General features: G+C 50.2%; 15 protein-coding genes and 1 long non-coding RNA gene across 31 annotated transcripts; 10 read left to right on the top strand and 6 right to left on the bottom strand.

Moving 5' to 3' along the window:
- Positions 1 to 8,659: 8,659 nt before the first annotated feature.
- On the top strand, positions 8,660 to 9,220 carry LOC122380236 (ice-structuring glycoprotein-like). The gene has a single exon (XM_043363222.1). It carries the CDS (start codon positions 8,660 to 8,662, stop codon positions 9,218 to 9,220), a length of 561 nt encoding a protein of 186 aa, XP_043219157.1.
- Positions 9,221 to 12,901: 3,681 nt separating this feature from the next.
- LOC122380224 (collagen alpha-1(XXVII) chain-like) lies at positions 12,902 to 16,044 on the top strand. Its single transcript, XM_043363210.1, has 2 exons — positions 12,902 to 14,930; positions 15,216 to 16,044. The coding sequence occupies exons 1-2, from the start codon at positions 13,204 to 13,206 to the stop codon at positions 15,277 to 15,279; spliced, it is 1,791 nt and encodes a 596-aa protein (XP_043219145.1). The 5' UTR covers positions 12,902 to 13,203; the 3' UTR covers positions 15,280 to 16,044.
- Positions 16,045 to 19,169: 3,125 nt separating this feature from the next.
- Positions 19,170 to 31,124, bottom strand: LOC122380223 (ATP synthase subunit beta, mitochondrial). Of its 2 annotated transcripts, XM_043363208.1 has the most exons (8): positions 30,892 to 31,053; positions 27,853 to 28,038; positions 27,122 to 27,256; positions 26,505 to 26,666; positions 20,736 to 20,920; positions 19,717 to 20,350; positions 19,314 to 19,486; positions 19,170 to 19,248 (listed from the first exon to the last, which is right to left on the bottom strand). In XM_043363208.1, exons 1-7 carry the CDS (start codon positions 30,980 to 30,982, stop codon positions 19,323 to 19,325), a joined length of 1,557 nt encoding a protein of 518 aa, XP_043219143.1. In that variant the 5' UTR covers positions 30,983 to 31,053; the 3' UTR covers positions 19,170 to 19,248; positions 19,314 to 19,322. The 2 variants fall into 2 exon arrangements, with proteins under 2 accessions (XP_043219143.1, XP_043219144.1); XM_043363209.1 differs by having other exon boundaries at positions 19,170 to 19,486; positions 30,892 to 31,124.
- Positions 31,125 to 31,213: 89 nt separating this feature from the next.
- On the top strand, positions 31,214 to 38,698 carry LOC122380222 (dnaJ protein homolog 1-like). The gene is made up of 2 exons (XM_043363206.1): positions 31,214 to 31,434; positions 37,003 to 38,698. Exon 2 carries the CDS (start codon positions 37,046 to 37,048, stop codon positions 38,093 to 38,095), a length of 1,050 nt encoding a protein of 349 aa, XP_043219141.1. The 5' UTR covers positions 31,214 to 31,434; positions 37,003 to 37,045; the 3' UTR covers positions 38,096 to 38,698.
- Positions 38,699 to 56,539: 17,841 nt separating this feature from the next.
- Positions 56,540 to 61,687, bottom strand: LOC122380221. The gene is made up of 4 exons (XM_043363205.1): positions 61,498 to 61,687; positions 59,042 to 59,150; positions 58,593 to 58,709; positions 56,540 to 58,312 (listed from the first exon to the last, which is right to left on the bottom strand). The coding sequence occupies exons 1-4, from the start codon at positions 61,587 to 61,589 to the stop codon at positions 58,142 to 58,144; spliced, it is 489 nt and encodes a 162-aa protein (XP_043219140.1). The 5' UTR covers positions 61,590 to 61,687; the 3' UTR covers positions 56,540 to 58,141.
- Positions 61,688 to 66,099: 4,412 nt separating this feature from the next.
- On the bottom strand, positions 66,100 to 95,878 carry LOC122380220 (E3 ubiquitin-protein ligase MIB2-like). Its single transcript, XM_043363204.1, has 18 exons — positions 95,651 to 95,878; positions 87,031 to 87,282; positions 85,264 to 85,438; positions 84,055 to 84,161; positions 81,752 to 81,946; positions 80,689 to 80,894; positions 79,927 to 80,139; positions 79,302 to 79,533; positions 78,901 to 79,034; positions 78,174 to 78,322; positions 77,568 to 77,724; positions 76,969 to 77,123; positions 74,555 to 74,747; positions 73,779 to 73,953; positions 72,749 to 72,911; positions 72,172 to 72,343; positions 71,607 to 71,748; positions 66,100 to 67,260 (listed from the first exon to the last, which is right to left on the bottom strand). Exons 2-18 carry the CDS (start codon positions 87,260 to 87,262, stop codon positions 67,022 to 67,024), a joined length of 3,039 nt encoding a protein of 1,012 aa, XP_043219139.1. The 5' UTR covers positions 87,263 to 87,282; positions 95,651 to 95,878; the 3' UTR covers positions 66,100 to 67,021.
- Positions 95,879 to 106,816: 10,938 nt separating this feature from the next.
- On the top strand, positions 106,817 to 108,145 carry LOC122380217. Its single transcript, XM_043363203.1, has 2 exons — positions 106,817 to 107,292; positions 107,402 to 108,145. Exons 1-2 carry the CDS (start codon positions 107,078 to 107,080, stop codon positions 107,652 to 107,654), a joined length of 468 nt encoding a protein of 155 aa, XP_043219138.1. The 5' UTR covers positions 106,817 to 107,077; the 3' UTR covers positions 107,655 to 108,145.
- Positions 108,146 to 108,401: 256 nt separating this feature from the next.
- On the bottom strand, positions 108,402 to 135,013 carry LOC122380216 (progranulin-like). Of its 11 annotated transcripts, none has more exons than XM_043363194.1 (4): positions 134,872 to 135,013; positions 120,681 to 120,875; positions 109,178 to 109,494; positions 108,402 to 108,805 (listed from the first exon to the last, which is right to left on the bottom strand). In XM_043363194.1, the coding sequence occupies exons 2-4, from the start codon at positions 120,865 to 120,867 to the stop codon at positions 108,773 to 108,775; spliced, it is 537 nt and encodes a 178-aa protein (XP_043219129.1). In that variant the 5' UTR covers positions 120,868 to 120,875; positions 134,872 to 135,013; the 3' UTR covers positions 108,402 to 108,772. The 11 variants fall into 11 exon arrangements, with proteins under 11 accessions (XP_043219129.1, XP_043219131.1, XP_043219135.1 ...); XM_043363196.1 differs by lacking the exon at positions 134,872 to 135,013 and adding an exon at positions 130,995 to 131,170; XM_043363200.1 differs by lacking the exon at positions 134,872 to 135,013 and adding an exon at positions 131,109 to 131,167.
- LOC122380218 lies at positions 113,837 to 119,167 on the bottom strand. Its single transcript, XR_006256299.1, has 3 exons — positions 118,825 to 119,167; positions 118,489 to 118,562; positions 113,837 to 114,898 (listed from the first exon to the last, which is right to left on the bottom strand). It is a non-coding gene; the product is annotated as an uncharacterized LOC122380218 (long non-coding RNA).
- Positions 135,014 to 135,249: 236 nt separating the features above from the next.
- Positions 135,250 to 153,533, top strand: LOC122380235 (zinc finger protein 628-like). Its single transcript, XM_043363221.1, has 13 exons — positions 135,250 to 135,529; positions 141,982 to 143,347; positions 143,668 to 143,821; positions 144,068 to 144,194; positions 144,575 to 144,706; positions 147,077 to 147,208; positions 147,518 to 147,678; positions 148,170 to 148,348; positions 149,092 to 149,258; positions 149,752 to 149,890; positions 150,280 to 150,498; positions 152,802 to 153,009; positions 153,163 to 153,533. Exons 2-13 carry the CDS (start codon positions 142,085 to 142,087, stop codon positions 153,531 to 153,533), a joined length of 3,252 nt encoding a protein of 1,083 aa, XP_043219156.1. The 5' UTR covers positions 135,250 to 135,529; positions 141,982 to 142,084.
- Positions 153,534 to 154,908: 1,375 nt separating this feature from the next.
- On the top strand, positions 154,909 to 159,478 carry LOC122380214. The gene is made up of 5 exons (XM_043363190.1): positions 154,909 to 155,236; positions 157,195 to 157,345; positions 157,651 to 157,800; positions 158,291 to 158,442; positions 158,865 to 159,478. Exons 1-5 carry the CDS (start codon positions 155,100 to 155,102, stop codon positions 159,223 to 159,225), a joined length of 951 nt encoding a protein of 316 aa, XP_043219125.1. The 5' UTR covers positions 154,909 to 155,099; the 3' UTR covers positions 159,226 to 159,478.
- A 3,048-nt stretch (positions 159,479 to 162,526) lies between these two features.
- On the top strand, positions 162,527 to 167,880 carry LOC122380213. The gene is made up of 2 exons (XM_043363189.1): positions 162,527 to 166,073; positions 167,195 to 167,880. Exons 1-2 carry the CDS (start codon positions 162,768 to 162,770, stop codon positions 167,516 to 167,518), a joined length of 3,630 nt encoding a protein of 1,209 aa, XP_043219124.1. The 5' UTR covers positions 162,527 to 162,767; the 3' UTR covers positions 167,519 to 167,880.
- Positions 167,881 to 171,719: 3,839 nt separating this feature from the next.
- Positions 171,720 to 215,713, top strand: LOC122380212 (max-binding protein MNT-like). 3 transcript variants are annotated; one of them, XM_043363188.1, is made up of 11 exons: positions 171,720 to 171,877; positions 191,078 to 191,480; positions 191,983 to 192,136; positions 204,105 to 204,300; positions 205,894 to 206,250; positions 206,792 to 206,931; positions 207,680 to 207,833; positions 208,627 to 208,743; positions 209,982 to 210,100; positions 211,443 to 211,775; positions 213,490 to 215,713. In XM_043363188.1, exons 1-10 carry the CDS (start codon positions 171,814 to 171,816, stop codon positions 211,554 to 211,556), a joined length of 1,818 nt encoding a protein of 605 aa, XP_043219123.1. In that variant the 5' UTR covers positions 171,720 to 171,813; the 3' UTR covers positions 211,557 to 211,775; positions 213,490 to 215,713. The 3 variants fall into 3 exon arrangements, with proteins under 3 accessions (XP_043219123.1, XP_043219122.1, XP_043219121.1); XM_043363187.1 differs by lacking the exon at positions 171,720 to 171,877 and adding an exon at positions 185,263 to 185,457 and having other exon boundaries at positions 208,630 to 208,743; XM_043363186.1 differs by lacking the exon at positions 171,720 to 171,877 and adding an exon at positions 185,263 to 185,457.
- Positions 215,714 to 220,793: 5,080 nt separating this feature from the next.
- Positions 220,794 to 233,911, bottom strand: LOC122380211. The gene is made up of 4 exons (XM_043363185.1): positions 233,771 to 233,911; positions 228,642 to 228,738; positions 225,668 to 225,841; positions 220,794 to 224,863 (listed from the first exon to the last, which is right to left on the bottom strand). The coding sequence occupies exons 1-4, from the start codon at positions 233,801 to 233,803 to the stop codon at positions 223,860 to 223,862; spliced, it is 1,308 nt and encodes a 435-aa protein (XP_043219120.1). The 5' UTR covers positions 233,804 to 233,911; the 3' UTR covers positions 220,794 to 223,859.
- Positions 233,912 to 248,388: 14,477 nt separating this feature from the next.
- Positions 248,389 to 264,911, top strand: LOC122380210 (beta-1,3-N-acetylglucosaminyltransferase radical fringe-like). Of its 3 annotated transcripts, XM_043363182.1 has the most exons (10): positions 248,389 to 248,585; positions 258,232 to 258,482; positions 260,104 to 260,374; positions 260,729 to 260,780; positions 261,126 to 261,234; positions 261,648 to 261,866; positions 262,531 to 262,601; positions 263,014 to 263,108; positions 263,492 to 263,574; positions 264,236 to 264,911. In XM_043363182.1, exons 3-10 carry the CDS (start codon positions 260,120 to 260,122, stop codon positions 264,282 to 264,284), a joined length of 933 nt encoding a protein of 310 aa, XP_043219117.1. In that variant the 5' UTR covers positions 248,389 to 248,585; positions 258,232 to 258,482; positions 260,104 to 260,119; the 3' UTR covers positions 264,285 to 264,911. The 3 variants fall into 3 exon arrangements, with proteins under 3 accessions (XP_043219117.1, XP_043219118.1, XP_043219119.1); XM_043363183.1 differs by lacking the exons at positions 248,389 to 248,585; positions 258,232 to 258,482 and adding an exon at positions 259,891 to 260,016; XM_043363184.1 differs by lacking the exons at positions 248,389 to 248,585; positions 258,232 to 258,482; positions 260,729 to 260,780 and adding an exon at positions 259,891 to 260,016.
- Positions 248,614 to 250,714, top strand: LOC122380209. The gene is made up of 3 exons (XM_043363180.1): positions 248,614 to 248,958; positions 249,154 to 249,368; positions 249,489 to 250,714. The coding sequence occupies exons 1-3, from the start codon at positions 248,784 to 248,786 to the stop codon at positions 250,572 to 250,574; spliced, it is 1,476 nt and encodes a 491-aa protein (XP_043219115.1). The 5' UTR covers positions 248,614 to 248,783; the 3' UTR covers positions 250,575 to 250,714.
- Positions 264,912 to 283,676: the final 18,765 nt, after the last annotated feature.

The raw sequence follows: 283,676 nt of genomic DNA, 5'->3' as shown, positions 1-283,676 counted from the left end.
ATATACATTTTGTACATGCTATTGCTCTTAGCAATCGCTGAAAGTTTCAAAGCGATCGGTCACTCGGTGTAGCTATGACAGACATTGAAACTTTTTATGAGGTGAGGTCACTTCAAGTGACCTGGTGACCTGACCTTGAATGACCTTGGTCTGAAATTTTCACAACATGTGTAGAATTGATGTATGATAAGGTGTACCAAAAACGGCGGCGCGGAGCGCCGCCGTTTTTGAAATATTCGCGAAAAACCACAAGGGGGGTGTTCAAACACCCCCCCCCCCCCAGCAGGGCGCGGGTTAATGATCAAATTATACGCATTTCGCAATCGCATGCCTCCCAACACGCGGATCAGTCCACCCGATGCCCGATAGACTTTCCAGTAAAAACTGGTCCGCTGTGGACGATCGCGATGGCCGGTAGTTGGCCGACAGCTCAGTGTTCGCCACAGGCCGCAAAATCCTAATCCAGTCCAGCCCAGGCCCATGGGCTCACAGCCCGGCCCAGTCCGAAGCCGTTCATGCTAAACGTGTCAAAGCCCAGCCCGGCCGAGTCCGTAAAAAAAAATGGATTAAAAATTATTGAAACCACACAGGTAGTATGTCATCCAGCAGGCACCGGGAAGTCCTTATTGCGGGTAACGCTTCAACGACAGATGCTTTTATCTGTGATACTGAAAGAGAATTGGGCTACATGAGAAATCATTGAAAATAAAAGTACTACCACTTCGATTTTTGTCCACAATCTCATCGCAGATTTATACAAAATGGAACGGTATTCCTGATGCCGTTCTTTTAGGTACTTTACAGTCACAGGGGTGAAAAAAAGCTCCGACTCGCCGACGCACGCAGGTGACAGCTTATGACATTTGATGAGACAGCTGGCGGCTTGTCAAATTGATAGTTGACAACGAAAAGCTATAAACAGTCATCACGTCCGCAATCCCTCACAATTCACATTCATTCCAAAGCATAATACATATCCTAATGTGAAGTCACGTTAAAATCATACCACGCAAAAATATAGCAGACGCGTCCACCAGCTTCCGACATCCCTGCTGGCCAATGAAAAAGGCCGGCCGTGTCGTGAGTATACCGGTGGGTTCGATGGGTCAGCTCAGGCCCATGTCGTCCCCTATCTCCGCGTGTGTCCACTAACACGAATGACGTCACGCATGTGGGCGGAGCTATGGGCGGAGCCTAACGCACGCGGCAGTCCAAGCCGCCATATTTGAATTTATATTTTAATAGAATCTTGCCAATATTTTGGGTGAAGTCAATTTATATGGATAGCTTCGTGACAGTTTAGCTATACTAATATTAATATAATATGGACGTGCGCATATTCAGCTTGGAATTGCTATTAAAGTTCCGCACCGCGTAGATTCGAACTCGGGACCTTTGGAATACTGCGCGGGCACGCTAACCACTACACTACCGCGACCGCGCGGCGGCCGGCGGCAGGGAGGCTGCGGAGACATGGGGGGACATTTTACGCTTTTGTGAAAAAAGCAAAAGATTTAGCGAAAAACACGTAATAGATAACTTGCAGAAAATTGTCTGCTCTTTCAGATAAGATACTTAGGTTTGATATATCTTGTGCAGACTTCATTCTACAGTGCTTCAAAAATCGCTCATTTACATGGGGATTGAACGGGGCTTCGAGACTTGACTCCAAATGACGTCACGAGCTGACGTCACGAAAAGGTAGAATCGCCGGACGACCCTACCTGGTATATAGGGCCTTGGGTCAGCTACAATTATGGCGCGATTCTTATAAATAGTGGCTAGTGATTTGTTGCACCACATTTTATCACAACGTAAATGACGTCAGTAAATTTGTGAATTATTTTTCCATCTGTAAGAGTCCATGTAAAAGCAGTTATTTGTTACATATTTAGATTGTTTAATCCCAAAGTAATGTTTTCATGTGCCTTTTGAGCTATTTGCTAAAATACCTACTCATAAGTTTTATTTGTCAACGACTCGCGTTTTTCTAGCAAGCAGACCAAGTCAACTAAAGAATGCACGCTGTTTCTAGCAAGTAGGCAGTAGCCAGTAGGTCACATTTTGAAGTTTATCATCCTGAAGAAATCAACTAATTCAAGGCCCTATATACCAGGTAGGGTCGTCCGGCGAATCTACCTTTTCGTGACGTCAGCTCGTGACGTCATTTGGAGTCAAGTCTCGAAGCCCCGTTCAATCCCCATGTAAATGAGCGATTTTCGAAGCACTGTAGAATGAAGACTGCACAAGATATATCAAACCTAAGTATCTTATCTGAAAGAGCAGACAATTTTCTGCAAGTTATCTATTACGTGTTTTTCGCTAAATCTTTTGCTTTTTTCACAAAAGCGTAAAATGTCCCCCCATGTCTCCGCAGCCTCCCTGCCGCCGGCCGCCGCGCGGTCGCGGTAGTGTGGTGGTTAGCGTGCCCGCGCAGTATTCCAAAGGTCCCGAGTTCGAATCTATGCGTTGCGGAACTTTAACTGCAATTCCAAGCTGAATATACGCACATCCATAATAAATTATTATTCGTATAGCTAAACTGTCACCAAGCTATCCATATAAATTGACTTCACCCAAAATATCGGCAAGATTCTATTAAAATATAAATTCAAATATGGCGGCTTGGACTGCCGCGTGCATTAGGCTCCGCCCATAGCTCCACCCACATGCGTGACGTCATTCGTGTTAGTGGACACGCGCGGAGATAGGGGACGACATGGGCCTGAACTAATTCAAATGGTGAATGACCCGTGCTCACGTGAATGATCGCAGCAGATCGCAGACTCTTTGTCCTGTTTGTGTGGCGGGATTGTGGCCGTTGGCGTTTTTGGTAATTTTTGTTCCACGTGGTTGTGCTCCACTGAAGATGGGAAAAGCCAGACATCGGACACCAACACAAACACCACGAATGATGCGAGTGGTGCCTCTGCATCTGTCTTTTCTCAATCTCAGTCTGCTGCAAACATGCCATGTCAGGTAAGTCAAAGCATTTGGTTGGCTTATGGCTACCATTTTGCACGAAATCAAGCCGATCTTCTAGGGCGTACAGGGTAAATATTTCTCTGCACCCCACCAGCCACATCGCATCTCTCCGGGCCGCGCCGCTCGGGCCCATGTAGCGTAGTTGGTAGCGTCTCGGATTACGGATCCGTGGGTCGTGAGTTCGCATCTCGGAGGCGACGCATGTTTATTGTTTATGCGATGAAGTTCGAATCAGGTTTGCATTATAAAGAGGAAAAGTGTTTAACGGTGAACATATGTTATTTGTAATACCAGCTTGCTCCTGAGGTCGATAACAAGTAAAAGTGCTATCTTGTTCAGTAATATCAAACAATCAGGTTACGTTTTTTTCAGCTAATTGTAAATTAAATTAGCGGGGTATTTGTTAACGGTGATTCTATTCCCGAAAAAAAAACACTACAAATGCCCGATATAGGTACTTACGATGTTATACCAATGCGTAGCGCTAGTCACAATTCCTCTGCGCAATACTCGGCCTCACAACCGACACAACGAGGTTCGATCACTAAGACTTTTCAAATTCGACTGACCAGTAGAATCTTCGGGGTGCCATCGCCGGCCCCATAAACAGGCCTCGGACGTTATGGGACGATAGGACTGAGACTCCGCCGAATCGTCATAAACCGTGGGCAAGGCAAGGCCGTATAACAGGGACAGGGGACGGCGATCCTCGCCGCTCGCCATGGGCCTAACAACCGTAGGTATCTATTGGTGTCTCGAACAAGCTGAGGTTGTTGGTGCTACATACTAATCAACTACTCTCTAACCGAACCGAGTTTTAGGAGCATGCTAACGTCACTCGACGAGAGCCACCCGTGTTTTGAGGATTATGATTTATGATCAACCGTTGTTCCATCTCCTTTTCTCGAAAACATTCACCTAAATGGAATTGTGGATGATAATCTTGTTTGTGATGTTTCTCTTCGTGTCGAAACGACCTCAAGCCATGCATTAAATAGAACGAAAATTTGCTTCCGCTTTGCACGGACAATACACTCAGCGCTCCTCTGCAGCTTTTTCCTTTTATCTACGTGTCAGTCAGTAGCGGCGGAACACCTTCAATTAAGGGGGGGGGGGCACTGCCGACTTTTGGTACCATTCTTTCCATGCAACGCCTATAGGGCTAATGTTAAAATGCCAAAATCAAGGGGGCACGGTGCGCCGGTGCCCCCCCCCCCCCCTGTTCCGCCGCCTATGGTGTCAGTGGTTTGTGATTCCAATAACTGCAGCACAATGATGTGAGTTGTGACTGTCGAAAATTGATTATTTCATGATAGGCGTACCTTGATGTCCTCAGCGCATCTCAAACTTCATTTAGCTACTGCTCAAATGTCAAAATTAGGCGTGAGTCAGCTGGACCTTCCGTCGGTGACAGCCTGAGACATTTTTTCACCCATGTTACAGATTTGTAGATGAATGGTTTGTCAGATGAAACTGAGGCGATCGATTGTGTGTGTGCCATATGTCAAAGCTCTCGGTAATCACCTCAGCAGAGAATGCATAACACCAGCCGTTTTGCATTCACCGTGCAAGAATTGAATAAGGTCCTTATGTGGCCAAGGTAGAGAGAATATTGGTCTTTTTAATACCAATGTTAAACGAACATTTCATGTGTTCCTAAACTATTAGTGTGGCTGTTGGCGCAGAAAATTGGCCTGTCTCCTTGAACAGGCTATTTTTGTTTCAGAACGGGTGCTCACTCACACCCGGAACTTTATTCATCAACTGAACGCGCGTTCCTATCTCAAAGTTGTTTGGTGTTTCGGGTAGTTGGCCATGGAAATTTATCGTATCAATTTTTTTCCAGAATGGTGTGGTCTCTTCATCTCTTGGCGTTGAAAACGGATTCTTTCGACAAAGACGTGACATTGCTTTTGTTCAAATACAGATGCAATTGCAGGCAATAGAACGATTATTTGAATTTTTCCGCGTTGTAAATGATAGCTGGTTTAATTTCAAATCATCTTACAATCGGCATGTACCACAAACGAAATCATTTTGCAGGGCCTACCTATATGTGTCCCCCGCTCACAATTTTCTCTAGATAATGCTGCCAGCGATAAGGTCACAATGCCGTCCGTGGTCACCGTTTTCGGCAGTCTGAAAGCCTGTCGCGTGATGAACCACTTTCGACTCATGAGACTTCGTTTTCATTTCCCACCCACACACACCATTTCCGTTAGAACCGGGTCCGTCTACCAAAAAACTGGCCCCTCTATATTCGCTAACCGTAAGGCTTCTGCGGTGACTGCGTTTTGGCACCAGTAGCTGTCCAGACTGCCACCCGACTGCCGACGCCCTGCTCTGCCCACTGGACTCAGCATGCGGTCCTCTCTGCTGATCTGCCTCGTGGCCGCGGTCGTCGCCGCTACCTTCACCCTCGCTACTGGGCGATACACACCACTGCAGCGAGCACCACCACCAGGCCGCCAGACGAGCGGCACCAGCGGCGGCACCACTCAGGTCCACCACTACCTGGACAAGCAGACCGGCCTGGGCGGCACCTCCATCATCTGGGTGGTGCTGATCGTGGCTGCAGTGGTTATCATCGGCCTGCTGCTGCTCCCCGGCAAACACGGCAAATACGGCGGATACGGCGGATACGGTGGATACGGGGGATACGGGGGACATGGCGGACACCACAGTTATTCACATTACAGGTGAGATAATCACTATTGAGCTCAGCGGCTCGTCAATTTTATTCTCAACAAGTGGTGAGGCCGTTGGGTGTTGGGTGGGATTTTTTCAGCAGGAATGTGGGTAAAAGGTAAAGCATCATTTGAGATGAATTGCAGCGTGTAATATTTGAAATAGCGTGAACGAACTTGTTGTTATTCGAAGAAATTGTTGTTATTCGATTAAATTGTCATTGTGCATGTGTAAAATCCGAATTAGTTCTCAACTAATCAAGCGAAAATTTATTTTCAGAGCGCTCAGATCAACGCCATTCATTTTGAATCACCTTGAAACGGCCGCAAACCTGTACCAATGAGAAGCTTTCAAGTAATTATCGTGATTTTTACCATTTCCTACCATGGAGGTGGAACGAAAACTACCATGATGAATGCTTTATTATGTCAATGTGCAGCAAGTGAACGGGGAAGATCGCAGTGATGCATGCATTAGGCCATGCATGCGTGGGCAATGCGCAAGTAAAATCCTCCCCCGTTGTTTTAATGAGGTGTCATTTCAGCTTGTTATCGTTTGTCGAATGTTCCCGTGTGGAAGCTACAAAATCTTCCAATGTAGAAGATAGTTTGACCTCATCTATGCCTCATCGGTTTTATTGCTGAATAGTTACCGCATTACTTACGTTACTGCATTGTCATTTTGTGTGATAGAAATTAGATCTTCGCTAATTTGTTCGGGTAACTAATATGGCATTGCGTCATGCCTGTGTGAAGAGTGAGATTGATCATCTTTCGTTATTAGTGCTTTTGTGAAGATCATTGTGAGAAAATTGGTTTATGATTTGTGTTAACTATGTGTTATAGTTGCATTATTTTCGTTAATACTTGAATGTTGAAGCCTAGGTAAGTGTGTTTGTTTTGCTGCCGTTATAGTTATGTTTTTAGCATAAACTTTTAAACATTAACGAGGACAATGTTAAAAACAAAAAATTGCATAGCTGGCTTATTGTGTTTCCGAGAGAAGGTGGCTATTATTTTGTTTGTTTCGTCAACTAATATGGGGGGCATACGAGATGTGTTGCCGTGCAGCCGTATGACCCTGTGTGAGTGCATTGTCGGCGTGCATGTAACAGAGTGCAAGCTGCATGCTAAAATATACCCTTTTTTATTATGTGCTTACTGAAAATTCATTCACTTTCTATAGATGATGTCTTTTACATTGTTTTTGAATGGGTTATGCCTATTGAAATGTCAGCGGTTTCCGCTATACATTGGGGCCCATATTTTTGTTTCATATATGCTTGTCCAAAGCTAGTAGGCTATTTACGGGCCCACTGCTGGTCCCAGACAGCCATCCGGCCCGTGGCGGCTCAAAAAAAGTCTTAACGAGCTGTCGTGACTCCAAGGCAGTCACGGCTGTTATGACGGCCTTGGTTATGACTATGAGTCTAGCTTCTGCTAGGATTTAAAAACAAAACGGTGAAGCCTTTGCGATGGATTTTAGGGTGCTGATCGCTGTGTTATTAAACTGTTTAGGAGATACAATTAACCCGCGCCCCGCTGCGCTATTCAGCCATACGCGCCCTGCTGGGGGGGGGGGGGGGCAGATTCTGCCCCCCTCCCTGTCTAACTTCCGAACCGATGGTCGTAGAAAGACGGGGAAAACGGCAATCGAAAGCTCTCAACAAGGCACTACTACAGAGCCCAAATTTTTTTGCTTAAGTAGGTCAGAGGTCAGGTCAAGGTCAGGTCAAGGGTACAAAATGTAAGTTTCTACAGTATCGGCCTAGCACCGTAGTTGCCGGAGAATGGGCTGAGACTGATTGCCCAAAACGTGTTCTTAGACTACCAAGACAAAATTCGTTGCATACAATGTCATTCAAAGGTCAAGGTCAAGGTCAGGTCAGGTCAGGTCAGGTCACCAAAAACAAAATATAGAAAAGGGCATGTGCGACACATGTTTTATGGGTCATTTTACTCATAGAATTTAATAGGCACACTCAATAAGTGATATGGACCACCTCTGGATGAGTTTCAGGTCGAGGTCAGGTCAAGGTCAGGTCAAGTGAGGTCAAATTTTGAAGTTGCTTGTTAAGGCCTAAAAAGGTGTCTAACTGATGCAGTTTTTCACGGCGAATCGAATGGTGCTATTTTTGTTTCCGTACGAAGTCTAGAACTTCCAAAAAAATCATTTTTCAAAATTTTTGTGTGTCGTGACGTCATAAAATTTTGAATAACTCCCACATTTTTGAACCGATTCTTCTAAAAAATTGGTATATAGGTGCACATAGACTACTTCTCTGACATATATTCTGGTTTTTTCGATACACTCAAAATTTTGGATTTTATAATAATTTTCCCAAAGAAGTCAGTTTTTTAAGAAAAAAACTTGGGCCAAAATCCAACAATTTCAAAAAACCGAGATAGCCATTTGATAGACAAAGTAGAATCACGTATAACCTTTTTTGTTACGTCTTGATTCCTTTAAAAATGAAGATGTTACCGGCGTTTGAAATTTTGCCGTTTTTTGAGGCGAAAATGGCGAACATGACGTCACAAAAACGTCAATTTCTCAAAAAAAAAAATTCCGACGGATTTCGCTCAAATTTTCAGGGAACGTGTCAAATTGATGGATGATAAGGTACTCAAAGTTTGATGTCGCTGGCGTAACGCGTTTAGAAGTTATTGGCGAAAAACGGGAGGGGGCAGATTCTGCCCCTCCCCCCCCCCCCCCAGCGGGGCGCGGGTTAAGACACAGAATATGTTAGCACGACATTAAACTACCGTAAAATGAGTAAGAATTAGATAGCCACCGCTGAAGAAATGGCTCCACCCACCTATTCAACCTATTCGACAGTCCGGCAGCTGGGGTGCTTCATGTCATGAACCCGCCCCAGCCGTCGATAAAAACTGGCAGGTACTGCCACTGGGTCACTGGACCAGCCACCGACGCAGGCACCGACGCCAGTGTCAGACACAGCGCGGCTCGGCGCAGAAGGGGCGTCATGGCGCCGGTCACTGGACGACAGATCACTGCTCTCGCAGTCACTGGGCTCGCTGTCACTGCACTGGTGTTACCGTCAGCCGTCAACGCCGCCTCGGCCGCCGTCCCTTCCCCCGCTGCTGCTCCCGCTGCTGATGCCGCCAGCCCAGCCGCCACTGCCGCCGTCCCTGCTACTGCTGCGTCCGCTGCTGATGTCACCAGCCCCGCCGCTACCGCCGTCACCCTCAGTCCGTCTGCAATCCCGGGCGCCATCGCCGACCACCTCCGACGTCTGTTCAGCCGGAGCTGGTCGCTGTTCACCCTTCCCGGCCTCAGCGTGCTGAAGGAGAACAGCAGCGCCAACACATGGCTGGCGCTGGGCAGCAACGCCATCGTCTCGGTGGTGATCATCTGTCTGGTGGCCGCCATTGTGGTGATCATCATCCTGATCTTTATCGCGCTGATCGCCGACCACCACCATCAGTACGGCTATGGGTACGGTTACTACGGCGACTACGGCGGCTACGGCCACCACGGCGGTCACGGCGGGTATGGCGGGTACGGCCACGGATACAAAAGGTGAGAAAACGACCGAATACCAGAGCTGGGTAAACGGCTAGAAAATTACTTAGTAGACAAACCATGATCAACTGTGTTACGAAGAGCATCGCAGGGTTACAGTACAATTTTCAAGGCAATTTATAGAAATGCTGTGAGAAATTTCATATCAAAAAGTTAGCAGCTACAGCTGTTCGGTTCAACTTGTTGCCGACAGAGTTGTGCTGCAAAAATGGCTACAGTTTTTTTTTGCAATGTCAAGGCCACAAGAATTTTGATCGGCATTTAAAAACATTAAAAAATGCGTAGCATTGCTAAATATAATTATCACAAGCCACACATTCAGAGATCGATCGTAGCGTAATCGTTTGTAAAAGCAAACTTTTTCCATCCAACATTTGATTCATGTTAGATGAATAGTTAGGTCCAGTACAGACTCATCTAAGACCTTAAAGCATACAGTTTTATACTGTTGCGTGTACTTCGAATATTTAAATGTAATGGAATCCATATTTGAAACATTTTGTAATAATGTCATTAAAGCATTAAAATGTTTTTTATTATTATTTAGTTATAGCATTTCTAAGCACTTTGTCCTGCTGACTGTGAGCATTAGAGCCCATGGGACATTGTACCATTTACTTACTAACTATATATGTAATGAATGTATGGTAAGGTCTATAATTCTAATAGTCTGTTTCTCAAATTTTAGTATTATCATCGTTACATTTGTGTACTTTGCTGAGCTTAGATAGTGTTCCTTACACGAAAAAGTAATTAATTTTCTTCGGCAATCTAACTATACCATTGCAGTTCCATAATTGTAGTCATGTGTTTTGTTTACAGGTCACTCAGCGCCGACCTACCAATTCTGCTCCAGCTGGAGAAGGCAGCACGCTTATACCAGACAGAGGCGGATTATGAGAGCTAAGCCACATAAAAACAATGATATTTTCAATATACGCCTACGCCGGATGTTCGTATCAGCTGTGGATGATGGGCAAAGGTATTCAATCAACTTATTGTGTCGTGCAAGTCTATGTGAGGCTTGATAGTGTAATGTGATATGTTACAGTGTGTGTAAAGTATGTATGAAAGCGATCATAAGAAGCGATTGAGTCAAGTGTTCGCGTTTATCTAGTCTTCATTTTGTGTCCTTCACGATGATTATCTATGTTTGCATCTAATGTCGATCGTTTATAAACATAATTACTGGTGTATGTTAATGCCTATGTTATGGACATAGGTATTCCTCGTTTTGCATGTATCTGTCATGAATATAATATCGCATGAACTATTTCGTGTGACAGCACATAATAAAATGGAAAGTGTTTCGATTTATGAAAAGGACATTTCTAAAACAATTAGTTGGTAGGTGCTGACCATTTTCATAAACATTGACAAGTGTCTGAAAAAGATATGCCCGACAAGGCAGCCAATGTTCAACCCGGATTATCTAATATTCAGGCCAGATTTGGAACACATCGAATCCAGTTGAAACTCGCAAGCAGCGGAGCCCTTGAAGTATGGAATACGTGGCCCAAATCATTCGGTGTTAACCCGCGCCCCAGTGGCGGTCTCCGCCAACTTCGCCCTAGTGAGGGGGGGCATATGTTACCACCCACCTCTAACTCAAAAACTAAGAGGGCTAGAAAGACGCGGTAAAAAGCAGTCGATAGCTCTCAATGCGTACGTTTGAAAGTATTTCAGTCATTTTTCATCTTAGAGCAATATTGGGGTCACCAGAGGTCATCAAAGGTCAAAATTTGCCAATGGTCATCATATTTTTCAGAAAACATGCCGTTATCTCAGGAACTATGGTAGCTAGAAAAACGCATGGAAAAGCAATCGATAGTTCTTGAACTCTTCTTTTGAAAAGGTCATTATCAAAATTGACCTCAGGTCACGGGTTTAGCCTCCAGAGGGCAAAAACTCCAAAAATAGCTGTTTTTACGAAAAGTGTTTTTTGACAATAACTTTCGACAACAAAAAGCCACGACATTTCTATTGCCAGAATCGTGCTCCTCTCGCCGAGACGCGTCGAATGAGCTATAATTTGACCTTGAAAGGTCAACTTGAAAATTTGACCTCAGGTCAAGGTCATGACCTGACCGGAAAAGTCATGTTGCATATCAGTCGATGCGTCTCGGCAAGACAAACACAATGAGACCATCCCCAGCGTTCTATCTCTTTCCAATCGCGAGTTATTGGCAAAAATCTGTTTGTAGCCTCAAAGGACCTCGGATGACCTTTCTAGAGGCTATCAGCAAAAATGACACCCTGGTCATCACGGGTGGTCCAAATCATTGTGATTCTGAAATATTTGGACTGTTCCTATGCGTACACACGGATCTAGAGGCATTTTCATTTTTCTCCATTGACTTGTAATGGAAAGGTCACGCCACTGACCTGACCTTAGGTCACGGATATACAAAATCCGAGATATACAAATTGTAGGCGCCCATAACATCATGCAATCCACCAAGTTTAAAATCTTTCTGACAAACACTGCAGGCTGGGCATGATTGCAAACTTTTTTTTAGGCTTGGTCAGTTAACTTGACCTGGTGACCTGACCTGACATGACCTGGGGTCAAAAATTTCACACATTGTCCAAAATTGATGTACCAAAAGCTACCCCAAGCGGCGCGGCGCTACGCGCCGCGGTTTTTTATTTATACGCAAAAAACGCGAAAGGGTGGTAACATATGCCCCCCCCCCCCCATTGGGGCGAAGGTTAATCCTAGCTGTCTGACCTACAAAGATCAACAAAAGCAACGACTCCGAAATTCGCACAGGCCACAGCAGATTGTGACCCACCAGCGGAGCTAGATCGCTGAAAATGTCACCTGCAGGCAACTCGATAAGCCCAGGAGCTTCTTTTCCACTATCGATGCCCCCAAGGTCAAACGATGTCCTTTGTTCATTTATGGATCAGGGAACGTTGCCACACTCAATGGGCTACTAAATGACGTGCTTTCGATCGTAGTTACCCTGATTCATATAAATTTGTCAAGAACTGCTGTGCAAAAGTGTTTTCGACCTGACGCATAAGTGATCTCAGGTCATCGCGTAACTTTGGGGTAAAATCGATAGTTGGAAAATAGCTTCAACCCCTTACGAAACGATTGGTGATATTTTTCTAGCACTCTAGCTCCGCTGATCGTGAGCCACAACAATGTGCTGTGCAAATTTGGGGGTCGTGACCTTTGCTGATCACTACAGGTCAAACCACTAGGAGTGAATGGTGTCGGCCACGACACCACAAGAACTCTGTTGAGTAGGGCCATTTTCGGGAGTTGCGGCTTAACTTATGAAACATCTATTCCACACATGAGGAAATTTCAGAACAAGATTACTCGGAGTCAGATCACCGGGCAAGGCATAAAGAAAAATTAATACTCTCCTTAGTTACACCGACTGAGCGATTGCATTGCAGCTTTCAATTCAAACATCGATTAGGGTGAAAAGTGAGTCCCTTTTCTCGAATTTTTCATCAGTGACCTAAGGTTAGGTCAATTCTGGTCTAGCCGTATAAATGACTGGGCTATGTGTAATCTAAAATGTTTGTATAACCTTTTGAATGTAACATGCCATACCCCCGACTTTCGTTACGTGACCAAGGAGCTGAGGTAAGAGCGAATGTTAACTTCCTTTCCCTCCCCCTCCCCCCCCCCCCCAGCGAGCTTGAACTTCACCGAGGAAAGTTGATGCTTACTTGGTGGATTTAGTTAAGGACATTTTAATTTGAGTTTTTACCTGTAATACTTTTACTTGTCATTCAACTCAACCTGCCCCTTTTTGCTACCTAAACGGCTCCGAATTTCCACGCATTATTTGAGGCCCGATCGACGCAGAACCTGTCTGGTCCGGCTCTAAAGAAGCGGTCGGTCCCATTACCGTGGTTTTTGTGTAACTGGGTGATCACTGAGCAGTACTGGCTGCAGTGAACACTCGGTACGTCACAGTGGTGCCCGGACGCGCGTGGGCGCCGGGCCCCCTCTGCAGCATGGTGTCCGGCGCGTGGACCGGAGGAGTGGTATGTGCCGTGATATCCAGCGTGTTCCTTCTGTCGGTATCAAATGCCGCCGCCGCCATCATCGCAGCCGGGGCAGAGCCTGCGAGCTCGGGCGTCAATACCATCGACAGTGTAACAGTGGTGTCACCGGACAGTCATACTGTGAGAGCCTTCCCGGTGAGATCAAACATCAGCACTGATGTTTATCCATCGGTTACAGTTGACGGCGGCACAAATGCTACTACAGTGCCTCCTTATGAAGCCATTGGCGCTTCTGTGGTTTTGAACAGTGACGTACCAAACGTAACTCAGACAATTTCAGAAGACGACATCCCTGACGCAGCTTCAGCGCCTTCCGGAGAACTTGGCGCTGATTTTGCCGCGGTTACCTTGAATGATAAGAGAACTGGTGCCACATCAGCGACTTCGAGTAGCGCCAGCACTGATTCAACTCAAGTGACTTCGAACAGCTTCAGCATTAGTCCTGCCTTACCGATGCGGGATAACATCAGCGCCGATGGCACTCCAGAAGCCTCGAACAAAATCACCGTTGATATCACTCCAGTTTCTACCGACAAATCCAGCACAAAGTTAACGTCACTTCATTTAGATTTAATTATCCGCGTTCGTCCGATGAGCTCCATCATCAATGAAGATGATCTTTCTATAAGTCAAGTCATTAACGCTGAACCTCCTTCTTCAAATCAAGTTTTCAACACCGATCCTGAGATTTCAACAAGTCCATCCAATGTCAGTAGTCCTATTCAGAACCCCAATATCAGCACTGCCACTCCTCTGTTGAGTTCTTCCACCGCCAGCACTGATGAGATTGATGACGATGATGGTGGACAGACTACTGCCACTCCAGGGAGCACAAAGAACCCACAGCCTGCTTCCGTCAATGCCACTGGCTTACCCGCGATTGTGGAGAAAAGTGCTGATGAGGCTACTCAAGGAAGTGCACCTATCGTCACCACCGGTGATGTGCTTGGGTCTGAGGATGCGGAGGATGCTTACAGCACGTTCAGCAGCAGCAATGTTGACGACCGCCCGCTGCTAGATAAGCTAAACCCAGTGAGACGGTACAGCAATCGAAATAAGGGCGGCAACAAGGGCGGTGGCAACAATGAAGACGATACCGACGACATGAATAGCAAGGGCAACAAGCGTGGCAAGGGTAATCGCGGTAACAAAGGCAGTAAAGGTGGCAAGGGCAATAGAGGTGAGAAGGGTAATAAGGGTGGCAAGGGAAATAAAGGAAGCAAAGGCAGCAAAGGGGGTAAGGGCAGCAAAGGTGACGGCGAAAATACAGGGGGAAAGGGACATAAAGGAAACAAGGGCATGAAGGGCGATAAAGGTGATAAGGGAGTAAAAGGCAACAAGGGAGAGAAGGGCAATAAAGGACAGAAAGGCAGCAAAGGACAGAAAGGCAGCAAAGGACAGAAAGGCAACAAAGGCATGAAGGGAAACAAAGGCTCCGGCGGTGGCTCCGGCACCTCCGGCGACTCTGAGGGCGGCGGAGCGCTGACCACCGGCGACATCCTGGCCATCAGCGGGTTCTCGCTGGCCGCGCTGCTCGGCGCGCTCTGGGCGGGCACGCTGCTCGCGCTGGCCGCCGTCATCGCCGGCCTGGTGCCCGCCGCCGCCGTGGGAGGCGGAGGAGGAGGTGGCGGCGGCGGCATCGTAGGACCTATCCCTTCCGGAGGATTCTTCGGCGGGTGAGTGAAATAGTTGTGAGCCGTAACTCATAATGTTGTAATCTCCGATCCGATATCGTCATTTTAAATGAAGAGACCATGAAGTCACATAGAAATTGTTATTGCGAACGTATAGGCTTGCGCATAGCTGCTAAAAATAAGGATTATAAACGCAATTGATCGATGGCCGCTCTGTATCGTAAGTGTCAATATCTTAATAGACTAAAAGTAAGGCTAATACATATAACGTTTGTGTAAACTCGCATAAATGGTTTTTCCTATAGCAACGCGCCTTATGTTTTGCAGGCCATCGGACCCCCAGCTGCCTATTCTGTACCAGATCCAGGCAGCTGCCAGTCAGTATCGGTAGAAGAGCTTCTACCAGTGCCAGAAGTCAAGAGGAGCAGTTTGTTAGGCTGCCTATTCTGTACCAGATCCAGGCAGCTGCCAGTCAGTATCGGTAGAAGAGCTTCTACCAGTGCTAGAAGTCAAGAGGAGCAGATTGTTCTGCTGCCTATTCTGTACCAGATCCAGGCAGCTGCCAGTCAGTATCGGTAGAAGAGCTTCTACCAGTGCTAGAAGCCAAGAGGAGCAGTTTGTTCTGCTGCATATTATCCAGGCAGCTGCCAGTCAGTATCGGTAGAAGAGCTTCTACTAGTGCCAGAAGAGAAGCGGTCTGTCTTCAGTCCAGACTACCGACCACATTTAGTAAAGCACTGACCCGAATGATGGGTCACATACCCCTAGATGACTAGACATACACCTGGGTTACTGGATGTCGGATGATGGCTAATGACCATTGACCACCCAGCGTGATTGGCTCGCGAGAGACATTCTCGGAAGTGCACTCACGCAGCTCGCGTTAATTCGTTCCATGAATGTAAAGGAGAGCAGAATGTTATGCAATATATGGAAGACATCGCCATCATAATGCTGCGCTTCAAATAATCATTGTTATGTTGTAATTATGTTTTGTTGATGCAGTTGTGTAACTTATTCATTGATGAACATTTATGTATCGTTCAGTTTAGGATTTGGAAGTTGTGTGGTTAGGTACGCTTGACCAAAATGCTCTCGTTCAAATGTGTTTCTTGTAGAATGTTGTATGCTCATGACACTGAAAACTGAAAAGCTACATTTGTGTTTTATAGAAGTTTATCGACAGTGCCATTTAGCAACGAGTCGGTATTAGTTTCGAAAAAAAAACATAGTGAGTAGTGACCATATGTTGATGTAAAATAACGACAATTTAATCATAGACGCCGACATACGCACAGATCTGAGAAATGGATTTGGGATCTCACGGATTTCTATCTCGGATTCGACGGGATCGTATGTACATACCGGGTGTCCCAGAAAAAACGTTCCCAACTTTAAATCAATATTTCTCAGAAAGTGATAAAGATACAACATTGAAACTTCCAATAGTCAATGCGGCATACATTTTCAGTAAATGGTATGATTTTTATGTTATTCGGCCAATTACTTTTTAAATGGTTCGTGTTTCTAGCATGCCATGTAAAAATTACTTTTTTGCTCAGATTTTTACTAAAAAATATGAGTGAACGGGCCACTTCCATCTCGGCACCACGGCCTGCAGCCATGACTGCTACTGGCAACTAGTCTCGTTGATGGTTCAGGCCTCAGTGTGACACATTCCCTCTAGCTTTTTTCCTTATTCGGTCGGTAACTAGTTGATCTTCTTGAAGGGAGGGCGATCAGCAGTAGCCCATGCACCGTGCCACTCCTGCTCGAAACAGGACTTGTTAAAACAAATGGCATCCATTAACACTATTTTGGCTCAGTATTTGAATATTTGGCACATAAGTGGGACAAAAATATTTAAAATAACAACACACGTTCTGGTTTCATTCACGTGTTCTATTTTTTCATTCTTTTGTCTAACATGGTACGTCTAAGCCAATCATTACTGCCGTTCAACATCGGCAAAAAAAGCAAAAACGTGTTACTTAATTCAACATAAGATTGCTGGCTTGAAAATGATGTTACAGTGTTATAATTTGGCATACCAATGCGCAAAGAAGTGACGCTACCTTGATGAAAATTTTGGCTCGTTATTTGCACTCGAATTTGAGATATGGGCCTCCAAAGTTCGGAACGTTTTTTTTGGGCCACCCGGTATATCGAGCACTTTCATGTTGTATGGATTACAGATCCGACAATGCACATGGTTTTTGCCTAGATATTCACTAAAGATTATGGATAACTCCTAAGACGGTTTTGTTGAGACAGCAATGTTGATTATGTCCTCAAGAAACGCACATACCCATGCCGTTATAGGCATCCAATACGTCCTAAGACCAATCGTTCGCCTGCGATGAAGTCCAGGCCTCAGCATAATTTGCGAGCTCGTAAAACACACAACTAACCCTCGGGGATCGGACTCAAAGGATTCGTATCCGGCTACGGTATGGCGAGCGGCAGCGATCATCCGAGTTTTTACAGACGTAAAAAGTGGTCGCAGCTCCGTTCCGATAGGAGCTGTTTTGCCACCTCTGATCCGGGTCAGTCGCAGACCGAGACTCTGTTAACCGACGCCTCCACGCTGTGGACTGTGGCTCCTAGTCCTCATAGGCTCTATACAGTGCACTGTGGCTTTTACTGGCGCACAATATTTACGGCATGATATTTTGTGTTCCTCACAAGCTCGATACTCATCATCAGATACTCGATACCTTTAATTGCAATAAGAACCTATGGAAAATGTGTTAGTTGTGCTCGAAGGCGATATACTACGATAGGAGATATCCGTCGAGAAGAGATTCGTCTCAATTATCTAACGTCATAGAACGGGTGCGCCGCGTTCTACCTATCACCGTAGAATACTATGATAGTTTAAGTTTGTGTCCATAGATGGCGTTAGTAACAAGCGCCTGCAGGTAGGCTGCACCGCAGTGCCCCTGGCGGCCGACAGGATAAAAACTGAGGAAGTGTCACCTCGATGAACGCAGCAACTCCACTACCAGTCGCACATGCGGGGTATAAAGTTATGATTTACGAGACTGACTTACGTGCACCCTTGTTGAAAACTAGTAACGGCCTGGACACGGGCGGCGGTCTATCAAAAGATTCCGGTCGCCCGCTTACCTACACGCGGCAGGACAGTAAAGTCGCTATTGTAACACCCTGGGAACGACCGGCCTTTCAATCGGGCAATTATTGGCGAAATTCTGGGGACTGTCATCCCGAGTTTTCGCACAGACATGTTGACGGTTGAAATTGAATGCATTTTCACTTTGAAAACTTCGCTATACCTAATTATACCGAATATCATGACGGCTGAGCTACGCTTATCGAACTCGAATTATGCGCAAATGGACGGAAGAGAAAGTAAGCGCCATGGGAATACACAACCCCACGAGAACTCTCAAACAGAACGTATTGTTGCCATTCTTGGAATAGCGTCTGCATTCGCTTCCTTCCTCAGTAGCTTTTGTGCTCCATTTCCAGTTCCACTTTCCCTTCCAATCACCCGAACAATCGGTCGTCACCCTACTAAAGATGGCACTGGTCACGGGCGAAAAACTGGTATGGGCACGCCCGGGCCGTTCCCCAATAGCGACACACCCCGCCCACCCAGCCGTGCTCCGACTTTGAGGCCTGCCGCACACCCTGCCATCAGGGAACAGCCTCTGTTGGCTGCCGTCCGCCCGCAATCCTGGCCTGCCAAGGCGAGACTATTCGCCTACAATATCACAAACAGCAGCGGTTCTTCAGCAGACTGACGCCCCAGGGACCAGCACAGCCCCCTGTTGGCTCCTAAGGCGGCTAGACTGCGACGCGGAGCAGTCGCGTCTGCTGGTGCTACGAGCCAGAGCCACTATTCACTAGGGCCTGGCGGCGGCGCCAACATAGCACCGGTTGTTGGCACTGTGCTATGTGCATTTCTGGTTCCGGAGGAACCCTCGCCTGATTTACTCCGATTTACGGGGGTGGGGTGGGGGCTTACTGATAATTCGTAACTTTGTAGCACGTTATTGTAAAGAGCCCACCGCTTACTTCAGAACGTCCAAAGGCGAGTTGTTTGGTGATTTTATGTCCGTAATACATTTCATGAGCAGCTCTCGATTCGATCAATGGACATCATTCGTTCACAACAGTTGAGCGCATCGCGCCTACTATAGTTCACCTACAATGATCGCACCCGGAATCCATCCCAATCTCTGGCACATCACACGTCCCACCCCGGTTTGAGCCGGCGCCCCCTCCCCTCCGCTGTTCCCAACACCAAACAGCTGCTTCACGGAGACGTGGGCGTATGTATTTGGGCGCCTGGTCTCCGCTCAGTGTCGCTACTACACGTGGTTCGGCGCGGCGCGGCCGGCGGCGGGCGGGCTGCGGGTGACGGCCGCGCGCGCCCCGCCGCGCCCAGGCTCACCGCGCACAGTCACTCTAAGCGCCGGCCTGCTCGGCCAGCATCTCGGCCTTTTCGACCACCTCCTCGATGTGGCCGACCATGTAGAAGGCGGCCTCTGGAAGGTGGTCGTACTTGCCGGCCAGGATCTGCGAGAAGCCGTCGATCGTCTGCTCCAGAGAGACGAACTTGCCGGCGAAACCTGGACGAAAGGAACCGGGGCGAGCGTCAAAAACTTGGTCCTAACACAAAGCAGATTTATAGAAATGTGTTGGGTTACCGCCTCTTCTCCAGAGATTAAGCTAATCGTAAATAATCACAGCAATTCCGGATGAAGAAAACAAACAAGGCAATAACAACTCCCTGCCAAAAGCTACGCATCCCACCCCAAAATCTGGCCCTACTCCAGTCAATCCCTCCACATCCACTCACCAGTGAACACCTCGGCAACCTGGAAGGGCTGCGACAGGAAGCGCTGGATCTTGCGCGCGCGCGACACGATCAGCTTATCCTCCTCACTGAGTTCGTCCATACCCAGGATGGCGATGATGTCCTGCAGCGACTTGTGGTCCTGCAGGATCTTCTGCACGCCACGGGCCACGCTGTAGTGGCGCTCGCCGATCACGTTCGGGTCCATGATACGCGAGATTGAGTCGAGCGGGTCGACGGCCGGGTAGATACCCAGCTCGGCGATGGCGCGCGACAGCACGGTGGTGGCGTCCAGATGGGCGAACGTGGTGGCCGGCGCCGGGTCCGTCAGATCGTCGGCCGGCACGTAGATGGCCTGTACGGAGGTGATGGAGCCCTTCTTGGTGGTAGTGATGCGCTCCTGCATGCTGCCCATGTCGGTGGCCAGGGTGGGCTGGTAGCCGACGGCGGATGGGATGCGGCCCAGCAGGGCCGACACCTCCGAGCCGGCCTGTGTGAAGCGGAAGATGTTGTCGATGAAGAGCAGCACGTCCTGTCCCTCCTGGTCGCGGAAGTACTCGGCCACGGTGAGGCCGGTCAGGGCGACACGGGCACGAGCGCCCGGCGGCTCGTTCATCTGGCCGTACACCAGCGCCACCTGTCGACAGAGGCGGGAGACAGGCGGTCAATAGCGCCATCTAGGCACAGCTGGATCAGGTTGAAAACAGTCAAGCACAAGATAACAGATTGACATGATAGCACGAACTATGATAGCACGGTTATAGATAGACCCCATCTGAAGTTCTATTGCACTGCCTACTTTATCCAATATCTCTTCATGCATTCAGCCGCATCAACACGGCTTTAAAATCCAACAAACTGTCGCATCAACGGGAATCGCCGATATCACAATCAACATCGACAAAGACTGAGTTTAGCTCTGCTCTGGCCCCACTTTCTGTACAGTCCACCCACAGAACAGGCGGCCTGTGGTAAGCTCGGGGGCGCTCCGGCTGTCTCTCTGCCGCGCGGGCCGCGCCTACCTTGGAGGTCTTGTCGGTGAGGCTGATGACGCCGCCCTCGATCATCTCGTGGTACAGATCGTTACCCTCACGGGTACGCTCGCCGACGCCGGCGAACACGGAGTAGCCGCCATGCGCCTTGGCCACGTTGTTGATCAGCTCCATGATCAGTACGGTCTTGCCGACACCGGCACCGCCGAACAGGCCTGTGGGCGCGGGCGAACCCAAGTGTCAGATGGATACAACAGTCAGAAATGATGGAACATTTGAGTCGCCATCAGCCGGCTGCCGTACAAAGGAAATAAAGCGCAAGTGCAAATCATATGTTTTTCAGGGGAGCGATTTTCCTGTTTGCTGCCATAGAATGTCACTAGGTCAAGTTACGGTCTCGAAATTTATATCATCATGCTCCTTACTATTAGGCCAAATGCACTGTGTACTTTTCCAGATGAACTGTGCATTGCATTTCCTAAGAAATCGTAAAAGGTTTTCTTCCGTTTACTTTTGACGTGAAATACATCGGCAATGCAACGCAAAAGAAACGCAAGTACAATGATGGCGAATAAATAAAGCGCAAGTACGCAAGTGCGCGAAGCAAAAACCGCAAGTACACGACTTGCGCTTTATTTACGTGGGAAAAGCGCGTCTATTATCAACTATCAATGACCGCAAATAAAGATGAAAGGAATGCCATTTTGATTTGGTTTTGATGTATACTTTATCTGATTGGCTTTCCTTCTAATTACAGCATGAGGGACGCATGTGATACAGAAACTTCAATGTGTGTCTTTACGACTAGTTGATTAGTGCTGGTCACCTTTGTGTTGTTCTCCCCCTTCCTTAAATGATGTTGTCAGTTGACACATTTACCTACCTGACTAGGTAGTTAAAATGATCAGTCATTTCAATCATTTTACGGTACCATTTTACAAGGTCTACCTAGAAGGTTTGTCTGCCTTCTTGGTTGCAAATCTTATTTTGGTGTTCAGTAAGATAGATTATGATAATCGCCTCTTCTGTTCACGGCCATAAAACAAAGAAGTCATTCACAAATCATATGGACGTCTATTGCCCAAGGTCAAGTACGAAGCAAGAGTACGCGAAACGATAAGGCTTAATAAAAGCCATCATGTGATAATCACAAGTCACCAAGGGGAGGTCGGCTATTTCATCACTGCATTTGACCTGCCTCATCGCCAACGTGCTCCCTAGCATATGCCATCTCTTCCGAAGACCCTCGTCGCGAACCTTCGGTATGAGAGGGTCTCTCAGCCAGTGAGGTCCCGTACGCCAGCGCTGCCACGGCTCTGCAGCTCTAGCCAGAAGCCGTGCTTGTGCCCCGGCATCAGTGGAAGCAGGTTGTTTACGATGGTGTCGATCTTCGTCTTGTTGATGCCACGCGGTCTGATGCGACGCACTGGCTCACACGTGGGGTCGAACGTGGCTTTCATGAGGCTGAAAGCCTTCCACTGCCGCTCAAGGTGTGACTTCTTCAAGAAGATGTCCTCACTGTGCCTGCGGACTTGCAGGCACCTCACGTCCTTTAGGTACGGACGGAGACCCTCCTTTCCTAGCAGGGCCAGTTTCTTTTGTCAGACTCCAGACTGGAACTCGAAGAAATCCTCGTGGGACATCGTGTGCGTCTTTATTCCCGTCTCCTCCACCACCTGTCGAAAGTCGTGAAAGTCGGACACTTTACATTTCCCCAGCCTTCTTTGCACCAGCTGGTGCGAGGCGTCCGCACTCATCGAGGTGTGCCCTTTCTCCAGATATTTCAGGGTCACCTTCTGGACAGCGTTGGTAGGCTGGTGCACGAAATTCATCAGCACCGACGCCAGAATCCATGACTTGTTTTGGGCTAGGCAGTTGTCGGTGAAAATGGTGATCTCTTTTTTGTCTCGATGTTCAGACAGGAAACGCCAGAATGCTGCCGCCACTTCGTCGCCATCTCTCCCTGCCGTGGCCTCGTGCCAGAGCACCGCAAGTGACTTCATCGATCGCTTTGTCCCCTTGTCTTTCAGTGTCGCAAATGTCTCATTAAACACTACGAGGCGGGGTGTGAAGAAAACGGTCTTGTGTGGAAGGATTGGGATCAAGGTCACCTTCATCATATCTGCACTGCAGACGATCTCATCTTCTGACCAGTTTCTGTCGGCCTCTCTTCTGTACTCGGATCTGGCCTGGCTTGCTCTCAGCAGGTGCTCGCTGTGCTCATGACACTCGTCACATCCGTCGACGTTGACAAAACCGTCTCGTTCTGCGGCTCCGTGTGCTGCTCTTCCATGCTGTAACTGTCGCTCGCAAGTCTCGCACTCTTCATTTCCAAGCTTTGTAAAGCTTATGTTCATCCGTTTAATTTCTTTTCGGTACCTTTCAAAGCTGATTGGCCCGTTCTTTTCCACAAAGTCTCGGTGCATGGCCGTAGCTGTGATGTCTGCCGGGAGATACAACCGGTGGGGAGCATGACTGTAGCGGTAGTGGTGTTTGCAAGGCCGGTATTCCTGTAAGTGATTTTGAATGACACTCGCATCAATCTTGTTTGCTGGCACACCGCTTCCCCGTCCGTCTTTGTCATCGCTGTCCAGTGAGTTCCTTACGGCTTGGTCGTTATTGGCTTTCAAGCCGACAGTTGCAAGGAAGTAAGGCTTGCACACTGTCACCGGCTGATCGTTGTCATCCGGCAGCGTCCAGACGAGTGTCCGGTGTTTGGCATGCCCCAGGCCCTTGAAGTTCCGCTTGCTGTTCACCTCCTTCTTCTTAACGTAGCACCGGTACCACTGGCGACGCGTTTCCCACGACATGCGGTTCACCCGGGCGTTTATTTTTTGTCGCTGAGTGTTCGATATCTTTTCGGTGCACTTCTGCCGACACTTACTAGCGCCGCATGTCACTGGCACCGGTCTTAAGGAATGTTTCGACGCAGACCTTTGGTCAGTCGAGCGCCGTTCCTCAGTGTCAGTCAAAGCTGGAGACGGCTCTGTCTCTGGCTGCTGTACATCGCTGTCGCCAGGACGGCTTGCTGTGTCTAGACCGAGCAGAGTAGCATCGGCAGCATCGCACTGCTCGCCCAGCAAGATGGCCCGTCTGATGTCTGATGACAAGTCCCCCTCGACAGGAAACGTCAGATTATCGGCGTCGATTTCCTCGAGATTGCTTAGACTGCCGTTGGAAATCGACATCAAAGGAATACTGCCGAAGCTATAATCTAGTTCTAGGAGCCGGCGGGGGCCGGAGGTCCAGCGGCGGTCCTGAGCCGGCCCGGTCCTCCGTCCCCTCCACCGAAGTCGAGGCTGGAGCCGGCGGGGGCCGGAGGTCCAGCGGCGGTCCTGAGCCGGCCCGGTCCTCCGTCCCCTCCACCGAAGTCGAGGCTGGAGCCGGCGGGGGCCGGAGGTCCAGCGGCGGTCCTGAGCCGGCCCGGTCCTCCGTCCCCTCCATAGAAGCCAAGGCTGGACCCGGCGGGCCCTGGAGGTCCAGCGGCGGCCCTGAGCCGGCCCGGTCCTCCGTTCCCTCCACTGAAGTCAAGGCTGGAGCCGGCGGGGGCCGGAGGTCCAGCGGCGGTCCTGAGCCGGCCCGGTCCTCCGTCCCCTCCACCGAAGTCGAGGCTGGAGCCGGCGGGGGCCGGAGGTCCAGCGGCGGTCCTGAGCCGGCCCGGTCCTCCGTCCCCTCCATCGAAGCCAGGGCTGGACCCGGCGGGCCCTGGAGGTCCAGCGGCGGTCCTGAGCCGGCCCGGTCCTCCGTCCCCTCCACCGAAGTCGAGGCTGGAGCCGGCGGGGGCCGGAGGTCCAGCGGCGGTCCTGAGCCGGCCCGGTCCTCCGTCCCCTCCACCGAAGTCGAGGCTGGAGCCGGCGCCGAATGAGTGCCGCCGCCGGCGACATTACCGGCATCCGTTTCCGAGAGTGTGGTCTCATCCGTCGCAACTAGTGGGTGAGAAAGGAATCGGGACAAAGGGGTGTCAATGATGTGCATCTGGGTAATGATTTACTGCGGTAAAATAGAACACATATCGAAACGATGTTATTCCGTCGAACCCTCTATTCCAATGCACTGTAATGTATTATAGAATTTCATTACGAAATAGGAAAGGGGAAAATAAAATTTGTGATATGCTGTAGGCACCAGGCAATCATATTTGAGCCAGTATAGCTGTGTGAAGAAGTTCTATAATTTTAAATGCTATTAAACATTGATTTTTTCAAGTAGTCTTAGACTGTAGACAGTAGTGCCACCACGCTTTTGATTCTCGAGGGGGAGGTGATTGTAGATTACATTAGAAACGTCTTTTGTACTCGTGACGCGTATCGCTGTTCAGTCTGTCTCAAAATGGGCATTATAATAGCAGGGACAGCTTCTTGCTTGACTGGTATTATCAAACAATCAAGTCGTTACAGCCTACAGGTAACATTGGGGGAAAATCTAGCAATGGCTGTTTGCACTTACCTGACACCAAAGAAGAGGCGGCCATGTATCGCGCGCTGCAAGCGAGCCTTCCTTTCCACAGTCTCCCCTTACTGTGTCGCATTTGCACTTGGGCTCCCGGTACAAGTGGCGTAGAGTCACATTTTAATGTACTGACAGGCACGTAATGGCTGTCGCCTTGGCTTGTGTCGTCCCACTGTACACGAACATGAAGGCGCCCTCGTACCGTTCGGCAGTCCAAATTGTCGATTGTCTTCCGCTTACGCACCATTTTCTCTTCGGAACAGAAAATTAACTATACCATGACTATCTACAGACACTCCGGACACTTTTTTATCCTCACGTTAGGTAGTTATCTACGCACACGCACAGTCTTTTTGAAGCCGCCTCACTACAAAATTAAATCACGCCGCCTTTAAAGTTGCCGCCGGCGCCGCGGCGCACGCGCTTGTATTTGGCACTTCCTTTCCGAAGATCCCCTTAAATAAACCGCAAGTTGTCTTTATAAACGGTAACCCCACGGAAAAAAAGCGCAAGTACGTACAAGCGCGCTTTACTTCATCGCATTTCAAACCGGATTCTCAACGGCAAAAAACCGCATGTGTGCACTTACGCTTTTTATCTTTTGAATTAAATGCCAGGAGACTGGATTTGCGCTTTTTTAATAGACTTCACGGTACTTACGTTCTTTTTGCCTTGCAGCATTGACTGGTTTCGCACTTGTGCTTTTTGGAAAATTTAAAAAATAAATATTTTGGTCCTATCGTTAGATATAGGACCACGCCGTTCAAAACATAGGTGGACACCGTTCCGACTCATATGACAGTGAAAAAATCTGGAAATGGCAAAAAATGCACTTGCGCTCTATTTCCTTTGTACGGCAGAGCGGTAACAGCATTGCCAAGCTGCACCATTGTCGCATCCACGGGAACTGCGGACATCACGGTAAACGCCAGCAGAGACTGAGTTTAGCATTGTTATAGCCTCACTTTCTGTACAGACCATCTAAATCACAACAGTCTGTGGTAAGCTTGGAGGCAATATAAGCCGAAGTTTTCGTGAAGCAGCAGTGCTATGTCTCGGAAGACCGTGACTTCAGCACTGCTGTCAGACGAGCCCAGACAGCTCAGAAATAGCACATCGTTGACATTCCGCGGCTTCGATCTACATTTCACAGTCTAGGCATCAATAACTCACGTTTGAAAAGATTTAAGAGCACTGAGAAGGGCTACTTGGAAAATAGCTACGAAAATAATTGCCGACTGAGCATCCAACTTACATACAAGCATCCAACCCCAAGAAGCAACGAGCGAGATGCCTGATCACATCCTACAAAAACTCTTCACTCGCCACCAGACGCGTGCGTCCACGTACCGATCTTGCCTCCCTTGGCGTAGGGGGCCAGCAGGTCGACCACCTTGATGCCGGTGACGAGGATCTCCTGCGAGACGCTCATGTCGACAAAGTCGGGCGCCTCGGCGTGGATGGCGGCCCGCTTGTCCGTCGGCACCGGGCCCCGCTCGTCGATTGGCTCACCTGCCCAGGTCACGGTCACGGTCACGGTCACGGTCACGGTCACGGTCAGGTCACGGTCAGGTCAGAGGAGAATGACTTAGGTATGGCCCGAACATATCAGATTCCAGTTCGAAGAGGTAAAGTGTGTTATCGTATATGGAACCAGCTCAGCTATACCAAGCTTTGCTCAAGAAACCCAAACGTGAAGTCATGTATAACAGAAAACTACCTATATAAAATACAGTTTACCGTTTATCTTTACAGTTTATTATCTTATCTTACAGTTACAAAATACAGTTTATCTTTATCATAAAAAATGCATAGGGACAGCAGGGCTTCAGTTCCTTCGACAATTCTTAAACACAAACCTGATAGCCCAGCATACTACACAAGCCTCTACTCATCTATTCCATCTTATGTCCAGTTCCACCACCCCTGATCTCCCAGTCCCGCCTCCAGCTGATCCCGTTCCGTACCGATGACGTTGATGATGCGGCCGAGCGTCTCGGGGCCGACGGGGATCTTGATGGGCGAGTTGGTGTCGGTAACCTTCTGGCCACGCACCAGACCCTCTGTGCCGTCCATGGCGATGGTGCGCACCGTGTTCTCACCTGGGGTGCGGCACCGGCGACAGTCAGCGGAAGGGGGACACGAAGATGCAAAAACAACGGGGATACTTGTGCTTATGGGAGAAAAACTATTAACAGATCAACAGGGTGAGTTACTATCAGTTTAACCTTACAGAAAGATATTCACAAATTAAAAGCGAATGAAAATCAAGCTGCACATTGTCGCATCCACGGGATGTCGCATCCACGGGATGTCGCATCCACATTGTCGCATCCACGGGAACTGCAGACATCACGGTAAACGTCAGCAGAGACTGAGTTTAGCATTGATATAGCCTCACTTTCTATACAGACCATCTAAATGACAACGGCCTGTGGTAAGCTTGGAGGCAGCAGATAAACATTAAAATGTCCATGCGTATATCCAATAGCTATCTAAGATCTGTATTGAAGCTTCGATGTTACACCAGCTTGGTGATACACCACATTGAGACCTAAAACTTAGATAGAAATCATCAGCTCAAACTTTCCCAGCAGCCATCACCTAAAACTAGCCTACTCAAAGCAGTCATTTCCAAAGTCAGTCAGCCTGTAGATCTGACACCTCACAGACAAGACTCCGCGCCCCGTGCCCTTACCGAGATGCTGTGCCACCTCGAGGATGAGGCGCGGCTCGCGGTTCTTCACCTCCAGGGCGTTGAGGATGGGCGGCAGCTCGCCGTCGAACTGCACATCCACCACGGCACCAATGACGGCCGTGATCTGGCCGGTCGAGCTGGCGGCGGCGGCGGGCGCGGCGGCCGCCGGAGCATTGTCGGTGCGACCTGGTGGCGTGAGGGGAGGGAGTGAAGGGTCTGTGCTGGTGGCTGATGGGGGAGCTAGGCGATCTGTCTTGGTAACAGAGCAGAGGATGGCGCTAGGGTGTGCAATGTTAATGGAGGAGATGGTGTTTCAAGATATGTAAAGAATCCGATTAGGGATAGAAAGGGTGGGGGAGCTGCTTTAGTGGCATGGTGATGAGGGAGCTGAGGTTAGGGTGTCTTCCTTGGCGGTAAAGGGGGAGGGAGTTGGGGGGTCTTTCCTGGTGATAAAGGGAGGGAGTTGGAGGACCTTCCCCGCTGGCAGGGTAGGACAAGAGGGAGCTGTCCCACCCTGGCAGCTGAGGAGAATAAGGGGTCTGCCTTGGTGACTGAGGGAGCAAACTTGGTGGCTCAACCTGGCACCTGAGGAGGAGTTAGAGCATTGGCCCTAGTGACTGGGGGTGGGCTGGGGGAGTTAGGGGATTTGCCCTGGCAGCGAGGGGAGTTATGGGTCTGCCCTGGTGACTGAAGGGGAACTAGGGACCCCCCTGGCAGCTGAGGAGCCAGGGGCCTGCCTAATTGGCTGAGGGGAGTTAGAGGGTTTGCTTTGGCAGCTGAGGGGAGGGGTCAAACTTTAGGCCCTGGTGACCAAGGGAAAGAGCTAGGAAGCTCATCCTGACAGCTGAGTGTAAACTACAGCTTCATCCCTAGCAAATGAGGGAGGCTGATGAAGTTGGGGTCTTCCCTTGCGACTAAACTGAGGGGTGCTAGGAGCCCTTGTGGCTGAGGGTGTGGGGACTGGGGGACGCTGGTGGGGGGTGGCACAGTTTAAACAGTTGCATGCAAAATGGGAGAGTTGGGTGGAGTTGGAACAACCAAATAAATACAGGAACTCTGGCAACCAGTCAGGAACTGGTGCAACATACATGAGCAATACAAATGAGCTAAATGAACAGAAATGACTAGGCAGGCTGGGCAAAAAAAAATCTGCAATCATAGATGGATCACATTATCATAGACACTACATGCTGATATAATTGAGGGTGAGTAACTTGTTAAAATGTATAAGATGAATCCCATGTGAGGCATTGTAAAAACAAGTAGGTATTAGAGATACAAATCAACAATAGTAGGTAGGTAACAATGATTCCTAGCATTCCTCTTCATATAATTCCTGGAAAGGTACCTAGCATCTATAACCTAACACTGTTAGAAAACTGGCATTTCCTTAGACATAAATTCCCAGTTATGTCTAAATATAAGAAATGAGCATCATGAGATCCTAGCTTAGCTCATCCTATCTCATCTCAGCAGCAAGAACAGTAATTAAAGTGAGATGCATATTTCCACAACTTACCACCAACTCTTATCTCCTTAGGCCTGGTCTGATGAGATTATCTACAGTGGGCTGAAATCCAATCAGGCAGCATTTCTCTAACATAGACTGAAATATTGCTAGAGCTGAAATGGCTTGATTTCAGACCAATATGCTCATGAACATAAAATCTCAAAATGCAGAGAGAAAACTAACTAATGCATTCACTGAATTTTAATTAGGTAGGTAGGTACTCAAAATGCATAAGAATGTAACTGCTGCAAAGCTAATAGCCTCTTGTCATGATTCAATTTTCCTTGCTTCTTCTTTCTATTACATTAAGTGTTCCAAGAAGGACAGAGAAAAAACAGGTTGAGGTAGGAACTATATTTTTCATCAGCATGATGTTTAATTTTTTCTTGGTATCACTGTTAACAGGTACCATGATGGAGCTTATCAAATAACTAGGGGCAAGGGTTCAGGATCTATTTTGAGAAGTGAATCATAGGCAACCTATCAATGAATATTAGCATTAAATACCTATCTCAATATATCTAAAACACTAAAATAGGAAGCATAATACAAATAAAGTTTTTTTTTTAAATGCTTAAAAAGTATCTTATTATATGTCATGTAAAGACAATCATCTAGTACACTTAATATAAATTACTTGGCTGGGCCTGGGCCCTGTTCAAGTGTCTGCGGCCGCCGCGGCTCCCGCGGTCAAAAAGGCGGAGCTTAGCTGGCGGCCAATCAGGCGAGAGCAGCATTCTGGGTAATGCGTAGCTCTTCCTGCGGCTCCCGCGGTCGCTCGGGAGCGACCGCAGGGAAACTTCGACATAAACTGCGCGCGTGAGACAAAACATTGTGGATTTCGCTCTTTGTTTCGGTTGATTTTATCATGTTGTTAAGGAATACTTGCTTCAAAAAGGTAGTAATTGAAGTAATAAAGCCATTATAAAGCCATTACACACAAAATTTTGATCAGCATCTCCTTTCAAAACAACCGTGCCATTCTCGTCGCCGGCCGCAGCGGCCGCAGCCGCGAGGGTGTTCAACCTAACCGAAATTAGGCTCCGCCTCCCGGCCGCGGGAGCCGCGGCGGCCGCAGAGCACTTGAACAGGGCTCTGACTTGTCAGTGGGTACCTAATGAAAACAATCGGAACACGAAGCACACCAAAAGCCAATGATTACGCAGAGTTTCTGTTCTCAACAAAAGCTCATATTTAACCTCATAAAAGTACATTTATTTACCACAGGTCAATGGCATTAAATTACTAAAATTCCAGCACTACCAGTTTTAATAGTATGCAAGTCTAAGGGCTTAGAACTGAGCATAAAAATTGAGCCATGTCAACTGCAGAATGACTATCACGCCAGCAAGTAGCAACATAAGACAATGAATACAATAGAAGCTGCATCACCATTTCAAATGAACCAAAAACCCATACATTGTGGAGAAATCACTGATGAATACACCGGCGGCGGCGTGGGCCGGCGGGCAGGAACAGACGCCAGCAAACAAGTCGAAAAAAGTCAATTACACGCAAATAAAACTCACCAGAGTGGTACAGAGCAGGCAGGACCTGCTTCTGGATGGCCGAGGCGGGCTTGGCCGCCCTGATGGCCGAGTTGCAGACCCGACCCAACATTTTGAAGGATGACCGGCCGCAGGGAGACCACCACGGAAAGTAACGCGGCCGAGTGAGACCGCTTCACGATGGCGCCGGCCGGACCTGAGGCTCCCCGAAAAAGAGAAAAAGCATCCAGCTGGCTCATGATTTCCTGGTGAGTGAAAAACGAACTACACCTTTCAGAGCAGACGGCAGATGTCGCGAGCTGGTCCGCCGACGCAGCTCGCCAAGGCCAGCCCACATCACGTCATCGACGAATACCCGTCCGCCAAACAGGTTCTTGGCTCGTGCTTGCGTCACTGCCTCCATATATGGGGTGAGTGCCCGGCGCGAGTGTCGCTCCGCGGAACGGGCGCCGGCGGCTCGCTCAGTGAATGGGAGGTCCGTGGCGGGGTCGGTGTCGCGCCGCGAAACGGAGAGCCGGCGTGATACGGCCGAAGTGACCCATGTGATTTGGATTTTCACAGCAGGTACGTTGTCCGCCATTGCTGCGGTGTTCGAGGCAGCTGTGTCCGTGTGCTGTGCCTGTCGGCTGCTGCCCGGCATCGAACACCTGCGGGCGGCGAGTGGGCGGGCCTGGGCTCCGAGCTTAGCTGGGGCCGCCCCGCCCAGCTGATTGACTTGTGACCTGATGATCGACCCCCGTAGACACTAGTTGCGATTAACTTACCGTTCAGCTTGAGATGCGCCTATGGCTGAAAACGGCTAGTGATCGCTCTCAAACTATGTAGGAGTCCTCAGTCCACCTAACAATTAACATCTTGAAGTGCCCCGTATTTCATCGGGCCCACCGACTGCGCTGAAACGGGCGGGCCTGAGGGTCTCACAATCAGGGCCCACGATCTTATCTCGTCTGAGGGCACTTGCCGGTTTTCGAACATAAATCTGCCCATGGTGCAGTTCAAGGGAGTTGCTCCGGTGTGAAAGAGTTCGGGAGCTCAGGCCGGTTCCCGAAGGGCCCGCACCGGTCTGAGAAGCCCATGGTGGAGCAGCGGGTGGCTATACGCTGAGCCGGCTTACTCGTCTCAGAAGCCTTCATTGGAATGATATTATTTTATTTGTTTAGACACTCAGTGGGTCACAAGTCACAACACCGACGGACACAGGGAAATCGTGGTCAAAGGGCCACAGGTACACATCTATGGTCACGTCCATTGTGAGGCCATATTGCATATCTTTCGATTCGGCAGGTCTTCCTTTATATGTGCATTTGTGGCTGCCGTTCTATCAGCTTTCTGCACTCACCGGGTCCGGGGAGGCTGACTCAAAGCTAGGACGAGTTAGAGCCTCGGCCCTCGAGGGAAAAACGAGCGTAAGCGCCGGAACGAGACGCAACGACTGGTAGGTACCCGTTTTTAAGGTCCCATGTCAACCGCTGGTCTCTGAGTCAAGTGCACCAAGGTAGGGGCTAGGTTTTCTTGTGAATAAATTCTCCAAGAACGCGAGGCGTGATTACGGTTGTTAAAGGGACTATCCCACCTTCTAAAATGTTGTTAAAACCAGTTAAATTGTGCCCGACTTTATAGATTGGATGACCAGGAACACGGTTCTGGCATTTATTTTTCATTAAACATCTTAGGCTTCCCATATTCCAAACACAAACTTTCAAATATGTGACGTCACAGCCCAAAATTACCTCCTTCCCCAGGCCACATTACTGTCATAAAGCTGATTCTTTTTACTCTGTAGGCACCACAACAAAGTTCAGACCAAGTAAGCGATTTTTCAACGAACAAACCCATTTAAATCAGAATGACTAAGCGAGGTGACGTCACACTAACGGTCGCTCCATGTTGAAGATAGGGCCTTGTACAAGGCCCATTTTCAAATGAAGGGAACGAATTTCTTCAACACCAAGAGGCCGCGGGGGTTGCAACCTAGATAGATAGTGGTTTCGGAATCTCGCCGCAAACTTGGCTATCTCAACTCAAAAACCCCATGTTAAAGGTGGGATAGTCCCTTTAAAGCGGATAATGCCCTCCCGCTATAAGCTATGTATAATATATAGGTACCAACGCTTATCCACCAGAAGAGAGTGAGAGGGATGATACTTTCATGATTGCTAGATGCATAGTTTGCATGTAAATGTGGCCTTCGCGTCCCAAAAGGCACCACTCAATGTCACGCGCACCCTGTGGCTGCCTTTGTGGACGGTCCAACCGATTGTTACTTGTTAGTGCCCTGCATACCAGCCATGTTCGTGTCAAACTTTGAAGTAATCCGATGTTCGTTATGCTCAAATGATTCAACTTCTGCCGGAAAAGGTCTGGGCTCGCTTAGACCGACCGTCTGCAGGTGGCCGCTTACAATTTTCATTTGTTCGCACCAAAGGGAAGGATCAATCATTCTTACTGTGAAAATTATCGTATTGGATGCAATCACAAGGCGTGACGGCCGCTAAAAACGCGAAGTTGTTATAGACAGCGCCTGTTTAGTGTTTACTGTTAACTATGCTGATACCTACCATTTTAGGCCACCTGATTGCTGTAGATATAGAACATGGTCCTGGAAACCATGGTGCTGTGATCTCGTTATCTCAACCCTCCCCTTCCTTTCCCTCCCCAGTCCCCCCTCCCCCCCCCCTTCCTTATCACCGCACTCAGCCAGTAGGTATATCACCGCACTCAGCCTGCCCGGCGGTACAGCCTATATTCAGGCGCTCACTACTAGCGACATCTAGGGGTAAAGTTTGCTAGTGCTCTGCGGTACAGTATAAGTGCAGACGTTGTCGCTGTCGCCATCTAGAGGCTGCGATTGCTACTGATCTGTGGGTGGTGCAGACTGCAGAAAGTGTGATGGTGTGATGGTTCGGGACTACGCCCTGAAGCTACGGAAAATGTGTAGTACGGGGCTTTTTATTTTAATGCGCAGTGATGTAGCATCAAGTAAAAGATTGTGGGTTAACAACAGGCTAGCTGTCGCAATGATTAACGGAAACCCGTCGTCTTTTTTGTCATACCTTGGGGTTAGGGCCTAGTTTATAAAAGTAAACATTAAAGGGACCCTCCCACTTTCAAAAAAGTTAATGAATTGGCATGAAAGTGATGTCGCTCGGTTCAGTAAGAGCGAAAACGAATATCTACCAAATTTCATCGAAAAATATTCACCGGTTTTCAAGATATTAAACTTTTACTTGTGTTTACTTTTTGGGATCTCCGCTGTTCCTAGCGACTTATCATATTTGAAAGTACGGCACTTGTTGCGCGCAAAGCGGCATATACCACCGCGTGCTACCAAGCGTTTTAGTAAAATATTTAAAATCGTTAGATCTGCGCTGACGTCACAAATTCTAAGGGGGCATTCCAAAGCATTAGCCCCTTACAATCGGAAAACTGCAAGGTTGAAATTCCGTATCTCCGAATTAAAGCATTTTTCGATGTTGTGAGTGCCCAAACCGGTAATTTCAGGTTATGGCCACCAATTTGGCTATCTCAACCCAAAACTAATGTTAAGGTGGGATGGTCACTTTAAATGTTGCTCCTAGTCAATATGAGAAAGCGCTTGTTTGAGGCTCATGAAAATTACTTTACTGATTAAAGAAATCTGGAGTCTCATAATAACAATTATATCACGCGCACCGACGGGGGGCGGATATCCCCCCCCCCTGAGGTTTTTCGTAGATATTCCAAATTCGGCACGACTATTCTCTCATCAATTTTACACATGGTGTGCAAGGTCATCCGCCCCCCCCCCCCCCCCTGTCGGTACTAAGTTGGCGCAGACCCCCGTCGGTGCACGGGATATTCTAAAGTATTAGCGGAAATAAAAGGGATATTTATTTTATTTTCGATCATAGGTACTTTAGAATAGGTACCCCTATATTTTCATTTTGAGGCTTCGGTTTTCGTTCATCAATCGGTATATTGATTAAAGGTTATTCGTAAATGTTGATTACGATACGCTGACGAAGCTTTGTAATACAATTCGAAAGCTCCGACCCGAACGATTTCTTGTGGAGTAAAGTCCTCATTTAATTATTACATTAGCAAACTCCACATCATGTCCTTTAGTGAAGAGTGATCATGCTTAGGGTCAGCCTGGACGATGGGGTCGGTGACGGTCCCGGTCTGTCGGCCACTGCTAGTTTTGCTGTGGCCAGCACGGAGGCAGCGTTGCCCCTGGCCCCCTGGCCACAGCGATTGAAACCCTTTGTGCCAGCCAGACTGTTTCCCGTTTGTCTCCGGGGCGGCACGTCAGCCGACGGCCAAGCTCCTTCATGAGACCTGTGGCCGCCGGACCCAGGAGTCAGGACACCAGAAGTCTCAACCGCAGAGGGAATGAAAACATATCTCTCACGGAGGGCGGCATAGCGGAAGCGGGTGCGCTTGCGTTCTTCCGCACAGCGGGCGGCGCTGCCAGGGCTCAAGCTATTGCAAGTATACTTAATAGTAGCATACTGAATTGAAGCAGCTTCTGGCGCAGCCGCCGCCTTCTGCTTTTCACGCTCAAAAGATTAACAGGAATGTGGCTTTGAATAGCTTTGACTTCGACAAAATTTGTACTGTAAAGGTCGAAAAATGTAAAATTTCCCTCTTAACAGGCGTCCAGCAAAACTGTGAGCCATGCAATGCTTACTCCGACTCCGAGAAGAACTGTGGACTCCCACCGACTTCGGCCGACTCCGACTCCGATTCCGCATACTGTTATGAGTAATTATCACAATATCCGCCAGCGTTGTGTCCGCCACTGCAAGATCTTGCAGTGGCGGAAAAACTGACTATTGATATCGGTCGAATTTAAAATAATTCTGGCTCGATATAGCCCTTGCATGTAACTTGTAAGTCTATGCTACGTGGGTATGTGGCCTAAATCCGGTGATAATAACTTTTGCTGGTGCCCCCTAACATAAATTACCTTCATCAGCCTCCGCCATTTAGTGCTAATTTTTTATATAAATTTAGTCCGAATGGTTGAATGGTTGAATTTGAGGAATCAGAGCCCGCACTAAGCATAGCTTGTTGTGCTGACCCTGACCCCACCACCCGATCGCGCAATTCCAGTTGTATGGCAGAATTTAATCCGAACGTTTAACGTGCCCTCACGACTGGACACGGCCCCCTCCGCTCACTCACGTTACCTGGCCTCTGTGCGGCCCCTGCCACAGACACGCACGCCATTACACGTAGGAGCTAAATGTGGCCGCCCGCACCGGGGCTTGAACCGGGCTCTCACTACCGGCTAAGCGTCGAATTCCGGCGCTTTGATGAAACTGAGGAAAAATTGAGGAAGTTGACGATCAGAATGCTGTAGTTAGTTATGACATATTACAAATGCCATAGATAACAATAGAACAATTCTACTGTTATCTATACAAAACCACTTGCTCAATTGAAATGAAACCATAAAGGGCAATGGCATTTCGATGCTATGTATCGATAAATGCACACGTCATTTAATTCATACAACAGCCGACCATTTATAACTATCGATAATGCGTGTATTCCATCATCGATATTGACCCTCAAGTGGCCAAATCGGCACTAAGACTACATGGATCAACTAAGGAGCCAGCTCGTCATATGTATTTCAAAATAGTTTGGCGATGATAAGCTTCTTAGAAAGCAATTGACGACCTTGCACACGTGCGTTGATTGCTTAACACTCAGAAGTGGTTTAATTTAACATTACGTTATCTAATGAAATGAGTTATGTTTTTTCATCGTCGTCTTAGTTTTGCATTCTTACAGCTTGCAATCTTCACTTTTTGCGTCTTCTATTCCTTGATTTTTATAATTGCCTTTGACGAAGCACGTGGTCTTGAACTTGTCTCCGGTGTGACCGTGGTTACCGACAAATGGAACTCGAACGGGGCTTGACCTTCTTGTGGGAGCTTGTTATGGCCCGTGTGTCCCTGGCGTCAGGCCCTCCCCCTTCATTGCCCTGGATAACATTGTCGTTAAATAAACCGTGATTGTGAGCTGTAGCTACCGTAAGCTCACAGGGAATTATAACGTTATTTCACTGAATGGTTCCCCGACACTGCTGTTTGGGCGACCGCTCCACCTACCGTTCTCCGACACTGCTCTCTCCTGTTGCAGGAGTCCACTGTAGCCAGCGGCACCGCCTCCACGCTCCGCCACCATGGGGAAGGACTACTACAAAACGCTGGGCATCGCCCGCAACGCCACAGACGAGGAGATCCGCAAGGCCTATCGCAAGATGGCGCTCAAACACCATCCGGACAAGAACAAGGCACCCGGCGCAGAGGAGAAGTTCAAGGACATCGCCGAGGCGTACGAAGTGCTCAGCGACAAGAAAAAGAAGGACGTTTACGATAGGTACGGCGAGGAGGGCCTCAAGGGTAACATGGGTGGTGGCGGCGGCGGCGGCGGCGGAGGCGCGCCCAACTTCACATACACGTTCCATGGAGACCCGCGCGCCACATTCGCACAGTTTTTCGGGACCAACAACCCTTTCGAGTCGTTCTTTTCGTCCGGTATGGGCCCAGGCGGTGGTCTGGGCGGTCGGGTGTTCTTTGACGAGGAGATGGAGGACGGTGGACTGCCGCACTTCGGCATGGGCTCGCGGCCGGGTGCCTTCCGCTCGCAGTCGTTCAACACGGGCCCGTCGAAGCCGCGTACCAAGCAGCAGGACCCGGCCGTCGAGCACGACCTGTATGTCACACTGGACGACATCGCGCGCGGCTGCACAAAGAAGATGAAAATCTCTCGCAAGGTGATGAACCCAGACGGAGTGACGTCGCGTCGCGAAGACAAGGTGCTCACCATCAACGTCAAGCCCGGATGGAAGGCCGGCACTCGGATCACCTTCCAGCGGGAGGGCGACCAGGGGCAGGGCAAGATCCCGGCAGACATCGTCTTCATCATCCGCGACAAGCCCCACCCGCTGTTCAAGCGCGAGGGCAGTGACATCCGCTACACGTGCAAGATTAGCTTGCGGGAAGCGCTGTGTGGCACGGTGGTCGAAATTCCCGTGCTGCAGGGCGAGGGCATCCCGCTCGACCTGACGCGCGAAATCGTCAAACCCAAGACGACAAAGCGCCTGCAGGGCCGCGGTCTGCCTCACCCGAAGGAGCCGAGCCGGCGGGGCGACCTGATCGTCACGTTCGACATCAAATTCCCCGAGGTACTGTCGACCAGCGCCAAGGAGATCCTGAGCAGCGTGCTATGACTGGCCGACGCCTACGTGTGGCGTCCGTACGTAGCGCTCATCAGCGGCGCCCTCTTCCCCGAGGAGCGCGGACTCGAGGAGTGGGAGGACGAGGACGAGGACGAGCAGGAGGACGCGCCGGGGGAGGAGCCTCTGCAGGAGGCCGGCTGGCCGTGGTGACGCCGCCCCCGAGCGGACCGTCCGCGCGCCGGCCGCCGGCGCCGGCCCGCGGCCCGCGCGGCGCGTTGTAGTGCCTCGTTTCACGTTCATTGGGCGGCCGGTGGCCCCGGTCGGTTGCGAATCAACTCCTCACCGTCACCAATAGCCGCGCGCCCCTGCCGCGGGAGGGAGCGCGCCCGGGCCGCGCGCACCGCGCCCGCCCGCCCGCCGCGGATCGCAGACAGTGACAATAATTGACTCTACTTGTTATGTGCTCGTATTGCGTAGATATTTAACTCGTGACAGGTTGTTGGCTTGTGCAGGCTTGATCCGTTGTGACGTGACTGGGTAAGTGATGACCTACCATAAACGCTTCGTTTGTGCCTCAGACGACGGTATCTAACTCGGGCAAATGATCTGCGAAGGCTGTGTGACTTACGTTTAAAATATATTCGGTATATCGCCTCTGGGTGTGTGCGGCCGACCGCCGACCGTCGCGGAGCTCAGCTTTGAGAGGGATTGGGGCGGCGCGGCGGCCGACTCCGCCGTTTGGAGGCCACCTCGGGGCAGCACCATATATGGTCGGCGCGGGCGGAGGGATATGGGCCAGCAGGAAGCGCTGTCGGCCGCCGCTCGCCAAGGCCGGACGACCGCCGCTGAAAACCAGGTGAGAGCGTCTCCCACGCGGCCGGGTCACGGCTCGGACCCCCTTCCCCCGTACCCCAGCCACCCAACCACAACGCTTCCGCACCGGGAGAGGGAAACCGTGCCGGCCCCATTCAGACCCAGGGCTGCTCCCTGTTTCCCCTTCCGTACCACCGTCAATTGCCCTCTTCCTCCCGCACTGCGCGTGCGACTCCCCAGTCCCCCATGGCCTGTCTGCTGGTCGTTCAGGTGTGTGATTTACGACGTGCCAGAGCCGGCTGACGAGACGGCGGCCGTCCGACAGACCCCCTGGTGACGTCACCAGGGGTGTCAGTCAGCTGACGGACAGGTGAGCCTCTGCCGCCAGACGCGATGTCTTCATGACGGGCGCCGTTGGCACGGGCCTGGCGTTCGTGTCCCGTGAGTGGGGTTATTTAGGAGAGTGCCGGCCGGTGGAAGTGGGTCGTCTCTCTCGTAGTTTAGCGCGCTGGCGGAATCTTCCTGTGTTGTCAGAGTATCCCAGCCCGCGTCGGGCCGGGGAGGTGGAGCGATTCATGTGAAATGAGCTCCGAAGTTAAATCCCACGAGTTTGTCTGGTGCGGTCAGTATTGTGCTTCTGTCTGCCCGGGCTTCGGTGCTATGTCCCCGCACTGAGCTGTGCCATGACGGGAATTGGTAAATTGTTGGCCTTGATTGAACAATGCACGATTTTTAAAGAGAAATGTGTAGATCATCGATTCGATTCCAATCAGTAGCGGCGGAACACTTTCAATTAAAAGGGGGCACTGCCGACTTTTGATCCCATTCTTTCCATGCAACGCCCATGGGGGGCTAATGTTAAAATGCCAAAATCAAAGGGGGGCACGGTGCCCCGGTGCCCTCCCCGTTCCGCCGCCTATGGTTCCAATGACTACAAAATTGCTGAAAGTTTGTTTGTGCGTTTTTTCATAATTTATATTAGGAGGTTGTTTAGCATGGTCACTACAAAACAGATGACTTAATTCAATTTTTGCTTGTAACTCGAACATTTACTGAAAGCGTCGAAAGCAAATTTATTGCAGGGATACGAAAATCTCCTGGATAAAGACAAACATTAAGATTACGGTGCCAAAAAATAAATATTGCTGTCATTTTGATTTCCCTCAGCATATAGGCATGCATGGGTGTAGGAGCGCCAAAAATATTGGTGAAGGATGTCACCTGAACCCTCGGAGAAGTCACCTAAACCTTCGGAGAAGGTGTAGGACCTTACCGCAGTGGAGGGGGGGGGGGGGAATTTCGCCAACTCCTGTTTTTTTCTCGCAAATGTCTCACGCCATTATCATCTAATTAACGCCAACTTTTCAGTACATGCCTAAAATTGAATTTTTAGGTATCCAAGCATACCTTTGGATACCTACCAAAGGTATCCACTATCAAAGCATACCTTTGGAACCTAGAGGTATGCTCCACTGCTCTTTTTTCGTGACCAGTCTTACAACTTTCCCACGAGGAAAAACAAGCCAATATATGTATTTTGATATTCACGGCATTTACTGAGACACATTTACACGTTTACTAACCTCAATACAGTTTTCGACTTTACCTATCATTACGGAGCGAGCGAAGCGAGCGTAGTCTTTCCTTAGATTAACGGAAATTTCTGAGTATGAGCGGCCGGCCGTGGTCACGATTCTGCGACGCTTATATCTCAGCAACCACTTGACCGATTTACACGCTGTAATTTTTGTAGGGTAGCTTCATTCCTTCTACCAAGTATTGGACTATTCCCGATGCATGTGGGTGACCCCTTATGCACGTGCCACGTGCAAAACGAAGAGGTGTCACTTTTGTAATTGTTGCAATATCTCGGTAACTACTTGGCCGATTGCGCTGAAAGTTGGCATGTACAGGGTGTCCCATAATTACCCGGACATTGTTAATTAACGTATAAAATAAGGCAAACATGATGGCGCTTTTTCTTTTTACCGTCCTATATAGTCAACTAGGGTGGCTGTGAAATAGCACATGCAATAGATACGCTTGTTACAAGATCAGCCGACAATGATGGAAAATGCCAGCCATTGCTGGTCTCAGTTGTTTTACGGGTCTCCCGAAACTGGGTGTAGGCCTGTTTTCTTTGACCTCTTGCCGGAGGATAATACGATCATATAAGATAAACTTGACATCAAAGTGTTCCCAGACCATAAGGTATTATCCCCCAAAACAAAAATTTCTGCCTACGCCACTTTTGCTGCGTTTTTTACATCTGGAGTGGAGAAGCTCCATGTCTGAACATCGCGCAACCTTTGGCTTCCAACAGATGGCCATTTGGTTCACGGCATCCAGTTTTCGCACTGGTAGAATATTACCGCAGTAGTACCCTGTGCTAACGGTTGTCTTTGGGCCATCATATCAAGCCCAATGAGTGCACGGTGGCTCAAAATGTCTCACAATTTGATTTTCGACGGGTGCCTGGCCGTCTCTGCTGTTGGGGCGTTGTAGCCATCTGACGTTCACACAAGCCTTTTTCGGGCAGTTCAAATGACATAATACCTTCGTTAGACCACAAAGTGTGCCTCAATATACTGTTTTGTTATATATGTTATGTTTTTGGGATGAATTATAGTGAATTGCGCTGCTTTCCCCGTAGTTTTCGCATATTTTTCTGGCGAAGGACCCCAAATTCCAAAATTTTGTCGAAAATAGTGGTGCAAAGTAGACTGATGTTTTGTAGATGATCCTGATCTATTGTTTAGCTAGTTTTTAGCTAGATCGGTGATGTTTGTTGTCTATGACAAGCAACCCCTTGTTTGACAACTGGTGTATGGCCCTTTATGGCCGAGCCCAAGCTTGTCAATCAGGTTTATCTCTTGCTCTCTCTGGCTTCGTTAGCTGATACCTATAATTGTGCTTTGCTCAATCCTAACTGCTTGCAGATGAGCTGCTGAAGCTCTCCAGCAAAAACCATGCCGAAAGTCCGTTTACAAAGTTGAGAACGGGAGTTGATTCACCATGGATGCCTATTAGTGGCTTAAGCTGAAAACGGAAAAGGACTTCTCTTACTTGACTCTGGATAATAATTGATTCGAGTCGTTACCGGCCACCAAAAGCACACAGTCCCCAATCTCGATAGCTAAGGGATATCTGATAAAAGTATGATGCTTGTATATCATTAGAAGCGAGCGCAGTCGTACTTTTAGCCAGAAAATAAATGTCCGGGTAATTCTGGGACACCCTGTAGGTAGGCACCCACTAGGCAATGCATATCCATGTGCCAGAGTTGGGGTGCTGCTGCACGTGCGCACGTGCAGGGGTCGATTCCAGATCTCGAGAATGGCTGGACCGATGGCGCTCAAATTTGGTACACAGTTAGGGACCGGTTAGTAGGGTGCCGTGCAAAAGTCAGTTGGGACCCATTTTGCACGTGCGCACGTGCAGGATGCCGCTTCCAGATCTCGAGAACGACTGGGCCGATTGTGCTCAAATTTGGCACATCGCTAGAGACCGGTTAGTAGGGTGCCGTGCACAAGTCAGCTGGAGGTACCCCGTCGAAATTTCGCACGTGCAAAGCTCACCCTCTCGCTCGCTCCGTTAGTCGCCCCAAAAGGCGTTATACTGGTTTATTAAATGGCGTGAATTGTGAAGAAGGTGGGCATAACACTTCATAACTGAAAGGATGGAGTAATTGGGTACCTGTTGCCGTTTTAGCCTTTTTGTTCATCCCATTCGGCATTGCTTTTCTTTTTTAACATTAGATCGACCGTCGAACCCAGTCGTTCTAGCATTGGTGAAGACCCTCACCTGCATTGCTCAAGATTGGTGAAGGATCCTTCACCAATCTAAAACTTTGGTGAAAGGTATCCTTCACCAAAGAGATACGTTGCTACACCTATGTAGGCATGTCAGTGAAGATTCTTGACTCTTGTCGTTTTCTTTTTTTTCGATAACATGGAAATATTAACCTACATAGTTTTTAAAAGGTAATAGACGGTAACCCTTTATCCAACGGCGATAAAATACCGCTAAACCTAATGTAATACATAATTGAGATTTTTGCTTAGTGGCCTTGATCACGTAAGATTACATAGTGTTTCGCGTGATCATAAATGACATCTACTTGAATAGGTAATAATAAGCAAATACGTAGCTGAAGCGAATGACTCACAAAAACTCGATTCGCCTTTTCCTAGTTTAAGTATCTAGTTTGAACGGTAAGTGGGTATCAATCTACTTACCTACTGTTTTCATAAAATGTTTGCGAAACGCCTCTATCGGCAAAGGGCAAGCGGAAATTTCAGGTTTCTGTTAAACATTGTACATTCGTGTATTTTATCATTTTTAGACCTCTGATTATTTGCATAGAATTTATGAATTAAGAATTACCTATATAGAATTTGCACGTATAATTACTATGCATTTCAGACCCTATGAGACCCTGTTTTTTGGCGATAATTTATTTAATATTTATCCAATCGGCTTCAAATTTTCGCAAAGCACATTTCAGCTCAAGCGCCAATTTTTGTCAATATGGTCGTTTAACAAAATATCAAAATTTAGGGTACTTGTCGTTGCCTCGTAATGTTAAAATCAGCTCCGTAAATCCGTCAGTGGAGTAGAGGCTATCCGTGCGTAGGTGTGACGTCACAAACACGTGACCATTAAGCTCCGCCCTTCCGGCGGACGGGGCGGTGACCTTGGCCGGTCAGTCGGCTGCGTAGTGCGGGCGAGGCAGTAGCTGCCGCACCGGGGTGGATCGCATGGAACGTAGCTGCCGTGCAGTTGCCGTTGCAGCCGTAACCTAACCGAATGAGCAAAAATAGCACTCATAAGTAACGCACTAGCTGAAGCCCTCGCCTTTGCATTTATATTTGCAAAGGCGTACGGGTACCTACATCCTGTTCAGTTACAATCACCTTCTGTCCCGCCCGGCGCCCTGCACCACTTCAATCACGAATACAGTCGTCTCGCTGGAGCAATGCGCCAGGCAATCGGCCGTGCCCGCGACTCTTCATCCCACTTTGTTGCTTTCTGCGCCTTCTTCAGAAACATTTATTGACGGTGCAAAATATATAAATATTTTGGGATAATGCAGAGGCTTACGCATGATCTTATAGGTGATAGGGTGTGACCTGATCCAACCTGACGATGAGATAGGTGCAACTCTGGCTTAAATAAATGCTCGGAGCACAAGAGTTCGTCTATCTAGTATCTTTCCTTTTACGGCCGGTTCTGGGGAGGCTAATAATTCATCCTACCCTGATTCTGATCATTCTGAATATCCTGAGATGGTTCGACGTTTAGATACCAAAATAATGAGAAGAGGACACCACTGCCCTCGAACTGGAACGGATATTTTTTGCTTTCGTCCCGAAACAACTTTGCCAACTCAATTTGTCTCAAGCATGCGGTCCCGCTGCGAACCCTCCGTGGTACTGACGCCGACTGAAGCGCCATAGACCCAGCGCGGTCACGGCCAGTGGGCGGAGTCAAGCTGAGCACGGCGTAACGTGATTGGCCAGCGCTCCTATCCAATCCGGTGCGGCAGCGAGCGAGCCTCTATCCGGGTGAAAAATATGATTAACATTACGAGCCAACGACAAGTGCTCTAAATATAGATATTTTGTTAAGAGACCATATTGACAAAAATTGGCGCTTGAGCTGAAATATATTATGTCAAAATTTCAAGCTAAATGGACAAAAAATGAAGAAATTATCGCCGAAAAACAGGGTCTCATGGGGTCTGAAATACATAGTAGGTACACACTATTGTCCGATTATGTACATACACTTCCAGACATAGAGATGCGTTTGAGGTTTCCTTTATGACACGTGACCTATTTTACTTTCCCAGCGGCCACCACTGTTGTAATCCAGCATGCATGACTCATGATTTCAAATGTTCATAGGTAGATAATCTAAACTGAAGCTTTGTGCGATGTGGCAGGGCTCGCACAACCCACGATAAGTCTCTTGCACCAAAATACCTTGCTTGGTAGAAAGGCAAACAATTTTAGTTGCTCCCTTATCTACGGTGTTAAATTTTATCGCACCAACTGGCACCTCCTTACGCAAACTTAAAGCCGCTCGTTAGAATTGTTATGTTAATTATCACTGTAGACTTTTCGGGGTGGATATCCGGCGCAAAAGAATCTACATAAATAAATCGCAATATACCCAGGTAGATAGCTTATTGTAGGTAAGAGGTGTGGTGCTGTGGGGCTGTTCACCACATATCAGTGACTGGATTTTACGGTAATCAGAAATGGAAAATATCAACCTGGTGCGTGTTCCAAAAATTCAATCAGTTCGATCCAAACGGCCCCAAGTAAAAGAATTAATTAAAAGAGCGGGTTGTTATATTTAAATTACCAAAACGAAGTCAAAAACCAAAACAGCGAATCAGACAATGGAGCGACGAAGAGACGAGAATGAAATCCAAGTTTGCCAAATATGCCCTGCCTAATCTAAGTTATAAATCCCGGACAGAACGGGCCTAATGGAGCCAGACGTAACGCGTCTGCTCGGGTCAAGAGCTCGGCCTAGAATGTCGGGGGAGCGGAGCGCGCGGCCCGACGCAGCGGGCTGGGCCCCAGACATGCGCAGAAACACTCGGAGACCACGCGGCGACGGATCGAGCGCGGATTGGTCAGCAGACTGCTGCAATGCAGGCTGCAGACACGCGGTCGCATCGTGATGGGACAAAGTTCACGAACAGACACGTCCTGGGCCGCCCCCCAGCGCCGGGGCGGGGTAGCGACGTCACAAGTCGGCGCGCGAATCGGTCTGCGCCGGGAACTCCCGTGCCGGCCGGCGACACACGTGGTTACCACAGTACTCACCGCCTCAGCGCGGAGCGCATACACGATAAGCCACAACAATCACTTTTCACATCACTCGGTGCGCGACGCGATCGACACTTCACTGCGCGACGCAATAATCACTACACGGTACGGCGCAACGCAATTGTCACTGCACGGTCCTGCGCGACGCAAGAATCACTACACCGCGCGACGCAGTTATCACTTCACTGTCGGCGCCACGCGATCAGGATCGTCCTCGAACGCACGTACGCGGGCGCACTTAAAAGTATCGGAAGTCCGGTTGCGGCCGGAAGTGCACGCGGCGGCCGCTGCGGGTGTGCACCGGCGCAGCCGCGGACGGCTTGTCGTCCTCGTCCGGCGATGCGGAAGACGTCACTCCAGGTCTTGAAGTCCTCTTGCTGGACGGTCTTGTAGTCGTCGGCGTCTGTGTCGGCTCGTCGGGCGCCCCAGTGGCGAGGGGCCCGAGCGAGGTCTCCGGTGACGGCTGCTGCTCCGGAGCCGTAGGCTCGGTACTGCTCGGACCAAGCGTGTCCGCAGGTGGCGGCATGTGTGCCGGTTTGAGTCTGTCGACGCTTACAGTGTCGTGGGCGCCAGTCGGCAGCTCCAACGTGAACACTTTAGGGCTGCGTCTGATGACTCGCATGGGGCCGCGGTACGGGGACTCCAGAGAGTGCCGCACGCGGTCAACACGTACCCACACGTGTGTGCATGTCATGAGATCGGGTGGCACGTGCGTCGGTGGTGTGCGGGCGTGGTTCGAGCCCTGTGAGAGTGTGATGAAATCTATTTCTGACATACGCTTTGCCAGTTCTTGGACGTACTTTGTCCCGACGGGGACCTTCTCGACGGCGCAGCGGGGGAACAGCACCTGCGCACCTGTGACGGCAGTGAATGCCGAAAAACCCGACTCTGCTGGCATGGCTCTCAAACCTAGCAAAACGACGGGTAGCGCGCGCAGCCACTCTTGCCTGCGCGCCCGGATGGCGGCTTTGAGCGTTCGGTGGACTCTTTCCACCATCCCATTACATGTCGGATGATAAGCAGTGGTTCGGAGGCGATGGAAACCTATCATTGAAGACAAGTGTGAAAACAGTTCTGATTCGAATTGGGAACCGCGGTCCGTGACAACATGCAGTGGCACTCCGAACCGGGACACCCAAGAGTCGAGGAAAGCAGAGGCCACACTTTCCGCGGTGATCGAGACCAGCGGCACGGCCTCGACCCAACGAGTGGCGCGATCGATGCATGTCAACAAATAACGAAATGGCGCGGTGAAGGGGTGCCCGTGGGGTACTGACGGGGGCAGCGGCCCGACTATGTCTATATGTACAGTTTCGAACCGCTGTGAGGGCACGTCAAACCGACCGGGCGGAGAACGAGTGTGCCTGTGCACCTTGGCTTCCTGGCATGCTTCACACTCCTTCACCCATCGCGCAATGTCACGGCGCATATCATGCCAGAAATAGCGAGAGCTGATGAGACGGGTGGTGCCTTTCCTACCCGGGTGCGACAGGCCGTGGAAACGATCAAACACGGCGCGCCTGCATGCCTCTGGTACGTACGGGCGTGGATGTGGTCCAGTGTTTTCACACAGGACTGTGATGTCGCCAGACAGTGTTACTGGCACCAATCGGGAGGTGTCCTGCGGCTTTGAGCGCGATTCTGAACCTGACTCGGCATGCTGGTGCTCTGTATCAGCACTGTCGGCGTCTCTCTCCTTTTCCTGTTTCTGAGCCGCCGCGATAAAATGGAGGTCACATGCATCGAGGGACACTGCATTTACCAGGCGACTGAGACAGTCCGCCACCACGTTGTCACTGCCACGAATGTACGAGACCTCTGTGATGTATTCCGTGACGACACACCAGTGGCGCTGTTGGCGGTCAGACTTAGCCGTGTGCGGGCTGTGAAAAGCGCGCACGAGTGGTTTGTGGTCCGTTCGCAGGGTAACGTGGCGGCCTTCGATCATGTCACGAAAGTGGAGTGTGGCCAGATAAGCCGCGAGTAGCTCTCTGTCATACGCGGCGTACTTCTGTTGGGCCTGACTGAGCTTCCGTGAGAAGAAGCCAATGGGAACGGGTACTCCGTCCACAATCTGATGGAGCGCGGCACCCACCGCGACTTGTGATGCGTCAGTGACGAGCTCGTACTGCTCGCAGTGTGGCACTGGGTGTGGCAGAGTGCAGGCGCCAGCCAGCGCTGCTTTACTGTCACTGAACGCCTGAGTCTGTTCCTCTGTCCACGTCAGTTCTTTGCTTTTTGGGTTGAGTCGAATCAGTTCGGTCAGGTGGAACGTGACATCGGCGAATCGCGGAATCATACGCCGGTAGAAGCCGATGAGTCCCAGATAGCGACGCAGTGACTCTGAGTCATGCGGTAGAGGGAGGTCCAGAATCTCCTTCACTCTGGCCTTGGGAGGTGTGACACCTGTGCTGGTGACGTCATGACCGAGGAAAATGAGTGACTTCTTCATGAACTCGCATTTCTCCAGTGAGATGCGAAGCTTGTGCTCAGCCAGCTTGCTGAACACGAGGCGCAGATCTTTCTCATGCTGCTCCTGGTTCTCGGAAAATACCAGAATATCGTCGAGATAGACGAATACGCACGGCACGTCTCGGAAGATGCCGTCCATGACCCTCTGGAATGTGGCACCTGCGTTGCGAAGGCCCATGGGTATGAAGGTGTATTCGTACAAGCCGAAGGGCGTGGTGACGGCCGTCTTCTCTGAGTCAGCGGGGTTCATAGGCACCTGGTGATATGCACGGAGCAGATCAATTTTGCTGAACCACTGAGCGTTGTGGAGCTTGGTTGAGAGGCTCTGAATGTGCGGCAGTGGGTAGCGGTCCGGTTTGGTTACGGCGTTGAGCGCGCGGTAATCACCGGTGACACGCCACTCACCAGGAGTACTCTTCGGAACCATGTGGATGGGTGAGGCCCACGGGGACCTAGACGGACGAATCACTCCTGTTTTGAGCAGCACATCGAGTGCTTGCTTTGCTGCGGTTAGTTTGTCGGGCGGCAGCTTGCGTGGGCTGGCGAACGTGGGTGGAGCGCTGCCGGTGTCGATGAAGTGAGTGGTTTTGATTGGCGAGTCTGTGTAATCCGGCTGGTTAGGGCTGAGAACAGCGGGGTGATCCTCTAGGATGGGCCGCACTGCCTCAGGCACCTGAGCGAGATCATTTATCACCAAATGAACAGACTCCCCGGTCGTCGGTACACCGGGAGCAGAGAGCAGAGTGGTGGAGTCGCGGAGAACTTGGGAACCACAATCGACAACCAACGAGTTGTGAGCGAGGAAATCGTTACCGAGTAGTGGCTCTGTCACTTCAGCCACTACAAATGTCCATGTGTAACTGCGTCGGAGTGTGGGGAGGACAATATCGAGAGTGGCCTCGCCATGCACGCGCAGTGGCTGCCCGCTGGCAGTCGTGATCGAAACAGCGGACGGGTAGATTATAGTTCCATTCACATAGGAGGGTGGAACCAGGGATACACCAGCGCCAGTATCCACGATGAATTTCAGGGGCTGATCATTCACCTTGGCTGTGACCCTAAGGAGCGGCAGGCCGAGGGCTGCGTTTACGGCCTGCTCCTCTCGTTTCCCGACTCTGAGGCTGCACGGGAGGGAGATGCAGCTCGTGAGGACGGCTGCATGGTCAGATCAGCAGCTTTGTCGGGCCAGTGACACCATGGCTTGCAAGTGCGTGCTCGGCTGCCGAAAAACAGGTGAGCACGGCATACTTTCGGCTTCTGGTCAGGGTGGAACGGCGTGAGACCGAGAGACGCTCTTGAATCACGAGCATCACGAGCAGGGGAGTGTGTGGCGGCTCGGCTCTGTGGCTGAGTGGCCCTGTGGTACCTTGGGTGCTGCTGAGCCACAAGGAACGCCTGTGAGTCAGACTGTGGGTCCTGATCCTGACAGTGAACCATGTTAGCAGCTGAGTTTTGCACAAGAGGCATTAGCTCGTCCGCGAGTTTGCCCAACTGCGACAGTGAGAGCTCGCGCTGAGAAGCCAGGGCCGTTGCAATGCCTGTGGGTAGCGACTGGATAAATTTGTGCCGAACGAGATCGTCTCCGACACCAACCTTGTCGGCCACCTCTCTGAGTTCGCTTAGAAAGAGTGAGGGTCGGCCCGTCAGACGCGTTTTGCTGATCAGTTTCTCAAACATCTCTGGCTTTGTCTTTTCGTACATGTCAGTGACGGCTGTCTGTAGCTCAGAGAAATTTTTGTTGCTCAAGACAGCACGCGGAATGTGCGAGATGGTTTCCGGAGGCAGGGCAGAGAGAACGTGGTAGAATTTGGTCTGCGAGTTGGTGATTTTGGCAATGTTAAATTGGGCGTCCATAATAGCAAACCAGCCGTCAACCGCGGTGTCCATAAAAACCGGCGGCTTGATCGACACATGATGGACCGGCTCAGCATGAGGGGGTTCCATCGTGCCCTCGTTCGTCATGATCGTTAAAGTATAGCCGGTGTTTGCAATGCACTGAACAATTAAAATTTAAAACACCAAGTGCAAAGTCCGAAAGAGCCAATGGAACGCCGAAATAAAATCACCGAGAAGATAAATGCCTAACTAACTAATCACACGGCGGAGAGATGGCACAGAAACCATCATGGAAAAGTGGCGCAGAAGCCACTGTGGAGCGACGGAATAGCAATCCATGTGGGGGAATAAAATAAAATAATTGATTCGGGAATGAGCGGAGGCGACAACCCGGAAGTATGGAAAAATCGAACAAGAATCACGTCGGGCTCACCAATATGTGGTGCTGTGGGGCTGTTCACCACATATCAGTGACTGGATTTTACGGTAATCAGAAATGGAAAATATCAACCTGGTGCGTGTTCCAAAAATTCAATCAGTTCGATCCAAACGGCCCCAAGTAAAAGAATTAATTAAAAGAGCGGGTTGTTATATTTAAATTACCAAAACGAAGTCAAAAACCAAAACAGCGAATCAGACAATGGAGCGACGAAGAGACGAGAATGAAATCCAAGTTTGCCAAATATGCCCTGCCTAATCTAAGTTATAAATCCCGGACAGAACGGGCCTAATGGAGCCAGACGTAACGCGTCTGCTCGGGTCAAGAGCTCGGCCTAGAATGTCGGGGGAGCGGAGCGCGCGGCCCGACGCAGCGGGCTGGGCCCCAGACATGCGCAGAAACACTCGGAGACCACGCGGCGACGGATCGAGCGCGGATTGGTCAGCAGACTGCTGCAATGCAGGCTGCAGACACGCGGTCGCATCGTGATGGGACAAAGTTCACGAACAGACACGTCCTGGGCCGCCCCCCAGCGCCGGGGCGGGGTAGCGACGTCACAAGTCGGCGCGCGAATCGGTCTGCGCCGGGAACTCCCGTGCCGGCCGGCGACACACGTGGTTACCACAGAGGCTTCAGTGCAGCTTCGGCGGGTCATTTGCATCTCGAAGTCCACCGGGCATCTCTGCAGGGAAGTAGGCCGGTCGGGACGGGGCCGGACCACCGCACGGGCTACCTGGCTGGCTCGGTCGGTCGGCACTCGCCAGTTGGCTGCCGCTCTCCGCTGGTGAGTCATGTGAACCAGACTCGAGCGGCTGCGCCAGCCCCCCCCCCCCCCCCTCCTCCCACAGCCGGGTCAGGGCTGCGCGAGTGGAGCGGCCGACAGCCGGGCCCACACCTAAACGCCAGCCCCCTGTCCTGGATCTATTTCAGGAAACTGGCAGGCCAGACCATGACAGAATGATTGCAGCCGCCTGGCATGAAACTGGCCTAGTTGGATACAAAGTGTAACACGGTATGTCGTAAGTAGCGATTGTGTCAATGTCATGGGCTAATTTAAGATCATCAAGGTATGTAGTTAATCTTAATGAGCAACCGGGGGATAGTTTACGTATTTAATTGCGTCATTGTGTTTCGCCCTCTGGATCAACTTCTACCTAAACCAACCATGTAAATGGGCAGGTGAGCAAGTCACTCCCATATCTTCATACGTTTTCATTGAAAATGAAAATGGCACGAGTGCGTTAACCACCGACGCTCAATGAAGACACAGCCCGGGACACTGAAGCTCTGACGCCCGGTCTCTGGACTGCGGGTCAGTCGGCGCGGCGCCGCGGGCCGTCCTGACTCCGTCCTCCGGCCTCCGTCCGCCCGTCTCTGGGCGCGCGGCTGGCTGGTGACCGTGAGCCGAGTCGCTCCGTGTATGGACATGTGGCTTCACGGACGGTGGGGCGCCGCGCGGGCCGCCCTGCAGTCGGAGAGAGAGAGCGGCCCCCGACCGGTGACCTCCCACCTCTGACCGAGCTCGGTGTCTGGCAGCTCCGACAGTTGACCTCTGACCTGACCTGTGCTGCCGCAGCCGCCGCCGGGTCGCCAGACCGCACCTCGCAGCGCCGCCCGGCACAAACCACACTTTTCTCTGCACTCCACAAACGACGAGACTAGCAATGCAGCAGACACCCTCGCCGACCAGACAAATGCAATAAAGGGAGGATTTCGTAACCGCCGGAGTTGTGTGGCGCGTAACACAGAGCTTGCAAGCTGCAGCGCCCTTTGTCAACACCGGTGAGTCATCCTCGCTCGTCGCAAGTCGCATACCCCCGCTGACATATCCCACATCCCCACATCCCCACATCCCATACTGCACCAGTGTGTTCACTGTTCAGGTCACAATGTTTTAGGCCATAGTAACGCCCGACAGTATCTGCCCAAGCAGTCACGAACACTCATTATGCTCCGTTTTCACGACATGCCCGCGATTGTGTTCTCTTTGTTATCAGTTCCCCATGCATGGAGCACACACCAGCTGAATTAGGGGGGGGGTGTCTGTAGCAGTGAACACGTGTGTGACCCACCCCGCGCTAGTCGCACAAGCTAACGAACCGTTTTTTTCTACTTCTGCTGCCTCCACCCCTCGGGACGCCCCAGGTTATAAATAGCCCCGGGCGACCGCCGCCGCTGGCAGGTAGGGTGCCGTCGTGCTTTCTAGGTCAGGTCACTGCCGCCGCAGTCTGAACTTATGTCAGAACCAAATCCTGCCTGGCGTCACAAATAACAACTGCACGAATGAATTAACTAATTGATGAGCTGATGGCTAGTTGACCAACTAATTGACTCATTTTACCTCGCCTTGTGCGTTGCAAAACTTTTGTCTATTTTGGTGAGCATTGGCAGGAAAGCTTGTTATTTTAGCGCAACTTTCCACGTGTAGGTATGGGAGTCGAACAGATAGTAGTTAGTTGAAATTAGGTCGATTATTACAAGCCTATCCTGAACGAAAACAGTTAAAATATGATGAATAGAACAAATGTCGTTATCTAGTTTGATGGATAAGCATGATAAATAAAATGAATAGTCGAAAGTCTAAAACGATTTATCTATGGCATGCATTTCAAAAGGACAGTCGAAGCGATCGATCAAATATTAACCCGGCAGGCGGTGGGCCTACCAGCCACCTTCCACGCGGTGGGGGGGGGGGGCACTTTTTTGCCCCCCCCCCCCGTATCTCCGAAACTACTGGACGGATCCCGAAAATTCAAACGGCGTTCGATAGCCCTGTCAAATTTGTCGAGGGAATCCAAATTTCATTGACCTCGGGGTCACCGATGACGTCACAGGTCAGGTCAAAGATAAAATGTTTCACCGTTCACGGGGCTTCTAGGGAAAGCGCTATAACACCGAGTAAAACGCATTTTGTCGAAAATCAGCGATAAGGCGTCAGTTGTATAGTACATATGTTGCTATTAGAGGTCACTGGTCATACCAGGTCAGGTCACAGGTCAGGTCACCAAAGGTCACCAAGGGTCACCACATGAGCCCAACTTTACTAAGGTTATGCGATGCATGTTTTATGGCCAGTTTTTCATTTCCAACTCAATGGTGTTGGTTATAAGACCATCAGGTACGGTTTAGGTCACTTTCTGGTGGAGGTCAGGTCAAGGTCAGGTCAAAAAAGGTCAAATTTCAAAGTTGATATTTTTGCATAAAATGGGTATCGATTCGATGCAGCTCGTCACGGAGAGTCTAATGGTGGTCTTTGTTTTGCGCTACGAGGTCTAGAATTGCTAAAAATTGAGTTTGAAAATTTGACGTCATCAATTTTGAACAGTTTTTTTCGCTATAACTTGGCCAAAAAAAGAGGTATCGATCTCAAATTTGGTATGTAGATAGAAGGCGGTAGGAGCTATCACATATATTCTGTTTTTTTCGAAATTCAAAAAACTTTTTGGATTTTTTGGCTATTATATTCAAAAAATCTATTTTTTAATTTTTGGGGGTCAAAATCCAAAAAAATTGAAAAACCGAAATAGCAGTTTTGTAGCCCTTTTAATTCCACACCTTTTATGTCTGAAACATTTTTCTGTATCTCTAAAGCTGTAGGCCTGACAGCTCTTCCCGCGAAACCTTTTTTTGGGTCGAAAATGGCAAAAATGACGTCACTCTGACGTCATTAGCGGCCAACCTATCATAGCCTTTGGAAAAAATTTTGGTCACCATGTGCGCTAGCTGCTCCCGGGAGGGTACTGAAAGTTTGGTGACGATCGGCGCAGCGGTTCTCGAGATATATCGAAAAAACTAAAGGGGGGGGGGGGGCAAAAAATTGCCCCCCCCCCCACCGCCTGGAAGGTTAAAGGGGAACTACCAAATGGCAAAAAGAGATCCTATGAATAGAGGAAAACAGTAAGCACAGAAGGTTTTATTTTAGATGATATTACTAAATAAGATTGGGGTATCTAAATAACCTTTTAAGATACTAACTTTTTAGATAACCTTTTTAATAACAAGCGGTCACTTGAGAGTGTTACGTCATGCAGTTTCCATGCGAGCTTCTGATTACGTCATCCAGTTTCGTGTTCCCCGTGCTCCATTCAATCATCTTCAGCCGGCAAATGCATCGTAAAAGCATCGTAATGCTTGCAGGCTTATTGCTTGGTTCGCGGAAAGCGATTCGGCAGAGGTAAATAAACCCGCCCCCACGGCCGCTGATGTAATGGCGCAGAGGTGTGCTGTGGCCGCAGTCAGCTCTTGCTAGCCGTTCTTTTTGGTTCTGTTGGCCTGTTTTCGGAGAACTGCCTCTTGAGTTGAGTTTATTGGCATTGATCTTTTGCTTCCCCCGTGCTCAGAAATTTGTGAATATTAAATCTGACGATATGCATCTAAAATCTACGAACGTTTTACTCAGGAATTACAATGCAATTGCTAACACATATAATGTTCATGTGGTGCTAGCTTGTTAGCTTTCCCGGTGCCTTTATGCGTGGTGCAGCTGAACAACGGACTGCTGTGGCAGCACTCTCCACGTGATCAGCACACCCGAAGGTGGAGGGGCTGCGCCCCCCCCCCCTTCCCGGCCCCACACGGCGTGACGGTGGGCGCCTCAACCGTTTGTGACTCGGCGAGGGGTAGACTGAGTCAGTGCCTCCGGCTATAAATACCAGACTGACCCACAGACCCCCACGACCTCAGCTGGCTGCCTGCAGCTGGCTGGTACGGGCTGTCTGAAAAAAACTGCTCACAGCGCAGCTGCAGCTTATCGAACAAGGTAACGCCGGGCCCGAGAAGATTTGATATAGGTAAGCCTATACAATTACAGGCTGCAAATACAAAAAGTATATAATATGTTGCGCCTGCACGTGGTGAACTTTCCGATCGAATATTTCAACCGGGAACTATACATACCTGCATGCAGTTATAAGAGGAACAGCGTCAGCTTGGATGATCAGAATACGCCTGCTTACTCTATCCTTCCTTCTCTCCCTCTGTCATTAATATTATCTTTATCTGCACCTGTACCTGTTTCTCTTTTCTTTCGTTCTTTCTTTCTTTCGTTCTTTCTTTCTTTCTTTCTTTCTTTCTTTCTTTCTTTCTTTCTTTCTTTCTTTCTTTCTTTCTTTCTTTCTTTCTTTCTCTCTCTCTCTCTCTCTCTCTCTCTCTCTCTCTCTCTCTCTCTCTCTCTCTCTCTCTCTCTCTCTCTCTCTCTCTCTCTCTCTCTCTCTCTCTCTCTCTCTCTCTCTCTCTCTCTCTCTCTCTCTCTCTCTTTCTCCCTCTCCCTCTCTCTCTCTCTCTCTCTCTCTCTCTCTCTCTCTCTCTCTCTCTCTCTCTCTCTCTCGCACACCTTTGATACAGAGGACAGAAGCGGACCAGACCAGATACTGCATGCGTCAGAGCCCTTGTCAGAGATCCATACACCAGTCACCACGGATCGCATCTACAGCGGTATAATTGTTTCCGCGTGGCATCCTCAACCAATACGTCTACAGAATCCCGGCGCGGCCTCGTTCAAAGCCGGCTCGTCGGTATCGACTCCAGTCCGTGTCTGACGGCGACGGGACGCGTCGAAACGGCCGTCTGCTCCAAGGTATACAGGGTGGGCCGTCCAAAATAGCTCGCCTGGCCGCCCGGCGCCGCCCCAGCCTGTCGGCCGCCGCAGCGCGCCCGGGCCGCTCCTCGCTGGAGCTGGAGGGAGACGGGTGTTATGGCTGCCTCGGCACCTACTCTGGGCACCCGGCGCTGTTTTACGGGATGCTGCAGCCCCCGTTACCTACAGCGGTCTGATTCCATAGCGCAAATGGATGGTAGTTTTTATTATTAAAGTTTTTTAAGAAATGAAAATTGACGTGCAATTAAAATTTGAAGAAAACCACAATGCGGGAACATTTTATAGTAAAATATGTTATTTTCATAAAGCAGTCGGATATATTCCCCAACATGTTTTGCTTATTACTATTACCGCAAAACTTTTTGTTTCCAAATGCGATACATGGAAATAAGTTTATCTAATGTATGAAAGCGAAAGGCTGTGAATTAAAATGTCAATTAATTTACAGCTGTCTAAGTATTTATTCGATGCAGAAGGCTGGGGTGATAGTCTGATTTAGTTTTCGCTGTTTATTTTCGCTTTATTATGACACATATAACGATCACGGTATATCTTGTAGCGATGCGATGCAAATTTTTTTCGCCACATCTCGACACAAATTTAGACACAATAGCACCTGTAAGCTGGCTTCATTGGTATGACAGTCACAAGTGATGGAGCCATTTAGGACAAGGGCAAGTGCCAAGTATAGGTGCATGCGCCTTGCGCTGACTCATCTTACACCCACAGCCATAGCACAGAACAATCCCATGACAGCTTCGCACAGTCTTTGATTATGCAGTGCCGCAGCTCATCCAGAGAATCTTACCATTGCAGGTGTCCATAATGTAACGGCATTCACCGTAAAAACCCTTCTTATTATAAAAGTGTGTTTGATATCGTTACATACATGGGTGGAGAACCTGCCCCGGCAACCCCGGCCGTGGCCGGGGTAACTTTCAGCCGACCCCGGCGCGGCCGGGGTAACTTTTTCCACTTTTGTAAATCCTAAAAGCTGTCTCCATACGAAAAAACTGCCATCTATAAAAGCGTCTCTCATTATTCTTATCTACCTTGAAAAGTTCTTGAAAATGTACTTTATTTTCATTTTGGAGCTTCTATGTTTTTAAGTCTTTTCATCGCGGAGCCCGACATGTTTCATCAAACAGAAGTAAATCATATTTAAGGGCCGTTATCGTAAGATGGCACTGTAATAACATCACAAGACAGGACGAGGACGAGGGTAATATCAGTGAGATAGAAGGGCGAACTGCTGGGGCTCAAGGCTCCCCCAACTTAACCCGCGCCAGGGTGATGGCCTTATCGTAACACGTTGAGTCGAGACTCGAGAGGTGGGCTTTTCACGCTTCTTTTAACTCGGCTACTGGGCTACGAGGCGAGAAGCGGAACGACGTTTGAAAGAGCGACAAACGTGATCAGAGAAATCTGGTCATGTTTTAGGCAAGCTCAATTATAAAATCACCATAGAACATCAAAAGACAAATTTTTCTGATTTTAGCGTTCTCCGACAACTTTTCTCACACTTCATGAACATAACGGAGCTTAAACACTGCAATCAAAACATTCGATTACTCGTTTAAGTCTCGGTCGCGAATAATATTTCAGGTGCGAGCTCAGATCAATAAGAGGGTCAAAACGGTCATATTTGACATTTTGTTTTGTGTGGGAAGGTTGCAACTTCCACGGAATAAGCTTTGCAAAGGCCAAAGGGCATGATGGCATTTTTAGCACGACCATCCAGCAAATTTGACCTGATGACCTGACCTATCACTAGGTGACATGCGTCCGAAATTTTAAGGAGTGTTGCAAAATTGTAGTTACAATTACGAAATCTTCCGCACCTGCGTGCAGCAGTTTTCCCTAAAAACGTACAAACGGCAGACATCCATTATTCTATGCCACAGAATAGGGGTTTGTTGATAACCGTTGACAAATATTTGACCATCATCGTCTTTCTGACTTTCGGTCGCCGGCCGGGGTAACTTTTTCAAACATTCTCCACCCGTGGTTACATACACTATTTACTCCATTTTCCAGTTGCTACTTTTCACACGGTTAGCATCATTCTCTGAACGTCCTCTGTCGGTTTAGCCGCTCTAGTAGACGTCGCAGTTGGCCGAGGAGCGCTGGGTGCAGATCGAGTTGCTGGTCCTCTCTGAGAAGCCGTTCGATCGGTCCAGCCCGGAGCCGGCCAGCAGGTTCCTCAGGTTGCAGTAGTTGGTCGACATGTCCAGCACAGCGTAGAACGTCTCCGATGTCGAGAAGCCCTGTGAGGCAAGGTGACGACGGTCGGGAGGATTACGATCGAGCTTATAAAGACGTTTATTTACTGAATGGCATGTGTTAGTCAGTGACTCAATGGAAAGAAGAGCCAGGAAACCAGAGAGTGAGATGTTGAAATATGTGCTGAATTAAGTAAAAAGAAAATATATATTTAGGTAAATGTTAGCAATAAAATGTTCTGGTGCATAATAATCTGCTTTTTAATCAAATCCAACATGCAGCGAAAAATATTAAGATAAAAATACACTTTTTAGGGTTACTCACGTGGACAGTGCAAGAGCCGTCATCGGCATCGTCGAAGGTGAACTCCAGGTCGTCGACGTAGTGCGACACAGGCGTGGTGTGGGTGCCCTTCACCACGCCATCCTCCGTGGAGAGATACTGGTAACGAGAAAAACACGACGGATCATTCCAGACTGGGGAGGACAGCTTTCGAAATGCCTTGATAGGATATGTTGACGATCAGAGACGAGCGGAGTGGACAAAAATGTGGAGCTGGCAGTGCATCTTAGATCTCGCATTTCATTTCGAACAATAAAAGCATGAATAAGCTATACCTATAAATAAAAATTCCACAGCAATCATAAACCGTTAGTTGTCACAGTCATGCCTACTTAGATGTCGAGGTTGAAGCAGAATTGATGACTCAAAATATAGGTACATATAGAATTAAATACATCGAAACCTAAGACTGAAAATAGCTCAGTCCTCACCTTGTACAGACACTTCTGTCCGCCCGACTGGCAGCCCTCGGGGCCGGCCCAGGACTTCATCTGCTCGACGATGGCCCTCTGTGCGTCCACACAGGACATGCCGACCGTCCTAGGGCAGGACACGGTGGGAAACGATTTAACCCTATTAGTGGCAGGCTCCTGGCTACCCCATATTAGTGGCAGGGGGGATGTTTACGACCCCCCTTGATATCTCGAGATCTAACCGGCCGATTTTCAAAATTCAAACGGCATTCGATTTGGCTCAACGAGATCTACATTTCTAAAAAAAATAAAATTAAAGAATGTCAATAGGGGGGTAGAAGGGGTAAAAACGGGAAAATTGCACATACATTTTAGACGTTTATCACGGCCAGGTTTCTGAACCAATCTTAACGCAACTTTTGCCGATCGATAGAGAATGAACCAGGAATTCACATGGATCCTAAAAATATGCATTTTCAAAAATCATAGGCGGATACAGATCATTGAGATTGGGGGTACACAAAAAGTGTAGTTAATAAGGTTTTTGTTGGTACTGTTTCTAAAAAGGGTGGCAATGGTCTTGTTATGTTACAATTTTCTTGTGAGAGAACGACTAAAATTGTATTGGTCATGCATAGGCGGTGTCAGGGCACCTATGTTGGGAGGTAAAAAATAACCCCCCTTTTTGGACGCCTGGATCCGCCTATTATAGCAAAAACGTGTCAAAAGAGGATGCACAATAACTTTGTATATGTTATCACATGATACCTTTCATTCACTGTTCGTAAAACTGGTGCAGCATCGTGATCTTCGCCCAAATGACTCGCTTCACGAATAGGACCCCCAATTCCCAGTGCTCTGGAGCCGCCCCTGGTAAAGTTATGAACTTGAAATTTTCAGGGAATGTGCCCAATTTAGTTTTAGGAAAAGTCAGAAAATTTCAGCATCGTAGCTTCAGCGGTTTCGGAGATATTCCCGAAAAACCTGAGGGGTGGATAAAAACAATCCCCCTGCCACTAATAGGGTTAAGTCATTCCTTACCATCACCATTCGTTGAAAATTAAACAGTATCGCTCAATTAGTACAGCTACGACGAACATAGTCACTTCTTTTTAGAGGTCACGAAATGTTATATGACTTATAATATAATATAGTCGTTTTATTTTAGGTCATCTTAGCCAATTAAAATTGATTTTCAATGAGCAGAGATGTAGGGGAGAGTGGGGAAAGATGCCCAGGGTTTTGCTATGTCATATATTATTCGAAAATGACGATGGGAAAGCAAAAACTTGAAGTTTCAACGGAAGCCGACATCATTTTTCTCCAAATATATCACACTTTCGTGCCCGAAATATTATAACTTTTTTTGCTATTAAGCATTTTCCTGAAGAAGTGAAAGGGGGAATCTTGCCCCACAGGGTGGGAAAGACGCCCCCTGACGTTGGGAAAGATGCCCCCTGCACTACAAGTGACATAAATGGGCACGTGAATCGCCTGAACGAATCAGTAGTCCATTCGAGCCTGCAGTAGACACCAAACGTCATCATAAGGGCCCTCAAAAGTAGTCGTAAGGGGCTTCAGAGGTCATCGTTAGGGCCATCATAGTCCAGCGCGGCCAAACAAGCCTCCGTGGTGGCGTTAGGAGACCACTGTGGGGCTCTCATAGGTCTTCATGATGCTTGAGGGCCCTCGAGCCCATCGTGGGGACCTCCGATGCCAACGCGGCCCATGGGGCCAACGTGGGAGCCCTCAAAGGATGTCGTGAGGGGCCCTGGAGCCAATAATGGGGCCCACAGAGGTCGTCGTGAGGGCTCTCAGAGTCAGATGCCGCCCAAGAAGTCGCTATGTGGGCCGAGAGACCGGCATGGGGAGCACCCGACCCTACTGGACTCCCAATAGTCCCAGACCGGCTTTTGTCTACGTCACAAGTACGTAATAAATGATTTGACGGGCTGTTTGAAGGACAGCCTACGGATTTAGGGGGGCGTCTTTCCCCATCAGGACATGGGGCATCTTACCCCAAGGTACCGAAGTAACATTAAATCAGTACAATTTGTTAGCCATAAAACTACACCCTGAAACAAACTGTTTGGGACACAGTACACGCATGCTAATGTATCACGACTATAGCAAGGGAAGCAAAAATTATTTACCTTCAATTTGATATTTACAATGTTTTGACACCAAAATATTTTTGAAAGCAGCAAATAAAAAACATGCAATCATCAGCCAGCCGTTGCCCAACTGAGCCTCGCAAATTTGTGTGCAGTTAACAAGGCAGGCTTCCGCTTTACGCTAAGAACATTAATTTCCAGGTCCGATTCTTTGTTTCGCCGCTAGAGGGGGTCTTTCCCACCCTGGGCATCTTACCCCACTCTCCCCTACCGAGTGGTGTCAAAACGTCCCCTCCCCCGGCGCAAGTTATATACCGGGGCATTCCCTGGTGCCCTCGCTACCACGTACCGCGCACTCACCAGTCAGCATGGCAGGAGGCGTGCAGAGGATAGTCGAACCAGGCTCCGGAAACTGCCGACACACAGACCGCCAACAGCACAGAGAACAGCATGATGAACGCTCTGTATCGGAGGAAGGCACCGACCACCGCGCGGTGACAGAGATCAGGGCGACTGCGGAGCTCAGCTGCGCTGCGGAGACACTGTTATCATAGCGCAGCTGACTGTGACGCTCCAAAGTCTGAGGTCATAGTCGAGTGAATCAGAATCCAAAGTGCAATGTATTACCCGTGACCCGCGGATACGTGCGATTACATAGGTACCTACACCATTTCGTGAATGAACTCTGCCACCAAAACACCGAAGGCTTACTCTTATTTTATCTGGAATTCCCAGCTAAGATCTTGGTGATCCCATGAATACCTTCTCTAAAGGGGGGTCTGTCGACGTCCGTTCAACCGATTCAGTGGTTCCATCCATATCGATCGGCTGGAACATAGAGGGCCTTGGGCTGAAACGTTGCCGTCTACCGAGTATTGGAGGTGCCAACAAAACAGCTACAGCGAAACGACGAGACTCATCCCGAACGAGCATTACAGTCTCGAGGATCGGCGTGATGATCCAGCTTGCTCGTGTTCTGTCCGCGACAGAATGACCGTTGTCACTTGTCCGGTTTACCCCGCACTGTCGGCCTTCGAACCGGTGTGGGAAGTAAGCTGCCTGTTCCATCACGGTAGCGTCTAAGAGACCGCTTGTTCCATACTGGCTGCCATAGGCGGATTTAGGGTAAAGTGCGACACACTTTTCTCCTGCGAGACATTATTTTTAGCTTAGATTATCGCCAGTGTATAGAAAAGGATGGATAATTTTGACGTAGATCTGCCCCAGAAGTACCACCTGGATCCGCCTGTGTCCGTTGCTAAGCGCTGTAGATGTGCGATACTGGTTATATCCAGTGAGAGATCACCTCTGGCAAACTGGGCCTCGAGCCGGTCTGAGTCCGATTCAGGTCCGTTATGGTCAGCCGGGATTACTGATGGTCAGCAGATCGAGCGGTTGGTATATATGTTGCAGGCACTTTAGAAAATCAGTCATTTTGTAAAATGCCTAGGCATTTTGCAAAATGCCTGATTTTCCAGGCTTTTTGCAAAAAGCCTAGGCATTTTACAAAATGACTGACTCTCCAGTCATTTTGCAAAATGCCTAGGCATTTTACAAAATACCTAGCCATTTTACAAAATGACTGAGCAGCGTGTTGTAGATACGAGTACCTAATTATATACGTTTTGGTAGCGTGTAGGTGGACCGAGGAGTCCAGCATTATGACCAGAGGAGTCCAGCAGTGGGAAGTCCATATCTACCTCTCTCTATTTTGAGAAGTGCAGGCCCGCGACATTTCCAACCCCCACGTCAGCGACGCTGCTGGATTTAAAATGATCGATCTGGAGCGTCAACAAACGACTGGCCCTATGCCGGCCTGTATCTGTAAAACCATTAGAGGTCGCGAGGATTCGATCCCACACACTTAGGCGTTAGTGTCTTCTGAAACCAACGCTCTCGTCCTACGCCAAGCGACCTGATGAGTGATGATTCTCCCGATGTGGAGCTTGATATTTTTAACTGGGACCATGCAAGTAGGTACTCAAAGCTGTCAAACAAAGACACAATCAAACAAAGACTACACTCATTCGTTTACATGTAATTGTACATCAACCGGGCCTGCCTATTGACTAGGGCCGGTCTCCGGCTGGTTTTGTTAGGTCTAGTTTCAGGCAGAACATGAACGGCGTTGATGTACTTGGGAGTTTTTACAGCGTTAACTAAACAATGCTTTATGCCACAGCCGAGTCTGCAACTCAACCTGGTCGTTACTCAGCATTGTCGTCATCACAGAGCTTCAAATCGATCAGCTACAGGCTGAACACGTACCTATAGGGTATAGGAAGACGTCCAAAAACTGTTGGCCATAGTATCTGTAGTGGGATCTACGTTCCATACTGGTCAGGCATTTTGCAAAATGCCTAGTCATTTTGTAAAATGGCTAGCCATTTTGAAAAAAGCCTGGTTGCGTTCAGTCATTTTTCAAACAGCCGTCTTTTTGTAAAATGCCTAGGCATTTTACAAAATGACTGATTTTCTAAAGTGCCTGCAACATATACGTGGCATATATCTATATCCCGGGCGATTAGGACGCGCGGGCGACAGTGCATGGCCAGCACGGTGGTTACGACGGCCGTGTGAGTAGATAGAAATACCTACCTACACAATACACATAATTAGCCGATCAAATAATGTGTATGTAAGAATGTTGGTAAGTCTTAAGTTTCTGTGGGTAAATGTATCCTGTGTCATTTTCATGTGAACGATTGAACGAATACGAATAGTAATTTATCGAATATTTGTCGAATATCCTATTGAATATGCTATCGAATATGCTAATTAATTAAACATAGGTACTGTTTCATTTCATTTGCACTGACGAAGACGCCTTGTCGTTGAAACGTCTGCGAAATATAGATGTAAATATTTGAATTACACTGTTTTGTCGTTTGTGGACTTGAAACAAAGTATGTAAGAATAAAACACGATCCAGAAATAGTGCTTTACGGTTCCAAGATCTGTAAAAGGAGTTGATATGGCTGATCTTAGGTCTGATATATTTTGTGAATGATTAACGACTTAAAATTTTCCGGCGAGTGGTTTAACCCTCGCCCGTATTGGTGTTTTTCCAGCCGCGAACGTATAAGGGGGGGGGGGGGTCCGTTGGACCCCCCCTTGCCGTTTCGCCCCTGATCGAGCTAGAGCTTCGCGGAAAAAACGAGCGTGTTGCCCGTCACGAGAGGAAGCCGATGATACCTAATTTTAAGGTCCTAGGTCATTGGTTGACCTTGCAGGTCAGGTCAATGACCCAAAAGTCGGGAAAATCGGGACCTGTTAAAACGTCGTAAAGTGTGGCTGCTATGGGGGTTTTCGGGGCGCCGATCACGAATATCATGTTAGTTTTGATCACAGATGATGTCTTTATGCATTTAGTCCAGGTCGGGTCAGGTCAGGTCAGGTCAACCAGTAGGGGTCCTGCCGGGTATTCCTAGTAGGTGTCAACCGCCTCTGACAGCTTCGTAACATGTTACGAAGGTACCAAAACTACTTCGTAAACGTTCATATGGTTACTAAATTCGAATTCAGCTAAAAAAACTGGCCTAGAAACATGTAAAACTCGAAAAAGTGAACCGAGGTCACCAAAGGTCAATGACCTGACCTGACCTTCAGATGACCTTGACACCCACCCTAATGCATGGGGGCAACATCATATCACATGTTTGAACGCTTGAAACCACGAAAAGACTGCAAACGCGCGGCTAATGCGAGCCGACATACGCCGAATCGCGATTCCGGCCAAACATGGTCTCGAAAAGTAGGTCACAGGTCAAAGGTCATTGGGGTCAGGGTCATGAAATTTTCAGGGTGGGTGTAAAATTGATCAACGCGAGGGTACTGAAAGTTTCGTTGCGATCGGCCGCTTTTTACGCGAGTTATTCGCGAAAAACCATGGGGGGGGGTCCGTTCGACCCCCCCCCCCCCTATACGGGCGAGGGTTAAAGTCACTAGTCAGCGGAATTCAACCCTAATTCCAACTTGCTGCGGTTAAAGCATACCATTGCCCACCCTTATCGGAAAATCACTGATGTTACCATAACTGGCGACCGGACATTCTTGCAATCAACTCCTAATCCAGGAATATTCAAACGGGACATTCAAGAAACCAGCCCGTTTCTCCCCTCCCAAAGATCAGCGAGAACCGCGGGCCACCGCCGATGTCTGGGCGATTCCTCTGCTCTCACACTTATCGCCGGCCCACACCCATACGGCGGCCACGAAAATCGCACGCCATCGGCCATAATGACATAACCCACAAAAACTGAATGGGAATTCGGGCCACAAAACGTGAGCTCGATAAGCATGGTAACGATTACAAGAGCTGCAAGAGTGATGCTGCCAAGTGCGAATATCGACCACACCTTTCAAACGTTCAGAGATAATAAGGGACCAGTTTTACAGGCTTCATGCTCAGCACATTTGATAAGATTAGACGGTGCAGTGTCCCAGCGGTGCACGTCCTCATGTGGACGCGTGATTATGGCAAATGGCGAAGGTGGATCCCTTCTCACGAGCCAAGACGGCCTAGCAAATCTTCCGAAAACATGCATTCGACTCCAATAGAGTTGTGAGCGAGATCTAAGGCAGATATCGACATCAATATAGAAGCACACATGCAGTCGAGGACACACCATCGTAAGGGTCAAGTTCTTATGACCTACGGAGGTCAAACGATATTTATATCATGGCAAAAAAAAAAACACTTAAGGGACCATACTTTGTCAAAAAATCCAGCAGGATCCAGAACAAAAAATGCAGAGTCAAAGATTAAAAGCCAATAACTGAAACAGTACGCACAAATGTGATCATTTTTCTACCAAGAGAAGGCGGTCGGCTGCTTTTTTATTGCGACAAGACGCAATAACGAATAAGTCAACAACAAACACGTCCATCAAAAATCTCGGGCGGTGTCAAAAGAGTACTATTGGACAAGTAGTAAAACTAATTAAAGATAAACAAGTCATATTCAAAGATGCTCGTATATTCAGTAGCCAAGCGTATAATCACAGTAGAAACACACACATACGTTGAAATGTGTACACACGAACATTCACTTCACCACACGAGGCTTGGACGACAAAGCAATAAAAACACTCCACCACACAACGTAAACAATATAATTAATACAATGTCTTAAAAATTTGTAACGTAATGCCATATACAAAAGTTACACATCTAGTACAGTAAAATACTCTGAAGCTCGCCCCGTGACCTCATTTCCTAGCCTCTAGTTAAAAGCACATGAGGCGCCCTCGAAAGGTGAAGCCACGCGACTATCTGCGATTAGAGACCTACGCTGTGCACTTGGTGAGTAAAGCTTACCGGAGTACATAGGTTTGAATGACGGCATTAGGCGAGGGCGCTGAGTAGCCAACTGAGCCCCACACGAACCGCGGGGCAGCGCTCGCGCGGCGGAATTAGCTCAGTGCTAGCAAAAGCAGAGTACGTTGCATGTGGCACCCGAGCAGAGGACAGAGTATGGCCCGATGACCCGGGTACTTAATACAGCTATTTCTGGACAGCAAAAGCAGTTCCTTGGACTATGTTCAGCTGACCCAGGACATCCTTGTCCCGATGACACACGTGCTGAGTGCACGGCACACGTGTAAAACCGACATACTACGCACGCAGAAACATACACGGAGTATACAATCACAGCACTCGGCGCCCGGCGCGAAGTGACGTCATTCTGACGTCATAAGCCGCTGCCGGCGCAGTCCGTCCACCTCCGCGGGGCGGGGCCCCGCCGCCCGGCCCACCCCGTCCCCAACAGACGCCGTCACAGGCTCAGATCTCGACCGCGACGGCCGCGCTCGCCGTCATGGTTTCAGGATGTCTCCCCCATCCCGCGGATCGGCCACCCGCCGTGCCCGCCGCCAATGTACCGTTAGTAGATGTTGATCTTCTGAGTGATGGGCTTGCGGCACATGTGGCAGTTTTGCAGGGCGTGGGCGCAGACCGCGCAGGCGCCGTGACCGCAGAGGAAAACGACGTTACGCCGGCGCTCCATGCAGATGGAACAGCCGTGCACTTCCTCGATCTCGGCGATCTTGGTCTCGAGGTAGCGCAGCCGCTCGGTGCCGAGCACCGAGAACACTTTGCCGCGCGCAGATAACACCTTCCCGTCTGCGGGCAGAATAACCACGGTCAGACACAGGCGGGGAGGCGAGAGTAACAAGTAACAAATACTGACGGGCAGTTCGGCGAGCCAACCACCGGCAGCGGCGGGGACGAGGCTCGCAAATACTGGGGGCAGTTGAGACAGTCAGGCGCCGAGTTCAGCGCGCAGAACCTGAGTCGATGGTGATTAATTACTTATATATGGTGAGAGAAAAAGAGTGAGAAATAGCGATTAAACGCCCGGAATAAGGCGGTAATGGATCCACCGATAGAGAGTTGGCAGCGGAGTTGGACGCCTCGATCTATGTCACTGCGAGGATGAGACACTGAGACAGGAACGTTAACGAAGGGACACACTATATGATGCGGCTTTTCATAGCCAGTCAGAGAACACACAGATGCCACATTCATGGTGAATGATGAAGGTACTGATTTGTGTAAGATACACGACGAGCTGGGTAGGAGACACAAAGACTGCCCAGCAGTGCTGGAGTAGTCGAGCTTAGGCCACAGGTGTTCAACGCTACGTGACGTCATAGTGACCACGGAGGTGTGGGCATCAGCCTCGTCGGCGCGAGTCTAATCGCCCGGGGCAATCAAAGGTCAGGGGTCAAACGCGCGGTCATATGACGCAGCTACCCGCACAAACACGATCGCCCACTATCACGGTCGATCACCCGCAAAAAGCAGCGCTAAAACGGAGCGGACAAAAAAAGCATCATCCACAGCCAGACCCGGCTTTGTTCTGTCTGTTCTGCGCCAGGGCGGTCCAGCACTGGGCCGACAGCGCAAACTGCCACTGATAACAGTCGCGGCGCCGCCCAACGTAGCGGGCCGGCCAAGGTCACACATGTGTCACCCACGCCCCTCGGCTGCGGCGCGTCTGTGTCAACTGGTGACGTCAGAGCGCGTGCAGCTGTCGGAGGGTCACGGCAGGCGGCCTCCGTCCTGCCCCGAGCGGCGGCATGCCACACACCACCATAGCAGAGTTTCGCGGCCCGGACCCGGGGCCGATAGCCGGCGCAGCGGTCGGGCGGGCTTTCGCCGGGGAGTTTCGGCTATCGACTATCTGAACGGACGCCGACGCACGGACGGACGGGCGCACCGGCGGCTGGGTGGACGATAGCGGGGCGGACGATAGCGGGGTGGACGATAGCGGGGCGGACGGACGGACAAACAGACGGGGTTGGTTGGACGGCGAGGGACACAGGAGCGGCGCACGGAACCAGCCGGCACGGGGGCGGCGGTGGGCGGTGGAGACCTGTGAAGGCGGGCGGGCGGTGGGCGGATGGCTGATCCGGGCGGCGCCGCCTCACCCGCAGCCGCCGAACACGCCCAGAGAACACACTCCGTATATGGTACACCCGGAAATGGCCAACAAAGGCCACCTGAACCAAACCAGGCTCGGAGCGAGAGGGGCGCGCCCGGAGAAACGCAGCTATTGTCCAAGACGACGGAACGGTTGGAGAACAGAGCATCTCAATTATGATCCATATTTTCACTATGAAAGAAATACTTGGCAAACAGTGCTCGCCAGAATCTGGTAGCGCCGGAGTCCAATGACAGGTGCGCGCAGCCCCGGGCCCGGTAGCGGCTGTCCCTGACGGAGCGAGCTCGTCGGCTAACCAGGGCGCCGGGCGCGCCAAACCGCCGTGATCTGTGGCCTCGCGAGCACCGCCTCACTGCTTTTATTGGCAGTGGAACCATTGGCGCGGCGCACAACAGTAACAGAATCCCGCCGGGAGCTTTTCAGTCAATATCCCGAGCAATGTCGACCCAGAACACACGGCCAGTTCAGCGCTTTGTTCTCTGACAGTTTCAACGTGCAGAGAATGCCGCGAGGGCTATCAGATGGGGCCAGGTGAGCGGACTTTGGGAGAGGAGCGGGCATTGGGCCGACCATTCCGACAATCTGATAGCTCCTTTGTATTTGAAGTGGCACACACGAAAGGTAGTTTATCATGCCCAGGGACAGCTGGTTTGAATAATTTACGGATGTTTATAAGTCTCGAAACTGAACAGAGGTCAAGCGTGTTATCCGTACCGAAGCCGAACAGTGAATAACAATTCGGGAAACATTATCGGATCACCATTTCCTTGGTGATTCTGCTGGATCTGCAGAAACAGGAAACTGGCATGTATCGTTCTAGTTCCTGTAAGCTTCGCCTATCTGACACACTTCCTCGTTCGGAAAAAGTACGACATAATCCAAGCACCCCGTTCAATAAAAACAGATTAACATGAAAGAAAAAAACAGCACCTAACATATAACTAAACCAAAATATGCTGCTTTGAAAATAACAAAGCAGTCTTTTGCTAGCGATGAGGATAACAATGGCGCTAGGCTACACGAGCACTATCAGGGCGTTGCTTGTTATACTCATGGCGCTAGGCTACACGAGCACTATCAGGGCGTTGCTTGTTATACTCGATTTCGGGTGAGTTCGTCATTCATTTCTCCACGACTGACAAAGGTTCATGGCAAGAATTCATTTCAGTTTTTGTGATACCATACACATACACAATACAATTTAAGTCTATTTTCGGATCCGTGGGACCCATGCGGATCCGAAGGAACAGCAGACAGTGCGACGCCGTTACCAGCTGCAATAGTGTTGTCAGGCTATGCCATGCCACCTTCCGTAATGCCAGACAGCAAATGTGTGACTAGGACGACGTCATGTATGTATACGTCTGAGTGACGCAGCCCGCTCGGAACAATGCCAGTGTTTATGGTCTGTTGAAACGGGACAATGAACGCCGGCCGCCGACACGACGGGAGACAATGAACTGGAGCGCAGTCAACGTTGAAACAGTTCTATCTGATCGACTGACAGTGGTCCGGCGACGCGTTCGAACAACGATCTTGCCTCTACTTTACCCTGAGCTTCATTGAAAATATCAGACCGTTCATCCCTTTCAGAGTCTTATCGACACGTTAACTTAAACCGAGAAGCATCAACGCCCCTAAATTCACCAAGCGACATTTGAAAAGGAGCACTGATAGCACTGACTGTAACTCGACTCCCCTAAAATGGAGACAGTGAATGCCAAATTTCAACAGGTTTTCATGTTCACGGAATATTGTCGGTTCCAGGACTCGCTCAAAAAGCATTACTTTACTTCAGCAGGCACTGGCATTGTCAGGCCCAAACGGGGTGAATACCAAAGTGAATACCATTTTGGGAAGTCTGCACTGGCCCTTCCCTAACCCTGCGGCGTCCCCAGTGACCACTCCAGCATACACAGTACACACGCCGTCCGCGTGGGCGCTGTTTTTGGTGGTCCGAGCCACTTATCATCGTCGTTAGGCCACAGGATGCTCACCGGTGCCATAACTGCGCGCTGCGGGTCGATTTGCACCCGGCCCGCGGCCACGGCTCGCATAGATCGGCGTCCCGATGCATGTGGATGGCCGGGGGACGGCACAGCACCATCCAAACAAGGCGGTGTCGACGGACCCGGCCGGCCGGCCGGCGGCCCGGCAGATGAGCTGTACACAGCCCAGTCCCTGCCGCCGGACGGCCGGCCGGGCGCAAACCGATGACGTCACCATTTGGACGTAAATACAGGCCGGCCGGCCGACACACGGTGTGGCGTTGGAGCGGGACTGAGGGTGGTGGCAGCTGCTAGGCAGGGGGCAGCCGCGACCGGGAACGGCTCCTCATGGATGACCACACTGTGACTTTTATTTGTCACTGAGCTAGTGAGCTATCCACGACCCATAGCGCGTTTGGGGGAGATGCTGCAGGATATTGCCTAAACAGGAATTCACCACGTTCACGTATTGATAACAATGACGAAACATCCACAGGGCGGATGCTGGACAGGCTGAATAATATTGATGCTACTTTACGGTCGATTAGTCCATTATCAGATGAAAAACCCGAGCGAAGAGCGGAATTTGTTGATATTGTCAGAGATCACCATGAGCTCAGGCGTGCCAGACCCCAATGATGTCAGGGATTATCCCAGTGTCATATTGCTGGGAAAATACACATCTGGGTTCAATGTGGAGTTTGATAGACCTATTACGATACGTGGCAGAATACGAGTATTCATCCAAAATGTTAGCGATACTCGGCAGGTGCACCGAATAAACTATAAATTTCAATCACAATTTGCAGCGATTTACAGAACGTCAGGTGCAGCTGATGTACTGTAAAATTTTTATCACAATTTGCAGCGATTCAGTCAGGTGGAGAGCATTTCATCAAATACATATTCTATACGAAATTCCACAGCATTTCAGGCAGAAAATGCGAGAAGAGCCCAAGCTTTGCTGGGCTGTAGCGTTGAAGGACTCAAATCTATCCCCAAGAGCATCTGCCCCCGATTACTCTGGCACTCACCTGTGGTCTTTTTGGTGACGATTTGCGCCTGGCAGCGGAGGCACTTTTTCATCCTGACGCAGCAGTGATCGCAGGTGATCCTATGGCCACAGGGCTCGAACTCCACACTGACGGGTAGCTCGCAGCACACAATACACGACTCCTGGGGTAGTGGGAGAGGTATCGGGGAGTGTCAGCGGTCCGTCCGAGTCACGGACAAACACAGGGAGAGGACAGTGCTTCTAACTGAGTACGCTGTACGCGATCCCACCCTGGGGGCACGAGCAGATGCTAAAGCAGTACAAGTTGCAACTGAGCCAGTACACAGTGCCTGCTACCGCTACATCGATTCCAGACTTAAGTGATTAGTCGACACAAAATGGGGCCTAAAGCCTACATTTGTCCTGAGTGTTTAAAATGAAGAGTTGAATCTCATCCTGCGCTCAATCTTATACCAACATGCTAGCCGTACCTATACTAATGCGTAACACGCAGAACTCTCTACAACCGCGTTCCGAAATTACTTCACAGGACATCCCCTAGCCATTCACACCTTCCAAACCGCCTTTGGACCCGCCACCCATACCTCGTCGTTATCCAGTTTGAGTTTGGCGGTGTGGTCTGCCAGCGCTCCCACGGCCACGGAGGAGTTGGGCTGGGCGTCCGGTGACTGGGGCTCGCCTCCAGAGGCGCCTCCCGAGGCCTGCTTCATCGTCTTCTTCACCAGATCGGAGAGCGATGGAAGCTCCAGCGAGTGGCTGGTGACGGGACAGGCGGAGAAGAGTTAGTAGATGATTGCAAGAGCAACTGACATCACGGTTGCTACCTGAATGTTTCTGAATAGAGCTGTCACAATAAATACCCAGACAAACAATTATGGGTGAGTTGACCCCTAGACCTCTGTTTACCGTATACAGAGGTCTATGGTTTATCACAAAACAGCATTCTCCACAATAAACCAATTACTCACAGTTCAACCAGTATCTGATCAAACCAACGTATTGTGTCGTTGGCAACATCTCAACATCTCAAACATAAAAGGTAAAGCCTCCGAACTTCACCCCGGTAGTCTCGCCTAAAAGAGTACACACGCAGCAGCGGCAAAATGCACCAAACCGTGCTATATCAGCGACGGGACCAGCTGCGACAACAGCACAACTAACCTCCGCTGTTTGGAGTACCACTGCAGCAGATCGGCGAACTTTCTGTCGCTGCCGCGGACGGCCAGGTCGAGGGGCGTGCGGTTCTTCCTGTTGATATGGTCCAGAGGCGCGCCCTCCTGGGCCAGGTAGCAGGCCAGCGCCTGCACCAGACTCACCTCCGTTCCTAGACGGAGATCGACAGACGGTAACCGAGAGCAGGGACAGAGAGAGAGAGAGAGAGAGAGAGAGAGAGAGAGAGAGAGAGAGAGAGAGAGAGAGAGAGAGAGAGAGAGAGAGAGAGAGAGAGAGAAGAGAGAAGAGAGAAGAGAGAAGAGAGAAGAGAGAAGAGAGAAGAGAGAAGAGAGAAGAGAGAAGAGAGAAGAGAGAAGAGAGAAGAGAGAAGAGAGAAGAGAGAAGAGAGAAGAGAGAAGAGAGAAGAGAGAAGAGAGAAGAGAGAAGAGAGAAGAGAGAAGAGAGAAGAGAGAAGAGAGAAGAGAGAAGAGAGAAGAGAGAAGAGAGAAGAGAGAAGAGAGAAGAGAGAAGAGAGAAGAGAGAAGAGAGAGAGAGAGAGAGAGAGAGAGAGAGAGAGAGAGAGAGAGAGAGAGAGAGAGAGAGAGAGAGAGAGAGAGAGAGAGAGAGAGAGAGAGAGAGAGAGAGAGAGAGAGAGAGAGAGAGGAAGGCGAGGAGGAAACAAAGAGGGTGGACTGGTCGGGTGGGGAGGGACCGAGAGAAATGGCGGACGAGTGAGGACGCCATTGTTCCGGAATAAGTACGGCAGTGGAATTCAACAATTTTACTGAAGCAGTGTGGGCCCGTTGACTTGTTTGGTTGAGGGCATTAAGAACATTAAGCACTTGTCGTCCTGCCACATTTTACCAAAAGTTCTTTGAAGTTTCGGGGCGGCCCTAGCACACAGCCAGCCACAGTACCACGCATTGGTCTCCATTATTGTTCAAAAAGGTGCCCACTAAGTTCAGTCTCAAATCTCGCCCTCAGCAGTATCCCATACCCGTCCATCTGTCTCCCCCCTGCGTCCCGTGGGGTCGCTCACCTTGCGAGGCCAGGTGCGCCTTGATGCCGTGGATGAGGGGCGCCTCGCCGGGCCGAACCTCACTGGAGGCCGCCAGCTTCAGACAGGCCAGGTGGAGTGGGGTGTCGCCGTCCTCATCCGCCAGCAGCACTGAGGCGCCGCGACTCACCAGGTACTCGACAATACCCAGGTGTAACTGAGAAACACAGACAGAAGTCAGTACAGACTCCGAGACTCACCAGGAACTCAACAATACCCAGGTGCAACTGAGAAACACAGACGGAAACACCAAGTCACAGGTCAGAGTAAGAGCGAATTACTTAGCACACCGAAGAGATTAGCATCTGGCTGTATGGATAAAAGTCACTGGAGACCCATTTTGAGCCACCAGCAAGTGTTTCTTTATATTCGCTCCACCACAAACACTGCCCTCTAGCGTCCCCTAGCCACTGGCCGGCTCTGGACCAACAGTAGCGCCGACATCCGGTCGTGGTGGTGTCGGGGCCAGGAACTGGCTGAGGCCTGGACTGAGGCCGATACTGGACCCTGGACTGAGGCCAAGCCTGGGCAATGGGCTGAGGACGGAGCAAAGCCGTGACTGAGGTCGGAGCTGGGGCCAGGACAGAGACTGGCAGGGCCGTGGTGGCTAGCTCCAAGGTAGTGTAAAGGAACTGAGGCTGAAGCTGGGGGGCCAGTCCGAGCTGAACAAGGGATTGAATCTTGGGCTGAGGCTGGGCTGAAGCTAAGGGCAAGTTTGGACTACCTACGATCGGAGGTAAAGCCGAGGCCGTTCCCACCTGCGACACGGCCAGGAGTAGGGGTGTCTGTCGCCGGTTGTTGACGGCGTCCAGGTCGCACTGTCCCAGCACGGCCAGCGTCTCGACCACGGCGCTGTGACCGTTCAGACAGGCCAGGTGCAGCGCCGTGAAACCGTCCTCCTTCTTCATATCGGCCGCCTGCCGCGACCGGCCCAGCAGCTTCTCCACGGCGCTGTGGGGGCGGAGAATACAGTCAAGGAACATACACAGGGTCAGGGAACCGGCCCAGCAGCTTCTCCACAGCGCTGAGGGATTAGAGAATACAGTCAGGGAACATACACATTACACAGAGTCAGGGGACCGGCCCAGTAGCTTCTCCACAGCGCTGTGGGGATATGAGCACGCAGGGTCAGAACAGGTGACCAATACCGACCGGCCCGGCATCTTCTCTACCAAGCTGAAGGGCAGGAAAAACACACAGCTGGGTCAGGGTCAGAAAATAACAAAGGGGCACCCTCAGGTCAAAGACTCGAGAGGATTCTCGTCCGCTCAGGAAGGTGTGAAATGGGACCACCCCTGCGGCGAAACAGATCATCCTCGAGTGACACTACGATGATGAGAAGACCGCCGCTGCATCGTCCGTCCAGGGTCGAGCATGGCAAGTAGACAACGCCGGACTAGAAGTTTAATCGCTAAGCAGGTGAATAGCTCGTCGCTTACGCGGGAAACAAAGCTGTAAACATGCAGCGGGTTTTATGAATAAGACGTAGTGGATTTTAGACGCATCATGGCGAGGAATTAAGTTCGACCAAAACTGCACTTCCGGTAGGAAATTGCAGACCATCCACCCAAGATTTGCCAACTAAACCGATAACCGTACGAGCGGTTCTATTTTAATCCATCCACTCATTGATGGCGTCCAACCATTCCTGGCCTGAGCCTAAAATGTCACTCCGTGTGGGCGCCACGGCTGCCCGCGAGCTAAACCGGGGACGGTATTTCCGAGGGTGACATAATGAAAACAGCCGATATTTTCGGACAGGCTGGACGACGCCGAGTGGTGACCACGGTTGGCCTCCGCCCCACCGCCCGAATGGGACAGATGGCCGCTGTTTACTCCGCCAGCTGAGTCAGAATGATTGCGACACGAGTCCTGGACGGATGGGCGTTAAGGCCGCCCCACACTGGACCTCGCCTGAGGGTTGCGAGTTTGCGGGCATAATACTAATTCATAGAGTGATTAGACTGTTCCCTTATGGTAACTTCATGAATGCAGTGAAGTCGGTACATCTTCAGAAAATTACACATAGTCGCAATACCAACGCAACGAACCAAAATTCGACTCCAACGAAAAACCCGTAAACCTCGCAGAACTCGCAGAACTCGCAGCGAGGAAAATCGAAAGTTGACTCAAAATCAACTTTTGGAATGCGATGCAAGTTCACTCGCAAGCTGAAAACATGCAGACTCGCTTGTTAGATGGTAGTGTGGGCCACTCAGCTTAGATTGTATTATTTGATTTTGAAGAAACCCGAAAACTCCAAAACTCGCAACCCGCATGCGAGGTCCAGTGTGGGCCGGCCTTTAAACAGCGGACTGACAAAGACATACTGGGGGCTAGATTTTATGCTGTGAAGTGTGCACCAAAGCAACGGGTGATGTTCACGTCAAAGCAAATCAAAGATCGTGTCACCAGTATACATAGATGAAGTAAAGTATTGATGGAATGCCTGGAGTGTTGCAAAGTGTGCATCGTGAACAACGTCACGCAGTGTCATATGATTCTGACCAAACATCCCCTTACTATATTCACGCAATGAGAACTCGACGAACCTACACAAACCGCGTCCCAGACGAAATTACACCGGCCACGGCCGTCACATCGACCTGACGGGGCCAGCCATGTATCTCAGGCCGGAAGCGACTTACTGCCACAAAGCGTGAATATGGTTATACAGATCACACCTCAAGGAGTCATACGTCCGTCCCCAGCCCCGAACGTACACAGTTATCCCCCCCCCCACCCACCAGTCGGTAGCAGGAAGTAAGAGAGCCCTCCCCCCTCAGTCAGCTGACCGATCTGGGGGTCAGCTGACGTCATCCCTCTCCCTCCACCCAGGGCAGGGGAGGATTGGCGGGGTGCCTGACAGCTCAGGGCACGGGACCGGCAGGACCCAGCACACCACCCAGGCCAGGGAGGGCGGGTGAATGTGCTGAACGAGCAACTGTTGGACACCATTTAATAGATAATTGATAAGTTACTAGGGTTGGCCTTATTGACGCTGGCCAATGTTTCAAACGGACAGAAGGACTCAACATCAACGTTATTTTAAGCAGGTAGATGATAGGTCAGCAATTGCGTTGAAAAGAGTCATAGGAAGTAACTTCGTGCAAATAAAATCAAAAGAAATCGCCCAAATGCTATTTGGGCGATAGTCACCCTGTCCACTCACAAGTTATTTCCTTTGAGCGCTGCATGGTGAAGCACGTTGAAGCCTCGCTTGTTCTTGATCTTGAAGTCGAGTGCGGGCACGTTTCCGAGCAGTTCGATAATCTCCAGGTTGTCCTTCCCAATGGCGTCGTGCAGCGCTGTGTCCCCGTACATGTCCTGTAAAAGGGAAGGGCGTCACAAACACAGAACGCGTGCGGACTGGACGAGGGGGGACGTTATACACAAATAATGGGCGCCGGGGGCGGTACACGATAGGCGCATCTCTCAGAGGCAATAGGTCACACAAGGGTGGCGTAGAAAGCCATAAGATACCACGCGGCTACGGAAGACGATCACTCAGCACTGGCCTTCGTTCGGTCGCTCTAACAATTTTCCACCGACGGAACGCAATCAATTAATTGTGTCCTTGTATTAACCAAGACTGAAAAAATTTGCTTTTCGAAAACACAAGTTAATGTTTTGTGAGTAAAAGAGTTCTTACACATAGTTATTCCATCTTAAATAATCCTTTTCAGTTACCTACCATATTGATACACTGAAGACTAAATCCGAGAAAAATTACAGCATCACCAGATTACAGCATCACCCCCTGCAACACACCTGCAGGTTGGGGTTGCAGCTAGCCTTGACGAGCACGCGCACACAGCCCACGTGCTGTTTGTTGACGGAGACGTGCAGCGCCGAGCACTGGCCACGGTTAGTGGCGTTCACGTCCGCTCCCTTCCTGATCAGCAGCTCCATAATCTCCGGCTGGTTACTGTGGGTACAGACAGGGGTGCGGGGTTAGCCGACGACTAAATTGTTCCACAATCTCCGGCTGGTTACTGTGGGGAGAGGGGCAGGAGGGGTTAGGTGTCTGCCTCTGCAAAACTGAGTGGCCGCGCTGATGGGGCTGTCTATGATCTCCAGCTGGTAACTAAGTACAGAAGTGGCGGGAGGCGATAAGGCGAGACTGGAATTGTCATACGGAATTATCCAAGAGCTCAAACGGTTAAGAATAAAAAATATTGAGCCCAACAGCTAAGATATAACGAAATTGCCATCGCAAAGAACAACATAGTAGCACAGCACAACAGAAGCTATAGAAACCGGACACAGCGAAACGACACTGGTCAGCTGCACCACATCTAAAAATGAGTCTCCGACAGACCAGAGCCCACATCCCATCCACTCCCTCTCTGCCCGACTGCGTCCCTCGCCACCTACCCAAAGGCCGAGTAGTGCAGCGGCGTGTCTCCGTCGTCATCAGTGGCCGACACACTGGCCTGCGCGTGCAGCAGCAGCCGCACCGTGTCCATGTGGCCCTGGTGGCAGGCCAGCTGGAGCGCCGTGCGGCCGCTGGACTTGGCGTCCACCTGCAGGTCGGCAGGGGAGGGGGCGGTCAGTGTCTGACTGGCATCCAAGCAAGTGAGAGGGGGAGGGAGGGGGCGGTCAGTGCCTAGGCGTGACCAGAGGGGCAGCTAGAGGGAGGAAGGGGGAAGGTCACTGCAGTATCTTCGGTCTAGCATTCCTCCTCCCATTCCCATCCCATCCCATCAACATCCATATCTTGTCCGCGCTTCTTCATCCACTCTCTCCCCTCCCCCAAATTTATCAGTAACTATGTACCTATCCAATCCCTCTTGCTTCGCACTCATTCTCGCCCCATCTCCCAATACGAAAAATAGGAGAACGGTCCATTGTCTCAACCAGTATATTGCCCCTCTGTTTCTCTAGCCACATTTCTCCATTTCCACTTAATCCCGCCCCTTACCTTATCTCTGTTTCCCAGCCCCCCCCCCCCCCCCACTCCCCGGCCGTTACCTTATCCCTCTGTTTCTCCAGCCACTCTCCCGTCCCCGCCCGTTACCTTATCCCTCTGTTTCCCCAGTCCCTCCCTCCCCGGCCAGTACCTTATCCCTCTGTTTCTCCAGCCCCTCTCCCCGGTCAGTACCTTATCTCTCTGTTTCTCCAGCCACTCTCGGACGGCCTCGGTGCGCCCCTGGGCGGCGTCCCGCACCAGACGGTCGGCCAATGATGTGTCTTTGTGCTGCTCCAGGAAACTGTTGATGAACGACACCAGTGTGCCTGAAACACACACAGGCGTGGTTAGTGGTCACGGGTGATGGACACAAGGCTGTCTGCTAAATTTAATGATCGTCAATTTCGAAAGAAAGCTGTTTTTGTCTCATAGATGCCTCATAGATGCATCACAGACAACACCAGCATACAAAATATCCACTTCCTCGCTCTTCAAGCAAACATGACGACAAAACCCTAAAATATCATAATTTACCTACGAGACTCTTTGCTCGAGTACACCAAAATTATGATGCTTCACTTCCCCTCGCTCACCTGGCTGCTCCTCCCTCTCCCTGACCCTCAGTGAGTTGTTATCGGGTGCTGCCGCGCCACCGGCCGCCGCCGCCGGACCCGCCCCCGCCGCCGCGGCCCCCGAGGCGGCGCAGGCAGCCCCGGTGACGGGGGTCACGCACAGCGGGTTGATGGTCCACGTCTGCCCGTTCATGCTCACACGCAGGTCGCCGTCCGCGTAGATCTTGGTGATCTGGCCCGTCTTGCCCAGACACTGGCGAAGGAGGCGGGCTCTGGTCAGTACGGATTACGGGATAAGATAAACAGCAGGGCATTATGGATGATAAACCTGCAATAAGGGCAGCTGAAAATGGTCTATTCCTACGGAGCTCAAAATGTCATTATCGATTCATTTGAGGCAAAAGCTATTACACCGACCAAACCGATTCACCATTCAACATTTGGCTTGCCATTTCCCGTTAAACTCGTTAATCCATTATCTTTCGGACGATCAGAAGCTTTAACAATACCCAATGCACATAATCACAAGCAAAATCAAAGCCTGCAATACCCGGCCTCCATATCCTATCCCAAGAGGGGCCCACTCTGTCCTTTCTTTATCCCCTTCGCATTCCCACTACACCCACTTCCCGTCCCCGTCACTCACCATTCTCATCATCTCGATCCACTCGCCGTGTCCCTTCTGAAGGAGTTTGACGCGCGACGCGTCCTCCAGCACGCGCACCGTGTCGCCGACGGTGAGTGGGCTGACGCGCACCAGCGCCGCCGGGTTGATGGTCCACCGGGTACCGTTCGGGTACTGGACCCTGATATCGCCGCGGTCGGTGATCCGGTGCACCACGCCCACCTGACCGATAAACTGGGGACGGGGCGGGCGGACTGGTCAGCCTCAGCTGGGGGTGGGGAGGGCGGACTGATCAGCTGGGGGTGGGCGGACTGGTCAGCTGGGAACGGTCGACTTGGAACGGGTCGGGTCCGGGAAACGGTCAACTAGGAACACGGGACGGGGAACGGTAACTTGGGAACGAGCCGAGGAATGGTGAAGCGAGAAAGGGTCGGGAAACGATACGGCCAACGGGAAACGTCCAATCAAAGCTGAAAATATACTAAACCAAATGGACGGCGAAAATCCCCACTAGAGTTACACCATGCCGAGGCCCACACTCTCTCAATACCGCTACAGCACCATAATCAGTCAAAAACTCCAAAAGATAAACAAAGCAACCGGGTCCTCAGCCACCGTAGCCGGTCTCTGACAAAGCCCAGTTGCACGTACATATATTCTGACACACCTTCGTTAATCACAGCTATGACACCATTCCGGCGGCATCTATCTCTAACATGACCCTCCAGCTGTCTACCGCCCACCCCTACCGACAGCCGCCGCGCGGCGGCGCGGTCCACTCACGTCGGCCATGCGCGGGTTCCAGCCGCCGTGGCCCTCCTGCGCCGCCTGCAGGGAGGCCGCGTCGCCCGCCACCCGCACACGGTCGCCCATTGAGAACAGGCGGGCGGCCGGCCGGGCGGGCGGCGCCGGGGCCGGCCGCACGGGCGCCGCCCCCGCCCCCGCCGCGGCGCCCGCCTCTGCCGCGGCGGCGGCAGGCAGCGGTCGGCCTGGAACACAGGTGAGAATTGTCAGTGTCATCAGGAGTAGGGCGAACCGGCCGTACCGACAGACGTCACACACAGCTCACCCCAGAGACAGCGGCACCAGTGTTACCGGTAGGTAACAACGGGATATCACCCACCCCGCAAACCTGCACGGAGCAGCGCTGGGACTGGCAGGATACCACACGTCACCACACACGATGCTGACCTGTCATCACTAGCACCACCAGCACGGATGAATTACTGAGCATGAGTGTACCATCCACCCCAGCACAAGCTACCGCCTAAGCAACTGAGCTGGGACGGTCAGTTCCGACACACTGTGTTTACAGTTTATGCAGCGTACGGCACGGAATTTCCCACTCATGTTCCGAGACGAGTGATCGACAGACTGGCTAATTCCGAGGGATGTGCTCCGCGCAGTAAAGTTCAGGGAGAACTGGAAAGTAAGGCGCCTGCATAACGTGCTGTAGAAGACTCGCTAAGTACCTATTAGCGGTCGATTTCCAGCGGATACAATCCCTCCCTCCCCCCCACCCCAGCGCGGGGAGAGGAGGTATAGTAACCCCCTCGGCCCTCACTTACCCAGCGCCGGCAGATGCTCCGTATAGCTGTGCCCCTTGCCCATAGATGTGGTCCATATAGCAGTACCTCTCACTCGCCCAGCGGTATGACAACACCCCTACTCACCGAGCGCGGGTAGGTGCTCCGTGTAGCAGCCCCTCCCTAGCCCAGCTGCAGGGCCTGTACAGCAGCTGCACCCCTACTCACCCAGCGCGGGTAGGTGCTCCGTGTAGCAGCCCCCCCCCCTCCCCCCTCTAGCCCAGCTGCAGGGTCTGTACAGCAGCTGCACCCCTACTCACCCAGCGCGGGTAGATGCTCGGTGTAACAGTTGCCACCGGCGGCCTCCCCGCCGTTGACCAGCATCAGGTCCACCTTGCCCTGGTGGCCCATGCGGTAGACGTTCGACACGCCTGTCAGCCAGCTCACGTTAGCCACCGATCGTCCCGACTCGTTGTCCCATCCGTGGATGTCCGTGACGCGGCCCACCTTGTTGGCTGCGGGAGAGAGAGAGCGTGGAGGTCAGAAACAGAGTCGCGAACTAAAATATCACGGAATACTCTGATGTTTAAAAATCGTTACAGCGCAAAAAGCCTCAAAAAGTGAGGAAAATTATAGTCGCTGATTCAATCTAATTGTGATGAGAATAAGGTCACCAAAAGCAGTAACAAATCAAATGTTGACTGGAGGGGCATTCCACGATAGATCGTACCAGGCCCGTCACCCTCATCTCTCAGATTTTAATGAAAATCGGTCCTAGGGGTAATCATAGGCCCCAAAGACGCCTGACAAAATATCAGACTTCTCAGATCAGAACTTTTTGAGTTATATTGCATTACATTTTTTTAACTTCGGTTTGTAACGGTGAGTTTGATGGCCTATAACTCAAGAACGGGTTAAGCAACCAACAAACAGTAAACAACACTAAGCTTGCGATGAATCAAAAATTAATATTACTATTTTAAAATTCCAAAGAAAAATTTTCATTGTTGAGTAAAAGCCTTAATCTTTTTTCATTTGCCTCTAATGACTTTTGGGACCAAAATTTTTCACATTTTTATTTTTTCAAAATAAACTTAATGTCATTGCAAATCGACATGCAAAAAAAAAAAAATAGAAAGGTGTTCTTTCTATAAGTTCCTCATTTTCCCGCAAACAAAATGGGTTTCGGGGGGGTTGATACGACCCCAGCACGCCATTTCGCTTCTAATAGAGCTAGAGCCTCGCGGAAAAAACGAGCGTGTGTGCCGTTACAAGTCGCAGCGACTGGTACCCGATTTTAAGGCCTCAAGTTAACCGGTAGCGTCTGAGGTCAGGTCAAGTGACAGAAGTTACGGGTTCGGTTTTTAGTAAATAACTTCGCAAAAAAATGGCCGCAGAGCCGCGATTTTGGCATCATTGTGTTCACCTAGCTCAGGTGCATCAAATGGTATACTTTTTGCTAGGGTGAGGTCAACTTAAGTAGTTGACCTCGGGTCAAGGTCAGGTCAGAGCCCCTCAGGTCACGAAGCTGGGCAAAGGGTATCATATGGCATATCATTCGATTCGGAAGGTCTTCCTGAGTCAATTGGTGGCTTTCCCGACTCTCTAGCTCCATTTGATCTGGAGTTATCGACGAAAAACTCGTACGACCCTAGTGACGTCATAAATGACGTCACGCAAGGTTAACAATGCAAAAGTGAAGCATTGGACTTTGCAAGGAGTGCATGAAATCACGATACCATGTACGTGAGATAGTTTAGATCATTCTTGGCGCCAAAATAACAGTTTTTATATTTCCCCATTGACTTATAGCAGTGATGTCACGTGACCGACCTGTCCTCATGCAACCTTAAAAAGTTCCGAGATATACAAGTTGTGACACCTCTGGAGGACACCATGTATGCGTTCTGTAACTTTCATCTCGGACAGCTATGGTCATTGGCGTCCAAAACAATGTCAGAACTAAACAGCCTTTTTCACCCTCGCGCTTATAGGAAAGAGGGTTGGATGAACCCTCTTTTCACTTTTTTTCAGATGACTCAGACTTCAATTGAAATTTCAGTAGCCCGTGATGTCACTAGGCAGCTTTACCACGCCATTTGTAAGCTCCCCTCCCGAAATCACTATTCGAAACCGTTATTGTGACGTAAAATAAATACATTTATAGAAAGAACACCTTCCTAATTTTTTGCATACTTCTTAACAATGAGCCAACTATTTTTTTAAAGAAATAAAAATTAAAAAAAAAATTGGTCCCAAAGTCCAAAAAATACAAATGAAAGAAAACTCGATATGTCATATATCAAAAATAGAGTATTTTTCGAAATTTCAAAAATACATATTAATCTCTGTTTCATTGCAAGTTCAATGCTTTATAACATTTGGCATTTGAATAATCCGTCTTAGAGTTACAGCCCGCCAAACTTAGCGCTGCAAAGCAAGATCCAAAAAATGTTATACACCATGACTCAAAAAATACTTATCTGATAAGCCTCAAATTATCACAGGTGTATGCAGAGCCCCTGATTACCCCTGAGACCAATTCTCGTCAAATTCCGAGAGGTGAGGGTGTCAAATTGGAAAAAAGTGGTACGATCCATCGTGGAATGCCCCTGGAACGTACCGTCCTGGTCGCCCCACTCCCAGTCGACGCCACGCACCACCTTGGCACCCGTGAAGATACCCTTCAGCTGGATCTTGGCCGAGTCTCGGCGACAGGGCACCTCGCGCCTGCCGGAGCAGATGTCACAGGTCAGACAGGGATCTGGGTCACCGGTCAGACAGGGGACTGGGGTCGGTGACAGGTCACTGGGGTCGGTGGCAGGTCACTGGGGTCGGTGACAGGTCACTGGCGTTGGTGGAAGGTCACTTGGGTCGGTGGAAGGTAGTTACTTGGGTCGGTGACGGCTCTCCGGAGTAGATGAGAGGTCACTAGCTCATGGGCAGGTCCTCTTGCTGCTAGTGTAACGTGGGATGGGTATGGGCAGGTATCACGGGACAGGCACGGGTGGGGTAGGTGTGCTTTATTTTGAACTAGTTCGAATCGTTATTGATTAAGTATCACCTTTGCTAGTTTATCATGGTTTCCAGAGTATCGTTTGCAAGATCGTTTGCACCTACAGATAACCACTCGTCGATTGACGCACTGAACTGTTTGATAGGGGGATCAGAAATTAATTACGGATGACTGATACCTAAGTCTCCACAGCAAACACTGACAGAATGACAGTGTACGCTTTCTCAAACACCGATATCACAATGCCCATCGATTTTACTCTCCCGTGTCGGTGGATTGCCTCAGTTGGCCTTCAAGTCAGCGTGCCCTACCCTCGGTGCCCTAAAACGAATCACGACCGAGTGAACTGCCGAGGAAAACCTGCCTAATCATCGCATCACGAGCCAACAGTCATGGACGGCCCTGGCGGAACTGCTGGCAATTTATTATAACAGTCTCCCTCAGCCCACCAGCGTCATGGGCGAACCGAACACGTTTAGTTACAATGCAGCATTGTAGAAAAGCAGAGACCAACTCTTATGCCTGGCACCTCGAGACCAGCAACTATGGGGGACAGAGTTTTCATTAACATTTCAGCACAGTTCGTAACATAGTTTCACCAAAAGTCCTTTGTAGTCCCGTCTATCCCACTTCAGCTTCCTTTCTAAGTTGGTTTGTCATTATCAATACAGCCCCAGTTAGCTCAAAAGGACGTTAAAACCACAAAAAACACCTGACACCCCGAACACCGCCTGATAGTACGGTGGGATACAAACAGCCCCAATAGCTCCGCTGGGTCGCCTCCCGTCACAGCACCCCCGAGTCCCGCCCACTCACCCGGGCTGCCCGGGCCGCTCCACCCTGAGAAAGGCGTGTGCGGTGTCGTGCCGGTCAGCCATGTAGCAGAGTGTGCAGAGGTCGACCGGGTCAGGGCAGACGGCGCAGCGCCAGCGCATGCCGCGAATGGCGCGCTCCTTACACCCGGCACACGCCGTCTGCGGGTGCCGCACCCCTGGGGAAAGAGACGGAGGGTCGGCGCGGGTCAGGTGGGTAGACCTCAGGTGGGAGTTAATTGTTCATAATACATCGTCTCCTTGTCAACAAACGTGCATTTCCGAGGCGTATCTCCAGATAGCTGGCAGCCGGGAAAGTTCACCCCGTCCCTGAGATGGGAAAGCGGAACAGCGGTGACTCAGCCGATCTAACTGATCCATTATCTCTGAAGTGTCTGCAAAAGCGGAACTATACCGCTAGCCGCACTTATCTGCCCGGCTTGCAGGCGACAGGCGTATGTATGAAAAATGCATGGCGCGTGATGAATTATCACGAAAAGAGCGGACAGAGCAGCTGTCGTTCACTGCACCGACGAGACACTTATCGAAACACCGGTGCATCTCAAGTGCCGCCTGTCAACCACAAAGTGGAAAGCTGCGATACGCATCGCACAATCGCGATGCACCAGGTGGAGTTGTGAACACATGCCAGGTGATATTCTAAACAGTTTGCTCTAAATTCTTGAGCTGATACCGCGTGCGGAGCGGTGTTCTACTTCTAAGCGACGTGTTTCACATTCTTGAATACTAGCATACGCGGCACACATGATTCTTTTGGATAACTGTGGCAAGAAATATATATTAGGAGGCATGTGCATCACATGTTTTTGTCTCAAAGTGGTCAGCAATTCACTTTATACTCTCATGTAAACGCCTCGAAAACAGACAGCAGTGACTGATAAGGCTTCAAAAACAATAACTGAAATCAACCCATTACGTTTTATCGCGCAAGTATTGACCACTCAACAAGGCCTATCTTTGATCCCCCAGCACCCAGTGTAGTCAGTTATCTGCAGCCGCTGAGGGCACTGCGCTCGCACCATTTCCACCACTTTACGCCAGTCAACACCGGCGACCTTGGCTCCCACTCAATGTCGGCTGCACTCCCGCGGAGGCAGAGAGGTTCACCGACGGCCGCCGTCGCGAAACACGAGCACGGCCAGCGGTCGTATCGCCGGCGGCGCGTGACCGGGCCCGAGTGCCGGTCCGCACAGGGAGCGAGCAGCACGGCAAGTACCGGCGGAGCCGAGAGAGCAGAGCGAACCCCGGACTGAGCCGAGAACGGCAGGGAACGGCATCAGACCCTGCTGGCGTCCCCCAGCTACCACCGGAATCCAACCGGGTACACGGTACTGCTCGCCAAACCAGACATTACCGGACGGTTCAAGAATCCTAGAATACGTGCTAGAAGTTCATAATACCGCGGTTGGCTCTACTTCCTGTTTCACCACCACTACACAGCACTTTTGACTGTCCACGCTTCTGTCACCCTAGTCAAACGATTACCCGCCATCCCCTAAACAACAATCTTCTCACATCTCACCCTTACCATTTCCCAAGCTCCATAGTCTCAGAGACGTTACATGGTTGCCGCCCGTTAATCGCCCACCGACCATTCTCATTCCAGGTCACTCAGCCCCTTCAATCCCATGCCTCCAGATTCCTCAGACTTCTGCTTTCACGCCCCCCCCCCCCCCCACACACACACACCTCTAATCCCCCTGATCCCTAAACTCTCTCGTTCTCATTCCCCGTGCCCGGGACGCCTCACCTGCGGCCGCCGAGTCGAACACGGACAGGTCGTAGGCGTTCTGGTAGCCCACGCGGTAGTTGGTCTTGTTGCCCGAGTCCCAGACGACCACGACCGTCTTGTCCGGGGTGGTGACGCTGTTGCAGCCGCCCACCTCGACCACGGTGCCTGTGTGACCGGGCCCGCCGTCCTGGGCGCCCCACGACCAGTCGGGACCACGCACCACGCGCAGACCCACCTCCACCACACTCATCCTGCCGCTGCGGCGGCTGTCTGTGGGCACATAGCGTCAGCGAGGAGGGTGTCAATGGCATACACCTTCAGAACACTCATTCATACTTTTATCATTGCATCAATTGAAATGCAATGCCAGCAATGCAAGGCAACTGTGGCTAATTCCATCCAATGTACAGCACATTGCATACAAAATACCTACCTACCATGCCCAGATGAAATATGCAAGATACATCATTTCTTAATTAAACTGAGGTCTAAGGCTCAAGCAATCAGCATTGATCATATGACTATTTGGTCTAATGTTTTAGCCTGCATCCATGAAAATAGTATTTCGGTCTCATTCGGTCTCCTGACGAATGAGACAAAAGGTCATTCGGTCTCCTGACGCGCTTGCGAGCGGACGGGTCCAGCGAGAGGTGTTCTGACGACGATATTGGCGCACTGCGAAGGGAGTACTTACTGATTTTTGTTCACTTCAAGTAAATTTAGGACCGTTAGGACCATTATATTTGATCTATAACTTAAGGCTAGGACACTAGATTGTGCATTGAGCAGTTTCAGTTTTTTCAGTTTCTCAATCCTTTAGTTTGAGTATCACGGGGAGGCCCAGTGATGGATAGTGAGATGATAAAAAAGCTGGTGATGGAGGCGGTGGAGAAGGAGACTTCGGTTTTGAGGGATGAGTTAGAAAAAGTAAAAAAAGAACAAAAAAAGAGCAGTGAGGTGATTGAAAACTTGAAAACGGAAAACAAAAAGCTGTGGGAGGAGATAACAAAGGTGGATAGAAACCTAGACGAGGTTGAGCAGTATAACCGAAAGACCTCTCTGATTTTGGGTGGGGCTTTCCCTGAGGGTGAAGAGGGGGAAACTCCTAGTGAGACTAGAGAGACTGTCAAGAAAATCATCAAGGAAAAACTGAAAGTAGACATGAAGGGAGAAATAGTAGCATGCCACCGCCTTCGCAACAAAAAACGAGTAGTTGTGAAGTTCCAGGACCATGATGACAGGGAGGCAGTCTACCAGTCAAAATTTGATCAGGGGGGCCAGCCAGGAGAAAAAATCACTGTGCATGAAAACTTAACTGAGAAAAGAGCCAAAATGATTACAATGCTGGAGGAAATGAGAAAGCGTAAGGAGGTGCTCAACTACTATACTAGAAATGGAAACATCATGGCTAGAGACTCCGCTGAAAAGCGCTACACCCGCATCCAGCCATGGCTGTCAGAGAGAGATGTGAAAGCAACTCTTCAAAAGGCAGCCAACAAAACCACACAACAAAGTAACCAGGGCAGCAACTTCCTGCGCTCCCAGACACTCTCAGACATCCCTAAAGGATTTGTAGCTAGCAAGACAACCAACCTGGAAGAGTATGTGGTGCCCTCTACCCGGTCTAACCGGCAGACGAAGAAGGGGAACTAAGCACAAGATCAGTGTGAGTAGCAACCTAGCATTATGCAGCATCTGAGCAATGTTTGCGGCGTAGACTGGAGTGTCGGCATACTTTCCACCTTCCGCATCTTAAAATAATACCATGCATACATATACACATTATACAATGTGCCACAATTAATTCATTATGGTGCAAACAACAATGCAGGTGCTGATCTTGCTACCCAAGTGGCATATAGTGTCAGTTGCAGGAAATGGGCACTGGATATTGGGGCGTGCATTGGCAGAGATATCTGACCCTTTACTGGAGCTCTTCTTAATTGGTTCTCTGATAGTAAATGATCACCTTGATCTTATATGAGCCACCCAGGCGTGCAGCTGCCAGCTCTGCCAGAGTGCTATTGGAGCTGCGTGGCTGCACGTGGAATGAATGTGTGAATGGAATGCATACATGGGTGCTGAAATATGCACCAGTGCCTGGCAGAAAGGCCATTTTAAACATTTTAACCAGGAGACTGGGTGGCTTGCCTTGTTCATAATCTTTATCAGCATTATTGAGCTGCTAACCCTTAAGGAGTTGCTCCTGGTCGGATTCCTGTCTGGTGCATGCCCCTAGTGGCGCTTGGCCACATGAATGGTCACTCAATCACGTGGATTGCTGTTGTTGACCAATATGCTGCCTGATGGCTTATAGCAATATGTGCTACATGTGCCTGCACTTTGCACTGATCAGCATACATAACATAATACATACTTGTACTACAATAATACTACAATATAATACAATAATACAAAATACATTACTACTATAACTTGAAGTAGCATATGCTAAGGTTGAAAGTATGCTGTGCCACGAGATGCACTTTTGGTGCAGCATTGCTCAGATAAAAAAAAAGTAATCAAATCTCCATCTAAGTTCATAACACTCAACATTACCTGTTCCTTTATACTTACTTCATATAATCTGGTATACATAACCCTGACTCTGTTGTTGAATGAGGTCTTGCTGCATACTCTTCCAGACTTACATAAACATAAACAAACATCATAGCTACCTACATATCTAATATCTATCCTCCAGTACCTATATCAATATGCATTGCCTTTGTTTACCAACAGATCATAGTACACACGCCACGTGATTCACAAATAGCAGCAATTCAAGGTTGGATTAATTGTGCCTCTGTTGCATATGTCACGTGACATACATATCTTCTCATTCCAAATAAAAGTGTGTTTAGAAGACTAATTTATAAAAATAAGTTAGAACTCACTGCTCGAGTTTGAGCCATTTTGTTTCCATTTGTAGTTTCAACATTTCAAGCATTACAAAGTATTGCAGTTTATAGTAAAAATTAGCTTGAAATTAGTGTAAAAATAAATCCCACTACTAAAGTTCTTCTTTTATCTGGCCCCTCTGACAAAACGCTTGAACTGGGCTTCCCCGAGTACCGAGAGTGCCTGCTTTTTTTGGTCTCTTGGTCTGTCCTATCAGAAAATCCGTAAAACAAGGTATAGTACCTAAATTACAGTATACCTAGTCATTTGTCATGAACCTCGTAGAGTGTTCTGATATCCCAGAACCTCTAAATAGCCAACAATTTAATCCCTTTGCCAATATCACCTCACCTGAACTGCAGGTTGATGACAACAGCTTTAAAACCCTACAATCCTCTTGTGGCTATTTCTCCCTTCCTTCAATGTTTGATACAAATAAATCATCACACTATTTTTTGAATATCATTCATATAAATGCCAGGTCTATTTGCTCAAATGATAAATTTGAAGAACTTCAGTTGTTTTTGACCAGAAGTCATTGTGTTTGGCATATCATTTGCATCACTGAAACATGGTTATCGGACGACCAAATTTCTAATAGACAACTTCCTGGATATACAGGTTATTTTGAGAACAGGAATGGCAAAATGGGAGGTGGGGTGGCAATCTATGTAAATACTGAATCAGTTAAACATTCACTCAGATCTAAAATTAAAACCCTACAATGTACTCAATCAGTTATCATAGAATGCCAAGTCGATAGTTATCCAACATGCATTGTTGGAGCTATATACAAACCTCCAGACTTGGACAGTGACATTTTTTGTTGTGAACTTGAATCGTTGCTTGAGAATATAAATCATGAGAATAAGACAACCTTCCTGGCAGGTGACTTTAACCATGACCTCTTCAATATTGCAAATAATAACAAAACATTAGAATTCTTCAATACACTTGCTTTTCATGGCTTCTGGCCAACTATCTTTAAAACAACAAGAATCTCTGATGAAAGGGGTTCTCTGCTTGATAATATTTTTTGCAACAATATTGAACTGGTCTCCTGCTCTGGGATTATATATGAAGATCTCTCTGATCACTTTCCTATCTTTACCTGCTCTTACCCTCACAAAGATGCCAAAAGACATGACACTTATAAGCTCATCTTCAATGAAAACAGAATGGACAATCTCAAAGACTATATTACTGAGCATCTGCAAAATTTCTCACAAACTACAGATCCAAACATTGCCTCAAACATTATCATAGATGCATACTCCTCAGGAATAAAGATGTTTAGCACTGAAATAAAATGCACAAGAAAAAGTAAAGCTATAAAACCCTGGATAACTCCAGCAATACTAACATCTATCAATAGGAGAGTGTTTTTGTACAAAGAAAAAAATAAAAACCCAACCACAGAGAATAAGCTTGCCTACAATAGGCATAGGAACTGCCTTAACATTATCATAAAAGTAGCAAAGAAAAATTATTTCCAAAATCAATTTCAAGAAAATAAATCTAACTCCAAGAAAATGTGGGAGCTTTTGAAAAAATGTGCCATGGGAGGATGCAGTAGGCAGTCCTTGCCCAGTAGCTTTGTCAATGAAAATGGTACACAACTGGATGATGAAAATGACATAGCTGCTTCATTTAACAAATATTTCATTTCAATATGTGACAAACTGAAAAATGAAATTCCTCCAAGCAACACTGACCCTTTAAGTTATATAATAAGTGATCATGCTGAGCATATATCCAAATTTGAGCCTACTAATTCAGCTGAGCTTAACTCGATCATCAAAGCCATGAAAAATGTTGGCTCAGGTATAGATGGTATAAATGCAAAGATATTCAAGTCTACCTACTCTACAATAATACCTGAACTTGTGCACTTGGTTAATCTCTGCTTGGAAAAAGGTATCTTCCCAGAAAACATGAAAATTGCAGTTGTCAAACCTATTTACAAAGCTGGCAACAAAAGCAGCATGTGTAACTATAGACCAATAAGTATTTTGCCTTATATCTCAAAACTTGTTGAAAAGATAATTCACAAAAGACTCATGGAATATCTCCTGCAACATAATATATTGTCTGCTAGCCAATTTGGCTTTCAAAAGTCACTTTCAACATATATGCCCATACTTCTCCTGCAGGATACAATAATGAAAGTATTTGAAAAAGGCAACATTGCCATAGCTCTGTACATCGATTTAAAAAAAGCATTTGATACTGTAGATCATGACATACTAATAAGAAAATGTAGCAAATATGGCATTGTTGAGCAAGCACTTAGCCTGATAGAATCTTACCTTACTAATAGAAAACAATGCGTAGAATATAACAGTGCAAGATCTTCAATAGAAAATGTAAACATTGGTGTACCCCAGGGCTCCATTCTTGGTCCTTTGCTTTTCTTACTTTATGTAAATGATCTTCCAAATATTTGTAAAACAGCACAATGTTTACTGTATGCAGATGATACAGTCTTCATTTTTGAAGGTGGAACAGCGTTCCAGCTTCAAAATATGATTGACGTTGAATTGCCCATTATATGCACGTGGTTGCAAGCAAATAAACTTAGCCTCAACACAAAGAAAACAGTGTATCAAATCTACAATAATACACTCAATCCAGCAGAACTTAATGTAACATTAAATGGTGATCCTATTGAGGCTGTTCAATCAGTCAAGTACTTAGGAATGATTATAGATCCGAACCTTAAATGGAATCTCCATATTGACCACTTAACAACAGTTATCAGTCGTAACATTGGGGTAATGAGCAGAGCAAAATTTTTCCTTGATACTCATTTGCTAACTCTTTTGTACAATTCACTGGTCTTACCATATATCAATTATTGTTGTGTGGTGTGGGGATTTACATTTCCTTCTTACTTAAACAAAATTGAGTTGCTTCAGAAGCGAGCCATTCGTATTATTACTCATCAACATCGTTTAGCACACACAGAGGAAATTTTCAAAAGCCTTAAGCTTCTCAAAGTTCATAATATAGCAAAACAGCAGGCTATTATCTTAATGCACAGAAAACTTTCTTTTTCTCTCCCATCATCTGTTGATGGGTTATTTACCCTTAGTGACCCTAGCGATTCAAGGACCAGAAATCGTCAACAGTTCATTGAACCATTTATAAAAAGATTATACTGCACTCGTAATGTAACATGGCTTGGGCCTCGCATCTGGAATAAAATTATGGCAACTCAATTTAACGCTCAATGCATTATCAACATGTCTAAATTGCAAGTAAAGAAAATAAGTAAGGAGTATTTCCTAGAACACCCTGTGTAGCTTTTGTTTACATAAGTTCAATAATCAATAGTAAAATATGCAAATAAATAAGGTACTTTCAAATAGAATAATATGCATGCGTTGTATCACGTTGTAGTTTTTTATTCAACTCCTCCAAACACCTACTCGTATAGCGTAGCCTGTCAGCCATAGTGACTGTGGCTTACACCGAACCCACCCTTACGGCGTTGTGACCGGTGACCCCGACCAGCAACAAGCTCTGCTTAGCTGGAAGGGTTCATCCGGTCACACATGACCTTTTGCAGAATACTGACCAGAACCTGTGCTTTGTGTGTATGTATGTGTCCCTTTACTAACCCTGAATGAGTGTTCTTTTACATCATAAAACATGGTATTGGAAGTAGTGATTTAGTCTCCCGCTGCTTTCAGCGGGGACATCTTTTGCCGTTCTTTTTTCTTCTAACTAACCATACTTCCTCTTACCGACTGGTTGCTTATTTTGAGTTGTTTTCCGTTTCTTAGCAGGGAGTGCCGCGACTTTGCCATTTTTATGTTTTCTCTGGTGGTAAAGTAAGGTTCTGTGAGTCGCTGGGCTGAGGGAGGGGGCACTCCTGGTCACCTATTAATGGGTGGCGGTGTAGTTAGAAAAAAAAAATAGTATTCAGTGCTGTGTTTCATGTTGACTGTTAGTAGTCAGACCATCCAAGCCATCAATAATGTAACAGCAATGTGCGTATTAAGCACTTCTGTGCTACTGTTATGACCTATGACAGAACCTGACCTGAAGCATAGGCACTTGGCAACATCTTCATTTCCACAGTTGCATTGATATAATGTGAAAACTACTTTCAAAACTATCAACCAGATTGGCTGATGGTACTTTTTACACCAGTGGCTATTTTGATGTGGTTGGTAAAACTTCTGTGTGATTTAAGTGAACAAATGACTGAAACCAGCAATGATTGTTGTTTGTAAACCTAGCCTGAAGACTCAAATAGATGAATTTGAACCAATTTGGACCATGTCAATTTTCCCCATCCCCATCCAAAACACACAGATTTTAGACAGTCCTCAGAACAGTTTTATCAACAGGGCCCTGTTTCACCGGTGATAGCAGCAAGCTGCTATCACGTTTCGCGAGCTGACGTCATGTCGTGACGCCATACTGTTGTCGTAATGGGTAGTTCCGGCGCACGATTGCCGCGACCTTGGCGGCGGCATTAAGTGACGTATGAGCCTAAAAGTAAGAGTTTACGCAGTCATGATAGTATATATATTTTTGATATATATTTTTTCAATATGATGTATTTAAAAGAAGTTGGGTTTAGGAAAAATTTTGACATTAACTTCGAACATTTAGCTGATGACGTAGAACAATATTGCGGCAATCGTGCGCCAGAATTGCCCCTTACGTCAGCAGTATGACGTCATCACATTACGTCAGCTCGCGCAATTTGATAGTAGCTTGCTGCTATCACCGGTGAAACAGGGCCCAGAAAACCCTGGACCGAAATCTTTGGTTATATTTTGCCTATAAGGCTGTGTTTTGCTTTGCCAACAATGCAAAAAAAAAATGACAGCTGATCATTGAGGTGAGAAACCAATAACAATGCACAGCACCACCCACCCTGACTAGCTTCTTTTTGTATCATAACTGAATTTCTTTGTGGTTGATCAACTTGTGGGAGAGCACTGGCAGATCCAAGGGGGGCATACAGGACCCTTTTTCCTATTTATAGTGACCGTGCCTTTTTCATGGCATGCTGCTAGCACACTACTTGCACTATTGTGCTTTTGGTTTCCATAGAAATATAAACAAATTTTATAGTGAGAATCCAAATTTGTTCGCATTTCCATGAAAACTAAAAGCAAAATAGCACTAGTAGTAGTAGCCTGCAAGCAGTGTGCACCATAGGCATGCTGGGAATTGGGAGACAGGGCCCAGGGCAAATGTGCACTCACAGCAACTGAAGGCCGAATTTGATGGATTTTGGTGTTTATCTATAAAAGAAGAAAATTGAAGCAGCCTTAAAAAGAAAAAGTTTACATTTACAGCACAGCAGTGGTCAAAGAATCAGAGCAAAATAAATCAAAATCTAAGGGATTTTTAGAATTTTGAGACTTTCAGGCCACAGCATGCCTGCCCCACTGCATCCCAGACCACTTCTGAGTTTTGGATCTGTCTATGTCAATTGTCAATGTGGGAGAATTGAAGAATAAAAAATAATCAAAGCTGGCAACTTTCTTTTGGTAGATAACATTCAGCTCAGAATACTATTCATTACTTTCAAGAGAGCAAAATGTGTAAAAAAATGTCCAATGATTTTGAAGCTATTTTTCTTGTAAAATTGACCTGCAGGCTGCAGCAATCATAAAACTGAGGACAAATTCCCTCAGCTCTTCGGACTAAAAACTTAAACCTTTTCCATCATAACAAAGGAATCAAATTCAAGTAATAAGTAAGTACTCACCTCAAAACTTCAAGTGATTTTACACCTCGACAACAGTAACGTTTCACCATTCCCCAGCAGACAAGCTGAAGTCACTAACGCGTTGCCAAGCTGAAGCCCCTGACTGTGACAGAAGCTGAAGCAGCAAACGCGATATTTCCTCGTACAGGTACCGCTACTGACTGTCAATCAGATTCTCCGATACAAGTTCATCCGCATGCGTGAGCAATCGGTTCCCCCGGTTCCCGATGTCACCTCACTAGGCCAAGGCCGACCGACAGACACGGAAGGAGATACGCTTACAACCATCCTACAAGCTCAACGGGGGTTGACAACGGTTGACAATTCCGATACATATCTAGCGCTGATATGTCAAAAAGTATGCGTTCGCTAATCAGAGAACTAGAGAAAATATAACATATTTCTATAAATCTAGCGACTTTTGGGATATTTTTAGAGATAACTCGTCTACCAAAAATCAGTCCCAGAATGTCAAACTTCCGCAATGTTTCACGTTCAAGTTTCACCATAAGCTGCTTTTAAGAATCAAATCAAAAGAGACTGAATAATCTTAATAGTTTAATATTTAAACAACTAAAAAGTCAGTAGTCAGTTCACTCAGTAGTCACCTTTACGACAATGAAGTGCAAGTTCACAGTCGTTGCGTTCGTTAGGTAGCTGGTATACAAAAAAGACCGACGGATTTCGATCGAAACCAGGGCTAAATTTGGGCTAAATGAACTTCCAAAACCAGGATTCCTTGTCAACAAGTCCCTATAATTGCCCTATGTCCCTAGCCGGAACTTGTACCGCCTTGGCCGGATCTATCGATTCTCTACATTCAAGATTAGGCCGAGGGGGAGCACGACCTTCTTGCCGTTTCGACTCTAATTGACCTTGAGCCTCGCGATAAAAACCGTATGCGCCGTCACCAGTGACACCAGACACAGCGGCTCGTACCCGATTTTAAAATATCAGGTCAGCCGATGACATCTGAGGTCAGGTTAAGTGCCTCCAGGTAGGTACTGGTTTCGGTTTTTCGTAACACCACCACACCCGTGTTACCAGTGTGGTGTCGGTTATGCCGTCTGTTGAGCTGGCTGGCTGTAGTCTCAGCTCCGCCCCCACACCAAGGCCCCCCACACCAGTGTGACTGCCGACTGGTGTGGGAAGACGGGGAAGACGTTCGCCGTGCCATCTGGTGGCTCCAATGGAAACCCCAGTTGTGCCCCGCCATCTGTTGGCCGTAATTTAGACTTCGGTTCCGCGCTGTCAGTGCGTCCGCCACCTAGCGGTCGTAATGTGTGTGAGGAAATGTAACTTCGCTCTCTGGCCCCGCGGTCGCCGCCGCGGCCGGCCGACGAAGTGGCCGGCTGCCGCCTTTTTATAATAAATCCGCTGTCGCTGTTAATGAACCTCTCTCTCTACACCGGGGATAACTGGCGTGGTGGCAGCGTTCCAACCTATGCCTCCCCTTGATGTTCGTTTTGCCAAAAGCGGCGCAGCGACACTTGTCGTATTGCACATTTGAGGCGGTTTATTTTATCAAGATGGCGGCGCTGGCGCGTCCGCGCCGTGGCCTGAGTCACCTGAGTATTGTTTATTCTCGGAATTGACAAGCATCGGATTTGACGTCAACAGAAGCCAGAAGATACGGTTCTGCGCCTGTTGTTTGTTTTTCAAGCTGAATATGTCTGCTGGCTCGCTCTGCCGTGGTTCTGCTGGTGCTGTCGGCCGGAGACATGCTGCGCCACGCCGGTCGCCGCTGCCTTCGACGCCTGTCGGTTTGACCGCCTCAGACTGCCGCCAGCTGCGGGCCGTTGACGGCGGCTCCGCCGACTCCAACTCTGATTCTACTGACTCCCTAGTCCCTGCTGAAGACTGCCGCGCTCACCGTCCGCCGTCCGGTGTGCCCCTGCGTGAGGCCGCCGGCTGGCCGAAGTGCGATTCCAGTCGGGGAAACTTGGGGGAAACTGTGGAGCCGCAGCCTGCTGAAGAAGCGGCTGGTCCCCAGTATTTCTAACCTCTCTGCCGGCCTGACCCTGCGGCCGCCCGACACTGGACGGCCGCCCGCTCCTGGTCGCTGAGCGACGCTCCCGCGCGCCGTCGACCGAGGAGATCGGCCCATCAAGACTCGACTGTACGAGCACGTATGTAGCCGTGACCCCGCCCGAGTGTCTTTGTTGTTCATTCGGACTATGCCTATGTTAATGCGCGCTCAGCGACTCCCCTCTCCCGTTCGTTTGGGGTGATACGAGTACGACCTTACGATTCGATACGATGCGATGTTTAGTGATGCGTGTTTTGCCACCCGCGGTGATTTCACTTGTATTTTTTTTTCATTCGCTCCTTGCACCTCGTTTTGCAGTCCATCACAAGCAGGGCTATGCTGATTTTATCCAGGGCATTCGTAATTTTCTTCTCGCTTTTTTCGATTGCGGAAGAGAAGAAAAAGTGGTCACACCACCACACCCGTGTTACCAGTGTGGTGTCGGTTATGCCGTCTGTTGAGCTGGCTGGCTGTAGTCCAGGGCCTCGGCTAACATGTTAACTGGTGGGCCAAATGGCCCACCAGTGACCCGAAATGACCCACCAGCCTCAAAGATTTGGCCCACCAGTAATTTTCCGAAAAATCTAAGTTTTCACATTTCAAATTGAACTAGCAGATCTTATCGTACATTTTCAGGCTGTAGTACCCATCGGTGAAACATATTCTTGTGAAAACAACTTCAACCTATTGTTTGCAATATCCTCTTGGGGTAAAAAGTGGAAGAACAGACCAGTTCAGACGGTCGGGGATAGGCCTGCGAGCGATCTCAGACGGCTGGCCGATAGACACGATATAAGCCAGAGTCAAACTAGAGGTAGTGTCGGCGACTTCCAGCCGATTGAAGTCTGCAAGCGATCTTGTTACACTGCCGAATTTTGGTACAGGGACCCGCAGTTGCTTCTGTACACACTAGTATTTCAGCGTATTCTTTGCCTGTGACACCGTTGGAGGCGAATTGGGAAATGATTGTGTGCTTATTAAAACCACCACCTGAAGGGCTTTAAACTGATGTGCTGCTCTCCTAATTCAGTGAACTTTTTATGGCTATATCAGCAAAACATTGTTTTCAGCGCTTTTTCCTGCCCCATTCCTTCTGAAACCTGGAACCGCTTATTCCATTTACTCCTGCCATCTGACGATGGTCGTGCTGACTACTAGTTCCGGCGCTAGTTACTGCTCCAGTTTTGCACCCGGCACAAACTCAGGCGGCACCGGGCCGTGGCTCGACAAGGGGAGGGTCGGACCGAGCCGACTGCCTGGGGCGCGGTTAGATCGGACGCCCTGCTGGGGAAGGGGACGGGAGGAGGTGGTCACGTGGTCCGTCCAAGCTCGCAGACGGCCTGTCCTGCGCCCAGCCATGTTCCGTGATCCAAAATGGCACGAGAGCTGTGGAATGCCTGGAGGAGACGCTTCGAAAGCGAACTTCAGCAGCACTAATTTACCATATTCTGTGGAGATAAATGAATATTATCTTAATGCAGAAAAAAATTATATGCCTAAGCTGTATAAGCTGTATCTTTAAAAAAGTTGTAAATAGGATTATCTTTAGGGACTTATAGGTTTCGTATACACAGTGAATTGTGTTACATTAAGCCGTTTCGCTGTTATGGTTACTAACTGAAGAGTTATCCTTTTTTCTCACAGGGAATGACAATACAATAACAATACGAATAAAACAGACGTTTAGCACAAAAAAGTGTCTCCGTCAGTGTCAAGAAATAAGTAATTAGGCATACATGTTTTCTCTCGATAAAATCGATGAAGTAGTTATTTTTGTTTGTTTTTTAAGAAATATTTTCAGCAGTTTTTTAAGCACATCATGGAAGCTTATAAACATTTGTGTATTTTATCGGCAACCCGGCTGGCCAGACCGAGACGGTGCCGCATATAGTTCTCATCGATGTTAACCCTATACACTTATTTTTCTCCACTGACGAAGGCACGTTGTTGTCCGAAACGTTTGGTTTTATTCGCATTGTTTTTATATTGTCATTGTCCGTCAGAAAAAAAAACATACCCATATGGACTGATCTCAGTTCATGTAGAAATTGTTGCATATTAATAACACAGATAAAATGAATAATAGCCCTCACCACACATATAAGTAGAGGTAAGTAGACCGCGCCCCCTGTTTTTCACCAATAAATCGCGGCAAAGCGAAGGATTGCGACGATTCTTTGGTGCCCTGGAGATAATCAATTTTACAACTTCCCGGAAAATTAAATAGCCCTTATAATTTTTTTTTGCATCTTGTCTGAGAGTTTTAAATCCCTGAACCAAATTACCTTTAACCTGTGATTATTTTTCTCAAGATCATGTCAGGCCAGAATAGCAATTGAAAGTCAGCGCACATCTATGTGTTTTCATAGTCGTTTTGTGATTAGCAACGTGACAACATGTAAAATATACTATCTAATGTTTGTCTCATTGATTGTTGTGGGTGCCAAGGTCACGTGAAACTCAGGTTAAGGTCATTTACTTGAAATGATCTCGGTTAACTTCCTTAAATTTACACCTTTTTACTGTGGTTTTTAGGAAGTGTTGGTTTGAAATTTAGCACTCATTTTAGCATTTGAAAACTAGGCATACTTAGGTATCAGTTATAGTGCCTATGCAATATGTTGCAAGGCTGTAAGTGCTGGTCAACATTCTATGGATAGCCGGCAGAATGCCTAATGGGTGATCTGGCGTGACCCGTCCTACCCCAAATGCTTTGATACATCATCTTTGATCAAAGCAAGTGCAAATTCGGAGTCAGAAGCAAGCCAAGTCCCAGCAAACTTCACTTGTAGAAATTCTAGCAGGACCCAATTTTCCGTGCTTTTGGGTTATTAACCTGATCTGGGAGGTCAACCAGTGACCTAAGATCTCAGCATTGACTAGGACATAAAAATAATTGGCTTTCTCTCGTCAGCGATGACCAGGGCCCTCAAATCATCGGATTTCTCTCGTCACGAGCAGCTCGCTCTTTTTTATTTTTCAGCGAAGCTCTGGCTATTCATGAATGGCTGAGGGTTTCTACGCCCCTCCGCTATATATAAGACGCTGAAAAGAAATGCCAAAGTGGGTGCGGGTTAAATATCGATTGGTTTCTAAGTGCCGAAGCCCGAAACACTTTAATTTACTTCGATAGCAGTTTTTTAGACCAACGAGCTCGAATACTACTTCTTGAACAATGTAAGCACCAATAAAATGAATCGTAAGAGAAGCGGCTCAAGATTAAGGAGCTATGAGACACTTAATAAAAAACGGCATAGATTAGAAACTGCGCATAACTTGCACTGGTTTTTAAACCTTTTCGTTGCAGACTGGTAGATTAAATTTTAGGATTGATTTCAGCTGATGCTCAAATGGAGCTATTCATTCGTTCATTCATGCGACCATCCAATTCCATTCATAAAAGAAGCCAGTGACAAAATTGTTCATTTTAGATAAGTGTGAAATACAAACTCAATAAAAGTTTAATGATACGGCAAAATTGACAGCTTTTATAATGAACAGACAAACAACTCTAACAAATCAAAGTTGAGAGCCCCAAATAGGGGAGAGTGAGGTAAGATGAGCCAAGGGGCAAGTTTAGCCACCCCATGTTTCTCAGCTCCTATGGCGCTAATTGACTTGAGCTTCCATGTGCCGTTCGCTTACGATGCTGCAGTCTTTCACGTGAGACGGCAACGTTCTCACGCTCAGCACCCGGTAACATGTGGTATCGCCCCTGATAACTAAGACATGTTTTGCCTTTAAAATGAGATGGTTGTTATCTGCGGTGCATGGTTATTTTCCTTAGCGGGTGTCATTAATCGAAAATGGCCACGGGTGGGGCAAGATGAGCCATTTTCACCTGGGGGAAGATGAGCCGGATAAGCCATTGTTGTCTCCGCTGTCGAAAACCAAACTGAGCTGCGCTTGTTTCTGCTGAATAAAAATGGTAGCAAATTGTTTTTCTTTGTTGATTACACAAGTTGTAAGTGATTTGCAGATTATCTGAAGGATAAAATGATTTCTTCCGTGATAGAAAATTGACGAGCTATTGGAAGGCTTAAAACAGTCACTTTTTGATGGAGGAAAAAACACTTTGCCATAAGTATCTATGCCATGGAGTAAATAAAAGGGCCCACTCTTCGCCGCGCCCGGGAAAAGAAAAGGTTCGCTTTTTCTATCCATGCTCAACTTTCCCCACGACGTGTCTCAGCTTACCCCGCCCATGGGGTAAGATGAGCAACGTGCAAGATGATTTTTGACGTAGCCTTTTCAGTACAAAAATAAGCGATATGAAACATTTCTGACCACCATTACATGCGCAAGTCACCACTCTGTCCATCCAACCCGTAAACGCAGAAAAATGATCAGTAAGTTAGCCTGTAGCTTACGAAAAACAAAAGGCGGCTCAACTTACCTCATTCTCTCCTACGTAACACAATTGAGGGCATTTTTTAGGCCATCACAGTATTTGTCAACAATTGTTGTTTGGGGGACTGGGGAGGGTGGTTACTGGCTCATAATCTGTCCCCCCCCCCCCCCCAAAAAAAAAGAGAGAAAACGAAACCGATCATCCGCGAAAAGAACTATTGAGCTCGAACCAAGATGAGGAATCGATTTATAGGTATGCAGGATGACTAACGATGCCACTTTTTGACTTCTTGTGTCAAATAAATTCCATCATCTGGATAGCATGTCAACATTCTATTTGACATTTTGCAACAAACGTATACTATTTGGCGCGACTAGCCTCATAAATGTTCTGAAACTAAAACCGTTTCTTCTCAATTAACTTGAACCACGTCATCCCAGCTTATGCACAACAAAAATAAAATAATGCTTCAGGATCACTGGTCTGAATTCCAATGCTTAAAGTTTACTCAAAACCGGTGTGGCTGCGGCACTCTTCGCTACATCTCGTGACGGCCACCATTGTGTTACATTTCTCGGTAAGCTATAAGTTAATAAGGAAAGGATTGGTGAGTGGGTTGAAAACAGCCCTCACCCTCCACCTCCCCCCTCCTTCTGGAAACATAAGTAACCGAAAGATCTGGCGATAGTTTATCCACCTCCTCTGCCGCCGCGCTGCGAGGCCTCGATTCGTTCGGTATGTGGCTTCCTGAGCGGTCCTCCCCGGAGGCAAGGTGAAAGGTCATGGCCTGTATCAGAAATTTATGCGTTGCTGAATATGTTTTATAGTTCTTCCAAGGCCTTGGACACCGTTTTATTATATCGGATAAGCATTGCAAATTCTTGTCAATCAATACATGTAAAGAAAACTTGATCATAATCTTATACTGCGGCAATTGTAGTTCTGCTTACGGTTGCCTCTTTATGATACGGGCCACCACCACCTCCACTGCGCTGGAGCTCTGGCGTTCTACCCCTCCCCGCTACGGACCGGCCCTCGGGCTAGGTGTGTTAGTACTGAGCGCAAACCTGTAGTAGTCACGTGACTTTCATTCACGTAGCGGGAACGGAAGCTATAGGCGATACCAAGGACGGGCTCTGGGGAGGCAACCGGCGCGGAAAAATAGCACGATTGTAGTTTTGGAAGAATATCTGTTGCGGTAAGAGGAATTATACAAAACATACGTCCTAGGAGCAAACATGTGTTATTCCTCCATACTTTGCACTACATTTCCTTTCTCCAATGGCCAGCACTTAGCAAATAATAGCGCAATTCTAAATTGGTAATATATGTGTACAGTAGCAACTGCGGGTCCCTGTACACGAATGTGCACGAATATGCAAGTCATCCTATGTCGCGGACCGATTCGGGATCTTTCTTTCACGGTCTTGGCATTTCGCAGACCAGTCGGTGCCCACCGCGCGACTTTTACGGTTCGTCACGACCGCCACGAATATTTCATGAAAAATGAAAATTTCGTGGCCGTTCGCCGAACTTATAATAAACGAACGTGATCGCCAAACACTCGCCGAGTCACCGCCGACATGTCGCTACGTGCGCCGACTTGTTGCCAAGGTATCGCCGACTATTCGCAACAGATTCGCCATTCATTCGCGATGTTCGCCGAATCATGGATCAGCTTCGACCCGCGCACGATTAGGGGGGCCCCCCACCCGTTATCTGCAAATCGGGCTCTGTCGGCGAACTGTCCGCCTCTGTCGGTGAACTGTTCGCCGATTTCCTACACGACGTGATTCGGCGACAGGGTCGTGGCCAAAATTCGGCAGTGTAACACGGCCTATTAATACTGCCGAATTTTGGCCACGACCATGTCGCCGAATCACGTCGTGTAGGAAATCGGCGAACAGTTTACCGACAGAGGCGAACAGTTCGCCGACAGAGCCTGATTTGCAGAAAACGGGTGGGGCCCCCCTAATCGTGCGCGGGTCGAAGCTGATCCATGTTTCGGCGAACATCGCGAATGAATGGCGAATCTGTTGCGAATAGTCGGCGATGCCTTGGCAACAAGTCGACGCACGCAGCGACATGTCGGCGGCGACTCGGCGACTGTTTGGCGATCATGTTCGTTTATTATAAATTGGGCTAACGGCCACGAAATTTTCATTTTTCATGAAATATTCGTGGCGGTCGTGACGAACCGTAAAAGTCACGCGGTGGACACCGACTGGTCTGCGAAATGCCAAGACCGTGGAAAAAAGATCCCGAATCGGTCCGTGACATAGGATGACTTGCATATTCGTGCACATTCGTGTACCAAAATTCGGCTTTAAGCCCTTGTTACACTGCCGAATTTTGGTACACGAATGTGCACGAATATGCAAGTCATCCTATGTCGCGGATCGATTCGGGATCTTTCTTCCACGGTCTTGGCATTTCGCAGACCAGTCGGTGCCCACCGCGCGACTTTTACGGTTCGTCACGACCGCCACGAATATTTCATGAAAAATGAAAATTTCGTGGCCGTTCGCCGAACTTATAATAAACGAACATGATCGCCAAACACTCGCCGAGTCGCCGCCGACATGTCGCTACGTGCGCCGACTTGTTGCCAAGGTATCGCCGACTATTCGCAACAGATTCGCCATTCATTCGCGATGTTCGCCGAATCATGGATCAGCTTCGACCCGCGCACGATTAGGGGGGGCCCCACCCGTTGTCTGCAAATCGGGCTCTGTCGGCGAACTGTTCGCCTCTGTCGGTGAACTGTTCGCCGATTTCCTACACGACGTGATTCGGCGACAGGGTCGTGGCCAAAATTCGGCAGTGTAACACGGCCTTTATGCGTCTTCACGACCGGTATGATGCTTGCAGTCACACATCTGACCAGTCGGACGAATTTCGAACCGTTCACAGTCACCGTTCCAAAAAATTCTCATTTGGGCTGAAGATGACACTCAAGAATAAGAAAGGATAATTTTCCACTCTCACATTTTGGGTGGCTAGAATTTTCCACTCAGACACCCAAGACAAATCGGAAGTTTGGGACACTGTTCACCAGAAATGTACATAACTTTTTTTAATTAAAGAAAATATCAGGGTTGCGCACTCACGCGCAGTGCGCTTGGGCTTTTGAGTCAATTCTTTTCCATGCGACACCAATAGGCTTCATGATCATTTTCAGAGATGTTGGGGTTGCTGCTACAACCCTCTTTTGGGGTTCCTGCTACAACCCACTTATATAAAGATGCACTCGTGCTGTTCACAATTCCTCCCGATCCACCCGACAACGCCCGATCTCTTCCGACCGCTTCCGAATCTCCGACTAATCGGCGAGCGATCCACTCAGGGCTCGCTGATTTTTAACATCCGACCGGCCGTAAGTTATCGTCCAAAGTTTTATAATCTGCGTCAATATTTTGTGCATACTTGTGCGATTTTATGTGCACTACCGGAGTATCACCGGTGAGAGGGTTGTGGGTCCCATGTCTCTCCTCTCTCTGAAGAGTCGGGGGGGGGGGGGTCGAGCCCCGTTTTTTTTTACATTTTTTTAAATGCCATCCTGACGTTTTTTGCAGAATAAAGTGGCCGAAATCTGGAGAGAAATCGAAAATTGGGGGTGGGTGGGCTATGGCTACGAAGGTCAGTCCATGTCGCTGCCCAAGTGGCCCACCAGTCAAAATTCCTTAGCCGAGGCCCTGCTGTAGTCTCAGCTCCGCCCCCACACCAAGGCCCCCCACACCAGTGTAACTGCCGACTGGTGTGGGAAGACGGGGAAGACGTTCGCCGTGCCATCTGGTGGCTCCAATGGAAACCCCAGTTGTGCCCCGCCATCTGTTGGCCGTAATTTAGACTTCGGTTCCGCGCTGTCAGTGCGTCCGCCACCTAGCGGTCGTAATGTGTGTGAGGAAATGTAACTTCGCTCTCTGGCCCCGCGGTCGCCGCCGCGGCCGGCCGACGAAGTGGCCGGCTGCCGCCTTTTTATAATAAATCCGCTGTCGCTGTTAATGAACCTCTCTCTTTACACCGGGGATAACTGGCGTAAAACATGTCCGTCAAAAATTGGTCACAGACAGGGGTGTAGTTATATCTCTTTGTGGGGGCAGATGCCCCCACAATCCTGAAATATGCCCCCACAATGATGAAAATGCACCCACAAGTCTTATGTTACAAACGCCCTTTCGAGATCACGGCGCCTTTCGCATACTCTAACGGCGTCTCCTGACCGCCTCGCGTTCATGGATAATATCAAGATTCTTACAGATAATATAGCGTTTTTAATCACTCGGCGCCCTTCTGGGAGAATGGCGCCCTTTTGACAGCACTGCGCCCTTCTCATGGTCTAACGGCGCACTCCTGACCGTCTCGCGACCTTATGTCTCTGTCCACTTTGCATCCCTTGACTGTTCGGCGCCCTTCTGGCCTCTCAGCGCCCCTGGATCATATAGCATTTTTAATCACTTAGCGAACTTTTGACAGCACTACGTCCTTCTCATGGTCTAACGGCGTCCTCCTGACCATCTCGCGCCCTTGCAGAGGTTCATTTTGGACGTCATAGGTCACTGACCTAACCAGACCTGAAAATGTAGTTGGTAAGTCAAGACCCGGATTGAATCAAAGGTCAGGCGAGCCCGACGAGGCGGCCCCGAGCCCGAGGCCAATGGGTGAATGTAGCATGTAGGTACCGAGGAAGTGGAAAAGCCGACTTGAAATCAGCGCCGCGGGCACCGCCGCCAGGGCTGCGGCAAATTGATCCCTCTCAATACATTCAGCATGGTTCTTAGTAGTTTCGAAGCAATATGGATTCGAAGAAATTGACCATTCAAAGGAAGCACCAAAACCCAAAGTGTCACGGGCTGATTTTCCTCTTTTCGATGCGTTGTTCGGTTGAAAATTTTGCCAAACTTCGGCTTGATATTAAATTCTTCGCCACTAAATTCTGTGTGAAAACAAATAACTAAATTTAATCCCGAGCTAGCTTTTATAGTTACACAAGTGCAATTTCAGCGTAAATTAGATATTTTCCATTAAACGGAATACGTCGACAGTTATGGTACTGACTACGCAAAAGGAGCCGGCGGCCGACGACTGTGGAAGAGGCTGCGGTAAAAAATACGTTTACAACATTGACGCCAGGGAGGGCGGCTTCCGACAAGACTTCGGTAACACGATCCATTCCAAGTTTGGAGCGGCGAACACCAGTGTGTACCTAGACCATCGATACACGCGGCAATGGGAGCATTTCCTTGGACGACAAAAGTTCACGTAAGTTCGTTTACTTTGAGCTTCAAAAGATGCAATCAGCTCCAGTTTGAGAACACCATGCAGTAGGTTCCTGCCCCTGGTAATGGATTTTATTTCAATTATATTTCAGCATCCACAACCTGTCGACGCTACAGTTCGGTTCGGCGGCGGACTTGCGCTCCGGCGAGCCGCGCGAGTGGGCCTACACGGAGAGACCCAACGGTGACTACCGCTACTACGAGCGGCGCCATTTCGGCGGCGTCACCGACAGCTACCTGGACAGCTTCACCAACCTGGACAAGACGGTGTACGGCCGGCTGTGTCCGCCGCCGGCGCCCTGCCAGTCCTGGTGGCTGCCCTTCTCGCAGGTCAACATACGGTGACCAGCCGCGGGCGGAGGAGAGGGACGGGAAGGGGGAGGGCAGGGGTAGCACGTGACAGGGTGAGTCAGCGGGGTGAACGCGCTGGAAGATAAGACATCGTGTTAGGAAAAGGTCACGCCAGTTGACACTCAGCTAAGACACTGTATTCCATTGTGGCGACGGTTACCGTCATTGCGTCAAAGTCGTATCATGTCTCAATTGCCGTCCGATTAAAATACTGACGCCTTTGGATGTCTTACACAATGCTTCAAATACCTTGCATTACTTTACATTTAAAAATGGTGAGATAATTCTGCATTCATCTTGTAACGATAAAGTGTAACAATTAAATATGTTCAACTGCTACCTACATGTTAACGTTAGCTTTATGTGCTAAGGGTTCACTGATCCTAGAAGTGCCATTTTTTATCCTTTTTGTCCATGTTGGTTGATAATGTACCTGCAATTATTACTTTTGTAACACTCGGCGTAATACACAATGTTCAACACAATATCGTTACCATTGCGGATAAGCAGAAAACGAACTCGTCATCAATATTAGTTACGGCTCATATTACTTTGAACTGCTGTTGCCGGAGAGATCTCGGTACTCGGTAATGCCGCTAATGTGCCTTCTACCATCTGTTCACGCATGTGTTTATCTCAGTCACCATGTCCAAATAACCACCCTGGTAACCGATAACCCAGCCCGTGTTACAGATAGCCGATTGACTTACAGAATAAGCGACCACAACAAAGCACTTGAACTCTTATAACCAAAGTAATCATGTATTTATCGTTACACTGAATACACTCTAGTACAAAAGTAACCAATAATGGCGGGTCGAGTCAGAAATGCCCTGAAAAGCGCGACCAGGCACAAAAGCAGAAAGCCCTTAAAATACGAATGCAGCGTGTCTCACTTGCTGGACTACATGTGTGATGTCGGCTGTGTGGCCGTTTATCACAGCCGACTGGACTGGGTTGGCAGTCTGCTGGGAGGGGAGTATCTTCACATGGGTGGCACGCCGATCCCACGGCGACCGAGCAGTCGGGGGTAGATGTGCTGGGTGACCCTCACCAGGACACGAGCCAACGGGGCCGTTCCGCTTCACACGAGTCAGCGGGACCGCTCCGCTTCACAGCAGGGTCAGAATGGGGTGCTTCTGAACCTGGGGAACCAATCGGAACTTGGTCAGACCAGGACGCGGGTGAAAAGTCACGACCTACGGGCACTGAAGACGGCGTGAATGAAAGAACAGGAAAACATTACCTACAACAAAGCCCTAAAATATAAGATGGGACACATGTACTTCTATCTTACAGTGGGATGGATCACATGGTTGTCAGGTCACTGAGGTGCGGATACATATTTACCGATTAAGTATAACAGCTAAACCGAGTAGTCCTAACTAATGCGTCTCGGAAGTCATGTGCCGTTAGAACACCCTGCCGGCACTCCCGTCACCTATTATCCAGCTGCCTGCAATAGCTGTTAATGGTTCAAACACGCCCCCACGACGGACACCGGTCGAGAGACTGACCTTGAGGCAGGTGCGGTGTTTGACGTCACACTTTGTGCCCTGCGGGCAGCAGTGGATGTGGTCGGGACAGCAGACGGCGTTGGCCTCCGGGCAGCACGCGTAGCCGCCAGAGCGGAGCGCGCAGCACGTGGCCGCCGCGTTGCAGCTCGTCTTGCCGTCGGGACACTTGTCGTCGACGGCGGGTGCGGCGGCGGAGCGGGCCAGCGGCACTGGGTGGCCGCCGCCGGAGCGCAGCCCCTCCGGCCGCCCCAGCCGCAGCAGGCGGTGCTCGCCGGGGCCCGGGATACACATACCCCGGTCCAGGTCACAGTGGAAGTCTGCACACACAGACACAAGGCGAGGGTAGAAGATAGCAATATGCAAAAGCCACTACTGACAGGAGACAATAAGCATAATTAACCCGGCCGGGCCCGGGGGGTAATCCCAACCACCGCAGCCCGGGGGGGGGGGGGGCGTTTTTCGCCCTCCTGTCTAACTCCGTAAATAAGGAAGCTACGGAAACAAAAGCGATACCAAACGAAAGGTCCTTACGAGACGATTCTAAAGCACCTAAAATTTTGACCTCAGGTCAATTTTCAAGGTCAGAAGTCAAGGTCAAAGGCAAAAACCGGCACATGTGTAGTGATCTCAAAGAAAGCGTTCTAGACGACGGCAGGATGCATAAAACCGGCAAAATTGGGTGTCAAAGGAAAGAAGAGATCTGAGAATTCCGAAAATGTGCTCAAAATTAAAGGTCAAGGTGCTTAATATTGACCTCAAACTTTGCACTTTTTCGTACATCTTGCGTGCTACCTTCCAAGATGTTTTGAAATGTTTTGAGGCTTATCAGGTCCCTATTTGTGGTTCATCTTACGATACAAGGCTGCTCAAATGTCAAGGTCACAGAAGAGTATCCTTTTTAGAGGCTATTTCACTGATTCAAGTTAGTAATAATAAACAAGACATCCGGAGGCTCTAAATGAAGGCTTAGACGAAAATAGATGCCAGATTCGTGATCAGCGGGTACGAATCCATCAGAAATGACCTTTCATGTGTCAAGGTCAACCAAAGGTCATTCGAGGTCACATGAGGTCAACATAAAACTTGACCTTTTCCAAACAAAATATATATCATTCGACGCGGCTTGACAAGGCGAATGCGATGGTACCACTGCCGTAGCTCTAGGACAATTTTTGTCGAAGTTATTTGCGAAAAACTAAAACCACAGCTCGGGGTCGTTGACCTGACCTGTGAACTCAGGTCACCAAAACTATTATTCTATTTTTCTCTAGGTCAAACGCTACACAACCGTGCTCGTAATTTGTCTTTATCTCTAAAACTCTATTTTTGGCAGCTATTTGAAGCTCGCGTCTGTGACGCCGAAGTTTGCCGTGCAGGGGTCTAGAAAAATCGACCCAGTGACGTCATCAATAGGGCTAGGTCCAAATTTTTTACTTCAGAAGATGTCAAATTGATGGGAGAAAAGGTACTGAAAGTTTCGCTTTCCTATCCCTAAGCGTTCGGGAGCTATCGCAAATATTCGCCAGGGGGGGGGGGCGAAAAACGCCCCCCCCGGGCCCGCGAGGGTTAACCCGCGCCCTGCGGCCGATTTCATAAAGGTTTGGTAGTAATTTACAACTAGGTGCATTTCTCACCCCTCAAAACTACAACCAAGGTTACAACCACACTGAGGGAGCGGTTTCATAAAGCTCGGAGGGCATAAATTTCGGCAGTTGTAGTTTTCTGCTTGCTTGAAAACTACAGTTTTCAAGCAAGCAGAAAACTAGTTGCTTGCTTGTAGTTTTCTTGCTTGCTTTGATTGCATTTTACTACCAACAGAACTTTAATAAATATTTCAATTCTGTGAATTATCAAAGTGTTAATATAAAATGACTTAATTGTTTTAATTCATCAATAATAAAATTAAATATGATGTTTAAAACAATAATCAAAAGGTAATCAGACAAAAATTTATTTGCTATTCTTACATTAGGAATTGTAAACAAAAACAATCGTCCAAGGCCATAGAGAAACTACTGCATTCATTTCGGCCGGCTGAATTAGGTTCAGGATATTGATATATAAATCCCTTTTGTACATTGATTGCTTGGGTGTTCATTTGTTTCTGATATATATGTTTCAGTGTTTGATTTATGTTTTATGTGTCCAAACGATGAGAGCGTCGCAGTGAAACAATACCTAAGCTGCCCAAGGTTTGGCCTTGTTGGTTGAGTTTCAGTTTGGTTAGAAGGCAGAAGGCATAGCGCCTCTGCCCTCTCCTTAGTTGCAAAAACGAGTGCGACGACTGCTAGTGCTGACTACTGAAATGTGAGTATTACATCAGCATCACTTGCCTCACACAGCTTTTGCTAATAGACGATGTGGGTATACTGGGTAATCCACAGCAACTGGTGTCAGTGTTCATGTGTTACTGTTACGACATAGTTGATGCAGCAATGCAAAGTATCTATGTACCATGAATTAACAACTCAATCTTCTGCCAAGGTCAGGGTGGCAACATGAATGGTTTTGAGTATAAGGATGATGAAACTATTTTAGGCTATGTCAATACAAAAGTGGACTAAAAAGTGTTTGTCATTCTGATTCCATAAAAGCATTTGCAATGACTCATTGGTAATTTGAATTGCTGTGTCTTTTGTCAAAATCTCCATGAATATTTCTATTGACAAAGTACACTGTACAGGTATTTTGCTTGTAGTAAGTACGGATACTGCTCAGGTGCTGTCACCCGTTTGTGCAAGAAGTCTCCAGACTTGTCAGTTCTTGAGATATTTACACAAAATTTGTTTAGAAAAGTCATCAAATAGTCTAACAGAACAAAACATGCCTTATCTAATCTAACCTGACCCAACTTTACCTTATGGCTTATAACCTACAACCTACCACCTACCAACCTACCACCCAGCAACCTACAAACCTACAACCTACTGCAACTTTTGGTGAAATTTGTATAAATATATGTAATATAAAAATAGACCTTGTACCTATACTTTATTACCTAGGGTAGGTATGGTAGGCAGTTTCCCATAATTTGTTGATATGGGAGGGAACATGCAAACATTTAAATAAAATCTTTTTGCACTAATCTCTGGCTTTTGAGAGCAAGTTTCCACTTTCAATTTTACCAAGGAAAACATTTGCATGTCTAGTCATTAGTTGTATGGCTGTATTACAGTGATGTATTGGGGAAGAAGTTAACAAAACGTGATAGCATTGTTAGTGCATTCAAAGATCTAGTACCGTTTGTCATTAGATTGTAGGTTAGTACCTTTGTTGACATGAAGCTAACAAATTAAACAGGCTGGCATTTTAAACAGACTGTAACAGTCTTACTGCCATAATTGATTACAGGCACCGGTTGTTTTCAGTCAAACTCAAGTTTTGAGGCAAACATTTCACATTTTTTATTGTGTTTCAGTTGTGCTAATTGTGTTCCAGCTTATAAGGTCTTCAGAATGCAATTAAATGTAATGCATGTAATGCACGCATGTTGCAGGTGGCTGACGAGCACCAACCAGCGTGTGCAGCAGCCGTTCCGTTGTAAACGGTGCGCTGACCACGGAGCCGGGGGTTGTCGACCGCCGGCTGGCACTCACCACCGTCCACCCCAAGCTGGCCATCATCGACTGGCTCGAGAACACCAGCACGCTGAACCAGTTCATCAGCTCGACGTGCCCCGACTTCGAGCAGCAGTGCGCTGAGACGCGCGAGCTGTTCACTGGGAGCAGATGAAGCGACATGGGACTCAGAGCGGCGCCACTGACGTGCAGCTGCAGCTGATCGGAATCGACAGGACACGTGTTCGCGGCTCGGCCACCACTCATCAGCCTGCTGCTCCTGCCGTTCCGTCTGACGGCGCCGATGACCGGGCTGGCGGCGTCTCTCGACGCGTCCGGCCACACCCGGCTGCAGGCGCTGCGCTCGTCGCTTTGGGTTGTAAATGCCGGCGAGCAGTGAGGGTTGCCTCGCTGAGTCGTGTGGGCGCTCCTCACTGTAGAGGTCGCTGTGAGCGCTGTGCTCCTCTTCGATCAGAGGATAGGTGGCGGTAGCGGTCGGTACGCAGCCAGCAGCGTACTGACACGTCATAGACCGATTGAAGGTCTTCAGTGCGTTATGAATATGGTGCGGGTAGCTCGATTCCGGCGGCGGCGTGACACGGTGACCCCGTGACCTCTAGCCGTGTCGGTCCGTGTGCGCGGCCCATTCGCCCCCGACTTGGGTTGTCGATGGTGGCTGCCGGCGCCCTTAAAATCGTACGTGTTTTAGACAAAAAGGGAAGACTTTAGTGATAGTGATGTTAAAAGGTATAACTTATTTTTCTAATGATTTTATTGCGTGCTTTGGCTGAGTGTCTTGATTTAAGTTTGTTTGCTTTCAAATTTACGATAATACAACAGCACAGGGTCAAAAGGCGGTTAAGACGTAGAACAGTAGCTGTTACATTGGGCTTTGTACGCGAGCCAGCCGGCCGAGTGATTACTGCGCGCGCACGCGCCGTATAAGAGATACTGATTCGGAGATACTGATTTCCAAGATCGTCGAGCGCCAAGTTCTGCGATGGCAATATCTCCTGAATATAGTGAACACTGAACACAGCGGCAGATGACAACGCCTTGACAATTGTTTTCGTCGTAATACGTGCTACTCAAAGAATGCCACGAAGGTGTGTCGTTGCTTTATTTGCTAGTCCGCACATCTGAGATCGTTTGAGACAAGTGTTTGAAGTTTAACCGGAATCGCTCTGATAGCTGCGGTGCAAATTCCAACAGCTGTTATTCTACTAATGAAAAGGTAATTATGCTATTGCTGGCCATGAATTATGAATAAATCACAAATTTTGTAAAAGCAAGGATTGTTTTCGACCGGACCATAGCACACATTTTCAGAAATTTTGGCGGGTGGGGTAGGAAAGGGACGCAGCCGGCCGCTGACTGCACGTTCAGGTGCGTCGTGGCGTTGCTGATGAAGTACACCGTGCATATGTTTATCACCAAGAAATTCATGCATTGTGATATAAAATAAACAATGAAACAATTCCAAACGTAACCACCCAGACAGACGCCGATCCGCCCCCAACATGGCAACACACTAATAATTTCCTCGAAACTCGCTGAAGGCGACTCGCCCACCATTTTGAGCAATATATGCCCCGCTGCGGAGGCGAATCGTTCACTCGCCCAGTCGGGGACGCAGCCGGCCCCATCACACAGTGTCAGACACTGAAACGGTTTAATATAGGCGGTTTTGCACAGTCTGGTCCAACTATTATGGGACGCGCTTGCCGCGGGCGCCGCAGTGCTGGCACACGTGCAGCGGAGCCGCGTGTCCGTCCACGTACTCGCTGGCGCCGATCTGCTCGATCAGCGACAGTATCCGCTGGGCGGCCTGCTAGCGCGCCACCTCGGCCAGGGCGAGCGGACCGCTCAGCTCGGTCGGGGCGGCAGCTCCTCGTGCTCGGCAGAGTCCACAGCGCCGCCGCCCATGAACTGCTGCAGCCGTGCGCGCAGCTCCTTCTGCTCTCTAATGACGTCCTCATGGGCGGCCGCGGTCCCGGTGACTGGATGCGGCTGGAGAGGTTCAGAGATGCGCGCGGAGGCCACTCCAGCGCTCCGGGTTCCAACACGGAACCGGCAGCGGACGGCACGGCCGTTGTGTGATGAGCCAGGACGGCTTCTCCTGATGTGCCCTCTGCATCAGCTGGCTGGTCACAGCTGGCGCGCTCTGTGGGACACGGACACTAGGGCTGATAATCCCGGGATCGGGATCCCGGGATCCCGGGATTGTAGTAATCCCGAATCCCGGGATTAGAAGCATCGGGATTTCGGGATCCCGATATTTTCCGTACAGAAACATCGTTCATAAAGTGTAGCTGATAGTAGGTATGTAAAAAAAGGTAAGTGAGTAACAACGCATTACAGTGCAGTTTTATGTCCAAAGATCTTACTTACGCCGTGCAAAGTCGTTATGCACAAGTATTGGTTACATATATACCTAATTGACATTGTTTCACACCGTCTCAGCCTTCACAATGTGGCGAGAGACGAGCTCTCTCTCGGCTCATCTCTCGCTCCCCGCGACGTCCCTCGCGTACTCGGTTTAACAGATCATTTTGCACGATGACATACTATGCCGACTATCGAATTCGAGTCCATCGAGTGGGAGGAGGTCGGCCGTCTTCTCTGTGTGACTGTGGGAGCACGTCTGGTGGCTCAGTTACTGTCAGTGCCCCGTGGCTGGACGATCCATGAGGCTGGCCGGGCGCCCTGGGCATGGTTACCGTTAGTGAATAATTATTAATTACGTGCCTTTGTGATAAGCTATAGCTAACTTTGCCAAAATGTCGGATTTTGCTGAATTTAAAGGCAGTGCGGTGTGGGAACATTATCTAAGAAGTCAAGATGGCCACACAGCAAAGTGTCGTCTTTGTAAAAAGGTACTGAAAATATCTGGAGGTTCCACCAAAGGACTTCACGTCCACCTCAGGAGCAAGCATGGTGGTATGAGTGTTGCTGGACCATCCCGATCCGGAGAGACGCCGCAAAACGTGTCCGGCGAAGGATTGCATGTAAACTGTCTGATGCGTTGAAACAGCGCATCCGACAGAGACGGTCACGTGCGGCTAAAGTCCTACAATCGCTCCATAACAAAATGTCGGCAGACAGAGACTGGAAAGATATTTTTCCTAGTGCCTCTCGCAAGGAAGCACAGGACTTAGTTGTCCACATGATGGAAAGATTGGGAGAACAGATGCATGATACCGAAGTAGGTGTAGATACAGAAGTGATGGACGCTGATGATCCTGAATCAGCGCCGTCTCTTCAGTCGATGCTTCAACAAGCTCTAGATGAGGTTAGAGCTCCAGAGCAAGGCACCAGTTCATGCCCGTCTGGGATTAACTTTTCGCAATCTTCTCTGATGATGACGAAGGCCATAAGGAAAGAATTGGAAAATTTACCTATCTCAGGAAGGACAGGCATGGTAGCGCTGTCCTACAACTGGCTGAAGGGCATAGTTCCTACGAGCGTTGAATCGGAACGAGTGTTTTCCACTGTCGGGAATATCGTCACAAAAGTGCGGTCGAGTCTCGGCGACGAAGTCGTTGATGCACTTTGCTTCCTCAAGTGCTACTACGAGGGGGTATCGAAAAGTTCTGATCATCACATAGAAGATTTAGACCGATTTTGATGATTTTTGGTTGGTATTATATTTGGTTCTTAAGAACAATGATCCCGCAAAGAGAATCCTGAGAAATGGTTTTATCTTATGTAGGAGAGACTTAGAAGTAAAAAAGATGAGTATTGGGCCCATTGAGGACCGAACCGTCATCCAACTAATGCATTTGAAACGGTATCACACTGAGAAAATACATCAAGAACGTGAAATTAGTTTATAGCTAGGAAAGCCCATCTAATGCACTTACCGAAAATGAAGAAATAATTTTCAACTTGGTTGCATGACCCTTGCAGGGGAGTCAAGAAGTGAGTGATTACCAGTGACTGACAAGGTGGTGACTGTGAAGGAAGTGGAGGACCTCATCCTTACAGATCGTCGTGTGACCTTTCAAATGATTGTGCAACAGAAAGGTCTCAATGCTGGCAGTGCCTGAAAATATTATCGGCGAAGAACGACAGACGATAAAGGAGTCAGCCCGCTTAGAAGTTCGTGTGTCTACTTTGTTCAAGAGAAAAATGCGTATTGGCCTTTCGGAATGAAAACTAGGCTTTTTTTAGGAAATTGAAGACATCTTCGATCATTTAATGACTTGTGACGAATGCTGGGTCTATGTGTATGATCCAGAGACAAAAAGATGATCAAGAAGTTTAAGCACGGCACATCTGTTCTTCATAAAAGGCGAAGATGCAGAAGCCGATATGGAAGGTCAATGCTATCAGTGTTCTGGATCTGGCGTAGGATAGTCATTACCGACTGTCTTGATGATGGTCGGATAATGATAAGCAAGCACTACTGCACACTTTTGAAGAAGTTGCGAGATGGCCTCAAGCAGAATCGCCGCAAAAAAGCCCAAGAAAGATGTTTTATCCGCACCGACAGCGCCCCCGCCCATTCGTCCTGAGCTGCGATTTAAGAATCAACATGATGTGGACATTAAATCCTACCGCATCTAAGAAATTCACCTGACCGGGTATTAACTGACTCTTGATTGTTACAGGAGATGAAGAATCCACAATATGGCCGGTGATTAAAGGCCCAGAAATGACGTCATTGATGAGGTGGAGCAGTGATTTACGGGACAAGGCGAAGGTCCTACAATGACCGCCTGAGGCATCTCAAGAAACGATGCAATAAGTTTGCGGTCGTGTGTGGTGACTTGTAAAGGAGTAATGAACATCATGTAAAAAAATCAAATTTCTATCACATCTAATTCATGGTGATGATCAGAACTTTTCGATACCCCCTCGTACCGTAACAAGTGAATGTGACCAGGACATGCTGCTGGTCAGACGACCACAATCCGTAGGCACGTCTACTGTATCCTGACTCGAAATATAAACAAGAAATACAATGATCAATGTCATTCATGCTCTTATATTTGTTGGGGGTGAAGGTGTATGCCTGGTATTGTGTTTATGATGGTAAGGATGCGCCATATACATACGATATTGCAAGAAAATTCTGCTTTGTAGACAGGTTAAAATAAAAACTGCTCAATCCCGGGATCCCGGGATATCCCGGGATTGCATTTCTAAAATCCCGGGATCCCGGGATTGCCAAAAAGTCCCGGGATTATCAGCCCTAACGGACACCGTGTTACAGTTAGACGATCCACTAACGTGTTATCATGGGACAAAAAGGGAGGTGTAAGATGCAATGCTCTGTGGCGTGCTCTATTGGAAGAGCGGGAAAAGTGTAAGATGCTGCTATGGGACATGGAAGCAGGTGTAAGAGAAGAAAATCTGCCCGAGCTACCACATGCAGATTTTCTTCTCAAGATGCAGGGCTGGAAAATGATCAAAATCACTTCATGTCATATTAACAGTTGGCCGCATGTGAGACACCTGTTACAGTGACAGCGGAAGTTGGTGAGGCAAAAAGATGTCAAACCTACAATATCTGACTGTTACCTACATAGAAAAAAAGCTACACTATCCATTTTGTCAATACCTACAAAATAATGATAGGAATACAATGACACTTAGAAGCTGCTCATTGCAAATGACGTTGATTTGAAAAGCAACAATGACCTACCTACCTCCAACTTACTAACCTACTACAAACTATCAACCTACAACCCATTCAGACAAACCTTTTGTATACTAATACCAGAAGCATCTTTGGGTATAGTAACTCACCTTGGTTGGAAGACCTTCAATTGATGTAGGTATGCACTCGCAATACTGACAACTTTGACTTGAGACCAGTGAATCTGTTGACGATGACGGGCAAAAGGATTAATATAGGTACATATGTAGTTGTAGCTGACAATTGACATATCAATATCAATATTACACATCACTTGTGGCAAAAAGCATTATCACACTCATTTTATATGTTACCATGTTGAAGAAAGAACACTCAAGTGGTTCCCTGCAAACTGTCAATCTCAAATCTTATCAACTTGAACTCCTACAACAGCAAATATTTGCCAACAATACATTTTTTCGGTCTACAAACAAAGTATTACTTACTGCCTTGTGCCTTCAAAGCTCCTGATTCTTGGTCAAATAGTTATTTCAAAATAAATAGGTAGAAAATTCGATTCACTTCCACACTTCAATGTTCAAGACAACTGTTGATGTCAAAGTTTGGTCAAATTTATGCAGCTCAGAGCAACGCAGAATTTTGTGGGATATCAAGAACATGAAATATTACTTGCGTGTAAAATGCATCGTTTTATGAAACCGATCTGCTGCATTTCTCTCCAAAAACAGCTGTTGGGCATAAAAGTCGACGTAGTAGAATTTCGGTCGCAAAATACAACCCCGTTTTCTTTATGAAACCGCTAGGGCATAAAATCCGGCAAAAACGGGTGGGAAATTGCGCCAGTTGTATTTTACTACCTTTTATGAAATCGGCCGCTGGTGGGGTCTGTTTATAACGCGACCTGGTGGGGGGGGGCTATTTTTTGCCCCCCTCGTATCTCCGAAACTACTGGACGGATCCGCAAAATTCAAACGGCGTTCGAAAGGCCTGTCAAATTTGTCGCAGGAAACCAAATTTCATTGACCTTGGGGTCACCGATGACGTCACAGGTCAGGTCAAAGATGAAATGTTTCACCGTTCACGGGTCATCTAGGGAATGCGCTATAACACCGAAGAAAACGCATTTTGTCGAGAATCAGCGATAGGGCGTCAGTTGCCTAGTACATATGTTGCTATAAGAAGTCACTGACATTACCAAGTCAGGTCACAGGTCAGGTCAACAAGGGTCACAGGTCAGGTCACATGAACCTAACTTTAGGTACTAGGGTGGTGCGATGCATGTTTTATGGCCAATTTTTCATTTCCAACTCAATGGTGTTGGTTATAAGACTATCAGGTACGGCTCAGGCCACTTTCTGGTGAAGGTCAGGTCAAGGTCAGGTCAAAAAAGGTCAAATTTTAAAGTTGATAGTTTTGCATAAAATGGGCATTGATTCGATGCAGCTCGTCACGGGGAGTCTAATGGTGGTCTTTATTTTGCGCTACGGGGTCTAGAATTGCTAAAAATTGAGTTTGAAAATTTGACGTCATCAATTTTGAACAGTAATTGTTTCGCTATAACTTCGCCAAAAAAAGAGGTATCATTCTCAAATTTAGCATGTGGATAGAAGGCGGGAAGGACTATCACATATGTTCCGGTTTTTGCGAAATTCAAGAAACGTTTTGGATTTTTCGGCTATTTTATTCAAAAAATCTATTTTTTATTTTTGGGGGTCAAAATCCAAAAATTTCAAAAATCCGAGATAACAATTTTGTAGCCCTGTCAATTCTACAAATTTTATGTATTATCGTTTTTCTGTATTTGCAAAGCTATAGGCCTGACAGCTCTTCCCGCGAAACCCTTTTTTGGGTCGAAAACGGCAGAACATGACGTCACTCTGACGTCAGTTGCGGCCAACCTATCATAGCCTTTGGAAATATTTTTGATCACAATGTGTAAAATTGATGTCCAGGAGGGTACTGAAAGCTTGGTGACGATCGGCGCAGCGGTTCTGGAGATATATCGAAAAGTCTGGAGGGGGGGGGGCAAAAAATAGCCCCCCCCCCCCCCACCAGGGCGCGGGTTGAGAGCAACTGATAGAAAATATGGGTTGACCGAAATGCTTCAACCAACGGTGCCCCGCAAAACAAGTCAGTTTTGTTTATTTCACCAAGCAGCCATGCCCGAATTGCTAGACATGTTCCAGCTCCCCTCGTCACTCCCTCCCCTTCAGACGCCCCCGAGCATAACACTCTGCCCTCCCAATCCAGACACTCCCGGTCACCACTCAGTCCAGCCATCTCCCAAGAGGCCCCACTGCCACCCTCCCAGCCCAGCAGCCCCTTCCCTCCCCCTACTCACGCTGCGGACAGCAGTGCAGCATGTCGGCGCAGCAGACGGCGTTGGCGAACGGACAGCAGCCGTACAGCTCGTCAGACCGCATGGTCATGCAGCAGGAGCCGCCGGCGCACCGTTTGCCGTCCGGGCACACGGTGCCCTGGGCGGCGGCGGCCGTGAGCAGCATCAGAACGGCGGCGACGCGGTACATGGCGAGCTCTGGCGATAGACAGATCAGTCAGAACCTGTGGTCAGGGCCGGATGGCAGATAATTGTTTACAGCTTTTGGTAGAAATTCCTGCGGAATGAACTCGGAAAATATTTCCACAAAAGGTGAAGTGTCGTGCCTAGCTATGAGAAGTAAGAGGATGCGATCAAGAGCTTATGCCCAATCTTGAAAAATGTAAGAATAGTTACTAAAAAAAAGCTCATAATGGCATATTGATGAACCACTAGCAACCAATTGCTCATAAATAGCTTGACTTCCAGTCACTATCGAACTGATATGATATGGTCGCTGATGTGGTCCAGAAAATGATCGAAAAAAAAACAGATGTCCTGGGAAACCAAAACCAAATATGTATTTGGTAATCTGTATTTGGAAAGCGTATGTTCTAGAAAGAGTAAGACATGACTTAAAATCGGTTGCAGCAGTGGACACGTCACTCCCAAAATTATTTCAGACCATCTTTATATTCATTGGAGAAAGGGAAATGAAAGTAGGTCAATCAAAACCGATCATACAGGATGTAGCTTCCGGCATGAACAGCGAACGCCACGAGCAAAGAAGCGACTGCAGTGCTGTGTCGCTATTGTGTGTCATTGCATCGCAAAGCAGCCGGTCGATTCTTTCCGAGACAGATTGGGAGTGTGGCAACGTTTAGCATTATCGGGTCAGGGAGCGGAAAAAGCGCAAAAAAAACTGTGTAGAGGTGGACAGACAGACGTTCATCAACCATCAATACGAAGCTTGTGCTACTTAATTCAAATAAATGCCAACAAAGAATAACACCACCACCCGACAGCTTGATAATTTAATATAATGCACGTATTTATGATAAAGAAGTCAAAGCACTTATCAATCCACACACGACGAAACTACGTACTCCACCAATCACAGCCACCCGATCAATCCCTGAGTAGAACTCGATCCCGGGCTCCCCAATCCCACTGCAACGCTCACGGTTGGTGTCTCCAAACTGTGACGACGACGGTAGAACGCTGTCGTGACGTCCAGTCTTTGTCACTCCGCCTCCAGGGCCACTCTGTGGTCCACTGGCCTAACCCGCTCAACGACGCAGCGGCGCGCGGCGGATGGGGCAGGGAGGGGGAGACGGACGGGCCCCTGCCGACCACGGACCCGGCCAATGGCACGTGACTCATAAACAGACCGCAGAACAAAAAACAGCGCAGATCCCCCGGTCCGAGGGCGGCAGATGCTGCACTCGCCGGTACAGATGGAACATAGCATGAGTATAGGAGGGGAAGGAGGGAGAGGTGCTCCACAGTATGGCATCGCACTCGCCATTCGATGTGTTGGCTTACAACCCGCGCCCCGTAGGGGGGGGGGGCCGAAACGGCCCCCCCCCTGTCCTTTTCCGTCGATATCTCCTAAACGGCTGGAGATATCGCCACCAAACTTTCAGGACCCCTCCGGGCATCAATTTTACACATTGGGACCAAATTTTTTTCCAGAGGCTATGATAGGTTGGCCACAAATGACGTCCGAATGACGTCATGTTCTGCCATTTTCGACCGAAAAAAGATCTTCGCGAAAAGAGCTGTCATGCCTACAGCTTTGAAGATACAGAAAAATGGTCTGGACATAAAAGGTGTAGAATTGACAGGGCTACAAAACTGCTATCTCGGATTTTTGAAATTTTTGAGTTTTGACCCCCAAAAATAAAAAAGCAATTTTTTGGATATATTAGCCAAAAAATCCAAAAAGTTTTTTGAGTTTCGAAAAAAACGGAATATATGTGATAGTACCTAGGTACCGTCTTCTATCTACATACCAAATTTCAGATCGATATCTGGTTTTTTGGCCAAGTTATAGCGAAAAACTGTTCAAAAATGATGACGTCAAATTGTCAAACTCAATTTTTGGCAATTCTAGACCACGTAAGGGCAAAACAAAGACCGCCATTGGACTCCCCGTGACGAGCTGCATCGAATCAATACCCATTCTATGCAAAAATATCAACTTTGAAATTTGACCTAATATGACCTGACCTTGACCTGACCTTCACCAAAACGTGACCTAAGCTGGCCCCAAAGGCTGCCTGACCCACATAATCGCATTTGTCATGTAAAATGGACCATAAAACATGTATCACACGCCACTTTCATGTTGTGACCCCCATGTGACCCCCAGTGACCTGACCTCTGTGACCTGACCTGGTATCGGTGACCTCAGATAGCGAAGTATGTGTTTGACGAACAATGTACCATCGAAGGTTTTCAATAACTTACCAATTTACTCGATTTCACAACACATTTCTTGAAATGCCTGTGAACGGTGAAAATCCGACCTTTGACCTGACCTGTGACGTCATCGGTTTAACCTAGGTCAATGAACTTTGGTCACAAGGTAGTTCCCGGGTGGGGCTATCGAACGCCGTTTGAATTTTGAAAATCGGCCGGTAAATTTCCGAGATCTTAAGGGGGGCCGAAACGCCCCCCCCCCCCCCTACGGGTGGTAGGGTCCGCCGGTACCTAGCCCTACGGGGCGCAGGTTAATTAGGGGAGAGTGGGGCAAAGCGGCCACCCGGGGCAAAGCGGCCATCCATCGTTTTAGCCCTCCACAGCTGGCGTCAGTTCCAATTTATGATTTCCAATTATACTTCTCTTTGCGGTCGTTCGAATGAGCCAGACCGGGGTTTCAGGCCCATCGCCATTGTTCTGTGAAACACGGAAAAGCATTTCTTGCCAGGTTACCAATTATGTTTACAATTTTTAAATGCTATTTTATTCCATAACCGTTTGGAATTTTTATAAGCGTTTTTGTCCATGCATTGCGTGGTTATCGTACATGCCTTCTACCAATTTTAATGCTTTTTAACCCACTAATAGCTGAGCTAGAATATTTTTGTCTCGGACGGTAGCGCGGGGCAAAGCGGCCGGGGCAAAGTGGCCAGCCCCCAATTGGCCATAAGTTGTTTCCATCTGGATAAAAACATTATTTATATTCAAATGTGTCGTCATGCATTCATCTTGGCCACTTTTCGGTTACATGAGTTACCAAATTATGCAATTAAATGTTTTTCCAAGAAAATTCTTTCTTTGTTTAGCAATAGGTGGGAAGATAACAAAGTAAACATCCATCTTCCCTTAAACCTTGTCACCATCAAATACCCTAGTCGTGCATGAGGCAACTATTCTGTTTCTCATATCGGGACTTGAGAAGTCGCCAGTGGCCGCTTTGCCTCAGGGATGGGGCAAAGTGGCCAATATGCTATAGGTTTAAAGTTTTGTCAATATCTCCCATATGTGAACGCCTTTGGAAATGAAACGCAGTTGGAATAAAAGACAATTTAATAGGGATCACATTGGTATAGAAAGAATCTTTCCAAGTTTAAAAATCAAGCGTCGGCATCGTTAGAAACGTTAGGGTGGCCGCTTTGCCCCACTCTCCCCTAACCCCCGTGCCGCTGGGGGTCCTGGATTTCCCCGCTCCTGGGCCACGTAGCGACATAACCCTCGCATGTGTAGGGGGGGGGGGGTCGGATGGACCCTCCCCCCATGGTTTTTCGCGAATAACTCGCGCAAAAAGCGGCCAACCGCGACGAAACTTTCAGTACCCTCGAGTTGATCAATTTTACACCTACTCTGAAAATTTCATGACCCTGACCCAAGTGACCTTTGACCTGTGACCTATTTCTCGAGACCATATTTGGCCGGACTCGCGATTCGGTGTATGTCGGCTCGCATTAGCCGCGCGTTTGCAAGCTTTTCGTGGTTTCAAACGCATTTGCACAGATAAGGTTGTCAGGGGATGTTGATATTTAACTGCATCACAAAACTTTATTATCAAGAGGCCTGTTAGTGTTGCATCCAGATCCTCTTGCACCAATACTTGGATTCTGCTGCACCACACCCACTCAAAGACTCAACCATGGTCCATGACAATCAACCAATAATTTCTACCAAGCACCTGTAAGTTTATGTCAGGAGCTGAAACAGAATAATTTACCACCTTTAGGTTATCAATGTACAACTGGTTTTTCGATTCTACCTACCTAGTTTGGAGCAAGAGGCCTCTGCTCTTGTGATAAGGGAAATGGCAATAACTATTCCCTTTAGATCATTCAATTATCCCTGACTGGTAATTACAATAATTTATAGTTCTTCTCATACAATGTTTTTCTCAACAATACTGCCCCAAGACAGCAACAGCAACACAACATTGGGTAGTCATAAAGCAGGTGTCACCCTTGTTTTTAGATTTTACGTTTAAAACTTACATGTTTTAAATAAAATCAAAGGCTTTGCTCGACAAAAACTCACATTTCACAGCCAAACTATGAATCATTGAGGCATTAAAATAAAGTTGCATGCTCCCGGTCTAAACTCACATTATGGAGCTATAAGCATTAAGCAGCATGATTAGCTACTTTAACCCGCGCACCGACGGGGGTCTGCGCCAACTTCGCACCGACGGGGGGGGGGCGGATGACCGCCCCCCCCCCCTGAGATCTCGAGAACGAAGCAAGATAGCGACAAGCGGTAAACGGCATCAGATACGCACGGCCAAGATCTACAATTTTTACAAAGGTCATTTTCAGGTCAGGTCAAAGATGACGTCACAGGGGTCGAAAAAGTCAAAATGGCGGCGCTAGATATGGAGAGAGTTTTTCTCGAATAACTTTCGAATTAGTCAAGATAGGAACAAACTAAGGGCATCATCGTGATCCTCTCGTCAATCCGCATCGAATGATATATATGTTGACCTCGAAAGGTCAAGGTCAAAGGTTGACCTCAGGTCACGTGACCTCGAGGTCATCATGTATATCATTCGATGCGTCTTGACGAGCTGAACACAATGAGACCATCCACGCGTCTGTATCTTGTTCCTGTGCGGTGTTATTGGCCAAAAACATTTGGTGACCTTTGATGACGTCACATGACCTCACAGCTGCCCAAAATAGAGGAATTAGAACAATTCATAATAACAAATAACGTACATATTCTAGCGCTAACTGAAACAAAACTTGATGACACGATAGCAAACAGCCAATATACATTACACGACTTCCACCCGCCAATTATCAAGAATAGGACGCGACATGGAGGAGGAGTGGCCCTATATTGTCATAAATCATTACCGATACAAAGACTACTTAATATCGAAATTGGAAACGAAGAGTGGGTATGGGCAAAAATTAAAGTAAAGAACTTAACACTTATCATTAGCTGTATCTATCTTCCGCCCCACTTGTCATCGGACCGACTGCAATCATTCATAGACACGTTCACCGAAGCAACCTGTCTGGCACAAACTTATTCACCAACAGCCGTCATAACACTGGGAGATTTCAACACTGGTAACATATATCTTGATCACTCATTTAATCGGCACAGTGGCATAACCTCATTTGATTACAAAATTAAAGAAACAGCTGATACACTAAACCTTTACCAACTCATCGACGAACCCACAAGACTGGCAAACGATGTCGCAAATTTAAGAGATCTAATATTTACAAATAACACCAACTTAATCCAACATAGCGGCACATTGTCGTCATTTGCAAACCTCGATCATTTCCCTATTTTCGTCGAACTTAACACGACAATAACCGACCAAACTGAGAAGCCACCAATTGTTGTTTGGGAGTACAGGAAAATGAACATTGATCTCCTGACTAAGACACTCACCGACACAGACTGGAATAGCATAATTGAACAAGATTTAGACATAGCTACCTCACAATTCATTACAACACTTCACGACGCGGCAACTGCAACCATACCAAAAAAACTTATTAATCAGAAGCGGAATGACAAGTCATGGATGACAAGTACATTAAAACGTAACATAAGAAAAAGAAATCGACTCTTCAAGCTTGCTAAACAAACACAAACCGACTTAAACTGGACAAGGTGGCGACATCAGCGCAATTTAGTCACTGCAATGAGCCGACAACTTAAACATGAATATATTAGTAAACAAGTTGAAAAATTGACCGAACAAAGACAAAATCCGTACAAGTATCACAAAACATTACGAACCGTTATAGGAAAAACTACTGACAAAGACATACCACCACTGCTGACACAAACGGGAAACGTGATAAGTGACGACATAGAAAAGGCGACACTCTTTAACGATTACTTCGCCTCGCAATCAACACAAGACATATCCGACGCCCATCCACTGCCAGACAACAGGACAACTCAAAACATTCCTCAACTCCAGCGAATAACAACCACTGAACGAGAAATCCTTGGAATACTAAATTCGCTAGACGTCAATAAATCAACCGGCCCAGACGATTTACCTACACGATTCTTAAAACTTACAGCACTCCTTATCGCCAAACCCCTATCACAACTATTTAATAAATCACTTTCTCTGGGAATTTATCCAAGTGAGTTCAAAACTGCGCATGTTAAACCAATATTTAAAAATAAAGGGTCACCATCAGACATCTCCAACTATCGACCAATCAGCATCCTTTCGGTTTTGTCTAAAATCTTTGAAAAAGTAGTACACAAAAATATTTACAAGCATGTTAGTGATCACAATCTTTTGACTGATAAACAAAGTGGATATAGAGAGAATCACAGCACTGAACTACAACTCCAGTATCTGACACACAATCTTTACAATTCTCTTGACAATGGCGGTGATTTTACAGCAATATTTTTGGACATCAGCAAATATTTTGACAAAATCTGGCACAAAGGATTAATATACAAATGTGAAAATGAATTCGGAATTTCAGGAACACTTATCAAATGGCTAGAATCATATCTATCAGACAGGACTCAAATAGTTAAAATTCGAAATTCGCTCTCAGCTCCCCGTAAGATAAATGCCGGCTGCCCACAGGGATCAGTCCTCGGTCCTTTACTTGCACTCATATACCTAAACGATCTCTCAACTCGCACTAAAAACGACATTTTATTCTTCGCCGATGATACGTCACTCTATGCTTCTCACACAAACAGAACGCTGACATCCACCCAAAACTCGCTACAACTGGACCTCGACGAAATTAAAAAATACGGACACGAATGGGCCATAAAATTCAACGATGCAAAAACCGTACAACAAACATTTTCCCATAAGCCTAACAACATACCACCCAAACTCACTTTCGGTGGGCTTCAGATACCATCAACAAACACACATAATCACCTTGGTTTGACCTTTTCAAAAGACCTTAGGTTCCACGAACATATAAACGTTATTCTTAAAAAAGCTAATAAATCCCTTAGTCCATTATATCCTATAGCACACTATCTCCCACGGAACACTCTAGACGCAATATACAAGACATACATTCGACCATATCTGGACTACTGCGACACCATTTACGACGGACACATCACCATTCACGACACAATGAGACTCGAGGCATTCCAAAACAGAGTAGCGAGACTGACGACAGGAGCCCTTTTTCGAACATCATCAGACAAACTACGTACTGAACTTGGATGGGACACACTGACAACCAGACGAAAGTTACGCAGACTCATGCTTTACCATAAACTAACAAAATCTGACTTTCAAACAGGGCCCTCTTACATCACTTCCCTTATGCCACACTCACGACTACGAGACACCAATAGGTCACTAAGAAACGCAAACCACCATTCCCAACCACGAGCACGTACGACTAAACACCAACGAACATTTTTTTCTCTCACAGGAAAACAGTGGAACAGTCTGCCAAACTCAATTAAGGAACTATCATACAAAGATTTCAAAAGCAACATTACAGAACGCATGTGCACCAACAAACCTCCTCTGTACTACTCTTACGGCACCAGGACCTTAAACACACTACATACGAGGATAAGGCTGAACATGACTACACTTAACGAACACAAGTACAAAATACAAAAAATCGAAACTCCTAAATGTGAATGCGGGCATCCTCAGGAAAACGTAACACACTACTTATTTACATGCCCCAAGTACAACCAACCAAGAGACTCACTCTACTATAACTTGCAACGCATCCTTAACTATGACCTCAAACAAAAACCCAAACCATTCCAACTTGAAGTCCTCCTGCACGGCCGCGGACTCGGTGGCGGGGGCGGTCGGCTGGTGGCTTGGCACTTCCAAAAATTCTTGCAAGAATCAGGTAGATTTACTGGATTATAATCAAGTACAGCGTTTGCTGACCCGGGCGGGCCTGCGCCTGCGGAGGAGCGCGCGTGGGGGTGGCTGGCTGCGCGAGACTCCCGTAGACACGGCGGCGGCGGCGGTGTTATTGCGGACATGTGAATGTTGAATGTTGCTATGTAGAGCAATTGAGATTTGGCGCCAAGAGACAAGCCTATGGCTTTTGCGCCAACTCTCCGTGATGCAAATCTGATGTACCTGATGTACTAGAACAATAAACTTCGTGTGTGTGTGTGTGTGTGTGTGTGAAACAGCAAAACAGACCTCAAGGTAGTGAAGGTTGATCGTATATGAGGTCATGTATGGTATATGGGGCCATTCCGACCCGTTTTAGTGGTAAAAACAGGGAGTTGATTTTTCCCCTATTGACTTATAATGGGGAGGTCGCGAAATTGACCTGACCTTAGGTCACCGATATCAAAATTCCGAGATATACAAATTGTAGCTACTAATGACCTAATAATATCCTGCGACTTTCAAAGGCCTCCGACATCTACTGTAGCTCTGGCACGGTGACAAAGTTGCAAAAAAGTGACTTGAGGTTGGGTCATTCAAAGTGACCTGGTGACCTGACCTTAAAAGGTAGGAGGTTCAAACTTGCACACCATGTGTAAAATTGATGAGGTTATAGTCATACCAAATTTCGCGTAGCGCCGCGGTTTTCCCGCTATTCGCGAAAAACCTCAGGGGGGGGCGGATATCCGCCCCCCCCGTCGGTGCGCGGGTTAACCTCTGACTTCAAGGTTAAGTGACAGTCACAGGTGTCCTAAGCCACAGGCTACCTGTCCTACATCACACTTTGTCTGCAGGTGGCTGTGGGACCACTTGCCACACTGCTCACGCCAATGCCCCTCCCAGTTGATTGTCTTTTTCACTTCCCTTTAATGCTCCAATTACCACATATAGACCAGCTCAATGCTCGTGAGCCATCCTCAGTATCTGAGCCTTTGCTTTCTCTTTCTTTATCCGAGGGCTGTTCGACTGTGCAGACAAAATGAAATCTGCTGCAGCAGCCTGCAACACGCATGCGCAGCGAGGGCTACGTCGCCCGTTAGTCCCGCCCACACCACTCCGACTCCGTCTTCGCCTGTGTGTCACCCAAGATTACTTTACTAATAGTGTCACCTACTGAAGCATGTTTCTCTTTCCTGCAGCACGAAAACAGCAACTGCAGGAGACGAAAGTGGCGCGGATTAAAGTTTACTGTCCAATATTTTTTATTGTAAGTGGTTTGTGTGATTACGTACGTTTTGAAGGGAAACCAGAGAGAGATGGTTTGTGTGATGCTTTTTTGGTGTCATTGCACTCTTTTCAGTGGCACATTGCTAGTAACCACATTTAAACATATTTTAACCATTATTTGAGCGACAATCACCATTCCCCCCAGTGCATGGTTAGCCATGGGTGGAATAAGCTGCAGCAATGCTCGACGGTGGCGTGCTGACGGAGAGTGGGCGGAGCCAGGCGGCTGACGTCACCCAAGTATGACACACTCAGCATAGATCTATCCTGCAGGGACCCAAACAGCCCTCTGGGTCTTCCGTCTTTCTCATCTTTACCATTATTATTGCTGGAGATGCTAGCAAATTCATACTTCACGCCAACAACAACAAAACAATCTGTGATATAAACATGACTGTTTTAACTGGGACCAAATTGTCTGCTATAATGCTGCATTGCTTTATATAACCATTGGCATAGAAAATACAGTTCACAGCAGCAAAATCAAAATGCTCCTCCTTTTAGGCCCCAAATTGGTCAATGATCAAAGTCACCCTACCATTGTCACCCCAGTTTACGGTACACCTGGCACAACAGCTGGGGCCTTTGCCCTTTAACCATTCAGTGATAACCTACTGAGCACTGTAAAATTCTTAAAAAGTGACAAATGCCAGAACAAACTATTTCAGCGTTGCTCACAGGTTGAAGTCATTAAAATAAACAAAATGTGGAAAAACGCAGGCTGGTAGATCACATACCCTTGCAGTTGAGTTGATAGTACGCAAACTACGTAGGTATGTACTTCAATTTGTATTCGTATCACAAAAAGGTTAAACAAGCGTAAAAAGTCGATTCATCCCTTTATGCCATACCTATGAGTCTTTAGGCTCTCTCTATCGTCTGGAGGTTTCGAAAGATGCTCTCCAGAGATGGCGCTAGTAAGTTTGGCTGACATGACGTCATGCTTAAAAGTGATGGGTTTTGTGAGAGCAAATGTAATAATAGTTGAAAATTTTGGTTTTTTGCTTAATTGAGAAAAAATAAACATACAATTGTTCAAAACAGCGTTTTTCTCATTCATCCTTCATTGTTTTAAGAGGAATATAGACAGTTTAAATCTTTTTTCCTGACCGCAATTCGCACACGCACTAAATTAAAAGCTGGAGTTTTGTGCGTTCGTAAATAGTGATTTGAGAGAATAAATTGACAACAATCGTTTGCACTTTTGCTTTACAATCATTTTTCAATGCAGATAAATGCATAAACTATTCGAAAATAGGCATATCTTTGAAATATTATGATTTTCCACAAGCAACTTTTTCCAAAAACTTGAACTACTTACAACTGACGAACGCATCCAATAATCTGGATGTCTTAGGATGAGTTCGTCATTTTTTTCTCAAGGAAATACGATACAGTTTAAGCTACTTTACCGATTTATTAGGGTACTTTTGCCAATGAATTAATAAATAAATGACAACAATTAATCTCATTATCAACCATACTCGGAAGAATTTTCTTCGCATAAGCGCGAACACATCCACGCTTTCATGAAAAGTAACGCCTGTAGATGTCAGGACTGCTGCTTTATGTTTCGCAAGGTGGCGCAGCGCGCAGGGTACCGACTACCGAGGCTGAGGTCTCCAGACTCTCCACCACGATTTAGCTTGGAAATGGCCAATGGGGAAGGTCTCACCCAAGAAAAAAACGACGCCCTTTTACACAGCTGCATAACGAGAATGAATTATTGGCATAGCTGACCATACGTCCCCTCCCCCTCTCCGCCCCAGCTCAATTGGAAATATCGCCTTGACTAATTTCTCACTCTTCCCAGTAAACCTTAACATGCATGATGCAGATGTCCACTGCGTAAGTCGTGTGCTTGCGTAAGTGTGCCAACTATATAGTGCTGCCTACACTCTACAGTGCCTACTGCTTCCACCATTGTCGTTATAATTGGTGATTCTCAGGTCAAAAGTTACACAGTGGTCTCAGAGAACAATCGTTTCAACAAATTAACGATTCAAACCGTTGCATTCTACTTATATTCCGGTCAGTTCTGCTACTAAACAATTCCGGCAAAACACTCTTTAGGTTATGTATTAGCGAACCACCACACAAAATTCGCCCAATCAATGGTCAGTTATTACTGCTGGGCTGAACCGTCATACGCTATATAGCCTATTGCAGTCAATATTTTCAGAACGATACCGACTGACGAAACACAACGTATTCGCGGATTCGCACATACGTTGGCACCCAGGTGGCTTGTCAGCAGCCGCACAAATTGAGATGGTACACCGTAAAGCATGCCTTTTCACACAGGCACAAGCACAGGGACACAAATTCTCAAAATCCAAACTTATTCCAATACTGGTCAAATACTAATAGGCATAAAGTTTTGAGGTTTTCTCGTGTTCATTCTTCTTTCAACACACGCGGCAGACTGCAGCAGAACATCGCACAGAGCTGCGCTGGATGCAGTCATGAGCTGGGACACGGTTTGTGACCAATGACCGATCGGGGGTGCCAGCCTCCTCCCGGCACGCGATGCACTGGCCGCCGCGCAGTCGATGTCGGGGCACCGCCGGCATTCGCCGACAGGGTTCCATCCGATTCGGTGTATTGGTGGCAGCCCGAACAGTGACCCACGCGAAGCTGGTGAACGTCGATGGCCGATGAGCGATGCCCTTCCGCGACCGGCGGTGGCAGTCGGTCCCACATCAAGAACAGATACCAGTCATGCGGTCAGTCGGCGACGGCGCGGTCGCGAGCCGATCTGATGGTCGCGCGGTGGGCGTTGCCGACGTCCACCGGGACCGTCGACTGGGGGAGCGCGGCCGCCTCTTGGCCGCCGCCTCTGGTCGGCGCGCTCGTTGCGCTGTGGGACGGCATCCACTGCAAGTCGTTCACTGTGAAGCGGTCGTTTGACCGGACCTGGCAGGCGGGGAAAGGGGGCCTCAGATGAAGTAAAACCATCCCTCAGGCCAGCTTGAGCTGGCTCTCCACCTCACCATGTTAGATAAGCGGACACCCTCGTGATCATCGCAGCGATGATTGCCAATTGGTGTGTCATTATGGGAGAGGATGCCAGCCTCCTTTGCAAGATAGTCTGCCTTTAATATAGTGCAGCCCGATCCATTGCCTGTGGCAGCAGACTGGGCTTGATAATGCAGTGCAGGACACACCAAACGTAAGCGGCCATCTGTACCCCCAGCGCAGTAGGGCTGACTCAACCAGAGTTGCCCTCCCCCCACCATTCTATGCACGTGATAACTGGATGGGACATGCCATGGTCAGCATCTGTTCAAAAGCTGCCCTAAGCATGTAAAGCTCCACTGGCATGCTCGAGCATGGTCACAGTCACTTCTCACTTCTCAGTTGAACTTCCAATGGAAACCCATCACAAAGTAGAGATCAGGGCGCCTCTCACACTGCAGCACACTCAACGACTGAGGCACCATCTCATCACTTGCAGGTGGTTCTTGCCAGGAGCAATGCCAGCCACACACATCACGTGATAACAGCAGTGTACAACTGCAATCTACAAGCATCCATGTTCTTTCTGGTTTTCTGCTGTTGAGATCCACTGCCATGCATGAACTTGATGGGCTTTTGTTGCGCTCCTCCCATGTGCAGACAGGTTTCTGCTGAAACAAAGCAAAGCAAATGTGATTAATAATGGCCCTGTTTCACCATCCAGACACTGTGTGCACTGGTAGCTACGGCATACCATAGCATCACTCAAATGACGTTGCATGTGATCTCTTAGTTTATGATGAATCGCGTTTGGAACAGAGTGAGATGTTCTGAAAAACCGTACCAAGAACAGAGGTTTGAGTTCAAATACTGCTAGCATGCTGCTGGTGCTGGTACCGCAGCGTGCTAGCGTTCTGGGATGCTGTCATATAGCTTAGCGTCACAGTGAACTTTGTTGACACTGCCATGGCAACCCAATGCTCTGACACACGCAGCGCACTGCAGTGCTCTGCCGTGAAACACCACCCATGAACGTTGGTTGCATGACCAGGATCGGAGCAGTCAGTGGCGGATCCAGGGGGGGCAAAATAGGCATTTGCCCCCCCCAAACGGCATAATTTTAACATTACGCCTATGGACGATGCATGGAAAGAATCGATAAATTGTTTTGGTTTGCCCCCCCCCCCAAAAAAAAAACTCTGAGCTGGACAGCATCAGTATTGACATGTTATATAAAATGAGGTTTAGACTTCAGGTGGTCCCGGGTTCAGCACAAGGGGGCAAAAAATTGTCAAAAAATATTTAAAAAAATACCTGCCTTCAACAACACCTCATCTAATCACATATCTCAATACAATCACAATCAAAAAGCAAAAACCGTTTGAATAACAATGCAATATTTTGCAACCGCTGCACCATTACTGTCACGTACGCTATCCCTAGATTGGTTGCTGGTAAGTAGTGGTTGTCGTCATCAACTCGTCATGCAGCAGCTGATTGGGATGGGCGGGGCCTATTTTTATCCAGACGATAGAGAGAGCCAGTCTTTAGCCCTCGCGCCATTAGCGCCGTGGAACTGAAATTATGTTCTAAGAATGAAGGTTGTAAATGTTTATTTTCTAGCTCAACTATAAAATATTGTAAAAATGCATTTACCATAAATTATATCATTAGAAACTTTTTTCTTGGCACTTCAAAGCTCTGTATTCACTTTTGTTTCTTTGATCACTTGTTTCAACGCTTTTTACCAAGGGTCGAAAATCGAGCTGATGCTGCTGACGATGGTGTCTTTCAGTTTGTATAACGCTAGCCGAACACAAGTAATGGATATGATGCGCAGGAAATGACGACAAAAGTTTAAAAGCCCGCAATTTTTAAAAAGGTTTCGTTGAAAAACTGATGGCTTGCCTTCTTATCTATCAAAGAGATATTTTCATAATTGTAGAACAAGAAAACCAAGGCAGTAGATAATAAGAAAACTATTTGAAAAAATATCAAATGCTCAAAAGTAATATAAAACCAAGGTCACTTATGTTGTTGCCATGGCAACATCTGCTGTATTCTAAACATGTTTCTATTGTTGAAGGGCTTTGTTGCGCGTTTGGCACCGCCACAAACGGAAAGTTTTGGAATGTCATACATTTGCTGTCTTTCTCTTTGCTGAATTGGTGGTGCATTTCCGTTGCCACCCCCTATTTGTGTGCCAAGAGACAACCAGTGGCTTTTGTGCATGGAAATAGCTTTACTGAAGCTTATTACATATTGTCGAAATTATAACAAGTTTGAGGACTGGTGCTCATCATATCTACATCAGGTAGGTAAGCAAAAATAAAGCCTATGTTCGGTTTCTAGTAAAAGCATGTGATGATGTGTAACTGGGCTTGAATTCTTTGTCAACATATGCCCGGTTTCGGGCATGAAATCAGAAAGGATACATAAAAATATGTGAACGCCAGTAATGCCGCGATTTTTTTGTGGGGGGGGGGGAGGCAGTGCAGGGACTGGGGCGCTTATTGAGGTCGGCGGACGAATATCTGCCGCTCCCCGGAGATGCCCCAGTAAACATGCCGACGTCGGCCCGACGTCGGCAACTCGGCATCGGCATGCCGACGTCGGTCCAACCTCGGCACGACATCTGCTGGACGTCGGATATGCCCGCATGTTCCGACGTCCAGCCGAGGACCAGCCGACGTCGGGCCGACGTCGGACCGAGATCAATTGCTGAGGTCCAGCCGACGTGTCGGGCCGACGTCGGACCGACATCGGCCGCTGTTTTGACCGTTAAAATGATATAAAATACATGTTTCGTGTTTTATAAAGAGCTTCTGTATTCAAAATATCCTCAGGAAACTCAAATCTTCCTCCACGCCGCAACCCCCTGATCCGGACTGGACGGGAAACTTTATCCCATTTGGGATTGCCCGTAAGCCGAGCTCGCCCGTAGCCGGGTGCGGTAAGTGCTTGGGGGCTGCTCGTCCTATCCTTTGGTCAGGCTCAGCCCCGGCAACTCACCAGGGCCGGGCCCAGTTCATATAGAAAGGCCAGTTGGCAAGTGTCACTTTGCCAAAGTGCCACTTATCAAAGGGACACTTTGGGAAACGTTGGTGCAGGTGTGTAAGAGTGGCTATATGAATCCATTGTGGGGTCGCTCTTTCCAATAAGTGTCACGTAACAGCAATGGGACCAGGGACTCTATATGAACTGGACCCAGGGTGCTCGCCAAGAAGACCAATGTCTCCATCCTATCATCCTTCCGGCTCTGAAATGGTCTTGTCAGACCGAAAGGGCATAACCCAACAAAACAAACTAGATTCGCCACTTGGCTGCGTGGTGTAGTGGTTAGCGCACTAACCTAGCGTTCAATTGACACGGGGTTCGAATCCCATCGCCGGGTGATGCTTTTGACGTGTTACTGTTGTCCCAGTAAACATGCCGACGTCGGCAACTGGGGGGCTCGAATCCCGCCGCCGGTTGATATTTTTGGCGCGTTGTCCCAATAAACATGCCGACGTCGGCCCCGTCGGTCCAACGACAAACGATCTCATCAACCTCGGCAAACGACCTCGGCCCGACGTCGGCTCGACGTCGGCTGGACTTCGGCTGTACCTACGTCGGAACATGCGGGCATATCCGACGTCCAGCCGATGTCGGGCCGAGGTTGAACCGACGTTGGGCCGACGTCGGGCCGAGGCTCGGCCCGACGTCGGGCCGACGTCGGCATGTTTACTGGGGCGAAGTTGACCCGGACCCTCGCTAGTGCACGCCGCACGGGTTAAACGGAAAGTAGACCGGGGCTACTCGTAATTCATCCGGCATCGGTGCCCCCGTATCAGTATATCCATATACCAACACAGGGCCCGGCCCAGGGGCGTGGACGTCGCCGACATCTGATCTTACTTTCCCACTAGCAATTTGACCTCCCGCGGTCATGCGCTGACCTAAGGTCATTTGCGGGCTATGTCGAAAATATACGTGCACAGCGGTTCTCGAGTATAAAGATCGGCCGAAGTCCAAATCAAAGCATATCATTGGGTAGCCCGTGAGGCGTAGTAACTTTTCCTCCAAACTGCTTCTCACTATGTGACCCTGTTTGACCTGGGCAGGTCAAAAGATGCGATTCTCCGACACCTCCTAAGTCGCAGCCCAGATTCAGCCCAGATCCGGGACACCAGATCGAGCTGAAAATCGCACACAATGTGGGCCGTGACATGCCCAATTTACAGTCCGAGTCCTTCGGTGGCACTCCCAGCCGTTTGACCTACAGAGGTCGGCAAGGGTGCGTATTATTTAGGCCAGGGTTCATAATGTCCAGGGCATGATGTGTCCAGTGCTCGAAATGGCCAGTGCCTTGAATTGGCCAGTGTTCATATTGTCCAGGGATTACATGGTCCAAATGTGGCCAACTGGCTGCAGATAGGGTAAATTCAAAGAGGCCAGGGTTCATAATGTCCAGGGCACGATGTGTCCAGTGCTCGAAATGGCCAGGGTTCATAATGTCCAGGGCACGATGTGTCCAGTGTTCGAAATGGCCAGGGTTCATAATGTCCAGGGCACGATATGTCCAGTGTTCAAAATGGTCAGTGCCTTGAATGGGCCAGAGTTCATAGTGTCCAGGGATTACATAGTCCACCCAACCCAACCAAACCGAACCTAAAATAACCTAACCTAACCTAACCTAACCTAACCTAAGGTAATGATGTTTGCCTACCGGGGATAAGGAAATAATTTCTCGCATGAATAGATTGCAAGCAATAGTAAATCAAATATTTTTAGGTTAAGTGGTTATGCATCAGGCTTCAGGCCTTCGGCCTGAAGCCAGATACATAACCACTTAACCTAAAAATATTTGATTTACTATTGCCTGTAATCTCTCCTAAGGCATTGCCTTCGGCACTGCACTGCTTCGCATTGAGCTGGTTCCGTGTTTTTTACATAATGACGTCACTTTCAGTGACTATGTAATCCCTGGACACTATGAACTCTGGCCCATTCAAGGCACTGGCCATTTTGAACACTGGTGACTGGACACATCGTGCCCTGGACATTATGAACTCTGGCCATTTTGAACACTGGACACATCGTGCCCTGGACATTATGAACCCTGGCCATTTCGAACACTGGACACATCGTGCCCTGGACATTATGAACCCTGGCCTCTTTGAATATACCCTATCTGCAGCCAGTTGGCCGCATTTGGACCATGCAATCCCTGGACATTATGAACTCTGGCCCATTTAAGGCACTGGCCATTTCGACACTGGGCATCACGTACCCTGGACATTATGAACCCTGGCCAGAATGAATGCTCCCCGGTCGGCAAAGGTCACGTGGCCCAAATTTGCACAGCAGTTTATGGCCCTTCCAAGTGGAACTAGAGCACTAAAAACGGCACCAAACGACTTGCAGGCATCTTATCTTACCTTCCTTCCAGCAATTTGACCTCCCGCGGTCATGCGTTGACCTAAGATCATTTGCGGGCTATGTCGAAAATACACGTGCACAGCGGTTCTCGAGTATAAGGATTGACCGAATTCCAAATCAAAGCATACCATCGGGTAGCCCGTGAGACGTAGTAACTTTTCCTCGAAAACAATTCTCGCTATGTGACCCCGTTTGACATGGGCAGATCAAAAGGTACGATTCTCCGACACCCCCTAGGTCGCCGCCCGGATTCAGCCCAGATTCGGGACTTTTTTTTGAAAAAGTTGACTTTTTAAGGTCAAATTATAGCTCATTCGACACATCCCGACAAGAGAAACGCGATACTGCCGAGATAAATGGCTTACATTTTTTGAGTCTCAAGCTATTAAAGAAAACATTGTTCGTAAAAAAGGTTCTAATTTTAGCCATATTGTAGGGCTAAGCCGTTGGTCTTAACGCGCGCATGACTGGGGTATTTTCCATAACGCGAGTGACTGGGGGGGGGGGGCTCTCCAGAGCCCCCCCCCTCCTATCTCCGAAACTACTGGGCTGATCGTCAAAATTCAAACGGCATCTGGTAGCCCTGTAAAAACTGTCGAGTAAAACCTATTTTCATTGACCTCGAGGTCACCGATGACGTCACAGGTCAGGTCAAAGTAAAAATTATCGACATTTTTGCTAGTTCACAATTTAGGCTCTGACCACCGGACGGCCGGTCCGATCAGGCTCATTTTTGGTTTACGCACTCCTTGACGGATGCCTTAGATACCCTGAGGGTACCGAACTTTTGCTTCGAATTTTTAAGGTCAAGGCCAGGTCATCCTAGGTCACGAAAATTATATATCATGTATCGGTCACGTGACGCATGTTTTATGGTCCATTTTACTCGTAGATTTCGAAAATAGTGTCGTCTGTGTCATTTGAGGTCATTGTCAGCATAATTTACCGGAGGTCAGGTCACTTTCAGGTCAGAAAAGGTCAAATTTTGAAAATGAAATTTTTCAACAAAAAAGGTGCCTATCAGATGTAGTTTGAGCTAAGGAACACGATGGTGCCATTAATATTGCTGTACGACGTCAAAAACGTACTGAAAAATGGATTTGAAAAAAACATAAAATTGTAAAATTTTGACAATAATGCGAATAACTCGGCTATTTTTTAAGATATTGGGCTAAAACTTGCAAATGTAGTTCATCAGTGTGTGTTCAATCACATATATTCCGGTTTTTGCGAAAATTCAAAAACTTTTTGAAAAAAATAAAAAAATGTAATTGTAAAATCATATTTTTCAAAATTTTCAAAATATCGAAAATTCGAGATAGCAGTTTGATAGCTACGTGTGTTTGTAGTCCACTCATGCAAAGAAAATGGATCTAGCTTTAAAACTGAGCTCTTGAGAGCGTTTGCCGTAATTCAGTATTTTGCATGAAAATCGGCCGACATGTCGTCACTCTGACGTCATTTCCGGTCAAACTTTGGTAGCTAAAAAGTTGTAATTTTAACACAAGGTGTCAAATTGATGCCTTTGAAGGTACCGCAAGTTTCGTGTTAATCTATCAAACGGTTTAGAAGATATTGCTGAAAAACGGGAAGGGGGGCTCTGTAGAGCCCCCCCCCCCCCCCAGTCATGCGCGGGTTAAGCATATCTGAGGGCTTATTTCAGAAAGACCGTTAAAAGAGCTATCGAATGCGCTTTTCCGCGCCGATGTAGCTCCATTGGTCCCCGAGGTAAGGGCCGGTGTTTCGAGAAATGTTGAAATGTGCAACATCTACCCTTTTATCATAACTTTGATACTCTTTCGAATGCCGCTTACCGCGTGTCGCCATGTGACCCAGGAGCCCACGTAGACGGGCGGCATGAAAAGCCCCTCCACAACACTGCATGGAAAACTCAGATCACCAGTTCGGCGCGGAGTAAAATTGGGTATCATCGGCTATCTCTTGTTATGGGCATTGGGCAACGCTCGTTTTTTCGGGATTGGGGAAACGGCAAGGGGGGCCAAACGGCAAGGAGGTCCTACGACTCCCCCCCCCCATACGCTGGACGCTGTAAAACGGCGGCAACACGGGCGAGGGTTAATCACCGTTCCGTCATTTCCATCCTCAGGACAATAAATTAGTTCTCCAGGCCTCAACCCCTTGATCCGGGCTGGACGGGCAACTTAAGCCCATGCGGGAACGCCCGATAAGAGCACGGCCGTATAGCCGGGTGCGGTGAGTGCTTGGGGGGCTGGTCGGCCTGTTTTTTGACGGGCTCAGCCCCGACGACTCACTAGGGTGGGGGTGCTCGCTCAGACCAATGTCTCCCCCTAATTCCTATCATCCTTCCGGCTGTGAAATGGTCTCGTCAGATCGAAAGGGCCTCACGCGACCAAACGAAACAAACGGGTTAACCCTCGCACGTATAGGGGGTCGAACGGCTCCCCTCGGTTTTTCGCGAATAGCGCGCAAAAAGCGGCCGATCGCGACGAAACTTTCATTACACTCGAGTTAATTCATTTTACACCTACCCTGAAACCCTGACCAAAGGGCACAGACCTCAGTATATAGAGGTCTATGCCCTGACCCAAATGACCTTTGACCTGTGACCTATTTATCGAGACCATGTTTGGCCGAAAACGCGATTTAGTGTATGTCGGCTCACATTATCCGCGCGTTTGCAGTCTTTTACAGTGGTCCAATGCATTATGGTGGTTGTCAAGGTCACGTGAAGGTCAGGTCAGGTCACTGACCTTTGATGACCATGGCTCACTATTTCGAGTTTTACATGTTTCTAGGCTAGTATTTTTTTAGCTGATTTCGAATTTAGCAACTACTTGAACATTTACGAAGTAGTTTTGGTGTCTTCGTAACATGTTACGAAGTTCTCAGTGGTGGCTGACACCTACTATGAATACCCGGTAGGACGCCTACTGGTTGCCCTGACCCGATCTGACCTGACCTGACCTAAATGCATGAAGATATCATCTGTGATCAAAACTAACATGAAATTTGTGATCAGCTCCCCGAAAAAAAAAAACACAGCAGCCTCACTTCACGAAGTTCTTACAGGTCCCGATTTTCCCGACTTTTGGGTCAGCGACCTGACCTGGAAGGTCAACCAATGACCTAAGACCTTGCAGTTGGTCATCATCGGCTTCCTCTCGTACGGGCAACGCCCTCGTGTTTTTTTTTTTTTTGGGGGGGGGGGGAGTTCTAGCTCGATCAGGGCGATGTTTAGTATTTTCGTGAGCATTCCATTGCGCGTAACTGGATAATTTTCCAAAAGAAATAACTTAGTACAATATGATAAGCGTTGCTCTTACACCCTATCTTCCACGTCTTTTCCAACCTCATTTCTCGCAGATGTGACAATTCGCTCTGCCATCGGTGGTCTTCAAGCACGAAGACCGGCTGCGTTCTGGGACATCAGGCGCTTACTTCTGTTACTAACTGCCCCGGACAAAAGATGGACCCTGAGTCAGGCGACCCCGACACAGCGTGTGGCGAGGACCCGCTGATGATTGACGAGGGTCTGCCGGCGGCGACTGCGCTGAGCCCTCCCGAGCCGGCTCAGTACATCCTGCCCGACGTACCGCCGGCGGAGGCGGAGGGCGGCGAGCTCGGCACAGAGCCGGTCGCCGAGAAACAGTACCACGACCTGAAGCCGCCGGTGAGCGCGCGGACGGCACCGGACGCGCCCTCGCTGCTCGCCGTGAAACAGGAGTGCCTGGGCCTGCCGCTGGGCGCGCCGCCGGAGCCGGAGCGCGCCGCCAGCCGCGGCAGCGCCGGCACGCGCCGCAGCCGCCGGCTGGCCGTCGAGACGATGCCGTTCAAGAAGCGGAAGCGGATCGTGGCGCCGGACCTGGACCAGCAGGATGAGTACCTGCTGCCGGAGCACGTGCAGAACCAGGTGGAGCAGGCGGCGCCGCCGACCTGCGGACGCCGGCTGCGGCCCAAGCGCGCTGCCCAGCTGGCTGCCTCGGTCGAGGTGGACCACGAGTCGCCGGAGCGGCCTGTCAGCGCCAGCCCCAAGGCTGAAATCAGACAGGAGACGCCGGCTGAGGTCGCCCCGGCCGCCGGTGGTGGAGAGACGGAACGGGGCGACGCGCCGCCACCGCGCAGAAAGCGGGGCCGGCCGCGCAAGTCGCAGGCGCCGCAGCGGTGCGCGCCTCCGGTGGAGGATGACGTGACGGCCGCCGGTGACGGGGACCCGGTGGCGCGTCAGCCGCCGGCGCCCCCCGAGGTGCGGCCGGAGAAGCCGCCCGCGCTGCCCAGACGCGGCCGCAAGAGCGCAGTCCCGGCGCGCCGCTGCCGGCAGCCCGGCCGTCCGCCGGCCGCTACGCCCACCACGACCGGGTCGCCGGCTCCGGCCACCGCCGACTCTCGGGCCGACGATCCGCCGCGGGAGGAGTGTGCCCGGCCGGCCAGCCCTCCGACGGTGGAGCTGAGCCGGGTGACCTGCTCAGGCCTGTCGGTGAGCCGGCCGCTGACGCTCACTGACGAGCTGCGACTGCTGGAGGTGCCCGGCCGGCGCCGCCAGCGGCCCTGTCCGTTCTGCGGCTCGCTGACCGGCTGCCCGCCGCCGGACGTGGCCGGCGAGCACAGCCACGCGCCGGAGACGCCGCTGACGCCGCGCCGCCGGCTGCGCGTGGTAGTGGACGGCACGGCGCCCAGTGACGGGCTTGGCCAGCTGCGGCCGATCCTACTCGGCGACCAGGACGCCGCGCGGGTGAGTGCGACCTTCAGAGAGGTGGGACAAGGGGCTAGGGCCTAGGATAGCAGTTTTTAGGCAGCGGCTGATACGGAGGAAGGGCACTGCGGTCATCATATCAGGCTCGATGACATGGAATGGGTGCACGCGTATCGGTTTGATTTAAATATTTTTGGAAACTGGAGGTTACATTCTAAGCCGCGGGTACTCGCGAAGTTACCTAGGACTTTTCCCTTCCATTGCTCGCCCGCCCTAGCCTGCCCGGGTCGTTGTACCGTACTCGCTCCTCAGGCAGCCTGTATCACCCCACTGATGCTGTGCCTCGGTGGGCTCCTCAGGTGGCCGTAGACATAGCGTGCCGCCGCCGCGGCCGGCGCCGTACCACCTCCGGTAGCCAGGGCTCCTCGGGCACCCAGGACCTCGAGTGCCGCACCTGCGGCAAGGTGATGCTCTCACTGTCCAGGCTCAAGAAACACCAGCTCGTCCACACGGGTAGGTTCTCGGCGCATTGGAGCAATCGGGCTATGTCGCTTTGCGGGATACAGGTAACATTAACAGGGTAACATTAACGGGTAACAGGTAACATGTAACAGGGCTGATTACAGTGTTTATTGCATGCCCGGTATTCACAGGAACGGAAGTTTGGGATGCTGACAGACGTTAAAGTGCTGTATAATTTTGCATGTTTTCTGTCGTGGCCTCGATACTCCTGCAAGTTCCCCCATTCCTGTCCTGCAGACGAGCGTCCCTTCCACTGCGACAAGTGTCCCAAGTCCTTCAAATCGATCCACGTGCTGAACGCCCATCAGCTGACGCACATCAACTACCGACCGTTTCGGTGCGAGCTCTGCAGACAGACGTTCGCGTGAGTGTCGCGCTAGAGCCGGCTCAGGCTCTACGCGAAACGCGCCAGGCCGTCTGCACCATGATTGCTTTACGATTGAGTACCGTTTTTTTTTTTCATTGCCTTACATTCGTTGTTATATTTTTCATAATTTATCTGCCGTCTGCTTCAATGTCCTTGTTCAGACGCAACTGCCGTCGTGATGTTTCTTCTTTTTTTGCATCGAAGTGCCGTAAAATAAATTATATAAACGTTAAAGTTTGATGCAATGAATTATCGTTTATTATAAACGGCTAGGCCCGCCCATTGATTCGCTCAGTATTCAATTACTCCATCGTTAGCTTCCAAACGAGAATGGTCTCTGATCTCGCTCCCTCGTTCTGTCCTCACTGGTGATGCAGTAAGAAGTGGACGCTGCGGGGTCACATGACCACCCATGACCGGTGCGACGGCGCCGACGGACTCAAATGCAGCACGTGCGGCTGCGAGTTCCTCGACCGCTCCACCTACGACAGCCACATCAAAATACACACGTGAGTTGAGAGTTCAGTTTAGGGATGGATTGGAACGGGATCCCGCTTCCAGTCCGGTACGTTTGGCGACCACAGCGTGTGACTGTTCGCTAGTTAGCTGCATGGATGCTGTATTTTATTTTATTCTTGCGTTGTTAGCAGGGGCGGATCCAAGGGGGGGGTCACATGGGTCATGGCCCCCCCCTTGAGGCCCGGGGGCCCAAAGACCTGCCAGGGGCACCACCGGCCTATCAGGGGTATCACAGTCCTGACAGGGGCACCACAGGACCACCAGGGGCACCACAGGCCTAGCAGGGACACCACGGGCCTGGTGCCCCTGGGCCCTGACAGGACTGTAACGCCCCTGACAAGCCTGAAGTGTCCCCGGCAGGGACGTGGTGCCCCTGACAGGCCTGAGGCGCCCCTGCAAGGCCGGTGGTGCCCCTGGCAGGCCTGTGGTGTCCATGGTAGGCCTGTGGTGCCCTTGCTAGGCCTCTGGTGCCCCTGACAGGCTTGTAATGCCCCTGGAAGGACTGTGGTGCCCCTGGGCCCTGACAAGCCTGAGGTGCCCGGCCATGACAGGCCAGTGGTGCCTTGCTGGGCCTGTGGTGCCCCTGGCAGGCCTGTGGTGCCCCTGGCAGGCCTCTGGTGCCCCTGACAGGTTTGCGGTGCCCTTGGAAGGACTGTGGTGTCCCTGGGCCCTGACAACCCTGAGGTGCCCCTGACAGGCCCGTGGTGCCCTTGTTAGGCCTGTGGTGCCCCTGGCAGGCCTCTGGTGCCCTTGCTAGGCCGCTGGTACCCCTGCGCCCTAAGAGGACTGGTGCCCCTGAAAAGTCTGAAGTGCCCCTCGGCAGGCCCGTGGTGCCCCTGACAGGCCCAAGGTGCCCCTGAAAAGTCTGAAGTGCCCCTCGGCAGGCCCGTGGTACCCCTGACAGGCCCAAGGTGCCTCTGCAAGGCCGGTGGTGCCCCTGGCAGACCTCTGGTGCCCCTGGCAGGTCTGTGGTGCCCCTGGCAGGTCTGTGGCGCCCCTGGCAGACCTGTGTTGACTGGTGCCCCTGCTAGGTCGCTGGTGCCCCTCACAGACCTGTGGTGCCCCTGGGCCTTGACAAGCCTGAGATGCCTGGCTATGACAGGCTCGTGGTGCCCCTGATAGACCAGTGGTGCCCTTGCTAGGCCTGTAGTGCCCCTGGCAGGCCTCTGGTGCCCCTGCTACCCCTGCGCCCGGCCGAGGACTATGGTGCCCCTGAAAAGCCTGAAGTGCCTCTCGACAGGCCCGTGGTGCCCCTGACAGGCCCAAGGTGCCCCTGCAAGGCCGGTGGTGCCCCTGGCAGACCTCTGGTGCCCCTGGCAGGTCTGTGGTGCCCCTGGCAGGTCTGTGGCGCCCCTGGCAGACCTGTGTTGACTGGTGCCCCTGCTAGGTCGCTGGTGCCCCTCACAGACCTGTGGTGCCCCTGGGCCTTGACAAGCCTGAGATGCCTGGCTATGACAGGCTCGTGGTGCCCCTGATAGACCAGTGGTGCCCTTGCTAGGCCTGTAGTGCCCCTGGCAGGCCTCTGGTGCCCCTGCTACCCCTGCGCCCGGCCGAGGACTATGGTGCCCCTGAAAAGCCTGAAGTGCCTCTCGACAGGCCCGTGGTGCCCCTGACAGGCCCAAGTTACCCCTGCAAGGTCGGTGGTGCTCCTGGCAGGCCTCTGGTGCCCCTGGCAGGTCTGTGGTGCCCCTGGCAGGCCTGTGTTGACTGGTGCCCCTGCTAGGCCGCTGGTGCCCCTCACAGGCCTGCGGTGCCCCTGGAAGGACTGTGGTGCCCCTGCCCCTAGGGGTGCTCATGGGCCCAACAGGCCCGTTGTGCCCCTGACAGGCCTGTCGTGTATACTTGCTAGACCTGTGGTGCCCCTGCTTCCTGGCGGGCCTGTGGCGCCCCTACAAGGCCGTAGGTGCCCCTGACAGGTTTGTGGTGTCCCTGGAAGGACTTTGGTGCCCCTGACAAGCCTGAAGTGTCAAGGACAGACCCTTTAGACGCCAGGGTCAAGTTCGTCGGACTGACAACGATTTGCTTACCTGATAACGTTCCTGGTAAGTACTCACTAATCAGCGTCCACAACATATATACACATAGCACATTCATATATACTTGCTTACAATTGGTAAATGTGGTTGTGGCAAAAGTTAAGATACTGACTAAAAATAAAAATTAAAAAGAAAAAAAAACTGAAAATGGGGGCACCACCAAAATAAAGTGGACGAAATCCGTTGAGTTTTTAATTTTGGGTATAGGTAGGGGCACCACTTCGATTCATGACCCTCCCCTTGGAGTTTTCCTGGATCCGCCCCTGGTTGTTAGTCATGATGGTAGTATGGCCTAATCGTTCCCTGTTGACGCGTATCCGGCAGCGGTGAGCGGAAGTGGGAGTGCAAGGTGTGCCACCGCGGCTTCGCCAAAAAGCTGAAGCTGCGGAAGCACATGGTGGTCCACTCGCAGGCGATGCTGCACAAGTGCCACCTCTGCGACCGCGAGTTCAGATGGTGAGACCGGACGTCGGGATGGGGCTCGCTCCTCGCTGTTAAGCCGTGTGGGTGCGCTTTTGAGTCTTATCGTGGTTTCTTGTTTCGATAAAATATGTCCAGCCTCATGCAACTAGTATAGCGACGTGCTGCTTGACTTCTGTCCGTGTCTAACTACTGTTGGTGACGCATCGGTCATTTAACCTCCACGCCTTTTATCATGTCTGCGCTAACGATGTTCAGGAAAGAAAAGCTGGTAAAACGGTATGAACTGATGCGATGTGATATGAAGACATGCTCCCTGAATCCGTCTGACCTCACCACCACCAGGAAGGAGAAGCTGGTGAAGCACGTGATGCTGCACACGGGCGAGCGGCCGTTCAAGTGCGGCGAGCCGCGGTGCACCAAGTCGTTCCGCGCCCACTCTGACCTCAACGTCCACCTGCGTAACGTGCACAAGAAACAGCCCAAGAAGCTCGACTACCCGATCGGTGAGCGACGCGGGCGGGACCGGGGAATGGGGAGATAGCCAGGGTAGCGGCGGGATGTGGAAGTGAAGTGAGTTAAGAGAAATAAGGTAAAGATTCCCTTAAGTACCATTGGAAGATTTTCTGAACGAAGCTCAAGTTGTCATGCAGTGACCCGTTTGCACAAATGATGAAACAGTTTACCTGGATTTTAAGTTTATGATGTCTGGACATAAACCTTAGGCAAAAAATATTGATAATTAGATTTCTGAAAAGTCCCCCTGAATCCTGGGAGACGGGCACGTCTTGTTTACGGACTTTCCACCGCAAATTACGTAAGCTAATTGCAAACTTTGCTAACTTCGTGGACCAACTCCAACTCACCGGTGTTTGATCTTGTTTATACCGTCTGTGACTGAAATGGAGGCGTTTCGTGTCCGCTTCTCTAAAGTCCAGTTTACCACGAGTCTTGCCTGCCATCCATCCCTGACCCTTCCCTTCCGCCGACACTGCAGTCAAGTCGGACCCAAAGCCGAACCACTGCGAGCTGCTGCTGATGCGGGTGAACGAGATGGACGGCATCCCGCCGTGCGACCTGTGCACCAAGACGTTCGCTGATAAGGACGAGTACCTGAACCACGTGATCCCGGCGCACCGCGACCAGGAGGCCTACGTGTGCCACCCCTGCAAACGGGTCAGTCGCGGGGCTACTGGGGTGTGTGGAGGCCCGGACGGGGTAGCGCTGGTCGTGTCATACTTGATTCATATTTGATGTGTTTAACTTAATTTAGTTGGCATCATTAAGGGCTTGGAAACTTGACTTTTGGCTGAGGTCGAAGTATAGCAGAGTGATGTGTGCTTGCGTCCGCTTCTAATTTTTTGATGTATGTATGTATGTATGTATGTATTTACCGAATAAGGTCGCTCCACTGGTGCAGGGCTATTCTGCGACCTTCGTCATATACAATGTAATATGAGCACACAATGAACACTTCATAAAAGACACCTAATAAGACCGATCAATACAGTGGACCTAATATGACACAAAATACACGACCGTTGTGTTCAATGGCTGGTTAGGTCATCACGGATAGATGCCTTGATGCTGCGCAGTGACATGTGATCTCTGTCCCTGGCGATCACCATTCGGTTGTACAGGTCGACAGCCCGGTACACAAATCGGCGTTTCCCGTGATTGTTGCTAGACTTGGGCAGTGTGATATGGCGAGATTGCCTCGTTTGACGGCACACATGCTCATGGTTATGTACAAACCAGGAGCGCAGTACATCGGGTTTGTCAGCGATAGTTAAAGTTAAAAGTTGATAGTTAAAGGTTGTATCGCGTGAAGTTTATTCTCCTGACTCACGAAAGCCAAGAAGGCCCGTTTATTGATGACTCGGTGACAGCTGTGACTCCCCTCTGACCTCCTCCGTCAGGTGTTCGACAACAAGCAGGTGTACGAGGATCACCAGGACGAGCGGCACCGGCGCGGCGAGATCATGTGGCGCTGCCAGCTCTGCCCAAAGATCTTCAACAAAAGGTCGCTCTTCGAGGGCCACAAGACCCTGCACGCCACCAAGTACCAGTGCAAGATCTGCTTCAGGTCGGTGTTGGTGGTAGAGTGCGCGAAAATAATGTAACTGTCGGGTAGGCATGAATAAATGACGGACAAGCTGCTGTACAGTTGATATTTTGTCGGCTTGGTGTAATCCTGCGCAGTCATTGTATCGATAGATACCGATCGATCGATAGGTGAGCCGGATATTTTGCCTTCTCCTTGTCAAACGAAGCTACCAATACCTGTCCGTAATTCCTACTTTCCTCTCTCCTCCGCGTTACATACGCGGCGGAACGGGAGGGGGGGGGGGGGCACCAGGGCACCGTGCCCCCCAGTAGCGGTGGAATACCTTCAATTAAGGGGGGTATTCCGCCTCCGAATACCTCTAATTGAAGGTGTTCCGCCGCCACTTGACTGCCGCGTTACGTTCTTTGTCCCGATGTCCGCTGTCGTACCGACCCGCCGTGGTGTCCAGTCCAGCTGTGCCGCGTCTACCTCCGATGACCCGGTCTTTTAACCCCGCCGCTCGCTCCGGCAGGTTCGCCTCGGACGAGAAGCGGCTGCAGGTCCACATCATCGGCCACCGGTACACGGACATCGACAATAGCTCGCACGCCTGCACCATCTGCTCCAGACAGTTCAAACTGAGATTCTCACTCAAAAACCACATGTTCAAGGTGCATAATATAAGGATGGTGGCCGAATAGTCGTAGTCCATGACGGGTATTGACGACTTATGGGGACCGGCAGCCACTGCTGACTTAAGCCATGCCCATGCGTTTTATGGTTGGTCCTTTTGGGCAGGTTTAGAATAATTCATTTCGTTGTCAGTTGTTGCCTTGTCGATGTTGCAATGAATACACCTTGATGATGAGTGCAGTGAGGTGATACGTCAGCTGCGATATTTACGTACGACATCCATCTACCTACGCCACAGTGCATGAAAATCCACTATCCCGTTATGTTCGATACGAGTTGATACCTGTCCGACCCCATTGCCCGACGTTATGTTGTCCAACCCCATCGCCCGACGTTCCCGTTCCAACCCTCTCCTCTCGATCCTCAGATGCACAGCATCGACCTGCCGTCCCTCCGCAAGCCTCCGATGCGCAAGTTCGAGTGCAGCATCTGTCACGCGCGGTTCGTGCGCCCGACGCCGGCGTACAACCACATGGTGCGTGTGCACAATATTCGGCCGGAGCCGGAGGTGCAGGATCTGTTCGACCTGACCAACCTGTCCGTGGACCATCCGGAGGCGGCCGCCGGACCGGCACCGGCACCAGAGGTGGGTGGGGAGACGGCGGGCTGCCGGGCGCGCGGGGAGGGGTGGTTTGGAAGAATGGTGGGACATGGACGTGCATTTGAATGCCAATTCGCGGTGAAATATTTCAGCTTTTGATGGGGTGGAATGTAGGGGATGAATTATCTCCAGACGTGTGACGGAACTTCACGTTCGACAACCGCAGAAAACATCGCCAGTCACTCTCTACTGACGGCAATAGAAACTTTCCGGGGCCTCAAGTTCCTGTGGTTTTCTACTTCAGAACTGGTCCGGATGGTATTTAAAAGTCACCTCTTCTCAGTTGCTCTGCAGTCGGGTTTCATAATGGCAATTATTGATGGGTCGTTCGAAATCAGTAAAAATGAATTGTTACCCACTTCTGGTAAAGATTGAATAAGCAGTAGCTATCAGGCTAATCGCTACCGCGGCTGTGGTAAACGTTTGTCTCGAACAACGTACATACATAGACCTCACAAACAATGGCAAGAACCTGGAGTCAGGTTATCTAATGATAAAATTTGCACATCGCAGGCGAAAAAGGACAGTAGTGAGAAAACTACGTGGTGTTATTACGAAAGCTTTTCGGAGGGTCGCTCGCGCATGCGGCTCCCGCGGGTCGACATGGAGCGCAATGGGCATTATGCGGCACAGCCTAGATTCAGGCGCTCGATTTCACTGCCATCTAGCGGCAGGGATGAGCATCAAGTCCGCTGGCTAGCGCGGCGCGGCGCGGCGCGGCGGTCGGATGGCACAGACTATTACGCATTCAATAACGCGCACGGCAACTTTTGACGGGGTGGCAGCTCTAATGCGACCATCGTGATGCGATTTGCAAAATACTTAACCCTCGCCGGCGGAGAGGGGGAGGCACGCACCTCTCCCCCCCCCCATGTGGTTTTTCGCGATAGCTCGAAACACGCTGGAGAAAGAGCGCTGAAATTTGGCACAGCTGACCTTTCATTCAGGCCAGATCTCGTGACAGTGACACCAATTGCATTTTCAGGTCAGGTCAGGTCAGTGACCTATGACGGCATAAGTGCACCTCTGCACGGTCCTACAAAATGTCACAACTTAATTCTTAGCGCCCTCAGTGCCACAGGAACGTTCACAAGGAGATGAAACTTACAGGGCGTAGTATTTCTGGAGCTAGTCTCACAACTTGTATATCTCGGATGTTTTACACCTAAGGTCACCTAAGGTCAGGTCGGTCACCTGGCCTCACCATTATAAGTCAACGAGGGGAAATATAGACTCTATTATTTTGGCGCCGGAAAGGATCTAAACCTTCTTCAAGCAGATGTAATCGTGATTTCATGCTTACCTTGCAAGGTCCGATGTTTCACTTTTGCATCGTTTACTTTGCGTGACCAAGACTTGTATGCGTGACCTCATTTATGTCGTCACAAAGGCTATAAGAGTTTTTCGTCATTATTCCTGATCAAATTGGGCTTGTGAGTCGAGAAATCCAGCGATGGACTCTGTAAGACCTGCCGAATCGAATGATGTGCGATATGACCTGGTTCCACCAGCTTCGTAACCTGAGTGGCTCTGACCTGACCTTGACCTGAGGTCAGCACCCTAAGGTGACCTTATCCAAATCAAAAGTACATATATCATTCGACGCGCCTGAGCATGAAGAATACGATGGTGGCAAATTAACCTCGGTTCTGATACCATATTTGGCGAAGTTATGTACCAAAAAGTGAACCATACCTTCATGGAGCTCGTGACCTGACCCATCGGGTTCCAGTCGCTGCGTCTCGTAACGGGGCACATGCTCGTTTAGGGGCAAAACGGCGAGGGAGGTAGTTAGTACCCGTCTCATTCACCGTTCCTTGATTCTATCCTCAGGATACTGAAATCCTTCTCCTCCACGCCACAACCCCCTTTCCGGGCTGGACAGGCAACTTTATCTCATGCGGGCTGCTCCCTTGGAGCGGCACCGCTGCTCCGAGGGAACACACCCCGTAGCCGGGTGCAGAGAGTGCTTGCGGGGCTGGTCGGCCTGTCCATTCGGACGGGCTCACCCCAGGCGACTCTCAAGGGTGTCTGCCCAGCCCAATGTCTCCCCCTAATTCCTATTTCCTATCATCCCCGGCTCTGAAATGGTCTTGTCAGACCGAAAGGGCCTAACCCAACAAAATGAAGTACCCGCCTCACTCCCCGGCCCCACCTCGGCCGGGACGTGTAGAGCAAACCGATAGTATATGCACACTTTGAAGTCTTATGAACAAATGTTCGATCGGACAAGCGAACCTCAGCTGAGTGCACCTGTGATGTATGTCGTGTGGATGTTGCCGTTTCAGGGGGAGAGTTTCACGGCCATGGACGCGGACGACCCGACGATGCAGCTGACGGCCCTGCAGAACAGTCTGCGGGTGAAGGTGCAGGCAATGGCCGCCCAGGGCATGTGGGACGCCTCGGAGGCCGACGGCTCCACCTACCTGGGCGGCAGCGCGGCCAGGCGCCGACAGCCGGCCCGCGCCGCCGCCGCCGGGGAGCAGGGCGCCGCGCCGGCGGCCGGCAGCAGCGGCCCGGCGCCGCGGCCGGCCGCCCAGCACCGCCCGCAGCCGCCGCTAGCGCCGCCGCCGCCCCTGCTGCAGATGCAGCCGCCGCCGCCGCCGCTGGAGCCGCGCCCGCAGCTGAAGACCCCGCCGCCGCCGGGAGATGACTCCGGCAAGACACTGATGCACCTCTCCCCGGGGAAGCGCGGCCACCTGGTGCACGTGGCCGCCTCGCCGCCGCCGCCGCCGCCGCTGAGCGGTGCGCCGGTCGGCGAGCCGCAGCGCCAGCAGATCATCGTGATCCAGCAGGAGGGTGAGGAGGAGATCGACCTGTCGCGCGTGCTGGGCAACTCGGCGCCGGCCGACGCGCAGACGCTGACCATGAACGCCGACGGCCTGCTGGTCGACGACCAGGGCAACCCGGTGTCGCTGATGGTGGAGGGCGGCGGCACGGCCACCCACCTGCTCGAGTACCTGCGCGGCTCCGAGACGCCTGTCTCGGTGGCCGCCGCCGTCCGCCCGCCGCCGGCCTGAGACGGCATCGTGGGGAGCCACTGAGAGCGAGAGACCGGAGATGAGAGGGACAGCTCAGACCGGAGTGGAGCTTGAGGGAGCAGCTCAGCCGGCTCAGGGACCGAGCTGTATGAGCTCAGAGCGATGTTCAATGTTCATGTGGTGTGAGTGTAATTTGAGTGAAAAAGTGTAGTTTTGTGTTAATGTTAAGTGATGTGTGGTTGGCACAAAAACAGCATAGTCTAACATTACTTGCAAACTGAGACAGACTGGACTTGCTATGAGAACTTGGAGTCTATCATTGCGGTCGCTGATGTAGATTGTCTTAACTGCACCGCAGTATAGCGTCATCTGGGTAGTCCCATGGCGCTACTTGCGAGCCTCTGTCGTTCAGTGTTTTAATCACCGTTGCGTATCGGTTAGTTTTCATTTCTCTGTGAGTCGACGCATGGTCATTATTTCCATTTTATTTTTAGTGAGTTGCATGCTGGGGACTGGGAGTGGGTGGGTGGGGGAAAGTCGGAGGTCGACAGTCAGTCCCTCCTGAGCCCGACTAGTCAGATGTTCGACAATCAGCGTTCTGCCAACGGTACCACGATTGTCTCGTTCGCGTTTTGTTACGATCGCCGCCGCGTGCCCGTGTTATTTATTGTTGGCCCTCGGCCGCCGTCGTCTCCTCGCGTTTGCATGCTCTCTATAGTCTATAGTCTATACCGTTTTGCATGCCTGTACGGTAGGTCAGCCCGGAGGTGCATGTCCAGTGTTTGTGCGTTAGTCCAGAGAGCGTCCTTGTCCCCGTCCGCCGGCGACCTTTTGGTTCATATCTCGTGTGCGTGTGTATTTATAACTGCATGACTGTGGCGTTGTTGCATGCTGATTGGATGGACGGTGTGAGTTGCAGTTTGCATGGCTGTTGGTGTCTTCCCTCACAGAAACACGTTCATTGTTCCCGGCGTTCAATAAACGGAACTGGGTCCGGTTTATCGGTCGTTTGCCGTGGCTGCAGCGCCGCCGCGCTCTCAGCGGCCCCTTTCCTGGAACCGTAAACCGCACATGGCCAGGTGATCTGCCCGCGGAATGACTAATTAAAAACGGCAGAACTTTGAATACTCACGACTCGCTTATTCAGTGTGCCGGAGCACGGGGTACTTGGCTTGGTTTTCCACTTGCATAGTTTCCAGGATAGATCTGTCTATCCGTACCCTCAACCTGTCACTCTGTGAAGCGTTGTGATCATGGGCCGTACCTCGCCGACCCGAACCCTTCTCTGCGCTCCGCCGAGCGGTGGGTGTGCGTCACGCCTCACAGGGTCGGGTCGCTCGAGCCGCCGCCGGCGCAGCTGTGGGGGCGCGGACAGGTGCCGCCGCTCCCCGCGGGGGGTCCCACCGGTACGGACACGCGTGCTGACACTGACTGAAAGCCGACCGGGGCGGCGGGGCGGGCAGTGGGGCACACAGGGGAGCTAGGATCAGCAGCAGGCATGGAGACGATCGCTCAGCGCCGAGCGGCTGGTCTGTAGAGGACGGTACTTGGGTGCTGTGAGACTCGCCAGTGTTCCTTTCAAGGAAGGGTGGTTAGAGTCGCAACATGGCCCTGCAGAAGAAGAAGGAGTTCGGCAGCACGAGCAGCATCGGCAGCCGCGGCAGCCTCTCCAACCTGCTCAAGGACGGCGTCGATAACCTGGAAGACTCGGTCACCAAAAAGTGGCTCTCCTGGATACTGCGGTGAGTAAACCTTGTGATCGGGAGGTTTATCTAGAAAAAAGCAACATGTTTCTTGTTGAGAGTTGTAATGACTATGGTCGGAGGTGCGGTTTCTGTACTTACTTCGCCAGTTTGATGTGAAAAATGGCTCTCACACTTTTTCTCAGCAGTTCTGATTTCCTGAGATTTCCAACTATACTCGTACCTGTAACATCATTCGAAATGCTTATAAACAAAAACATCAAGCTGATAACGCTGCAGAATACTTGGGTGTTTCACTGCTAATTGTGTCGACTTCTTAGTGGTTATTGACCGTCGACCGATTATTCCGAACCTCTCAGGCGCCCGTCTTCAGTGAGAGTGACATCCAGCTGTGAGTTCTCTATACCGTGGAGCTGTGTTTGCGCCGAGCCGCCCCAAGTGTTCCGCTGCCCTAGCCGTCCCATAAAACCGCGCTCGCAGTGATATGGCGCTGACGTCAACGCTCGAACGATTGCATACTGTTGCATTCAAAATCAGTGGTTTGCACGTCAGAGACGATGCAAGCTCCAAACTTTACAATCATCTTTTGGGCCGTAACAACTCAATCTCGGCACCAATTGTATCGAAAAATGACGTTCTATCCCAGTACCTATGACTGTGTGACCTCTGATCGCTGACCCCTATGTGCCTTTTGACATTTGGCTTTATGACCTCCGACCGCTATATGACTTACGATCTGTTTGTTCTCTAAGGCTTTAAACTGGCCTCTGACCTACATATGACCTTGATCATGCCGCTTATGACCTTTATCTGACCTCTGTCCTCTGTGTGACCTCTGACCTATGCATGACCTCTGACCTCTATGTGATCTCTGTCCTCTGTGTGACCTCTGACCTCTGTAACCTCCGACCTCAGTGTGACCTCTGACCTCTGTTTGACCTCTGTCCTCTGAGTGACCTCGCACCTTATGTGAGTGTTGAGTTCTGTGAGCCCCAGCCCCGGTATGATCTGTGACCTCTGTTTGACCTCTGACTTAGACTTGACCTCTCCTATATTTGACCTTGATCATGCAACCTCTTACCCATATGATCCGTTAAGTGTGAACTAATGTAGCTTTTGAGTTGTGTGACCTCTATGTTATCCCTGATTTCTCGTCTTATGTGGTCCCTGATCACTAGGCATGCCACTCCTGACCTCTGTATGGCGCGATACATCTGTAATAACATTGACCTCTCGTCGATGGCTGTGAGTCAGCTGAGCAGGTCGATGACAGGTCGATTATCTACCCGAATCTGAACTGTCGACTCTCGTCTCCGCCCTGGTTCTCTCTCACGTTAGATACTGCTTATCTGTTTACGGAAACGGTACCCTTAAAAACATGGACAGAATTCAAAAGGTTCTAAATTTCTCAGCCAGGGTTATCTCGGGGCGAAAAAAGTTTGACCACATATCTGACGTGCAGAGGGAGCTGGGGTGGTTATCTGCACCTGATCTGGTCCGATATCATACCCTGATGTTGGCCCACAAAGTCCAGAGGCATGGCGAGCCCGAGGAGCTGGCGGGTATGTTTCGCCGTTGTCGTGATGTGCGTGACCGACGGACGCGGCAGGACGAGGCGCTCCGCGCACCCCGCTGAATATAGGACGGCGTGCGGTCAAAGGCGCTTCGCATACCGCGCCGCGGTGGCTTACAACGCGCTCCCCCCGGCCCTGACCGAACGACCGGTTGGACCGTTCTGCGGAGGAGTGAAGCGCCACCTGGCACGGGGTGGCGGCGCAGATGTGATGGGCTAAGCGCGGATGCTCGTGTGCATGTTTTGAATGCTTGTTCTACCTCCCCACTCGTTTTGGTTTTATGCATGTGTTTGACACTGAGCAATTTAGCCTCGGTTATCGCGGATGCTCTACGGATGTTTAATACAATACAATACTGCACGAGTTCACCCCTCCCCCGTTAATTCATCAGTCGACTCCTCCGACCTGACCCGTGTTTCCCAGGAGGCACGTGCGGAGCAGTGTGGGCAGGATCAGCACAGACGAGGCGAATGGTCTGGCCGATACGGCGGCCCAACTGGCCAGGGAGCTGGTCTGCGCCGAGGGACTCGACGTCCTCAAACTGGACGACCAGGAGACTCTCTACCATGACTCGGTGAGGAATGGATACCTAATGTAGCTGAAAGGTCAGATGTTGGGGGTATTTTCTCATAAATAATAGTGCACGTTTATCACAACCTGCACAATAACACCAATGGCCGCATAACTAGTAGGGTAGGTGTTGATTGTCAATGTTCTTTTCACATAAGACAAAATAGCAAAAGTATGCTTACCTACCGCTTTACAGTGTGCTTTCCACTACATTTTTCTTCTTTTCCGCAAATGAAGCGATACCCACGTCCACTCCCCAGTCCCCATCACTGACTTGACTGCCGTTGGCGGTCGCCCGGTCGGTTTCAGTTTCTGTTTTTCCGATTCACGGCGTCTCTGGCGTTCCGGGCGACGTCCGTCTCGGGCCTGGAGTCCCTGCGGCGACAGGGAGACGCCATATTGGAGCTGGACGGAGACTGGCTCACGCTGCAGACGGCGCTCACAGTCGACCTCATACAGGTGAATGACCTTCACAGCTCACAGTCGACCCGACACAGGTGATTGGCCTTCACAGTTCACAGTCGACCCAATGCAAGTGGGTGACCTTCAGCAGTCGAAGTTCGAACTGATACAGGTGAATGACCTTCACAGTCCACTTTATGCAGGTGAATGACCCTCACAGTCAAGCTGGTACAGGCGAATGATAATCACAGTAGACCTTCACTGAGTTGACCTTTAGGGAAGTTGTTACCTACATAGCCAATTCGATGCGGGTTAACACGCAACATTTGCAATGTTGTGAGAAAAAGTACAAGCAAAATCCGTTTTCGCAATCACGGTTTCCTCGAATTTACTGAGGCACGAAACTTCGCCAATATATCGGCCAACCAAGTGCACTTGTGACACTGAATAGGGTCGGGGGATAATAAACCGATCGGCCGGTGTCCTGGGCTGATCCGCGCAGCCGCTCGGGTATCAGTGACCCTCCTCCTCTCCCTCGCTCTCTCAGTGCCGCTCCGTCTGCTCTGCCAAACTGCTCGACATCGGACCCCGGTTCGAGCTCAGAGGTCAGCTCGACTCGGCCACGATCAAGACGAAGGCGCGTATCAACACGGCCACCACGCAGGTCATCGTCTGCACCTGCGAGATCGTCCATCTTGGGTACGTATTCCGGTAGAATCTAAAGGAAATGACCGGCTGAACGGTTTTATAACCGGCTGAGAGTTGTAAGTACTTCAAGCGGCTGAATGAAACACTAATAACTGGTGCGAGTGGAGGACCTGGGGTACAAGCAACTTATTGGGTAGTTGATAATCGTAGGGAAGCATCGTTTGTTGGTCCAAGTTGGGTGACGAATTATGCTCATATTATTCATAAACGAATCGGTCATGGGCAGTCGCAACTAACTCACGTCTTTACAAGCACATATAACTGAAGAGTGAAGATGTCTAGTAACGGCCAGACCTGACAGGTGGGTCTGTCCGATGACCGTTTGTTTCTCTTCTACGCTAAGTTTTGCCGGACCGCCACCGGTCCCCGCTCCTCCCAGTTCCCACCTCAGCGTCCCGTCCCTCCGCCGGCAGTGAGCTGTCGATCAGCGAGTCGGGTGACGTGTTCCGGGTGCTGCCCGCCTGGCCCGGTGACCCGGAGGAGGCCGACGGCGCCGCGCCGTTCCCCTTCACCTCGCTACTCGCCGTGGTCAGCGAGCTGTTCGCCTGGCGCTGTCGGGACCAGGTGACGTGCCTGCTGGAGGCCGAGGCACCGCGCGTCCTCCGCGAGGCCCTGCAGCGCACCGACCTCGCCGCCGTGGTCTCCAGCTTCGGCAGGAGCTACTTCAGGAGTGCCGTGGAGGCGGGACTGCGGCGAGACTCGGGCGCGGGCGGCGGCGCCAGTCGGGAGAGCGTGTCGACGGCAGTGGCCGCGAGTGAGCCGGACAAACAGTGAGGCGTGAGGGCACCACATGGAACTGGTGTGAGGACGCTCAGGGCTGGACTTTAAGCATAACTTCTTCTATGGGAAGATGCTCGTAACTTTGCAGCGTTTCTTTGATATAGACGATGTTTTTGAAGATTCCTCTAGGCTCTAGCTAACCGACTGTGTGTGTGCATTTGTGCATTGCTCTCCTCGTGTGTAGAAACATACCTATCTCTTGTTTTGGTGTACTGATGGCCAATTTTGACGTCTTTTCTGGTGTTTTCTTTGAAAAAAAATATAATGGGGTTTCTATTTGTTTTATTTTCATCATTTATCTTTTCTGTAAAAGTGGGCATTCATTTTCAGCCTTAGCATTTCCGACAGTCCTCTTAAAAATGGACACATACTATACCTAATCAAATAACCGTGACCATTTTAAGATAACTATTCTATCACTAATCAGACCCTACATACGTTCGGGTATTTGACCTGAACTAAGAGGTCGCTGATTGACTTCAGACCACCCTCGCCCGAATTAGGTTTCACTGCCGCTAACGTATAGGGGGGGGAGGGGGGTCCTCGAAGATAATGTAGGTATTCATGCATCTGGGGTCGGTCGGGTCTGGTCAGGCCAACCAGTAAGCGTCCCAACTCCCAACGGCTCCGTAACATGCTGCATAAGTGCATAGGCACTAACACTGCTTCTCAAATATTCAAATGAGTGCCAAATTCGAAATCAGCTCCAAAAACTACACTAACAAGTAAAATTAGAAAAAGTGACCCCATGTCACCTAAGTTCAACGACCCTGACCTGACCTTCTAGAGACTTCTACAATCACCAAAATGCATGGGACAAACAGCATTTCACATTTGGCATGTTTCTAACCACAAAGTCTGGAAACGCGCGGCCATAATGTACGCCGACATGCCTATGCCGAATCGCGATCCCGCAGGCTCACATGGGCTCGGGAAATAGGATGTAGGTCGCAGGTCATAGGTCATCGGGGTCAGTCATGAAATATTCAGGGTAAGTCTGTCTAAAATTAATAAACTCGAGAGCACCTACCTGCCTATACCTGCTGAAAGACTTCGTCGCGACGTGATCGACCGATTCTTTCGCAAGTAGGACGATCCCATATAAATACGAGAGTTAATGCTCTAAGCTCTCTGAATAATGTTCTCAAATTTGACCTTCGGTCAATTTGCTTCAGCCTCCAGAGCTAAGAGGTTACAAACTCCAAAAAATGACGTTTTACGGAAAACGCTTTTGCTTAGAATGACATTAACCCGCGCCCTGATGGGGTCTGCCGAGCAACGCGGTCTGATGGGGGGGGGGGGGGCATTTTGCCCCCCCCCCCCCTAAGATCTCGAGAACCACGCAACATATCGACAAGCGGTAAACGGCGTTGGATAGCCCCAACGGAGAACTACCTTGTGACCCAATTTCATTGACCTCGGTCAAACCGATGACGTCACAGGTCAGGTCAAAGGTCGAATTTTCACCGTTTACAGGCATTTCAAGAAATGCGTTGTAAAATCGAGTAAAATGCATTTCATTGAAAATCATCGATGGGGAAATGTTCTTCAAACACATAGTTTGCTATTTGAGGTCACTGATACCAGGTCAGGTCACAGAGGTCAGGTCACTGGGGGAGGGGTCATAATATGAAAGTGTCGTGTGATACATGTTTTATGGTCCATTTTACATGACAAATGCGATAATGTGGGTCAGGCAGACTTTTGGGCCAGCTTAGGTCACGATTTAGTCAAAGTCAGGTCAAGGTCAGGTCAAGGTCAGGTCAAATTAGGTCAAATTTCAAAGTTGATATTTTTGCATAAAATAGGTATTGATTCGATGCAGCTCGTCACGGGGAGTTCAATGGTGGTCTTCGTTTTGCGGTACGAGGTCTAGAATTGCTAAAAATTAAGTTCAAAAATTTGACGTCATTAATTTTTAACAGTTTTTCGCTATAACTTGGCCAAAAAAGAGGTATTGATCTAAAATTTGGTATGTATATCGAAGAGCGCAGGATCTATTACATATATTCCGGTTTTTTCGAAATTCGGAAATTTTTTGGAAATTTTTTGAGTTTTTCTAAAAAAAATCAATTTTTTATTTTTGGGGGTCAAAATCCCTAAATTTCGAAAATCCGAGATAGCTGTTTTGTAGCGCCGTCTTTTCTCTACACAACCACATAAGGAACATTAAAATTGTTTGTTAACTGTAGAATTGGTGAGCGTTTCGAGATGTCATGTTTTTTGCTCATTTTTACTCGAGCATGACCTCAGTTTGACCTCAATAACTCCTGACCTGAGGTGACCTGTGACTTGAAATTTTGTGTGAAGGTGTCAAATTGATGCCCGGTAAGGTACCCAAAATTTGGCGGCGCTGCACGCCGTCGTTTTCTCGCTATTTAAGAAAAACCACAGGGGGGGGCAAAATGGCCCCTCCCCCCATCAGGGCGCGGGTTAACCCTGTACCTAGGTATCAATTTTAATCCACGCCCTGCTGGGTGACTAATGAACCTGCAGTTTTTCGCAAATATTTCACAAACGTCGGTGCACATCTATTCTGCACATGTTCTGAAAATTGTAGACAAAGGTCTGTATTAGAATCTTGTGGCCGCAGTCGTGCCACTGCGGCGCCGCCGCCGCAGTCCGTCCAGGCTCGGGATGAGTTATATGGCATTGTGCGGGGCGGGGCCGGGAGGAAACGGCCGGCGGCACGCGCAGCGCAATTGTAAATTTAAGATATGTCATTTAAGGCACGTAGGCCGCCAAGCTGGCGCCTTCCGTCACCTCGTCGCTGCTGTGCAAGTTCGCACTCGTTTTGGGCGTGTTCTAGACGTTTCGTAACCTGTTGAATAAAAGGTGGGTCACGTACGACCCCCGGCCAGTCTGGGCCGGCGCGCGACGGAGGCAGCTGGCAATACAACGGCAATGTGGACATAAGGAGTTTACTACAAGCTATTTCGGCCTTGGAAGACTGCCGTGATGGGGAACGAGAAGGAGACCTGTAATGGTTCGGACGCTGCGGCTGATCTCCGCTTAATCCCGGAGTTTGACGGTGTGTCGCAGCCCGTGTGCGAGTGGCTGGACAAGGTCGAACTTGTGTGTCAGCTGCGCGGCATCAAGGGACTGCACGTCGTCGTCCCGCTGAGACTCACTGGTGGTGCGTTTGCGGTATATCAACAGCTCGGAGAAGATGAGAAGAAAAAGTACGAGGACATCAAAAGGGCCCTGACATCGGCGTTTGCTTCGGATCGGTTTGAAGCCTACGACCAATTTGAACGTAGAAGGCTGCGTCCAGGTGAGACGGTGGACTTGTTCGTCTCTGAGCTGCGCCGGCTGGCTGGCTTGTTCGGAGGTATGCCGGACGACAGCCTGGCCTGTGCCTTCGTGGCCAAACTGCCAGATTCAGCACGCCGTGCGCTCCGGGATGGATCACGGATGGAGGACATGCCGTTTAGCCAGCTAATCGGTCGCGCTCGGGCCGTGCTAGCCGACGAGGAAACAAACACCGTGGCCGCCGCCGCTGGCACAAGGACTGGAGCACTCCCGGCCACAATGAAATGCTACTCGTGCGGGCAACCGAACCATATCGCCCGCGACTGCACGGCAGGCCGCGGACAGCGGGGCCGTGGAGGCCCCCGTGGTGGACGGAGCCTCGTGAGGTGCTACAACTGCAACCGGCAGGGGCACATCGCCTCTGCGTGTCCGGAAAACGACGCGGGAGGGGAGAGATCAGCGCCAGCCTCCTCTCCTGTCGACCAGTGAACGGGGCGCTGCCAGTCGCGCAGCTGTCGGTGGACGGAGCGAGCTGCAAAGCGCTGGTTGATACAGGATGCAGCCAGTGTGTAGCTCACGTGTCAGTTTGTCGGAGGTGGAACCGACGCCCGGTGAGCGTGATGACAGTGAGTGGAGGGCGTTATTGGTGTGAGGGGTCAGGCGTGGCACGCGTGCAGCTGCGGTCCGGTGAATCAGTGTCCGTAGATGTGCTCGTCGTAGCACGTAAGCCACTGGGGTTTGAGTTCATCCTCGGGATGAATGGTATCAGAGCACTGGGTGGCGCTACAGTGAGTTCGGATGACCGAGTCAGATTCGGAGTTGAGGCAGCGGTGTCTCATATAGCGGCGTCAGTGGCCTCACCCGGTGACCGGGTCAGCTGTGATGGTGAGAGGACTGGGGTGTCGCGTGCAGTGGCAGCGACTGCACGGGTGAGTCATGATCAGGCGAGCAGTGAGGCGGCCCCAGCGTCAGGTGCAGCGGCGGCAGCTGCAGCAGTGAATCGAGCTGACAGCAGTAAGGGGGATCCGGTGTTGGGTGCGGCGGCGGCGGCCGCACCGGCTAATCGAGCCGACGAGAAGGACTTTGTGGTGAGCTTTGATGAGACAGAAAAGAAGTGGTCGGTGGAGTGGAAATGGTGTGGAGGAAAGGAGCCCGAGCAGCTGCACAATACAGCAGAGGAGTACGCGATTCCAACAGAAGCCCGACACGAATACGAGCGAGAACTCTCCAAGTGGGTGGCGAATCAATGGCTCGTCCCTTATGATGAGAGCGTGCACGGGAGGGTCAAAGGCACGATCCCGCTCATGGCGGTCATCCAACCGAAGAAGGACAAAGTGCGTCCCGTCATGGATTTCAGGGAGTTAAATACGCACCTGGACCCGCATACAGCTGACGCGGATGTTTGCAGTGAAAAAATCCGTGAGTGGCGTCGGTGTGGACGAAACGTGTCTCTCCTAGATCTGCGAGACGCTTACCTGCAGATCCACGTGCACGCATCGCTGTGGCCGTATCAGACTGTAGTGTTCCAGGGCAGACGGTGGTGTCTGAGCAGACTTGGCTTTGGGCTCAGTCTCGCACCGATGGTGATGAGAAAGGTGCTGGAAATGGCCCTGAAACGTGACCAGAGGGTGCACACCGCTACATCACCTTACGTGGACGACATACTCGTAAATGAAAACATCGCTACTGCATTGGAGGTGAAGGGTCATCTGGAGGCGCTCGGTCTGACCTGCAAATCCCCGGAGAAGGTGTCAGAAGGTGCTCGTGTCCTGGGCATTCGAGTCTGGGGGGAGCGGCAAGGACTGTTCTGGAAGCGGGACAACCAGGATCTACAGCCGCCGCCAAAGCTGACGGTCCACGTGCACGCATCGCTGTGGCCGTATCAGACTGTAGTGTTCCAGGGCAGACGGTGGTGTCTGAGCAGACTTGGCTTTGGGCTCAGTCTCGCACCGATGGTGATGAGAAAGGTGCTGGAAATGGCCCTGAAACGTGACCAGAGGGTGCACACCGCTACATCACCTTACGTGGACGACATACTCGTAAATGAAAACATCGCTACTGCATTGGAGGTGAAGGGTCATCTGGAGGCGCTCGGTCTGACCTGCAAATCCCCGGAGAAGGTGTCAGAAGGTGCTCGTGTCCTGGGCATTCGAGTCTGGGGGGAGCGGCAAGGACTGTTCTGGAAGCGGGACAGCCAGGATCTACAGCCGCCGCCAAAGCTGACGAGGAGAGAGGTCTTCTCGCTGTGCGGACGTCTGACAAGTCAGGTCCCGGTGTGTGGCTGGCTGCGTGTCTCCGCATCCTACCTGAAAAGACGCGCCACTGCAGCGACAGACGGCTGGGATGACGAGATCACCGACCCAGAACTCCAGAAAATGGTCATGGAAACGCTGCAGCGCGTGAAAACGGCCGATCCCGCACGAGGTCGCTGGGATGTCACCGGCGATGAGGGAGTCGTGTGGGTGGATGCCAGCTCCCTCGCCATAGGAGCCGTGCTAGAGATGGAAGGCAGCATCGTTGAGGACGCCTGCTGGCTTCGGAAAAATCCCGAGACACACGTGAACCTTGCAGAACTGGACTCTGTTGTGCGTGGCATCAATCTGTCCCTGGCATGGAACCTGAAGAAAGTGACTGTCGTGACGGACTCGAAAACGGTCTATCACTGGCTAACAGATGCGCTCTCCGGCAGAGCTCGGATAAAGACGAAGGCGGCGAGTGAAATGCTGATTAGAAGGCGCCTGGAGACCGTGAAGAGTCTGAGAGATGAGTACGGCCTCCAGCTGACCGTGAAGTGCGTTCCGTCAGTGGACAACAGGGCTGACGCACTGACGAGAGTGCCGAAGAAGTGGCTGAACCAACAAAGCGATCCTGTGGTCTGCGGCGCTGCCTTCTCGGCGCCGGATGTGGTCAGGATCCATGAAACAAGCGGACACCCAGGCATCGGGAGAACGCTGCGCCTGTGTAGGGAGCACGACCCGGCTGTGAGCAAGCACCAGGTGCGCAGTGTCGTTAGCCAGTGCGAAAGGTGCCAGTCCATCGATCCAGCGCCCCAGCGGTGGACACATGGTTCGCTGAGCGTGACTAAATGCTGGGACAGGGTCAGCATGGACGTCTGTCACGTAAACGATCAGCTGTACCTGACTCTGATTGACTGCGGTCCGTCTCGGTACGCGATCTGGCGGCGGATAAAGCGACAGGACACCGACAGCATCATCACGGCTCTGGAGTCGGTATTCCTGGAGCGCGGCGCTCCGAGGGAGCTGCTGACGGACAACTTCACCTCATTCCGCAGTGCCGCATTCCACGAGTTCGTCAGCCGGTGGGGTGTCAGCGTCCGGTACCGAGCTGCCCATGCGCCGTTCGGCAATGGTGTCTCTGAGAGAAACCATAGGTCGGTCAAAACAATCATAGCGCGCAAAGGCTGCTCAGTGGCGGAAGCAGTCTACCGCTATAATGTGATGCCGCGCAATGATGACCTGAACTCTAGTCCTGCCAACGTACTGTTCAACTACAAACTGAGAGTGCCGGACGTGGAGAGTGAGGAAAAGTGCGAAGAGAGTGAGTGTGCTATGTTCAGTGTAGGCGATAAGGCAGTGGCGGCGGAAGCGGGGGGGCAGCGGGGGCACGGCGCCCCCCCATCTTCCAGGGTGGGGGGGCAAACATATCTTTTTGCCCCCCCCCCAAAATTGTTATCGACGAAGTACCACAATACTTCCATACTACCTACGTCAGGAACATATGCCAGTTTGGCTGAGTACCTTTTTATTAAGTTGATATAGCGAGTAACTTGGATTGATAATAGCCGTTTTCACGACGGGCTATCCGGCGAGCTAGTCCGTGACGGACTATTTCCACCAAACGCCCTCCACACATAATGCTCAGAAATCAAGCAGAGCTATCTACGAGCTACCGGTAACCGAAGTCTGGAAGAGTAGGACGGAACGCGAGTGGCCCGGCAGGCGGCACGGACGTCACGAAAGTGCGTCTGAGCGTGCCACAGGCCTTTCCCCGCGACTCTGCCAGACGCCAGCCGGCATAGGCGCGTGAGCCGGGGGGCAGCATGGGGGCAGCCTGCCCCCACAACTCTGGGGCCGTGGGGGTCTCTGCCCCCGCAAAGTTTCAAAGGGCCAGGAACCGTCGGGGCAGCTTGTCCTCCCCATATTAGCGGCCGAGGGCCTCAAAGAAAAGCTGAATGGAAGACAATACCTATTTAAGTAAAAAAATCCCCCTCTGTACGGGGACCCGCAGTTGCTATTGTACACGAACCCCAACTCTAGCCGTCTGTCCTGTCCAGTAACAACCGATAACATTGATATCGACTGCCGGTCCCTGCACAAGAGCAGCTGAGGTTTTCTGTGCGTGCCCTCTGACAGCTTATCGTTGTTCCCTGTGAGGGTGCTGGGACAATTTACTCAGGGTCGCTGTACAGTAGCAACTGCGGGTCCCCGTACCTGACTTGACAGCTCATGTGTGGAAGCTTTAAACGTTTCTTCCAGGTTACCAAAAAGGTAGTTTCTTGACTCAGATGAGACTAATTATCTCACTTATTTGCAAATGTTTTATTTTTTATTTTTGTTGTAAAGGCCAAGAGGTGAAAAATAAGTGGCCTAAAACCGGTGAGAAAACTAGATTTGGGGGTACCCTAGGTTCCGGGAAGGATCAGGTGTGCCCCCCCCCATCCCAAAATACCTTCCGCCGCCACTGCGATAAGGTATGGATCAGAGACCCTAGTCGCCGGTGTGATGTGCCAAGTTCCATAGGAACAGTCACCCGACAAGTGTCGGCGCAGTGTGTGGAAGTAGACAATGTCCCCCGTCACGTGAGAGATCTGAGACTGGCTTTCGTTCCCAGTCCGGAGAGTGACCAGACTGAGCCGCCGAACAATGACAATGACGACTCTGGCCCAATTATCTTGCGAGAGTGTGCGCACGAAAGCCACGGGGAAAATGTGCCCCCTGTGACGTACGCTGAAGTTCTACGCCGCGGCATGCGGGAGAGACGCCCTGCCGTTCTGACCCAGTACGATGATTTGTAGATCAGGGGGGAGTGTATTAGAATCTTGTGGCCGCAGTCGTGCCACTGCGGCGCCGCCGCCGCCCCGTCCAGGCTCGGGATGAGTTATATGGCATTGTGCGGGGCGGGGCCGGGAGGAAACGGCCGGCGGCACGCGCAGCGCAATTGTAAATTTAAGATATGTCATTTAAGGCACGTAGGCCGCCAAGCTGGCGCCTTCCGTCACCTCGTCGCTGCTGTGCAAGTTCGCACTCGTTTTGGGCGTGTTCTAGACGTTTCGTAGCCTGTTGAATAAAAGGTGGGTCACGTACGACCCCCGGCCAGTCTGGGCCGGCGCGCGACGGAGGCAGCTGGCAATACAACGGCAATGTGGACATAAGGAGTTTACTACAAGGTCACTCAAGGTCAGGTCACCAGGTCACGTCAAAGTGTCCTCACATAAAATTTCGATGCCTGCCATTGCTACACCGAGTGACCGATCGCTAACGCTTTAAAACTTTCAGCAATTCTGCAACAGTATGTTATGTACAATAATCTATATCTCGGAATTTCGATGCCGGTGACCCAAGGTCAGGTCAATATTGCCCTCTTCATTATAAATCAATGGGGGGGGGGGGGGGAATTGAAAGGCGCCCTTTTTGGACGATCGCTATTCTAAACACTCAATTCTCAAACACCGGATTACAACTAATCATGACACACTTAACTGGAAAATGACACCCGCGATCCGTCCTTGTCTCCCTGAGGTCATATCAGGTCACGAATGGTATCTATGTGCTATCTTTAGAACAGTTTTTTTTCGCGAATAACGTTTGATAGAGGCATGCCAGAGCCGAGAGCGATGAAATGTCTTGTAACTCTTGTATGAGTTCAGCTCGACGGTACAAATGGACTGTTTTGCAACATGACCTTTCCGGTCAGGTCATGACCTTGACCTGAGGTCAATTTTTCAAGTTGACCTGTCAATGTGTCAACTGTAGTTCATGCGATGCATCTTGACGAGAGGACCACGACGCCCAGGGGCGTAGGCAGGGGGGGCCACTGGGCCATGGCCCCCCCTTGGGCGCCGAAGGCGCCCTTTGCGATTGGAGGGCGCCGAAGGCGCCCTCCAATCGCAAATGCAATTGTGATATAATCGAATCGAAAAACAATCGCGACTGGAGGGCGCCCTCCAATCGCGAATGTGTTTACAGGGAAAATACGGATGGAGGGCGCCCTCGGAGGACGCCCATTCCAAATACGCCCTCCAAATACGGTTGGAGGGCTCCCTCGGGCGCCCTCCAACCACATTTGTAGGCTGTAGCTCTCTAAGCGTAACGGTGGTCGCCTATGTAAGCCGCTGTCCTGTAAATAAGCGCCCTCTCACCCGAAGGCGCCCTCCTGTAGGTCGCCACCCTGCTACACATTGCCGCCCTTCTGCTGATCGGCGTCCTCATAATTATTGGCGCTCTCCTACCTATTGAGCCCTCATGTGAAATTTTGAAGGCCGCCTTTCTCCCTTTTGGCACCCTCTTGTTCAGTGCCGCCCTCCTACCTATTGGTTCCCTAGTCCTTCCTGTTGAATGTTAATCGGGGCCCTTCTCCTATTGGCGCCCTCGTGTAGATCGCCGCCCTCCTAACCACTGGCACCCTCCTGTTGATCACCGCCCTCCTATCCACTGGCACCTTCCTGTTGACCAGCGCCCTCCGCACAGACGCCCTCCTGTTCGTGTCATCCTCTTGAGCAAAGGCGCCCTCCTCACTATTGCCACCTCCATTTTAATCGTCACTCTTCCGCTCATTGGCGACTTCCAGTTGATGACCGCCCTCCCACCTATTGGCGACCTCTTGTTGATCGCCACCCTCCTATTGGTGCTCTCCTGTTCCTCGCCACGCTCTTACCTGGTGGCGCCCTCCTGTTGATTGTTGATCGGCGCCCTCCTACCTATTGGTGCCCTCCTGTTGATCGCTGCCCTTCTATCCATTGGCGCCCTCCTGCTGCTCGCCAACTTCCTACCTATCGGTGCCCTACTGTCGAAACTCGGGATGTTGATCGGGGCTCTTCTACCTATTAGTGCCCTCCTGTGGATCGCAGCCCTTCTACCTATTGGCAACATCCGTTGATCGCTGCCCTCCTATCATTTATTTACTCCTTTGGCATGTTTTTCAACTTAGTCGTTCTATTGCACATAGTTGATGTCTTGCCTGTGAAAACTGCCACAAATGAACGTGCATTCAGCACAATGAATGAAGTATCTATACCTACCAAAACTATCTACGCTCTACGATGCATAAAACACGTCTTTGGTCTTAACGGATTGATCCTACTTTACGTGCATCATGGCATCTATAATCTATATGGATTACGATTAAGTATTGTCAACAGGTTCGGGCGCAATAGCAGGCATCTGAAGTTTCGGTGATTGAAACTGGTTATGTGGGTACACTGTATGCATCTGTGAGAAGGCTATGAAGGCTGGTCTGAGGTAATTTGGATGATGTTTACGCATCTCGCGCTCCGGTATCAATCCGATACGGTGATCTGGTGCGTAGATATGCCACCGCCAATAAACTTTTATACATCGACACCCATGAGCCAAGCTTTCTGTACAGTTTGTGTGGCAGCGGCCCGACCAAACCTTAGGTATTTTTTACACCTTCAAATTTGGTAAAAGAGCGAGAGGAGCTTTGAACAGTGATCGTATAAAAAGCGTGCCTAAAAAGCGAAGGAAAAGGTTGTTTTCAAAAATTTCGCGCGCCTTCGGCGCAGCATTTCAAGAACACTTGACCTTTTGTGACCTGGAGTATAATGAATACACACGATGCAGGGGCGTCGACACCGGTCCGACTTTTCCGACTAGTCGGACCACTTTTTCGACTAGGCGGTGCCCTGCTGTGGCTCGCGGGGGCCCCTGCTGCAGACCGCGGGGGCCCTACTGCGGCTCGGGGGGCCCTGCTAGAGACCGCGGGGGCCCTGCTGCGCCTCTGGGGCCCTGCTAGACACCGCGGGGCCCTGCTGCGGCCCGCGGGGTCCCCTTCTGCGGCCGCGGGGGGCCCCTGCTGCGGCCACGGGGGCCCCTGGGGGCCCCCACCGGTGGGGGGCCCCCGAGAAAAAGTCGGACCAGTTTTCCTTACGCGTCGACGCCCCTGACACGATGCAAAATCAATGCAGCACGACCTATACGAGGTTACGCAAAAAAAAACTGGTGGCATGGTAAAAAACGCCTCCCAACCCCCCAACCCCCACTGAGCGATTTTTTATCTCGCGACCGTATGGCGCCCTCCTTGGGTGAGGTGGCGCCCTCCAAACCCTTGGCCCCCCCCCCCCTTCGCGATTTTCTAAATACGCCGCTGACGACGCCGGTAAAAGTAGGCATTTTACTCGGAAATACCTTGGATATCAGAAAACCGCAAGGGGAAATTCCAACAACCCCGGCTAGTTGCGGGCTAGGTAGGTAACTAAAAAACACGTAACCAACCCGAGGTCACGGTCATCACCTGATAAAATGGTTACCTATGCTCATCGGTGGCGGAACGGGGGGGGGGGGGGCGTGCCCCCTTGATTTTGCCATTTTAACATTAGCCCTATGGGCCATGGAAAGAATGGGACCAAAAGTGGGCAGTGCCCCCCCCCCCCTTAATTGAAGGTGTTCCGCCGCTACTGCTTATGCCTTATTCTGTAGCCAAGTCAATTTGTATTTCATACGTTCACCCCAAAGCTTGACCACTACCTACATCTACACCTACACCGCCCTGGCCCCTGCACCTTCCTCCTAGCTACACCGTAACTACCAGGCTAATTGTTATACTGCGTTGAGAGACACCGTACGGGCCAAGATAGATACCTACAAGAAACGGTACGGGCGGCAGCGAACACATACAGACACCAACTGGGCAATGACCAACCCCCTGCGCCCCGTGCTCTCCGGCGTGCCAGGCGCCGCTCCTCGTGATCGACCGACGTGTCACGGGCGGGAACTCCGGAAGCCACGCCCACCATGCCGCTGCTGATTGGACGTTGTCGCTAGACCATGGTTGTTACCTGCGAGTGGTGATGAAACATTTTCGCTTTCTTATAATGTTTTGGAGTGAAAAATATTAAAATCCCAACAAATTATATAAATATATATTGTTGTATATTTCAAACATCATATTGTACATTTTCCAACGTAGAAATAAGTAGCACTCAATGCTGTACTGGCTCTCCTCAGGATATACACGTGTTTTACTAAGCACGAGTACGGCGTAGATTTGGGCGCTGCCTGACGACTGTTCATGTAATTGCTAGGGCGTCGCTTGTTTTTGCAGGGAATTTTCGTGCAACCGAGGGGTGCCGCTATGAGCATAGAGCTTTTACTTGCTGCTGCGCAACATCTTGAGCAACAGTCAAAAAGGAAAAGAGGTGAGTGGCCGTTTTGCCAGCGAACAAGATGCTGAAAAATCGATGCCTTCCCTGAATCTGGGCAGTGGCCGCTGTCACGTTGCCAGCACGTTGCGGCTGCCATGTGCTATGATGTGTGTTTTCGCTGGGTTTTCAGCCTAGTTGTTAACTAACAATAACATAGCATTGGAGCACATGTAGACCAAGTTGTTTGAGATGGAGTTAGGATAGGTTTGTGGCAATTAACCTGAATGCAGATATTCTATAAATGAGACCTGGGTACTGAGTCTTTTCATTTTCATTTTGTAGCCCTCGGGTTCACTATTGACCCTGTCACTCAGCATGACCATAGATACCCTGTGCTTGTTGCAATGCAATAATTTCACTCCCTATATTTTTCTTTTTATCCTTTCTCTGGTTGGCGTTTTGACGTACCTCTGTAGATATCTTTCCCTTAATTCACATTAAATGAATTAGCATAGACTTTTGTAATCAAAATATTATGCCTCACAAGCCATGTTTAACTTTACCACCAAGCTGCTTACCATTATTATTTACAATAATGCTTTTGGTTTTGAAAATTTTGTACAAACAGTTGATAAGTTATAAGCAAAAGGCATTGAAATTAACTGTGTAGGTATTGGTATTAAAAAAGTATGCTATCTTCAAGGGACTATGCATTAATTAAGCAGAACTAGACACATGTTTATGGAGATATTTGTCTGAAACTCAATGTTTTATCCTTAGTCATTTTTTTTTACTTTAGGGAGATATTCAATATATGAAATGAGGAGATTGAGATGTCAAATCAGTTTTGGTTTGCTCTACCAGATCTTTGACTACCTATCATTTAGATTATCTTTTAACTTATGATTGTGACCTTAGCTGTGTTCACAAGCTTGACCTGGCATCATATCATAACTTGAAGCAGCCTCATGTGCCTAGGAATTGTAAGCTGACAAAAGTCATGCATTTGAAACCTTTATCTTATGCTTAGGTACATGTTTTACAGAGTGCCCTCTCCCTTCGCATTATCAGTAGGTGGGTATGCTAATAACTGCTACTGTCAGTGGTCATTGCTGCCACTTCCTGTTCAAGATGCTTCCAGTGCCCAAAAGTAGTGTCTGGCTTACAAATTCACATACATATCTAACACAATATATGGAAATGTTGTATTAAACTTTGACTTGGCTAAAAAGGCATTTAAGTCATTGGAAATAGATGCTCTATAGCTTATCATGTGCTGCATACTTTTTAAAGTTTGTTTTGGCTAGTTCATGGTTGTGTTATTTGTTAACTAAACCTGCTTTTATAAACTTTATCTTATGGGACATCTTGTACTTTTTAGTAAAAAGTTGGAAGTGAGCCTTCAGTGTTCTATGACAATTCTAATTGCATTCTTAAATACCTTCACATTTCCTTCATGGTCAAGCCTCTGCCCTTTGTGATTTGTTTGTCATGGTAATTCTTGCCAAAATTATAAAGAAGTTTGATGCAACACCAAAAAAATTTGCATGTTAACATATTTAACTACTAAAAGATTGCAAAGTGCCCAGTTATCAAGGAATATTAGCTATCTATTTTGTTAATGGATTAATGAATTCATCATGAGTCCATTCATAAAATAGTTGTATTTGTTGTTGTTGATGGCACTAGAATTTAGAAAGTGGTGATTAGTGAAGTGACCTACCTATTTTGGCAGTGCAATGAATAACAGCACAAAGCTTGCAGTTCATCAAACTTCATCGATGCATTCATAAACTAATATGACTTACGTCAAACATTTTGAGTGCCTGCATAGCCCATGGTTACCGATATCATCGATGTAATGACAATCTGGGCTTTAACGCAGCGACTGTAGTAACCTTAAGTCCCTGCCGTCAGCACAAATAGCGAGCGACGAAACAGCTCGAACTTGTTTCTGGCCAATCACTAAAGCGGTCGGCTCAAATGACCGGGGCAGGGTAGTGCATCTAATTACCTAGTACGCATCGAAATAAGTTTGTGTTCGATCATATCTTTGAGGCATATCGTGGTATTGAGGTCTTTCTGAAGGAATTACTCTGAACGATGCCAAAGTTACAAGAAGAAACGAGCAGCAACAGTACCTACTTACGAATAATTATAAATGGGACAGCTGCGAAGTACGAAGCTTTTTGCGAGTTCCTGATCACCTTGCATGAACGGTTTCATGTATACCACTTGTGTCGGTGTCATAGCTTCAACAGATGTGGATACTTTTTTCAATAGAAAGGGCGCAAAATGACCACCGCAGTCGACGCGCCCGTAAACCCTAATGAATGAATTTTTCAATCGAAATATTAGCGCAAAGCATCTCTATCGGATATGGTTTCCTCGCTTCTGTTGAGTGTATAACATAACATAACATATATTGATTGCAACGACAGGCCACTGGTGCCCAACATGGCTGCCTAAAGCTTTCCTTCTATACGTTAGTCTCTTTGGTGTTGCTCGCCTATGTCGTGAACGCTAAATCACAACGCTGCTTTACGCATAGGTACTCTACACCACCCAGGCTGAAGCTTCAGGGCTGCCTTGGACTACATGAGCAAAACGAGCTGGGCTGACGCCTTCTCTCGTGAAAGTTGGCGGCGCCATGGTCGCTGGCGCCGGCGGCCGGCACGTGAGGTCACCGTGCACGCTGCCGCCCCGTGCGCACAGTAGGCCGGCCGGCCGCCAGGAGCGCTAGAAATGCCGAAAAATGAAACGTGCTCAGGGTGCAAAAAATTAATACCCACAGACTCGAAATTGATCATAGGATACGATGCCGTGCCGTGAATAAGTATGAGACCGATGTCACGGCCAATATTCAGCTCCGAACACAGTCTAACTGACGGTTAGGGAATGAAGCGGCTATCTGAACGATTTCGACTAGATTTTGAATTGCTCTTTTCTCATGAATGAACATCTTATTGGTGAAAATAAACGACTGCACATGATGCACACGGTTATTGTGATCATGTTCATAACCAATTTCATTGGGCTCACTCATCTGATTGCACTCTAAATAGTGAGTTTGCAACATGTTGCAGACATCTACATAAGCTTATATTCAATTAGACTTATATAAAAACGTTATTTTTGGCACCTAATTCTGACGGCATAATAAGATTGGGCAAGTGTTGTACTTTCGAACCGTTGTCGATTTTTTCTGCTTTTCGCTGCTAGTTTAGGAGCTATACTGGCATTTGCTGGGGTATTTTTATACCATCTGGTTGGGAGAGGGGTAGTGAACGTCCTTAGCCTATAACTTGCGAACAAATGGTCGCAGCGAGATGCGCATGGCAGCGATCGAAAGGTCTCAACAAGATGTGTTCGATTAGCATTTAAAACTTGTTTTAACCCGGCATTTGCTGGGGTATTTTCATAACACCACTTGCTGGGGGGGGGGGGGGGGGGGCCGTCAGACGTCCCCAGCCCATAACTCGAGAACGGTTAGTCGCAGCGGGACAGGCGAGGCGGCAAACGAAAGCTCTAAACAAGACGCATCTGATGAATACTTAAATTTGGTTCTCAGGTCAAACTTGAGGTCAAGGTCAGGTCAAAGGTAAAAAATAGGGGTTTTCATTTTGGGCCCCAGAGACCGAACTACCGACAGCAGCGAGCTCAAAATTTCTTGGCATGTGCCCAAAAGATGTAAGAAAAGTCTCATTGTGTCTAAAGCGAATTGGAGCACAGGTCAAGGTCAAGGTCAGGTCACCAAAGGTCACACAAAGTCGAATTTTCAAAATAACATTTAAATACCGTGTGACACATGTTTTTGGGGTAGTTTTGGACGTAGAACACGATGGTGGCAAGAATTTGGAGATTTGACCCCCGCAAAATGGTGAAAAAGTGAAAAAAGGGGTTAAAAATTCGAAATTTTCAAAATTCAAAATTTTGAATTCAAAACATGCTATCTGATGCAGTTTTATCTCAGGATTCCAAAAATGTCTTTTGTTTTGCTCTACGACCCCTATAAGTACCAAAAATTTGAGTTTGAAAAATGAAATTGGATATTTTGTTACTTTTTGCGCCCTCTATAGCAACCAAATATTGAGCTACGGACTTGAAATTTTGCATGCTGATTCTTCTTTTGATGCCCGAAGACAACTTGTCTCATTTTTTTGAAAAATTCAAATTTTTGAAAAAATCAAATTTTTCTCAAAATTTGGTTTGACATTTTGGACCCCTAAAACTCAATATTTTGAAAATCCGAGATAACCATCTTGTAGAAAATTCAATTTTCTATCGTTTGAGCCCTGAAAATTGCAAATTGCTTCATTTATATATCCTACAATAGGCAGGGGAGGGTCGATGCGAAGCCTTATATTCGCGATGGTGCAAAAACGGGGATGCGCATCGCGCTGAACTTTACAATAGCTTCTACAGGGGCATATTGTGATCGTATTCATAACCGAATTCATTGGGATCACTCACTTGATCCTATATATAGTAAGCTTGCAGCATGTTTCAAAAATATCAGAGGACATATTAAGGATACATTGAATTATATTTTTTCAAACATGTGATTTCGTGCACCTAATTCTGACGGCATAATAAGATTGCGCTGGTGTTGTAGTTTCCAACCGTAGTCGATTTCTTCTGCTTTTCCCTGCTAGTTTAAGAAATATAGCCTTCAATATGAGGGGTTCTATATCCTACAACAGGCAGGGGAGGGTCGATGCGAAACATTATTTTCGCGACAGTGCAAAAACGGGGTTGCCCAGCGCGCTGAACTTTACAATAGCTTCTACAGGGGCATGTTGTGATCGTATTCATAAACGAATTCATTGGGATCACTCACTTGATCCTATAAAAAGTGAGCTTGCAGCATTTTTCAAAAATATTAGAGAAAATACTAAGGATACATTGAGTTACATTTCTTTCAAACATGTGATTTCGGGCACCTAATTATGACGGCATAGTAAGATTGGGCTAGTGTTGTACTTTCCAACCGTAGTCGATTTTTTCTGCTTTTCCCTGCTAGTTTAAGAAATATAGCCTTCAATATGAGGGTTTCTATATCCTACAACAGGCAGGGGAGGGTCGATGCGAAACCTTATTTTCGCGACAGTGCAAAAACGGGGATGCCCAGCGCTCTGAACTTTACAATACCTTCTACAGGGGCATATTGTGATCGTATTCATAACCGAATTCATTGGGATCACTCACTTGATCCTATATATAGTAAGCTTGCAGCAGGTTTCAAAAATATTAGAGGAAATATTAAAGATGTATTAAATTATACGTTTATAAAAATGTAACTTCGGGCACCTAATTTTGACGGTATAAAAAGATTGGGCTAGTGTTACACTTTCCAACCGTAGTCGATTTTGTATGCTTTTCCCTGCTAGTTTAAGAAATATATCCTTCAATATGAGGGGTTCTATATCCTACAACAGGCAGGGGAGGGTCGATGCGAAGCCTCGACCCTCCGATGCGAAGCCTCGACCCTCAGATAGAGAGAGAGAGAGAGAGAGAGAGAGAGAGAGAGAGAGAGAGAGAGAGAGAGAGAGAGAGAGAGAGAGAGAGAGAGAGAGAGAGAGAGAGAGAGAGAGAGAAAGAGAGAGAGAGAGAGAGAAAGAGAGAGAGAGAGAGAGAGAGAAAGAGAGAGAGAGAGAGAGAGAGAGAGAGAGAGAGAGAGAGAGAGAGAGAGAGAGAGAGAGAGAGAGAGAGAGAGAGAGAGAGAGAGAGAGAGAGAGAGAGAGAGACAGGGAGACAGGGAGACAGGGAGACAGGGAGACAGGGAGACAGAGAGACAGAGAGACAGAGAGACAGAGAGACAGAGAGACAGAGAGACAGAGAGACAGAGAGACAGAGAGACAGAGAGACAGAGAGACAGAGAGACAGAGAGACAGAGAGACAGAGAGACAGAGAGACAGAGAGACAGAGAGACAGAGAGACAGAGAGACAGAGAGAGAGAGAGAGAGAGAGAGAGAGAGAGAGAGAGAGAGAGAGAGAGAGAGAGAGAGAGAGAGAGAGAGAGAGAGAGAGAGAGAGAGAGAGAGAGAAGATTGTATCCTTGACCAATTCATGTGTCGGTCATTAATGGAGAAACTGTGAGTGCCGGGAAGTGTGTTAAAATCTTACCAGGAATGACGCCTTTTGAACTCCTCAGTAAACTAAGTGCAGTGTATGCAAATTGCAACATGCATGCATGCATGGTATTAGAAGTCTTGAATTTACATCTTATTGGTGTGGTATCTCGCTAAACGTTGTAAATGAAATGTTTTCACAGTCAGTTGAACGATAACTCGAGCGCAAATAATTTCCAGCGCTCCTGGCGGCCGCCCGGCCCACTGTGGTGCGGCGGCGCCGCCCGCCCGGTGCCGGCCAGAGCTGGCGGGCTGCGCTGGAGCGAGGCTGCACAGGGCCGATAACGGTGCGGTCTGCCGGGCCTTTCGCCGCTGTTGTGACGCTGTGGGTCGGACATTTCCTCCCGGCGTGCGTCACCCGTGTTGTGGTTGCCTTTTCTCGGCACCGGCCGCCGGTTGCCGGGCGTGCAGCGGCCACCCTCAGCTGGGCCAACAGCTGACCAGTGGCCGGCCGCCAATAACGGAACGCCCCCAGCGCGACCGGCTCGCGCCCAGCACCTCTGCCTTATTTAGCAATGGGTCGAGCTGTAGCTGTGGGCCGCCGGCGACGGCCGTTCGCCTCCGCGCGCACGCGGCGCGTTCCGTAATTTGGGCCGGCGCGCCGCCGGCGGGCGGGCGGCCTTGCTGGTTGACGGCCCCGTGGCCGCGCCGTTGCGCCCTCTAGGCTGTCCGCTGCCATGGCTGCTCAGTGAGCGGGGAGACGGGCGGACGGCCCGCAACCGCAGGTCATGAGGGTCGCCGTCCGCTGCCGGCAGCGCTGACCTTTGTGTGCGCGGAGAGCGGCCTGGGGATGCCAGGTCCGCCGGTGTCTGTTCTGCGCGGGTCGCTCGGTTGGTGCCCGACCGGTGACCCCTAGCAACTGACTACTGACCGCTGGCTAGTAGATAGTGACTGCTGATTGATCACTATTCACTATTGACCTCAGACATCTTGAGATCAAAGCTCACTCTCATTGCACTTTGCAGTGCATGTGGCAAATGGAGCGTACTCGTATATTGTGTCCTCCAACGCTTCCTCGGCTAAAAAAGGATCAGACCCATTGATTCGGTCTCCATTTCCCTCCGTCGGGGACCGGAGTATGTCAGGAATTGACGGACAGAATGTCGGGGGCTGACGAGGTGCGACAATCCACGTTCCTGGCGTGACAAACGAGGTGTCGCACGCACGTTACGGAGACATTTGCATTAGTGCCTAATGGGAATTTATGGCCACGACGACCCGTTTCGGGTGCACTGCCAGTACAGTAGCGCAAATACTGGTGTCAAGTTGTCGCATTCCTGTGCTCGAGTTTCTGAGTCTGGTCTGAGTTAGGTATCGAAATGGTCGTAGTTTCAATGCACTGCAGGCCAGCCGAAACTGATGTCAGTGCCTGGAGTTGGTTTTGTCATCAGCGGCACTTGTCCACTATTTTTTAATCTGTGTCCTTAGCCCTTAGGAATCCTGAATTTGCGCTTGGCTAATCTATTGCGGTAAATAAAAGCTAAGCTCACATTTCGCTCGCGCCTTCATTATCATCCAGTAGGTACCAATGGTGTGCATTTTGATTATTCATTGTTGACCTTTGGTTTTGGTGTAGTTGGTGATGGTTCTGTCACTATGAGTGTCAGATTGACCCTGTACCAGCACTGTATAGTAGGATGACTGTTGTCTCCCCCGTGGCGTTAGATGCCGCCACTCCGCTGGTATTTACCGACTTCAGCCGACGCTGGTACCGCCTACGGCGGCCGGACTTCCCTGCCCTCCCCTCTCGCGCTTAACACCCCGTCGGCTCCATCCCTCTCCCATTCTCTCTCGCCGTGCTGACGACGTCTTGATGACGTTCCGGATGACGTCAGGTGGCGGAGGCGTCCCCGCTGATGACGCCTGGACGCCGCACCCGCTGGCTTCACAAGTACACGTGACTCTGGGTTCACGTGCGCCGGCCGCCTATCACCAGTGTTTGCCAGTGGTGGGGCCCGCGGCACCCCGGCCCCGCCCCCGGCTGGTCCCGGCTAGTCCCGGACCATCGCCTGACTGCTGACGGACCACATTGGACCGGACGGACACTGACCTGTCTCAGACCCCCGGGGCGCTGACCTGACCGCACCGACTGGAGAGGTCAGGGGGCGGCGCCTCACGTTCCGTCACCTGGGACTGACCAGCCGCCTTCTGTGAATGCTCTGCCATCCGAGCCCAATTTGGGAACTACGAGCCTGTTATTGGAGACTCCGGCTTCGAGCTCCTGCCAATTTACTGTTAGCTTATTTGAGGAGATCTGAGGGCGGTTCGGAAGCTCCGAGCCTTGCCGGTGAAAATTAGCCCTGTTGAAAGGACTGACAGCTCTGCTGTACTGTGGAGAACAGAGTTCAGTTGGATCTCTCAGCCCAGTTGGCAGAACTGAGAGCGTCCGTCGGGCGCTCGCAGTTCGTGGGACGTTTCGGACGGACCGTCTCCGTTTTTGTCGCCCGGGGTGGATGGCCTGTGACCGGTGGCGGTGGCCGCTGCACTCAAGGCCGGATGAAGCCGGAGGACAGCCTGTATGGGCGGCCGGCTGCCAGTTCACGCACTGGGCAGCACCCAGAGCGTGAAAGCACGCACACGCCAATAACAGATGTTTGCAAGGTGGAAAACATGCATTGAGCGGCCAATACTTACCACCAAAGTTGTTCCACAAGGAGAGAGTGGGCGAGTTGTGTAGCAGCATACATGTCTGAACGAACTTTATGTGTAGAACTAAAGATATCATAATGGCTAGAGAAAATCATAGGCGTCATGTTTTGAAACATCTCTGGCTCATCGCTTGCCTAAATCAGACATCATCGGAGCGGTGCTGTGAGGCCGTCAGGAGCTGATACTCGCTGTCACGTCTCAGTTTTGTAGCCGGCCTGAAATTCCCGTAACCAATAGTCAGCCGTGCGGACTAGACGTCGATCTAATGAAATCGGTCCGACCGTCAGCGGCATACGACTCAGAGCCGACCGTGCTCGCTGTTCGTGACTGCTCGTACCCGGTGACAGCCGCTGATGGCTCGGCCCGGCCGCTGGGAGCGCTCACCGGCTAAATTTGTCCCCCGCCGCCGACGCAGGCTTTTAACAGCTCTACACCGGAGAGACACCTTTACCGCCTCCGGAGCGGGCGGCTGAATCCGTCCAGCGCCCGGGAGCGGGTCACGGCAGGCGCTGACGGCTGCTGGCCTGTAAGTGCCTCGCGCGCTGCCCTTCCTGTGCCGGCGTCTCAGGCCACCGCAGGACGGCGTGGTGCCGGCGGGGCGGTGCCGTTGTTGGACTCTGTGGGCGGCGGCTTCAGCGCCCCCCCCCCCCTCCCCTGCCTCCTGACCTCTGGCGCTGTCGGGTATGATTGACTGACAGCCGGGCTGGCCGCCGCGCGCCGCCCCGGTCAGGGCGGCCGCCGCTGGCACACTGGGCAGGAAGCGATCGGCTCGCCCGTCTGACTGTTTTCCAGCGTCGTGACCGGCCGGCCACGTGTGGCGAACGGCAGCCCGCCGTCTGCTCGGTAGCCGGGCTGTCACGGTGCCGGAGCGTGGGAGACTCACGGCGGCCGTGGGAGCGGGAGTGGTAGTGGAACTCGCTCATTCACCGTGTCAGTCCCGTGGCTCTGGCGCGGGGTGGGCGCGCCCATGGGATCGTGTAGCTGCTGGAAATAGTCGTCCGTCGCCACAGAGGGTGCCTGTTCGGCTGTCGCGTCTCGTGTTCGCTTGGCGCACAGCCGTGACTCCCCGACAGGCAGGCACGGCTTCCACTGGCACGGACCGCGTGCGCCGGACCGGCCTGGTATCTACAGTTAACGCACACATCGGGAAAATCGGACTTGTATTTTAATGACCGTATGGTTGATGCTTAGTGATACGGATTAGTTGAACAGTGCCGCTGATTCTCGTTTGAAATAATTCGTTCACCCAAAGCGAGTATCCTTACCTATTTAGAATTATCTATTGACTGGAAAACTGGACTTGGACAGTCGCTGATCACCCAAAGCACCAGCCTAAGGTCCGATATTGCAGCCCTGTTTCCTGGCCGAGCGCATGGCTTTGAGTTCATCCCAAGGACACGATTTGGGTTGTCGTGCGCGCCGTGGTCGGTATATCCTGTTGTATCCGCTGCTGGACAGCCTCCTGATCGGACTACCTGCAGTGCGACGGGATTGGTTACGGCGGCCGGGCTCGTGCTCGCTCCGCGAGGCCCGGCCCGGCGTGCTCGACCCGGCTGGATGTGACAGTCCAATTTCGGGGACCACGCGGGCCGTTCGTACAGCATTATAAGGCGCCGACGTGGAGTCGTGTCGCTACTGAAAATCGACGGCTAGTCGTGGAGACGCGGCAACTCGTTCCTGCCTGAATATCCATGGCATATTTATACACACTTTTCAAGTGGCCTTTCTTTGGGGATGGGGATCAAAATGAAATGTTCTACGTCTCCTACAAGCACCTGCTTGGGCTCATGGATATTGTACGTCGAACACGTTTTCTTATCCGCGACCCCAAAGCAGTTGTTTCCTCACTGTACGATCGTACAGCCCCTGTTCTCATCTCCATTGTGGTAGCTCGTTTTCATGATTGTTTGTTTTTGGCTATCAGACGGCTATTGCAATTCAAGTAGCGGCGTTGGACGGGTTGGCTGCCCCGATGGCCGCTGCTGTAGCACGGCCTATAGCTGCGGTGATAATACCAATCGGACAAGGCGACACGTGGTGACATGCGACACCTCTGCTGCGTCCGCCGATGGTGCATTGTTGTACGGTGAATACCGTGTATTGTGCCTGGTGGGACGGCGTACACTGCGGACATGTCAGTGAATGCAGGACACGTGCACCGAACACGTGCTGTGCCGCTACTTAGAGCCCCTATCTGCTGCGGCAGCCGGCTGCAGTGCATGACACCGCCGCCGGGCCGGTCGCCAGAGGCCGTCTAGGCGCCGGGCCTTTATTATATGCGGTGAACTGAGCCAATTACAAACGCCTGTCAGCGGCGCGTCAGATGTGTTCCGGTTCACTGGGCCGGTCTGCTTGCCGAATAATGTGCCCGGGGGATGTGAGCTGGCTTCGCCGGCCGCCCCGCCGTCGTTTCGACTGTCACTCTGCCGTCTTTGAGGTTGGACGCGCCCGCTGTTGGGACCGGGTGAGGTGGCTGTTTTGTGTGGTACGTTTTTGGTACCCATCTCGCTGAGACTGAGTTCTGGCATATCGCTAGATCGTGATATGTAAAATGGCTGGGGGTTTCTCTGTCTGATCTAGTCTGTGACATCATTCCTTGGGTTGTATCACAGATGTAGGCACGATGCCTGATTGTGGCAAAAGCGTCTTCAGGATAGCTGATTGTGTCACGCATTGCCGCATAAATCCTACCTGTTCTTCGCCCCCTCTCCCTATGCACACACAGCCATCCGCAGTTCAACGATCTGACCGATGCAAGCTCGCTGAACGGACTGACACCCTGCTGGGAACCGTCTTCACGGCCGCAATAGTTGAACAGCCTAGCTGGGTCTATGATGGAGCCGCCGATGCGCTCGTTTCCGCTGTGCCGATATGACAGAGAGCCTCTTCCCCCTCCCCAGCTGTCCCTCGTTCTGCCCCACCGTGTCCGGGACCCTGCAGAGGTGGCTGACTTTGCTGATCGAGTGCCCGGCTCGGGGGCACTCATCGGTTCTGACTTCTGAGTGGTGTGTCCGCTCCCGGGAATTTCGTATACGGGATTGTGGTGAGTCTGATGCAATGACACAGAGGTCGGTTACACAGCATGATGTATACAGGGTGGGGCAGCATAATCGGGAATAAATATCAAACGGGATTATTTGGTCATGAATTTAAAAATATAGCTCCAAGCACTATTTTAACAACATCCCATCAATCGGTCACCTTTTACCTATCCCTCATCCTATTTGACCGCCCTTCGCGTCGATGACCTTCTCAAGGCGGGTCCAAAAGCACGCGCATGCACGTGCAGCCTCCTGCTTGTCCATGATCGCCCATCAGCTTCGTACCTTGCACTGAAGACCGTTTTTACTGATGATAAGTTGTTCATTAAACTTCTACCAAAAAACGCTCCATATAAAGAATTTGGTCGGATTTAAATCGGCGGAGTTGAAGGACCAGAAGTTTTTGGTTCATCTCAGGTGGAGGTGCCCTACACAATAACATGTCGTCCTCACTGCAGTACCAGCACGGACAGAGTCCTCGTAAGACGTGATCTGGACCGTCAGTGATCCTCTCTTCCGACGACTCCACGTGAGTCTGCCAGAGTGTGGATGTATTTACCAGAGGTGCTCGTTTTATCCGGGCTCGATGAAGTAGGGTGCACCACGTGCACCTCCCTTGAAGACCACCCATAGGTCCATCACCTCAACAGGATGTTTACTTTGCATGACCGCTGCAATATTCTCGATACAATCCCCTATATGGCATGCCATTCTTTTTTATCGTATTCCAGTCGGTGATAAGATTTTTGGTCGCTGAAGTTTTGAACATTGTTTCTTTTTAATATGCTCAAGAGCTTCTTCCTTATATTCAAGTGAGTCATCTTGTATGTCCTCTGCTAAGAGTTATTTTACGACGATTACGTTAACTTTTTGTCCTAAGTATCCCCACACAATCCTTATCGTCCGTGATAACACGTTGACCTGTCCAGCAACCTTTACGTGGAATGGCATTGTTTTAAACAAAATGTTCTTGTTTTACTCGTTTAACATTAGTGTCTATGGGCGCGCGCAAAGCACTTGGAGCACCGTCGAACTATTTTGCTGCTCTTTTCCAGGAAGTTGCATGCTCATGGATGTAGTCATGTCAGATGATGCACAACTTTTGGGCGTTTCATTGCCATGATATAATTTATCAAAATAATGCCATGCCTACTCATGACCAGAGCCCAAAAAGCATTCCCGATTATGCTGCCCCACCCTGTAGTTGGGGTGTGGAACAAGGCGCACTTGACCGCAAGCTGTTAATGTTTCTCACTTATTGAATCGGAAGCTGTTGCTATCCTGGACTCCGCTACCCGTCGAAAACACGGCTACTTTCGTTCTTGGAACCCGGATTCTGCGAGCGTGATTGTTGAAACCGGGTGGTTCAGTACTCGCTTTCATTTATCTCTTGGGACAATGCCCCAAAAGTTTGGGTTTGAGTGCCCTATGAAGCGCTCGTTAGCTGCCGTTGCTGAGAGCCGGGGTTCGACAGCCCCCGCCCACCCCTCTGCCGAAGTCGGGCGCCGCCTCCGCGCGGTAGTTCACTCGTCCGCCTGTAGATGGCTCTGGGGTGGCCGATCGGTGGTGCCCGGCCGGCCGGCCGCCGGGGTACGGGCGGGCAGGCGGCGGCGGCGGAGCGACGGCAGACGTGTGTCGGAACGTCGACGGGAAGGGCGGCCAGCGACCGGTGGACCGCGACGACCCGACCTGACCCGACCCGACCTGACGTGACCGGATCGGACTGTGAGCTGCACCATGGGGGTGGCCGATACCGTGCACCGCTCTGTCACCTGTCCGCCGAAGAAGAAATGGATCAACGCTTACAAACAAGGTACCCACTTGGCTGGATGTGGTGTTCAAAGGGGGATGATTTGGGCTTGGGATAGATGATTTTTGGTTTGTTTTGTTCGGTGAAGAGAAGCTCAAGCTTTCGTCTCACTCACCACCTATGCTTCTTGCCTACAAGTCCCTCTTTTTTCGTGTTGTGTTGGAAAAATGTGAAAATTGACTTACCTGCTCTTTGCATTTTGGTTTAAGATATTTATCTTCAACTTTTCTCTATTTGCAAATAAAAACACCATTTTATATCGTGCCGGCTTATCGTGCTGAGACTGCTCTTGCTAGGCCTTTTGAGCTACCTATATTGTGATTTTTGTTTGTTTTCGTACTAAAAAAGAAAACAAAGAAGCATAGCAAACCACATGATGTAGTTGGATCTGTCCGCCGAAGACGCGGTGCCTTCCTGTCGTCCTGCTGACACCGCACACAACGCGGCGGTCTTATCACGGTTTAAATGCCACCCGACGCGCCACCCGCTCGCCCTGGCTCCGCTCGCCCCGGCTCCGCGCGCCCTGGCTCCGCTCGCTGCGGGTCTGCTCCCCCTGGTTCCGCTCGCTGTAGGTCCTCCCGCTGTCGGGGAGCTCCCGTGTTCCGCGGTGCTCCGCTGCCGTCTCCTCGCCGTGCGGATGTTGTTGAGCCGGCCGATGACGTGTGCCGCGCTCGGCGATGACGCCGCTGGATGACGTCATCTCACCAGCCGCCGCCGGGCCGGTCGCAGACGCTGTTTTTTACCCGTCGCTGCTCGGGCCGTGTTTCTCAACCGGCGCCGCGTGGTGCACCGGTTATCGGTCAGAGCCGGGCCGTGTGAGACACGCGGGGGTCAGCCCCCGCCCCCGCCCGTCGGACAGTGAAAGTTGGAGCTGCACTCGGCCGGCTGAGCTGCCGGGCCCGGCCGGGCCTGACCCGGCTCGACGACCGGCCCGGGGCGCTCGGTAACCGACGCCCCCCCCCCCCTCTCCCACCGGGCCGGTCGAGTTTGGCGCCGGCCATCAGATCGGTGGGCGCCCATCAGATCTGTCCCGTCATCGGGAGACGAACCAAGGCACGGGGACGTCAGTGCCGAACGCACTGCCGCCGACCGGCCGTCGTCAGGGGCATTGTTCTCCGCCGATCTGATGCATCTGTTATTGGAGTCGGCCCGTGGCACCCGGTCAGCCAGCCATACTTGGCGTGAAGAAGGGTACCGACCGTCTCGGTGCCGGACAGGGTACCGACGGCACGTCAGGAGAAAAAGACCAGGGGCGCCGCCACGCTTTTATGAGCACTACGTACACCCGCATGCAGGTTAGTGGTAGGCTCAGGCACGACACCCGGGGTGGGATGAAAATTTTCCCAAGTTCCAAGGTGCCTATTTATAACATCACCAAAACCTGAAAACTCTCCGGATTCGTCCCACTGATTGTCGAGAAGTCAACATTTTCATTAAAAATAATACAAAATGAGTAAAACGAATGATCTAATAAACATCCACCTGACCAAGGGAAAGACGGCTGTCCCTGCCGTCCCTCCCTTGGCTTCGAACCGATTGCAGTCTGCAGAATGATGTATGTAGTTACAGTTGCACTTACACTATGGGGGCCTGGTGCAGAAGCATGCCTTTCCAGCCGGCGAGTTTGTGATGGTGAAAATTTTCTTCGGGACCACCTTCATAAATAGCAATTTCGACTGTTATTTGAAAAGATTTGTACCTACAACTATTCTGTAGTCAGATTAATCCGAAGTCCTACTTAATCCTTTTGTCTGTTTAGTCGAAATGGCTTGAATACAATAAACAAAACAAAGCAACTCAGATTCAGACTCTGTATTTTCATGTTACCTATACACTGCCTTTCTGAAGTTGTAAGACTCCTAATGGATACTAGGTCCTGCAAGGTTCATTTCCCTGTGAAAGCTCCTCTGGGAGTGAGGGCGTTGCAAAGTTGCGACATCTGAAGACCGTGCAGAGGTTCACTTTTGACTTCATAGGTCAGTGACCTGATCTGACCCGAAAATGCGGTTGGTGTCAACAGATCCGGCTTGATTCAAAGGGCAGGTATGCCTAGCTTCAGTTCTCTATCACCGGCGTGTTCGGAGCTATCGCGAAAAAAAAACTATGGAGGGGCGGCACCCGCCTCCCCCCCTCGGCCGGCGAGGGTTAAGAATCTCAGAGACCAGTACAGGGCCTGCAAAGGGCAGTTTGAGACGTTTAGATGCCGACTTGGGCCATCAGAGGCTAATGTGGGTCCTTACAGGCCATCATGGGCCCTCAGAGGTCAGTGTGGGACCCTAAAATACCTGCATGGGCTTACCGGCATGGGAAAATACCGGCACGGGATCTGAGGGCCCGCAGTGCGGGGCCTTCAGATCCCATGCCTCAGATCCCATGCTCAGAGGCACCTAAAGGTTAGTCTTGGGACCCCAGAGACAGAAATGATGTCACCAGAGGCCGGAGTGAGGCCCTCAGATGCCGGCTGGGCCCTTGAGGCCGGTTTAGGGGCCCTCAAATGCCAGTGGAGGGCCCTCAGAGGTCAATGTGGGTTCTCATCCCTCAATGTGGGCGCTTGACCGCCACTGAAAGGCCCTCCGAGATCAGTGTAGGACCCTCAAAGACTGGTATGGGAGCTGTTAATAGCTGGCGTGGGTTTCTTGAGCCTCGTGACAATCGAATAAGGGCCAGAGCCCCATACACCCATGGGGGCCCTGCCCATTGGTTGTTTGGGGGGGGGGGCAAAAAGATATGATGGCCCCCTGATTAGCCTTTGGAGGGGGGAAGGGCATGGTCCTGATCCCCCTCTGCGACCGCCACTGCACTGAAAGTGCGAAGGGGGAGGGGCAGATACCCACAGACATTGCTGGCCCCCAGCCTGTTTGAGCCGAGGCAGGGAGCACGGTAACCCTGGCCCCCAGCTACTACGCCTGTGACGGACTATGCCGACTCCAAGCAGATCCGGTCAAGCGTTGGTCGTTTGTATACGCATTCTCCTGCACCTTACTAGTATTGTCTTATTCCTTTTCAGTGCCCGCTCATGTCCCGCGTCTCGTATTCAACAAAATGCTGCCACCAGGACTCACAGCTTTGTCTCTGATATGGTTTCCTTCATTGAGTGAAGGAAATTGCGGTCAATAACGCTGTAGAAACTAAAGGGAATCTTCATTAAAGGGCAGGTTGAATAGTCGTCAAGTTCTGGTGTTTAGGGTACCGGGTGGTAGGTACTTACAGACAGACACTAAAGTCAGCAAAAAATGGGGGGGCCAGTTAACATTGCTGGCCCCCCACCTCCGAAACTGGGGGGCCATGCCCCCCCCCCCCGGCCCCCCCTGTTCCTACGCCTATGGTCAACGGACGCGTCGAAATAAACAACTTCTAGCACTCCACTCTTCTACTCTGCAGATCTGAGATCACTACCACCTTGCTGATCTTGCTACCACCCAAGCCCTATATCATTATGAGCAACCAATCATTCACAAAGGCCTCTACACCAAGGCCCTAAAACTCTACACCACGCTCGGCGCTTGCTCGGCGCGGTTCATTCCCATGGTTGAGCCCAGGGCACTAAAGAGTCCAAGTTGAGCCCTTTAGACTCTTTATTGCCCTGGTTGAGCCAAGCCGCCAAGCTTCCTAGTTGTTATGGCAACAAGAGCGTACCTTATTTTTTAGCAGTTCAAAATGACAAATGTAATTTTGGTATGTCAAAACTGGTCAAAACAAACTGAAGTTTGGTGACTTTTTCAATAATAAAACTTTTCAAAAAAACGTAATTAAAAACTTTTTTAAATAAATTAACTATTTTTCACATTTTGAGCAGTACGTACTGTACGTAGTGGATTTCCAAGTCAAAAATTGCACTACGTACAGTGTACGTACTGTACGTAGTGGTGGCGGCGCCCCTGAAAAAGACTGATCTCGGCAGTGATGGCAGTTGGACGCGCTGTCGCTCCGCGCCTCTCTCTCTCTCTCTCTCTCTCTCTCTCTCTCTCTCTCTCTCTCTCTCTCTCTCTCTCTCTCTCTCTCGCTCTCTCGCTCTCTCGCCGCCTGTTTCGGCGGCGGCGGCCGGACCGGTTACGACATGGTCACCCCGGATCAATGGCCGGACTGACCTTGATGTCGCGGGCTCCGACCACTCGGCCGCTCCGTGACGCCGGGCAGAGAGGCAGCCGTGACCTCGCCAGCTGACGAAAACGCCCCGGGCGTACCTACTGGGACGGTCACGCGCGCGACGGGAGAGCGGCGTCTGAACCAGGCCTGTGGGCTGGTCAGTTGGCCACGGGCATTACATTACGTTGGTCGGACTAGAGAAACGGGCATGCTGGGGGATGGAATGTGGGATGTTTTGGGATTGTGGAGCGGTATGTAGATGAGATGCGGTTACCTATAGGACCTATAGCCTATATCTCTACCTACCTATAGGACGGTAGATTGCCCCTGTAATTGGGCCTACGTAATCTGCTTGGGTTGTTACGCGTAAGGCAGATAATTAGGCGGTAGGCTGAAAGTGAAGGAAATGTTCGATGGATGATGCCCTGCTCCTGCTGGTGCCCTGAGTGCATCATGTACTGACAACGGCGATAAAGTACGAGAGGTAGTGTAAGATACCGCCCGTCGGCGGCCGCTGAGTAAGTGCCGATACACCACCCCCGCAGTCCGCACCTGCACCGGTGGCCGGTCGAGTGTGTTGACTTTTGACATACACTGCTTCCTGTGCCGGTCCGCCGCTGACGTGAGAAGGATCCTTTCCCAGTTCGATAGAGACTCCTCCGCACGGCGCACCTCCATGCGAGGGTTAGTCCCGCGCTTTTCCGAAAACTCCCCTCCTTTTCCCCCTCCAGGAGCCATTCTTTCACCATGCGATGTCAGGTTTCACTCTCGTCGCAATTCCATTTCCGTCTTCGACCGAGAGTCACGCGAAACATAACTGTGTGACTGATTGGGTGACATGTTGCATGACCGGTATCATGTGTCTCCGGTGACACTTCTGGTGCGTCACGTGACACCGAGTACGTGACACGTGCCACTTGCGACACGTGAGGCGGCGGCCCGGTTTGGTGCCGGCGCCCCCGCTCGCCAAGTGTTTCGTGAGGTGCCTGACAGCGCGACACGAATCGTTCACCTGGCTCCAATAGCTCGTTTTTTGTCGACCCCGATCGTTGCCCGGGGTGCGTTGCGTTGACATGGACTCTCCCACAGTGATGAAACCCGTCTGGGTCGGGCGGGGAAGGGTCGGCGCGGCGCGTTCGGCCGCTCGCGGACGGGTGAAATGTATCCCGGTGACCTCCGCTGTCCGGTCACTAGCGGCGGTACGGACGGGTCGGAGCCGGACCTTGCCGCTGTTTATGTCGGCACGGCCGTCCTCCGGCCGACGGCCCTCAATGGCCGAGATTCTCCGATTGTAAACAGTTCGAGGAAATGTCGCGGCGTGGGCCGTCACCGGCCGCACGCCTGTCCGTTAGAGATAGCACCCGCGCTACGGGGAAGGGCAGGTCTCGGGCCCGCGACGAATGTGATGTGTGGAACTGCGTGGTGCTTTTTGAACTCGGTGAGGTGTTCATGTCTGTCTGTGTGCGTCTGTCCGTGTTCAGGTAACCGTGATTACCTATCGTGTCGGTGGGTGACGTCGTTTTCCTGTCTGCCGCAGATGAGGACAGCCGTGATGACGTCTCTTTCGCGCCGGCGGGGCGTCATCAGGCGCCGGTGCCGCCATCAGCGCGTCACCAGCCGGGGGCGCCGGCCGTCACCCCGCCGCCGCCCCAGCGCAGCCCGCGCACTCCCTCGGCGTTCATCGCCACCCACCACAGCTACGTGCGCACGTCGGGCGCGGTGGCGGCGCCGGCCGGGCCGCCGGCGGCGCCGCAGCCGGCCGCCCACCCGCCCCCCTCGGCCGGCGCGGCGGCGGCGCTGTCGCACCGCTCCGCCGTACAGCCGGGGGCCGCGCATGAGCACCGTAATGGCGTACTGCCCATGGCGCCGGCGCCGCCGGCCGTGCCCACCTACCGCTACGACAGCTCTGATGACATCCAAGACAGGAAGGGCCGCGTCAGGTCAGCGGGGGACGCGCGTGGGCTCCGGTCACGGATAGGTCATGGGAGCCCTGGGGTATAATTACAAGGCTCACCGGGTAGAAGAAGGGGTTGAGAATGACTAGTGAGAGAACTTTACTCATTTTTCATAAGAGAAGTGTTATTTGATTCTACAGATTGTTCATGCTGCCTGAAATAATTATTCATTATGCTTATGTTACCGGTGGCTGTCACTTTCGCGATCTTCTGGCAACTGATGACGCATTTGATCGTCTTTGCTCTGCGCCCATCCGTCCGCTCTGCTCAGCTCATGTGTTGTACCACTCACGTGTTATCTTTTAATGACGATGCCAGTGAGAGCGAGAGCGCTTACCACGTGGCGGCGTCTTTTCCGCGAGCTGGCAATCTCGGCTCGTCTTACAGGAGCGGTCCCGTCCGCTGGCTGCCGCCCCGTGACTCGTCGGCGTCCGTACCGGCACCGGTGCCTGACGGTGTACTGAGAGTGACCCCACCCTGCCCGCAGTGCCGGCACCCGCGAGGTCCACAACAAACTGGAAAAGAACCGCCGCGCCCACCTGAAGGAGTGCTTCGAGAACCTGCGGCGGCAGGTGCCCGTGCTGGATGAAAAGAGAACCTCCAACCTGGGCATCCTGCGCGGCGCACTGCGCTACATTGGGGTGAGTTTTGAACTGCATCTCTATCAACCCCCTTCCCCTCCCCGTCCCCCCGAGCACCGTCACAACTCCCTGTTGCTGGCTGGAATTATAAACTCCGTAGGTTTAATGGCATTTGCACGGTCCTCCGCCAACCTGTGGTGACATTTCCTGGCCGTGACAAATTCATCTGGCTCCGCCTGGCCGAGCCGGCTGACGTCGGGTGACGTGGCGGATCAAGTGAGGCGCCGTTGAGGAAGTTCATGTCCCTGATAAAGTTTGCATATCATCTGGAACGGCGTAGACTGAGAACTCTTGGATGGCTGGTGGCGGGAAGAGGAGAGGGTACGTTGGTCTGAGATTGGTCTGAGATTGGTGGACGATGGACGGTGGACGCCCGACGGTGGGCGGGGCGCTGGCAGGCCGTCCTGGCGCCCCTTCTGTTGGTCCGGCCGGCCCGAGGCAGGGGGTCTGTTTGCTGGCACGGCGCCGTGCCGATGCGTGCCGCACCGCGCCGGTGGCCCATTTTCTGAGGCACACAGTCGGCGGTGCGCCGGCGGCGACGGTGCCAAATGGTCGCCGCTCGGACTGCCGTCTCCTCTGAGCAGCCGTAGCCCCTAACCCGTGATCGAACCAGCGTCTAACCGTCGCCGTCCCAACCTCTAACCGTCACCGTCTCAATACCTTGTCCCAGCACCGTCCCAACACCCTGTCACAGCCCCTAACCGTCACCACCGACCTACAGCCGGCACTGGCATCAGGAAAGACCGTAGACACGCCGAGGAAAGGGAAGTGGTGAATGACGTGACTCCCGCTTCTCGGAAAACCACAGTCCTTTGAAGTGAATGAATGGCCATGCTGTAACGGTGGATACCGCCAAAAACTGTCCATTTTTTCTTGTGGATGGATGAAGGGCTAACAGCGAAGACAATCACGGGTATGATTTTTCGCCCAGCGTTGACCTCCTGTTGAGGCTGTATACCTAGATCCGGCATTCCGCTTCAGGTTGATTAGGTTTGGTTGGTTTAACGAAAAGAACTTCCCCGATTTCCTTCAGCGGCACGGATATTCCTCCATTCTGATGATTGCTTCTATCGATGTTCAAACATGTTAAATAATTTATGGTTATTTCGTTTGAATATCATCACTTGCTTCATGCATAAGCTGTTGAAAACCACAACTATACCTATGCGTACTTTTCATATCCGTATGGGCACTAACGGCATATGTATGTACTACGCAGTATGTAGCAGTTTTTTATATGAAAGCTACTTTGTTTTCTGCACTTTGAATTGTTTAATGTTCGAAGCTTTAGCAATGTTCTGTAAACATTCGTTTTTCCAGCGTCAATTGCAAAGGTTTATTATATTTGAAGTAAATGTCGGTGGTACCTAATTTCTTGTCCGCTCACAAACCTTGCGCTAATGAGAAACTGCGCGCAATATGGGGAACGTCCCTGTAAAGGACTGGGGGCTTTATTACCCAACTTCAGTCGTAGTGGATAGACGTAGGCTGGAGATGTATGTTTAGCCCCGTCTATTATATAAGCCCGGACAGGGAATATCTGGATAGATTGGCTTTTTTGCTGGTATGTGCTTATCTTTCGCTGAGCGCTCTCGTCCGCTTTCATCAGTGAGATGCAACGCGAGGCGGCGCCGGCCAGCTCCGTAACAGCGGCGGATACTGTGTGGCGCAGCCGCCCGTTCCAGCTCGCTCTGCCGCCGGCGCGGTGCCCCGTGACGAGACGGTTACGTGTCTGGCTGCCGACACGTGCTGGCCAGATCACATTGCGCGCTCTCACTGGACGGACCGGCACCGGCGCTGCGTGATGCTGGCGCCGCGTGGCGGCGTGAGGCTCCTGTCACGGGCCGCGTTGCTGCTGGTGTTGGTCTGGCGCTGAGCAGATACGGTGCGCGATATTTGAACATAACGAATGCGTGCCTCGTTAGTGACACACCACAGACCGACGCCCCGAATGTCGCCCCACCAGCCGCAAAGGTCGGAATCCGGTGCAGCTGAGTTGCAGCTGATTGCGTCGCCGTCGCCAGGGGAGGGTGGGAAGGGGCTCAGGCTCACTGCCGGCACATACCGGCTATACCTCCCCTCCCTCGCCCCCCCCCCCCCCGGCCGGCTCCGTCTGTGAGCCGCCCGGACCGGTTGACGCCGCTCAGCCGGCGGCCGGTCCGGGCCGCGCGGCCGGCACGTGACCGTGTCTAGGTCAGTTCGGCCCGCGGGCGGCGACGGCGGCGGCGGCGGCTGGTAACGATCGCGCGCCGCGCGCCCGGGCCCGCTCACGGCGCCCGGATCAATGGCCCGGGCGGACGCGGACGCTCACCCTCTCCAGCCGCCGCGCCGCCCAGACGGCCGCCCGACATCGATTGGCGCGCCGCTGGAGGCGGCTTCTCTCTCCTCTCCTCTCTTCTTGCCTCTCCTCTCCTCTCCTCTGTCTCTCGGCCGGCCGTGGCTGGCGCTCGCCGCCCGTCGCGCTCTGTCGTCTGCCGCTAACCTACCGCCGAATCACCAGGCCCGCCGCAGTCCGTCGCACGAACGGCGGGCTGGGAACGGCGGCCGTAACTCGACGGTTGCGCAACGAGCGTCTGATGGCTGCGCGCGTACCGTGCAAGTGTCGGCCGCTCACGTTGTGTGCCGCCGTTGGATGTTTGCGTCGGAGGCTCGCAGTGCAGGCCGAGTCTGTGCGTCAGAGGCGCGCTGTCTGGGTTTATCGAGTGCCGCGTGATACAGCGGTGGGCAGGGGCGGATTTGGGCCTATGACGACTCTTTGTATTGGTGCCCTGGCATACACCCCCCCCCCCGACCACTGCCCCCCCCCCATTCTGAGGTCTGGCGGCCGGCCGACCGAGATATCGGTCGATGGGGAGGGGGGAGGGGGAGGGGGGCGGTCACACGGTCCGGCATGCCGCCGCCCGGTGCCGAGGCTCGGTCGGGAGAGAGTTGAGAGGGACCCTCGAACTCTGCCTCCGACGCTGGCTGCAGCCTGTTTGTCGGCACGTCTATTGACGGAGCGCCGCGCTGCCATCCTGCGTGAAGATAATCAGCGGCTCGGAGCAGGCTGGCGCCGCCCCTGGCCGCGTCCGGGGCGGGGGCGGGGCGGTGAGGTACGGCCGACCTGCCGCGAGTGCACGCGTCCCGCACTGCGCCACACTCAGACACCGGGAATGCCACCGGCCGCCGGCGGGCGGGGCGGGCTTGTTTGCAGCGCTCGGGGGGGGGGGGGGGGGCAGCAGCAGCGGCTGGAGCGGGGTACTGGGGCCGACAGCGGACCCATTGACCCCGCGAGCTGCTGCCGGTCGAAGGCGGCCTCGACTGGAGGGGCGGCAGCGCTACACCGCATTGTCTTTCTCCATCTGTCTAGCTATGTGTCTTAGGCTGTCTGCCTGCCCTTCTGCAGGTGTCGGTTTCCCATGTTTTCCACCCGGCCCCTCTGCGGTCAGCCCAGCTCCATCGCCGCCTGACCGAGTGACGAAGTCGGCCTTGACGTTGTTTGATAATACCCAGCGGTGACGGGACGCCGCCCCCGTCGGACTCCGACCACCGCCGCCGCACGTGCTCTCAGTGCACGTGACGGGGGTGGTGCTGCGCCGCGGGGCATGTGCTAACGAGCTGTGTCCGAAGGGCGGGCGGGGGAGCTCGCAGGGCTGGCTCTCGGATCTGGGTGTAATGACGAGCGACTAGTTAGTATGTAGTGTTAGCAGCTGGCGGGGTAGTGGGCGGCCAGCTCTCTGTGTTTGTGTCCGCCCTCTGCGCTGCGGGAGGGGGGCGTACCACACCGAGCTGGGGCGGGGCGCAGGGGAGGGGGCGCCTGGCAGTGCATGGCAACGGGTGCGTCAGGTGCGCCCAGTGCGCCCGGTCGTCCGCCGGCGCCCGGTGACCTTCACGGGGCCGATCGGCGCCCACGGTCGATTTGTGGGTCGCGCCGGTGGCGCCTCTGGTGGCGGCGCGCCCAACTAGCGCCGCTCGGGCGGTGGCGAGCACGTGACTGGGCGCTCATGCCCACGCGGTCGGCGGCGGCGGCGGCCGCTGATTGGTGGACGGTCGGCGCGGGCGGCACCTGATTGGTCGGCACGCCGTGGGGGCGACCGTGGCGCCGCGTGGAAATAGCGGGGCGGCGCCGCCGGTGGCGGGCTGCCAGCGCGGCTCGGAGCACGCGAGCTGAGCTGGCCACCGACGGGGGAGGGGCGGAAGGAGGGGGGGGGGGGGGGGGACCGACAGCCCAGTGGCCGTCGGCGAGCTGCCACATCGGCGCTGTTATGTAACTGGACAGACAACGACGCGCAATATTGGCCCGAGTCAGCGGCTCGTTGGCGATATGCAGACAGGGATGTGGCTGGGCCCGGGGGCGGACGGCTCGTCGAGTTCCGACAACAGTGACATCACCCTCCGATCAGCTCCACCACCGGCCGAGCTGGCGGCTGGCACTGTCAGACTGGCTCACTGAACGCGGCGGAACCGTAGCGGACGTATGATGTATGCAATGCATACACCGGCAGTTCCAACACCCAGACAGGAACTGGAGCGGTGATGTGAAAATAGATTTCGTTCGCCCCAGTGAATGAGGTCCGCCCTATCTTTAGCGGCTCAATGATGGCTGCTATAAGAGGCATCGTAAAGGAGGGAATTTTAATAGATCCGTCGAGCTAATCGTACACTTCGAGAGACGAATGTGCACTTTTGGAGAGAGATGAACGTGAGCTGTGACTCACGCGCCGCCTGATGTGAGTGCCGCTCTCCTGTTGTGTGCTTTGTGGGGTGGCTGGCGGGGTTCCACCCCTCGAGATGGTGCTGTCGACTGTCGAGTCACCAACATGACAGTACTTACATACCCACTTGTTATCGGTCTTGTACCGACTGCGTGGCGCGTGATCCTCGGGTGGGCCCATGTGGCCGTGTTGTCACTGCGGCCCCAGCCCGGCCTCAGCCGTCCTCGCCCTGGCCGGCCGTGACTGAGGGCGTCACGTGACGGAGCGCGTGATCAGACACACGTGCGGCACCGCAGGACACCCGTCCCGGGACCTGCGCGGCGGCCCAGAGCACGTGACCAGAGGCCGGGACACGGCGCGGCGGCTGCGGCGCTGTGTCAGTTGGCAGGGAGGTATGTGGGGGGCGGCCGGGACGGCTGATGAACCGACCAGCCTGTAATGAGAAGAGTCGAACGCTCGTTACCGTCAGACTGTTTTGGACGGCGCCCCTGGGGCCGGCGTCGAGCGCAGCGGTTTCTTGGAAGAAGCTCTCATGAGGCCCGTTAGACCGTGGCTGGTTTTTCTGCTGGTCTGTTCTCAAGGTTAATTGTCGGTTAGACGCGCCCCCAAAGAAGATAATTTATCTTCGACTACAAAAAGGAATGTCACAGAAAATGGATGATTATTTTTTGCCTGAGAACTCCGAGGGCTGCAGCATACAACATATCTTGTTACCAAGTCGGGCTACCGAAAGTCAAGACATCCTATCTTGAGCGGACCTCAGGCTCTGCCTCCCTGATCTGACCTGACCTGACCTGGCCGGTGCCCCCTCTCATTGGTTCGTGGCGCGGGGGTCCGTTTGGGGCGCGTCGATGGCCTCGTGTCCTGGGGAGGCCCTGAAGGACCCATCTGTTTACACCGAACAGCTCAGGGGCGGCGGCTCACGTGCTGATCGAACAGGGTTAGCCAGGGATGACCTTCCACCGCAGGCATCTGCCCCAGCCGTCTGGGCTGCTCGCGCAGGTCCGGGCCGCGCAAATATTTGGTCATGTGCAAAGAGTTTACTGGTGGAGTGAATGGTAGCCGTCACACTATTGCGAAGTTAGTACGGTTGGTTGTGTATTAGACATGTACAGATTACAGATTACAGATTACAGATTACAGATATATTCAGACAAGGTCCTCTCAATAGTGAGGCTTTTCACATGTCCACGTCATGATAGTGTGATACAAAACGAGGAACAGTGTGCAGCACGCATAATTCCCACACACGCACCCATACATGCTATTGCTCATGTCTGTTGCTTAGACAGCAGCACCTTTCGGATGTTCGCCCGGTACGACAATGTCCCTGGTTCTACTCCAAGTTCGTTCATACGAGTCACACCTCGGTAGCACAATCTACGTCTTCCCGACTCCGTTCGAATGAAGGGGAGGGTGAGGTAGCTGGCCTGCCTAGTGTTGTGCCGGTGCCGCTGGCTAGCCCGCTGCCCCAGCGTACCTTTGAGGTACTCCGGCTGCTCCGACACAAAGATACGCTCGACAGCACTCACTGTGTGGTATGTTACCAAATCCTTGGCAGTCAACCACTTCAGCTGCTTGATGACAGCCGCCACGCTATCACGTCGTCGCCGACCGGACACAACGCGTGCACAAAAGTTTATAACTTTTTGCAGCCGTCCTAACTGCACCTCACCACACGAGCCGTACACCGACAGACAGTACCGCAGCACACATACAACCAGGGCTTCAACTATCGGCTTCAGTGCTGACCGCGGTATAACGTGACGAGCGTGCAGTAGCGCTGTCAGCATCCCGGTACATTTCCGCGCCACACCGTCTACATGGGACACAAAGCTGAGGTGACGGTCGATCGTCACTCCTAGATTTTTAACAGTTTCTGACTCTGTAATGGTGGTAGAGCAGAAAGTCAGCGTGACAGGCGGCAAATTGCGCAGCATCGCTGGGGTACCGATCACAAGCATCTGTGTTTTCGCAGCATTAAGTCTCATTCCATTGTGGCAGAACCACTGATACATTCGACCCAGTGCATCCTCCATACGCGCGGTCAACAGCTTCAGGTCGCTCTTCTTGCCAGTAACCATCAGCTGGGTGTCATCAGCATACTGGACTACCGTGACGTCATCGGGAACACACAGACACAGATCATTTGAGTACAGCATGTACATGAGACAACTCAGGGCGCCGCCTTGGTATACGCCAATCGCGTTAGCCTTGCTGTCCGACAGCAGTGTCGAACCGTCCGCGCACCTCACTTGGACCTGCTGCGAGTGGTGAGCCAAATAGGCACGGAACCATGTGGTTTCGATACCGTACACAGACAATTTGTCGAGAAGTGTAACATGAGGAACAACATCAAAACATTTTGAGAGGTCTAGTAGTACCAAGATACAAATGTTACCATTGTCCATTGCCTGAAGAGCATGATCAGTAAAGACGTGAAGCGCGGTTTCCGTTGAACGTTGTTTTCTATAACCGTGTTGGGCGTCCGAGAGAAGGAAATTTTCTTCGAGATAAGAGACCAACTGTTTTTGCACGACACGTTCAACTAATTTCATAATCGCAGGCAGGATGGAGATGGGACGCGTGTCGGACGGCTCGGTAGCCCTCGTTCCTTTCGGAATTGGGGTAACCAGAGCGTGTTTCCAGTCCTGCGGTACTACTCCGTTAGAAAGGCTGGAGTTCACAACATCCAAAACCGCATGGCCAATCCCGGGAAAGAACTTCTGTAACATGCGCACACTGACACCGTCCTTGCCAGTCGACATAGATGGTTTCATCGACAGCAATGTGGCATAAAGAGTGTCCAAATCGGTAGGTTGCACCTCAAACGCACACGTCAAAACTCTCGGGAGTCGCGTGGGCACACGTACAGTAGCGGCGGGGACACTGGCTGCAGTGGAAGGACCGATCGCAACATAATAATCATTCAATGCATTCGGCGTGATTCTCGGTATCTCGCAGGACTGCTGCTTCCTGCCCACGACCGGCCGCAGCACTCGCCACAGCCCGCCCCGGTCACCGCGGCTGATAGCACCAGCATACCGCGCGCGGGTCTCGTTCCGCACGGCGGCGCGGTACAGCCGGTTCACCCGTTTGTACTCGGCTCGATCGCCCCGAGCTAAGGCCGCGCGGCGGGACTGCAGCAGCTGCTGGGTCTCGGCTGACACGGGCGGCGCAGTCACCTGCCTATCACGGACGCGTTTGAGCGGTGCGACAGCATCCAATCGTTCAACGAACGTGTCACGGAAAACGCTCCACTTACGCTCAGTCGAGTCCGAGAAATACACAGGAGACCAATCGGTATCAGCAAGCTGCTGATTAAACGAGTTTGTATCGATCCTGCTGATAGGGCGTCGGTACACACTGGATTCCCGGCGTGGCGCCGCACGACTCTCACGACTGACCATAACACGAGTGAAGTCATGCGGACCTCCGTAGTGACACCTGGTGACACCGACACGTCTGATCAACTCCGGACGGCGTTTGTACGCAGCCGAACGACGTTTGAATGCGGTAGGACTGACGGATAAATTAATAAAAGTAAGTGCGGAGAATGCATACATCATTGGAGTGTTAATAAGTTAATCCGTGACACAAGTTGCATTTAGGTAGCCGTGAAATTGAGAACGTGGCGTTCCAATGGTCATATTCTGTCCTTGGCTTTCTGTATATTTTCCTGTCCAACGTGTTATGCGTCATGTTGAGTTATGATGCTTTTCCGTCCACGAATGTTGCTTACCACACCAAATTTGCTAAAATGCTCTAAAAATGATTCGTAGCTTCTCCAGAAAGACGTAATCCATGAATTAAAAAACGCCACTTGAAAGGACACATTTAATCTATTGACAAACGTAAGCAAGACTGCATTTTCCTTTCTGCTTCTGCTGTGGAGATGGAAAATTTTCTGTCTTTCGACCCATTTCGCCGAGCTGTTTTTCTGTTCTGGGTGCGACTGGCCGTTGGCTCGCACCGGCCCCGGGCGTCGGCAGTGTCACGTCACCCGTAGCACATAACACGTCCGTGCGCCGCCGAGGCCAGTGCTCTGCTCCCTATCTCAGTCTGGGGCGTCCCAGTCGTTCTCAGAACAGCGGCACGCATAACGGGACGTGTATGAGCGCCGCGCCGGAGACAGCTTGGAGCCGCGCCGGTGACAGGCCGGCAGCGGGCTCGAGTGAGCACGTGGCATTTTCATTCATTCATTTATTGTTGTCATCATGAGAAATAAGAAATCATAGTAAACAAGGATGATACCTCTGGCACAGCTTGACGTTCTAAAACCCGTAGCGACTTGACGAGGCTAGGTGTGAAACATCTGAGGGACGAGTGGTCTTTTAGTTAGTTTTATTTATATATAAAAATCCCACGCCGAGGTTTAACTCAGAACAAAGATGCACAATATCCCAAGATTACCCAGAGTTTCTGTCCTTTCGTATCATCATTCATCATTCGCTATTCGGTGTGCGAGTGGGCTGCCCTCGTGTGTGTCTGGTTTGTGTGGCCTGCTGACGGCTGCCTGTCGTCTCCCTCCGCTGCTTGGTGTGAAAGGCCCTCTCTGGCCCGTGTCTGCTGTCTGCTGTCGGACACAGCCCACTGCGCCGTCTGCCGCGCGGTGAGACGGTGATACCGCCTCCGTCCGTCCGCCGAGAAAACACGTCTGGGACCGCGTCCAGCCGCCGCGCCGCCGCGGCACGTTTACATTGGTCTCCGTCCGGCTACTGCGCCATTCCCGGCGGATCGGAGCCAATCTCGGCGCGCCGGCGGTGGTGGCGCGCACGGGCCGAGCCGGCACGCGGCCAGCGGCGGCGGCGGCGGCGGGGGCGGGGGCGTACTCACGGCCGGTCTGCCGTGACCGCGACCGTAGCGGTGCCGACCGTGGGGGCCGCCACGACCTTGTGGTGCGCAGAGGAGAGAGTCGCGGAGCTGACGGGGAGAGGGAGAAAGGAGGCGGTGACGGAGCGCCGGCATGGTGTCGCGTCACCGCCCTTGCTGTGTTGAGGCGGGAGGGCTGCCAGCTGCCGACAGCCGGAGAAGATGATGAAACTGAACGCCCCCATTAATTTTCATCGCTTCCGAGTAAATAATCTCTCCCTCATTGCGGGCGGGCGAGCGCAAGGTGGAGTGACTGGACAGAGCATGTCGGAAATAATCAGAGTATTGATGTTCAAAGCGTCGTGGCGAATTGGAATGCCTGTCGATACCGAGCTTGAGCAGCGTAGTATGTTTAAATTCAGTGCCAATGTCATGTCCGTTCGGCGTTTTCCGCTCGCCCCTGCCCCGTTCGAATACCTGGCGTCCTGAGCTCTCCTGTCAGGCTCCGGGCACGTGGCGCCGATCCGCACCATGTGTCGATACCGGTCGCCTGTCACCTCGCGCCGTCCCCGTGTCAGAGGCAGGTGGATCTGACATCCGCCGCTTCTGAACGATCGCGGAAGTGTGTCGAATCTGATGAGTCGACACAACTTGGCGAACGTGGGTGATTCACGCCGACGGAAGTCGAATCGTGGAACTTCATGTGTCTGGATATGTTGCTCTGAGGTGTCGCCGCGCGTGGAAACTCTTGTCAGCCGTCTGCTAACCTCGACCGTGGCTGGCGACCGAGGTCGCGGGTGCGGGCGGACCGGGCCGCGGCCGGCGGCTGACCGCGGCGCCGCGCCGGCCGCCAGCTCGCTCCTGGCCGGCTGCCAAGCCGCCGCTGGCCGCCGCAGCTCACCAAACATGTGTCGGGCGGCGGGCGCGTGCCAGCGCGTGGCGACTGGCCCGGGGGGTGGGCTGCGGGTGGGGAAGCTGCGGCGTGCCCCCGGTCCGGCCGCCGCCACCGCCACCGCCACCGCGGCGGCCGCCTCTTGTTCGCTATTTTTACCGTCGGGTGCGCGCGGCCGCTCCGGTTTCGGAGTCGGCGCCAAGACGGCCAGCGTGCCGGTAAACAGGAACGCTGGCCGGCCGTCTGGCGGCCAGGCCAAGGTGACTGGGCCAGCCAGCCAGCGAGCACGGTCGGTCCGACCCCGGCGGGCGGGCCCCTCCAGCCGCCCCCGACCCCGACCCCGCCGTCACCGCCCCCGTACCGTACCGACACGACGGCGGTGTGCAAGTCACCGGCCCTCCGAGCGACTGAGGGAGCGCACGGGGGAGCGGGCGGGTTTTCCTTGGTGACGGTGCTGTGCTGACCAGGGTACTTACATACTGACTACTACTCTCTGACTACTCGTTGCTGAGTACTCTCCGGGTACAGTACCGGGCCCGCGGCGGTGGCCGGCCGGCCGGTATCGGCCCCGGACCCGGCCGCGGCCGCGTGGGAGGCACCGACTGGGTCCGAGCAGGTTCGGGCGCACCTGCCCCGTGTGAGCGGCACCACCGGCCGGCGGACAATCAATCGGCGCCGGCTGACGTCAGCGGCCGCCGGTGCAGCCGCACGGCCCCTCTGTGACGCCTGACGTCAGCGCACCGGCCGCCGAGCGAGCGCAACTGGCATCAGCCGCCGGGCCGACACCAATGGCGGCTCGCCCGGCGCCCGCTCCCGGTGGGGTGGCCTCCGGAGACGGATGGCGTCGGAAAATGTGCGCACTTCGGCCCGAACGCGGCCGGCTGGATGGGTACAGGCAGTGTCGTGTGACTCATCAGCTGTTGGTTTCGCAATGAACGCGGAACGAAACGGGCCGGGCTGGTGGCGCGCAGTGCACGGAGCCCAAGGCTCCCAAAGCGGGCGGAAAGTACGGAAAATCCGATGCCCCGACCTTTTGTTTCTGCTGGGGTAATGCGGCGTATGTGTGGTATCGGCTAGTGGGAGCTGGCCGACGTGGGGAAACTCCCACTCACTCCCGAGCCGGAGACCAATGAACCGTACCTTCAACTCTGAAATCGCCGCGGCACAAACTTCAAAACTCCGACGGCCTTCGCGTGCTGCACGCGTCAGCTCACTTTCTCGTGCGATCGGTGCTTTCATATTTGATATCGCTATGATGAGTTCAATTTCTGGAACTGAGCACCCAACCGTGCAGCGTTCTACGCACCTGTTTTCGCGACCTAAAAACCCCGAGCTGTCTTGCTCTCGTTGGCTCCGACTCTCACCTACTCTTCTTATCTCCCCTGCTGCCTGAGTTCTGAGTACTTACCTCCCCACCGTCCTTCATACACTCTAGGATCGTGAGTGCTGACATCATGCCCCCGCTGCCTTCCCTTCACACACTGATGGAGCGCGATTACTGCCCACTACTTTGCTGTCCCCCAGACACCAGTGGAGCGATGTACTAACCTCCCTCTTCGCCTCCCTGCAGACCCTGAAGCGGAAGGAACGAGAGTGTGAGCACGAGATGGAGCGTCTGGCGCGCGAGAAGATCGCCAACCAGCAGCGTCTGGCGCAGTTGAAGCGCGACCTCAGCGCCAAGTGGGACCACATCGACTTCAGCCAACTGCTGCCCGACCCCACGGCCAATAACGACAACGACTCCAACTCGACGCTGTCAGCCACCGGTGGGTTCACTGGGGGCGGTGGGTTCACTGTTCGGTGGGGTGGGTTCACTGCTGGGGGGGGGGGGGGGGGGGGTCGCTGGTGGGGGGCGGTGGGCTCGCTAGTGGGAGTTCCCGGTGGGTTCATTAGTGGGAGGTCCCGGTGGATTTGCTGGGCGCGGGTGGGTTCACTGGTTGGGTGGGGGTTTCGGTGGGTTTGCTGGTGGGAGTTCCCGGAGGTTTCGCTGGGCGCGGTGGGCAATGTAGGAAATAAGGCCCTTTGCTGGCCCCAGTCGGGTCCAAACGATTTTGTTCTCCTTCACAAATTAATACTCCGGCATCTGAAATCTCTTAAATTTCCAGCCTGTGTGACGAAAGGCTGCTATTATTACGTCTTAAACATGCAGTTATAGCATTGAGAGATCACATTTTATCAACTGTCACATTTAGTAGGCCAAACCATGCTAAACATATGATTTTCCTGTTGAATGTTCTAAAAACTTGATGGTTCTCCGGACATTTATTCTCCGCGACCAGGACCAAAATTTACAGTTCCAACATTGGCGGTGGGTTCCCTAGTGTGCTCTGCAGCATTACGTGCGGGGAAGAAGGTGTTTTGGCACGGTTGCTCCTTGTGCATACGTTTGCTGGTGGGTGTAACTGGAAAAGATCGATTAGAATGGGCATATGAGCGCCTGACCTTTCGACACTGAGCATTCAGTCATCGTGCTGGTGCATTCCTCGATAGCGACCTCCATGTGTGCAATGTGCAGTGTGCACGTCGTCCGTCCCACTGGGCGTTCCCCGGAGTGTCGTGACCGCCGGCCGTGACCGGTGGCCGGGCGGGCCGTCATATGTTGGCCCACTGAGGGACACGCGGCTGGCCCGGTTCGATGGCGCCGATACCGGCCGCGGTGGTGCGGTGACGCGCGCTCCGATCGACGGTGCGTGCAGAGCGAGGCTGGCGGGGCACGCACACGCTGCGCCGCGCCGGTCACGCACCCACGCACACGCGAACCGGCGATGCGCACAGTGGCGTGACGTGTGAGGCTCAGTGGGAACGAGGGAGAACGTTTAATTCGCGGTGACTGTTGTGGCAGCGTTTGAATGGTCTTTGTGATTGGGAGGTAGATCGAGTGAAGTCAGTTCTATGTCAAGGTTAACGGGAACTATGGAGATGAGCTCGGCTGAATGAAATCCACCCAGTGTGGCTATGCAGATATTATGCTGCGCGCTTTTCGCGTTAACAGAACAAAGGCAGAAGGCTGGCCGGGCCCGCGGCATGCTTCTGCATACTGTGACGGGTCGCTTTGAAGTCTAGCTTAGACCTGAACCACGCCGCGTTTACGTAATGCTGTCACATTATAGGCTAGGCAGAGTGCAGTCGCTACCGCTCGTTAGCGTATATGGAAACGTGACACGGAATTATTTCCCCCGTCCCGTAGTGGGGTCGCTGTTATCTTGCGCTGGTGTTGTCCGACCCGACTCTGACTTCACTGACTGCCTCTCGTTTCTCTGTACGACACTGAGCTCTCCGTCCCACATGGGAGCTGCTGTATCCCGTACTGGTGTCGGCGACCTCCGACTCTGACCTTGACTCCGACTCTCCTCCGCCAGAGTCTCGACTGGACGGCGACTCGTACCAGGCCAGTCCGGAGCGCGAGCTGGAGCCGCCGTCTCCGGAGCCGCGCCGGCGGCCGGCCGAGCGGCCCGCCGCCGCCAGTCCCGCCTACCTGGGCCACTCGTCGGGCTACTCGTCCAGCTCTCCGACCGTTGCCGCCTCGGCACCCCCGCTGGGCGGCGGCGGCGGCGGTCAGCCGGCCGGCCTGGCGCGACTGGCAGCCATGGCCTCCAGCCAGCAGAAGATGCTCTCCTCCGGCGGCCACAAGGTGTCGGTGGTGCAGACGACCGCGGCCGAGACCGACGGTCGTGGCCGGCCCGATACCGACGCTCAGCTCCTGCATGCCGAGCACGGTCAGTGGGGCGTTCTCAGTGGCGTGCCGGGTTGTACAGAGGCGGGCTGGGGGAGGGGTTATGTAGAGTACAACGTACAGCAGTGATTGGCTGGGAGAGTTGCAGCCGGCCACTGTGATGATTGTTGGCTGGTGTTGTAGCTGGGTTAGGTATTTTGTTGTTTTTGCTGGTAAACTCTGTTGTAAATGTCATGCTGTGGGGAGTTGTGGCTTGTGTACCTCTCTGCAGCCCTGGTATTGTATGGGACAGACTGGGAGTGCCACTCTTAGACTGCAGAAGCAGTGTTTGGGGTCGTGTTTACCTGACCTCAGCTACATGACGCCTACATGCCGTAATGCGACGCGTCATCTCTGCGGTTCTCGATAGTATTTTAAGGCTGTCCGTATGACTGATGTTTATTGACTGGTTACTGGTCAGTCTAACAAATATGGGCCGGTTATATGACCTGAACAGGAGTCTGCAGCTGTGCTGTGCTCAGACTACCCTCCGTGCCGCTCTATATGACTTGTCATCTGACCTAGCGGTCGCCGGCTCCTCACAGGTGTCCAGTACGTGCCCGTGACGGCGCTGTCGGAGGTGGGGCGGCCGCCCGCCACCGTCTCCTATGTGGAGCAGCCCCTGGACGCCTCGCGAAAGGCGCTCGTGCTGGAGACGGTGCCCGGCCACATCGTCAATGCGCAGGTAAGGAATATAGGGACGGGCGAGGGATGGGGGGGGGGGGGGGGGTCGGTGCTGCGGGAAAGGGAAACTCGGGTCAAGTCCCACTGCAAGGTTATAGAAATATGGAGATATGTTGGATATGATGATGGTATCTGTAATGGAGGTTAAGAGATCCCCAGAATAGACAAAGGGTTCGTGAAAGTTGTTTGTACTGTATAATGAAAACGGTTGCGAATATTTGCCGAGTGGGTTATCTTTGAATATGCTCTGGGCTGGGCTATGAATATAAGCCGCTTGTCTCGGAGGCATTCACTTTCCTTTCGGCATTTTACTTCATTTCGCTTGATCTGATGTACTGCCTTCTAATGTGTTATACAACCGCACCTGCCGTACTCTGGCTTGTGGGTTCGTACCTCGTACTGTCTCTCCCACACTGATATCAGGTGTCTGCCTGTGACCCTACCGGTTGTTTGTGACCCTTGTGTCTTATACCTGCCTGTGACTGTCGGCTGTGACTTCTGTGTTTGATGCCTGTCTGTGACTCTACCGGTCGTGACTCATGTGTCTGATGTCTGTCTGTGACTACCGGCTATGACTCCTGTGTCTTGTGTCTGGCTGTGATTCTACCGGCTATGACTTCTGTGTCTGATGTCGGTCTGTGACTCCTGTGTCTGATGTCTGTCTGTGACTCTACCGGCCGTGACTCCTGTCTCTGCTGTCTTAAACTCTACCGCCGCCGTTTGTCTGACCCCTCCCCCTCCTCCGGCAGCTGATGTCCTCGGCGGCCGGCACGGTGCGGCTGAGCAGCGCCGGCGTACCGAGCGTCCAGCTGACGGCGGCGCCGTCCTCTCTGCAGGTGCTCACACCGGCCGGCGTGCGACTGGTGGCCGCGCCCGGGCCGGCGCACCACGCTTCCGGCTCCGGTGAGCTAGCGAGCTAGGTCGGCTGTTAGGTGAGCTATAGAGTGGTGAGCTAGCGCTCTAGGTCGGCTGTTAGGTGAGCTATAGAGTGGTGAGCTAGCGCTCTAGGTCGGCTGTTAGGTGAGCCATAGATTGATGGGCTAGTGTGGGAGGGATCTTTGTTGGGTGAACTAGTGTGCAAAGGTCCATTCTTAGGTGAGCTACAGGCCGGTGAACCAGAGAGCTAGAGTCCGCTCTTAGGTGAGCTATAGGGCGGTGAGCCAGAGCGCAAGGGTCCGCTGTCAGGTGAGCTAGCGCGCTCGGGGCCCCTTTGTTGGGTGAGCGACAGTAAGTGTGTTGAGCTATCACACTATGTTTGAGATGTATTATGAAACTCCCGTGAGTCATTTTGATTGGTGACGATGAGTGACTCATTTGTGTGGCTTGCATTCATGTATTTATCTTGATTGTCAAACGGTGGTCATGCCAAGAGATCCGGCCATTGACAGATAAAAATCGTGCAGCCGTAATACGCTAGACCACCGTAATCCCACGAACTCGACTGGTTCAGTCGATGTTTCTGTATGGCTTTAGTCACCAACCTACCTCAACATTGACGTGTCACAAAATGACGTTCGAACACTCAGTGAACCACTACGCACAATTCGGAAACCCCACCAGCATGTCATGGATCGTTTCGAAATCCCATCATTTACCGCTCATCACCCGTTTTGTGTTTCTTTCAGGTGTTTATGTGAGTCCCTCCGTCGCTGTTGTTCGCTCGGTGTGTCTGACGACTTTGTTCTCTCTCCGACAGCAGCGGTGATGGCCACGACCTCTGGCGGCGCGCAGCGCTCGGTGCTAACGCTGCCGCCACGGACGGCCGTGCCACTGCCGCGAGCGGAGACCGCCCCCAGCGCCGGCAAGGTGGCAGGTGAGCGGTGACTCGGGGCAGGGGACGGGGCGGACTGGTTGGATAGGGAACCTACTGAGAGCGGAACAGAGGGTACCGAGGACAGGACTCAGCCAACTGAAAAAATATGAGGCAAATGGCTCGCTAGATGGTAGTATCGTGTAGGGATGGGACCTGCGTAGCGGGCCGAATAGCTGAATGCTCTGGGTGGGGAAGTTTAATATGCGCCTAGGTGGAAGTCATGAAGCAGACGACGAAGCAGCCACTCATGTAGCAGACGAAGTAGCTACAAGTAGACGCAGTATGTCTATGTGAGGAGGAGTGGGCGGGTGATTTAGCGGTCATGAGTTGGGAACGGCAAAGTTTGTCCGCTCGGGGTAGAGCAGAGCGTGGTCCGAGATCCTGGTGCGCTGAATCCGGGTGTTAACTGCCCCCGAGTCGCATGCGTCCCGGTCCGAACTCGGGGCGGTTTTTCGGCCGGCTCTGCTCCCCGAGTTGGAGCGGTTTCTCGGCCGGTGTGACTCGCCGAGTTGTGTGCACTGTGCAGTGTGCACCGAACCCGATGACCTTTAGCTGCCGGCCGGCCGCCGGGCGGTCGTTTGGAGCCGGCGGCCACTCGGTGTGTGCCCAGTTGCCGGGCATCCGTTGCCTATTGTCGCCAGCTGGGTCGATGCGGGCCGACTCACTTTAAAGTATAATCGAACTGGGACGATGGTTTCTTCGCCCAACGACAGCCAGGCGGCGATATGAGGGTACTTAATGTCGCCAAAGCTAAGGCTCTGCATCATGCTAAGGCCATTTGAGGCTGCTTTTTGTTAGGGACGCTCGTTCAAATTCTTTGTTCCTAGCAAGTAGCTTACGACCGTCTTAATGCGTATTTTGGGTCGCCGGTGTTGCCTTAGCAGTTAGCACTACCCGGTGACCTTATCGCTGAGCTGACCGCTGACTGGCCACCAATAATGACCACTGACCGCTGTCCACTGTCTCCACTGCCCCACAGCACATCTTTACCTTTTACGGGCTTTGGTTTACTCCTCTGACCCCTGAAGTCACGACCTGTCCCTCTAACCGTCTTGTTCCGTTGACACATCCCTATCAGCCATCCCTCTAGCCCTTTGACCCGCCTTTCTGACCTAGCCCTCTGACGCTCTGACCGTCCCGTTCCTCTGACGCTCTAACCTCCCCTCCCCTCTGACCCGCGGCCCTGACCATCCCGCCTCTCTGACTCGCTTCTCTGACCTCCCCGCCCCTCTCGACAGCCGTGTCGGGCCTGACCCAGCTGGTGAGCTCCCCGCTGCCGCGACTGGTCACCCAGCCGGTCACACACCTGGTGGCATCCGCCGCGCCTGCCACTATGACCGTCCTCGGCCAGTCCAAGGTGAGTTCGGCGCCGCTGAGCTGCCCACTGCTGGGATTTGGCAGGGCGTGGGGAGGGACGGGGTGTGATGTGATTGGGAGGAGAAAAGTTTGAGACAATCGAGGAGTTCATTTATCGAGGGGTGATGATGTTTCTATTATTCATTATGCTGTTTTCTATTTCGTTTTCTTTTTCTGGGTGCACTTTATTTTCAAATGTCACCCATTTCCTCTATATTGCAAGCGGCAAAGACTAAGGTATTTCACTTTTACTTTCATTGTTTTAATTTTTTAAACATAAACCAAACTATATCGATCCCTTCCCTCCCTTTGCGACGATCCGAGCCCTCCTTTCAATTCAATAACGCGTCCATTGGCGACCGCCCGCACCTCATCATCGCCCATCCCGGCCAGTCTGCGGTCTGGGCGGGGTGTTTTCGGCCCGGGGCTGAGCCCGTGTCCGCGGGGCTGTTTTGCCGCCGCGGGGCCCATTCTGGCCACAGCGGGCCGATTTACGGTGCCGCAGAGGCGCCGTTTGTGCGATAGATGGCCGCGTCTGGCCTGAACAGCAGTAATCCGCTGATGGCCGGCCGTCAGAGCGATCCCGTCCTCTGCTCTCCCTCTCCGGCACTCTACCTCCTCTCCGTTCGTCTCACGAACACACGCTGTCGGAGTGTTGGCTAGTGACAAGTCACACTTTGCGTATCATCTTTGATTTTATTTTATTCATGATCATTTTTATTGGGGTTGGCATCATTTCTGTCGCTCTTGAATTCCGTACTCCACCTTTGCACATACACACACACCTTGAAAAAGTCATCACGCAGGTTGCTAACCTATTATATTCCTCCAGCATTGTGTTTTGGCTGGGATACCCCTCCGCTCCTGCCTGCCCCAGTTGCCCGCGCGCCGCTCTTCCATCGTCCTCGTCTTCCCGTCAGTCTTTTTCCGCCGTCAGTCGTCTGCCCGCCGTTCCGCCGCCATTGTGTCGTCGCTCCGCCTATGGTCGATCGGTCTCCGTCCTCTGTGGACTCGTGTCTCCCTTCCCTGGCTAACTTGTGTCTCCGTACACTGAGTCGTGTCTCCTTGGCCGACTCCCGTCTCCGGCTCCGGATGACACCTGGCTAGATAATGTCTCCTCGCACCAACAGTTCCCGTCTCTGTCCCGACTGACGCGTGTCTACTCAGCTGATACCTTCAAGACCTCCATTCCTGGCTGACGCATGCCTCCTGTGTCTGACTGGAGTTCTATAACCTTGGTCTGACTCCCGTCTCCGTCTCCGGCGATTCCTGACTCTCCGGACTCCTGACTCTTATCTCCGTCTCGGTCTGAATGTTGTCTCCGTCTCCTGGTGCTGCCGCAGGTGGTGAAGCAGCTGCCGGTCATCTCTCCGTACATCACCACTGCCTCCCAGGCGCCCAGTCGACCCATGGTCGTCGTCTCGGCCGCCGGCCTCCTGCCAGTCACCAAACACTAGGCGGCGCCCGAGAGAACCTCAAGTTACCGGCGCGGCGCATAGGTGGCAGCACCGATAGCGGTGGGACGGGTTGCCGCGTGGCGCCCTCTGGGATGAGTAGGTCGAGCCGGGGAGGACCTATCGGTCGGCTCGGGAGAAGGGTGTGGAGGCGCCACTGCTGGGGGTATGCCTGCGGGGACATGGCTGCTGTTTCTATGCCATCACAAACGTCCCCTCTAAGTAGAGTTCTGCACGGCTGCAATTTTCCACAGCCTAGCCGCCCCGCAGCCGTGGCTCCACAGCCACAGCCGCCCACAGCCGTGGCAAACTGTGGGCAGCCAGCCGTCAGCCGGCCGTGATGAAATGCAACCAAATAGTATATAATAAGTTGTTTTTAGTTGAAACATATAGCCAAAAGCACATTGCAATGGGCTAGAGATTCTCAAGCTCATGAAGCATCATAGGCTAAGTGGTTGTGTATCTGGCTTTAGGCCGAAGGCCTGAAGCCTGATGCGCATCGCATGCCTACACAAGCCCTTGCAAGGGGTTAAGAAAGATGGGTAGGTTAGGTAAGGTAGGTACCTACATCAACAGAAAACATAAACAACGAACCAGAATAGAAGCACTAGCAGTGTAGAATAGACATCTAATGCCAAATCCTGAAGCATGGTTGTGGGACAGAACAACAGACCCTGATGCTTTTCATTATCAATGTTAGGTATGGAAAATGAAACTGAAGTTGATGGACAAACAGTGATTGTCTAGTCAAAACTCTTGCTTCTTTCTTACCCTGCATATTTTCTGGGGTGTGATATGCCAGGCTTGAAGCAACCTTCTGAGCAAGTCTCCAACTAATTTGATATGCAAGGCATCAAAACACTAGTGAGCATCCAAGAAAGAAAAACATTCATCTATTTTGATTTTTCCAAATAATGATCTTCGCTCAAATCCCCAAGGACGTGCGATTGCTCTTTCAATCAAAAATTTTACTTGAGTCAAATGACGTAAAAAGCAAAGAAGTGGCAATAAATTGTTTTGTGTCACCATAAACAGCCATAGAAATCATAATTAATCAATAATAATGCTATACAGTTAAAAATTTGCTCTCAAACAAATATCAATTATCAAATTTTTACATTTTTAGAGGAAGACGTCATTATATTAGTAAAATCAACAGCTCGCGTAAGAAATATTGTGTTCAGGGTTTTCACCGTCATGTGAATTACGTGTTCAGGGTTTCCACCATCATGTGAATTAACCGTAAATAAGGTTCATACTCACTTATAATCTAATTCCATTGGCTTCGTTGATCAGCATTTTCTGTTAGCGGTCACTCACACGCCAGTTAGAACATAAAGCGCCAGTTTTATATTATGTAATTGGACTTGCCGAAAATCCAGAAGTACATCTAAGAGTTATTTTAGATAATATTTTATGAAGCCTTTACCTGCCTTTACCTAGGCGTGATTTCTTTTTCTATTACCTGAAAGAATTATTGAACGCTCATCTTCAATAGCTGTAAGGTGCTCTCCTAATGACCAGGTAAGATTGAGATTGATTTGAGGGGGATGTGACAGCAACATGTTGCATTTTCTGAAACTGTCAAGCTATTGATGATGAAGGAACAATTGGTGCCTATAATTAGTATTCTGTACCAGAGTGCAAACTCTTCTACAGCAAATGGTAAAACCATTACAGGTTTTCAAAGGCTTCACCACTTTCAATATTGCTGGGCATCCTTTGCATGATTTTTACAGGCTAGGCTGCTTATCAGAATGTAAGATTAAGGATTTAAAATTTTATATTTGAGTACTTAAGATTGAGCTTGAAATCTCACAGCCGTGGCCACAGCCGTAGCCGTGTTCTTGGAGATATTTGCAGCCGCCCCGGCCCACAGCCGTGGGGCTGCAGCCAGCCGCGGCTGCAGCCGGCCGGTGCAGACCTCTACCTCTAAGTACTTCCCAGAGAAGCAGTCACAGGCTGACCACTTGTGTCGTGCAGTTGGGGAAGGTTGGTGGTCACGTCACCCAATGCGCCGCAGGGTCCACCAACTGCCAGCGGCGGCTGGTCGGTAGCGCCGGCCGACCTCACACCTCTACTCCAGAGGTCACAGGTCACCATCCCTCCTCAGACCTCCCCGGTGACCGCGGGGTCGCAGGTCGGCCCCCCAGTCCCGCCAGGCTGATCGGGACGATATTCCTCACCCGTTTTTATCTCTATCCATGGGCTCTACGAGGCGAGCCCGCCAGGGCATTGGTCTGTGCAAATCATAGCCTATGTAGCTATCATCATTCAGGGAGTGTGCACGTGTCTCTTGATGCTGACTTTCGATGAGCCATGAACGCTTAACGTCTCTTCTTTCCTGACGCGGAAGGGTGGTGCGTGCTCTTTCTGAAGAAGTCTAGGTAGTCCGGCCGCCGGCGCAAAATGTGGCGATCGGTCGCATCTACCGTGTAGATGCCTTGCCCAAGCTTTCGCCCTTGATTCGATCGTTGAGAGAGTGTAAGTCGCAGTGTTGGACTGGTAGATTAGCGCGGAAATCAGGATAAAATGGCGGAGACGCAACGCGGTCACCGCCCGAAAAATATCTCCCGTAGTGGTACCCTGAATAGGTCAACTATTGTTGCTGTTACGATCATGTGCCGGTGGTTGTCAAGGCCGCAGCGATTGGGTTATGACGAGGGTGGGACGATGCTCACAGACCTGCGAGCCACATAATATTGAGACGAAATTGAACTTGTCTCAGTGGAATTTGCACATGCTCGGAAGTGTTCCCGGGTGAGGCAGAATCCAGAATTCAGCATGGTATGGTCGTTGCAAACGATTAACACATGGCTTAAGCTTCTCCTTTCTTTTCCATACGCCTCGAAAAAGTCCAATGCGGATTGATATTTCACACGCGCTGATTATGTGGAAGCATGGTTGAACTGGGTCCTCGTGAGACAAAAACAGCAGTGTGTTTTCGGGTGCAGCGACTCTCTGATCCGTTAAAGAAATCAAAGTTTTATTCCGCGACCGAGCCGGGCGGTCCAATGGACTGGAAGGCGGGCTTCCAGGCGTATCGTCCAACCAGCTCCGATAATACTATCCCAATGTCCAACCACAATCGGCATAATTGTTCAAAAGAACGAAATGTTTTTCGTTGCACGTGGGGCGACTTCCACGGGTGGGGATCCTCGCCGTTCTAAAGTGAAGCTGGCGACAGGTGCTTTTTTCTCGGAGGGTGGATCCTCTGGGCACGCTGGGCGCATCGGTCCACCGCGCGGCGCCATGCAATGTTCATGTCATGCCTAGTACAACACGGCCCGGGCGCGGGCCAGGGGAGGGGACGGACGGGAGGGGTGAGACTGGAGGGGCGCGGGTGGCGCACAGGGACGGGTGTGGCGCTCGGGGTGTTCCCAGTCGCCGCGTCTGTGATGGCAGGGCGTCGGCGGCCGGTCCGAGCGAGCCTGACCTCCCAGCGCTGCTGTGGTCCGAGCGGCCGCCGGCGGCTGCGGCGCGGCTCCCCACCAGACGGGGTGGGACGGACGGCACCGGGGCCCGGGCGGTGTCTTGTCCTGTCGACCGGCGCGCTGCTCGTCTGTCTCTGGATGGGCGGGTACGGTGGCCCGTCCCAGTGCCGCCCGCCCTCGGCCGGTTGGTGGTTCAGTTATGGTGCTCTGTGATATTCCTGTTTGTGTATGGCGCGTTTGTTTGCTGTGAAGAAGCGCCGTCGCGGTCCGGGCTCGGCGCTCTTGTTTTGGCCGCGTGACGGCAGCAGCGGCGGCTCTGTTGGGTTTGTTTTGTTGAAATTTTATCTCTATCCCTCCTATCGCCCTCCGGCGCGGCGACACTGGGGCGCTGGAGTGTCGGGTTAGGGACCCGCAGAGCCGTCGGGCTGGTGGTTCTCCGGCGGCCGGAACTGTCGGCTCTGAACTGCGCTGCCGCCCGCGGTGCTGGTGGGGCGCTGCGGGTGTGTGCTGTGTGTGAGCGGACGGCGACGGCGCGCCGCCGGACGGCTGTCCAGCGCCGCCCCCTCCTGCAATAACCCTATGAAGGAGAACACGGCGGTTGCTCGACCGCGCGCGACCACAGACCTCTTTCCTTGTTAGGCTTGAATTGTATATGGTGAATATCTAATGCTGTTCAGTATATTGTTGATTGTGTACCCTTACTGAAATACATGTCCACGATGCAAATGGCGGCTTTCCTGTGGATTTGAGCTATTTTGGAATGATATAACCAGGTGAGCTTATTAAAACAACTGCCATTTTTGCGAAAAGCTAAAATTGTCTCGCTGGGAAAATACCGGAACAATGCAGCGTCGGCTTTGTAACATCAACGTTCATAAGCCCTCTTTCAAAGCCGATGACGACATAATGCCTAAAGCCGGCAATTGATGTTGCCTTTCTTACTCTGTGTCATTTCAACTTCAAAATAGTTCAAAGGGCGTTTCATCATGGTATTTACTTTTATTATTTATCTAAGCAGCGTTAGAACTATTGATGACATGTGCTAGTATAGCGCCGCAGTTTGGTCGAGACGAATACTCGTTACTGAAAGTTGGCTCAGTTAACCGTAAAACGATTGGCGTTCAAGGAAAGCAAAAGTGAATGACAGTACCCACTTGGAAACCGGAACATGAGATCTCGGGGCAGCGAGAGATGGTCAAGGGTCTTAGAACGTGCCAAGGAAGTAGCAACGCGGAGTGTCTACGAGAGAAGCACGAGCGGACCGGTTGCATCGAGTCGCCCTCGCAGATGTCCCCCCGATCGTGGCAGACGGCGCCACTGGTCGTGTTGTGCTGTGGGACAGACGGAGGTCGCCGCCTCTCGGTCACCGGAGACCAACTGTCGACGATTCCGCGGCCTCGTCCTGATCTTCATAGCGTTAGTGGTGTTCATTATTTTCTGCGATCTTCTTGTTGCAGTAACCGAAGGTTTGTAACCGAAGGTTAAAACATTATACGTTGGAAATTATAATTGCTTTCTACTGAAAAACATGAGTTTCCTGACATCTCAGTTTCCTGACAATTTTGCAAAAGCTGCCTGAGATCAGCTATTCTGATGGATGCTGAACTACGAACGGCTGCTACCAATTAGATACCCGGTGTATGTTGTTTCCACAAGGGGTGCGGAACCACAAGCATTGGCCGATCCAAAAAGATAGTCTTGGAAGCTTCGGGGGGCATATCCCCCAAAAAAGTTTCTCCAAATAAAAAAAACTAATCGGATTTCAATTCCTTACGCACTGTTGTGCTGTTTAAAACAAACTGTTCCTCACAAAAAAAAAAATGTTTATCAACTTTTCGTTTTATTCTCCAAAACCGCAAATTTTCGTCGGGTTTCGGGCGTTGCGGGGGGGGGGGGAAATTCGTCAGGTCATGAAAAGTCTCTTCAGCGTTTTTTTTTTGCAGCAACTTTAACAGAGACATGCTTAAACGGCGAAAGCACCTTGGATGTGTTCAGCTCAACGATAAGCATCGAATGCTTTGCAACATAACCTTTTCCGGTCAGAATATGGCGTTGATTTTAGGTAATTTTTTCAAAATGACATTTTAGGTCAAACTATTCGATTTACTAACTATATACTACTATTTAGGTCATTCGACGCATCTTCGCGAGAGAAAAACGATGCCGGTAATATCAGTGTCGTGCATGTTTTGAGTCAGAAGTTATTGCAGAGAAACGTTAATTAACTCTCGCACTGATAAGGGGGGACCCCCTCGGTTTTTCGCGACTGACTAGCGCAAAAAGCAGCTGATCGCGACGAAACTTTCAGTACCCTTGAGTTAATCAATTTTACACATACCCTAAAAATTTCATGACCCTGACGGGCCTGACCCCAATGACCTTTGACCTGTGGCCTGTTTCTCGCGATCATGTTTGGCCGGAATCGCGATTCGGCGTGTGTCGGCTCATTTTCGCGTTTGCAGTCTTTTTGTGGTTTTAAACGTTCAAACATGTGAAATGATGTTGGTCCCATGCATTTCGGTGGCCGTCAAGGTCCTAGTGAAGGTCAAGTCAGGCCATTGACCTTTTTTATAATTTTAGTCCGAACCTTTTGATTGGAAGGATTCACAAGAACAGAGTCCCCGCTAAGCGAAGCTTGTTGCGTTGACCCTGCTCTCTACCCTCCGATCGCGCAATTCCGGTTCTATTGCAGAATTTAGAGTCCAAAGTTTAACGTGTGCCCTTAGCCGCGTACGGCCGGTCCCCTCACTGACTTCACCTGGCTACGGCCTGCCACCAACCGCAACCATACCTGTCAGGAGGCCCGTAGACGTCAAACGCCCGTCGCGCTTCTAACCTGGACTGTAACTGAGAACGCGTGCTAGCCTCTCACCACGTGGAGTCCAACGCTCTACCAGGCACCAGCTGAGCTACGGGACCGGCTACTATATTGCCACCTACTATGAATACTCGGCAGGACGCCTACTGGCTGACCTGACCTGACTTGACCCGACCTTGCCAATGCATGAATACATCATCTGTGATAAAAAAGCATGAAATGCGTGATCAGCATCCCAAAAACCGTATAATAACCTTACTGTACGAAGTTCTTATAGGTCCCGATTTTCCCGACTTTTTGGTCATTGACCTGACCTGGAAGGTCAACCAATGACCTAGGATCTTAAAATCAGGTATTGTCAGCTTCCTCTCGTCACGCGCAGCACGCTCGTTTTCCGCGTAGCTCTACCCCGATAAGGGGTCGAACGGCAGAGGGGGAGTCCAACGGACCCTCCCCCGTATATTCGCGGCTGGCAAAACACCAATACGGGCAAGGGTTGAAAAACGTTAATTTTGACATTTTTTGTCCTCAAGGCCGTAATTCACACCTGAGAGCATTGCCCAAAAAGCGCTTTAAAAGAGTTAACAACTTCGCTCCGCAGCGCTGTAGTCGTTCACGAGTTATGCGCCGATTTCTCGAATGTTGTCGAAATTCGCGAAATTTGACCTACAGCGACCCCGAATGACAGGTGACCTTTAAAGTGACATGAAATTGGCCGAAATGATTCATTCATGTTTTTTTTTTTTTTGACGCTCTTTTGAACTCCACCTCGCCTACCGCTTGCTGCTGCGTGGCCCAGGAGCCGATTTAGAAGGCAGAGGATGGTCACTCCCCCCCCCCCGCCCCCTCCCCTCCCCAGAAGGGCGTATAAATCCGGTGGCGCAGCGCGGCGCGGGTATACCGCTTTCATTCTTCGTGGCTTGAACACAAACGGAAGTTTGGTGCGGTCTCCCCACAGCGCTGCAAGCGAATGCCCGTGTGGCAGTACGCGCTGTCTGTCCATAGATGGCGTTAGTAGTCTATGCCTGGGTAGGTAGACTGTACCGCAGGGCACGGCGCTGGAGTGGGCAGACTGTACCGCATGGCACGGCGCGGAGTCGCGCCCGGTGGCGGCTCGGGCTGACACAGCGCGGCGATGAAACCGAGTGATGTGCGAGGTTCGTGCGCTAGGAGTTGATATGACGATGTGGCGTGACTTCCAGTGTTGCTCACCAGTGTAACGACTTCGAGTGCTATGTCAGTTTAGAGAGTCAGATCATGGAGAGTTAGATCATTGCCAATTTGACATGTTTGCATTTCTTCGGAAAAATCCGGTGCAACGGGACCCTAACACCGTGGTGAATATTGCTCTGCCATAAGTCTTTTCACTTACAAATCGACCGCAGTCGGTTTTTCACAAATAAGTAACGTAAGAGTGGCGGAAAACGACGAAACTTTTTGTGCCCTGGTGTTATCAACTTTATTTACACCCTCCCTGACAATTTTATGACCGAAGCCACGAAGCAAATCAGTTTTTTCCTCTTAAGTCTTTCTCGAGGCTACGTGAGGCCAGAAATAGAATACCTAGCGGTCGACGTTTACCAGCGCTCATTATCGTTGGTTTTCCAGACTTTCAGCAATTACAAACATGTCAACGTGTGAAACGATGTGGATTAGGTATGGGGCCAAAGTCACTTGAAAGTCAGTTCAAGGTCATTGACCTTAGGTGACCTCGGTTGACTTTTTGTTTAATAGCTTCATAGATCGGGTGTTTGTGCTGAATTCAAATTTAGCGCCCGACCACCAAGTTAAACATTTTTTTGCGCCAGTGTAGCATGATGCGAAGCTGTCAGGGGTTGTAAACGCCTTTTCTGGATAGCCGGCGGGACCGCTCAATGTTTGATCCGACCTACCCCAAATGCATGAATGCGTCATCTTAACGGCGAAATTCAATCAAATAAAAAGGCGAAATTCGAAATCAGGACCCTGAAACACGCGCAAGTCTACCTCAATAAGTTCTAGCAGATCCCGATTTTCCCGACATTGACTCGACGTGGATGGTCAACCATTGACCTTGGACCTTAAAAGTGGTTGTCATCGAATCATCGATATCCTGTCGTTACGGGTCATGCGCCCGTTTTTCCGCGCGAAGCTCTAGCTTGATCAGGGAACGAACGGCTGAGCAAAATCACCCAACGCGACCTATATGTTAGCGGCTCTTTATTTCTATGTTAGCGGCTCATTACTGACGAGTGTTGATGTTCGTGTAATATATAATAGGTGCAATAATTAATGCGTGATATCAACAAGCATACACACAGCATATGCCTGCATTGTCTTGCGCAATGCATATCGTACGTCTGAGTGATGCGTCCTTATGTTTCTTCTCAATAATCTGACAGAGCGGTGTTACATAACGTGGTACTGTAATGGAAACTTATGCCCATCAGCATTTCTGAGAAGTAGCTTCTCCTCAATCAGCGATTTCCTGCCAATCGGTATGACGACTTATTTAGCAGAATAACTTTGACCTGCACGTGAAACAAGTCATTCAGGTGGATGTCAGATTCAGTGTAATTTTCCTGGACTGATACTAATGGGAAACTGGAATTACTGCCTCGTTGAATGAGCTTATTCTTAGTAGGTATATTTTTATTAGTTGACACTAACTACTCACTACTAAGTGCTGTTATGCCTGAGTGGGTGCGTTTGAGTGCAAGGTGCATGTCCTTATGTTAAGCAAACATCGCCTTACATGCTTGAATTTGTGCACCGTGCAACTGTTGAATAAAACTGATTCTGGAAATGGAGACTTTGGGCAGCTAAAATAGCGTGCCTCGGCTAATAGACAGCAGATTAATTTAAATCGTCGGGCGACGACGACCGTTCAAACTGAGCCAGTCAGTAGGCGGTGGTCGCGACAGACAGGTGGTCGCGACGACAGACAGCCGCGGAGCACGCACCCCCATCGCCCAACTGCAGCTCGCGTGACAGAGCGCCGGGTCCGATTTCGCACGTGTATTATAACCAGCAACATGAGTCAGTGACGGTAACGGGCGGTGGGCGCCGGCCACCCGCTCCCCAGGGCAGTGTCAGTCAGTACTCTGTATACCGGCTCCCACCGAGGCCCGACGTGCACAGCGTCCCACCTCCAAACATAGGTCAACGGCGACCCCGCCCGCGCGCCACCAGACACCCGCCGGCCCAGTGCCGCGCGACCGGCCCCGCCGCGTATGGACAATCATACGCATTGGCTGGTCACGGGGATGAAAACCACGCGGCAAACGAGCGAGACAACTGTAAACAACCACGTATGGCACACACGTTTCGTCTGGAACAAATGACAACTGTCCTGGCGCTTGCTTCTGTCACTTCGTGGTTCATGTATGTGTGTATGTGTAGTTATTTGCTTGTGTTTATATGAGTGGATGTATGTATGCGTGTGGGTTCATGTGGGTTGTGATTTTTATATTTTATTCAACAGACTACCTGAAAAGTATGAATGTAAGTATTTGGTGTCGACATTTTATGTGGTTCTTCCTTCTCGCTACATTATCTGTTTATGTGAATCAGCGTCGTTCAGTCTGGCATTTGCGCCGTTTTTCCCGCCCGGCCTGGCCTGTTGCAGTTGCCAGCCGCGTCCAAACGCCGTCACAAGCGCACCACCTCGTCACAACACGCGCACGGCTCAGTTCCTCCCAGCGGCCTCGGCATATCGGTAAAATGCGGCAGTGATTGTCACAGATTTTGTCGCGCGCGACCGCAGGCGGGCGGTAGGGCGGCCTGCAGTGGCGACACGGCCCACTTGCTGCCGCTGCCGACGCGGCTGTAGAAAAACGCGCGCGCCGTCTCCAAAACGCCGACAGCGCTGCTTGTACGTGGTCCGGCGGCGCCGGTCCGGAGGAGACGCGTGTCAGACGTGGCGGCCGCGTCACGTGCCTTGGCGCGCGCGCTCGGCGACCAGCGCCGGCCGGCGGCGCGCTGCAGTCGGCCGACCAAGCATTGAGCGGGGCCGGGGAGTCGGGCCCCCGTCCGACGCCCCGGGACAGGGACGCAGCCAGGGCAGCGGCGCGGACAGCCGGCCAGACACATTGAGTGGGGACGGTCGGACCGGAACAGCGGCCGACCGGAGACGGTGGGACCTAAAGGGCAGGGGCGCCCTGACTACTCAGACTGCTGCGGCAGTCGCTGGAGTCACACCGAAATGAACAGGTTTGGCGGCGATTTATGGAATAGTTTTTCGTCACAGTGCAATTTGCGAGTGGTCTGTCACGGCGCGTCCCTGGCTCCGTCCCTGGAGACACATAGTTCATATATCGATTGATGGGCTGCCGCGATAATACACTAAGCATGAGGTTCCTCCACAAATCCACCGCTCCACAAATGAACAAACATACAACGACGGTACCAAGGGACACTAATGCAGTGTTTGTGCTGAGCGTCAAATGTCTTCTCACTCAAGTAAAAAGGTAAGACGGTCTCTCACAACGCTCTCTACAGCAACACGCGTGGCAGTTGTGGACGCTGGCCGGGCCCGCGCCGCTCGGGTCGGCGCGTCACGGAACGCAGCAACACCGAACAACGACGCAGCGTTAAAGCTCTGTAGTGACCCGTCTGTACGCTAGCCTCAGCCGCGGGGCGGCAGCGCGCCGGCGGCGGCCCCGTTGCGAGGACCGCCGCCGGCGCTGTCAGTCCACGACCGCCGGCGCCGCGGCTCCGGGCCGGCGGCGGCGGCGGCGGCGGCGGCCCGCCCCGGCAGCACCAACAGCGGGTCGTGGCCCTCACCGGCGCCCAGCCACGTGCCGTGCTCACCGATAAATAGATCCGATTTGTCGACCGCAGCGGCCGCACGGAGCCAGCCGCTCGTCAAATTGGCCCCTTCGCCGACGGAAGGGCGTCCGAAGGAGCGGTGCCAGAGAAGACGGCCGGAGGGGCTCAGACTGCTAGTTACGGAGTTGGAGAGGCGTTGAATAAGGGCGGGTCTTGAGGGCGCATAGGGGCTATGGTTGGGAAGTGAAACGTGCAAAATCATGGTTTGGAAAAATCTGGTCTTGCTGCCCGAAGACATAGTGTTTGAAAGGAACTTTTTAGGAACTGCTAGTGCAACGGATTTGTATATGGAAAAGATGAAAGAATACTGGCGAAGGAACCAGTACAAGAGTTATGTATCAACAATCACAAATGCCAATTGAAACATCGTTCAATTAGCGTTCAATAGCTCATCTACGAATCATCAAATATGCACCTCAATGCATAAAATTATGCAGCACATCACGTTCAAACTCAATTTTTGTCCAACTGTGATACTATTTCGCGTCACCGGTTGTGAGTTCGTGACCATTTTCTAAAATAGTAAGGCAATAAGTCACCGGCCTCAATTGTTTATATTTTTCCTATTTTCTTTTTGGGGATAAGCTTTTGGTCATCCACGTTGCCAATTTATCGATTTTCGTTATTGTTGAGCCATTTTGATCTGCGGTGAAGTCGGTGCAGCCTTGTCCCCGATGCGCGACCGGTGCCGGCGACGTACGAGCCCGCGAAAACCACGCCGGTTATTGAGCCGTGGCGACCCGCGCGACGGCGAGCCGCCCACCACACACAGCAGCGGCCACAACAAACGTCTGTCCGGTCGCCGGTCACACGCGCTCCGGACGCCGCGCAAACGGCGCACCCCAAAATGTTCAACGTCAAAAACTACACCACCAGCTGCAGCTGAGAGTCCGCCGCGCCCGGGTGGCGGCTCGGTTGGCACTGTGCGCTTGTGAAGGAGCAGCTGCGGCGGCCGGTCGGCTCGGCGGCCGCCGCGGGGCCCGACTGTCGGCCGCCGGCCGCCCCCGATCAGAGCGACGAGTCCTCGGCCAGGCAGCAGGCGCAGCAGGTATTGCGCGCCGGCCGCCGCGCCGCCGGCGCCGGCACTGGCGCCGGGTCCAGCAGCACGCCGACCGTGCTGGGCTGCGCGGCGGCCAGCAGCCGCTCCTGCTGCTGGCGCGCCTGCAGCAGCTGGTCGCGCCACCTGCCCACCGTCTCGGCCGGGACGTAGGTGCTCTGCTCGGGGTCGGCCGGCGGCCCGTGCTCTCATTGAGAGGCCGGCGGCTCGGCGGCCGGCGGTGCCGGCGGCGGCGGCGGCGGCTGAGAGCGGCGCGCGTAGCGCGGGTGCTCGCTGATGCTGTGGTAGTGGCCGTGGTACACCACGCCGATCTCGCGCAGCACGTCGCCGCGGATGGTGGCCTTCAGAGTCCAGGTGCGGCAGTCGTCTCCGTCCAGCTGCCGCTCCATCCGCTCCACGTCCAGAATCTTGGAGCTGAGCCGCTCCAGGATGACGCCGATGTCCTTGATGCTGAGGTAGCGTGTCCGCTCCACGGACAGCTGGTCGACCAGCAGCAGCAGCTTGGTGCTGGTGCCCTCCTCGTTGGCGGTGTTGTCCTCTCCCTCTTCTGACTCGGAACTGTCGCTGCCGCCCACCGCGCCGCCCGCCGCTGCCGAGGTCGACGGCCCACCCTTGGCCTCGGGAGGCGCCGGCGCCGCCGCGGGCGCCTCCCGGAGCGTGCCGTCAAAGCGGACGTGGCCGGGCTGTCGCCGCGCGCCGGCCACCTCCTGGATCGGCGAGGTGGCCGCCGACTTGGTGATGGCGGCCGCCGAGGCGGGCCCGCCACCGACGCCGGCCCGATGCAGCGCGCAGCAGTGGAAGTCGCACGTCTTCTCGGCGGGCGAGCCGCGCGCGGCGTGGTGGTGATGGTGGTGGTGGTGCGCCGGCGCGCCGCACTCGGCCGTGTGCACGTGCGGCGCGGTGGCCGACTCGACCGAGCTGCCCTGGCGGCTGAGCCGGGCCGGGTAGGGCGGCGGCGCGCCGTGCGGCGGCACCGGCGGCGGCGCGTCCGGCGGCTCACTGGGCATCTCGCCGATGCCGCGCACCACCAGGTGGGGGCGCCGCTCGGTGCCGGGCACGCCGCGGCTCGAGTCCCAGTGCAGCTGCACCGTCACCTGCCCGCGGTTGTCGGCGATCTTCCAGGAGGGCGCCTCGTCCCGCAGGTCGAGCGCCTGCATTGTCTGGCAGACGATGCGTGGAATGCAGGTCAGCGCTGCCGGGACAGGAGGGCGATGGTCAGCCGCGGGCGGTGACACTGGACGCGCCTGGTCAACTGCCTAGGTTGTGTCGGAGTGCCAGGTGCAGCCTGCTGGTCGATGGAATATGATGCTGTGTAGCGGTGTAGCGGTTTCCAGTTAATCTGAGATACATACACGGATGAGAGTTTCATGCATGTATTCATATGCAGTTTTCCTGTCGTGACTTTTCAAGGGCAGGCAATCATAAGCTGAATTTGCCAAATATGCCGCTTGCATAAGGATCATGGTGAACTTTTGACCAGGAACAGGATACGCTTCAAACGTAGACGAGTGGACGCGGAAAATCACGTGCATATGATCACCGTATATATGTACATACTCTCAATGTGTAGATGCATCGATGCTTTTGTTTGATTTGGCGAGTTCCTCTGGCAAGCACGTAAGCCGAACAGAGAAAAGGTTATAGGATACGGCACATGGAATCTGCGTATCTTGCACCTGTTTCCAGAATATTGCGTTACTGTACTACCCACGCATAATGTGCCGTACCAATTGTTTGAAGCTTTGGCCTCTACTTTTTCGTTTCTACCATCGCTCCATGGAAATAATTGATGCTCATATCGATATGGAAGGTCTTTCATCAGCCGGGGTTAAACCCGTTGAAGGTTTGCCATTGGCAGTGCCAGTGGTTTTATTTTAATGTTCAGCTAAACTGAAGTCACAACAGAGGAACTGGTCAACTAAGGTCACTCCGGAAGGTCCTGAGGTCACACCAGAGCGATTGATCGCCACCTGAGGTCACAGCGCTGAGCTCTCACCTGCTCTGAGGACGTCGACGCCGGGCGGCACCCATCGGTCTTGCTCGCGCAGCAGCAGGAAGACGGTGTTGTCGGGCAGTGTGGCAAAGTACTCGGCGTCGTCCACGGCCGTGCCGTCCGTCTCCAGCACAGCCGACACGCTGCCGACGGCCTCATAGCGCAGCTTCTCGCGGCCTGCCGGCGGCGGCGACCGTGTCACTCAGGTGGAGGGATAACGCTGAGGCGACGGGGACGTCACTTAGTGGAGGGCACCACACTTAGTGATGGGCACCACACTTAGCGGAGGGCAGTGGGCACCACACCTAAGTGGAGGTGACGTCTTTTAGGTGCATGCAGAGGTAACGTCACTTAGATAGAATTCACATCGCTCAGACGGAGGTGAAGTCACTCAAACCGATATGTCGTGTCACTGAGATGATTGACTGGATTCAGACATCAACAACGCTTCTTAACGATGGATGGTGTCACTCAAATTAGGACACCACTTTTTTTCAATTAAACGAACAGGAGTTATAATGTGATATCGTAACTGCAAAAAGAAAAGACTGGAAGTCTAGACATTGTCGGCTATGTCGTCAGCTTTCAGACGGAAATAAGGAAGTTTGTTTTTAAAGGGATTTGGGTCACTACCAAACCGTCCCTGATCGGCTTGTTTTTTGTTCTAGTGCTCTAAAAATACAGTTGCCTCGGTGGTTAACGATGTGGCATGCTTGTACGGGGCACCCTTTAAACACGCACTGTGGAAGGGGGGGGATTTCGCCCACCCCTCCTGTTTTCGCCAATAGGCAATAACTCACGCCGTAACCATTCCATTAACGTCAAACTTTCAGCACCTGCCTAAAATTTAATTGTGGATCTTGCTGTACAGGCAATAAGTATATCGGTCCTCACGTTTTCTAGTAACAGGGATGTAAAGTCAAACGTCCTGCCGGAGGGCGGTGTGGCGGCCGGCGCCGGCCGTTACTCGCCGCCTGACTGGTAGACTGTGCCGGCGCCGGATAGTTCTTTCTTTGCGTTGAGCTGATTTGATGAAAAGGCTTAGAATTGTACAGGCAATCTTAACGTTAAAAAATCGAAAATCGGCCGGTAACATTTTAAGTTACGAGGGTGTAAACACATAATTGTGACAGAAACGTGTCCTGCGTCGGCCGATCCCCGCCTCAGCCGGCGAAATCTTACTCTTAGCGGGCTTCTAACTGCCAGTTATATGGTTGGATTAGCAAGAGATTCTCTACATACAGGGTGTTGCAGATAAATCCGACACTTGAGAGGCAAAATACGAAATCGGCAATGAAAGCATGAATATTGCACACACAGGCCTGGGATTTTATTCAGCACAAGTTCGAGTCATATGCTGCACTTCTACTCGATGTAACCGCCGTCGGCGGCGACGACCATCTCAAGCCGAGGGCGAAATGATTCGCACGCCTTGGCGACCGTGTCCTTGTCTACGGCGGCGATTTCTGCCACGATGGCGGCCTTGAGAGAGTCGACGGTATTGTGTGCGTGCTTGTTGGTCTTGGCCTCGATCACGCCCCAGAAGAAATAATCGATGGGGTTGCAGTCAGGAGAGGAGGGTGGCCACAAGTCCGGCGACCAGTGGTGAGGGACGTTGTTGAGCAGCCACGCCTGCGTCGTCCTGGCCTTGTGCGCCGGGGCGGAGTCTTGCTGGAAGACGTGGGGGCGTCCGTTGGCGTTCCTGTGTTTGTGTTTTGGGGGAGGCAATTGATCATGGAGATGTAACATACTGCCCAACTTTTCATCGTGAGCATAGCACTCGAATAAACACGTTTTTTCCAAGTGTCGGATTTATCTGCAACGCCCTGTATATATGCTCAAAAATGTATGCACTGTTGTATGGTAAAAGAAATAAGTAAATCGGCCGGTAACCTTTTGAGTTATGGGCGTGTAAACACAAAATAGTCCCTCACATGGCAAAGTTGACAACATTTGACCTCATTTGACCTTGAATATATAGACCTAGAGTCATGAAATTAACACACATTGGAATTCTTCACCGCTCCCACTTACCCTCCAAATTTCGTCTTATTAACTCCCACAGGAGCGGAGACCTAAGAGGGGTGATATTCTCCCCCCCCCCTCCCCTCCACTGTGCGTAGTTCTTGGAACCCTTCCACTGCGTGTGTTAACCGATCCCTAATGGTGTACCTACCCAATTTAGGCGCAATTGGCATAGCCATTCTTGAGATGTAGAAACGACTTATGCAGGTGCGCACGTGTTGCTATATCACTCCAACCGTGATAAATGGGAATTCATCATCCGGTTCATGCTCACCTATCGGCTAAGTTTCGCGCAATCCGCCCAGTCAACGCTGAGTTATTGTAAACGGTTAGCACTCCTTGGCGTGACACGTGGCACCTGCCGTGTTGGCGACCCGTAGGTATGCTATGCATCAAAAGAAGTTGGGTTCATTATTTAGGTGATGGCTCTTTGATACGGAAGACCTTTTTTCGGTCGGTCGAACGGTTGCCGAGCCATAAGCATAGAGTAATAAAAACACAGTGTTATTGGTGCTATTTGTTACAACATGATATAAGCATCTGCAAAGCATCACGGGGCCGGATCGGGCCGCTCATATCGATATTTTTCCGTTGATTAAACCAAAGATAAACTCGCTTGCTTGCTGCGCTCGCTTCCTCGTTAACAAATGCCTTGCTTTGTTACTTGATGAGTAGCGAAGACAACGTCCTCAGAAGCAAAAGGTTAACCAAGGACGAAGTTTGAGCATTGTCGAGCCCCTTCCCTTTGACCAGATAATGCTCAGAAGCGATGAACTTTCCGACGACCCTAACTGGACTGGGTGTACCGAGGTCGAATTCGGAGATCGGATCACCGCCAGGTATGAACAACGTCTCACATATGCCGGTGAGTCGGTGACTGAGTTCGTTTTGTGTGTCGATTATAAATAGTTACAAATGCTGAGACGCTGACTCTGGGTGCACGTCGTCTTACCTCTGGCTATGAGTTCGGTCAGCGAGCCGGCCACCAGGGCCTTTTTGGCGTAGCGTCGATGGTCCCAGACCTTGTAGGGTCTCTTCCTTCCTTCGGACTGGAACATAGAGAGAGGGCTCGTCTCACTCGGAGCGATGTGGGTGGGGTGTACGGTCTCAGTGCTGGGTGTTGGTGGGTATAGGAGGTCTCACTCAGGGCAGTGGATGTGGGTGGGGCATATAGTCTCACATTGGGTGTTGTGGGCTATAGAAGGTCTTACTCGGGGCGATGCGGATGGGGTGTACGCCGTACGGTCTCAGTGCTGGGTGTTGTGGGGTATAGAAGGTCTCACTCGCGGCGATGCGGATGGGATGTACGGTCTCAGTGCTGGGTGTTGTGGGGTATAGAAGGTCTCACTCGGGGCAGTGTATGTGGGTGGGGCATATAGTCTCACATTGGGTTTTGTTGGAGTATGGACGGTCTCACACGTAATACTTTGGGTGTGCACGGCCCTATATGACGATGCGTATTGGGTAGTGACTAGTGATATAGACGAATTCTCGTGGTGTATTTTTAGCTAAAGTGACAATCCCACCTACCCTCGCCTGTATAGGGGGTCGAACGCCCCCCCCCCCCGGTTTTTCGCGAATAACTCGCGTAAAAAGCGGCCGATCGCGACAAAACTCTCAGTAGGTACGCTCGAGTTCATCAATTATACACCTACCTTTAAAATTTCATGACCTGGACCCAAATAACCTTTGACCTGTGACCTAATTTTCGAGACCATGTTTGGCCGGAGTCTGAATCGGCGTATGTCGACTCGCATTAGCCGCGCGTTTGCAGTCTTTTCGTGGCTTCAAGCCTTCAAACATGTGATATGGTGTTGGCCCCATGCATTAGGGTGGGTGTCAAGGTCACCTGAAGGTCATATCAGGTCATTGATCTTTGATGACCTCGGTCCCTAGCTGTGAATTCAAAATTCAGGTTTCAAATACTCATCTGAAACATCTCATCTGAAACTTCTCATCTCATCTCATCTCATCTCATCTGAAACATCTCGTCGCATTCTTTTGTTTGCCATCTCGTGTTTTTCGCTGCACCTTTTGGGGTTCTCGAGTTATCGGCTGGGGGCGTTTAACGCCTCCCCCCCCCCCAAAAAAAAACCGGCGGGTGGCGGAATACTCCAGCAACTGCCGGGCTAAGGTACCAAATGTGAAATTATTGCTTCCACATGGCGTCATAGGAACAGCAGAGGGCCAAAAAAGTCATGTGTCGAAAACCGGTGAATATTTTTCGGTGAAATTTGGTAGATATTCATTTTCTCTCTTTCTGAGCCACGGTACATCACTTTCATGCCAATTCATTAACTTTTTAAGGTGGGAGGGTCACTTTAAGTCTTCATCAGGCGCTGCGTTTACAATTGTGACAGCCTAGATGCTGATACACGTGCGCACGCGCACGGGCTCTTCTTCGTCTTTGCCGTCTAGATGCATGACACACAAATCATTTGGGTCTAACTTGATGCGTGCGAACGTGCATGAATGCTTTTAGTGGCTACTCATTGCGCTCGCTTATCGTCAAATAAGCGCCACACTAATTTCTGGTACATCCCTCGCTCGTATTAGCCTTTTTAGCAACCAATGTACGTACGCAAAGCGATGGGACGATTGGACCCCTCGGCCGTCACCCCCAGTCACACGGTCCCTAGAGGCTCACGAAAGAGGTTCGCGAGAAGTTAGTAGCGTGCTGCTCGTGGCGAAGCAAAGCAGCTGGCACCCAACTTAATGTTTCTAGGTCATTAGGTGACCTTCTTGGTCAAGTTGATGGAGCGAATCTCAAGAAAATCGAGACCTGCCAGAACTACTTAAATTGAGTGATTTCTGTGGTATTTTTGGATCTTTATTCCTAATTTTTCCTATACACACCTTGCTCAAATATGATACGTATTTATGCATTTGTGATGGGTCAAGTCATGTCGGGTCAGGAGGTCAGGTCAACCATTAGGCGTCCCGCCGACTATTTTTCAGGTAGGCATTTATGACCACTGATCGGTTGGCCGCGAGTCAAGCGGGCTCAAGTGGTCCCAAATGTTCAAATGATTGCGAAGTTCGAGATCAGGAATGGGGATGTAACATTCACAAAAGTCGATGTAAGCCATCAAAGGTCAATGACTTTGACCTGCCTTTCAAGTGCGCAATGGATTCTGACCTTTTTGCGCGATCAAAAAATCCCAGGTTCACAGCAAACTATAAGGTCTACTGTAACGCTTCACCCATGACCGGGTGGGGGTTTCAGCCAGCTTCGACATGGTGGTAGGGAGGCGTATTTGGCCTCACCCGATTATCTCGAAAATTGAAGCTCTGGAAGAAAGCAATAGATATCTCGCTACAAAAATCTTCAGAAATATACAGATAATTTTCCGATCAGGTCATTGCTGAGGTCACTGGAGGTCACCAAAGACAAACTTAACAAGAAAAAGTTTCACCATTTTGACGATTTTTTTAGTACCTTATTTTAGCGTAGAAATTGTGGTTATACTGGTGTTACTATCAAAATAAGTGCATGTATCTACATAGCTAAAAGGTGACATCTACAAATCCGAAGGAAACATTTTTGTGCCTTTATTTACATTTATTTGTTATGGGGGGTAGAGACTAGAGAGGCTTGCCCGAATGAACTCAATGTTAGGAAAGTCACCAAATCAAACTTCTGGGAAAACGAGCTATAAGACAATAAAGACAAGCTAACTTGCTTGTCTCGTCTTTATTTTCGTGTCTGTCTCGTGCTTGCTTTTCTTTATTCTGTTTTATAGCTCGTTTCCCTCCAAGCACGACTTTGGTGAATTTCGTAACATTGAGTTGATTCGGACAAGCCCTCCGACCTCCACATAAATAGAGGCACAAAAATGTCACCTATGTATTTGAAGATGTCACCTTTCAGACATATGCACTTATACTAGCCGTTTTCACGACGGCCATCTGGTACACATTTGGTGCACATCTGGTGCAGATCAGGTGCATATTTGGTCAAATCAGGTTCAGTGTGTCTCTTACTAGCGATCAGCTAGGGTTGCACTAGTTGCTTATATGCCTGCTTTGTCATATTATCAGAGAGTATCATCGATGAAAACACTGAAATAAATTCATAAAATACAGATATTTGCTGTAAAAAAGATTAGGTGCGGATTTGGTCAGATTAGGTGCACTCGCCGAATAGCCCGTCGTGAAAACGGCTATTGATAGGTAGAATAAGCGCAACCTTTATTTTGACGCTAAAATAAGGCTTAAAAAAAGGCTAAAATACTTTAAATAAAGTATTTGTCCTATAACTGCAGCATTGACTTTTTCAATGATGATTTTTTTTCTTAATAATATCGCTCCCGACATGACTGAGCTCAACGTTTCGTTCAATCACCATTGCTTGTGTGAGGCGTTATTTTGTGTCGCTTGGAACTCGCTTCTCTAAATTCGAAGTTTGAATTGTCGTACTTAGACATTGCGTTCCTGTGTAGCTCGTGATTTTTGCATTTTTACTTTGTATTGCCATCCTTCTTGCCATTCCAATCGGTATATTCTCTTGTATTGTGCCGAAATTTAATTTTCTTGTTTTTAAGTTTTTCTTTTGGGTTTTTGACCGTAGTTTTCGATGGTCACATGCCGACCTTTCCGGAACCAGTGGCGACGGCATGGTAGGTCGGCGTCGAGCTCGCTGCGAACAGTGACGTAATCGGCCATTCGTAGTACTTAGATACGTGAGATTTGCTGCACAAACCTGAACGAGTTTATGACAAGAGCTGCTCAGCAAATGTTTTTTAAAAACTAAAAATTCTGAAACTACGCTTCTGGGTATTTGACTTAACCCTCGCCTATTCCTTGGCTTCAAACGTTAACTTTTCACGGCTGATCAAAATAATCTCTTAACGAGGTTGAGTCTTCGCCTCGTGCATTTTGCCTTGGTTATTGTTTTAGGACCATTTGAATGGTGCTTTTAAAGTGCCCCTCCCCCTCCCCCGCCCCCACCTTCCCTCGTAGATACCACTCACGTTTTTAATTCTACATAGAGGGTGGATACAGTATATACCTGCTTGTGTACTTAACAGATTGATTCAATGCATAGCAATGTAGTCATTACCTACCCGTTTTCCCTTCCCACATGTAGAATGCAGATGTTGTAAATGTTTATCCGGTACAGAATGACACCATTGACCATAGGCACTGCTTTATAATGTTGCAATGAAATACCTGATAGGTACCGCATCTATACATATTGCTTCATGTATCGGTGTTAAATACATTGCAATTTGAAAAACTGTACCTAGATTGATGGATGCACGAATAGGTGGATAGGTCCAAACTCCACTGAGGATGCTGTTCGAGGCTGGACACTGCATGCTGATGCACTAACTGAGGATCCATTACAAATGGATGCAATAAAATCGTGCAGAATAGCTAGAATGTCCATGCAAAAATGTGCTCAATGTACAGTACGTGGGATCACCGTGTAGCTTAGGTGGGTTCACTGCATGCAAGAAAACCACGAAGGCGGAATGGGGGGGGGATGAGGGGGCGGACTGCAATGTAGACGAATAAAATAGGCAGCACAGTGGCGTAGTACAAGCTATTGGCTGAGGTGTAGGTAACGTATTCACAGGTGCATAATGCATTATATACGTTTATTTCATCAGGCATAATGTTCAATGGTAACGGGTGAGCTTTGCCAGGTCCTAGATGATGCTGCATAGTGCATACGGCATCGGTAAACAGCAAAATTAAGAAAAGCGGCATCTTGACGACAAAAATAACCAGGACTGGTAGTAAGCCGTACATTTCGGCGGCATAAGAACGTGGCACGGTTATGTGGCACAGATGCAGCGCACAATTGGCCAGCACATGCAGACAGCACAGGCAGAGGGGACAGGTAAAGCACACAGTAAGCACAGGTGGGCGGCCACATCGTGTGGGCACCACGAACTCAGCCATGGCACGGAGATCGGAGCGAGCGGGCACGACATGAAGCTGGCGGTGCGGCAGGATTCGGCGGCCGCCCGGTTGGCGGCTGTATCGACCGCCGACGGCGCTGGTCCGGCGGGCCGGCCCGCTGCCGGCCGCCCGGCGGCCATGACCGGCCGGCCGGCGCGCTCCCAGACTCACCGTGCTGGCCGACGGGTCGCGGTCGGCCTCCATGGCCGGTGACGGCGCGTCTAGCGTGCGGCGGCTGCCATGGTGCGGTGGCCGGGCGACTGGCGGCGGCCCACACCGGCACCGGAGCGGCACGCACCCATCACTGGCGGCCTCGCGGCGCCCACCGGCCCACCATCGATCCGAGCACGGCCGACGGCCAGACGCGGCCGGAAGCGGTCCGCGCAGCCGCCGCGCCGGCCCGCCGAGCTGCAGCCCCCAGCTGCAGCCCACGGCAGCGCCGGCACACAGCTCACAGGCCGCGGCAGCCGCGGCACAGCTACAGCCCAACACCACCCCACAGCCCACGGGAGGATTACACAGCAGCCGCGCCCACCCAGCTGCAGCCCATGGCCGCTGCTCAGCTCCCACAGCTCACAGCTACAGTTCGCGGCAGCGTTACAGCTCGCACAGACCACAGTTGCAGCCCGCAGTAGCCGCACAGCCCCAGCTGCAGCCCACGGCTGCCGTAAATGCTCACAGGTCACGGTCGCCGAACAGCTCACAGGTCACAGCTGCTGCCCACGACCTCCGTACAGCCCACAGCTGCAATCCATAGCGTAGAGCTCACAGGTCACGACAGCTGCTCAGCCCATGGCTATAGCTGCCAGCTGTTACGGGTGCCGAGCCCGTCACAGCTCAGTAGCCGTAGCACACGGCAGCGTTACAGCCTGCACCGCTCACAGCTGCAGCTCGCGGCAGCTGCTCCAGCCGCCGCGTGGCACACGGGCTCGACACCCATGGCCGGCGCAGAGACCATGCAGCTGCACAACCATACAGTCCACGGCTGCAGCCCAGAACTGCAGCCCCTGCCCACTGTATTAGTGATGTCAATTGCAGAAAATCTGAATACCGATACCAAACCAAATACCAACCAAAACCGTGAGGAAATACCGAAACCGAGCCAACCTAGGAACATGAGGCAAATACCAAATTTATACCAATTTATCAGCCTCTTTAGTATAAGTGAGGGTTCATAATACCAACAAAATACCAAATATAGGAGGATTGAAATACCAAATACCAAGTTGGTATCGGTTTGGTATCGGTATACCAAAATGTTGGTATCCGATTGACATCTCTACACCGTATGATTTTCATAGCTGCATACCGGCTACCGATCAGCCCACTACCTGCAGCTGTTTCACATAGCCCATACTGCATACTACAGCTGTTTCCTACAGCCCGCGGTTGCAGCTCTCGGCTATCGCTCAAGCCAAAACTACAACTTGGACATAGCCGCCGTGCGTTTGATGCATCTCTCCGACTTTTTCGTGAATACGCAGATCGTTTTTGAGATACAGAAGTGGAATTTGGCCTAGCTGATCCTTAATTTAAGAATCAGATCTTTGACATCCACCCACCGCATTTTCTAGCCAGGTCAGATCACTGACTTATGCCATGATAACTAAACCTCTGCAAGGCCCAAAATTGTTGCGACTTTGCAACCCATACATTTCGAAGTGTCAGGGAATTATTTGCTAAGGCTGACGCTATTACGAAGAATTGAGCTCATAGAGTCCTCATCTTGTATTTGCTTATCTTGAAATTTCGATGAGTCACCTGAGCTTTAGTGACAGGTCAGTCGTGTGGACCAACGTCATTAGGAAAGTGAGGAGACTACCTTTCAAGCAATAAAAAAGATCTATACATCAAACACATTTCATCACAATTCCATACTCTCCTTGCAAGGCCCAATCCTTGCTTTGTACCTTTTGGACCGAGCGTGGCGTCACATGACATCAATGAGGTCGCTTGAGGTCATTGGATTTATGATATTGACTTGACCTGAGGTCAACAATCAAGCTCAGCCTTTCCCAAGGATACCATCAGACGTGGTTGAACACGGCAGACGCAATGCTACCTATCGTAACTCAACGAACATTTTTGGAGAGGTAACAATTAACAGGTGCACCAAAAACCGAACCTCAGTCTTTGACCTATCCTGAGAGGTCGTCAGCTGACCTGAGGCCTTACACTTGGATTCCAGTCACTGTGTCTCGTAACCGCACATCCGTTCGTTTTTCCGCGAAGTCCGGTATAATTATGGGCAAAGATCCGAGTCGTGTCCGCCTTCACCCACCTCGGCGTGCAGAAGCCAGAAGGTCAGCTCGCTGGTGGCGATGATATTTTTGATGAAACACCCATAAACATAGCGCAAGTCGCTTAACCCGCGACCTGGTGGGGGGGGGGGCTATATTTTGCCCCCCCCCCCCTCCAGACTTTTCGATATATCTCCAGAACCACTGCGCCGATCGTCACCAAACTTTCAGTACCCTCCCGGACATCAATTTTACACATTGTGATCAAAAATTTTTTCCAAAGGCTATGATAGGTTGGCCGGAAATGACGTCAGAGTGACGTCATGTTCTGCCGTTTTCGACCCAAAAAAGGGTTTCGCGGGAAGAGCTGTCAGGCCTATAGCTTTGCAAATACAGAAAAATGATAAAGACATAAAAGCTGTAGATTGGACAGGGCTACAAAACTGCTATCTCGGATTTTTGAAATTTTTGGATTTTGACCCCCAAAAATTAAAAAATAGATTTTTTGGATATAATAATCGAAAAATCCAAAAAGTTTTTTGAATTTCGCAAAAACCGGAATATATGTGATAGTCCTTACCATCTTCCATCCACATACCAAATTTGAGATTGATACCTCTTTTTTTGGCGAAGTTATAGCGAAAAAAACTGTTCAAAATTGATGACGTCAAATTTTCAAACTCAATTTTTAGCAATTTTAGACCCCGTAGCGCAAAACAAAGACCACCATTAGACTCCCCGTGACGAGCTGCATCGAATCAATACCCATTTTATGCAAAACTATCAACTTTAAAATTTGACCTTTTTTGGCCTGACCTTGACCTGACCTTGACCTGAACTTCACCAGAAAGTGACCTAAGCCGTACCTGATAGTCTTATAACCAACACCATTGAGTTGGAAATGAAAAATTGGCCATAAAACATGTATCACACAACCTTAGTAAAGTTGGGCTCATGTGACCTGACCTGTGACCCTTGGTGACCTGACCTGTGACCTGACCTGGTATTGCCAGTGACCTCTAATAGCAACATATCTACTAGGCAACTGACGCCCCACCGCTGATTCTCGACAAAATGCGTTTTCCTCGGTGTTATAGCGCATTCCCTAGAAGACCCGTGAACGGTGAAACATTTCATCTTTGACCTGACCTGTGACGTCATCGGTGACCCCGAGGTCAATGAAATTTGGTTTCCTCCGACAAATTTGACAGGCCTTTCGAACGCCGTTTGAATTTTGTGGATCCGTCCAGTAGTTTCGGAGATACGAGGGGGGGGGGCAAAAAATAGCCCCCCCCCACCAGGTCGCGTTATAAACAGACCCCACCAGGGCGCGGGTTAACCCGCGCCCTGTTGAGGTCTGGTAGGCAGTGGCGGCGGAACACCTTCATTTAACCCTCGCATGTGTGCGGCGTTTGCCAGCTTCTAATGTGTAGGGGGGGGGGGGTCGGTTGGACCCCCCCTTGCCGTTTGGCCCCTGATCGAGCTAGAGCTTCGCGGAAAAAACGAGCGTGTTGCCCGTGACGAGAGGAAGCCGATGATACCCAATTTTAAGGTCCTAGGTCATTGGTTGACCTTCCAGGTCAGGTCAATGACCCAAAGTCGGGAAAATCGGGACCTTTTAGAAAGTCGTAAAGTGTGGCTGCTAAGGGGTTTTTCGGGGTGCTGATCACGAATATCGTGTTAGTTTTGATCACAGATGATGTCTTGAAGCATTTAGACCAGGTCGGGTCAGGTCAGGTCAGGTCAACCAGTAGGCGTCGTGACGGGTATTCGTAGTACGTGTCAACCGCCTCTGACAGCTTCGTAACATGTTACGAAGTCACCAAAACTACTTCGTAAATGTTCAAATGGTTGCTAAATTCGAATTCAGCTCCAAAAACTAGCCTAGAAACATGTAAAACTCGAAAAAGTGACCCGAGGTCAACCGAGGTCACCAAAGGTCAATGACCTGACCTGACCTTCAGGTGACCTTGACACACACGGGAGTAACATCAAATCACATGTTTGAACGTTTGAAACCACGAAAAGCTTGCAAACACGCGGCTAGTGCGAGCCGACGTACGCGAAATCGCGATTCCGGCCAAACATGGTCTCGGAAAAGAGGTCACAGGTCAAAGGTCATTTGAGTCAGGGTCATGAAATTTTCAGGGTAGGTGTAAAATTGATCAATGCGAGGGTACTGAAAGTTTCGTCGCGATCGGCCGCTTTTTACGCGAGTTATTTGCGAAAAACCATGGGGGGGGTCCATCCGACCCCCCCCTACACATGCGAGGGTTAAGGGGGGGGGGGGCACTGCCGACTTTTGGTCCCATTCTTTCCATGCAACGCCCATAGGGCTAATGTTAAAATGTCAACATCAAAGGGAGGGCACGGTGCCCCGGTGCCCCTCCCCCCGTTCCGCCGCCTATGCTGGCAGGTTCCAGATCCTGTTGGGGGAAGCGGCTGGGGGGATCCATGTGATCGCAAGGCACCTCGCAGTTGCGATCAAACGTAAGTTGAATCGGAACAGATATTGGAGGGATCCATCACATCGTAGGCTAAGTAGATACGCAAGTTGTATCGCAAATGGTGAAGATACGAACTAACTTTACGAATCTTCTCGGTCGATCGGAAGGCCGATCGTAGTGAAGCTTTACCTCTTTCTCAAGAGAAAAATATAAGAAATTTTCAAAATTTTCACAAAACCGAAACATATGTTAAACAAATATGGTTGATGAACACGTGTGCAAAATTTGAAGTCGATTTCTTCAAAAATGGCTGCGCTAGAGCGTTTTAAATTTACACGTTGAAAACGGTCACTTTCACGTCATTTTTGTAATCACTTTTTCAAAATTTAAAAAGTGTTTTGGGCAATTTTTCGCGTTAATTGCGAAAATCTGACCAAAACATGTATCGCACCATCAATGATCCGATACGCCATCAGAGGCCGCGCCGCGGACAGGTGGGCGCGGCGATACCTAGGCCGCGTGGGGGTTACACTGGTGTTCGGGAAGGGCTATGTCAACGCGAGGCAGGCCGCGGGGGAGCCGGTTGCGGCGCCGGTCCGTATTTGTCGGCGGACGGCGCTTAACAGTGCAGCGGTGCGTTTATGGCGGAGGGAGGGGAAGCGGTGTAGTGTCGGCAAGGCCGCACACAGGAGAGGGCACACGGGCCTCCCCCCATTCGAGTTGGGCCCCTAATCCTTAGACCGCCGAAAACCATGTAAAATGAACTGAAATAATGATTGAAAAGACCGGGAGGGCCCATCTCGTTCCCCAGCAGGCCCATATGAGTCCATAAATGCCCAGTAGCGCAGCCAGGGGTATTGTGGTGAAATTTCAATGGCCCTCAAAAGACCTCAAAGGGCCCATAGATGGGGTCACCGGGTCCTCAGATGGTCTCGAAGGGCCCTCGGTTAGCGTCAAATGGCCCTCATCTGGTGTCATAGGGCCCTCAGATGGCCAAATGCAGGGCCACAAGATGGCCTCAAAGGGCCCTCAGATGGGTTCAAAGGGCTCTCAGCCAACGTTAAACCTACCTCAGAAGACCTTAAAGGGCGTCAAAGGGCCCTAAACCTGCGTCAGAGGGCCCTGAGCTCGCGTCAAACGACCCTCCGAAGGCCTTAAAGAGTCCTTAGCTTGTGTCAGAGGGCCCCCAGCTGGTGTCAGTGAGCCCTCCTCAGCTGGCGCCAAAAGTCCATCTGAAGGCCTCAAACGGTCGTCAGCTGGAGTACAACGGTCCTCAGATGCCGTCACGCGGCCCTCAAAAGTCTCAAGGAGCCCTTATAAGGTCTCAAAGGGCCCTCATTTGGCCTCAAAAGGCCCTCCGCTAGCGTTAACCGGACTTCAGAAGGCCTTAAAGGGCCCTTATCTGGTGTCAGAGGGCCCCCACCTAGTGTCAGAGGGCCCTCAGTTGGCGCAAAATGGCCATCAGAAGGCCTCAAACGGTCCGTAACTGGAGTCCAACCGCAACGGTCCTCAGGTGGCGTCAAGCGGCCCTCAAAAAGCCTCAAAGGCCGCTTAGAAGGCAGCAAAGGGCCCTCATATGACCCCAAAGGGTCCTCTGCTGGCGTCAAACGGACCTCAGAAGGTCTCAAAGGGCGTCAAAAGGCCCTGAGCTCGTGTCAAATATAAAAGCGCCCTTAGCTGGTGTCAGGAGGCCCCCAGTTGGTGTCAGCGTGCCCTCAGCTGGTGTCAGAGAGCCCTCAGTTGGCATCTACTGGCCATCAGAAGGCACCAAACGGTCCTCAGATGGCGTCCAACGGTCCTCAGCTGACGTTAAGAGGCCCTCAAAAAGGCCTCAAAGACCCCTCGGCTGCTGAAGAGGCCCTTAGCCTCAAAGGAAACTCAAGAGACGTTAAACGGCCCTAAAAAGGCTTGAAAGGGCCCTCTGCTGGTGGCAAAGGGCTCGCATATAACGTCAATAACAGCTTTGTCAAAAACGGACCTGAGAGACCTTGCCGGTCCCTGGTTATTGAAGGAGTCCCTGGTTACTGGAAGGACCCCTGGTTATCAGAGGGTTCCCTGGTCACCTGGTGTGTCCCTGATCAATTGAAACCTCCCGATCATCTGAGCGCCCCCTGATTGCCTTGGTCTTGGCGTTGGCGTACAGTTTAAAGTCGTCGGCACACTGCGGCCTCCTCTTTCTCAACAAGTCCCTCTATTTCTTCTGCAGCGAGGGCGATTTCGTCAAAATGCTCCTCCATCGCGAAGCCTCGTGCGCAGACGCAGTCTTCGGGGCGCTCGCTGCGCCAACTCTTGACGCCAACTGACGGGCTCCAAATGGAACAGATGGACTCCGAAACGAACATGGGAATGCCGACACATGATCCCTCCAAATTTACAGAGGAGGAGATGTCCCTGACAGCCTATTTGCAATAAGGGTCACTTTTACACTATAGACGTATGGGGAATTCGACCTTATCGACATGGTACTACGAGGTCAGCTGATCTGCTTGGCATTTAAATCGTAGTAAAACTGGCATTTAAACGCTGCGAAACAACTTACGTACAACGTAGCTCCGATTTGCCGCTCTTTCTTTTTCATCCCTCCGATTTTCTTCCGATCAAGAGAAGTTTCGTACCGAGAGAAGTTTCGCAGCCACGTCCGATATAACTTACGATAGCACGGATCCCCCCAGCCTTAAAGTCCCCCGTCGTTCCTCCGTAACCAATGGTCGGATCGGAAAAATGATGAAATTGCAAAGACGAGAAGTTGGTCATAATAAAGAAATATAGGTTTTAGTGATGTCAATTACGGAAAATCGTGATACCGATACCAAACCAAATACCAACAATATCCATGGAAAAATACCGAAACCAAACCGACTTGGGAAATGAGGAAAATACCAAGTTTTTACTAAATTCTCAGCCCCTTTCACATCAGTGAGGATTCATAATACGTGCATAATACCAACAAAATACCAAATGCACGCGCCTTGAAATACCAAATACCAATTTGGTATCGGTTTGGTATCGGTATACCAAAAAGCTGGTATCCGATTGACATCTCTAATAGGTTTCCGAAATGAGTCTGGTTATGATGTTAATCATAGATCTGACATGTGGATAGTCATCTCATGACCCGCGACGTCTAAAAACAACTACTGAAAATAACGTGACGTAAAAGCAGTCACTATATTTTAGTCATTGAAATGGCTATATCTCTGGCAGTTTAAGAGATATTTATTTATTTTTGACATGTGTAGAAGAAATGTGTTCTGTGACATTTAGGTATTCCGTTTTTTAATTTCCCTAAATTAAAAAAAATATCAAATCTAAATTTTAAGTTAGAAAACCTCAAGTAGGTACTTGATATTTTTCTAGTTTGATAATTTCCAGATAGTTATCTTGCTTGTCATGCGTTTTTTTATTACGGTCCAATTTTTTAAACTAGGTTGAAATATGTTTTTCTGTGATTTTTCTACATGACTAACTTTTTCGATCGAAAATGGCCGAATGTAACCTCAGTTTGACCTCTATTAGGTACTCATGACCTTAGATAACCCAAGACCTAATTAGTCAGAAGTTGTGTAAAACTGATGTCCGGAAATGTACTGAAAACGCCGAGTCGAAATTCGCAGACGTTCTTGAGTAATCTGCAATAGACCAAATTACTCATATGCGATACACCGATCAAATTACCCATATGTGATACATCCTTATAAAGGGGGCAAAGCTCCCCCCCCCCCAACATTGAACCACACTGGATCATCTCGAAAGCCAAAAAGACGCGAAAAAGCAATAGATAGTTCGTTATAAAATCTCTCATTCAGTTGAACAGGTTATTTCGGGATCAGGTCATTGCTGAGGTCACTGGAAATCACTAAAGCTAAAATTATCACGAAAAAGCACATTTCGGCAATATTTCGTAAATCCACGCATAATTCGTGAACCAAAAGAGCTAAATTCAAGAGCAAAGCATTTGATAGCTCTTTCGAAGTCAGTAAACCACCTAAATCGACGGATTTTGCCGAAATACTTATGAAAACTTCTTTTGTGATTAATTTGGCGTCAACAATTATATGACATTTACTTTGACGCCATTGTGTTTCTCCATTGATACGGATCGAACACAGATTAACGGATCAATGGATCGAATGGCACAACCCAGCCAAACATTACGTAAGAGCTCGACAAGAATTCTTGATAAAGCACGTTTCTTTATTAGCGTTTCCGGATAGGTTTCCAGAACTGGCTTTATTACATAAGGTCCTGAGAATGTGCCCCAAGACAGCCGACATTCTATAGCAGGGCCACCCATTCCCGTGTGTTTCACTGTCGTTCGCTGTGAAACCCGTGCCCCTGTCTCGGCATTGCACGGCCCGTGCCGCCCTTCTCCGTATCAGCGGTCCGCCGAGTCCGTGGTGCCGGGCGCCTCCTCCGCAGGCGCAGCGCTGCCGTACAGGTGCGCGTGGCTGAGAGTCTGAGACCGCCGCGCTGCGCCGCTCCCCGTCAGCGTGGGAGGTGGCCTCGCCGGCGGCGACGGGAAGCCCCACGCCGCTTCCCGTCCGCCGGGGCAGTCGAAAGGTCACCAACCTCGCCGCTCGGGTGTGGGCGCCGGCGCTGATGAAGGTGGCGAAGGCCGCTGGACGGCCGCCGCCAGGTCAAAGATCGTCACATGCGCCCGGCGCGCCGAGCCAGCGCCCGCCGCGAGTGTCTCCTCAGGTCGGTCGGCCCGGCACGACGCCGGACTTTCCTGGCCCGGGCCGGAAACATTAGTCAACACAATGGCAACGGGTTGCACACGGGCATGGGCCTGACCCGAGGCGGTCTGCAAATTTCCCAGACAGACTCAAGTGGCAGGCATGCAAGCATTTTGCAATCGCCGTCATAATGTCATGTGCCGTCCATATGGCATCGCCGCAGGGACTGTAATGACCGACAGGGGTATTACTGAGCACGTGCTAAGCTGACTAACTCACTAGCTGCGCGATCCCGTCTGCCTGCTGCAGGAGAGACCGCCAGACTATGATCGGATCACAGACTATAAGCGCATGGTTTCACCAGGACGAGTCGACAGCGAATTGGGATGGGCACAGACGGTCTAAACATTTAGTGGCCAGATTAGGTAAATAGAAATTCTGGCAATAACGGGTGGTAAGCGGGGACATAAGCTCACGCTCCAATTATGCCTACGTATCTGTGGTATGTAGAAGAAGAAGAAGATATATAGAAGAAGATATAAGTGCCCTAGAAGAGAGAAGTGGTGGGCAGAGATGCTGTCAAAACATATGTTACATGGCGTCATGGAAACACTTTTTCAATCCATTGTTCAATAGACGTTCGCGTGTTTTGGACGACCATCGTACGGATAAGGCTCAGTTTCATTCCATTTAAGTGACCGAATTAGGGGGTCACAAACGAACCTCATTGATCTCATTGTTGTTAACAACAATGCGCTCAACGTTATACAACCTTTACAACGGAAGTAAGCTACCATTTTACGTACATATTCATGTTTTATTGATTTTGAAGAAAATTACGAGTTGAGCAGAGTTTGGTACTGTTACGCACAGATTCACTAGTAATGATGAATGATTTTAGACTGGAGTAAAGAGTTATTGCATTCACTTGTGTCGATTATCGAACAGATGGGAGCTCCAATTTACCTTACCTATCTACTTTACTCCCTCCTGTATTCTCTTGCCATGGAAACAAAAATTGTTGCAACTCCACCGACTACAAATCGACAATTTGAAGCATTAAGCGCTGTACCGACGTGACCGTAAAATCATTTTCCTGGAGGCGGAAAAGGCCTAGTTATGAGCTAAGCCTATTACGATTGCATGTTGGCGCTAGATGACATCCTGCCGGATTAGCCGCACATTGCGTGGCAGGTCTGCAGTTACTACGCCTGCCTTACGATTTCCCCGTGCTGGTCTCAGGCAGGATGTTCGCTCAGTACGAGTATAACGTGCCTAGGCAGTTTCCATGGTGAGGAATGTCTGCGCGAACCGAAAGAAAGGTGCGGGGATATTCGACCCAATCATCTATATAATAACTTTATGGATTAGGTACATCGATCCTGACTTTGGCCTCACACACGTGGAAGAAGAGGACTGTATTGCACTTTTTCTGCTTTTTTTCACTAAGTACTCTCGTAAAAAGCAGGGAATCGCAAGGAGACTTTCAGTTGCCTCGGGTTTATAAACTTTACAGCTACCATTAAGTTTGTATGATCCTGACCCAAATGACATCTGACCTGCGTCCTCTTTCTCGAGGTCATCCGAACAGCTGGGGGGAGCGGGGTGCGATCGACCCCACCCCTATACGCTAGCTGCAGTGAAAACGCCCATATGGGCGTTTATGTAATGCTGGTAGGGCGTCGATGTGGTACAGCAGTTTGCCTGTGTGTGCAGGTGTGCGCTATATGTAGGCGTATGATTATGTACCCCACGTTTGTTTAACCGTCGCGGCTTCAACCAAATGGGATGATGTAATTTCTAGAGTGTTTGTGACCATCTAGAGATCGCTGAAGGAAGTTATTGACATTTTGCTTTTTTCCATTCTTGGGAAACGTAGCCGCTATTTTTTCTCATTTCCTGTGGGGACAGCCCATCGAGTAATGACATAAGTGGGAACCATTCTTTAGTAATTGTAAATCAATATACAATATACATGTAGAAAGCATCTGGCAATCGGCACCCGGAGGTCAAATATCAAACACTCGGCACCCAGAAGTCAAATGCCAAATAGTCGCTACGCAGTAGTCAGATCTCAGATAGGTACCCGGTTAGAACCCAGTGTTCGAGCATCAGACGCTCGGTACCCGTCCGTCAGACATCGCGCGCCGTCAGACATCAGCCGCCCGACACCGTCGTCTGCAGCGGCCCGCCGTCCGCCGCTGCCGCCCAGGTGTTGTGCACTGGCACACCTGCACGCGTGCAGCGTTGCCGGCGGCGGTCCGCGTGGGCGCGCCGTCCGTGGCACCTCTGGCGGCCTTGGGCGGCCGGTTGGTAACGGCGCTGCCGCTGGCTGACGGCCGCTGCCGGTCGGCGCTGGTTACCGATCGATGGTGGCCGCCTCAGGGCAGGAAGTAGGTCGGCGCACCGCCGCCGGCTCGATACCCCCCGCTGTGCGTGAGTGGCCGCCCCCGTACGACCGGCCCGAGCGGCGCCCGCCCTCAGGTCGCCGCTCCGCTCCGCTCCCGGGCGCGCCGGACGCGGCTGCCGTCACCCCGGGCGGCGCGGCGTCTCGAGCGGACCCGCTGCGGCCGCGGCGGTCGGCCGGACCGGCGCGGCGGCACCGCCCGCAACGACGGACGTCCGGTTAGCCGGGTCAAGGCCGTGGCGCGCGGCGCCGGCCGAGGAGGCCCGGATCAGCCGCCGACGGCCCGGCCCAGCGCAGCGGGATCACGTGACCGGGCTGGCGGGCCTATCTGGGTCATCTCTGCGGAGGAGCCGCCGGCCGGCGGAGCCACGGCGTGTGAAGGACGCGGCCCGCCCCTGCCGCCCCGCCCCGCCCCTCCCCCCGAGAAGACCGACCACCGGTTCCGGTAGGCGACAGGGAAGCCGACCGACGGCGAAAACCCAGCGCGGCGGGTGAGGAGGCCGTTAGCAAACGGGGAGTCTACCGGAGAGCCGCCAGCTCTTATCGAAACACATTCTGGTTACGTAACGATGATGACGAGCCACTCGGCTAGTCATCGTCGATTTGCTCATGGAGACAGGAGGGCACCGAAGCATTCACAAATGATGTACAATGTACATGTTGAATATCGAGTTTGATGCTGGATGCAATGCATAGATGTCCATTGGATAAGGCTGTTTAGAATAAAAGGTTTTCAAGTTTAACCCTATTCCTGGCGGGGGGGGGCCTCAGGAGCCCCCCCCCTGAGGTTTTTTGGTTATATCTCCCAAACGCGTTGAGCTAGGAAGCTCAAATTTTCTGACTTTTCCTAAAAGGCTTCTACGCAACATGTCTGAAAATTTTGAGTTGATCTGACCTCAGGTCAGGTCACCAGAGGCGGTTTGGTGACGCTACCTCAGAAAAGTTTGCAATCACGCCAGAGCTAGAGTTTTTGACCGATCAATTTCTTCTCTTCAGGGTTTAGTTAGGGTACCAGTATGTGCAATTTGTATATCTCGGAATTTTGATATCGGTGACCTAAGGTCAGGTCAATTTCGCGACCTACCCATTATAAGTCAATGGGGGAAAAATCAACTCCCTGTTTTTACCACTAAAACGGGTCGGAATGGCCCCATATACCATACATGACTTCATATACGATCAACCTTCACTACCTTGAGGTCTGTTTTGCTGTTGGGCAGCTGTGAGGTCATGTGACGTCATCAAAGGTCACTAAAGGTTTTTGGCCAATAACTCCGTACAGGAACAAGATACAGACGCGTGGATGGTCTCATTGTGTTCAGCTCGTCAAGACGCATCGAATGATATATATGATGACCTCGAGGTCACGTGACCTGAGGTCAACCTTTGACCTTGACCTTTCGAGGTCAACATATATATCATTCGATGCGGATTGACGAGAGGATCACGATGATGCCCTTAGTTTGTTCCTATCTTGACTAATTCGAAAGTTATTCGAGAAAAACTCTCTCCATATGTAGTGCCGCCATTTTGACTTTTTCGACCCCTGTGACGTCATCTTTGACCTGACCTGAAAATGACCTGAGTAAAAATTGTAGATCTTGGCCGTGCGTATCCGATGCCGTTTACCGCTTGTCGCTATCTTGCTTCGTTCTCGAGATCTCAGGGGGGGGCCGAATCGGCCCCCCCCCGCCAGTTTCTTGTCCCGGCGGAGCCCGCCAGGAATAGGGTTAAGAGAAAGGATTCAGGTCGAAGGGATGATAAAATTCTGGAGACCGTTAATAATGCGGTTGAATTCGATACCATTTAATTTCGATGGCAGTAGTCACTTGTCGTTCGCTCTGGTGGAAAATAGGCACTTACAACAAGTAACCTATTGGGTTTGATGGATCTAGAGAAACGGCATCGGACGTGTGAGAGAAAAAGTTTTCCAAGACGTTTCTGTTTTCAAAAACTCAGACATCGCTTCCAATTACTCGGGCGTCTAGCATTGATTCTACCGAATAGCTGGTTCATACCTATGTTCAGGATTGTGGGCAATAATGCATGCGATCAGCACTGACCGGAGATTGTGATGGAGCCCCAAAGTGCTGGTGTCCCAGGTCCCTGCCAGAGAATGTGAGTCGTTGCTAACCGGTGGATCTGAACCTGATGCCGCTAGGCGCTAGTAGGTAGAGGTTGTGACTTGTGATGATCCCATGAGGGCTCTATGATGTTCATGTCAAAGATGTGATGCCGTGCTATTAACAGCTGTAGCTTGCACTTGTGATGTCTATGTCGGAGGGATTTTTCTATCGGAGGTTTATGTAGAGGCCCCTTCCTTTTTATCATGCGATGCCACTATTCGGAAGGAGATGCCTACTTTTTCTGGGAATGCCTTGACCATCACCCCTACCCATGTTTCTCGCTATTCAAAGCATGAGAACTGATAAGTTTTTTTGAAATCTAGGCGAGATAACTGACACGATGCTTGACGCTGCGAAGACATTGCGTGTCACCAATGCCGCCTGAGATCTCGATCCGCAAGCACACAGAAATTCGGCTACCTGAATAAACGAAAAATTATCTATCAAGCATTTGTTTAGCTTGCATGCTCGATAGTCGGATGCTACCAGCATTGACGATGTCGGTATTGTAAGCTCTCGGATTCCTACTCCGAGTATTGCGGTACAGTATGCTACCAGGCGTTGACGACTACTGCCATCTAGTGGCAATATTAAAAGCAGTGGAGTCGTTTGAGGTACTCCTTTCTAAGACGAATATAATGATAAGCTGAGTGATGCTCTGAGGTCAACATAAATAAAAGGTAGCTCTGAATCTGTTTTCAATGTTTCAAACTAGAAACACATTTTTATAATAGTAAAACATCAACTATAACCAAAAATTTACACACAAGTTTGAAAAACAAAGGAATGCTTGCTACATTGACGTCATATTCTGGTCTGACCTTCGGCAGCTTGTGATAATTTTTTACATTCCTGGCGCACTGGCGCGTTTATGCGTTTATGTGCAATTTTACAGATCGTTCGCAGTTACGGGAGCGGAAGGACGTGTGATCGGAAAGCTCTTGATTGTGATCGGCGAGGCCGGGAAGAAGGAAGAGGACTTTTTAAGTCCAATTTGTTTTTGTTTATTCAATTCTTTTGGAGAAGCATCCATTTTTCTTTTTCTTCCATTTCGTTTTGATTAATTGTCGGGTGGAAGCTCGGCCACGTGGTGAGTCACAATCGCCTCAATGAGTGATTGGGATCCATAGAGGCCTCCACGGAGGCCGGTGGATGACGTCACGGAAAATGCCGCCGGGCGCAGTCAGCTGCTGGTAGGCAAAACATTCCGTGGTAGGCGTTGCGCCACTATAGGGTGCGGCGGGAATTCGAGAGGATGGTGGAGGTTAATCACGTTTTATCGTGAAAAATGCCGACTTCTTGTGCTGCTTATGGTTGCACTTCTCGCTCTGGAAAAGATAAGGTGTCTTTTTATCGGTTCCCCAAAGATAATGACCGGTTGAATGCTTGGGTACGTGCTACCAGGAGGAAAAACTTTGTGCCCGGCGCTGGGGCAAGGATATGCTCTAAGCATTTTATCACTGGTGAGTACCTAGTTAAAAAAAAAACTGTGTACATGTTTAATATGAATGTCATTTCTACGTCATACATAATTGTGGAGTCAAAATGCCACAATATTTTTGCATGGCATCTCAGGCTATCAAACATATTGTCTATGGTTTGTGAGTGAAAGTTGATCCACCACCTAGACAAATTTTGATATATTTATTCAATTACAGGGGCACCAGTCAGTGAGAAAGGGAGTCCTGACTGGGTACCAAGTGTCTTCAACTTCCCGTCATCTCAGCATGCCAGCAACGTTGGGATCGGCGGAGTGAAGAGAGCAGAAAGGGCCCAACAAAGATCAGCTCAGAAACAGCATGCGTCTCTCCACCTGTCGGCTTCATCTGGAGATCAAGATGAAATGTGTACAGCCGAAGAACCAGTGTCTCAGGTGAGCTACAAACATTGGCTACTTAGGTACCTACCAGTTCAACCAGTTTTCCTGGCACCAAGAAGTAGGTAACTATCTCTATTTTGTTGATAACAATGCCTACTTTTTGTTATCTTGCAGGTCAGCATTGAAGAGGCCAGAGCTGCAGAGGCACTGCTGGAGATGTCAGCAGCAACTGGCACCCGTGAGGTTGGCTGCAATACTGATGGTACATGGGGAGAAAACCACAAGACAGTCGTCTCAGCTCTACTTGATAGAATTCATAAGCTGGAGGCTGAAGTCACATCGTTGAAGGAGGAGTGTGAGCAGCTGTTGAACAGCAAAAAGCATAACTCATTTGAGACTTTGAAAGAGAATGAAGAGGAATTTAAATTTTATACCGGGTTCCCATCCCTAGCAATGTTCATGTGGTTTGTAAGGGTTCTTTGTCTGGGGTGCGACCTTAGCAAAATATCCAGGTTGTCTGTGCACAACATGGTTCTTATGGTGTTGATGAAGCTCAGGCTTGGGACAACCAATCAGGATCTTGCATGGCGTTTTGGTGTAAGCAGGTCCTTGGTATCAAAGATCGTTCAAGGAACCCTCAGTCCAATGGCTGCAATGTGCAGGAGGCTCATCATCTGGCCATCAAGGGAAAGCATACAGGCCAACCTCCCTCTCTGCTTCCGTTATCCCGAACTTCGAAAGGTCAGAGTGGTAGTTGACTGCTTTGAAATTTTTACAGACAGGCCAAGGCATCTCACATCCAGAAAGAAAATGTTCAGTTCCTACAAACACCATAACACATGCAAGGTTCTAATTGGTGTGTCACCAGCTGGGGCAATTACATTCTTGTCTCCAGTCTGGGGAGGTCGATCATCAGACAAAAAGATCACACTGTCATCTGAGCTCATTGACATCCTTGATCCATTCGATGTGGTGTTGGCGGACCGGGGGTTTACCGTTTCTACAGAAATGGCTCTGTACAATCTCAAAGTTTTGACACCAGCATTTGTTCGTGGTCAAGCCCAGCTTCCTAGGGCAGAAGTAGAGAAGTCTAGGCTTTTGTCTCGAGCTAGAATCCATGTTGAAAGAGTCATTGGTAGAATGAGAACGAAGTTTCGCATTCTGAAGTCTACATTGCCAGTCACCATGTACACGCAGGTAGATGATGTTGTTTGTGTGTGTGCAGGTATCATAAACCTGCATCCAAGTGTGGTTCCGTGAGATGCCCCAAAACTCCATGGAATGCATGATTAGATGGTACTAAGTGCTGGTAACATGCTCCGATCATGTATTGAAAACAAACTCAATTGAGTTTGTTTTCATGACAGTGACATTGTTGATGAATAAAACAGACTTGCAAATGATTTGTGTGAGGTCACAAACAGATGTTATAGTTCGTAATCAGCATCACCTGTAGCACCAGCATCACGCCATAACCCAAACCCTTGTTATAAAGATAAGCTAGCACAAAAGATATATTTGTCAGCCAGACAATGATGATCAATGCAGCCAGCATAGCAAAATCAACACGACCATCTGGTGTCAGTGACAGAACAACCTACATGTGCACTAATGGGCACCCGGCACAGTCGCTAGCTATGACATCACTTCAGGAGTGCTGGCACAATCTCTTTCACATAAAAGGTTTCAAGAACCTTCACCAGGTAGTCACCCATGCTCTCCATGTACTTTATCACCAGAACATGGGGCTTCTGCCCCGGCACATACACACAAAATGCACATGACTTTAGCCCACAGACCATCATCTGTCCCTGCACCTGCATCATGTACGGGTGCTCTGCTTTGAGGTGCCCATTCTCATCTAGAAACCCAGCCTCCTGCGGAGACTTGTCCTTCAGGCTAAAGGGGCACTTCACCTCCAGAACCCATGTCCCACAGCATGCACACTCAATGATACCATCTGGGGAGGCAGCCAGGTAGGGGTGGTCAGGGCTGACGAACAGCCCACACTTACGAATTGTCAGCTCACTATGCATAGAGCTCAGAACCCCTTCTACAGCAACACAAGCATCTGCCTCGTGTGTATGTCCCCAGACTACAGCAGGCACTGTAAGCTTACAGGACGCTGGCTCCACGATCTTACGCACCAATGATGCACTCTGTCGTCCCCCCTCGACATGGCTCACCACCTCACCAAACACTGAAGCAGTCACCCTTCCATGCCTCTGGTTAAGCCACTCCTTCGATCCTCCCTGATCCACAGTAGCTCGCTCGACGTTCCCTATCACATCACTAGGGTACATCTTCTTCAGTTTGTTAACCAGCATCTCACAGTACTTCCTCGATGGCTCAGCATCACTAGGAGCTATCTTCTTCAAGATGGAGAACATCTTGTAGATGGGATATGGCAGCTCAGTCCTGCCATCCACAACATCACCACTGACTGGCAGAGAGCTTTGCAGCGCACACCCAGCAGGCAGATCCTGCAGCTCTGTCTGAAATGCAGCATCAGACATGATGAACTCGACGCTGCTTCGCTTGGCAGGAATGCCCATGTCTGCTGCAATGTCAAGGACCTTGCTGGGCTCCACCTTCTTCGTAGCTGTCTGATGATTCCATTGACAGGCCTTGCTTGTTGGTGCATTCTCTGTCAGTCCGTGGAGTACGGCTGCTTGGATCTTGTAGAGCACACCTGCCACATGGCTGCACACTTCTCCAAGTCCTGCCATGCATTGGCAGTGGGCAGACATAACACTGCCATTGGGGTGGCAGAGCACCCATGCATTATACGACTTTGAAGCCGTCTGACTGGCCTGTACCTCTGCCTTCACGAAAACACCACTGGTATCCACTGAGCAGAGCTTGAGTGGGCCAACATGACTAGACAAAAACACATTCCAAGCATCTAGTGACTTGAAAGCTTTCAAGTTGTCGGACGTGAAAGTGCCAGAAGTGGAGACCAGATACGCAAATATATCTGGAAACAGCACGAGTGGGAGCTTCTCGAAACTGTCCGAGATCCAGTAGGCCTCATCGATCTTGTACGGATCAGGAAATACCTTCTCTCCCAGGCAGAGCTTTGCTTTGTATCGTGAGGAGTCGTACATCACGAACAAAAACACAAACTAGAGAAAAAACTATCGAAAACAGCTCTCACAATCCGATAAACCACGAGACGCCAGTGCAAATGGCCGCGATCGCCCGGTTTGTTTTGCCTACCAGTCAGCGTTGCCAGTTACGAAAAATAGTTTGTGACGTCACCGTGGAGGCCTCTATTGCGGAAGTGTAGGCTGGTGTGTAAATGATGGGGACACCCAGAGCTACAAAGAGGTCCAGAGTAGATAACATGAGAGAGACCTTTTGGGGTGATGAGGACTCGGGGTTATACCTGAGTGTCACCCTGAAGTCAGGGAGTCCGATCAAGGGTAAAGGCTGGCCTTGGGTTCAGACTTGCATTAGGGGCATCTTAGGAGGACAAGACCGAGTATCAAAGGCGACATTTCAGAATGATGGGAGTCTGTTGCTGAAAACAAAAAATGAAAGGCAATCTGACAGACTGCTGAAAGCGACAATGTTCGGAAGTGAGGAGTGCAGTGTTCAGAAAGCAGAGAAACTTAACACAAGCAAAGGCACTATCTATGCCTTTGACCTGACTGAACTTACCGAACAGGAGGTAGTGGGATGGCTCCAGGAGTTTGGAGTGGTTGGAGCGAAACGGGTGACAAGGAGGGTGGGAACTCACAGGGAAAACACCCCTCTGCTCATCTTGACATTTGACAAGCCAACGTGCCCAACACAACTACATTTTGATTATGTGTCCTATGAGGTGCGAAGGTACATTCCTAACCCTCTGCTCTGCAATCAGTGTGGCAAATATGGTCATGTTCAGGCCAAGTGCAAAAGTGTTGCCTTATGTCTGAAGTGTGGGGGTGAGAAACATGAAGGGGACTGCTCCCCCAAATGCATTAACTGTACTTCTGATGACAGACATCCTTGTTACTCCCACGACTGCCCAGTCTGGAGAAAGGAAAAGGAGGTGTGTGAAATCAAAGTAACACAGGATATTTCATACGCTCATGCTCGGAGGGAGTATGAGAAAAAGCACCAAAGACCCACAACACCGGCATATTCCACTATACTTCAGACATCACCGACCACACAGCAACAGAACCACCTGGATACTTCTCTGAGGGAGCGGGTTGTTGTACTGGAAACAAAGGTGGATAAGATGCTGTCCCTTCTCAACAAACTGGTGAGTCAGGCAGGGGTTAACACCTCTGATGAGACACTCCAGATCCCAAACCGAGAACCTGAACTGAGAGACTGTGTCCCAACCCCTGCACAACTACCACGTGAGGTGGGAGACAGCATGGCTGAGGACAATCCTACTCCAGGTAGTGGAAATGGGAGTTGTCAAAATGCCCAGGTCGATGTAGAGACTGACACCTCTGATGACATGGAGGATGGGGAAAGCCAAGAGATTGGCAAAAAGGGAGTACACTGGACCAAAGTGGCCCGTCATAGTAGAGATAGGAATAGAGGTGGAGGAAAAGGCAAACATCCAACATCCCAAATGCATCCATCGTCTCAAGAAGAGACTAGAGGAAAACAGGAACCCCTCACTGAACAGAGGACGAAGAAACGAATGCCCAGTCTCACTAGGATGGGCACCCCACCCACCTAGTAGAAGGCCAGGCAGTAGAAAGGCTGTATATAGTGCAGAGCATCAACAAGTTTTTAGTGTTGAATTGTGTCTTGGTTGACAGTGCACATTGCACTGAATGTTACATACATCACACAGATAGTGTGCACAATGCATATATGTTCCCATTGTGGAAGCTTTGGTTTGAAGTGGTATGTATTTATTTGATGATAAGTTACACCTTTAGTTTTTTCAATGGGTCTTAGCATCCTACAATGGAATGCACGAGGGCTCATTGGCAAATGGGCCGAGGCAAAACCCATGTTCATGCATGGTAACTTCAGCCTCATATGTATTCAAGAGACTCATTTCATGATGAATGACAGGTATACTTTCCGATTACCTGGATTTTCTGCGTATCATGAATACTCACGTCAAGGAGGACGGGGTGGAGGAGTGTCTATATATGTGTCTAACAACTTGTCACACTTCCAGGTACAGGTACACACTACATTACAGGCAGTGGTATGTTCGATAAGGGTCCAAAACAGACGAATTGCGATCTGTTCATTGTATCTTCCACCGAATGAGACCTTCTCTTTTACTGAGATGGACCAGTTGATCAAAGAGCTTCCTAAGCCCTTTGTCATTTGCACGGATGCCAACAGCAAACATATGATGTGGGGTAGCCAAATAAATGACACTCGAGGCAATATCTGGATGGATGTGATTAACTTGAATACCTTGTGCGTGTTGAACGATGGTCAACCAACTAGAATTGACGATTTTACAGGCCACGAGTCATTTATTGACTTAACTGTCACAACAAGCGACATTGCTCCCCTGATGGAATGGAATACTGACAAGGACCTCCATTCAAGTGACCATTTCCCCATACACATTAGAATGGGTTCTGATACAGGAACACCACCACCAAATGTTCCACCTTTATTTTCAGGTTGGAATATTAAGCGAGCTGATTGGACTGAGTTTCAGAGGCACTTTTCTTTTAAGTTTGATAGCAGAAATGGTGTTGAGAATTGTGACAACATGGTGGCAGCGATGCTGGAAACGGCCACCCAATTTATTCCCACCCGAAACTGTAACACTAGATACAAATGTCCATGGTGGAATGACCAATGCCGAAATGCCATTAGGGAGAGAAGGCGTGCTCAGAATCGAATGAGGAGAGACCCACACTCTGAGTTTCTGCGAATTGAATATCGTCGAGCCAAAGCAAAGGCTCATCGCACAATCCGTGAGGCAAAGGTAACTTCATGGAGGGAGCTCATATCGATGTTTAACCACCGAACACCAATGAATAAGCTATGGGAGACGCTTCGGAAATTTAACTACAAAGGTCGCATATCCCGACAATACCCGGTACTGTTTGAAAATGATGCAACAATCGATGATCCTCTTGAGGTGGCTAACACGTTTGGACGTTTCTTTGCTGGTCTGAGTGGACGTTCTATGTACTCTGATGTATTTTTACAACGAGAACGGACACTTGTTGATTCCATGCCGGACTTTGGGAGTGAGAACACAGAAGACTATAATAAAGAGTTTTCGTTCCGTGAACTGACTAATGCAATATCTAGATCAGGTTCTACTTCAGTTGGGCCGGATAAAGTGCACTATGAATTTTTCAAGCACATGGATGAAGGGCAATTGCGAGAACTGTTGGCACTTTTCAACTTTTTGTGGCTAAATAATGTTTTCCCACAAACATGGAAACATTCGTATGTTGTTCCTATATTGAAGCCGGGCAAGGACTGTAACAAAGTCAAATCATATCGACCTATTCAGTTAACTTCTGTTTTGTGCAAACTGATGGAAAGAATGATCGGGAAGAGACTGAGCTGGTATCTAGAGAGGTTTTGCCTGCTATCTAGGTTCCAGTGTGCCTTTCGGGAGAACAGGAGCACAATGGACCACTTGCTACGACTGGAGTCCCAGATTCGAGATGGATTCCTCCATCATAGCACTACAATTGGAATTTTTCTCGATTTAAAATCGGCATACAACATGGTGTCTCCTACTATGCTCATGCATCGTCTTTTTGATATGGGTTTTCGAGGACACTTGATGTACTTTGTCCAATCGTACCTAAGTCGACGAACGTTTCAGGTTCGATGTGGTGTGCTATCGGACACATTCTCTCAAGAATACGGACTTGTGCAGGGTGGGGTGTTATCGCCAATGCTTTTTAACATTGCTATTAACTCGATGTTTAATGATATCCCTCGCGGTGTCTCCTATGCCATCTATGCTGATGATTGCACGATTTGGACACAGGGTAGACGCCTACCTGAACTGTTTCACACATGTCAACAGGCTCTGCACAAAGTTGGTGAATGGGCGCTTAACAATGGATTTTCATTCTCAGCAGAAAAATCCACAGCGGTCATGTTCAGACGTGGATTAAGACATGTTGACCTGGGGTCTTACCCCACCCTTGTGATCAACAATGCAACCATTCCTTTTGCTGAACAGGTTAGATACCTGGGAGTTTTGCTAGACAGCAAACTAAACCTTAGAGCGCATGTAGAGTATACGAAAGCGAGGGCACAGAAACGAATCGCTCTTCTCAAATGTGTATCAGGCAAATCCTTTGGCGCTGATCGAGTGATTCTCCTTCGAATGTATAAAGCTCTAATTCGTCCTATTCTCGATTATGCTGCAGTGCTACTAGATGGGCCGGGCAGTCGCATTATTGATTCACTTGAGTGCGTACAGAACACAGCACTACGTATTGCGACTGGAGCACTGCGAACCAGCCCTGTACGATCAGTGCAGGTTGAAACCAACGTGGTTCCTCTTAGCCTCAGGAGGCAAGACCTATCCCTAAGATATTATCTCAAGGTACAAGGAGACATTCGACATCCATGTCGCAAAGTGGTTGATATGGAGAGCAACCAACACGTGTATGAAGGATTATCGGAACATTATATGAGAAGGATCTCTGGATTTCCTTTTTCACATAGGTTGTCCACCATGTGCAGGGAACTTGGTCTCCGATTACCACGAAACACGGTGAACCCACGTGGACTAATACCCCCCTGGCTCTTACCTGACGTTACCACGATGATGTTACTCAATGGCACGAGACACATGACAGAAACGGACATACATTTAGCGTTCCAAGATGTGCTTGCACAATATCCAGGTTTCCGGAGATTCTACACTGACGGTTCTAAGATTGATGGATCGACTGGTTGCGCTTTTACAGTGAATAATGCTTTCTTTTCCCACAAACTGGAGCCATGGATGTCTGTGTTTACTGCGGAGTTGGTGGCCATACGCGAAGCGCTTCGTTACATTTCGGATCATCGGGTTGACAAAGCAATGATCTGCTCGGACTCGCAATCCGCGATACGTGCTATAGCGTCTCACAATCGAGAACATTGCATTGTCATAGAGATTTCTGAGATTCTTTACCAGCTCTCACGTGATCGACGCCAATGTATCTTTCTGTGGATACCAGGACACAGTGGTGTAGCAGGCAATGTAAGAGCCGATCATTGGGCCAGAATGTCTCACCAGAAACCGAATGTCACACATGTTAATGCAGGGTACAGAGAGTTTCTGCCCATGGTACGCAAGAGTACCAAAGATAAGTTCGCTGAGATATGGCACGATTACCGCCCGACGCTCCTTAAAGAGGTTAAGCCAAATGTCGGCCAATGGATGTCGAGTTCTCGCAGTAATCGTAGAGAAGAAATCATACTGACGAGGATGCGATTAGGCCACACTCTTCTTACTCACAGACACATTCTTGATCGCGAACCTCCACCGATATGTGACCGTTGCCGATGTGCACTTGACGTTCCGCACATCTTGCTGCATTGTCGGAAATTCTGTGCCGAAAGACGGAACCTGGAAATAGAATGTCTCATATCCAATGTCCAGATGAATGTAGGATCTCTACTGGGAAATGAATTTCCCTTGATCACTGATGCTGTGTTTGCATATCTTACTGAATGCGGTGTTGCTCAGAGATTGTGAGACGATGTGATAAGCACTGTGATTTTGTGATGTCCAACACTGCTGTGACTTATTGGTGAACTAATTAGAGTGCGTGTTATCGATGCTCTGTATTGATTGTGTCTGTAGTTTAGTTAGACAATAGTCAGTTTTCACTCCCAAGTAGTTGTTCTAGAATCTACCGTATCCAGACCACCTCTTTGGTCTATGTAGCCTAGCTGAAACCCCAGTAGTGTAACCAGGATGCCACAACTACGGCCGAAAACTAACCGTTTCTGCCTCCGGCAGAGACCTTCATGTCTACATCCTCCCAAAGCAAGTCCACACCACGGCTATACCTATCCTAAATCCGTAACCCTGCTTAGTCACCCTGCTTAGTTCCCTTTACTCATTAAGAAGAAAAGAAGAAGAAAGACTGCCATCAAAAGAAGTTGGACGCAAGAGCCAAGCTGCTACGCGCCCTAACCCAGAACAACAACAACGTGCAATTTTACGCGCACAACAAAAAGGATACTATTACTGATACACTGTGCTAAAAGGTAGGTATGTTTGGGGATTCCATCCAAGCTCTTATACGGCCTTGCATCCAAGGATCATCCTTGGATTAGCATTTTATTATTATTCATTTTCGCATTTACCTATATTTTATATACTGTGGGCGTTTAATCAGTCTATTTTACCTTTGCCTTCTTTTTGCTCACCTTCACTGGACAAGACGGAAACCATTGTTGATTGTGATGCATACTTTGTTTGCATTCAATGTTGATGTGATAGAACGTCATTTGTTATACTTGCGGTAAAATGGCATTGTTAGTAGAAGTCAAGTGAAGTCAAGTGAAGTAGAAGTGAAGTGTGTGTACTGCGTACTGTGTTTCCACTGTTTCACGTACCTACTTATACCAGTATAACGCCTTTGGGGGCGACCAACAGAGCGAGTGAGAGGGTGGGCCTCGCACGTGCGAAATTGCAAAGGGGTACATCCAACTGATTTGTGCATGGCGCCCTACTAAACTTATCGGTCTCTAGCGATGTGTCAAATTTGTCCACAATTGGCCCAGCCGTTCTCGAGATCTGGAAGCGGCACCCTGCACGTGCGCACGTGCTAAATGGGTCCCAGCTGACTTGCATGACACCCTACTAACCGGTCCCTAACCGCGTACCAAACTTGAGTGCAATCGGTCCAGCCGTTCTGGAGATCTGGAATCGACCCCTGCACGTGCGCATCTGCAGCAGCACCCCAACTGTGGCACATGGATATGCATTGCCTAGTGGGTGCCTACCTACATGTCAAGTTTCAGCGCAATCGGCCCAGTAGTTACTAAGATATTGCAATTGTTACAAAACTGACACCTCTTCGTTTTGCATGTGGCACGTGCATAAGGGCCAAGGGGTCACCCACATGCATTGGGAATAGTCCAATACTTGTTAGAAGGAATGAAGCTACCCTACAAAAATTACCGCATGTAAAGCGGTCAAGTGGTTGCTGAGATATAAGCATCGCAAAAGCGTGACCATTGCCGGCCGCTCATCTCAGAAATTTCCGTTACTCTACATAAGACTCTGCTCGCTTCGCTCACTCATTAATCAAATCAAAAGCAAATCAAACTGGTTGCATGAAATTCAAGTTATAAGAGTACCTACAGAGCCAAAAGGGGGAAATACCATTTTTTGCAAATCATTTGCAATAATATGGTGATGGTATCTTGTTGAGGCCTGCATGTACTGCTCCACGTGAAATCTGCGCCACACCACTGACTGTTCATTGACACCTTGGCCCTGTTTCACCGGTGATAGCAGCACGCTGCTTTTACACGTGTCAAATTGGGTTTCCATGGAAACATCAACAGGCCCATTGCTCCAACACTACCACAAGTGTGACGTCAGCTCGCGCAATTTGATAGCAGCGTAGTAGCAGCGTCCCGTGAAACACCGCCCAGGTGCCTAGCCTTGTGCCACATTGGCCTGCACTCACGTGACCTTTCTGACATCAAACTTGCCATGCTTTGCAGTCTGGCTGCCCTCCATAAGGTTGAAGGTTAAACAAAGCCCAGCATGGGATGCCGATTGCCAATTGTAAGAAGCACTGTTATGTTTTCAATGCCACAATGATTCCATGATTGCATGTTGGCTGTTATTTATACCCACCTTGTTTCTCCACAGTCTGCTAGGCCCGGACATGTGTCCTGGCCGGCTCATTTCGCGCAGGCGGCTGCTGGCGGCTGGCCTCCTGCTCGCTGCCCTGGTGTGGATGGTGCTGAGGCTCACCGCACTCGGCCAACCGACTGCAGGGCCAGCCTCTGTCCCAGCAGCCCAGCCTGTCGGTCACAGCGGGTCAGTCCTGCTGGCCGTCAGGACCAGTGGCCAGCTGCACTCGCTGCGCCTGCCAGTGCTGGCCAGGACTTGGCTCAGGGACAGCAGGCCAGACATTCAGGTCAGCGCTGCCTAAACTGCACCAGATGCAACCCTAGGCCCACTCCTGGCTTTCCTAATAATTTTGCCTTTCTTATATCTTTTCTTGTTCTGTATAGATGTGAAGCACTCCATGCCTAAAATAATTCATTTTTGTGTTACAAGCCCATAGAGTGCATGTGGAGTTTAAATTTTAATACATATAGACATTGTGTTGCTCATGGCCTGTATTGCTCTGCATTTCTTATTCAACATTTTTCTTCATGTTTGCATGCACTTGCTCTCTTTAGCCTCTCATTAATTTTTTAATTTCCCATCATGGATTGCATGCTTTTGAAGCATGCATTGAATTTTGATGTCAGGCCATGTTTTTCAGATTCGTCTGTTTTCTGACATGCCTTCTGTAAAGGAGTTTGTGAAGTTACTAGGTAGGTATTGGCATGTTTTCAGTGTGCAGATTTTGTAGTGTTCTGTATCTGAATATTTCCTTGGTAGTCACTTGAGATATGTCATCCGTTTTCCATAGCATGCTAGCAAAGTGGAAAGTCCAAAATTGTGAAATTTTGAAGCATGTTTTCAAATGTAAGGAAACTTTCTCGAACAGTGTGCGATTACTTTCGTTTAGCTACTACTCGACATTGACAGTTATATTGGCAGCGATCTAAAGACAAAAACACATCTTATTCACCGCGCGTTTGCGTACAGTGCTGCCACAGCAGCTGCCGTGCTGTACTCTAACTGCCCCCGTTCCCCTCCGTTGCCGCCGTCGTCAGCCGGTGTTGGTGTGGAGGTGAGCAGCCGCTGCGGTCAGGGACACACCGCCTCCGTACTCTGCTGCCGGCTGGCCCACGAGATCGCCGTCTTCCTCGACACGCGCCACGGGTGAGCCGTGAATACGTGCCACGGGTAACACGCGCCTTCGCAAACACGCGTCACGGGTAACACCGAACACGTTCCATGGGGATGGTGGTAGGTCCGTGGCAGGGAAAGAAGAAGGGGACTGAGGCACACTCACTCTTTGTGTGGTACGGGAATAGTGACATCATTAGATGGCATCGGAGGTTAATTTGTTTATGTCGCGTGAATATCCTGTCCTGGCTATTGTATAAACTTTAAATGTTAGGGATGGTGCTAAATTAGTAATAACAAAACAAAATATGCCAATAAGCCTTTTTTCTTGATGCGACGAGCGACTAGCATGTCCTCTGTTCAGCGTACTTGGAATAGAAAAGTCACGATGTTGAATGGTGTTCCCCCACATTAATTTTTCATTTCAATTTCGCGCTCCATTGCAGGTGGTGGTGTCATTTCGACGACGATAATTACGTGAACACGGTGGCGGTGGAGGCCATGCTGGCCTCTTACGACTCTCGGCGGCCCTGGTATATCGGTCGGGCGAGCAGCGACGCCACCTATGGACGAGGATCGCACACTCAGCTTGTGAGATTCGCCACGGGCGGCGCTGGATTCTGCGTCAGCAGGGCTGCTCTCATGCAGGCGACCAAGGGAATTCTGTGAGTAGACTGTTGGTACACTCTCTTGCTGCTGCTTGTGCATACTTGGTATGTGTGTGTTTGCTTCTTTTGACTCGTCACAACTATTCTTATATAAAAGTTCAAACTCACCACAAAGTTTTATCCGAGCATTTAAAGGGACTATCCCACCTTCTAAAATGTTGTTAAAACCAGTTAAATTGTGCCCAACTTTATAGATTGGATGACCAGGAACACGATTCTGGCATTTATTTTTCATTAAACATCTTAGGCTTCCCATATTCCAAACACAAACTTTCAAATATGTGACGTCACAGCCCAAAATTACCTCCTTCCCCAGGCCACATTACTGTCATAAAGCTGATTCTTTTTACTCTGTAGGCACCACAACAAAGCTCAGACCAAGTTTTAAGCGATTTTTCAACGAACAAACCCATTTAAATCAGAATGACTAAACGAGGTGACGTCATACTAACGGTCGCTCCATGTTGAAGATAGGGCCTTGTACAAGGCCCATTTTCAAATGAAGGGAACGAATTTCTTCAACACCAAGAGGCCGCGGGGGTTGCAACCTAGATAGATAGTGGTTTCTGAACCTCGCCGCAAACTTGGCTATCTCAACTCAAACCTCATGTTAAAGGTGGGATAGTCCCTTTAACACCCACGTTCTGTTATCTTTCCGCAGACACGGCCAGTTTGAGAGCGCGTGCGCGAGACTCCGACTGCCCGATGACGTCACACTGGGCCACATCCTCTGTAAGTCCGTCTCCGGGAAAGGCTGCTCTGAGTCAGGTTTACTTTACAACAGCTCAGTGGACTGGGGTGTAACTTGCCGTGACGACCAACTCGGATGTTTTTGGTTAAATTATCGTATAGCGATTCTAGCCGGGCTCATTGTTAGATATAATGGTTATTTTTTAGACATGTGTTGCTGCCTTGTGAGATGCTTTAAATGGGGGAAAGAACAGTAACTCTGATAGCGCCATTTTCGTTACTCTTGAGTTTCTACCTGACTCGACGGATGGTAAATCCTAGTCGTGTACGGTTCTGTATGACCCCTCTGTCCCGCGCCCAGGGAACCCCTGCCGCATGTGTCTCTATAACCACTCTGTCGTCCCCCAGGGAACTCGAGCCGGGTGTGACTATAACTGGCTCTGTCGTCCCCCAGGGAACTCGAGCCGGGTGCGGCTGACCCACGTGGACGAGTTCCACTCGCACCTGGAGCCGCTGGCCGCCCTCCCGCGCGACTCTCTCGCCTACCAGGTGAGGTTTGCTGGCTAACGGGCGCGCACAAAATAAGCGGGCATATGTGAGGACCGAGGATTTCGGTGGGCACCATAGGAAGGTGGTGAGGGCCTTCGATGAGCTGTTGATTGAGACGCATGTAGTCAACCATGAGTTCCCGTTTCTTTTATTATGAAAAACATCAGACATTTGAGGCTGTTTTGTCTTGTCTGATATAGGTGGTGTAGTCGCGAGTCGGGGTGTGTGTTCAGAAGGTGATCCTGATCCGTCTGTGGCTCGGTGACCCATAACGAACTGTTGTGCCTTAAAAGTTTTATGGTATGCCGTTTATCCTGCCTACTATAGCGTGCATTAATGTCTGAGTGAGTTGGGTGACTTTGCGATGCAATGTCGTGTTCCAGGTCAGTCTGAGCTACTTCCTGCAGCGTCATCCACCCAACACGGTGGATGTGGAGGGACTGGACAGGGAGCAGGATCCCACCCGGTGAGTGGGCGCTCTGGAACAGCGGGAGCTGGCGGTTCGTGTCTTTGGCTACCCCTTTCTGGCGAGAAGGGAGGCGTGGACAATTTGCATGGGAAGCCATTCATTTAAGATATGTATTTGTCGTCTGTACTCAGTACCCTAACTATTTGCATGACATTTAAAAAATAAAAATGTTGTTAAATATCGCAACGCACGGACAATTCAGCTGCCTAGTCGCGACGGGGGTCTGGTGTAACTGAGCTGGGACTGGGAGCGACTTGGCCTGTCGGGCTTCTTCAAACGTAATCTTAGCTCGTCAGACACAGGCCGACCTGAACGTGATCAACTCTCGCACTCTGTTGATATATTTTGACGACTTTTTACCCTAAAATCAGTGCAACGAGTTTTTGAATCCGACAAAAATCGCCGGTTTGAAATAGACGGAAGTAGCCACCATAGGCTAGCCATCAATTAAAAAATCAAGAGCAAAACAAAAGTTATGACTTGAGCGACCTGACTTGATCGATCGCTCAACCCAAATCTCCCTTAGTCAAAGAACTGATGTGTGTCAGTTTACACATACCCAATGCCCCGATGTCGTCAGCGGTCAGGGAAGCATCAGATGGCACGCGTGGAATGCGGATTGTCAGCCGAACTTATCTCGTTTTCGTTTGGGTTTCAGGTTCATCTCGCTGCATTGTCTGCTGCACGGGCTCAGGAAGTGCTCGTGACCGGCATGAATGGGGCTAGGGGCCGACTGGTGTGAGCCTCGTGACGTGATGTCCTGAAACGTGATTCGGGACAGGCTGTGGCGCCACCCGTGACTGACTCCAGATGAATTCCGGTCAGTGATGGCAGTCGGAGCAGTGAATGTCGGCGATCGGTTCAGGGGAGAGAGGAACGTCTGGGATCCGCACGGGCGGACCGTCTGAACTCTTAGGCCGGCACGAGAGGGCCGTCTGAGGCCGGCACAGGAAGGCCAACCGTCATCTGAGTGGATGCTCGAGTTGGCAGATGACTAAAGGTATGGTGTGGTTGGAGAAGCAAATGAACACCGGCTGTGATTGTGTTATGCATAGGACGTTTCCGAAATAATGCTGTTTTGAGTTTTATATGTCGTCAGTTGCCGTCGTCTGTGTAGTGTGAGTGTTCATCGTTTTGACATCTATCGCTGTTATTGTGTAGAAATGGCATCGGCTAGGACCGACTGCAGCTAATCGTGATTCCGCTGGAAGTCGAACTCCGCGAATGAAGTGTTGTTTGTCGCGGATTATTGTTTTACCGTAATATCGGGACGTCAGTGCAGACGTGCAGGCTGTGAGCATTGTACTTACCCAATGCATGCTATGAACATTCTACTGCTTTTTTCAGAGCGTGTTTTGTCTTTTCCTTTCAGCGTTGCGACTGGTGCCTGCACGGAGAGCGTTTATGGAGACAATTTTATCTCTATGTCCTCCTATTTCAATTTTGGATGAGCATAAGTTTTGCACAAATGTCAGGGAAGTCAGATTTGTTTTTCAATAGAAAAACATTATTCGTGAAAAACGTTATTTTAACGAATAGTGTTTTTACGGAGCGAGCGAAGCGAGCGGAGTCTTACGTAGAATAACGGAAATTTCTGAGTATGAGCGGCCGGCCGGCCGGCCGGCCGGCCGTGCGGACGCTTTTGCGAGGCTTATATCTCAGCAACCACTTGACCGATTTACACGCGGTAATTTTTATAGGGTAGCTTCATTCCTTATACCAAGTATTGGACTATTCCCGATGCAAGTGAGTGACCCCTTATGCACGTGCCACGTGCAAAACGAAGAGGTGTCAGTTTTGCAATTGTTGCAATATTTCGGTAACTACTTGGCCGATTGCGCTGAAAGTTGGCATGTAGGTAGGCACCCACTAGGCACTGCATATCCATGTGCCAGAGTTGGGGTGCTGCTGCACGTGCGCACGTGCAGGGGTCGTTTCCAGATCTCGAGAACGGCTGGACCGATTGCACTCAAATTTGGTACACGGTTAGGGACCAGTTAGTAGGGTGCCGTGCACAAGTCAGTTGGGACCCATTTTGCACGTGCGCACGTGCAGGGTGCCGCTTCCAGATCTCGAGAACGGCTGGGCCGATTGTGCTCAAATTTGGCACATCGCTAGAGACCGGTTAGTAGGGTGCCGTGCACAAGTCAGCTGGAGGTACCCTCTCGAAATTTCGCACGTGCAAGGCTCACCCTCTCGCTCGCTCCGTTAGTCGCCCAAAAGGCGTTATACTGGTAATATTGACAACCGGTTACATGCATTTTGCACGGTGACTATAAATACGGTGATCTCATCTGGATTTGGTCACGTGATCATTTTCGAGCGCAGCGCACGTGCAGTTGTGGCGAGGGCACTTCCAGAAATTCTGGATCCATGCGATTTTGGAGCCAATGTAAAGTCTATGGGGAAATGGTTCATTTTTATTTGTTTTTCTTATCACACCTAAACTTTCAAGTTTTTCTCAAAGATACACCCTGATTCATGTGTAGAATTGATTGGTCTTTCATATGGTATCAATTTTAGATTTTTATCGGATAATTTCAAAAACTACTTACCATTTAAACTACAAAAAGAGGTGATTGCGGCTAAGCATTGCGACAGCCATGTCATGTCATTGGGAAATTACGATTTCTTGTGCATCTTCATTTTAACTGTTCTCGAAGCCAGTACCTACTGGATGATTCATGCGTAGAATTTGTTGAACTTTTGTCTTTTGTCACTGTTAATGCCTTTATGAAATAATTCATCAAATCATTTCGCCCCGGCCGACATGAACGCCGCTGTGAGCCGGTTTTGGCGTCGGGGAGAGAGAGAGAGAGAGAGAGAGAGAGAGAGAGAGAGAGAGAGAGAGAGAGAGAGAGAGAGAGAGAGAGAGAGAGAGAGAGAGAGAGAGGGGACGGGGACGGGGACGGGGACGGGGACGGGGACGGGGACGGGGACGGAGACGGAGACGGAGACGGAGACGGAGACGGAGACGGAGACGGAGACGGAGACGGAGACGGAGACGGAGACGGAGACGGAGACGGAGACGGAGAGAGAGAGAGAGAGAGAGAGAGAGAGAGAGAGAGAGAGAGAGAGAGAGAGAGAGAGAGAGAGAGAGAGAGAGAAGACCAGGGGCCATCGGTGAGGCGGCGTACCCGCGCGGGAGCTCCACGCCAGGTACTGGGAGCGGGCTCGCCTTTTCCTCGTAGTGACCCATCAAGGCTGGGCGGCGGCGGTACTAGTTTCGCAAGGGACAGACATGGAGCGACTCGGGACTCGTCTCAGTCCGGCCGCTACCCAGCCGCCCGCCGCGCCTGGCCGGGCAGCTGCTTCGCCGGCCGGGTGGCGCAGGCGGCCCTCCCGGCTCCCGCCCGTCTGGGATGCGCTCCCCAACCGCAGGGCGTCGGCGGCGCCCAAGAGGCATAAGAATAACGGCGGTGCTGCGGGCGGCTTGTGGGGTGACGGTGCCGCGCTCCTTCCCCGGCTCCTCGCCGTCCGTCCCCTCTCCCCGATGCCGTTTTCTTCCAGGGGAGGCGCCCCGGCCGCCGTGCCGGGGCGTAGCGCAGTCTGTGCTTTAAGTACAGCAAGATATTCACCCAGGCTAGATTAAGGTCACAACAACCTAGGATTAAGGGTGGCTACAGACTTTAGACTTAATGCAGACTTAACATGAAGGTATTATATATGCAACTAAATGACACACATGGTATTTGTTCTAACCTTCTCAACAGAAAGTGAACATGTCAGGACAGCACCCCTCGATGACCATTATACTCAAGGGGTGTAGGCACTGATTCCCCAGGGGTGAAGTGATAGGAGCACAAACATGAGTCACTAGTTGGCTCTGTGTCTTTCCTCCTGCAGGAAAAAATATATGTGTGATGCCCAATGTGAGGTAACTGCATATTATAAAGCTGGAAATATTGTACAAAGTTATGACAACACAAGCAAACTATGCATGTTACTGCTCTTGTTCTTGCTATATTGATATGAGACCTCACAAGACACAAAATATGCATGGTAAAAAGGGAGCAACAATACATTTGAAATGTAGCTTGTCATTAAAATGATCATGAATTTCACTACATCAAAAGTGAATGAAATTAAGTGATAATCAAAGACTGGAAAAGAAGATCAGCATAACTACATAATATGTCTTGTTTCCAAATCTAAAGTATGATCCTCAATGTTGCAAAAGTTGGTTGACTTTAACAATAACTTTGAATAAAAAAACAACATATGGTAAACAGTCACACTTCAAGGAAATCGCAAGATCCATCCAACCTTTGACATGCCCTGTTTGGAATGCTGTTAACATGCTATGATCTTCACAGAATAGGTAAAATCAACTCAAAATATTACATTCTTTTATTACAAATCATATCTTTCCATGAACTTCATTATTGTGACTGCAGAGCTCATTCAGTCAATCAGAGACTGTGCAGAGACTTCATCATTCAAACAATCTGAGAATCAATGTGCAGAGACTAACACTTTAAAATCTAGTGACATTTCACAAACATCTTTTATGCTACAAGCTTATGCTTACCAAACACTTTTTCATGACTCAAATATGGTGGTGTTTACTTTAAGTGAAAACATTCATCCAGCACTAAGCAGATTATTTCTAAGCTCCACAAAGTCCCAATTTCTGTTATATTTCGCTTGGAGTCACTTCATAGTTTGAACTCAAAGTGCCTTGTGGATTTACCTCAGTTATGTAGGTAAATCCACAAGGATTGATGGGCTTTACCTCAGTTATGTAGCTGCTCCCTCAATTTAAGTTTCTCGTTAAATTTCACTGAGGCGTTGCAAGATGGGCTGTAGCCAAATTCACTTCCCTGTTCGGCTGATGCTCACAATACCTGGACATTTTTTAATTCCAATTTTTGTAGCTGTTAACAATTGCTGAAGGCCCAAGTACCTAGACAACAATGACTTTACAGAGGAAACCCCTGGCTGTGTTTCACGGGCGCGCTGGCGCTGCCAGCGCAATCTGTGAGCTAGCGTCAACCTCTGGTAGTGTTGGAGGTATAGGCTTGTTGATGTCTCTATGGAAATCAAAAGTGGCTGGCAAGTGTCGCGAAACACCACCCTTATTTTTGCACAATAATGGTATGATAACTGTTGCTGCAAGAAAATATAAGGTGAAGTGAAGACGTGAAGTAAAATCAGGTCAGACATTAATATATACCCAAAAATAGCAGTGTATGGAGTACCTATATTCACATTACCAATAATATGATGCACAACAGGCCATAGAAAAACAGGTGAATATGGAATTGTAACCCAATTTCAATATCAACATGGCACTTGGCATTAACAGTAAAACACAAAGTTTTTGATGTTAAATCAACAGAGAAAACTCCTGAACATAAACAAAATGATCAGAATGTATAATAAGGATAAAAGTATAAATAAAAATCGACGAATCAGCCTATCATCGCACTTACACATTCACCACTCCCCATTCCACGCACAGATTGTTTACCCCTTGGCTTACCCCGTGTTCGCAGTCTCCCGGACGACGAAGATTCTAAACGCCGTCCGACCAATCACGTTCAAGATCAGCGGGGCTTGGCCGCGGTTCTCGAACGTCATTGGCCAGATTACGCAGAATCTTAGTCGTCAGCAAAACGTTGAACACGGGGTTATATTTTTCGCTATGGTAACAAAAGCGCCAGAATTGACTACCAGAATTGGATCCGAAGGTCAAATGGGTCACGTGACTGTGCAGTTCAGATGGACAACACCTGGCATTTTGTATCGTCTGCTTTTCAATTCACGTGCATATAGTTGCATCATATTCACATTCAGATTCGCGTGCACATTCGCGGACCCCTTCGATTTGGCTGAAAATTGCACAGCAGATAGACCATGAGCTCCTAAGTGCAAAAATCATCTTTTTATTTACCGACATTAAGTATTTTCCAAGTTATTCACGTTTGTTTTACTAGTACAATATTCTGGTTAGTAAACTTCCCGGAAAAATCGGACCTCATCAAATTTCAAGAAAATTTCAGAAATGATTAAGACTCAGTAGTGCTTTACAAAAAAACTAATTTGCATCAAACGGGGTCGCATAGTTTTCTCAGGAGAAGTCTCTAAAGTTCAAGGTCGTTCAAGGTCATGCAATTTTTCTCACTTTTTGGAGTCGTTTTACACGTGACAGCTTCGTATTTATGAAGGACATTAGCTATACATACTGCAATAACAATATACTTAAGCACCAGAGGCATTGTTAGACCAAAGGGCGAAAAACAGTCGATAAACCTATTGAGCAAAGCCAAGAGGCAAATACAAGTGATATTCAGATTTCTCGTCCTAAAGTGAACTTGCCGGACCCCTCCGATTTCGTTCAAAGTCACAGGAATGATGCTCCTTGACCTCCTGAACACGAAAATAGTGCTTCTTTTGACCGACATCAAAGACTTTTCCAGATATACGCATGCGTGCACATTCAAATTGCATATGTTGCATATGGCACGTTGGGCGGACCCCTTTGATTTCGCTCAAAATCACAGGAATGATGCTCCTTGACCTCCTGAACACGAAAGTAGTGCTCCTTTTGACCGACATCAAAGACTTTTTCCAGATATACGCATGCGTGCACATTCAAATTGCATATGTTGCATATGGCACGTTGGGCGGACCCCTTCGATTTCGCTCAAAATCACAGGAATGATGCTCCTTGACCTCCTGAACACGAAAACAGTGCTACTTTTAACCGACATCAAAGACTTTTCCAGATATACGCATCCGTGCACATTCAAATTGCATATGTTGCATATGGCACGTTGGGCGGACCCCTTCGATTTCGTTCAAAATCACAGGAATGATGCTCCTTGACCTCCTGAACACGAAAATAGTGCTCCTTTTGACCGACATCAAAGACTTTTCCAGATATACGCATGCGTGCACATTCAAATTGCATATGTTGCATATGGCACGTTGGGCGGACCCCTTCGATTTCGTTCAAAATCACAGGAATGATGCTCCTTGACCTCCTGAACACGAAAATAGTGCTCCTTTTGACCGACATCAAAGACTTTTCCAGATATACGCATCCGTGCACATTCAAATTGCATATGTTGCATATGGCACGTTGGGCGGACCCCTTCGATTTCGCTCAAAATCACAGGAATGATGCTCCTTGACCTCCTGAACACGAAAACAGTGCTACTTTTGACCGACATCAAAGACTTTTCCAGATATACGCATGCGTGCACATTCAAATTGCATATGTTGCATATGGCACGTTGGGCGGACCCCTTCGATTTCGTTCAAAATCACAGGAATGATGCTCCTTGACCTCCTGAACACGAAAATAGTGCTTCTTTTGACCGACATCAAAGACTTTTCCAGATATACGCATGCGTGCACATTCAAATTGCATATGTTGCATATGGCACGTTGGGCGGACCCCTTTGATTTCGCTCAAAATCACAGGAATGATGCTCCTTGACCTCCTGAACACGAAAGTAGTGCTCCTTTTGACCGACATCAAAGACTTTTTCCAGATATACGCATGCGTGCACATTCAAATTGCATATGTTGCATATGGCACGTTGGGCGGACCCCTTCGATTTCGCTCAAAATCACAGGAATGATGCTCCTTGACCTCCTGAACACGAAAACAGTGCTACTTTTAACCGACATCAAAGACTTTTCCAGATATACGCATCCGTGCACATTCAAATTGCATATGTTGCATATGGCACGTTGGGCGGACCCCTTCGATTTCGTTCAAAATCACAGGAATGATGCTCCTTGACCTCCTGAACACGAAAATAGTGCTCCTTTTGACCGACATCAAAGACTTTTCCAGATATACGCATGCGTGCACATTCAAATTGCATATGTTGCATATGGCACGTTGGGCGGACCCCTTCGATTTCGTTCAAAATCACAGGAATGATGCTCCTTGACCTCCTGAACACGAAAATAGTGCTCCTTTTGACCGACATCAAAGACTTTTCCAGATATACGCATCCGTGCACATTCAAATTGCATATGTTGCATATGGCACGTTGGGCGGACCCCTTCGATTTCGCTCAAAATCACAGGAATGATGCTCCTTGACCTCCTGAACACGAAAACAGTGCTACTTTTGACCGACATCAAAGACTTTTCCAGATATACGCATGCGTGCACATTCAAATTGCATATGTTGCATATGGCACGTTGGGCGGACCCCTTCGATTTCGTTCAAAATCACAGGAATGATGCTCCTTGACCTCCTGAACACGAAAATAGTGCTCCTTTTGACCGACATCAAAGACTTTTCCAGATATACGCATGCGTGCACATTCAAATTGCATATGTTGCATATGGCACGTTGGGCGGACCCCTTCGATTTCGCTCAAAATCACAGGAATGATGCTCCTTGACCTCCTGAACACGAAAATAGTGCTCCTTTTGACCGACATCAAAGACTTTTCCAGATATACGCATGCGTGCACATTCAAATTGCATATGTTGCATATGGCACGTTGGGCGGACCCCTTCGATTTCGCTCAAAATCACAGGAATGATGCTCCTTGACCTCCTGAACACGAAAACAGTGCTACTTTTGACCGACATCAAAGACTTTTCCAGATATACGCATCCGTGCACATTCAAATTGCATATGTTGCATATGGCACGTTGGGCGGACCCCTTCGATTTCGAATTGATGTGGCCCTTCGATTAGCCACATCAATTCTGCATCGAATGACACTAGAAACTTGAAGATCATTTCAGTCGTTTTGAGTCTAAAAGCTTCTAAAGAGACCAATGTTTGGCTATACACCCCGTAAGTGGTCTTTAGGCATACGAGTCAATGCAGAGGTCAACTTAACGGTCTCTCCTGCCTAAACTAAGAAAGATACAGAAACCCGGTTGCCATTATTCGATAGTCCTTGAATGTATCTACAACACATAGGAAATTCAAGGTCTTGACGCTTTTGGTCTGGCCGCCAGATGACGCCAAAGTTGACATAAATTTGCGCCACCTGGTGGGCAGTTGTAGAAGATCGACGAAAATGCGGTTCTGATATGTTGTAGCCCCATCCATTCTGCATCGACTGACACTAGAAACTTGAAGATCAGTGTAGTCGTATTGAATGTAGAAGCTTCTAAAGAGACCTATGTTTGTTCAGCCAAAGTTGACATATATTTGCGCCACCTGGTGGGCAGTTGTAGAAGTTCGACGAAAATGCGGTTCTAACATGTTGTAGCCACATCAATTCTGCATCGACTGACACTAGAAACTTGAAGATCGGTTCAGTCGTTTTGAGTCTAGAAGCTTCTTAAGAGACCAATGTTTGTCTATACACCCCTTTAGTGGTCTTTAGGCATACGAGTTAATACAGAGGTCAACTTAACGGTCTCTCCTGCCTAAACTAAGAAAGATACAGAAATTCTGTTACCGCCATTCGATAGTCCTTGAATGTATCTACAACTTAGAGGAAATTCAAGGTCTTGACGTTTTCGGTCTGGCCGCCAGATGGCACCAAGCTTGACATATATTTGCGCCACCTGGCAGGGGCGTAGGCAGGGGGGGGGCCACTGGGCCATGGCCCCCCCCTTGGGCGCCGAAGGCGCCCTTTGCGATTGGAGGGCGCCGAAGGCGCCCTCCAATCGCAAATGCAATTGTGATATAATCGAATCGAAAAACAATCGCGACTGGAGGGCGCCCTCCAATCGCGAATGTGTTTACAGGGAAAATACGGATGGAGGGCGCCCTCGGAGGACGCCCATTCCAAATACGCCCTCCAAATACGGTTGGAGGGCTCCCTCAGGCGCCCTCCAACCACATTTGTAGGCTGTAGCTCTCTAAGCGTAACGGTGGTCGCCTATGTAAGCCGCTGTCCTGTAAATAAGCGCCCTCTCACCCGAAGGCGCCCTCCTGTAGGTCGCCACCCTGCTACACATTGCCGCCCTTCTGCTGATCGGTGTCCTCATAATTATTGGCGCTCTCCTACCTATTGAGCCCTCATGTGAAATTTTGAAGGCCGCCTTTCTCCCTTTTGGCACCCTCTTGTTCAGTGCCGCCCTCCTACCTATTGGTTCCCTAGTCCTTCCTGTTGAATGTTAATCGGGGCCCTTCTCCTATTGGCGCCCTCGTGTAGATCGCCGCCCTCCTAACCACTGGCACCCTCCTGTTGATCACCGCCCTCCTATCCACTGGCACCTTCCTGTTGACCAGCGCCCTCCGCACAGACGCCCTCCTGTTCGTGTCATCCTCTTGAGCAAAGGCGCCCTCCTCACCATTGCCACCCCAATTTTAATCGTCACCCTTCCGCTCATTGGCGACTTCCAGTTGATGACCGCCCTCCCACCTATTGGCGACCTCTTGTTGATCGCCACCCTCCTATTGGTGCTCTCCTGTTCCTCGCCACCCTCTTACCTGGTGGCGCCCTTCTGTTGATTGTTGATCGGCGCCCTCCTGCCTATTGGTGCCCTCCTGTTGATCGCTGCCCTTCTATCCATTGGCGCCCTCCTGCTGCTCGCCAACTTCCTACCTATCGGTGCCCTACTGTCGAAACTCGGGATGTTGATCGGGGCTCTTCTACCTATTAGTGCCCTCCTGTGGATCGCAGCCCTTCTACCTATTGGCAACATCCGTTGATCGCTGCCCTCCTATCATTTATTTACTCCTTTGGCATGTTTTTCAACTTAGTCGTTCTATTGCACATAGTTGATGTCTTGCCTGTGAAAACTGCCACAAATGAACGTGCATTCAGCACAATGAATGAAGTATCTATACCTACCAAAACTATCTACGCTCTACGATGCATAAAACACGTCTTTGGTCTTAACGGATTGATCCTACTTTACGTGCATCATGGCATCTATATGGATTACGATTAAGTATTGTCAACAGGTTCGGGCGCAACAGCAGGCATCTGAAGTTTCGGTGATTGAAACTGGTTATGTGAGTACACTGTATGCATCTGTGAGAAGGCTATGAAGGCTGGTCTGAGGTAATTTGGATGATGTTTACGCATCTCGCGCTCCGGTATCAATCCGATACGGTGATCTGGTGCGTAGATATGCCACCGCCAATAAACTTTTATACATCGACACCCATGAGCCAAGCTTTCTGTACAGTTTGTGTGGCAGCGGCCCGACCAAACCTTAGGTATTTTTTACACCTTCAAATTTGGTAAAAGAGCGAGAGGAGCTTTGAACAGTGATCGTATAAAAGGCGTGCCTAAAAAGCGGAGGAAAAGGTTGTTTTCAAAAATTTCGCGCGCCTTCGGCGCAGCATTTCAAGAACACTTGACCTTTTGTGACCTGGAGTATAAAGAATACACACGATGCAAAATCAATGCAGCACGACCTATACGAGGTTACGCAAAAAAAAAAACTGGTGGCATGGTAAAAAACGCCTCCCAACCCCCCAACCCCCACTGAGCGATTTTTTATCTCGCGACCGTATGGCGCCCTCCTTGGGTGAGGTGGCGCCCTCCAAACCCTTGGCCCCCCCCCCTTCGCGATTTTCTAAATACGCCGCTGCCACCTGGTGGGCAGTTCTAGAAGCCTGACGAAAATGCGGTTCTAACATGTTGTAGCCACGTCAATTCTGCATCGACTGACACTAGAAACTTGAAGATCAATTCAGTCGTTTTGAGTCTAGAAGCTTCTAAAGAGGCCAATGTTTGGCTATACACCCCGTAAGTGGTCTTTAGGCATACGAGTCAATGCAGAGGTCAACTTAACGGTCTCTCCTGCCTAAACTAAGAAAGATACAGAAATCCGGTTACCACCATTCGATAGTACTTGAATGTATCTACAACACATAGGAAATTCAAGGTCTTGACGTTTTTGGTCTGGCCGCCAGATGACGCCAAAAAGGACATTTATTTGCGCCACCTGGTGGGCAGTTGTAGAAGCTTGACGAAAATGCGGTTCTAATATGTTGTAGCCACATCCATTCTGCATCGACTGACACTAGAAACTTGAAGATCAGTGTAGTCGTATTGAATGTAGAATCTTCTAAAGAGACCTATGTTTGTCTATGCACCCCTTAGGTGGTCTTTAGGCATGCGAGTCAATTCAGAGGTCAACTCAACGGTCTCTCCTGCCTAAACTAAGAGAGATACAGAAACCCGGTTACCACCATTCGACAGTCCTTGAATGTATCTACAAAACATAGGAAATTCAAGGTTTGGCCGTTTTTGGTCTGGCCGCCAGATGGTGCCAAATTTGACATATATTTGCGCCACCTGGTGGGCAGTTGTGGAAATTCGAAGAAAATGCGGTTCTAACATGTTGTAGCCACATCAATTCTGCATCGACTGACTTTAGAAACTTGAATATCGGTTCAGTCGTTTTGAGTCTAGAAGCTTCTTAAGAGACCAATGTTTGTCTATACATCCCTTAAGTGGTTTTTAGGCATACGAGTCAATACAGAGGTCAACTTAACGGTCTCTCCTGCCTAAACTAAGAAAGATACAGAAACTCGGTTACCGCCATTCGATTGTCCTTGAATGTATCTACAACATATAGGAAATTCAAGGTCTTGACGTTTTTGGTCTGGCCGCCAGATGACACCAAAGTTGACATATATTCGCGCCACCTGGTGGGCAGTTGTAGAAGATCGACGAAAATGCGGTTCTAGTATGTTGTAGCCACATCCATTCTGCATCGACTGACACTAGAAACTTGAAGATCGGTGTAGTCGTATTGAATGTAGAAGCTTCTAAAGAGACCTATGTTCGTCTATGCACCCTTTAGTGGTCTTTAGGCATACGAGTCAATACAGAGGTCAACTTAACGGTCTCTCCTGCCTAAACTAAGAAAGATACAGAAATTCGATTACCGGTATTCAATAGTCCTTGAATGTATCTATAACATATAGGAAATTCAAGGTCTTGACGTTTTTGGTCTGGCCGCCAGATTGCGCTAAATTTGACATATATTTGCGCCACCTGGTGGGCAGTTGGAGAAATTCGACGAAAATGCTGTTCTAACATGTTGTAGCCACGTCAATTCTGCATCGACTGACACTAGAAACTTGAAGATCAATTCAGTCGTTTTGAGTCTAGAAGCTTCTAAAGAGACCATTGTTTGGCTATACACCCCGTAAGTGGTCTTTAGGCATACGAGTCAATGCAGAGGTCAATTTAACGGTCTCTCCTGCCTAAACTAAGAAAGATACAGAAACCCGGTTACCAGCATTCGACAGTCCTTGAATGTATCTACAAAACATAGGAAACTGAAGGTCTTGACGTTTTTGGTCTGGCCGCCAGATGGCGCCCAATTTGACATATATTTGCGCCACCTGGTGGGCAGTTGTAGAAATTCGACGAAAATGCGGTTCTAACATGTTGTTGCCACATCAATTCTGCATCGAATCACACTAGAAACTTGAAGATCAATTCAGTCGTTTTGAGTCTAAAAGCTTCTAAAGAGACCAATGTTTGGCTATACACCCCTTAAGTGGTCTTTAGGCATACGAGTCAATACAGAGGTCAACTTAACGGTCTCTCCTGCCTAAACTAAGAAAGATACAGAAACCCAATTACCGCCATTCAATAGTCCTTGAATGTATCTACATCATATAGGACATTCAGGGTCTTTTCGTTTTTGGTCTGGCCGCCAGATGGCGCCAAAGTTGACATATATTTGCGCCACCTGGTGGGCAGTTGTAGAAGTTCGACGAAAATACGGTTCTAACATGTTGTAGCCACATCAATTCTGCATCGACTGACACTAGAAACTTGAAGATCGGTTCAGTCGTTTTGATTCTAGAAGCTTCTTAAGAGACCAATGTTTGTCTATACACCCCTTTAGTGGTCTTTAGGCATACGAGTCAATACAGAGGTCAACTTAACGGTCTCTCCTGCCTAAACTAAGAAAGATACAGAAAACCTGTTACCGCCATTCGATAGACCTTGAATGTATCTACAACACATAGGAAATTCAAGGTCTTGACGTTTTTGGTCTGGCCGCCCGATGACGCCAAATTTGACATATATTTGCGCCACCTGGTGGGCAGTTGTAGAAGTTCGACGAAAATGCGGTTCTAACATGTTGTAGCCACGTCAATTCTGCATCGAATGACACTAGAAACTTGAAGATCAATTCAGTCGTTTTGAGTCTAAAAGCTTCTAAAGAGACCAATGTTTGGCTATACACCCCTTAAGTGGTCTTTAGGCATACGAGTCAATACAGAGGTCAACTTAACGGTCTCTCCTGCCTAAACTAAGAAAGATACAGAAACCCGGTTACCGTCATTTGATAGTCCTTGAATATATCTACAACATATAGGAAATGCAAGGTTTGGACGTTTTTGGTCTGGCCGCCAGATGGTGCCAAATTTGACATATATTTGCGCCACCTGGTGGGCAGTTGTAGAAATTCGAAGAAAATGCATTTCTAACATGTTGTAGCCACATCAATTCTGCATCGACTGACACTAGAAACTTGAATATCGGTTCAGTCGTTTTGAGTCTAGAAGCTTCTTAAGAGACCAGACCAAAAACGTCAAGACCTTGAATTTCCTATATGTTATAGATACATTCAAGGAATATCGAATGGCGGTAACCGGATTTCTGTATCTTTCTTAGTTTAGGCAAGAGAGACCGTTAAGTTGACCTCTGAATTGACTCGCATGCCTAAAGACCACTTAAGGGGTGCATAGACAAACATAGGTCCCTTTAGAAGCTTCTACATTCAATACGACTACACCGATCTTCAAGTTTCTAGTTTCAGTCGATGCAGAATGGATGTGGCTACAACATATTAGAACCGCATTTTCCTCGATCTTCTACAACTGCCCACCAGGTGGCGCGAATATATGTCAATTTTGGCGTCATCTGGCAGCCAGACCAAAAACGTCAAGACCTTGAATTTCCTATGTGTTGTAGATACATTCAAGGACTATCGAATGGTGGTAACCGGGTTTCTGTATCTTTCTTAGTTTAGGCAGGAGAGACCGCTAAGTTGACCTCTGCATTGACTCGTATGCCTAAAGACCACTTACGGGGTGTATAGCCAAACATTGGCCTCTTTAGAAGCTTCTAGACTCAAAACGACTATGTGCACGCATGCGTATATCTGGAAAAGTCTTTGATGTCGGTCAAAAGGAGCACTATTTTCGTGTTCAGGAGGTCAAGGAGCATCATTCCTGTGATTTTGAACGAAATCGAAGGGGTCCGCCCAACGTGCCATATGCAACATATGCAATTTGAATGTGCACGCATGCGTATATCTGGAAAAGTCTTTGATGTCGGTCAAAAGTAGCACTGTTTTCGTGTTCAGGAGGTCAAGGAGCATCATTCCTGTGATTTTGAGCGAAATCGAAGGGGTCCGCCCAACGTGCCATATGCAACATATGCAATTTGAATGTGCACGCATGCGTATATCTGGAAAAGTCTTTGATGTCGGTCAAAAGGAGCACTATTTTCGTGTTCAGGAGGTGAAGGAGCATCATTCCTGTGATTTTGAGCGAAATCGAAGGGGTCCGCCCAACGTGCCATATGCAACATATGCAATTTGAATGTGCACGCATGCGTATATCTGGAAAAGTCTTTGATGTCGGTCTAAAGGAGCACTATTTTCGTGTTCAGGAGGTCAAGGAGCATCATTCCTGTGATTTTGAACGAAATCGAAGGGGTCCGCCCAACGTGCCATATGCAACATATGCAATTTGAATGTGCACGGATGCGTATATCTGGAAAAGTCTTTGATGTCGGTCAAAAGTAGCACTGTTTTCGTGTTCAGGAGGTCAAGGAGCATCATTCCTGTGATTTTGAGCGAAATCGAAGGGGTCCGCCCAACGTGCCATATGCAACATATGCAATTTGAATGTGCACGCATGCGTATATCTGGAAAAGTCTTTGATGTCGGTCAAAAGGAGCACTACTTTCGTGTTCAGGAGGTCAAGGAGCATCATTCCTGTGATTTTGAGCGAAATCGAAGGGGTCCGCCCAACGTGCCATATGCAACATATGCAATTTGAATGTGCACGCATGCGTATATCTGGAAAAGTCTTTGATGTCGGTCAAAAGGAGCACTATTTTTGTGTTCAGGAGGTGAAGGAGCATCATTCCTGTGATTTTGAGCGAAATCGAAGGGGTCCGCCCAACGTGCCATATGCAACATATGCAATTTGAATGTGCACGCATGCGTATATCTGGAAAAGTCTTTGATGTCGGTCAAAAGGAGCACTATTTTCGTGTTCAGGAGGTCAAGGAGCATAATTCCTGTGATTTTGAGCGAAATCGAAGGGGTCCGCCCAACGTGCCATATGCAACATATGCAATTTGAATGTGCACGCATGCGTATATCTGGAAAAGTCTTTGATGTCGGTCAAAAGGAGCACTATTTTCGTGTTCAGGAGGTCAAGGAGCATCATTCCTGTGATTTTGAACGAAATCGAAGGGGTCCGCCCAACGTGCCATATGCAACATATGCAATTTGAATGTGCACGGATGCGTATATCTGGAAAAGTCTTTGATGTCGGTTAAAAGTAGCACTGTTTTCGTGTTCAGGAGGTCAAGGAGCATCATTCCTGTGATTTTGAGCGAAATCGAAGGGGTCCGCCCAACGTGCCATATGCAACATATGCAATTTGAATGTGCACGCATGCGTATATCTGGAAAAGTCTTTGATGTCGGTCAAAAGGAGCACTACATACTTTCGTGTTCAGGAGGTCAAGGAGCATCATTCCTGTGATTTTGAACGAAATCGAAGGGGTCCGCCCAACGTGCCATATGCAACATATGCAATTTGAATGTGCACGCATGCGTATATCTGGAAAAGTCTTTGATGTCGGTCAAAAGGAGCACTATTTTCGTGTTCAGGAGGTGAAGGAGCATCATTCCTGTGATTTTGAGCGAAATCGAAGGGGTCCGCCCAACGTGCCATATGCAACATATGCAATTTGAATGTGCACGCATGCGTATATCTGGAAAAGTCTTTGATGTCGGTCTAAAGGAGCACTATTTTCGTGTTCAGGAGGTCAAGGAGCATCATTCCTGTGATTTTGAACGAAATCGAAGGGGTCCGCCCAACGTGCCATATGCAACATATGCAATTTGAATGTGCACGCATGCGTATATCTGGAAAAGTCTTTGATGTCGGTCAAAAGGAGCACTATTTTCGTGTTCAGGAGGTGAAGGAGCATCATTCCTGTGATTTTGAGCGAAATCGAAGGGGTCCGCCCAACGTGCCATATGCAACATATGCAATTTGAATGTGCACGCATGCGTATATCTGGAAAAGTCTTTGATGTCGGTCTAAAGGAGCACTATTTTCGTGTTCAGGAGGTCAAGGAGCATCATTCCTGTGATTTTGAACGAAATCGAAGGGGTCCGCCCAACGTGCCATATGCAACATATGCAATTTGAATGTGCACGGATGCGTATATCTGGAAAAGTCTTTGATGTCGGTCAAAAGTAGCACTGTTTTCGTGTTCAGGAGGTCAAGGAGCATCATTCCTGTGATTTTGAGCGAAATCGAAGGGGTCCGCCCAACGTGCCATATGCAACATATGCAATTTGAATGTGCACGCATGCGTATATCTGGAAAAGTCTTTGATGTCGGTCAAAAGGAGCACTACTTTCGTGTTCAGGAGGTCAAGGAGCATCATTCCTGTGATTTTGAGCGAAATCGAAGGGGTCCGCCCAACGTGCCATATGCAACATATGCAATTTGAATGTGCACGCATGCGTATATCTGGAAAAGTCTTTGATGTCGGTCTAAAGGAGCACTATTTTCGTGTTCAGGAGGTCAAGGAGCATCATTCCTGTGATTTTGAACGAAATCGAAGGGGTCCGCCCAACGTGCCATATGCAACATATGCAATTTGAATGTGCACGGATGCGTATATCTGGAAAAGTCTTTGATGTCGGTCAAAAGTAGCACTGTTTTCGTGTTCAGGAGGTCAAGGAGCATCATTCCTGTGATTTTGAGCGAAATCGAAGGGGTCCGCCCAACGTGCCATATGCAACATATGCAATTTGAATGTGCACGCATGCGTATATCTGGAAAAGTCTTTGATGTCGGTCAAAAGGAGCACTACTTTCGTGTTCAGGAGGTCAAGGAGCATCATTCCTGTGATTTTGAGCGAAATCGAAGGGGTCCGCCCAACGTGCCATATGCAACATATGCAATTTGAGTGTGCACGCATGCGTATATCTGGAAAAGTCTTTGATGTCGGTCAAAAGGAGCACTATTTTTGTGTTCAGGAGGTCAAGGAGCATCATTCCTGTGATTTTGAGCGAAATCGAAGGGGTCCGCCCAACGTGCCATATGCAACATATGCAATTTGAATGTGCACGCATGCGTATATCTGGAAAAGTCTTTGATGTCGGTCAAAAGGAGCACTATTTTCGTGTTCAGGAGGTCAAGGAGCATCATTCCTGTGATTTTGAGCGAAATCGAAGGGGTCCGCCCAACGTGCCATATGCAACATATGCAATTTGAATGTGCACGCATGCGTATATCTGGAAAAGTCTTTGATGTCGGTCAAAAGGAGCACTATTTTCGTGTTCAGGAGGTCAATGAGCATCATTCCTGTGATTTTGAACGAAATCGAAGGGGTCCGCCCAACGTGCCATATGCAACATATGCAATTTGAATGTGCACGGATGCGTATATCTGGAAAAGTCTTTGATGTCGGTCAAAAGTAGCACTGTTTTCGTGTTCAGGAGGTCAAGGAGTATCATTCCTGTGATTTTGAGCGAAATCGAAGGGGTCCGCCCAACGTGCCATATGCAACATATGCAATTTGAATGTGCACGCATGCGTATATCTGGAAAAGTCTTTGATGTCGGTCAAAAGGAGCACTATTTTCGTGTTCAGGAGGTCAAGGAGCATCATTCCTGTGATTTTGAGCGAAATCGAAGGGGTCCGCCCAACGTGCCATATGCAACATATGCAATTTGAATGTGCACGCATGCGTATATCTGGAAAAGTCTTTGATGTCGGTCAAAAGGAGCACTATTTTCGTGTTCAGGAGGTCAAGGAGCATCATTCCTGTGATTTTGAACGAAATCGAAGGGGTCCGCCCAACGTGCCATATGCAACATATGCAATTTGAATGTTCACGGATGCGTATATCTGGAAAAGTCTTTGATGTCGGTTAAAAGTAGCACTGTTTTCGTGTTCAGGAGGTCAAGGAGCATCATTCCTGTGATTTTGAGCGAAATCGAAGGGGTCCGCCCAACGTGCCATATGCAACATATGCAATTTGAATGTGCACGCATGCGTATATCTGGAAAAGTCTTTGATGTCGGTCAAAAGGAGCACTACTTTCGTGTTCAGGAGGTCAAGGAGCATCATTCCTGTGATTTTGAACGAAATCGAAGGGGTCCGCCCAACGTGCCATATGCAACATATGCAATTTGAATGTGCACGCATGCGTATATCTGGAAAAGTCTTTGATGTCGGTCAAAAGGAGCACTTTTTTCGTATTCAGGAGGTCAAGGAGCATCATTCCTGTGACTTTGAACGAAATCGGAGGGGTCCTGCAAGTTCACTTTAGGACGAGAAATCTGAATATCACTTGTATTTGCCTCTTGGCTTTGCTCAATAGGTTTATCGACTGTTTTTCGCCCTTTGGTCTAACAATGCCTCTGGTGCTTAAGTATATTGTTATTGCAGTATGTATAGCTAATGTCCTTCATAAATACGAAGCTGTCACGTGTAAAACGACTCCAAAAAGTGAGAAAAATTGCATGACCTTGAACGACCTTGAACTTTAGAGACTTCTCCTGAGAAAACTATGCGACCGCGTTTGATGCAAATTAGTTTTTTGTAAAGCACTACTGAGTCTTAATCATTTCTGAAATTTTCTTGAAATTTGATGAGGTCCGATTTTTCCGGGAAGTTTACTAACCAGAATATTGTACTAGTAAAACAAACGTGAATAACTTGGAAAATACTTAATGTCGGTAAATAAAAAGATGATTTTTGCACTTAGGAGCTCATGGTCTATCTGCTGTGCAATTTTCAGCCAAATCGAAGGGGTCCGCGAATGTGCACGCGAATCTGAATGTGAATATGATGCAACTATATGCACGTTTTCAATTCGCCATTTGCAGATCTCGAAGTGCGAATGTGCCGCGCATTGATATGTATGCCAAATGTTTTGCAACCGCTTGAAAGCAGTGGACAGTTTC

Source organism: Amphibalanus amphitrite, unplaced genomic scaffold (genome assembly GCF_019059575.1).
Source record: "Amphibalanus amphitrite isolate SeventyFive unplaced genomic scaffold, NRLGWU_Aamphi_draft 000093F_arrow, whole genome shotgun sequence".
Classification (NCBI taxonomy): Eukaryota; Metazoa; Arthropoda; class Thecostraca; order Balanomorpha; family Balanidae; genus Amphibalanus; species Amphibalanus amphitrite.
This window is presented reverse-complemented; position numbering and strand designations above follow the sequence as displayed.

What these genes read in the sequence shown, in the direction of transcription:
- LOC122380221 (XM_043363205.1), bottom strand. Translation starts at nt 61,589, where the DNA reads ATGCTGTTCTCTGTGCTGTTGGCGGTCTGTGTGTCGGCAGTTTCCGGA. An exon ending in GACAGAAGTGTCTGTACAAG is followed by an intron (nt 58,710 to 59,041) that starts GTGAGGACTGAG and finishes TCTCGTTACCAG; the next exon opens with TATCTCTCCACGGAGGATGG. An exon ending in ACGGCTCTTGCACTGTCCAC is followed by an intron (nt 58,313 to 58,592) that starts GTGAGTAACCCT and finishes CTTGCCTCACAG; the next exon opens with GGCTTCTCGACATCGGAGAC.
- LOC122380209 (XM_043363180.1), top strand. Translation starts at nt 248,784, where the DNA reads ATGCCGACTTCTTGTGCTGCTTATGGTTGCACTTCTCGCTCTGGAAAA. An exon ending in CTCTAAGCATTTTATCACTG is followed by an intron (nt 248,959 to 249,153) that starts GTGAGTACCTAG and finishes ATTCAATTACAG; the next exon opens with GGGCACCAGTCAGTGAGAAA. An exon ending in CCGAAGAACCAGTGTCTCAG is followed by an intron (nt 249,369 to 249,488) that starts GTGAGCTACAAA and finishes GTTATCTTGCAG; the next exon opens with GTCAGCATTGAAGAGGCCAG.
- LOC122380216 (XM_043363194.1), bottom strand. Translation starts at nt 120,867, where the DNA reads ATGTACCGCGTCGCCGCCGTTCTGATGCTGCTCACGGCCGCCGCCGCC. An exon ending in GCTGCACTGCTGTCCGCAGC is followed by an intron (nt 109,495 to 120,680) that starts GTGAGTAGGGGG and finishes CTGTGTGTGCAG; the next exon opens with ACTTCCACTGTGACCTGGAC. An exon ending in AACACCGCACCTGCCTCAAG is followed by an intron (nt 108,806 to 109,177) that starts GTCAGTCTCTCG and finishes TTGGTTCCCCAG; the next exon opens with GTTCAGAAGCACCCCATTCT.
- LOC122380222 (XM_043363206.1), top strand. Translation starts at nt 37,046, where the DNA reads ATGGGGAAGGACTACTACAAAACGCTGGGCATCGCCCGCAACGCCACA.
- LOC122380224 (XM_043363210.1), top strand. Translation starts at nt 13,204, where the DNA reads ATGGTGTCCGGCGCGTGGACCGGAGGAGTGGTATGTGCCGTGATATCC. An exon ending in TCCGGAGGATTCTTCGGCGG is followed by an intron (nt 14,931 to 15,215) that starts GTGAGTGAAATA and finishes TATGTTTTGCAG; the next exon opens with GCCATCGGACCCCCAGCTGC.
- LOC122380212 (XM_043363186.1), top strand. Translation starts at nt 185,382, where the DNA reads ATGGGGGTGGCCGATACCGTGCACCGCTCTGTCACCTGTCCGCCGAAG. An exon ending in GATCAACGCTTACAAACAAG is followed by an intron (nt 185,458 to 191,077) that starts GTACCCACTTGG and finishes TGTCTGCCGCAG; the next exon opens with ATGAGGACAGCCGTGATGAC. An exon ending in CCGTCCTCGGCCAGTCCAAG is followed by an intron (nt 210,101 to 211,442) that starts GTGAGTTCGGCG and finishes GTGCTGCCGCAG; the next exon opens with GTGGTGAAGCAGCTGCCGGT.
- LOC122380210 (XM_043363182.1), top strand. Translation starts at nt 260,120, where the DNA reads ATGTGTCCTGGCCGGCTCATTTCGCGCAGGCGGCTGCTGGCGGCTGGC. An exon ending in ACAGCAGGCCAGACATTCAG is followed by an intron (nt 260,375 to 260,728) that starts GTCAGCGCTGCC and finishes CATGTTTTTCAG; the next exon opens with ATTCGTCTGTTTTCTGACAT. An exon ending in AGGGAGCAGGATCCCACCCG is followed by an intron (nt 263,575 to 264,235) that starts GTGAGTGGGCGC and finishes TTTGGGTTTCAG; the next exon opens with GTTCATCTCGCTGCATTGTC.
- LOC122380223 (XM_043363209.1), bottom strand. Translation starts at nt 30,982, where the DNA reads ATGTTGGGTCGGGTCTGCAACTCGGCCATCAGGGCGGCCAAGCCCGCC. An exon ending in CGCCAAGGGAGGCAAGATCG is followed by an intron (nt 20,921 to 26,504) that starts GTACGTGGACGC and finishes CCGCGCCCACAG; the next exon opens with GCCTGTTCGGCGGTGCCGGT. An exon ending in TCACCGACAAGACCTCCAAG is followed by an intron (nt 20,351 to 20,735) that starts GTAGGCGCGGCC and finishes CTCTGTCGACAG; the next exon opens with GTGGCGCTGGTGTACGGCCA.
- LOC122380236 (XM_043363222.1), top strand. Translation starts at nt 8,660, where the DNA reads ATGGCGCCGGTCACTGGACGACAGATCACTGCTCTCGCAGTCACTGGG.
- LOC122380217 (XM_043363203.1), top strand. Translation starts at nt 107,078, where the DNA reads ATGGTACTGACTACGCAAAAGGAGCCGGCGGCCGACGACTGTGGAAGA. An exon ending in CTTGGACGACAAAAGTTCAC is followed by an intron (nt 107,293 to 107,401) that starts GTAAGTTCGTTT and finishes ATTATATTTCAG; the next exon opens with CATCCACAACCTGTCGACGC.
- LOC122380220 (XM_043363204.1), bottom strand. Translation starts at nt 87,262, where the DNA reads ATGAGTGTGGTGGAGGTGGGTCTGCGCGTGGTGCGTGGTCCCGACTGG. An exon ending in CGAGCATCTACCCGCGCTGG is followed by an intron (nt 80,895 to 81,751) that starts GTGAGTAGGGGT and finishes CCTGTGTTCCAG; the next exon opens with GCCGACCGCTGCCTGCCGCC. An exon ending in GCGCTCAAAGGAAATAACTT is followed by an intron (nt 74,748 to 76,968) that starts GTGAGTGGACAG and finishes CCGCCCCCACAG; the next exon opens with CGCCGTGGAGAAGCTGCTGG.
- LOC122380235 (XM_043363221.1), top strand. Translation starts at nt 142,085, where the DNA reads ATGGACCCTGAGTCAGGCGACCCCGACACAGCGTGTGGCGAGGACCCG. An exon ending in GCGACCAGGACGCCGCGCGG is followed by an intron (nt 143,348 to 143,667) that starts GTGAGTGCGACC and finishes TGGGCTCCTCAG; the next exon opens with GTGGCCGTAGACATAGCGTG. An exon ending in CAGTGCAAGATCTGCTTCAG is followed by an intron (nt 149,259 to 149,751) that starts GTCGGTGTTGGT and finishes TCGCTCCGGCAG; the next exon opens with GTTCGCCTCGGACGAGAAGC.
- LOC122380211 (XM_043363185.1), bottom strand. Translation starts at nt 233,803, where the DNA reads ATGGAGGCCGACCGCGACCCGTCGGCCAGCACG. An exon ending in GACCGAACTCATAGCCAGAG is followed by an intron (nt 225,842 to 228,641) that starts GTAAGACGACGT and finishes CGCCGCCGGCAG; the next exon opens with GCCGCGAGAAGCTGCGCTAT. An exon ending in CGTCGACGTCCTCAGAGCAG is followed by an intron (nt 224,864 to 225,667) that starts GTGAGAGCTCAG and finishes CTGTCCCGGCAG; the next exon opens with CGCTGACCTGCATTCCACGC.
- LOC122380214 (XM_043363190.1), top strand. Translation starts at nt 155,100, where the DNA reads ATGGCCCTGCAGAAGAAGAAGGAGTTCGGCAGCACGAGCAGCATCGGC. An exon ending in AGACTCTCTACCATGACTCG is followed by an intron (nt 157,346 to 157,650) that starts GTGAGGAATGGA and finishes GGTCGGTTTCAG; the next exon opens with TTTCTGTTTTTCCGATTCAC. An exon ending in TGCGAGATCGTCCATCTTGG is followed by an intron (nt 158,443 to 158,864) that starts GTACGTATTCCG and finishes CTCCGCCGGCAG; the next exon opens with TGAGCTGTCGATCAGCGAGT.
- LOC122380213 (XM_043363189.1), top strand. Translation starts at nt 162,768, where the DNA reads ATGCTACTCGTGCGGGCAACCGAACCATATCGCCCGCGACTGCACGGC. An exon ending in TGTTCAGTGTAGGCGATAAG is followed by an intron (nt 166,074 to 167,194) that starts GCAGTGGCGGCG and finishes CACTGCGATAAG; the next exon opens with GTATGGATCAGAGACCCTAG.